A 281,420-nucleotide genomic window follows, 5' to 3' on the forward strand; every position below is an offset into this window, starting at 1 on the left:
CTACCTGACATTCAGAAGACATCTTAAGGCAGCCCTGTTCAGGGAAGCTTTTAATGTGTGATATTTTAGTGTTTTTTGGTTTCTATGGAAGCCGCCCAGAGTGGCTGGGGAAACCCAGCCAGATGGGTGGGGTACAAATAAATTATTATTATTATTATTATTATTATTATTATTATTATTATTATCTTGGTTTTCGAACATTTTGGAAGTTAATGGATTCCAGAATGGATTCCATTCAACTTCCGTGGTACCACTGTACAGACATTATTCTATGACCTCTGTCAAATCTGAAAGTATAATGTACTGCATGATGTACTATTATTATTATTATTATTATTATTATTATTATTATTATTATTAAAAAATGGGTTCCCCCCCTTCGTTGGTTTGTTAAATAAATAGTTCTAAGTTTAACTACCTAACGTTAAATAGCTTTTTAACAGGAAGAGGCACCACAGACACACAAATCTATGGTGCAACCACATTAGGAATACTGTGTACGGTTCTGGTCATCTCACCTCAAATAGGATACCATAGAGTTGGAAAAGGTTCATAAAAGGGCCACCAAAATGATCATGGAGAGAAGAAAGAAGCTTGAGGGACTGTCACCATTGCAGCCTCTCCCTCTCTGCAACTGCCAACACTGGGGGTGTCTGAATAACCGCCTTGTCCTGAGGGGAGAGGAGAATCAGCACTAGTGAATTTTTCTAAACGAACAAGTTGTCTTATCTGCTTTATTGTAACTTTTTGGTTTTTTTTTTAAAGTGGTGCTTACTGTTGCAATAATCTTATGTAAACTGCATTGTGAGGTCTGCCTGAAAAGTAGCACATAAATACTGAAAATAATCAAATAAACAATAAATTTCCGCGTGAAGAAAGGTTGCGGCGTTCGAGGCTTTTTAGTTTAGAGAAAAGGCGACAAAGAGGTGACATGATAGAAGTTTATCAAATGATGCTCAACGTTAGATAAAGTGAATAGAGAAAAGTTTTTCTCCCTTTCTCATAAAACTAGAATTTGTGATCCTCCAACAAAGAAGGTTCTCGCCAGACAGCGCACAGAGAAACAATGGAACAGGAGGCAGGGGTGGCCACCAACCAATTTGGATGGCTTCAAAAGAGCTTTAGACAAATTCATGGAGGGCAAGGCTAACATCTACTAGGTGAGAGAACAAGAGAACAGGATGCTGAAGTAGATGGCCCATTGCTTGGCCTGATCCAGCAGGCTCCTCTTATGTTCCGACATGCAGAGCTGGAACGCACTGGAGCCAAGCAGGCAGCCCAGAGGGTCTGTGGTTGCGCTGACTTGAGAAGCCAGGCCCACCCCCTGGGGCGGGACCTCCCTACCGGTGTGCAGATAGAAGACACCCTCGCAAACTTGGGAGCCGGCTCTCTCCTTAAGCCTCGCCTCTGCCGCCTGCTGCTGAAGCGGCTCCGAGCTGCCAATCACCAGCAACGCTCGACCCGCGCGCTCAGCGCGTCGAGATCTCTCCTGCCTCTCTCGGGCTCTCCAGTTTGCTGCTGCTGCTCCGCTGCTCGCGCACCGAGCACACTCTCTTGCCAGCTTCTGCAAGAGGCAACTGCGCGCGGGGCGCACGCCTGTTTGCAGCCCGTGTTTGCAGGCTTTCCGCGCGCTGCAAGCCTGAGATTCAGCGCGCGCGGCGTGCATGTGCCATTTCAACTTTTTATCTCTTTGCTAAGGGGAGATCGGGCTTCTGGTTTTCCTTGGTGAAGTGAATAAGAGAAGGCAAACTTCCAACCTTCTACTTTTGGAGAGAGCGATATTCTTATCCAGAGTGACCAATGGGCATTTAAAGGGGCCGCTGGATTAGTTGGCGCTGGCGAGGAAAACACCTCTCAAGATTGCCTGGCCGGACTTGGATGGTGGAAGAGCCGGAATCCCTGCAGCAGCTGAATTACTCCAGAGCTACCCGATGGACTTGGATGTTAGGATGGAAAAGAAAAACATGGATCATTACCTACGCCGTCTGAAGCAGGAGTTGGTAAGAAATGCCCGGGAAAAGAAGGGACTGGGGGATTGGGTAGGAGGAAATAGAGTCTGCATTTGGGATCTGTCTCCTGCTCCGTTTGCAACTTCCCTGCTAGGGGGTGTCAGTCAATGAATGTTGCCTCTCTCCCGTTCTCCTTCCTGCACAGCGCTTATTTCCCGGGCTTTGTTTAGAGATCTCGCCGTGTCCTTCCTTTGCAGCTGTGTGGCCTCCAATTTCCCCACGGGGGATTTTTTTGTTTCCTTCCAAGCCCCTGGGATGAGATGGGATAAAGAGGAAGACTCCACAGTCCTCTCCCACCCCCCACGACTCCATCACGGAAAGTGGTTTCCAAATCTGTTTGCACAGTTTAGCTTTTGCCGCTGACACGGTGGCTAAATCCCACTGACAGTAATAGGTGTTTAACCCTTCTCTCAATGTGTGTTGGTGTCTTACGCTCAGCACGAAAGAAGGAACCTCTTCTCTTTTCTGGCTGGGAGCGCTGGCACCGACAGCCACCCCCCTCACCCCGCACTCCTTCGCTCTTCCTGCAAAGGCATCGCCTTCTGTTTGTTTAACTGTGACAGGGAGCGGTGAACTTTGTAATCAGTTCAGACACCGAGCCCTTTATCATGAGCCCTGAAAGGGATTATAAACTGGCATCGCATCACAACCTGTTACTGTCTTCCTTCCCCACGTTCCTGCACTGTTAGTGTGAGCATCTAACTGGATAGAAAGCTGCACACACCCACATCAGAACTGTGTTCTCCCAAGACCTAACTGTGTGCCTCCATGCATTTTCTCCTTCCTAACCTGGACCTGTCAGGCAGGTTTACCCTTGGGCTCCTTCCCAACGTAACTCATCAATTTTTCTCCTCTGGTAGCTCAGCTCTGAAACATTTCTTTTTCCAGAGCACAGATGTGGCCGTATCATCTCTCCAGGCATTCTGGTTGCCTGCCACTTCTTTTAATTATAGGGGTGCCTACTAATCTTCAGAGGCAGACGCATACCACAAGGCAATCATTTCCCATTGGCTTTCTCTCCTAAGCTTCTGTTTTTTGTTTGGTATTGTACAGTTTTGCTAATAGCCCTGCTGGAGCGTTTTAATTTCATGCAAAGTAGCGACATCCAGTTCTGGAGGGTGCCGAACGCCACTTGTTCAGTGTCCTAAAAGGAAATGCTGAGCCTCGCATCAAATTTCCATCTATAGAATGTGAGCCTGGAATTCTGGAAATATCTGAGGTCCATTACCCATTACACCAGCTACACCAGATTGCTGTTGCCATTATTGTTATTCCCATTTTACAGACGGAAAACTGAGGACCCACAGCAAAGTTCATACAATTCAAACCTGAGTCTCCCCAACTGTGCAGCTAGACCATGTTTCCATTTTATAGCCGAATCCCTCCACTACTGACTCTGAAAGATTTGCATTGACCCGTATTGAATGACTCTAGCTGTGCATTCAGATAAAAGAAAACTGGAATCCTAGTAAAATTCAATGTAAAGGTGATGATGCTCAAGTGATGAGATGCAAAGAGCTTTGTCATGTCTCCCTCCTTTCTACCTTGGCAGTGGAGATCCACCACTATACCTTACAGCACATTCTGACTCCCACCCAATCAATTCCAGTTCCTTCCCTGTCTTGTCACTGCCTGTTCCATCCACAGACACTTAATCTAATTTATGGTGCTGGAGGCAGGCCAGTCAGCTAGAATTTTTTTCTACCCAGACTTTTCCCCTTAAGGACATAGCCAAGCTGCTTTGCAAAATCCTGCACATTTTCTTTAGAAATGCAAGAAGAATGTTATTTCTGCAACTCTCCTAATCTGTGCATTGTTTTACAACCCACTTTTCTCAGCTACTTTCGCAGCTACCCTGTAAGGTAGCGTGTGCATCCCCGCCAGCATATTACCATCTACAGACTAAACAAATGTTGTCACCTAGTGATAAAGTGGGGCGGAGTTGTGGCTTAAGTTCCTATCTCCCAGATCCACATATAATACCTTAATTACTAGACTGCACTGCTTCCAAAAAGGAGAAGAGATCAGAGTTGTTACCTCTCTCTTAGATGTAAACGGCCCTTTGGGCAGAGATTGACGAGTCTGATACGGAGCACCTCGCACTGACATTCTGCCCTTCCTCCACCCCACGGCTCAGGCACAAGTGTTTCTTGCCGTGACATGTTTGGGCTTGCCCACCAGCAGATGCATCTATCTGATGCCTTAGTTTTTTGTTCTAATGGATTAGTAATGAAGCATCGGGATGTCTTTAAATAAAGCGCTGGAATTGTTCAGCAGGGCTATGAAAAGAAGAAGAAGAAAGTTCATGTCACATGTGAATAAATAATAGCAACTGCAGTTCTCTGAGAGAGAGAGAGAGAGAGGGAGAGAGCGAAAGGTCATGGAAGAGTCAAAATGGTATGAAGAGCTTTGGGATACAAAAGCTTTTTTTACATCCAAAAGATGACTACCACCAACACTAGTGAATAAAATCCAAGTGGGGCCAGCCTAAATTGGAATTCATAATGCGCTCCAGTGTCTTAAGACCATGATCTGCCAGGGATTTAATTCTAACTGGAACCATAAAAGCAGACCTTTTTAAGTGCCAGAATGTTGCTCAAGTGTCATGCGCATGGGATTGATGCTTTAGTGGAGGTGTGCAAAAGTGCCAGAGTCCCATTTACAGCCCAGTCCTAGGCATATTTACCCAAATGCAAGTCCCAAGTAGGAATATATAGGATTACAATCCTGTACAGTCGTACCTTGGAAGTTGAACGGAATCCGTTCCAGAAGTCTGTTCGACTTCCAAAATGTTCAAAAACCAAAGCGCGGCTTCCGATTGGCTGCAGAAAGCTCCTGCAGCCAATCGGAAGCAGCAGAAGCCCCATCAGTCATTCAGCTTCCAAAAATAGTTCACAAACCGGAACAGTCAACTTCCGGGTTTGCGAGGTTTGGGAGCCAAAATGTTTGGGAACTAAGCTGTTCGACTTCCAAGGTACAACTGCACTCGCACAAGCACTGAAGATGCACTGCCAGCAGAAGGCTGCTGCATCCAGTGTGTGCTCAACTTGCTCAGGGAGGAGAAAACTGCAGGCAGAAAATACAAATATGGTGTAAAATGACAGACATGCCCACAGTGTTCCTGAGAACGCAGCCCACCAATCAGGGAATGTGCCAAGGATGGTGTCTGTGAGGCAGCCAATGAACTTGTGGGCATGCCCCAGAAATCATCACATGCACAACTTGCCCCCCGTTCTATCTACCCCAGTGACACAGCCAGCAATGGTCCTGCTGCCAGTCCCTTGGGCGTCCCTCCATGTGTGGGTTTGAATCACCTTGTGCACAATCCACCTAAAGGGGAGAAGGCCCACAACACAACATTCACATATCTCCTTGGGGCAAGCAGGTTGCCCAGTCCTCTCCTTGGATGGGGTCCAGAGCCACCCATGGGACAAGCAGTCCAGAAGATGGGCAGGAATATGCAACGAAAGTGGCTGCAGGATAGGAGCCTCTGTGGTCTCCCTGCAAAGAGCAAGGGGTTAGGAAGCAGGAGATTGGAGACCCAGCCTCACCAGGGGGAAGGGGAGAAATACAGCCTGACTCTCCTCTCGCATGCCTGGCAAGAAATATGTCAGGGTCAAAAGAGAAAGGGCTCCCAGGACTTGAAGCTCTATAGAGCAGTTTCCTGACCACTTAGTCACAACATTGGACAGGAATCTGCCCCACTGCCTTAAGACCCGTTTATATGGGTTGCAGCAGGAAACTTAGCCAGATAGAACAATCCATTCTATATATGCAGGGGGACTCAGGTTTGAATCCACAGTACAATCCCACATTAGAATAGGTGGCAAATGGCACCCTACATGTAGGCACACCCTAGCCAATCAGAAGGAAGCCAGCATGGACCAATAGTATGGCCCCTGCATGGACCAAACAGCCCTTTAGGTCTGGCTCCTCATCCTGAAAACCCGTTTTTGTGCTATATCTTGCTTTCCATCAGCATACTGGGCTTCTGCTGAATCCTACAGGCCCTCAGGCACCACTGCCCCAGACCTCCTGGGTCTTGAAACTTTTCACTTTAGGATTGTGCCTTTGTAAGCAGACCCTGAAATATAGATTCCCTCCTCCACCACCAGATGTATTAATTCCAAGCAGTTTCAGAACTGCTTATATTTTATTCACTTAGATTTTCAAAGTTCTGTCCGTTATTTGGCACATGGTGCATAACAACCATCCAAAGTATAAATAATGCAAAACAAACACACACAAACAGTCAAAGCACTTTAATCATCTAAATTTAATGCTTGCGGACCATAAAAGATGTGCATCATTATGCCTAATCACTAAGCGCCTGCTTCAGTGAAATGAACTTTACACTTTATTTAAAATAAAGTAAAAAAGATCTTACAACTTGTTGAAGGGGCTTCTGAAATTTGAATTTCAAGGAGGGGTGCTCTTTTTCCCAGATCTGTGCCCTTGGAGCAATCGCATGAGAATCATATAGATACACTTGAACTTGAGTGCTCTTGCAAGTATCTTGCAGGCACAGCTGTAGTTGGAGGGAGTTGTCCCAAACATCAGGATCGGGAAGGATGACATAGATGTTACTATTGTAAAGAACAATTGGCATGGGAATTAATTGGTACATCAATGAGTTTCAGGTTGCTGCTCACTCTAGAGTAGGAATGGGGGAGAAATTTGATTGAGTTTGCATTTAAAGGTGAACCTACCTAGTTTGCACTTTCTGACACATTATGAGAACTGAAGCACAGCCTTCCTTCAGAATTCACATGTCTCTGAATTTTGCAATGCAGTTCTCCAGCCAAGGGATGTGTACAAAAAACACATACACTAGTTTAAAGCATCCATAAGAATACATATATAAGTGAAAATGATATACAAGAACGCATTATTTTATGGAAAATTGCTTTGCAAAAATGTTTATATTAGGCAAAATTGCATACAAATACGTGTCTCGTGGGAGAAATTCACACTAAAGTGCTGGTGGATTTTCATGGGGCTGTTATTTATTAGTCATTGATTTAATTTTATTTTTTGCAAACTGTTGGGGAAATGTGAAGAACTCAATTTGGGAATGGAAAACTGAGGGGATGAGAAAAAACTAAAGTGACACATTCACCCCATCTGTACTCTATCTGTACTCTAAATCAGTTGATTTTAGTAAATCTACCTTGGATAACCTGTGAATAGCTCCTCTGTTGAGTACAGTGTACTCCTTCATATGAGCAAGCCATGCAAGTAGACAACAGGCACTGCTGACTTCAAGGGAGTTGGATGGACAAAGGCTCTGTATTCCACATCATGGGAGAAGAGAAAGGTGGGAGGGGCTCAGCTGTACCCAATGAGGCTCCCAGTTGCTTTGTATTGGCCAGGCTGAGATTACATCTCTAGAAAGAAGATGCATTTCTATATAACGCGTCTTTTGATTTGCTAGACGACATATGCTGTTGTCCCCACTTCCAAAATTTCTCCTGTGGTCATGACGTCAGTTCACCTTTCTAAACAGAAAGCTGATATTCTCAGAGTTTTATTCATGATCTGTTAGTTTATATGATTTGAAGAGAAACCTGAGTGTTTTCCCCAGTATGGCTTCCTAGAAGTACACAGCGCAATACATCTCAGAACAAAGGAAGCTGCCATTTATGGAGTCAGACCATTGGTCCATCTAGTTCTTTGTTGTCAACACTGAGTTTCAGCAGCTCTGCTGGGGTTCAGGCAAGGGGCAGTCCCAGTCCTCCAGGGATTGAACTCCAGAACTTTGGCATGTGAAGCCTGTGCTCTAGCCCACAGCCGCAACACTTCCCTTAAACACATTTATATGGAACATGGGAGGATGCCCAATATCAGGTTGGATCATTGGTCCATCTGGCCTAGTATTGTCAACACTGACTGTCAGCTGCTCTTCATGGTTTCAGGCAGGTCTTGCCCATCTCTACCTGGAATTGCTGGGGATAGTAATATTTATATACAGTTGTACCTTGGTTGTCGAACGCCCTGGAACTTGGACGTATTGGCTCCTGAATGCCGCAAACCCGGAAGTGATTGTTCCAGTTTGCGAAAGTTCTTTTGGAACCTGAATGTCCGACGGGGCTTCTGTGGCTTCTGATTGGCTGCAGTTTCCTGCACGATTTGGTTTCCAAAAGTTTTGGAAGTCAAACAGACTACTGGAATGGATTCCATTCTACTTCCAAGGTACGACTGTACTGCCCTTCGTCCGAAGATCTCAGGGTAGTTCACAAGATAAAAATACAAGATAAAAGCACAAATAAAGAGTTAGAACGAAACAATAACCCCCTGCCGCATGCAGTATATTAATAAACATATAGAGCATGTTTTCAAAGTATAGTTAGATTATTCAACAACTCAAGGAAAGTAAATAGCATCTTTCTTTCTTTTTTTGAAAATGAAACAGACCATGCTCTCCACAATTAATTCTGGCGGTTTCCCATGGATTTTATCAGGATTTAAATAAGATTCTGAAGCGGCTTGTGGATACTTGCTCAGGTTCTGTCTGTGCTTATGTTCAATTTCCCTGTGATTGACGGGAGAAAAATGTTTGCCCGTTTGAAAAGATAAAATCTTCTGCAATATAACTGTCTGGCAGCACCACACCCAACCCTGAGGCCTTGGCCCCAAAGTGCAAGAGCATGAGCCGTGGGAGCCTGGCATGGTTCAGAGGGCGCAGGTTGGAGTCATATCCTCATGCGTCCGTTAAGCACAGGAGCACAGAAGTACTCAAGTGTGGCAGATGTAGCCTGGAGAATGGGATTACCAATATTATAAGGCTAAACAGGTAGGGCTAGACAAGAAGCACGGAGATGCAGTGATAAAAAAGCGTCCCTAACTGACTTTTTACCTGTTACGCAATGCTAAAATTGTACCCAGTACTGCCAGGAAAGAAAAGGAAAAAAATTGGCAGCCTTGCGTAGAGTGCAAGCCAGAATCATTACATTCCGTGAGAGTTTTGCCATAGCTTTAATGGAAACTGAATGACACTCTTACCACAGAATCAAAATCACATTGACTTGGAAGTAATTTTTTCGAGAACTGGATTGATTTTCAAAAGTGCAAGATCAATCCCTGAGCATCAGGGTTAATCAGCATATGATTTTGCAGGCTCCAGCTCCCCTTCTATATAAAGTCATCTCCCCACTTACATGGGGGTTACGTTCCGGGCTACATAAGTGAAATCACGTACAGTGGGGAGCACCCTCCAAAAGCCGCTTAATACCTATTTTTCCAGCTCTCCTGCTTTCTTCCCAATCCAGACCAAAATATCTGCAGTTGAAGCTCTGGGGCCAGATGGAGGATGCATGGGAAAGTGGCAGCAGCTGAACTACCCCACATGTTAGCTGCTAGGCGGGGAGGCTGAGCAGCCTAAACAAAGCCCCGCTGTGCCTCTGGCATCTTCAGGGCTTCCTCTGCCCTTGCTGACGTCTTCTTTGGGCTCTGGGGAGGATCTTCTCATGAGTCACAAGGACTCTTCATCTCCTGCAGAGGTTGGATGGCCATCTGTCATGGATGCTTTTGCTGAGATCCTTAAATTGCAGGGGGTTGGACTAGTTGACACTTGTGATCTCTTCCAACTCTACAATTCAATTATTCTATTTCTTGGTATGAATCTGTTTATTTATTTATTCCCCAGTGCTTCATGAATAGACAGTCACACATAAGGAGAATGCATGTAAGCTGGGAGGGTGCTATTTGAATATACTTACGGCATACACTTGACAAATTCTTGCTCTCCAGTGATGCCAGAGCTCTGGAAGTCTGACCCAGCCATGTGCTATAATTTGAGCATCCTAATGAAGGCTTGCGGGTGTATTCTCCAGCCTTAGCACATATGTAAATGGTTTTAGATTTGATCTTTGATTTAGGTGCTGCATTGATTTGGGCTCACATCTTTATGATCTCATATACCATCTAGCTGAGCAATAAAGTAAATTTGCCGGGACAAGAGAACTACGCTAACAGAAGCCATCCTACATTCTCCTGATGTGAAATATTTCAAATCAATACTCTCTTGAATTAAAATAGATGAAATTTCATTTTTCCAAAAGGCAAGCAATTTAACAGATAGCTAGAACCATCTGGACGCATTGGGGCTGGGAACTGAATCTGTTGACCCTGACTTTTTCCACCACTTAGTTCATTACCAGCCAGGTCATGACTTGAGTTATTAATGCAGCAGAACCAAAAGTAGCCTTTTTTATATCCCCAGAAAGGGACAATAAACATGGTATTCTTCACAGGTTAAGTAGGAGTTCATTTTTACGCTCCCAGTTTGCATTGAATAAAATGCTGATCTGCAGTATGCAGACACAACAAGCACTTGTTTTCTGTGTCAAGAGGAGCAGAATAAATGTCAGATTGCAGCGAGGTCTTGTAAGGCTGGCCCACTTAAGGAAGCAAATCTTGTTAATGGTTGGTAATGTAAGGGAGGGGAAAGATAATGACAGCCAGCAGGATAGGAACTTAGCTTGGCTTTGTTTGATGACTGTTTCAACCTATTGCTTTATAGATGGTGGTAATCATGACAACGTACATTGTTAGGGCTTAATGTGAGAAACTTATTCTGCCAAAAAGCTCACTTTAGTGCCAGCCTCAGCTTAAGGTTTTCTTCCTTCCTTTTTCTTGCCGGGTTCATCATAGTATGGAGAACTGTTTTGGGCTAGGATCTGGGAGATCGGAGTTCAAATCACCACTAAGCGCAGGGATGATTTTGGGACCATCATTGTCTCACAGACTAATGTACCTTGACATGGTTGCTGTGAGGATAAGTTTCAGAGGAGGAGATTCATGAACTTGAGCTCTTTGGAAGAAGGGATATAGATGAAATAATACAGGGTGGATTTGAGTAATCTGTTGTAATCTGGTGGTCTGTGTGAGGCCAAAATTTGCCCCAAAATGGATCTTCTCAGTTCTGGATCTTCTTAATTTTACACCCCCTTGACTCAGTGCCTTTGCAGGGGAACTGCCCACACTGCCCTAAATCTGGTGCTGAATAATATATGAACAAATTTAAACATAAAAAAGAAGAAACAAAAAAAGAAATAGGATTTCTGCATCCGAACTAGAACTGGCACATGGGTCTTTTTTTTTTCAAAGTACGCTTTTTGAGGTGCAAACCAAACCCTGCACATATGTATAAGCAGACACAGAGAGACTCACATATCGTTGCTCTATATCATGCTGGTGATGGTTTAGAACTTCTGATCTCTAAGCAACCTGTAGAACGGACTTCTTATTCCAGGTGCAAACTTTTATATATGCAATTGTTTTACCTGTTTTTATATACTATATGTAACTTTTATATATGTTGTTATATTGTAAATCACTTCAGAGGGTGCCTCACAAGAAGTGATTCATAAACAAAATGAAATAAATATAAACACCATCATAACAACAACATCTCACACCCCTGTGAGGAATTGCTGGTTTAGAGCACAGAGTTATGTACAGGCAACAATTGATTAACACACGTCCGAATGATATGTGATTGTGCTTTGTGCCGAACCCAGAAGTGACCTGAAAACGTCACTAAACACATCAGTAAAAGGATGGGGTGGAACGGGGGGAAGGGTACTTATATGTGCTCCGCTGATGCACACGGAGGGCTAGGAACAGCTGTCCTATTGAGTGAGACATGCTAAGAGGAAAACAGGCCTTCCGTACCTCAAATGCTGGGCTGTGTTCTTACCACCAACTGTATAAACATGATATGAAACTTACATGCATCTTGGTACCTGTTCGCTGCCAATGCAAGAATTCCCATGCATAAGAAAGCATGCAGAAACATAGCTCATGATCTAGCCGTGTGCGGATATGAACCTGTAGGCACTTTCCACAAATGTGGTAACTCCAGAAGTGTTGCCACAACCAGAGGAATTGTTCCTGAGCATCTATGCTACTGGGTCACACATTGTGTTTTGCCCACATGATCTCATACCAGTGGCTTTTGGGGAGCAGTGCTCTGGAGTAGCAAACTGCATGTGTGAGTGTCCCTAAGCTTACTCCACATTTGCTGTTGCTGTTCTCGAGCAACATAATTACCTGAACAAAGCCTGGTACATTTCGGTCTGACGTCCTTGCGTTCAGCATCTTTGAGTGTCCCATGAGCAGTCATCGTCTATGCAGATCAGTGGCTGAGAGGCAGCATCTGTTGATACACAGTTTTGCCAACATGTGCTGAGCTGTGTGAAATATTGCTTGTATAAATACACTCTGAATATAAATATGCTGGAACTGGGCTTCCCATCAACTCACAGTCAAAGCCTGGCCAAACGTCTGCATGATCACAGCTACCCTAAAATAAATGTGAACTGAATGAATGGAATACCTTTTCGTGTCCGGGTAGGGGGTTTTCCCATGGAAGCTGATAACCGCTGGTGCACTCAGATTTCTTTCCAGATGGCTTTCATTCAGATAATTTGAATTGCCCAAATACAAGCGCTTGAAAATTGTGATCCTCTCAGCTGGCACCTTCATTCATTAGAAAGGGCACGGCTAGATCGACAACAGTCCAGTGGATGGACAACCAGTCCATTTTAGCCACTGCACCAGGTTCCCAAAAGTGACTTTCCATTGGCAATCCTGCAGTCTCCCAACTGGATCCTGTATTCTTCCTAGGGCAGGAGGAGGTGCAGACAGAATAACACTGCTGCAGATTAATAGCTGTGCTACTGTTTGCCGCATTCAAAAAAAATCTGGCTCAATGTTTGCTTGGAGATAGACTAATGAGGGAGTGTAGATGACATAAGTTTTTTAAAAAATATAAAAAAATATTTTCACAGGCATATTCGCCAGTAATTCTCCCTGCTGCTATGAGTTCCTTCGGACAGATAGTCTTGCAAAAAATAAAATAAGACCTATCATGTGTGGTTGGATGTGTATTTATTACCAATAGCAGGCAACATGGCGGGGTAGCAACACTCACCTGATCTCCTGACACCTGGGGTGCTGCTGCTTACTGGGAGGGGAGGGGTGATGCAAACACACCGGCAGAGTCAGTCTGGAACTCCTACTGGTGCATTTGCACTGCTCTGACCTCCCAACTATCTTGCCCCCTCCCCCTTGCTAATAAGCAACAGTGACTGTTGTTTGGAGGTCAGGTGAGCTCCGTTGTCCCACCCAGCCATACACTGCTATCTATTAGTGCTGGCTTTACGACTATGAGATTTATGGGAGGTTTTGCCCTTGCCACCCTTTTTATTATTGCTTGGAATCGTCTCTATCTGATCTTCTGTAAGTCACCTCAAGGAAGCATTCATCATAAACACTTCCTATAAGTATTTTAAAATAATAATAACAAATAAAACCAAAATACTGAAAAGCAGAATAAAAGGGGGGGGGGGAATAAAAACAGCTACCCAAGCTACTTTCGTTAAGATAGCTTTAAGCATGTTAAGGTTGCAAGCCTATACAGTCATACCTTGAAAGTCAAACAAAATCTGTTCCGGAAGTCCGTTCGACTTCCAAAATGTTCGAAAACCAAAGCGCAGCTTCTGATTGGCTGCAGGAAGCTCCTGCAGCCAATCGGAAACCACAGAAGCCCCATCAGACGTTCGGCTTCCAAAAGAATGTTCGAAAACCGGAACAGTTACTTCCAGGTTTCGATCATTCGGGAACCAAAACATTTGAGAACTAGGCTGTTCAATTGCCAAGGTAAGACTGTACTGTACTTGCTTACTTGGGAGTCAGTCCCTTTGAACTCTGTGGGGCTTAGTTCTGAGTAGACATGTATAGGATGGCCCAAGGGAAAAATCCAGAATGCTTATAGCCCAAAGGCCTTTGGAAGCAACTAGGAGGTTGTGGGGCAGGAGCATTACCTCTAAAATGTATATCAAAAGCATATAAATAAACCGCAGAATAGATTATCTCCAGGTAAACATGTTGTTTATTAAGGACCTAGATTGGAGAGCTAAAAAAGTAATTTTTTCACGCAGTGATATACTTTATTGATGGGTTCACAAAATGACAGGCAATCTGTTATGGGGAGATAACTGTGCTGTTCTTCAATATGATTCCATTCTGCCTATTTTTTGCAAGAATTGAGCATATAAAGGGGTGGAGGCTAGGGAAAGAGGGCTCTGAAGCAAAGGGCAGGAAGGGGCAACGTGGGACACCTCCCTCCCAAGATGTTTGATCCCACTTCCTGCCATGCCTGATCATTGACCATGCTGGTCATTGGAGTCGGGAGTCCAACAACTTCTACAATCACCTGCTTTCAATTCTGCTGCTTATATTTTTATATTGATTTAGATTGCTTTATGTGCACCACTTAAGGATTCTTTGATTAACTGGAGGATACATTCTTCTAAATAAAAATAATAAAAATGGACATAATAAACATCTGAAGAGCCACAGACCCTCCATCCCTGCCCTAACCCCCATTGCACTAGTACCACAATAACATGCACTCACGTAATATAAGAATCCCATTTGAAACTCACCCGACAGCAGGACCGTGGCAGAGCTGTGTATAGTCAAACATAAAATCCTGCTCATCTAATTTCCGGCTCATAAATTTTGCCATGGATTTAAAATCTCTGAAGGGAATAAATCTCTCTTCAGCCTTACAGATAAAGAAAACAAATGACCAGGAGGGAGCTGGAGACAGTATCTTTCCAATTTCCTGTTCATCAGTTCAACTGAAGTGGCAAAGACCTACATCAGCATAGGCCTGGGGAGACACAGGCACCCATGGATGCATAACCCAGAGCAGCTTTTGCAAATAGTAATCTTTCGTGATTTTGACGCGGCATGAGTGCTGCTAGCCTGCCAGCATCCTCAGACACAGCTGGGCGTTGATATAAATCTATGGGCTCTGAAAAAGATGGTATCACTTATTTGCAAGGAGCCTGCATAAAAAATGATCTTTCAGAGACAAAAGGCTGTTCATGCAAGGGAAGGGTTTGGTATATGCCACACACATAGTGCTATCTCCTGTGTATTCCTTTTACTGAAGGCACATCTCTTCCAGGTGAAGGAAAGGCATGGAAATGCAACAATCATCTTTCTTAACTAGGTCAAGCACTCAGACACAGGTAGCCTCTATCTTGTGCTTATTGCTATTCTTGGTCGCAGGTGTAGGGATAGACAGATTGCTCTGTTTCTAATCCAAGTCAGTTCCACAGGTATTCATTCAAAGTGTTCTGCAGCCATTTCCACATCAATTTGTTTCCACCCCACTTCAAACCACACCGAAATAAGAAGTATTTCCCCTTCACAAATAGGCACTGAAAAACCTAAAGTTTTCATGGTTATACGTTATCCTAAACTATGAATTTCTTGTACATGATTTTTATTTATACTTTTGGTTATGACTTGTAGAAGTCGGTTAGCCTATAACCTGTTGGCCCACCATCTGTTGTTGATACAACACCGCAGAGCAGGAATAAGGTGCAATCTGGACATCAACAGCCTAGGAGTCCCTTCTGAAAATTGTAGCCAAAGACAATGTCATGAATATGCCACGGTCAGCAGGCATTGTCTGTTTAGTACAGAGGCTGAATCAGAGACGGGTATGCCAATGTCTCTAGTTGTGGTGTTAATAAATAGGAAGGAGTGGTCTAATGGAAGATTAGACAGGAGCAAGTGTGAGTGGTGGAAGTGATAGGCAGAATCCCAGGATGGAAGTCAACATCACTCTTCTTCCAAACATTATATCTGTGCATGTATTGCAGCTTCTGAGATGGAACAATACACCCCTGCATTTTGCTCTGGTGATTCTCTACCCCCTCCCCATGCCAAGTGAATTTTGAGGGAGGAGAGGAAACTCCATGGTACAATTGGAAGTCCTTGCACAGCACAGGGCTGGCTAGGGCAATTCAGCCCATAGAATTCAGGGACAAAGTAAGGCAAGGGAAGCGGAAGGGAACTTCAGGCCTAGGGATTCAATGTGACCCACCAAATCATGCTGTCTGGCCCTCAAATCTCTCCCCAGGCCACACACCCTTTACTAACCCTGGTTTGAACCCTCCTTGAAAGTTTTGGCCTGGCTGAAATGTGTCCTTGAACATCAATAATGCATCTTGCTTCCCTAAACAAAGGATAGAAAGGTTTGTGTAGAAGCTAGCCTTAGTATGTAAAAGTGAAATTTACATGCATTGCTTTGTTCACTTTTATGTCTGGCACCACCCACCAATGTCATGTGGCCCCCCAGAATGTTGTTGAGAAGGCAATGCGGCCCTCAAGTCTGAAAACCTTTCCTCATCCTTGTTTTAGGATATCTCAAGACCTAAGCACAGCAAAGTTAGCTGTTGCCTCTGCAATGGGCTGTAGATAGCCCAGAATTAGTCATACCCAGAAGTGACTGTTCACTTGCCTTAGGTAAAGCCATTCAAGGTGCCAGCAGTGCCACATCAGAGCCCTTGTGCCAGATCAAATCTACAATTAAAGCGAGGTAATGACAACATGCAGCTGCAGAAGGCTGTGTGCATGTGTGCGTGTTTAAAATCACCCCCTCTACAAAACATTGGAGAGTGAGGATTTGTCCTTCTCACCCAGAGTTGTATTTAGCTCAAATTTTGCATCAAAATAAACAGTGATGGAAGGTGTGAGACTGAAAATCCAAGAGCTTGGCAGTGTTCTGCCCACCCCTGCCCTGTACATCACAATACAACAGAAGAACATTCCTTGTGATGGAGAAAGCGTAGCTCCTTTATTTGTATGCCAGCTGCCTCCTCCTGGCTTCTGTGACACTCACTGGCTTCCATGTAGCAATTTGTATGTACACTTCACATGCTCGAAAAATACACTTCCTGAGGAGAGGCTGTCTGGGTGGCGTTCCAGTAAGATTTAGATGTTAACTCAATTAGCCACGAAGGCAATAGTGTGTAAATGCAGCTATAGTAATGTACATTATCCTATTGACCTCCCATTACCGTCTCTGCCTCTGCTGGCAGAATTCACAGCTGAAGAGCAATTGGGTTCACAAGTTGACAGCCCAGAATGGGATCAGTGAGAGGCAATGGCTTCTTTCCTTGTGGATGCAGCCTCACATAACACGCACAAAGACCTTTGCTCTTGAAAACACTTGGATTAATGTCTCTCAGCGAAAAATGGTTTGCTACTCTTCATAAATGTGCCATTGCTTATTTTTATGCTTGGGTGGTGTTAGATTATGAAGCGGCACATCGGAAATGTTTGTTGGACCATCTCTAGAGACCCCCTAGGGATGTTTTTGCCATATAAAGATTTGCTCAGATCACGAGGGGGCAGGGCTTATTCAGAGCACCCAAAACCGTGTCTGGTTTAATTTCAGCTTTTTCATTTTTATATGGTTTGCCATTGCTTTATTTCTGTTTTTAGTTGTGTTGTATGAATGTTGTGTATGTTATTGGGATTTGCATGGCCAAGGAAGGTTCAGTCCAAGCTCTGAGGCAGAATTCTCAGCCATTGCCCACAACCTGATTCTATAAACTGTATGATCAGTGTTCTTCTACCTTAGGGAGATGTTGGGGCTCCCAGCACCCCCAGCTCTCTGTTCTAGACCACCAACCATGTAAAGTTACCTCTTTCTCTCTCACAGTTGACTCTCCTTTATTGGCATCCTGTCTACTAGCAGATAATTCATTCGCCAAATGTGGTCAAATATGTAGCCAAAACACCACCATCGGCTCACAAGAGAAACTGATCAGCAGACCCAGGTTTGTAGAAGTAGACCCACCACCCCATACCCAAAATACCTTCAGGAACACCAGCGGGGGGGGGGGCAGTTAGGAGAAGGTGTCAATGCAGCTTACGAACTAAGCATGCTCAGTTGTATGGAATACTGACTGCTTTGGATGGAATGAAAAATTGATGGGGAGAGGAAATGGAAAGAAGGATATTGGAAAGGGCGTGGCTACCTGAAACTCTTAACAGGAATACTCCACACTACTTTTTATTCATAAAATTCAGATAGCCTTGTGCTGATACCCCTCCTCTTCTGAGGCAACCCTGGAAAGAGAGACAGGGAGGGGAATTTAGTATCAGACTGGAAACCATGAACAGGAAACCTAGACAAGTCGATAATTGTTGCTTGTTAGTGTATGCTTAGGGGCAATTGTATCAGACATTGTGAAGGGTTGAGAGGTAGTAGCTTTGCATACTTAGTCAGATAAGGTCTGGATAAGGCCAGGAAGAAAGCTGAGTCAGCTACCCTGCCTTCGCCATTCCTCCTTAGGTCATGGAAATGCAGCTTGTAGCTTATCCATGTGGCGCCAACCTTAAACTACCTTTGACTCATATGACTAAAAGGTAACAGCTCTGGTGGATTACCATGCAGGGAAATGGGATTAGCACCATTTGGCTAAATTCCCTTTGGTCTGTTACAAAGCTACAGAGAATTACCCAAGGCACACTTAGTCCCAAACAGTTTGAAACTAGTTGTTAGCTCTGAGTCACTCGAGAGAGACGCACATTAAAGAAATAGCTTTTCTGTTGACACTCCACAAATCATGCAAGATATAACTTCTCAGTGAATCTACGCCAGGGGAAATGTAAAACTGGGACTGCATAGAGCTGCATCGCAATTTTTTAGCTTAATTGTAGGATTAATTTAGGTGAGAGGGGGGAAAGTTCTGACTTTCTAGCACTAGTGCAACCCAGAAGCAACTCATCAGCTTAATCACACATAATGAAGAGGTACCCTTGCTGCAGGGTGAGAGCATCACTAACTTTAACACCTCCGGATATCTGCAGATCTGCACCCAAGAGTGTAAGTGTGCATGTTTGCCTTTTAAAAGGTTTAGAAATTAACTAAAACATATAGTTGCAGCACTTCATCAGTTAGTTCAATAAATCACTTTCAATTGATAAAAATGTGCATCAGGAATCATACTTTTTTATTTTAAAAATGTGTACAATTTTCAATGCATGTAATTCTAAAACCCTAATAGGGTGGTCAGGGATGTGGGTTAAACCACAGAGCCTAGGACGTGCTGATCAGAAGGTCGGCGGTTCAAATCCCCGCGATGGGGTGAGCTCCCGTTGTTCGTTCCCTGCTCCTGCCAACCTAGCAGTTCGAAAGCACGTCAAAGTGCAAGTAGATAAATAGGTACCGCTCTGCCGGGAAGGTAAACGGTGTTTCCGTGCGCTGCTCTGGTTCGCCAGAAGCGGCTTAGTCATGCTGGCCACATGACCTGGAAGCTGTATGCCAGCTCCCTCGGCCAATAAAGTGAGATGAGCGCCGCAACCCCAGAGTCGGTCACGACTGGACCTAATGGTCAGGGGTCCCTTTACCTTTAGTAGGGTGGTCATTCCTATTGTATAAAGTCAGTCCTCAATTTGTAGGGCTGTCTGGTCCAATTCTGGTCTGGAGCCAAATTAATCCTAGATTAATCAAAGACTGCCTGATTTAAATGCAACTACAAGCTATAGCTATAACAATCCAGGAAGCGAGAGGGAATCCAAACACATGGGGGGAAGGAGGATGTGAGTGGGTCCATAGCATAGTCACGACGGTCAAAGCATAGTTTGTCCATGACATCTAGAATGAACCCGAGTGGTGGACTAAGCTAATAGATGATGAGTGGGTCAGAGTTGAGAACACCCAGCTTCAAGGCTGATGTCCATGTTTTTGCTGATATTGCATTTGCACTTACAACGCACCAAACCAGTGCAGAGAGTGGGTAGGCTCATCATCAAGGTGGTCCTCAGACATGTTTCTCTTCATTTTTTCGTTTCAAAGGGGCTGACGCAGTGGATTGTCCATTTTGTTTTCTTAATTTTTGTCTTCTACTAGCAAATTCCAATATACATACTTCTTCACTGGAAGATTTGCTTGAATGCAGCACCTGCGTCAATTACTTTATCCATGCAGCAGCACCACCCCGCCACTGCCAAGAAACATCGCCCCCATGGAATTGATGTCATTTCTGTAAAATCCTTTTGTGCTGATTATAGCATCCTTTTCGAATAATCCAAATATTGTTTGTTGAGGGTTCTGTTTCCTCCCCCTCTTTATTAAAAGCTGCCATGGCAATCCCCCTTTTCCTGTTCCCAGGGTTTCACTTAACAATAACTTCCTCTCACAACACCTCTTTCATCCAGGGGCTGGACATCTGTCTTCCTTCCAATTATGAGAAGCTTCTTCTGGCTTCTAGTTCAGCTGGGCCGTGTTATCCCTCTTTTCCTCCATCTGTACCAAAATATTACCACGGTCCTGGGCAGCACAGATGTGGTGACAAGCTGGAAACAAAAACAAATTTGTCTCAAGGGGATCGGCTGACACTGAATTCCAGGGAAGCATTGCAAACGCTGGCTCTCTTACAAAAACAAATAGATCGGCAGGGAGATAAGACACCAAGTGTTTCAAATGAGGTTCTCATTTCCAAAGACTTGAATTGTTTGGTTAAGGTGGGAAAAGACAATTGAAATGGACGAAGATGTTAACCTTAGTTGTGTTTATGTCTTCAGAAAGGACATGTTTTGTTTTGTTTAAATAAATATTACATTGAGATTAATATAGGCCCATCTGATTCTGGAGGCATGGGATAGTATCTGCATATTCAAGTGCAGGCTTTGTTGGGGTAACCAACCTGGTGTCCTCCAGATGTTGTTTGACTTCAACACCCATCAGCCCCAGCAAGTATGGCTGATCTTCATGGATGATGGGAGCTGTCCAACAACACCTGAAGGGCACTGTATTGGCTACCTCTGCCATCTAATTCCACTATGACATCCTCTTGAGCTCTTCCCTTTTTATTTCCTTTGCATCTCCTGCCATTCCCATTTCTTCTGAAGTTAGATTGCACAAAGCAGAATTCATTGCTACAGTCGTGCAAAACCACAATTGCTTTGGATACAGCCTATTTGATTTGTAAGTACACATAGCATAAAATTCATGGAATTAATTTGCAAAGCAGTTCTGATAGAGCCATTTATCGTGAGAACCTCAAAACCAGAGCCTGAATTCATCTCAGCCTATAACTTGTTTATACAGTTGTAAGGTGAATCAAAAGTTGAAGAAGTAAACATTTAAAAGACTACTGAGTGCTGCCAAGCAAACAAACAAAAAAAATTTATGGTAAGCTATTTAAAAAAAAACAAAACCTTAGCATATTTGTGTGCCTTTTCTCTGGTTTTTAGCTGAAAGTAAACCAAAATCAATAGAGCTAACAACAGGCAAGAAAAATGTTTTGGGGTTTTTTTGTCAACTGACAAACAACTTTTAAGTAGAAATTACTTTCTTCCTATATACACAAATATCTAAGTCCATTGTCATTCTGCAGTTTGTGTAGCCTCAGGTCTCATCCTCAGAAAATTACACAACTAGGAACAAAATGAGAACAAAATGGGCCAGGACTCGCCTAAAACTAGCATAGACCTTAGGAGTATAGAACTGAATATTCTGCGTCTTTGCTTTCATAACTTTGTTTTGTTCCTGCAAAAGATATTTAGCTAGCATATGGAATATAGGGTTCTTACATTTCCCATGTGTAAGATTTTCAGAGCAAGTAGCACAGGAAAATTCCTTTAGTTAAGTAAATCCGTTAAATTTTTCAGGAGATGCCACTCTATATACCTGTCAGTTGGCTTGATGGGAAGTTTATCTTCAGGGCACTTTATGTAACTATTGTGTCTGATTATATAAAGCTCACCTAAATAAAAAATGCCAGCTCTTCAATTAATTATGACCTTTGCATTCAGGCCTGGGCTGCGGAGGTTGGTGGTGAGAACAACACAAGTATGGATTCTTCTCTTCTCTGCCTTAAGATGACCACTAAGATGTTGTAGAAGAAACGGTCCCAGGGCTTTCAGTTTCTGTCTGCAGCCCAATGTCTTTGGATCTCACTGTCAGGCTGTGCAATAGGGTCAGATCAGGGCGGCAAGGGGCAAAACAAGATAGCAAAAAGGCCATGGACTGTTTCTAGCATCCAAATCCCAACTCTCAAACAATAAACAACACTTGGACTCAATCTTCTCAAGGCTGCATTCACACTGCGCACAGGCTTCCCAAAGGCATTTGGTTGGTCTCTGTGATAACAGGTTGCGTGTCAAGGACCCCCAAGACACCCCTGAATAAAAACACGGTTCACACATCATTTTTGTTTTGGGTTTTGACATAATTTTGGCCACAACTTTATTGAATTACAGTATGTGAGTGGCTGCTTAGGCATTGGTTAGCGACTATCTGTTCCCACTTGGAGGTAGGAACAGAACTGACAACCACACCGGTGCGGAAGTCAGTAAGGGTAAACAATTTTGGGGAGAGAATAAAGCTGGGTGCCAGGCTCACACCTCTCCCCAAATGTTCTCTGGGGCTCTTGCGTGGTCCTAGCCCTTTGTCAGGGATACAGACAAAAGCATGGCAAGCCTCTGGATTCCTTTACCAGAATTCCCTTGCAGCAGCAGCATTGAAGGGGCAGGCACAGCCAACCTCATCCCCTCCACCAACCAAAAAATTAACCAGTGCCTAACTGCAACTTACAAGTTGTGACGATTTGCTACACAGTAGGCAAGAGGGATGTGGGTGGCACTGTGGGTTAAACCACAGAGCTTAGGGCTTGCTGATAAGAAGGTTGGCGGTTCGAATCCCCACAACAGGGTGAGCTCCTGTTGTTTGGTCCCAGCTCCTGCCAACCTAGCAGTACGTCACAGTAGATAAATAGGGAAGGTAAATGGCGTTTCCATGCGCTGCTCTGGTTCGCCAGAAGCAGCTTAGTCATGCTGGCCACATGACCCGGAAGTTGTACGCCGGCTCCCTCAGCCATTAAAGCAAGATGAGCGCTGCAACCCCAGAGTCGGCCACGACTGGACCTAATGGTCAGGGGTCCCTTTACCTTTAGGCAAAACTCAAATGGCACCAGCCAATCAGTCAAATGGTAAAATTTCTACCAGGCCCCTGCTCCAAAGCAAACGACCCCATGACAGGCATAGCAAGGTCTACGCAAACAAACCCTAAATAAAGGGAGGGTGGGCGGGCAATCCAATGTGCACAGCAAAAAGAAGAAGCACAACGCTGCACACAGGGACCTATATAGCACCCCCATCAATCAAATAAAATTGCAACCATCAATTTTCCCCAGCAACATTGGGGGTGCCCAGTCAAATTTGTGGCCATCCAAACTAACCCGCCCAGCAACAGGGGATGTCATGGTTGCTCCCATCACAACACATGCTCTCCATGAAGGAGAACCCGCTTTGTTGGACTAGATGGCCCACTGGCCTGATCCAGCAGGTTCTTCTGAACTTATTAGGGTTTTTGTTTCAAAAAATCCACACACTGATTTTGGAATGTGGGCAACTGAACTTAAGATGGGGGGAAATGAGAAACAGAAAGAAGCTGAAGTGGACAGATTTGCAAATAAGCAGTGAGAAGAGCGAGGAAAAGGAGCAGTAACTTCCGCATTCCTTGGGCTTTATGAGATGGTGAAAAGCAGGGAGGATTGTGGCGAAGAGATGAGCCTCCAAATCCTGGTCCTAAATGTCTCATCTTAACAGCTGGAAGCAATTACTCCTGGAGTCAGCTAGTTAAAAGTGCATAACAATGAATAAGACATGTTTAGGGACCCGTTGTTAATTAGCCATTATTTTGAGTTCCCTTGCAGCTTTAACTGAGATGCTTTAGCTCACTTCACAGCACACCCTGCCTCAAAATGGCACACAGCATCTCTAGTGCTTTAAGACATTTTGCTGCGGGATGCCTTATGTAACAAGCCTTGCATAACTTCTGCTAAAAGCACCTCCAGCAGCATCAGGCTCGATCTCTGAGGATTTATGCCAAAATGCAAGTGAAGTTTGAAGTTTTTTTTTGTGTTTTTTTTAAAAATCATAATATCAGAGTGGAACTATAAAGCTGGCATCCGTCTGTCTCGGGAGACAATAAAGGATTGTGCCTTTGAGGGGGTGAAGTCAAACTGTTGGAAGGTTATAGCACCTGCTGTGGCTGTAGAGACCGATACAGGAGAGGCATGTTTTGTTGCAGCTGGAACAGATGTAGGCATCCAGTTGTCCTGCTGCAGGTGCACCATGTCATGTCTTCTCTCTGAGCATCCTTAGCACAGTTACCCAAAAACTATGCACTTCGTTTGGAAGGGTGTGAAAATATTTGCAAAATTGAGTGCCCCCTTTTGGCACTGCTAGATCCAGTCTAGCGCGCGCGCACACACACACACACACACACACACACACACACTGTGCCCCCCCCTAGAAAAATAAGTGCTGGTACTCACCATGAAGTTGTTATAGTAAGTACCACACTTTTTAACAATGAAAAACAGGTGCCGGTACTGCATACCCTTGAGAACCCCCTGGAAAAAAACACTGTGTGTGTGTATCCATCTCAGTGCCCATAAAAGAAAATCAAATAGTTCTTGGACAAGTTTGGATTTGATATCCCGTTCTTTTTACTGAGCCCAGTCAGTCGTCAGTCATGCTCAGAACCATTTGACGTGATTGACAATGGTTGCCCAAGACCTCCAATGAAAGGCCTTGTTCCCAGCCTGGTTATTTAAGATATTTTAGCTGAATGGGGTAGAAGTAAAATTTGGGTATATATTCTGCCACTGGAATTTGGAAAAAATTGAAAGGAGAGAAATGTTTCCTGGCTAGGAATTAAGCTCAGGCCATAGTAGGGAGAGTGCCAAATCTGGACCATTGGACTCAACCCTTATGCTCCTTTGTTATCATCTCCCTCTCTTGAGACAGACGCTGGGAATGAGCGCGCCTGAAATATTAATAATTCCTAATAGGTCCTTGTCACATGAGGCGTGCTTTGTGACGATACCCCTCCTTCCTCCCCCCTCCAAAAAACGGGGGAGTTAATTGAATCAATGAAGTGAACAGCACAGCCATCCAGCATATGCCGGCTTCCCCTGTCAGCCCCAGTCATTACTGCAGGACCCATTGTCACTCCTCGTTGCTTGATTAGACCACTTGGCCTGCGAGGGGATTTGATGGGAAGTGTCCAATGAGGGGCCAAGCTGTTTCCAAAGTCAGCTTTGCAAAGCCCCAGATAAAAGGGGGCTTCCCTTAATAAGGCAGGAAAAGGTTAGGAGGAGAGGCATTACAGCAAATCTGGAAAGAGGTAAGGTGATAGTTTTCTCTGAGGCTTAGAGAACAGATGGGCTCCCAGGAGGTTCTGCATGTGGGTAACAGAAGAGCTGTTTCTTTTCTAGGAACACACTTATCACTTGTGTAGAAAGTCGGCAGAGCTTTTTGCAGCTTTGGCTACGAGCTAGCCAAGAAGGAGAGGGCTTTTAAAATTTAATCAGAAGTTAGGAGAAGCATCCTCTCAGCCTGGCAGCTCCTTGCTCTGATATGCTGGCAGGCAGCTGGGTTTCTTGCTTCTTCTTCAGCTGCCTCTCTAGGTCCAGTTTTGAGCCTTAGTTATTGGAGAGGCACTTGCATGCTTCTGGGTGCGTTTAGCGGTTTCAGCACGGTACGAGCCTCTCTGATCCTGACGAGATCTTGCATTCTCTGCTCCCAGGGAAACAGCTGAACTGGCAGGCAGCAGAGCTAATGTAGTGAAATGATGGCAGATAATGCCTGGCAATGGAGCTGCCAGCCTTGCACATGGGTGTTAAAGGGGCAGCTGCAGAGCAACAGAGCCCAGCCCCCCCCAAAAAAAACCCACTTAAAGAGAATGCAGTGAGTTTTTGAACAACGCATGGTGATAACAGACATGTAGTTGCAGGCTTAGCCATGAAACGGATTGAAAAGCAAAGCACATCAAAGAGTTCCAGCTTCTCTCCTGCAGCTCTGTGCAAGAGAGAAAAAGAGGGTATAGTGGCAGGCAGCTGTTAGGAAGTATGGCCCGTTTGTTTTATGATGCCGCGTTGGGAATCAGATCTGGTTGCTCTGTAAGGGAAAGCGTGCAGTGAAAGGGCAGAGTGGAGAATTTAGAAGCTGCAGAAAATAGCCGGCATGTCTAGCATGGAAGGAAGGTAGCAAGAAATCCGTGCTAATGATAGGTCTAGTCTGGAAACAACCCAGGAAAGGGCGGGGGGAACCCACCACCACCCTCTTTTTCTTGTTTCAGTTTATAAACTTGTGTGTGTATTCAAAGCAATAATCCCCTTTACTGATGATGATCGTAATAATCATTGTCATTGATAATATATTTTTGTCATTTCTTAGCCAGAAGTATATGAAGCTATGACTTGCGTTTCTGCAAACAGCAGATAAGGTGGTAGGTCTGTATCTGGACTGCACCATTTCACATTTAAGGTACAGGCTAAGATCACTGAATGTTCTTCCATACAAAAACATTCCCTTCAGATGCAGAACTTTGCACATCATGAAATCTTCCTCCTGACATACTAGCCGCCTTTGTGCATGGATTTTTTTGTATGGAGTATATAATCATGTGAGCCCCTGCCCACAGTTTGAAATGGTACTACCCATAGCCAGATTTGCCACTTCATCTGCTGTTTGTAAGAACTAGGCCACTTTCTCAGGGTAATAGGGTTAATTTTTTATAAGGAATCTTGATGCTTGATTGCATGCATGATATGAAAAAAAGTTTTTTAAAAAACAACAACCCTGAATTTATATCCTGCACTTCTTCCAAAAGGAGCCTGGGGCAGCATAGAAAAATAGAAAACGGAAGATCACAGTTCTGCAAAAAAAATTATGGGCATACAGTACCTCTGTAGAAGACTATGTGCTACTTACTCAGTATCTGGGAATTGCCCAGGGAGCTGACTTGTAATACTGAAGTAGTTTGTTGTGCACACTGAAGAAGAATGAAACTGATGAAATTTAATCAAATGCTGGTTGGCTGAAACATAGGAGATTAGATAGATAGATAGATGATAGATAGATAGATAGAATAAAAACTGTACCAACAACCAGATCAGATTATACAGCTTTCAAATTCTTTGCAGTTCTGTATCCTGCTGAAAACATAGAAAGAATCCAGCCTAGTAATGCATGATATTTATAGATCTCTATATAAGGCCAGACGAGTGGAAGAGAACAGAGTTCACTTCTCTTTCTCTGTTATCTCAGTGAGACCTGCTGTTGTCATTTGGCTTCTTCTGCACTAATCTGAAATCCTCTTTTTCTCCCCCCTCTCCTAACAGCTTTCCATGAAGGAGGTTGGAGACGGGCTACATGAACAGATGAACTGCATGATGGGTGCTCTGCAGGAGCTGAAACTCCTCCAGGTCCAGACAGCTTTGGAACAGCTGGAGATCTCAAGCAATCCAAGCCAGGTTCCTGGAATCGGCCAGCACCAATATTGTCAAAACAATAAGGAAGCACCAAGAGGAAGGTGTGAAGCCAGCAGACAGGGCAAGAAGCTGCTGGAAAGAAGCTACTTGCAGGACTGCAGTTCCTCAGCCTTTTCGTGCTCTACTCAGGGGTCACAATCCACCAGCCCGCTTCACCGCATCACTTTGCCAGACAGTAGCCATGGATACATGGCTTCTTCCCTTAACAGCATAAGCAGTGAGGACTTTTATCATGCAAGTGGACATTCATCAACAGTGAGCACGGCAGAGTACCATTCTCCGAGGACGTTTGAGTCGTCCAGTGAGCACATGACGAGAAGCTGGTTTTCCCAAGACACAAACAGCTGGTCCGAGAGCAGATCGGGGTGCAGGGAATGTCAGTTCTCCGATGAGACCAACGACTGGACTTCCTCGCTGATGTCTCAGAGCAGGAATCGACAGCCTCTCATCTTGGGCGACAACATCTTTGCTGATTTGGTTGGAAACTGGTTGGATTTGCCTGAGATAGACAAAAAGGTGGAGAAGAACGAGTCAACCCTGTCAAGCAGCAGGTCCCAGGAGTTTTGCAGGAAGTTCTCCCTCACGGCCAATATCTTTAAGAAGTTCTTAAGGAGCGTCCGGCCAGATCGAGACAGGTTGCTGAAGGAGAAGCCTTGCTGGCTGCCGACAGAAGATAAAGAGGCCGAAATCTTAAAGAGGCCCAAAAAGGCAAGCAAACAGAAGGGGACCTTTTACTTCCCAGTCCATGGGAACCTAGCAAACTCACACGACAAAGCAGAAAGGTGCCAAAAGAAGGAAACAGGCAAGGCCAAGGCCAAACATTGCACCAAGAAGATCCACAACACAATAGAACACACTCAGTCAGGGTTTGATTTTAACACAGCTGTATGGGTCTGAACTCCCAGAACTTGTTATCTCCTTTGCCTCTACTGTTCTGCCCCAATCAGGAGATAAAACAGCGAGAAAGATAGAAGAAAAAGAGATCTGGCATGCATGGACTGGGGTGAGGAAAGGGAGAAGGAGTTGATCTCCATACATTGACACAAATCACTTCCCAACTAACATCTATTGGATAAAGGGAGTCAGTTTGTATTCAGAGACTCCCCACACTAATGCTTAAGAGAATCACAATTTGGGGAAGAAGGGGGGCACAGCAGCGTCTTAATTAGCTGTTCCTCTAGACTCCCACTTTCATAGGCTTCAAGGTTGCCAAACATTTTCAGTTCATCTCTGATTCAGGTAGCAAGAGAATGTTACGTCTCAGTATGTGTGTGTGTGCAAGCTGGTGTGTGTGTGTGTGTGTTTACAATTTAATTCTGCTTTTTTCCTGTGTGCACTAAATCCTGGATCACACTCCAGGCAAATGAATAAGCACTTGATAATTAAATTAAGAGTGAGGGTTGGATTTGTAAGAAGAAGAGAGGCTGTGGGAAATGATTTGAGTGAAGTTTGTACAACCACATTGCGTTTGACTGTTCTTTTTCTAAAGCGTTTTTTCTGGCTCACCCCTCATAATCTGTACTGTACTAGAATGTGTCTAAGGAGTGCTATGTAGTGAGTAGCCAACTCATCGCTGCAACTTTAGGGTTACCAAACACGCTTCACCTCTTCATTTTGCCCTCAAAGCCTTAAACTCTGATGCCACACTGAGGTCCCAAGTTGCAATAGACCTTTCCTTGACTTTATTGTTTCATTTTGCATTTCTTATTCTGTACGAGTTTAGTCTTGTGGGAAATTAGTTCTCCAGCGGTCAGCTTTCCCAAGAGTTTGTTATTAATAAAGCGATGTTCCTCTCTCCACATATGGCTTGGTGGGGCTGTTTGTGCATTGTGAGAAACTTGTGGGAAAATTCTCATTATGCCTCGGTTATGTAGGCGGAGAAGTCGCATGTCACATGTCTCTGATGGCAGGAAGTTGAGGGTTCAGAAAGAAAACTGAAAAAGTGACCATGGGTGGTAAGTCTGTGGTGATGGTTTCACTGGATGTTGGGACTGGCCCTGAATTCCCAAACTCCACTGCTTAACACTTGGCCGATCTTCTTGGGCCCTGCATTCCCCATCTGTGAAATGAAGAGCGGATGACTTAAACAGAACACAGGTTTGTGACACTTGAGGAAAAAAGAACGAAGGCATAACACCCTGGGGACCTGAATGGGTGTACCAAAGTTTCTTTTCTTTCTAAGATTATAATAGGAGTCAGTTTGACTCAGACAACCTGGAAGTTTGTGGCAGAACTTACACCTACATTTTGAGTTGTTCTAATCTTGATTTTATTTTAACCAAACAGTACTATGCAGTTAATGTACTCCTTTCAACTTTGCTAAGCAATGAGAGGGCCAGAAACGTGTTTTGTTTTTTTAAAAATAGTCAGTGCTGTCTAATAAAATTATGTTCCTGTTTCAGTTCCACTAAGACAAACAGTCAAGTTGGCAGAGCCACCCGGATACTATATCTGAGAGCCCCCCCCCCCCCCGCGCTTACAAATGAATTAAACATAGGCACAAGGCAAGCACTATTTTTTGCCCTTACAAGGAATCAAAAGCTGGTGAAGGATCTACTATGGGCACACAGGCATGATACACTTTCCATTTTTCCAGCAACTGCAACCCTTTCTCATTCTTTGCTTTCCCAAATTAATGGACATTATTTCGTTATATATAATGCTATCTATGCCCCAAATAGTTAATAACCATATGCTGATAATAACTGACTACCTACTGTCTTCGTACTACGTACAAGTACTTCATAAGAAAATGTCCAGCTGCATTAAGGTCAATATAAGTGGATGACTGCTAGCTCAGGCACAACATGCATGTCTCGCAGAAGTCCCATGATTCTTTTTTCCACTCTCTGTCCTCAGTCCAAAGGAGGCTGAACTGGCTGCAGGTCTGAATAGGAGAAGGGAAGACAAGAAGTTTGCTGAACTTTGTCTTCTCTGGTCATTTTCCCGTTCAAACTCATCAACCTGTGTTTTCATCCATGGGGAGAAGACACAGGGAGTCCTGTGAGGTGGGGGGAGCAGCCCAGTCTTTTTGTTTTTGTTTTTTGAACCCTAAACTATGGCAGAAAGAATCACAGAAAACTGCATGGTGCCTAATTTGAGTGTTATGGCTTTAAGTAAAGATTATATATGGTCAGGGTGTATATAATTGGGAGTGTATGAGCAGTTAGGGGAGGGGGTAGTACCTCTGGTGGGGGACACATTGTGCTCCTTCTGGGGTAGTTTGTCCACCTTTGGTCCCCACTTTGCCCTCAGCTCTCACCTGTGGCTCCTAGAAATTGTCCATGCGACAGCAGCCACACCCCAGGAGTAGCTAATGGATTTCAAACCCTTGGTGAGTTAGGAAGTTCCCCTGCATACAAAGACAGACTCCGGCGGATTGAGTGGATGAGACCAATAGTGGGTCCAGTGGTCAAGAAGGTGGTTTCTGCATGTGCTGTAGAGGGAAGTGAGGGGCAGATGGGGCTCATCAACCTGAGAAGGTAGCCCATGTAGGGGAAGGAAAACTCTGATCCTAAGCCTCTGCTACCTTGTGGGATATCTTCAGGAGAAGAAAAGGCTCAGGAGTAAACCCTATGGAAATCTGAAGTAGGAGTCCCTAAGACAGCTGGATACCTCCTTGTATGGAACCTTCCAGCAACTTGCAGTCAAGCTGGTGCTAAATGTATTGCTCTGCTTTCCCTTGGACCACATCCGCAAGGCCGGGTGGAGGGGAGGTGGTCCTGTCATCTGGGCAGCCAGGGCCTCCATACGCACTGCCCAGGCTTGCACCCCGGGGAGGCTATTTCTGTGCTTTCACAGCGGTTTGTCTCTTGAGACAGATGGATGCCAGCAACAACAGTATAAATCCATGGAGCATTGGTGAACTCTGTGCCCCATGCCATCTTAAAATCATTTTAAAATCAGAAGAGAAGAGATACACAATGATCCAGATGTATATGGAGTATATAAATGGAGATGTATATGGAGATGTATATGGAGTATATAAATGTCTTCAGCCGCTTTTTAAAGGCTAGGAAGGAAGGACAAAAGTAGACATGTTGAGGGTGCAAATCCTCACTGCAGAGCCTGTCCCAGAAAAGACCAATATGCGGGCATAATGGTGAAATAAATAAAACAATGGCGGCCTTTGTGAAATTCCAGAAGGCTCAAGTAGTCGGATCCTGCAAGCAGTTTAGAGAGCAGAGACAGGGAATCTATGGTTCTGCAGATGTTCCTGGACTCCCAACTCAAAGCAGTCTCAGCCAGCATAACTAAAAGTCAGTGATGGGAGTTGTCATCCAACAACCTCTGGGGGGCTATTGGTTCCCCATCCCTAATATAAAGTGATCAGGAAAGATAAACTTAACAGTTGGAAGCTGTTAAACTTTGAGAGACATACTGAAGCAAGCTTCCCCAGGCTGGTGCCCTTCAGATGATGTTGAAATAGACAGTCGTGGGTGGAAGTGATGGGTGCTGGAGTCCATCAACTGACCAGAGGACACCATGTTAGGGAAGTCTGCTGTAAGCAATGTTTATGGACAAAGGGTCCTTGTATATAAGAGGATGAAACCTCCAGAGCATTACACGGAACATGAAAATGGGGAGCCACTCCCATGGCATGTAAAACAGCTTTCTGTCATTGTCTCTCATGGTTGTAAACTCCACTGCCCTGCCTGCTTGCTCACACACAGCCAACAGAACTCCACACAGGCCCTGCGACTCCAGGTTTTATAAATAAGGTAATGTGAGCTGATTTTGCCATGCCACGTGGTTCCTCGCAAATGGCAAAAGCCCCCATAACAACAGCTGTCAGCAAGCACTGTTTCCCTCCTGTCTGACAAGGAAGCCAACTGGAACTCCTCCTGAGAAAGAGACCTTTGGCCTCTCCTGCCTTTCCCTGACAGCTGCACGAAAAGCATCAGAACACTCTCCCTTTTATGTGATATTAGTGGGGCCACAGGAGGGGGAAAATATAAGAGAGAGAAAAGATTGCCAGTGGAAACTCTACCCTGCGCCAGGTTGCAGTTGAGAGACCCTCAGACAGCCATATTGATTACATTTCCCCTGGTTATGGGAAGATATTAAAAGCTTGTGAGGGAAGAAGTTCACAAGCGTCCCGCAGGTTGGCTCCAATACTGCACAGAACGTCTGTTCCCTTGATACTGTACAGCTCCTGCAGCTGTTGACTGGGTAACTCCTATTAACCAGGACTGTCTGAAGTTTGTTGGTGGTCTGCTTTAATCTGATTGGACTCGAGGCTCACTGTGGTCTAGACTAGAGTCATAATTTTCTGAGGTGTGCACTCGCCTGTGTATTGTGCCCATTCTAGTATTCTACCCAAGACCTTGCGCCATGAACATCATACACAACACAACCCTTGAGTGAGGCATTTCCCACAATCCTTGAGTGAAGCATTCCCCCCTAATAGTTCTCAAGGGACAGCTGGCAACAGCGCCTGCCCTAACATTAGGTAAAATGAGGCAGCTGCCTCAGGCAGCAGGTGTGGGGGAAAATGAGGGCAGTGGCAGCAGCCCTACTGGCCATTCCTCCAGAGTTCCCTGGCTGCTGCTTTCTGTCAGAAGCTAGAATTTAGTACACCATGTGTCCTGCCATGCATGCCCTGTGGCCCTCAGGTACAGTGGAGAATGTTGTCTGTTCACCAGGACTGAGGTAACATTCAGCTGCCAGCCAGGTTGTGTTCTGTACTTGGAATGGGGAGAGGCACGATCTTGTGCTTCTCTTCAGGAAGCAAAGTATCTTGGGCTGGTCTTGGATAGTCACACCATGAAGGGAAGGTGGAAGGGTATTGCACAGAATTTAGGACAGTAGTAAGTAGCCAATTCCAGAAGTCACTTTTACCTGAGCACAGCACTCCTCTTAATTGGCCAACTTACAGCCAATTCTCATGAACCCCAAAGCAAGGTGCGACTTCACAGCACATCATAGATGGTCGTGAACTGAAGCAGCCATCTGTCTGCTTCACTACAGGACCAAGAAAAGTCTGTTATAAGGATTTTAAGAATCTCCCCCTCTGACCTTTTCCCACATAAAAAATTGAACTGGCTGGAATCAGAGATGGGCTGCTGTAACACCCTTTAAATTTGCCACACGCTCAAGTCCAATTCTGGGATCACAAAAATCAAGCCTGAAATTCATGGGAATCGCAATTTGAGATGGAATCTAATAACTCAAGCTAAAAGAAGGGTTAAGCACCGCTGAAATTAATGGAGCTTATACTGGAGGAATTATTTGTGAGTCACAGCTATAGTTTTTGGCAGAGTCTGGGTCAGACAGTTGGCAAAAGCCTTGCAAGAGGGGAGTCAGTACTGACAATGTTGTGCAGACTGAGAGACAAACGAGGAAGGGGGACAATGTGAAAGCACAGGCTTGGCTGCAAATTCCATCTAATCTCAACTCACAGACCGTCTTGATCGATTTCGGCTGGGGGCCCCCTATTTAATATTTTGAAGGCATCATTAATTGCTGTCTCACTGCCTTCGTGACTTTCCCTGAAATGATAATAAAGGGCTTTTCCCTTGCCTCATGCTATTTCCATAAAATGATTTTGCATTGTTGGGGAAGGGACGTGCCTAATTAGCCTGACAGAAGTATTTAATGAGGCACCATCAGATTCCTGCATCTTGGTTAGGATTTGTAAATGCAAAGCACACGACACAATAGCACCATTACCTCTCACCCCACCCCGTTAATTACAGCACATTCCCCCACCCCTGGCTTATTTCACGCAGTTTATGTGAGGAATAATAAATGAACCTCAGGCTTCCGGCTGTATTAGAATCCCCCCCCCCCCATTTTTGCTGCCACAGGAACAAATGATAAAAAGAGCTTGAACATCCCTTTAATATTGATGATGCCCACCCAAATAAAATTCTAGGATCGCAGGATTACAGGGGCCCAGAGAAACATTATGAATCTCTCCCAAAACTGGCACCCCCTGCCACACAATAGCTGCCTTCAAATGAACACATGTAATCCCAAGCACAGTGTGCCACAATCGGACTGCAAGAGTGAACAAGGCATGCTTCACAGAGGTGCCTGCAGACCAAATGATGCTTAAGCAGATAGATCCAGGAATTGCTAAACATTTTCTCCACATGCGATCTGGTTGTGTGAATGGGTTCAGAATACTCTGGTCAGGAAGGAATCATCCAGAGGACTTCTTGTCCCTTTTCTATCACACCAGGGTCATTTCATATTTTATAGTACCATAGTATAAAGACCAGAGTTCAAATCCCCACTCACTTGGTGGCCTTAGGCCAGTTATTGCCTCTCATCCTAGCCCACTTCACAGTGTTATTGTGAACATAAACTGAAAGGAGGGAGAACCATGCATGACATCTTAACCTCCTTGGGTCAAGGTGGGATAGATATTTATAAAAGGTGGGGTATATGTTTATATAAATGCCAGGAGTAATCCGTCCACGTGGCCTGGAATTGTCCTAGCACAGTGACTGTGACATCACCAGCTTTCTTTCCTGTCAACTCTGCAGTTGGAGGAACACAATATTAATAAATCAGCCCATGGCCATCTATTTTATCCTGAGGCAGGCGGCGGAGGGTGGGGGGGAGCATTGGATTTTAATTCAGTCTCTGGGAGCTTCTAATGAAATACAGTACTATCTCTTTTCATCAAAATTCACCCCTTTCCTTCTAGACGGTCATTTCTTGTCATCATATTCCATCCATCAGAAATCCAGAGCCAGCTGTGGTTTTGACTCGTCAATTGACTTTTAGGATGGACCAGTCATTGGTAGGCACATATCTTTCCAGTTCTTATCTTACTTCTCTTCACAACAACTCTGTAAGGTAACTTAGACTTAGAGACAGTGATTTACCCAATCTTGGATGCACCAGTGGAGATTTGTACCTGGTTTTATTTGAACCTAACTCTGTAAGCTGAAGTGCATGGCAGAAGTAAATATTTCTTCTCCTTTCTTCAGCTGTATCAGCCATGGAAAAACATCAGTGCTGGGAGTTGCCTTGTAAGCAGTCCTAATATAGTAACTATATGGACAGCTTCTGTAGGCCTTCCCTATGGATTATACCTTAAGGAACAGCAGCTCTGCTGTGACTCAGTCTCAAGATAGCAAGAAGGAGGCTTTGCAGCTGGCGACTAGAACGTCAATAGTCAGGTTCCCCAGATACATAAAGCCCTAGGAATTTTTTTTTGCAGGGGGCAGAGAGAAGAGCGCTGCCGTTTTACTTCTGCAAAATGGAGACTCTGTGTGACAATGAAAAATATAGTGCTTTGCAGATATTGCTAAATAGAGGCAACGTATGGCCCATGAGCCACCTCTCATTAATTTAATTTATATCTCCTTGTAGGATTGCCAGCTGGCCATAGTTTTACAAGCCCATCATTTTACTCTCATAGCCTCTCGCCAGAATTAGAAGATGCAAATCAGAATAAATGCCATCAAAGCCATTTCTGCTGTTCATGACAAAATGATGCATCTGCTGTCATAGAACACATGTGAGCATTAAGGTGCCAGACAGGAGTGGTGGCTGCATTTGCAGTGAATTTTGCACACACGAGTAATGCAGTGCAACTACAGCTGCAATGCTATTCATTTTGCTTTCAAATGGAAACAAAAGGTCCAGCAAATATATGCTGAACAATGCTCTGCTCCAGGAATAGACAACATGCTGAATTATAGACAAAGTGATGTGAGGGTGATGGAGAAATCAGTCATATAAAACTTTATATCTTTCATTATAGTGAAAACTGTGATGCTCTTGTATACACACTTTAACACGATGCAATAGCTGCTGTTGCATGAGTCTGTTAAGCCCATGTAATCATCATCATCATCATCATCATCATTTATAATAATACTGTTTCCCCAGCCACTCTTCCAACAGAATATTAAAATACAATAGTCTATTAAACATTAAAAGCTTCCCTTAACAGGGCTGCCTACTGGGGGCCAGAGCATAATGTGGGGGATAATGGGGCTGATAATATAGATTGAACTCACAGAAATGCCTCTTCAGTATAGGACTGATTTTAAGGGAAGAAAGAGCAAACAAGAAATATCTACTTCTCTCCATTCAAATACATGATACTAATATGGATTTATAATTTTTCATTTGTCTAATGTATTACCTTAATATGGATTATGAAGGAAAGTGATTCCCATTGCTCCCTCTGCTTACCCCAAAAAGCTTATCAACTTGCAATTTTGAAGGCTTAATCCACTCTGACAGGTCTCCCATGCCTGCAAATTTCAGCTACTTCTAGCGAAAGGGGGAAAGCTATAACTGTTTTTATTCCCCATAAGAGTGAGTGTAGGGTGCGGGGTGGGAACAAGGCTTCATTTTATACAGAGTGGCTAAGAACCCAAATCACAGATCAAAGCAGACAGAGCCCAGAGGGTTTCAGAATCAGATCAGATTCCCCTCTTCCCCCCCAAAAAATACCAGCTACAAGGCAAATCTTGGAACCTGTCCATATCACTAGCTCTTACACAGCTGGAGGTGTTTCAAATTGAGGATTGGGGAAGAAATGAAATATGCTTATTACCACATTGCATTTCTTCCCAGCCTAGCTACTTACCGTAACTGCACAGCTCTGGCCATTGAATTGAACGGCACAATGTGCCTGGGAGACTTGTGAATGCAAATGGCTTCTCTTGGCAATTGCAATGTGGGCATGATAGAGCTAATCAGAAAAAGAGAGGGCAGGTCTGCCTTTCTGCCTCACTCAAGTATAGGGGGAAAGAAGGAGGCAGGTGGGTTCGGCTGGCATATCCCATGTTCCACACACAAGGTCTGAGAGAATGTGTTTCTTACAGGGCATGTTGGATCAATTGGACACATAAAAGGCTCTTTATTTTCCATACCGATCCCAATGAAGCTAGAGACTCCTCCAACATCCTGAATCTGATGTTAAGACAGATGGTATCCTGAAAACTTGGAATTGTAACACTAAAAAAAAGAAAAAAAAGAATAATAATCTGCAAATCAATTTCACACAAAATTCTTTTTCTTGCACTGTAATGGAACTCCTCAAGCAAACTCTGGCTGAAGGAAAGGGAAAGTTGTGCTTTTTCTTGCTTGTTCAATTTTTATGGGTGACATTGTGAGACAACGGAAGCCTCGTTCAATCAGACCTTTTTATCCTTTTCTTCAAGTCAATAAAATGCAGTAATTACCAGCCTGGCATGGCTTCCTGCTTTTCCTTCACAGGTCACACAAGGCCAGCACTTTGCTTTTACGCAGTGCTGCATTGACTTTAATGGTTAGTCGGAGGCACTTAAGCAAACTGGGAGATCTTCTCAGGTGACAGTGCCCTCTTGGGGATTTCCCCTTGAGCCAAAGGCTAGCAAAATGTGAACTTAAAAGGCTCAGCAGTTCTGTCCTGATTTGCCTTTTTGCTTTATTAACTCTGACACCTTCCCATTTACTCTCGGGGCAGATTATCAGCCCCTGGATCAGAAGGAGCTATATTCTGTTACAGAGGCAATAGCAGAACTGGTCATCAGCAACAGTGAACAAAGGAGGACGGAAACTCACCCAATTCAACGGGCACACGTGGGTTTAATGGTAAAATGTCCTTTCTGGCAAAACAAAATGATAGGGTTGCTGAGGGCTGGCTGGATGCAGCTGCCACAGTTCTGTCTAGTACTTCCATAACCCTCAACTGGGACATCCTGTTTCTTCATGCAAGAGCATGGTGGTTATTTTGGGTGCCGCAATCCCACACCGAAAAAGCAATTTGCGGGGGGGGGGCTGCAATCTTGTGCGGTGCTCCAAAGTGCACATTTTTGGGCACCGTGCTCTCACATGACAGCACTGCCCCCCTGCCCCCCAAAAGTGCTTCTTGCTGGCCTCTGGGTGGAAGATAGAGAGGGGTGTGCAACTATGTGTGTACAAACAACAGTGTCTGCATTAGCAGGCAATACTATTTTATTATTTATTTATTTAATTAGCTGATAGATGACTTAAAATTAAAAAATGAAGCTGCTTGTGAAGTAATAATAATACAGTGGTACCTCGGGTTACATACGCTTCAGGTAACATACGCTTCAGGTTACAAACTCCACTAACCCAGAAATAGTGCTTCAGATTAAGAACTTTGCTTCAGGCTGAGAACAGAAATCGTGCTCTGGCGGTGCGGCAGCAGCAGGAGGCCCCATTAGTTAAAGTGGTGCTTCAGGTTAAGAACAGTTTCAGGTTAAGTACAGACCTCCGGAACGAATTAAGTATTTAACCCGAGGTACCACTGTAATAATAATAATAATAATAATAATAATAATAATAATAATAATAATAATTTATTATTTATACCCCGCCCATCTGGCTGGGTTTCCCCAGCCACTCTGGGCGGCTCCCAATCGAGTGTTAAAAACAATACAGCATTAGATATTAAAAACTTCCCTAAACAGGGCTGCCTTCAGATGTCTTTTAAAGATAAGATAGCTGCTTATTTCCTTCACATCTGAAGGGAGGGCGTTCCACAGGGTGGGCACCACTACTGAGAAGGCCCTCTGTCTGGTTCCCTTTAACCTCACTTCTCGCAATGAGGGAACCGCCAGAAGGCCCTCGGTGCTGGATCTCAGTGTCTGGGCTGAACGATGGGGGTGGAGACGCTCCTTCAGGTATACAGCACTACAGGACCAAGGCCGTTTATGGCTTTAAAGGTCAGCACCAACACTTTGAATTGTGCTCGGAAATGTACTGGGAGCCAATGCAGATCTCTCAGGACCAGTGTTATGTGGTCCCGGCGGCCACTCCCAGTCACCAGTCTAGCTGCCGCATTCTGGATTAACTGAAGTTTCTGAGTCACCTTCAAAGGTAGCCACACATAGAGTGCATTGAAGTAGTCCAAGCGGGAGATAACTAGAGCATGCACCACTCTGGTGCGACAGTCCGTGGGCAGGTAGGGTCTCAGCCTGTGTACCAGGTAAAGCTGGTAGACAGCCACCCTGGACACAGAATTAACCTGCATATACCTGCAATTATAAAAAGCATATAAACAAAATACACACTGCCGATATCACAGTAAAAATCCAGAAGCCAAAATTCTGAGTAGTGCAATCGAAACATTAAGATATTTGAATGAAGAAACAAGTTTTTTTTAAAAGCATCTAAAACATGTCACAGTTGATGCCTCTTGGACTGCATAGGAGAGGGTGTTCGAGAGAGCTGGTGCCACTGTGGAAAAGGCCTGTTTCTGAGTTGTTTTTAGATAGTAATCTGCCAGACACTGTACAACCATGTGGGCCTTCTCCAATGGTCATAAAGATCAACTGGTTCTGTACAAAGAAAGCAGCCTAACATCTATCCTGATCATAACTTGTTCTAGGCTATATATTTTGGTAACAGAACCTTGAACACTGTTTGGTAGCTAGTAGGCAGCCAGGTGATTCTGCACATTGACCACACCTGGCACAGGACAGGATGCTTAAGTACCAACCAATACTACTGCCATACTCCTGCTCTTTGGTCAAAATCCAGGATTACCTGCACTACATTAAACTCATTTTTAAGAAGCCAGCAATTTGCAAGATGGTGATTTTTATTGCTTCTGTGGCTTTTTACTTCTTTGGGCTGCGGTTGCTCTATTATCTCCATCAGCATCTGCACAGACACAGGGACACTAAAAGGTTTTGTTTTGTTTCCTTTATTATTTATTTATTTATTTATTTATTTATTTATTCTTTCTTTCTTTCTTCTTTTAGTTCTTGCTCTGGAGCAAGCTCATGCTCATGAGTTCTCAAATGTCTTTTTAAGATCAGTAAAGCACAGCCCATCCCCTCTGGCATGCCATGTACTATGCTCTACTTTTTATTTTTTACTTTATGCATTAGCGGAGAATGGATTCATGCACTACACCAGACTGAGCAATTCCATTAATTTGCTTTGCATGCTCTCTGGCATATAAAGAAGTAGGACTTCATCAGAGTTTAACTCTTGCCATAGCGAGTTCCTTGGTTCTTTTCACTTCTCTCCACCCTGCATTCCAGTTGACTTCTGCTTACATGGTTGGAATGCCAGCAGTCTCATTCATCTTCAATGCTTGTGGCAATACTTTTAAAAAATTCATTCTGGGCCATGCCTTCTTCTTCTTCTTCTTCTTCTTCTTCTTATTATTATTATTATTATTATTAGCATTAGCATTTCAACCCAGAAGGAGACCAGGGCATCAAATAACCAAAAACAATGCAACTAAAAATTATATATTTTAATTATATTTATATTTTACTTAAAAACCTAAAATATTAAACACATCATAAAAAAATAGACACATAACCTCATGGCTAATAATTTCAAGGTTGCCAGGAACATTGTCATTCAGCCACCAAATGCCTAGGTGAACAGGAATGCTTAATTCCCCCCAGAAAGTTTATAATGAAACAGACACATCTCATCAGGGAGCATTCCATAATCAGGGAACCACCACCAAGTAGGCCCTGTTATGGGTCACCGCCAACCAGGCAGCACCCAGTGGTGGTACCACCGATAGAGGGTACCCTGCTGATCGTGGAGCCCAAAATAGTTGATATTGAGGGATTTGCACCTTAAGGTGCTTGGATCGAAAGTCATTTAGGTCTTTATATGCTACTACTAATGTCTTGAACTTAGCCTGATTGAGAGAGGTCCCCATAACCTAGTTGTTATTATGCTGAAGGGGCAAAAAAGAGGTACAGGAGGAAAGAAAGGATTCACACTAAGGAAGAAACTTCTTAGAGCCTTAATGCTTAGGATCTCCAAAGTCTGCACTTTGAGCAAAGCAAAGTGGAAACAGCTGAGGTAAAGGAGATTGTGAAAGTAGAGAAATCCATTGCCACTAGATGCGGCAATGCTAGCTTGCATGACTTTAAAAGAGGAATTAGACAGCTTAATGTTAAAACACAGTTTTGCCTTTGTGGGGAGGGAGGCTGCCTTGATGCTCTGCTTGTATGTTTCCCAAAGCATCTGTCCACTGTTGGAAATATAATGCTGGTCTAAATGTATCCTTGGTGTGGCCCAGCAAAGCTCCTTTTACATTCCTAGAAGTAGTTGTTCCCGAAGGCAGTGTTATGACTTATAAAACCTGAAAGCATTGGGCAGGAGGACAGGCAGCTTGGTAGTCATCATGCGAGGTTTGTGTACGGCTGAGTTTTCCTCTAGTAGCATGTAGGGCAAGGACTGCTTCTCCTTGCTTCCAACCCAATAATTCTTTACGCCGCTTTGAGCTGCAGACGACAGCTTGTTCCAGCTAACATGTTTGCTCCCAAGGAACAAGATTGTAAAGGGCTGTACATTCTGCCAGCGTAACATTTCATGTAAAGCTGCACGTCACTGTGATCACTAAAGCAGAAAAACCACCGAGCCTCGGCCGAAGAGGGAGTTCAAAATAGTACGCAGGTAACGTTGAAATGACCATTTGGCAAAGCTGGGTGCAAAAGAAGGATTTCAAGCAAATGCAGGAGAATTGGAGCTTATCCTCACGTCGCCTTCTGAGGGTCTACACGTGATGCTGAGTGTTTCACTGGCAATCATGTTTTGTCTGTTTAATAATAAGGAGGACACATTTCATTGGGTTTTGTTACTCTGCAGTGGACAGGGAAGGAAAGTTTAACCCAGAGCTGTCCTGACTTGGGCTGATGGAACCTGGAGAGCAACATGTTGGGTACTTCCCTCGTCCCCCCAATACAGTGGTACCTCAGGTTACAGATGCTTCAGGTTACTGATGCTTCAGGTTACAGATTCTGCTAACCTAGAAATAGTACTTCAGGTTAAGAACTTTGCTTCAGGATGAGAACAGAAATCGTGTGGTGGCAGTGCAGCGGCAGCAGCAGGAGGCCCCATTAGCTAAAGTGGTACCTCAGGTTAAGAATGGACCTCCAGAACGAATTAAATTCTTAACCCGAGGTGCCACTGTACTGCAATTGACAACATTGGGAGCTTTCCCAATTGCTCATTGCCATTTTCCATGGCAGTGTGACTGGTGAGGGAAGGGATAAACCTCCCCTATCTGCACATTATGGTCTTGATGAAAATCCATCCTCTCCTCCCTTGCTGCTAAATAAACAATAAACATGGATGTGATCATCAGTGACGCATGTTGCATCACATGTATTTAGGTCCTACAATCACCCCACTGCTGCAGAAATGAAGGTGAGAGTGCTCTATGCAAGTCACATTATCTACATGAGCAAGCAGGTCCTGTTGGACATTCACATAAGGCTTTGATGCACATGTGACATCAGATCAACATCACTAATGCAACATCTGGAACCAAAGGGTAACTAACATGACAATCTGTCTTGCTTAATTAGGCTTTTGTTTTGTTTGCTCCAGAGTATTTCCTAACAGAAACACAGCGTGTTGTATCATTTGTCGGTGATCAATCTAAAATCCTCGCTAGCCCGGCTTAAAAGAAGAGCAGCCTTGTCATTTATTTTTATAAAAGCCAATGGCATAAAATAGGACAAGTGGCCGTGAAATGAATGAATATATGGAATAATTTCCGTTTTCGCCACAAATATGTTCTCCAAATATGTTCTCCAATCTTGTTTCATTCTCAACATTTATTGACTCATAGTGTGCCCTCACACCAACTTTCCCCCAGTATTGACACAATTTGCTCACTATTTTATTCCTGAGGCTCCACACCATATTTCTCTCTCTCTCTCTCTCTCTCTCTCTCTCTCTCTCTCTCTCTCTCTCTCACACACACACACACACACACACACACACACACACACAAGTGCCCCACCACCACACCAAATATTGCATTATTATTTTCCCTCAGGTATTATGCTGTGTTATTATTACTATTTTTTTTTAAAAAAAACTACTTCTTTGTAGTCTTTTTTGCAACTTCAACCTCCCAAAGTCCAAACCTTTAACCTATGAACTGATTTAGCGCTGTATTGTCTTCCCTGCTTTCGAGGTGAGCTTTGTAATGTTGCTGTTCATTTTGTTGTTGTTGTTGTTGTTGTTGTTGTTGTTTTTGTTTCTTTATACAAAGCCCACTTTTTTCTCTGATGGGACTGAGGGCAACTTACAGATAAAAATAAGAACTGAAAAAAACACTGAAAAAAATAAACATTTATAAAAAATAAATTACAGTATACCGATAATTACAATAAAAATAGCCTGACACTAGCCTGTTCATGATATGTATTTCTGCTCTTTCCATTACCATACAATCCCTCCACTAAGAATTAATCACTATTGACTGGATACTTGGTCTTCAGACTTATGAACCATACTGTGGTCTTCCACAGAATAAGCTTTCAGAGAGGAATCTGGAAGTGGTGATTGTGTGCTGATCACCATTTGTTGTCCTAGCCTACCCATTACCTTGGATTTACTATCTTTTGACCATTTTAGCCACAGAAAAACCATCCCCTGAAGCAGAGAGAGCAATGAAGCTGAGCATGCAAATCCTATTATCAGCCTGTCCACTCCATTAGGCAAAGCTACTGTCCACTAGAGATTTATGTAATGCATTTTGCTACTTCCCTTACATCTCCAAGAGTAGCTGTTTTTTTAAAATTGACCCTCTTCAGTTGTGCTACTTTCTCATAGCTTCTCATAGCATGTGCATCACGTATACAGGTATACTGTATGCGAATTCTGAAAGACTGATGTCGTTTTTGCAGTTCTATCTCATTGTTTACACCCTTCTTGAACTACTTTTCCGAGTTCAGTATTGTATATAATCAAGGAGGCTGTCAGATACTTTGCAGACAATAAAGAGTTTCTGTATCATGATTTTCATGAAAAATATTTTTACAGCCACTCATAATAATTTCTTAAGGAACAAAAGCCAAGGTTTGCTTCCATATTACTTGTTTCATTTGCATTGCCATAATTTGTTCACTCGCTTTTTACAGAAGTTGTTGCCAACCTGTTTCATATCAGTATCTTCTCTGTGCCCCCATCTTTTTTCAACAATGGTTTATAATCCAATTTATAATGCCATCTTGTCCATTGTCAGTTTTTGCACTGTTATTGCTTCCTGTTCAACGCAACTGCAGTAATACTGGTGGATAGCCTTCTGTTTGTACATTAATTACTCAGTTTTTGTTCTCTCCTTCTCCAATGGCGAAGGAAGTGTTTTAATTACTGATTTCATCCCGTTCAATTATGAAATAGCATTATCAAGAAAAGAAAAGAAAAGAAAAGAAAAGAAAAGAAAAGAAAAGAAAAGAAAAGAAAAGAAAAGAAAAGAGAATCAGAGCTTCTTCCTTCCACATGTAATGGGCATTAAGACAAAATCCAAGCCTCTCACAGCCGAACATGCATAGTTCTTATTTCAAACTTTCTAATAAATGTGGGGAAGCCAAGAGGACAGAATCAGTGGGGATGCCAGCACTGGGAATGGGGGTTCAGCATGTGTACCCTTCCCCTCACCCCCTGCATACTCCATCTGTCTGGGAACACATGGAGGGAATTTCTGATTGGGTTGTGTGGGTATCCATCAGTGATGCTGTTGTTGCTCTGTATAGGAAGTAATAAACCAACAGAACCTGCAAGATGCAAGAGAAAAACTACTAAATAACACTGCAGGGGACTTTTACTGAGCTAGAATTACTTCTGAGTAAACAGAATAGAAGGATATTAACAACGGGAGTGTTATTTTTGCTGGATAATAAAGCTGCTGTTTAGAACCACCACTCTCAGCCAGTTGTGGAAAACCTGTGTCCGGACAGCAATGCAGGGCCCTAAGTGGAAGCAATCAGAATCTCCATAAGTTATTGCTGTACACCTCAATCAATGCAGGTTTTGGAGCCTTTCTGGAAGAATAATGTCCCATAGTTATGGGGAAGCCACAGGTATTATACCTAGAATCACTTGACACACTAACTTGAGAAACAAATGGCCTGGAAGTTGACCTGAAAGTGTGACATAGGGACGAGGTAGTTTCTTTGAGCAAGAAAGAGGAAACAAGGGAGAACTTGAGATGGTTTAATTTCAACATTTTACCAATGACACCAAAATGCCTAAGGCCAGTAATATGTCATTTACTCCCCACCACACAGACACCAGTTCTTGTACAAACATATCTTATGTCTTCCTTTCTGAGCACTCCAGCAGATATAGGGAAATTCTCTATCACCCTTGGTAGGGGTTATGTTCCCAGCAAGGCTGTTGCTACTACTGATTTATTTTAAACTATGACTTGATGTCACAAGGCTAATTGGATGTGACTCAGCTTAGCAATGAATCAGCATCTTCAAAACAATGACAAGTGAATCAAAATACCCACATTTGATCCTGTTTTGTGGAACTCAGACCAGGAGGGGGGAAATAAAGATAAACACACTGGAGAATGAGATGCTCCCACCGGGAAGAGAGGTGAAATATAAAAAGTGGAAATAAGAAATAATAATATATTTTAATTAAAATATTTTTATTTTTTTAAAAAAAAAAACCCCTAAGGTGGCTGAAAAGTGATATAACAATGCAATATAGCAGCAAAAACAACTGGCTGGGCAATCCTATGGTCCAAGCAAGCCAGCAACCAGCTTTTGTCATTCCAACGTAGCAATGGGATCCTAGGCACTCCTCGCACAAAACTTCCAGAGAAAAGGAAAACTTTGAAAAACAATGGCAAGAAACCACACTCTAGGTAATCATCCCATTGCAACACCACTGTTACCACCTTTTATGGAACTACATCTCAATAACGTTCCCACCTCAGCCAGGTATGGGTGGAGCCAATACATTCATGAAGGCAAGGAAACATGACAAGGCAAGTGTCACTGGGCCCAAGCCTGCCTCACACAGGACAGAGGCAGTCTGCAAGAGGCATTGCAGTGCCCTCTGCTATGTGAGCTCCTGTGGTGCAAGCAGAAAGAATCTAACAACTGTGAGCCTCAAGGCATCCTTGCTCACAGGAGGTTGAGTTCCCTTCTATCACTCACACATGCAGACTGCTAATAATTCCCATTCTGATTGCGCAAGGAAAGGGAAAACAGGTGGTACAGCAGAAGCTCCAGATAATTGCCTCGGGAATAAAGCTATACGGAAAATGTGCAGACTGTCCTGACAAGGCTCATTGCGGGAGCAAAACCCACCCGAGACTTTTGCTGGGTGAGAACAGGGAGGATCCAAGACAAGCAACTATGGAATGCTCAACAACACTCTTGCAAGAGCAACCTACGGTGGTTCGGTGGAGGTGCACTTGTGACAACTTATGATCCAAACCTTTGCTTATATCTTTTACACACACCCTACATTTCCAAAGCAACTACTCTATTCTGAACTTAAAAATGGAAAGCGTAATGCTGGGGGTCAACAAAAGAGGTTTAAAGACTGTCTCAAGGCAAATCTAAAAAAATGTAGTATAAACACAGACAACTGGGAAACACTGGCCTGCAAGCGCTCTAGTTGGAGAACAGCCTTTACCAAAGGTGTCATGGGCTTTAAAGACACTCAAACTCAGGACGCAAGGGAGAAACGTGCTAAGAGGAAGGCACGCTTGGCAAATCCACACCATGATCAATTCCTGCCCAGAAACCAATGTCCCCATTGTGGAAGGACGTGTGGATCCAGAATTGCCCTCCACAGTCACTTACAGACTCACTATTAAAACCAGTGTTTATGGAAGACAATCTTACTTGGCTATGAGTGATTGCCAAAGAAGACGAAGACATTTCCATTAAAATGCCCAGGGTGGTTTCTGGCACAAAATAGGACTCCATGTAAATAATAATAATAATAATAATAATAATAATAATAATAATAATATACCCTACCCATCTGGCTGGGTTTCCCCAGCCACTCTGGGCAGCTCCTAATAATAATAATAATAATATAATAATAATAATAATAATGCGATAAAACATCAAACATTAAAAACTTCCCTAAACAGGGCTGCCATACATTTGAAACACATTTAAAGTGCATGGCTTTCCCCAAAGCATCCAGGAAACTGTAGTTTGTTAAGGTGCCGAGAACTGCAGTTCTGTGAGGTGTAAACGACAGCTCCCAGGATTCATTTTGGGAAGCTATGTGCCTTACATGTATGCTTTGTATTCAGCCCAAGACAACAGTCATAATGGCGACAAGTGGCAGTATATAAAAACTATTTAAAAACCAGGAAAACTTCTACAATTTGGCAGGTCAAATGTCTGCAAAAACAGAAACATCTACATGAGGCAGAAGAGAACTATTAGGGACTGCTGGGAGCTTGAAGCCCAACAATATCTGGAGGGTCACTGATAGTTTAGGGCTTTAAAAGTAGTAACTACCGGAATTTGTAACCAAGACTATTGCAAATTAACTGCAGCATCCGGTAAGTAGAGACTGCTCAGCATTGTAGGTCAGTGTTGCAGGTGGTATGGTGGTAAAAGGTAAAGGACCCCTGACAGTTAAGTCCATTCGCAGATGACTCTGGGGTTTTGGTGCTCATCTCGCTTTACAGGCCGAGGGAGCTGGCGTTTATCCGCAGACAGTTTTTCCGGATCATGTGGCCAGCATGACTAAGCCGCTTCTGACGAAACCAGAGCAGCGCATGGAAACACCATTTACCTTCCTGCTGGAGCGCTATCTATTTATCTACTTGCACTTTTTGGTGTGCTTTCGAACTGCTAGGTTGGCAGGAGCTGGGACCAAGCAACGGGAGCTCACTCCGTCATGGGGATTCGAACTGCCGACCTTCTGACTGGCAAGCCCAAGAGGCTCAGTGGTTTATGCTCTTTGGACTGATGAGAAAGGTTTTATGGGTGACATTTTTGTGTCCCAATTTTCATCTGTAAAATGTTGATGGCATACAGATGCTCCTGAAATACCAGCTTTGGGACTTTCTGCAGGTCAAATGTTTGCTCATAGCTATGGTATTTGTTTATTCTTCCATTTCACAGGAACTTTTCTCCCACTGCCTCATGTGGGACCCTAAAATATTCTCGTGGGTGCTGCTGTGTGGCTGCTCCCGTCGAGACAAAGTATGCTTTCTTGCTTGACTTCACTGCGTGAATAACGTTCAGCTGTGTGTGGGAAAATAAGTGGCAGCGGAGGCGGGAGAGATACATATATTGAGGATGTGGAAGGGGAAGAAGTATCAGTTCTCTAGAGGCTCTTAAGGGAGCAGGTGGGAATGACCTCAGAGAGCCAGGAAGACAGTTGGAAAAAGAAAAAACTCAAAACATAAAACCAAAACAGGTTTTTTCTATGTAAAAATATAACTTGCTACAAATCAGATCGTCCATGAACTGTTTCCAAATAAACCACCCATTCTACTAATGGGTTTTTGGTGTGTGACTGATTCAAGCCCACATCTTGAATTTTCTGTAGCTTTTCATAGAGCTTGGATAAACACAATCTTTGGTATGTTGAAAATTCCCCTCAACACAAACTTGTGCACAAAGAGTTGCAATGACCTTCAGGCAACGGCAACAATAAAAACGCACTGCAATTATTTCTCTCTCCTTGCTCAGTTAACTATATTGTAGAAGCAGGGTGGAGGACACCCTCTCATTGGATTTAAGTACTTTGCATAATTTGAGATGCACTTCTCAGTAGATCCCTGTGATACCCATGATCAAGGAGGCTTGAGAGACATGAGGAGTGTTTTGATTGGCCCTGAGTGACTCAAACTGTCCAATAGACTATTGTGATACTGTTATGTACTGAGTTGAATAGGATCCAAACTGCAGCAGTCTGATTGGTCCTAGAACAATAGGATCCAAATTGCAGCAGTCTGATTGGTCCTAGAACAATAGGATTCAGAATGCAGCAGTCTGATTGGTCCTAGAACAATGCAGCAATATGATTGGTTGGCAGGAACCACCCAATCATGCTCCAGATATAAGTGAATCCACAACCTGATTGGCTTACAGTAGAATTCCAGAATTAGCCAATCATGTGCAGCCCATTGTGTAAATAATGTATATAAAGCAGATACTTTGAGGGGACATCCATTCATTCCTCCTCACCACTATGAGCTGAATAAAGAGCATGAAATCACTTTGCGACTCTGAGTATATTTCACTGGCGACGAAGGTGGGATCCCGCTGAGCTGACTGCCACACACAGCACCGCAGCACCGCCACCTGCCGCACCGCTGCCTCGCACCGTGTATCCAGGCTTCAGCTCCGGGACCCAAGGAACTCAGAATGGCAACCGACAGCAGCTTCTCGCCGTTCAACCCAGCATCTGGAGACTGGGAAGCGTACGCCTCCCGTTTCACCTTCCTCCTAGAAGCCAAAGGGGTCACCGATGAAGAAGACGCCAAGAAGAGGGCGATATTCTTCAGCGTCTGCGGAGAGGAGACATTTGAAATCGCCTGGGCTCTCCTTGCGCCTGAAGACGTCGCTACTGTTCCATACAAAACAATAATGGAACAGCTTAAGGGGCACTTTTCGCCACAGCCCTCAGTGGTGGCTCGTCGAAATGCCTTCTACGCAAAGCGGCAAGCCCCTGGGGAAACCATAACTGGGTTTGTGACCTCTCTCCGCCAAGCCGCCCGGTTCTGCAACTTCTCAGAGCTGGAGAACATGCTTCGGGACCGCCTCGTCGGTGGCCTGAAGGATGAGAAGCTGCAACGACGCCTCTACACTAAGAAGGACCTAACGTTCCAGGTCGCTCTGGAGGAGGCCCTGGCAACGGAAGCTGCCAAGAGGTCGACACAAGAGGCACGGCCGAGCCTGCCATCCCAACCGAGGGTTCACCACGAAGACCTCACCGACGACTCAGGATCTGACAGGGAGGAAGTGCACCGAGTACAGCAGCACACTCAAGCAGCCCACATACCACAGCTGCCTCGACGAGAAGGAGGGAACTGCGCAAGCTGCGGGGAAAGTCACGAGAGGAGGACCTGCCGTTTCCGCAACGTAGAATGCAGGCAGTGCAGAAAATTGGGACACATGGCCCGGGTGTGTCGGGCTCGGCCCACCCGACGCCAGGCATCAGAGGACCAATCCAAGAGCCCCAGGTCCCGGGGCCCAACGCACCAAGGCAACTCGACGGAGCTCACGGACGTCCAGGTATACCAGTTGCCCTACCCCAACATAGAGAAAATTTATGTAGAGGTACGGATAGAGGGGGCCCCATGCCGCATGGAGCTTGACACGGGTTCAAATCTATCCATAATCTCGGCAAGGACCTTAAGGAAACTGTGTCCTACTGGGGGTCCCAAACTCAGGCCGGCCCCATTCACCCTCCGGGACTTCCAGAAACGTAAGGTCCCCACAATGGGGGTGGGGACCTTCAGGGTGCAATACCGAGGGCGGACGCGGCAACTGGACTTGCTTGTGGTCAAGGGCCCCTACATTAGCTTACTGGGATTGGCATGGTTTGGACCACTGGGGCTAGCCATCACCGGGGTGAACCACACTACCTTACAAGTGGACGTGGATGCCATATGCAAGGAATTTCCAGAGGTTTTCGATGGGAAATTGGGACAGTATACGGGCCCCCCCATTGCTCTACAGCTTGACCCCGCAGTACGACCGGTCAGGCTAAAGGCCCGCCGGGTCCCGTTCGCCCTGAAACCCCGTATAGACGAGGAATTGGACCGGCTTGTGGAGCAAGGAGTGCTGGAGCCGGTGCCTAATGCCCCCTGGGAAACCCCAATCGTCACACCCGTCAAGCCTAATGGTTCAGTCCGCATCTGCGCAGACTACAAATGTACCATAAACAAGGCCCTCACGGCCCATGCATACCCAGTGCCAGTGGTCAGCCATGTCCTTGCCACCCTGGCTGGGTCGAAAATTTTCGGCAAGCTGGACTTGGCCCAAGCATATCAACAGCTTCCAGTAGATGAGGCCACAGCAGAGGCACAGACAATTGTGACGCACAGAGGAGCATTCAGGGTAAAGCGGCTGCAATTCGGTGTCAGTGTGGCACCAGGCATATTCCAGAATCTAATGGACTCGCTCCTTAAAGGGATTCCTGGCGTCACCCCCTTCTTCGATGATGTGTTGATTGCCGGGCCCACACCAGAGGAGTTTGAGGACCGCCTCCGCACCGTTCTGCACCGTTTCCAGATGGCGGGTCTCAAGGTGAAGCGGGAAAAATGTCTACTAGGAGTGCCTCAGGTGGACTTTCTGGGATTTATGGTGGACGCAGAAGGGGTCCACCCAACTGGGGACAAGGTACGGGCCATTTGTGATGCCCCAGCGCCCAAGAACAAGACTGAACTTCAGGCCTTCTTGGGACTATTGAACTTTTACCATTCCTTCTTTCCCCACAAGGCGGCGGTAGCGGAGCCCCTACACAGACTCCTGGACAAGCGGGCCCCTTGGGTGTGGGGCCAGCACCAGGAGGCTGCATTCCAGGCAGTCAAGGACCTGCTTGTCTCAAACTCGGTCTTGGCACACTTCGACGAGAGGCTGCCGGTGGTGCTAGCATGCGACGCCTCGCCCTATGGCATTGGCGCTGTCCTGGGACACCAACTCCCGGATGGGAGAGAGGTACCGGTAGCATACTTTTCCCAGACACTCAACGCAACCGAGCGGAACTACTCGCAAATAGACAAGGAGGGGCTCGCAATCGTGAAGGGAGTAAAAAAATTCCATGATTTCTTGTACGGGCGGCCCTTCACCGTGGTGACTGACCACAAGCCGTTGCTTGGCTTGTTTGCTCCCGAAAAGCAGACCCCCCAAGTGCTGTCTCCTCGTGTCCTCAGGTGGTCAATTTTCCTTGCCAGCTACCAGTATGCACTGATTCACCGCCCGGGGAAGGCGATGGGCCATGCGTACGCCCTCAGCAGGCTACCACTACCAGAAACAGGCCCTGACCCAGCACCTGCACAAGAGGTTATGAGCCTGGAGCTGCTTCCTGACCGCCCCATTCAGGCACAAGAAGTTGCACACCATTCCAAGAAAGATAGGGTCATCTCCCGGGTCCTGGACTGGGTGTGGAGGGGATGGCCCAGCAGCAGTCCTGGGCCAGAATTCGCTGGCTACACAACCCGCAAACATGAACTGTCGGCCCACAAGGGGTGCCTGTTATGGGGAAGCAGGGTTGTTGTTCCCCAGCCCCTCCGCAAAAGGGTCCTCACAGCCCTACATGAGACACACCCAGGGGTAGTAAGAATGAAGGCCCTGGCCAGGAGTTATGTGTGGTGGCCAGGGATCGACGGAGAGATAGAGGCCTGGGTCAAACACTGCCAGGCCTGCCAAGAATCCCACCCAGATCCCCCAAGGGCCCCAGTCCAGTCCTGGGAGTCCGCCCGAGCACCATGGTCACGCCTGCATGTGGACTTCGCTGGCCCCTTTCAGGGGAAAACATTCTTCATAGTGGTGGACTCCTACACCAAATGGCTGGAAGTTGCACTGGTACCGTCCACTTCTACATCCGCAGCCATCCAGGTACTACGCAGGCTCTTTGCAACCCACGGGCTCCCTGACACTCTCGTCTCAGACAATGGGACTGCATTTACGTCAGGAGAATTCCAAACCTTCACAGCGCAGAACGCCATCCGCCACATCCGTTCGGCGCCATTCCACCCTGCCACCAATGGCCAAGCAGAACGCATGGTGCGGACCACCAAGGACACCCTTCGCCGCATGACGCAAGGGGATTGGGAGTACCGCCTTGCCACATTCCTCCTAGCACAGCACAGCACCCCCAGCTCAACAACTGGCCGGAGCCCCGCTGAACTACTAATGGGTCGGCGCCTTGCAATCAGATTGGACCGCCTTCACCCCGATAGAGCTCAGGATGAGGTAGTGGTGGGGGAAGGCAGGAACCCCCGGACCTTCAAGGCCCAGGACCCAGTGTACGCAAAGAATTTTGGGGCAGGCCCAGCATGGGTACCTGCCACAGTCACCAGGGTCACTGGCCCCGTGTCGTACGAGGTGCTAACGGATGGGGGGCAATGCTGGCGCCGCCACTGCGACCAGATACGGCGACGATTCCCGGGAGAAAACCAGGAGGAGGAAAGGTCAGAGGAGTCCCAAGGGAACAGCGGGGCAGTGAGGCCCATAGAGCAGGAGGGGGCAGCAGGAGAGGCAGAATCAGTAAATACAGAGAGGACCCGTGAGGCCGAAAGGACACCGGAGCCAGAACCACGACTGAGCGAGCCGGTTGCGCCAGACCAAACAGGCCCATCACAGCCAGCATCCTTGGAACACGAGCCAGAACCTGAACCCCGGACCAGGGAACACCCCAGGCCACAACGCACACATAGGACGCCGGCGTACCTCGAGGACTATGAATGCGACCTCCCGGGCAGGACTGGAACTTAGAGGGGAGGGGTGTTATGTACTGAGTTGAATAGGATCCAAACTGCAGCAGTCTGATTGGTCCTAGAACAATAGGATCCAAATTGCAGCAGTCTGATTGGTCCTAGAACAATAGGATTCAGAATGCAGCAGTCTGATTGGTCCTAGAACAATGCAGCAATATGATTGGTTGGCAGGAACCACCCAATCATGCTCCAGATATAAGTGAATCCACAACCTGATTGGCTTACAGTAGAATTCCAGAATTAGCCAATCATGTGCAGCCCATTGTGTAAATAATGTATATAAAGCAGATACTTTGAGGGGACATCCATTCATTCCTCCTCACCACTATGAGCTGAATAAAGAGCATGAAATCACTTTGCGACTCTGAGTATATTTCAGATACTTTCCATTTCCTGCTTTGGGGAGAATTTCCTTCTGTTCATCAAGGTTCAAAACTAAGGATGGCTTTTCACTTTATTCACCAAACAGGAAATGATTTGCTTGTATTTTAAGCATATCATTAGTGCACTGAACATGTCCTTTGTTCTTTCCTTTGTTGTTTACAGGGTTGTTGTTTTTTACAATCATTATCTTAAATTTGATGAATGTTGAGCATCGTGGATAAATTGCATAAACGTGAGGAAATTGAGAAATGCAGGGATGACTATCACACTGAGATTATTGACATTCACTTGCATATGTCTGAAAAGGAGGCAAATGTATATCTCATTGCAGGAATTCACAAAGGTTTTCCGAAATGCACAGCATTCTCATATATCAGCATTAACCAGATCACTCTAATATAACATGGTGGAGAACACCATCCTTCAACCTCATGGACTTCTGGGGCAGAAACTATGCAAGGAAAGCTACCAGGGCATAACTCTTCTTTCATGGGAAGAATCTCTGTAGGAGATAGTTCAGCCCATAGGTGAAGAACCAATGGAGACAATGGTTTATTTATTTATTTGTTAGTTTTCCTATCAACAATGTTTCTAGGGCAGTTTACAAAGAGTACAAATAAATAAATGAAAACATGAAATCTGATCTTCAAACAGCATTGCAACACCAACTGAAAACAACATTAAATTAGTTAAAATGGTTTTAACTAATAGAAAGGTTCCAAGTGTCTGTTGCAAATAATCATATATTTTTTAATGTTATTGGTGCCAGGCATGCCTCTTTTAGGAGATATCTCCACAGATGGATTCTGACTCCCCAGTTGCCCCCCCCCACCTCACCTAAGGTGGCAAGAGGCACCCAGATTTCACCCAGTCTGCCTGAAAACTGCAACCCTCTATATAGGAAACTCTCCCCTCAATTCTCTGCAGCTCTGTTGATGCCAAGTCCTGCACATGAATAGAATCAGATGGGACCATCATGCCTGAGGATCACTTGTTTGCACAGCTGAATCTAAGAGAGAAAATGCACTTGGCATATGCTCAGAGGCACTAGAGTCTCCTAGCAGCTTAGACCTTGTGGTATGGAGCCCTGCAGATTCTTTGTTCAAATTAAGCCTTGGAGGCAAGTTAAGTTACACTGTGGGATTTAAATCCAGTGGGGAACTGGAAGCTATTTCCCACAATGAAATTTAACATAATATTCCTTTGGACTGCACACACACTAAGGTTAGGCAGCCACATTGTAGGAACTGGAGACGATGTTTATAGCGCCTGCCTAACCTCCTGACACAGGGAGGCATGAATATCTCATCCCTAATGTAGCACCATAAGGCGAGACGAGACTTCCTCACTAACCTACTATTACGGGATGGGCTCACCTCCCAGCTGCTATCGTTCTGATTGTCATTCCTAGTATGAATATATATATTCATCTGTCTCTTTTCACATCCCTTTGTCTTCTCCTCCTCCCTCCCTCCTTCCACAGCAGCTGCCAGCTAATTGGCCCTTTGATACCATCCGTGGGTTTTTGCCAAAGATATCAAACTGAAAGGTGGGGGGAGAGAAGCAGGCAACCATTTGGACCCTCAAATTAAGACTCCCTGTTTCTCTCTCTTGTTCCCCCTCCTTCACCCAAAACCACATTCCTCAAAGCCCAGGCAGTATCTCCAGTGGATGAAGGTTGAAGTGTGTGCGCGTGTGTGCAAACACTCAAACAACTTTGATTTCTTTTCTCAAGCTATCACAAGCTAACTTTGCAAATGTGGAATTCTCCTTCTCCCTCCCCCCCCCCAATACTCACTTTGTTTCTTTCTGAAGCTTTCGTGAGCTCCCGATTTAATTAGGATGCAAACAATACCCCAGGGAATGTTTAATTAATATTAAAAGGGAAAATGGGATGATTAAGCTGCAAAAGCAGGGCGTACGGGGGATGGATGCTATTATTTATACAATGGAGCTGGCAGCCATTTGTTGAGAGCAAGAAAAGTTACACCAGGGCAAAATCCTTCTTGGTGGGAAGTTATCCCCCCCCCCCCCCAATTTTCTGCTTGGGCCTTCTCTTAAATTTCTTTGGGGTTTTTTGCATCCGTTCAAGCAAAGGGTTTAAGTTCACTGTCACTTGTGTCCTCCTCATTATAAGCATTTGAGGCCACAAGGCCCAAAAATAACCAAGAAGATGTCAATTGAGAAGTTGGCTGTGTAGGAAACAACCTTCAAGAGAACACCACCACCAACAAGAGAATCCAAAGGAACATTTGCTGTACTAAAGGGCATAATAGGGCTGACCTAAGAAATTTTGCTGCCTGAAGTAAAGTACAAGATGGCATTCCTTGCACTCCCCATTCCATATACAGAAGTTGACTAGATTGGCAACTGTTTCTTACGAACCAGCAACATACAACACAACCAAGAACAGTAGCTCTTAGGTAGTACAGGGTAGACCACATGCTGCATACCAACACATCGCCACCATTTCTGCCTCCTATGGCCCAGCATTGGCTGCCTGAGGCAGTTGTCTTGCTCTGCCTAATAGTAGGACCGGTCCTGAAATTACTTTTTTGAATGATGCCCTTCAGTCCCAGCTGGGTTGGGGGTGGGGTTGAAGGTTTGAATGTGCCCCCACATAATAATTACACAGATAACTAGTGTGTCAAGTATGGAGGAATAATGTTCTTTTCTCTAACAAACGATTTCTGTGTATTATGTTGCTTTATTTTCCCCCTCCCCAAAAATGGATAACACATTTAAAATGTTCCTTCACATCTCCAGCCTGAAATTATGTCATCCAACACAAGCTTTATCATTTAATTCTGCTGGATGTAAAGCGGAAACTGACCCTAGCATATGACACCCCCCCCCCAAGACACATACAGCCAGAAGCAATATTGCTTGATCTGACATGTGGCACTGCTGTCTAACACTTCCTTATTAACTCCTCTGTCTTACTTCTGTGTCCCAAATGGTCCCTTGTGTAATCTCATTCACCGGCACACCAGGAAAAGTCTTCCCTGCCCCCCTTCTTCTCTTTCTCTTTTTCTTTAAGCAAGAAGCGGTGAAAAATGGAAGCTCTTTGAAGGCTGCTTTGATGCATAGATCACAGAATTGTATCAGCAAAAGCGAGCAAAACCTCATTTACTCCAATACCGAGCTGTAGGAAGAGCAGAGACAACATTTCAGAGCGTTCCGCAAAATGTTGGGATTTGAATGCCGGACTCTGAAGTACAAGCATGTCAGATTCCCCTTTTGAAGAAATCCAGTTTTTTTGAAATACATTTTTTTGTAAGAATAAAGACATCCTGTTGATGAAGCATCAATAAGGTAATAAAGACAAATACAGCACTATCACACTTTGTTTGCAGAATCCCTTAAATTATCAACAGATGTAACGGGAGAAATTGGAGAAGCAATTCATTCTAGAATCAAAGAATAATAGAACTGTAGAGTTGGTCATCTAGTCTAGCCCCCTGCAATGCAGGAACCTTGGGCCCAAAATGGGGCTCAAACCCATTACCTTGAGATTAAGAGTCTTGGACTCTACCAGCTGAGCTATCATATGGAGACTGAATGCATCCTTCTAGACCTATTGCATTTTTCCCCCTCTGAAAAGAGCTTCTTGAGAAGCTGGTTCAATTCCAAAAATAAGAGCTCATGTAGATTGGAGGTTTTTAAGCAGAGATTGGGTGGCCATCTGGCATGGATGCTTTAACTGGGATTTCTGCATAGCAGGGAGTGGGACTAGATGACCCTTGAGGTCCAACTCTACAATTCTCTTCTATTAATTTACTATTGATTCTGCATTACCATGCAATGTGTCCATCTGAAAACAGATGTAGTCGGTCCCAGCAATGGGGGTGTTTCACAGAGGTGTGTGCCAAATGGCATTGTGGTTGGGCATATATGAAGACTGCAATCCCCACTTCCTCCTTCATTCATCTGGAGCAGGAGCAGTGAGGAAAGTGCACAGATAACTGAAGGTTTTCAGTACCCTTGGGGTTGCTGTCATGGTGTCTTTGCCAGGAGCAATTCTTGCCACTCAAGAAATCCCCAGTGTTTCAGAAGTGCTGTACACCTGTGATGCCAACTGACCTTCAGAGGAGCTATAGTTGCTTGCATTGGCCCTGTGGAAAATGCTGCCCAACAAGGATGAAGAAAGAGAGTGTGTAGGAGCCCCCTCACCCTTTTAGTTCTCTAGCAGTAAGAACAACAGCCAGTAAACTGGCAGCTCAGCTCCCAGGGTTGTCAGTGCCTGTTTGGAAAAATCACAGAGATGAGCAGCTTGGAGAGACAACAGCTGTTTAATGCTAGCATGGTTCTGGGCAATGGGCTGCACAGCCATGGCAAGAAGCCTAAACTATAAATTAAGTCTTTGTGCCATCCTCAAGGCCAGCCCTGCAGTTTACTTTTCTTTCTCCAAATGTCCATAATGTCACAATGAAGAATCTTTATGATTTCAGAACCTGATATCTATCTATCTATCTATCTATCTATCTATCTATCTATCTATCATCTATCTATCTATCATCTATCTATCTATCTATCATCTATCTATCTATCTATCATCTATCTATCTATCTATCTATCTATCTATCTATCTATCTATCTATCTATCATCTATCATCTATCTATATCTATCTATCTATATCTATCTATCTATCTATCTATCTATCTATCTATCTATCTATCATCTATCTATCTATCTATCATCTATCTATCATCTATCCATCCATCCATCCATCCAGGCGTAAGCCCTGTGAGTTACTATGGGCTATAGTTGAAATGCCAACTTTGAAATGCTTCAAAAAAACAACAACAAACCTATTACCACTGATGTTATCTTGCTGGTGTGTCAATAAAAAGCAACAAAATATATTCAAAGTCTGCTTCCAGATGTGGATGATTTAGTTGCTTCTGGTCTGCATAAAGCTGGGAGGAGAATGGCAATTCATGACTCAAACCTCTAACACTCCTTAATGTGGTTGGCAGTCCCCCTTTTCCCAAACCCCCAAGTGTTGGGAGATGTGTCCATCGTGTAGCAGAAACAGTTAAATGCACACCTGATTGCAGTCTCCATGTATCAATATGGCAGGGGCAAAAGAAAGATGTTTCATGGAAACACAAGATGAAAGTGACAGAGGTCCCATACACCCCAAACATTTAAAGTGCACTAATACTACTGTAAAGCCCCTGACTTTTTCAAAATAATCCTGGGAACCATACTTTGCTAAAGGTGCTTGGAGTTGTTGGAAGACCCATCCCAGAGCAATAATTACCACATTTAACAAACTAATGTTCCATGGATTCTTTGGGCAGAGGGAGTCATGAGTGTAAAAGTGTAATAAGAGTGCTTTAAATGTATGGTGTGGGTGGGATTCCTAGAGAGGAGAGATTTACTTACACAGAAGAACATGGCTAGAGAAATCTCAGACATGTTCTCTACAGCACATTGGAAAGAGTTTAATCCAGGATGAGCAAACAGGCTCATAGTGCATCTTCTGTGGGCGTGGGAGAAGAGGCCCCTGCTATGATCTGAGGAATTCACATACCTCTCAAAGATTTTTCAAAGACAATGGTAGCTTCATCATGCGGCAGCTATCAAAATTAAGCAGAAATAGGAAGCTTTGAGAATTCCTTGTCATATGTGGCTCAGACTGCCTGGTAAACAAATCCACAGGCTCACTCTAGGAATGTTTCAGAGCCTTCAAGCCAGTGTGTTCTGCTACCAAGTCTATTTGAATCAAACAGTCCTGACGCTGACAGGCACAATTTCTGTAATAAACTGAGAGAATGACTTTTGCAGCATGCAGCTTGTGTGCTTGAGCTCTCTGTGAAGGAAGGGACATTCATAGGCCTGTAATACCCATTACTAGGACCAACTAAAATGTTAGAAATGTATATTCAATGGGATTTATTCCTGAGAAAGGACTACGACCTTCCTTCCACTCATGAGCATAGTGAATAGGTTTATGGTGCGATACGTCGCTATTGAAAGTTACTAAAGTTTTGCGGTTGATTTCAATTATTTCAATCACACTCTTTGTCTTGTTGTTTCTTGCCTTCCCTTGTATACATTTTGCAAGCAATAAAACTGATGAACACTGGAAAAAGAAGAAGGGAGATTTGTCGTAGAATAGTCAAAAAGGACACTTTATTACAGATAACAGCTTTAAAATGAATTTACAAAATAATACATTATGCCCCAAATAAATCACTTGAAATGAAAATTCTCTAAAATGCCGTAGCCTCAAGAGACCCTCTTCAGAGTCGCATCTGCTCCCTTGCAATTTGAAGATAACTATAGTCTAGTCGAAGGGACGCGGGTGGCGCTGTGGTCTAAACCACTGAGCCTCTAGGGCTTGCTGATCAGAAGGTCGGCGGTTCGAACCCCCATGACGGGGGGAGCTCCTGTTGCTCGGTCCCAGCTCCTGCCAACTTAGCAGTTCGAAAGCACGCTGAAAAAAGTGCAAGTAGATAAATAGGTACTGCTCCGGCAGGAAGGTAAACAGCATTTCCGTGCACTGCTCTGGTTTCGTCAGAAGCGGTTTAGTCATGCTGGCCACACGACCCGGGAAAACTGTCTCGGCCTGTAAAGTGAGATGAGCACCGCAACCCCAGAGTCGTCTATGACTGGACTTAACTGTCAAGGGTCCTTTACCTTTTATAGTCCAGTTGGGAAAAGAGTGATGCAAAACAAACTTTAGAAGAATGAAGGGTTGTTGTTGTTGTTGTTGTTGTTGTTGTTGTTTTGAGGTGGCAAATTCTCCTTTGCTTCATCATCAAAAATGGACCTCCAAGTTCCTTCATGCCATTCCTGTGTGAATAATGCCTAATCGTTTAATTCCATTTGTAGGGTTTGCCTAATCTGGACAATTTCCATTGCATCTGAGAATTCTTGCTGTCTGCATTTATTACTAATCCTTTAAGAACAGTTGCAGGTCTTTGTTGATTAAAAGTAACACAGAAGGAGCAGAAAGAATGAATGTGGTTGTTTTGTTTTTGTCTTTTAAAGAAAACTGGTTCCCTGTCCAGCCTATGACAATATTCAATGCATCTATATTCACAATCGCTCAGGAAGCAGGAAGGAGGATTTTATTATGTGCCATTTATGCACACATCCTACAAAAGCACAAGCAGTTGGATCTTCAAGGTGCTCATATTAGCAGGATGAGCCTTGTGGCATAAAATGAAGTGCAGAGGTCCATGGTCTATATTGCATGACCCCAAAAGCCTGTAGCACAGGCCTTATACTGCAAACAGTCAACGTTAAGCTTCCTATGGCAAAGGCCTGAGCTCAGATATGAGCCTTCCATATGGCTAAGTGGGTAATACCGATTGGCCCATTAGTTGTGGATCAATGCTGAAGGTTTTAACTTTAACTGGTGACGCAAACAGATCATTTGGTAGTCAGATTGAACTGTGAAAATGAGCTACATTTGAAATTAAAGCACAGACAGGAACTGGGGAATGAGCAGCCAGAAGCTCATGTCTGAGCAGGCTGGATAGCTGAGAGGTTTTACAGTTACACCTACAAGTGGCAGTCAGGCAGGCAGATGAGGAGGGACCTGTCCTTTCCACACTTTTGTGTGCATATAACACCGGTCCTGAAAGACCTACTGGTACATTGGCTTCCAGTATGTTTCGGAGCACAATTCAAACTGTTGGTGCTGACCTTTAAAGCACAAAACGGCCTCGGCCCAGTATACCTGAAGGAGTGTCTTCACCCCCATCGTTCTGCCCAGACACTGAAGTCCAGCTCTGAGGGCCTACTGGCGGTTCCCTCACTGCGAGAATTGAAGTTACAAGGAATCAGGTAGAGGGCCTTCTTGGTGGTGGTGCCCGCCCTATGGAACACCCTCCCATCTGATGCCAAGGAGATAAACAACTATTGGACTTTTAGAAGACATCTGAAGGCAGCTCTGTTTAGGGAAGTTTTTAATGTTAGATGTTTTATTTTATTTTTAATATTCTTTTTTGGAATATTTATTGAATTTTATAACAATTAATGATACAAATCTGATTCATCATGTTATTTACAATTATTCTCCCTCCCTTTCTCTGGACTTCCCTCTACTTTCCCTCTGCTGAGTTATTTAGTTTTATTTACCGTATCCTGCTTTTCCTACACAAAAATAAAATCACTTATCGTTTCTCTAAAATATCTGTTACTCAAATGAAGTTGTGAACGTTTATTCAAATCCTGCCAGTGAATCCAGTCCATTCTGTCGTTTCTGCAAATCAACTGTAAATGGTTCCCAGAATCTTTTGAAGTCCTTTTTGTCCTCTCGTAGTTTGCCTGTTAGCTTAGCCAATTCTCCATAGTTCATCAGCTTTTCTTGCCATTGTTCCTTTGATGGTATTTCTTCCGTCTTCCAATATTGTGCAATCAAGATTCTTGCCACTGTTGTAGCATACATAAATAATGTCCATTTTTCTTTTGGTAAGGAAGTTTTTAATGTTAGATGTTTTATTTTATTTTTAATATTCTGTTGGGAGCTGTCCAGAGTGGCTGGGGAAACACAACCAGATGGGTGGGGTATAAATAATAAATGATGATGATGATGATGATGATGATGCAGAGTCCATAAACCACAAAATACTGAGTCCACATTATTAGAAACCTTCAGCTTTAACTTTGCTACCGAATAATTGTCCAGAATAATTTTAATACAGCAGAGAATATTGGGTAAGGGAGATAGGAGGAGAGAATGGGAAGGGGCATGTGCTATTGTAATTGTCTTCCAAACAATAGAAGTGCTGCCTCTTTGGAAAAGCAGATTTTCGACTTTCATGGGTTATTTTTGAGCATACTAATGAACAAAGACAGACAAGAAGTGGCAGGTCCTTCTAGGCTAATTCATTGACCTCCTTCACACTGGATACTCTAAGCCAGCCTGCTCTCCATTTCATTTTAAATTATCTTCTTCACCCATTACACTTCTAATTAGAGCAGCAAACATTTTCCAGCTCATCTTTGACCTTGGGGTATCAGGGTTAGGCGGCTAGAAGACCAAACCAGCCTGTGGCTCCACCTCGACTTATTATTCAAGATGCCTTGTGGAAAGCCAATGGACTCCATAAAGCCACATGCCTAGGACTGTCCGTTTGTTGGGTTGTGCCACATATATTCATGGCTCTCCATAAGGTCAAGATCAAGGCAACAGCAGTCAGCATGGGAGGTATCACAGCAAGGGGCTGTAGTTGCTTTCTAGATAAAGATAACTGTTGACATTCCAGGCTCTCTAAAAGGTCAGCAGCATCTCCTTATTGCAAAGGAATCAGCTTTCAAACCAAGACATCAAATGAGCTGGATGACTCCTGTATGCTGGGCTTTTCCAGAGACATAAAACAAACAATAGTTATGGTGGCCTTGCACTAGCAGGATGTTTTGTATGTTGTGGGGGTGGGCAATTATTAACTTAAGACTCCAGCTAGTTTAGCAAAGATGTGACCAGAGCAGAAAGCAAAGCAGGGTCACAGTAGAACAAACAGCAAAATGGAGTGGGATAAGGGTTAAAGAACCTCATTGCAACTAGATCCCTAATCTGTTCCAGACACTAATGCAGGTGTGTGGAACATGAGGTCCTACAGAGGTTGCTGAACTACACCTCCCATAACTCTTTGCTCATGTTTGCTAGAACTGGTGAGAGTTGCAATTTAGCATCATCTGGAGGACCAAAACTTTCCTACTTCTGCTCTAATGTCTTCTTGAGTTACTCCATAGTTTAAGGAATTTAATTCCATAACAACTGGCTCAACTCAAGCAGTTCAGCTTAAATGGTTTGTGGAGTGCAACCTTGCTTTGCCTCTATACTTCCATATCCCAAAGATCATAAAAATGACAGATACATTTTCTATTTACAGAAAAATCTATTAGAACTATTTTTCTGCTTGTAGCAGCTCTGTCTGAATTGGGATAGTGCTCTCTTGTTAGATGATCATGAATACAGGGGTTCTGGGTTATATCTGGTGTTTACTATGTGATTTTTTGCTACTAGAACTCACAGCACTTATCTATATTAATAGCAAATTCATTATTCGAGTGCTTATTTTTATGCATCCAAAAAAGAACTGACAAAGGAGGAGGTGGTTTCAGCATGCTTGGGGTTCAAAAAAGCACAAAAAATGATTTAAGAATCACCCTAAAACAACTCAGTAGGATTGAGCATGCTCAGTGAGCACAGGATGATGCCTCTCAGTTTCTCTTGGGGGGAATAAGATGGAAAAGTAAAAGTGGGTTATGAAATGGAATATCCAGAAAAGGACATGGCTGGTTGGATGGAATTATGAACAGGAAAATTCAACTCTGCAACATTTTGTTACAGCTCCCATTTCTCAGCTATAGCATTTCCAGATTCACCGTGAATGCTTAATAAATAATTTCCCCCACTTACAGTAGTGAAAGTTTGCCCTGGCAGCAGGGGTCCTCTATTAATTGAAGCCTGTCTCTGTTCACTGACTGCTTTCTCGTGCCATTTGCTGTTTGGCAGTTCCTAATGGCTTACAGCCCTGGGCAAAATGTTTACTTGCTTGGATTGCTGTTGTTTTAAAAAAAGGTATTAATAAGGAATTAGTTCTAAAAATAAGCACCACATTTTCCTTTCCACTGAATATTTAAAACAAAAAAATCAAAGGAACTGGAAAATGGGGAAGCAATGAACTGAAGGTATCACCATTGCTTACTGAATCCCATTATAAGTCAGCACAATGCAACTGAACACAAATGAATGATTTCAAGCGAGATAAAACAGTTTATAGAGGTGGGATGTAATCATGTCATGTAGATTTCAGCCTACAAAGTCTTGTATGCATTTGGCCAGCTTCCTCTTGTTAAATGTGGATTTTTGTCTTTACTCTATGACTGCATGCATACTAAGCTGTTTGTAGCACAAAAATGTCATTTTTCTCAATGCAGAATCATTCAGTCTCATCCTCATCATGTTGCTTTCAATTTAGATTAGTTCCAGATCCTACTTTCCAGAAAGATGTGTGTAGTTACTTTAGGTGCATTTGAATCCCTTGATTTCTCCCAACAAGTGAATGATGAAGGAAGTGGTGACTGCAATCTTGCTATACTATACAATTTCATCTTCACTAACTGGCCAATTCTGTCGCAGATAACTCGATTCTGCCCCCCCCCATAAAGCCTGCCCCCCCCTAAAATAAATCCTGGCTATGCCCATGCCCACATTGCCTGGACCACCTAAACCATTTTCAAATGGACATACTGTAAACTATTAATGCAGAATCAATCTGCGATGAGCTTTCATTTTCAAAATGAAACCAGTCTCTCAAGAAGCACTTTTCAGAATCAGAATGAACAGAAAACTCGGCAACTATTTTCTTTAGCAGATCATGCCTACAACTGCTTAAGAGTCTGTATGTTTATGCAGATACAGGTCTCATTCCTGTGTCTTTATACAAAACAGAAGCATTATGCAGTATTCAGAAGCATTACTGCTTCCCACCACAGAGGCAGAGCATAGTCATCATGGCTGGTAAACATTCCCATAAGAATTATATTGGAAAATAATAATATTTTATTTCCTTAGACCCACAAAGACATTGACGTTCTAGAGAAGGAGTCACTGACTGTTAGCAGAACTGGCATTAGGGCATTGAATGTCCAATGTATAGTAAGTTTGAGGAGCACGTCATTACCTTGAATGAATCAGTTTGCAACTGATGCATTTCCTTCCAGTATCATCACACCTGTGTGCTTGAGCTGCAAAGACACAGTAGTCCTTGTTGGTCAATGTAAAAATGCAGGCTCTGTTTTTAGATAACCAGAGATTTATTTATTTTTTTGAAAATGCATTTTTCTCTCTCCATAAGGTCCATAAGATAGATGTCAGCCTCCCCGCTGTTCCTCCTGAGACATGGCGACTCAAGAAGCTTAGCAGGGATTATTCCATAGGAATCTGCAACTACTGAGGAAAGTAACAGCAGAAAGAGTCACTATAAATCAGAGCTGAAGTAGCCACTGTGTATGGCTGCACTCTGACACACTTATTTCTTCTTGCTGTACATCAGGGTCCCTAATGGATTTTGTGTCAGAGCAGAATCAATTGGTGCAGGTTGAGAACTTGTGCTGAGGGTAGCTGGAGTATTCATTATACCATGGTCCATTAAAACCTGTCATGTTCAGGATGGATGTGTGCATAAGTATGTCCCGCTCTTAATCACAGAGGAAGCCAGGGACTTCTTTGTTCTAGCCACACCCTGGAACAATGCTGCTCATATATGGCAGGAGACAAGGAGAGATCTACACTCAGAAACCAGAGCTGGCTTTGCAGTTCAGTAGCACTTACTTGCAATTCTGAGCTCAATGGTGTCAGAGTAGTTAAAAGTGTTGGGCCAGGACCTTGGAGGCACAGGACCCTTTGGATGCTCAACAAATCTTATGCACCCACAGCCATACCTCAACTGTGCTGGAACTCCCACTTACTTGAGGCTCCCATTTTACTTCTCAGATTCCTGCCACTGCTGGAGAAACCACTACAAACAAAAATGGCAGAGTTCTCTTGAGGACCAAAAAGTATTAGAAGACCACATCCAGCCAATAATGTTGAGCAAACAGATATGGTGGGGTTGTGTGGGAGGGATGTGCCATTGTGCTCAGCTTCTGCTCATGGGCTTCCCATAAGCATTTGGTTGGCCACTATAAGAACAGGAAGATGGACTAGATGGGCCATTGATCTGATCCAGCAGGCCCCTACTATGTTCATTCCATGTTTTTATGTGAAGAGGTAGGTAGGGCTGGGAGAAGTCCTAGTCTTGAAAGCCTGGAGAGCCACTACCTGTCAATGTAGGCCACGCTTCCTCAAACTTGGCCCTCCAGATGTTTTGAGACTACGGTTCCCATCATCCCTGACCACTGGTCCTGCTAGCTAGGGATCATGGGAGTTGTAGGCCAAAAACATCTGGAGGGCCGAGTTTGAGGAAGCCAGATGTAGACACTACTGAGCTAGAGGACCAATGGTCTAACTTAGTATACATTCCTAATCTTCGTCATACCTACTTATGGCCTTGCCTGCTATTCATTTTTCCAAACTGAAACATATTTTTAGGGGATCATCTTGTATTAGTTTTCATAGCGTAAGGAAGAAAGCCATTCCAGGCAGCAAGAAATGTTTCTGGTTTCACTAGTCCTTTGATCGGCTTCTCTGCTACTGCTGTCTTCCAACGCTTACTGTACCAAGAATCTATGGGCAACTCTATTGAAACATTCCAATTTTGTGCAATAACAAGCGTAGCCACAACCAACATAAAGCATACAAGCTCTTATGGTGGCCCACAATATCTCCTGCCTATCTCTTTGCTTGTCTGCAAGCACACAGTTTTGCAGTATGCAGAAAACAGCACCCTACCAAGCATTGTTAGGTCACCCAGGCATTAAAAAATCCCATGGCTTGCCATAATGCGAGATGTTCCTGCACCTTGTATGTTTGTAATCTCGTAGTACATCTCACGCTTCAGTTATACTCAGCGATTAGGTGACTCCCTGCTTTGGCACAGCCTGGCCTTCGCCCTCTGCCCTAAATATGCCTGATCTTGTAATTTCTTTTGCAGATTAATAGTTGGTAGTGACACAGACAGTTATAAAGGGATAGCCCTCATATCAAATATTCATTCAGAGGAGAGATTATCCTGCAGGGGATCCCTGTGCTGTCATTTTCAATAGGCCATTCAGGATAAAAAACCCAGCGAGTTTGCCTCAGAGCTTAGTTAGCCACACTGGCATAGCAGCTTGACGTTTCTTGCTTGAAAGGCTAAGCAAATCAAAGCAGAATGTTGTGTTTCTCTTACTCCCAAAGGACCCCCGAGCAATTTCCTCTCTGTTAATCATTATTTGTTGTACAAGAGGGCTTAAGGGTTTCAGCTGAGATCAGGGTCACGCTGCTGATGTGCACTGGGTGAATTTGGTTCCTGCCTCCAAGTAAGCTGCAGCCATCTGAGAGACCTTACAAGGGTTTAAGAGAGAGAGAGAGAAAAGGCTTGCCCAATTTTAGAAAGTATGTTGGTTCATAGGTCTCACCAGATCTCACCAGTCTGTTCACATATGCATATTCAGTTTCATTCTTTTATGGCTGTAAGAGTGAGGGATGATTTGCAATTGAACAGCAGTTCTGACAGTATTTTCATAGTGTCTTATATCACCACAAGCACCATTTGCTTATTCATTTTTCTTACAATTATACCTTACTTTTCTTCCATCACTGAACCCAAGGTGGCCTCTGTTTGGTTCCCATCCAGTCACTGCTTGGATCCAGTCACTGCTTAGTTTCAGCCTGGTGTTCCTTTAGACCATACCTTGAAACAACTGTGTCTGCTTATGATCTTGGGGTGGCCCTCACACTCATGCATGTGGGATGGCTCTCACATAATCATCAGCTGATACCTTGCAGGCCTGGCTCCAGATTTGAGGGGACTCTTGGCAAAATGACTTCTGGTGGACTTCTCCACCCCCATGCCAAGGGATGAGGGACAGTCTGCCATCTCAATTTCCCACAGAGCTGCTATTTTATTTACCCACAATGCCCAGGAGTGTCACTACACTGGGGGCACTGGGAAATTAAAATGACAGCTCCCCAAACCCAACCATCTATCAGTGATCAGAAAGCCTAGGCCAGTTGTCAGTGTGTGAGAGAGAACAAACCAAGTTATACAGTTTTCTCAGGGATGTGATCTTTGGTACCTTTTTTTAAAGGATGCAATAGCCTTAATTTTTTTCCAGTAAAAAATAAACCTTGCCTCCTCCTTCAAAAATCAATTCCCCTTAATGCATTTTTTAAAAGAAATAAAAGCTTAAATTGTGCCCCCTCTTTTCCATCTCTGAGCTTGTTCATTTTACAGCAGGATGTACAAAAGGAAAGGAGAAGGGGCACATTCAGGGCAGCAAGGAAGCAGTACCTCTGACAATGCAATTCTGTTGAGTTCATGAGCAATGCTCCTAGTCCCAGAGCAACAGAAGTGCTCTCACACACAACAGAAAATGCTGCAGGCCATTTAGAATGTCTGTCCTTAGACTATTCAAAGTGCAGTGAGTAATGTTGTTCTGATCTGCTCTTCTACTAAGGGCCAAGCTAGATCAGATGCTAGGTGTGTGTGGTTGGATTTCCCAGGCTTGGTTGATTTCTAGGTCAAAGCAGATATGGCAACCCATAGTAGCAGTGGGAGAAAGGAGGTTTAACCCTTTTCTCCTATGCCATCTTCCCAATCTAAATTTTCCCCAAGTTTCTATTTGCCAAGGAACGGTTTTCACCTGCAAGTCAAATAACAACTGGGGGGCGAGGGCATTATTTTGATTGGGAAACCAGTTCAGGAGTTGTTGGACTCCATCAGGCATAGGCAAATTTGGCCCTCCAGATGTTTTGGGAGTACAAATCCCATGATCCCTAGCTAACAGGACGAGTGGTCAGGGATGATAGGAAGTCCCAAAACATCTGGAGGGCCGAGTTTGCCTGTACCTGGACTCCATCATCCCTGATTATAAGCCATGCTTGCTGAAGCCCAATCACATCTGGAGGGCTCTACCTTAGGGCTTCACACCTTTCTTCACCTCCATCATGCAGCCTGTGTAAACACCTAGGAGCAAATAGAATTGTTGGGGAAACACATCTCAGGTTCCGGAGGATACTCTTCCTACATATGTGAGCAAACGGGACACACATATTTGCTTGCATAGACACACCAACTTTATATTTCTAACACCAACTTTGTCCTTTGGCAGAGTAGGCAAAGGTTTATGGACTCCTGTGAGTTTGCTTCAAGGAGAAGTCAGTGGCGCAGAACAGTTGCACAAAAGGAGATTGTGCCTTGAGCTTTAGCGCATTTTCCACTACCTGAAATGCAATCCTTCGCTTTTAATGAAAAAGGCAAAGCATCTTGCAAAGAACTGCTACCATTTAAACAGTTTGCATGAAGTAGGAACCTATCAAAGAAAAGGAAAGATATATCTAGTACTTATTGGATTATTTTCCTCATTCTTTGCCTTCCGCTGTGCTAATCCATCCAAACAAACTCAAAAGCCTCATTAACACCTCACTCACTTGCAGAAGCAAGGAAGACCCATCAATTAACTCATCCAGTAGATGACAGCACTGGTCCTGCTCTGAAAAATGGTCTCAGTGTTGCTCTCCAAGGCATTCCTGCTCTATTCTCCCACTGCTGGATGAAAGGCTTGAGAATGAATGTGGGCATATGGAAGTGAATAACTACCAACACTTGCCCACATGTAGCTATAAGCCCACCCTTTTAGCCATGCACATTTTCCAGCATGACATTCCACTGGCTTGAAGTACTTTGAATCTACAGTACATTTTACTTGCATTGCAAGCTCTTTAAGAGGTACACATTTGAATTAGAATGAAGTAGCTATTCTGGTGGCTTGGTCCTGTCATATCAAAATGCAAACCAGTCCAAAGACTGATTTCATAAATATTGAATACTGTGCTTAAGTTCAGTCCAAAGCTTTCTGGAAGTTGCAGAAGCCCTGCCTCTCAACTTGGTTGTGTGGGAGCTTCTTGTCATTCCCCAGTGGTGAGTTACATGCTCAGAGATACTATTTTATATAACAGTCATTCACATGTCTCAAGCCTGAGAGAGCTTGAGCAACAAATATAGATTCTTGGGTTGAGCTCTGACTCACGCTGAACCAGGATGCCACAGTTATCCTAAATCAGGGGTCAGCAACCCGTGGCTCCGGAGCCGCATGTGGCTCTTTTACACCTTTGCCGTGGCTCCGGGGCGGATACTAGCGAGGGGAGGAGGCGCATTGTGCGCCCCGACCCTCCCCACTGTGGCGGGTGCTGTACTGGCTGTGACGTCACATGGGGGCGGGGCGTGCGTTAGTCACGCACCGTCCCAACGTCACCTTCCCGCCCGCCCGCTACATTGTAAGGGGCATGTACGCTGGTCACTGCATTGAAAGGGGGCATGTACACTGGTCACTGTTTTGAAGGGGAGTGAAGAACACACAAACAAAAAAAAAGGTAACTTGTTAATTTAACGTTTATTTCTATGAGGAGGAGTAATTCTGAGGGGTCAGACAAAGAAATAATAAAAAGTGACAAAAAAGTTATTTTTATAATGACGAGTTTTGCAGCTCCCAGTTTTTTCCCCTTTGGAAACCGGGTCCAAGTGGCTCTTTTTGTCTTAAAGGTTGCAGACCCCCTGTCCTAAATATTTAATATGTTTTTACTATCCAACATATTATCTAGAGTAGCCCGAGGATCATTGTTAGCAAGGCTGCATGACATAGTCCACACAAATGAATTCTCAAATTGGATTTACTAACTTGACAGCTTCTCATAATTTCTGCCTTAATTCCTTTCTCTTGTTCTGTGCTTCTTTCCAATGGGCTAAGATTAGTTTTGACATCTTGTCAGTTTGGAGCAGCTAATTACCAAACTCTAGTTGATTTCGTTCCCATCATGCCAAAAAGTACACATGGCAAAGTCATTGCCTAGCGAAGGTGATGATTTTTGGCACTGAAACAATGCAACAGAATTTACAGCCAGATGTTTTGAGCTCCCCTTCCCTTGATAGATGGATTTCTACGTCAGTAGACTGCAAAGAAATTTCCCTGATTTTCCTATCAATCATACACTAAAGGTTTCTTTCCAGTCAGCCTTGAATGCCAGGCTGAATATTTTATGGTGTAAAAGACTGACTTTCTATTCATCTGTTATCATGCATTGAACAAGTAGATGTCATTTGCAGATTTAAAGCATTAACCACTATTACTGGAGTTCACAGTGCTTCTGCATTTTGACAGTAAAGGACTGAATATTTTAAACCATTAAAAATGGTTTAATGGCAAAATGAATGAATTGTTTTAGAATTATAAAATATTTTCCAAATGGAAAAAAGATGGTTTGCAAGATTTTTCTTGCTGCTGCCCATGTCTTTAATTTTCAAACCAAGTGAACATTAAAAGACTGGGGTTTTTAAAGGTCTTTAAAAACTTTTAACCCAGTCTTGCTGGGTTAAAAAACCCCACATAGGGATAAGAAATGCAATTCACCTAGGCCTATTGTCTTGATACACACCAGTGCTTGATTCTTCTACAAATAACAGAACTCTTATTTGGCATACCTTGCCAATTGGCACGCATTTTCACAGCGCCCATAGGTACCTTGCTTTCCTCCCTCAACAGACTAAAACTAGACCTTATGACTCCAGACCCCTCTTTTAAATGTTGGTGAGCCCCTATCGCACAGAAAGCACTGAAATAAGGCCTGCTTGTAAGAGCAAAAAGCTTCACACAGGTGAGAAGCACTGAACCCTCTTCTCCTGCATCAGCTTATCTGCCTGCATTCCTCACCCATTTTCTCCCAGCTGAGCACAACTCCCTCTATCTGAGCCTAAGAGAAAAGTGGTTGGGGAGACCTAGAAACACAGGAATGTGTCTGACCATTAGTCCAACAAGATATGGGTCAATTTGTTTCAGTCCAGTCTTTATCAATTCTTGACAGGTTTGCTTCAGGGTTTTTATAGTCAGTAAGACTCCCAGCTTCAACAGCATTAACTAGTTCAGAATATCATTGTTGGAACTCAGAAGGAAACAGGTGCCATAGTAAAACTAGCTTTGGGACTTTATGAAGACAGTGGGCGGTAATTTGCTGTTGAACTTATCAGTTATGTAACAGAGGAATGGAATAATACTTCACACTACTTTCTAGGGCAGACAAAGTACTGGTAAATCTCTCTGGCCCAGCAGGCCAGATCTTTATCTTCCCCACCCTGGTGCACCAATTTGGCAGGTGATTGACACCTGAGCCTTTAGACAAAACCCTGGGCTAGACAGACCTTGGTACACCTGGGATATTTTATATTGCTAAGGAGGAAAGTAGGTGAAAGGATGGCAGATTGGTGATCATTTCAACATTACGAAACAACAAGTGCAGCTAAAAACAGTCTTCTTTTTTAAAAAAGAAGAATAGCAACTGAGCAGTGTGATAAATATTCCATTTCCTAAAACTCTTAAGACAACAAGAAGACATTTTATTGCTAAGACTTTGAAGTACTGTGGAGGAATTTAAATATAAAATAAAAAGTGGCAACAGAATGCAGGTGACTTTCTATTCATCCAGCCTCCATGATGCTTATGATCAACAAAACTGGCTCCTTTGTAATTTAGGGCTAGTTCACACAACCAAAGAGTAGAAATATGAAACATGTGGTCACCCACCCAACACAGGCCCATCTGCACACCGTTACTGTCAAAATCTCCATTGAAGAGGAGGATCATCCTGCCTCTTCAGATGTCAAGTCCATTTCTGTTTTATGAAATTTTCAAGAAAAGCTTGAAAATGCCCAGCACAATATCCCTCCTTTGGAGAAGAAATGGTTTTTGGTGCAAATGCTAGAGTGTAGGAGGTGCCATCTGGCTCCTGGACCCACAATACAGGCTGTGTGCTCAGGTTACAAGCACCCCACTGTCCGCCCATGAAGTTGTCCTTTGTGGTTGCAGCTTCAGCTGCTGCAGTGGAAAGGACCGGTTTGGTGCTGCATAACTGAGTGCATTGCTTATAGGGCACACAATGGCTGGAGCTCAGCCAAGGCTTGGATGGTTTGAGGGCTGGCTGCCACCCGACTTTGCTTCCTGGTTGCTTTTAAACATAGCAGCGTTGTTAGAAGCGTGGGGTTCAGTGACTGGAGGCTCCACCTTCTGATCAAGATTCCACACGTGGAACTGTTCTGCAAAGAGTTGCTATTAGAACACCGGCCTTCTGTTGAGAATTTAAGCTCTAAAGACAAGCACCAAAGAGAAGCAGTGACTCACATTTCATGGAAGGATGGAGGGCGATTTTGTGCTAGCAAATTAGCTGCCAACAGCAGAACCTATTCAAGTCCATTCAGATGTAATATCCACTGAGTTTAGTGAAGCTTATTCCTTATTATTATTATTATTATTATTCCTCAAGGTGGCTTAAACTTTTTTTTTTAAGTTTTTTTCAGTTGTACAAAATAAAGTGAAAAAAGAAGACAAAAAGTGCAATATATGCTATATATATGATTGTTAAATATGCCAATACACCTGTGCCAGCCAGAAAATGGGTGTATTCCCTTCCTGAGCTCTGAGATAGTTGGTAGAGCCAAAAGCAAAGTGGAAAGTTTAGGATTGCAGTTGGGGATGATGTAGGCTTCGGGTGGTGGATGGGAATAGTTGCAGCAATCTGGAGAGAGGCTGAGCCATGGCTGGAGTCTTTTTGAATCCAAGGCTGCTGTGACTATAGGAGAAGCAAGACCCTTTGTGGGGTGTCAGTGCTATGAGCCCCTCCACTGTAGGTTTAGATTGTATATATGTGTAAATAAACCATATTTCATAAAGGCACCAGAGTCTCTGCTGGGCCTCATTTCCAAAGGAAACACAAACTCTGAGTAAGCAGCTGGACCTGTGAAATCTTGCACCGCTTAGAGACTGGAGTGGTGTGAAATAGTGTACTCTACCATGGAGCTATGGCCTATGGTTTGCCAAGCAAGACCCTCTTCTATAGGAACTGCCTGATGGTGAAAATGCTGGGATATGAGGAGACTTCTCCGTTTCGTAAAGCCCATCTGCCATTTCCGAGTTTTGTTTTTTGTTTTGTTTTGTTTTGTTTTGTTTGGGTGAGGATAATGAGTGTGCTCTTCCCCTCAGCAAGGACAGATGGAGGAATCCTTGGAGCTTTGTGCCCTCAATCAGAAATGTTCCCCATTGCATCCTTGCCTCAGCGCAGCTCATAATAAAGAGCTGGGCAAAAAAACAATCACTATTTTAAGCATTCCCTAAGGGAGAGAAATGTATATACATGGGGCCTAATGGGGGGGGGGGCGGGAGCCATTCCACAGAATGTCCACTGTGGGTTTTATTATGTTGAAAGTCATGAAAAAGCATATGGGAACTGATATTAAGAAAGATTTCATGTAAAAAGGATCCAGCACTCAGTATGAAAAATTGCATCTTCATTGTCATACACTAGTGGGACGTTTAAGCCAGGTACCCCGAAATTCGGCCCTCCAGAAGTTTTGGAACTACAATTCCCATCATCTCTGACCACTGGTCCTGTTAGCTAGGGATGATGGGAGTTGTAGTCCCAAAACATCTGGAAGGCTGAGTTTGGGTGGTGCCTGAGCCTTGTACCCAAACATCTTAGGCCTAGGAATGCATCTGCTCTTTCAACTGAATCACCCTGACCCCACCTCCATCTGCTACTGTATGCAAAAGCAGGTAGCAGCAGAGCCAACACAGGGCCTGCATTTTGTTTGGCTGCTATGCAGTGCTGAGCTCAGCACATATGAATCCTCTCAGGCAACTTCTCCTAATCTACTAGCGTAAATAAAGCACTAAAGCAGGAGCAAGATAGCTTCTGGTTCAGATGCACACAGAGTATTTCCTCCCTTAGGGCGCAGTATTATAACTCCCAGGAGCGCCTTTTCTCTACATCAAAGAAGGACAGCCAATATTCCAGCTTCCAACACTGCCAGTATCTCCATAGCCCTGACTTGGCTTGATGCTGCGGTTCCAAAACGAAGAAGGCTTAATTTAATTAGTTGTTTTCAGGCAACCAGGAAACTGCCCTTTCCAGGGAAGGAGGGACAGCTGGGAAATCTGGAAAGCATGCAATCTGGTAGAGAAATGAGACAAAGACACGACGACAACAAGAGGTTTAAAAAAGAGTGGGAATTGTTTATTTTTTATGTGCAAAAATACTGTCAACAAGTTGATTATGTTGGCAGGATTTTAAATAAATGCTTGCAACTAGCAGAAAACGAGATAAAATTAAGGGAAATAATAATTGGAAAAGTATAAGTATGGAAATGCAGAAGAACCTGGTTAATATAAGGAATCAGGAGAGGGAATGGAGGGAAGTCCAGAGATTTAAAGAATCTCAAAGAGAAAGTTTGTGTAAAGGTACTTGTGTAAATTTAGATCTGGTAGAAATGTGAGTTAATTACTGTTTTTGTTTGTGAAAATGTAACTGTGAAAAAATAATATATATATATATATATATTTACAAAAAAAAAGAGAGAAATGCAAGGAGTTGTCTTATGGATGACACAGGTGAATACAGATCATTCACAAACACCAGGATTTCTACAAAGATTCTCTGACATTCAGCATCTGCATGAATATTTCAGAGGCATTCTCCCCAGCAGTGTTTAGCAGCTCCCCTTTCTTAAATGGTCCTCCACGCACAGCAGATGAAATATTGCTACAGCTAAAAATCTCAAAGGCTGCATTGCTTCCACCCAGTGCCTTGCAAACTTAACTGGAGATTAAATGTTGGATTTTGCTGTTATGGGATGAGATGAAGGGAAAGCAAAATGCTTGATTTTTTATTTTTATTTTACCCTCTTACTCCATTTTATTATTGTTTATTATTTATTTCATTGTTGATTTACTTCAAATGAGGCATCCCAAATCAATTTACTATGCAATGAAAACATATATAAGGAACAACTGCATTTATAAAAAAACAGTTAAAAATAAATATGCATATAAAACAAACAATAGCAGACACACACGTATATAAAATAGTTTGAAATCCAGTAAAGATACCAACTGGGGTGTGTCTATTTTCCTGTTTTCATAATCAGATTTCCTGTCCTCTCTCCCTTACTTGTGTCCTCATATAAAAGCAACATTTGGGGTCAAATTTAATAATTTAATAATTTGTTATTACTACTGCTATAATTTATCACCCATGCTTCACCTCAAGGTCACAGTCTGTTTATCTTACAGTGTCTTGATTCTAACTTTCCTTCCATGAATACAACTGACGCTTACATGAATAGAGGAGCAGCAATTTGGGATTCAAGCTAATCCCAAGTGAGTGAACATGGGACATCCTGTCTCAACTCTGATTGTCCTGTGCATTTAAGGATAGAAACTGAGAAGAAGAAGAAGAAGAAGAAGAAGAAGAAGAAGAAGAAGAAGAAGAAGAAGAAGAAGAAGAAGAAGAGACAAAAAAGAAAATTTTAGTGACATCCTTGCGCAGGTACCATAAATTTTCCAGAATACAGTGAGTCACCCTGCATACATCACAATTTGAACAAGATCCAGGGCTGGAGACTGCGACTGTGGTCTCTCTCCCCCCCCCCCCCCATGGCTTATAATCAGATATTCTGCCCTCCCGTGAGATACTTGTGGACCACTCTTCCACATGACAGTTTTAAACCTGGAATATTCTTTAGCTCCCAAACCAAACAAGCCTTCAGTTCTGTCTCTTCTAGCAATCCAGTGGGTGATTCTACCCTACTAGGCTAAACCAAGCCATTAGTCAGGGTTACTATTAGTCTCCATAGATATATGTCATCAATGTGAAAGCTAAAGGTTCCTGTTGTGTCCAGCTATTCTGGCTTTCACCTATGAATAATGAAATCTGAGCATTGCTCCTCGGAAGCACAGCAGGGGCTAAACAGTCAGTAGAAAGGCAGAGTCATTAAAACAGCAGATTCCCATTCCAGCAAGAAAAAAACCCCTGACCCCTCCAGTTCTAGCATAAGAGAAGGCATTCTGGGAGGTAATTTAAAATGATGAATTTTCAGATCTTAATAACCTTTAACACAGACTCCTTAGGGGTTTTCCACTACATAAGCAGAATACTTGGGGACAGTGCTGTGGAGAGTATATTCATTTCTCCCCTTGCTCACACCAGATTCTCCAAACTCTTTCATCTCATTTAACTCTCCAGTCCACACACAACTCAGGAAGCCAGCGGTCTTGAAAATAAAATAAACAGTGGGCAGAGATGCTGTCAATGGGCTTCAGCCAAAGATGTGGGATGGAACACGTCCATCCATCAACTCTTCCCATAGAAGTATGAAGGGCCTAGCTGAAATAGCTCTCAGCCTCAATGTAAAAGCCTCAGAGACCAGACCATACGCTTAGCCAAAGATGCACTGGGTTTAATCCAAAGAATGCATTAGGCTGCCAGCCTGAAAGACAGAGCTGCTGTTTTCCCAAGACTCATGAGCATGCTTACAATAACTAACACATATAAATAAGACCAGTATTCCTTGTTGATGGTACTTTAAAAAGTATAAAGAACAGGCCTGACACCAATGTGTTTTGGAGGTCTAGGACAGGCAAACTCGGCCCTCCAGATGTTTTGGGACTACAACTCCCACCATCCCCTAACCACTGGTCCTGTTAGCTAGGGATGATGGGAGTTGTAGTCCCAAAACATCTGGTGGCCCAAGTTTGCCTATGTCTCATCTAGAACATGAAAATCAGAGGCTTTCTCATTCCAACCTTCCTTTTGGGTAGTAGCTGGTCATCAAAAAAGAGTCACCAAACATACAAGAAGGAACTGTAAGTGAACTTAGAACTGGGGTAGGCAAACTAAGGCCCGGGGGCCAAATCCGGCCCAATCGTCTTCTCAATCTGGCCCATGGACGGTCCGGGAATCAGCTCACTATAATGTTCAGATTAACCTCAGGTCTATCCTCTATTTCCAATGTATTCCACCCTTTCCTGAGCCCCCCATCTTTCCATTGTCTTGGCTTGGATCAAGTCTGTCTCTTATCCATCCCTCCACCAAAGTCTATCCATTCTCGAATGAGGTTTGCTGATGCTGGATGGGAGTCTTTTGGCCTTAATTAAAAATTATCATTATTGTATTTTTGTTCGCCACCATATGCCAAGAAAGGGTCCATGGCTTAGGGGTAAAGCATGCAAAAGGTCCAAGTACCATCTCTGGTATCTACAGGTTGGACTGGGAGAGTTCCCTGACTGAAACCCCTGGAGAGTCACTGCCAATCATTGTAGATAATACTGAGCTAGTTGGTCCAATGGCCTGGCTCCGAATTACTACGTGCCAAAAAAGGCCTCAAGGGGACCTGCAGCAAAAATATAAAGCAAATTGAAGCAGCAATGGCAAAGTCAAATGGCAAAGAACAATGACTACCGTAAAGATGCACTGAATTCAAAAACAATTAAAGCTCCAACAACCTCAGCATGATTGCCTCAAGAACAAATATGTGTGTGTGTGTGTCCTGTTATGTACTGAAGTTCTCACCCTGGGCCAGCAGGGGGATACTGTAGATAGTTTTCACTCAGGTCCACATATGCAAATAAGGGATTGAAAGTGACGTTCAGTGATTGGATAGTTACAGAAAATGGTTACTGTTGCGTTCTAGTGGAGCTCTATATGAGCAGGCTGGCTGAATCCTTCAGTTCAGTTCTGTTCTGGCCTGTGAATAAACAAGAGTTGTTTGAAGAATTGCTGTATCGTCTGATATGTTCACCCACAACTTAACATGTCCCAAAGCTACAAGAATTAAAAATAGCTGTCAAATGCCTGGAGCAGGAAGAAAGGCTTGAGGTGGTGCTGAAAAGATGGCAAGGACGGCACAAGGTAGGCAAGGCAGGTCTTTCTGGGAAGAATATCCCACATCCTGGAGCCAGGGCAAGGCTTTTAAGGTCCCTGGAATCTGGGGACATCTTATCCACGCAGAGAGGGCTTTTCCGCAGCCCTCTGCAGTAAATGTTTCCAGTCTTCCTCACTTCCTGTCTTGTGGAAGTTGCACGACGTGCTTGAGAAGCCAGATGGGATCTCATTTTATCATGTTAAAAATAAAAATAAAATAAGACCAATTCCTTTCAGAGAAAGTGGAAACCATTATGCAAACTCTCTTTATCCAGAAAAATTATTTCATTTGCTAAAAAGCAGTTTTATTGTTTTATTTGTGATTTCTTTTTTTAAAAAATAGCCAGCTTGGTTTTGTCTGGAAGCAAAGGCAGGACACAAATCTCTTCATAATATATGACTGTCCACAGCGAGGGGTTTTTTTTTGGGGGGGGGCAAGGTTTGGAAGTAAGTACAGATGATGTAACCCATAAGTGCTGGAACAAATTGGAGGAAGTCACATCAGACTTGTCTCTTGTAGATCAGCCTCCTCTCTGTCATCAGCTGCTCACTGAGACAGAATACTAACAGCCCGTATAACTTACTTGTCTGAGATAAGTGTGGCTGCACAGTTATCTTATTCAGTACTACCAATTCAGTCTGCTGTGCCAGCTGTAGAAGCCATGAAAAGAGGTGAGGCCAGCCATTATTGCTGCTTCTGTCAGTAAACTGACCCATTTTCAGCCCCCCTTGGGAAGACCAACTCTCAGATCATGTTGGCATAAACCTGAGGCTGGGGCTCTCTAGGGCTTCGTTCTCAAGTTTGCAAAGCGGATGTCTATACTTTTTTTAAAGCTACCACAGCTGCAAGGTCAAACTTCTACAACACACCAAAAACCATTGATGACACAACACACTTTGCAGCCTTTCTTTTTCTCCACGCATGCCTTGCATACAAGCAGAACCTTAAAAAGATAACTTCCTGCAGCTGCTTCAATTTTGCTACCTTCTTTTGGGTGCAATGAATTGTTCTGGCTCAGACACTTTTACCGTTGCCAGGGGCTTATTTCAGACTCCGTCTGAAATCCTGGAGGCCAGAGGGATTGGAGCGAGCGGACGGAAGTTGCTGTGCTGCTGCTCTTTTGAACGGCTTGGAATCCTTCCAAACTGAAGCCCCACATTGCCTTACATGTAGAGACAGAGATCTGGCTTACGATATCAGCTTCATGTCCATGCAAACAGTCCCTGCCTTCCTTGGAAATGCACATGCAGGAACAGGTGCAAGATGTCAGTCAGGTGAGCAGAGTTATGCCCAGTTGCAGTTCCTGAAAAATTAATTTCCTGCTGACACCTACCGCCTGTAGCTTAAGGCACACCCAGACTTCCCTCCACCCCCTCTTCTGGTTCTTTAAATAAACCAAATCATCTTACATTCCAGATCCCTTTACCTAATTTTCCAGCTACTAAACAATTAAACTTGTGGTATACAGCAGATATTTTAAACATTCAGACCACTTTATACATTACACATCTATGCTTTCATACTATTTCCCCTTTTAAAATTATCATTACTGTTGCTTTTTGCAAGCATTTAATCCATGTCTGCTGATGTCCCAATTAATTTACAACCGCTGGCACCTAAATAAAAACCATTTTCCAGACTGTTACCCATTCTTTTTTTCTTACTTTGGCATATTTAAATCTCCTCTGAAAGAGGCTTCGCATTAGGATAATTCCCCATTTCAGCCCCCCTTCCTTCCAAATTTCTCTCTGTCTCCACTGTTGTGTTTCACCCAAATTTCTCTATTTTCTGTCTGTACTCATATCTGAAGCTCCTCAAGAAGCTGCTACCAGTTAAGGCCATTTCCAGTTTCAGCTTCTCTTGTCTTAACATTGGTGATTTTACCAATGCTTCCTCAAATATTTTCTGTGTATGCTGCCCTTCAGATTCCCCTGCTCTTTCCTTTCGGATTTTCTTCATGACAGTTAGCCATTTTCCCCTTACAAACTTTCCCTCCTGTCTTTCCCCGAGAGTCTCCCCTGCATCTATTCTTCTTGTTTCCGGTTCTTCTGCTGTGTTGTTATATTGATCCAATCTATTACTGATGGTCTCTATTATCTTAGCCATATCTTTTCCTGGTCTGTTAGTGGGACTGCATATTTGAATATGCCCTGCTAGTTGTCCCCTGTGTTACAGAGGTCCAACTGCCCTCAGCTTGAAGTCGGGCATTTAGTGTCACCAATCTCGTGCCGTGGAAGACGCTTCCAGCAAAGATTCCTCGCTTTTGATTTCCAGGTGTTTCTTGAAGACCTTTTTATGCTGAGAGTCCTATGCATCTGTTTCAATTGATTTAGCCAGTCACTTTAATGATTATTTGTATTGTTTTAAATGGTCTTTTATATTTTAGTGTTGTACACCACCCTGATATTTTATGATATGGCAGTATAGAAATACTTTTGAAGATTTATTTATAAACAAACAAATATTTCAGCTTAGGCCAGGCTTCCTCAACATCGGCCCTCCAGATGTTTTGAGACTACAATTCCCATCATCCCTGACCACTGGTCCTGCTAGCTAGGGATCATGGGAGTTGTAGGCCAAAAACATCTGGAGGGCCAAGGTTGAGGAAGCCTGGTTTAGGCTTTTCCTACTATTCCATGCGCAAGGATCTTTTCATAATGCAAAATTCCAACTCATCCACCCATACTGAGCATATTCCACAAACAGGTTTACTGCTTGGCTCTGATGAATGCTTAAACCAGCCCTAAACTGGCTCAACAACAACAACAAAAGGCATACTGCCCAGGTTGGAATTTAGTTAACTTTGTCAATGGAGATATTTAATGTGATAAATCCTACCTGTACATGACTGCTTCCTACTAAGTCTTTACAGTAGTACCTCGGGTTACAAACTCCACTAACCCAGAAGTAGTACTTCGGGTTGAGAACTTTGCCCCAGGATGAGAATGGAAATTGTGTGGCGACAGCAGCAGGAGGCCCCATTAGCGAAAGAGTGCCTCAGGTTAAGAACGGTTTCGGGTTAAGAATGGACCTCTGGAATGAATTAGGTTCGTAATGCGAGGTACCACTGTATTTGCCAAATTACTAGCCGACACAGAGACCCATTTGAAAGTCAGACCCACACTACCTAAGAATGATAGGCTTGCTGGATTCCTGCTCCTGTACATAGACTCATCTCCTTATTCAAATTAGCTTTTCAGGATTTCAGCCCCAGAGAATACTCAATCACAGCCCAAGTCCTCACTTAAAACCATTTAGCTGTGACTGGAAATTAGCATAATAATGCTTCAACTTGAGCGAGTGGGCATTGGTGGGGAGCAGTGGAAAATACCCGCCCTTTCCTGTCCCTGTATTAGGGAGCTTAAATTATGGATCTAGCAGACATTAGCAGGGGGTATGCATATGGGGATTCAAGTTCAGCCATGCATCTGACAGAGTGGGCTTCAGTCCACGAATGTTTCCGCCGTAATAAATCCATTAGTCTTTTAAGGTGCCACAGAACTCTCTGCTGCTTTGGCTGCAAGAGACTAACACAGCTCTCCTTCGGGGTGTGGGGGAAAGTTCAGCCATGGTGATTTAAAAACGAAGCCTTTATAAGGTACCTTTCATGAATTAACAATTATGAGCTAAGAGTCACAGATGCTGGAAAGCACAGTGATAAGACCATTTAAGATTTCGTTGCTCACCGGTTATTAGACGTGTCATGCAGATGCCGTTCACAACAGCAATGGGTTGCATTTTGCAGGACTTTGCGGTCCTTGCATTCAGTACCTTAGGTTATTGCAGCCTGCGTGGAAGCTTCAACTAGCACACAGTCCATCTCTAAAAACGAGTTATAAGCTGTAAAAAATGTTGCCCAATTCCCCAATCCAAATACAATTACAGTAACTCAGGTTCAAATCTGAGTTGTGCTTTTTAAAACTGACACTTGTCAGTTGACACCAGCTCTTTGGTATTACCACAATGTTCTCTTCCAGCAATCCTCCCCTGATACAACTCTGTGTATATATGCCTCTCACACGGCATATCCATGATAATGATTCATTTAGCCCATTTAAGGTCATCCATCACACGATAACGGCAGTGGACCTCATTGCTAACTATTTTCCTTGGGGGTGGGGGAGGAGAGAAAAGAAAGGCATATCTGATAGTTCTTCTCCATTGTCAGAAGTATTATCAAAGTGCCATCTACTGGCATATTAGATATTACATTTCAGCTGCTGAGCACTCATTTTATGCATTTTGCATGCAATCCCCAAGTGCAAAATGCATGTAAAATAAAGCGTACACAAAATTTCTGCTGTGAGTAATGGCATGACGTCAAGACTCATCGCTCCCAGAGGACTTGCTACATCAATTTCTATAAGAGCTAGACAACCACCCTTATGCAGCTGAAATTACTTTTCAAAGGTGGCAGGCACCCCTTGGTCCACATTGTATGCAAATCTGTAAGAGTTTGAATCTGGCAATGGCCGGACTCCAGAGCCGGACTCGGCTTCATAATATCAGCTCACCAGATTCCTCCCCCATCCTTAGTGGCAAACAAAAAGCATTATTTCTGTCTCACTTTCAGGTGTCTGTTACCAACCGAGTTAACAGGATTGGTTTTCAAAATGATAAATGATTGCCAATTTGCCTCTGAAACAAATAAACACATTTTTGCAAGAACATGCCTGTCTCCTAAAGTAATCCCCCAAACCTATCTCCCAGGGTGTAAATAGATATTATGAAGCACTGGTTCCCAAATTGAGCAGTGGGGTTATTAGGGGTGGGGTGGGGGTGGGGTTGTGCTAATAGGCAGATGGGCAAGAGGAGGAGCTGGAGGAGGGGTAAATGACGATCACTGGATCAAGTTCATCAGTTTTGTTGAATTAATTAAACTAAATAGTTTTCATTGGATTTTGAATACATGTGCTATTAATTGTTCCCGTTTTGAATTTTATCTTCCTTAGTGAGTCGTGCAAACTGCTATTCTGAATAATGCTTTATATGGGGTAAGTTAGGGGCATGAACTTATTGAACAAGGAGGCAGTGGCCTGAGAAGGTTTGGGAGCCACTGTATTAAAGCATCACATTCTGAAGCATATCAAACAGTTGTCTTTCATTGCGCTTGCAGGTGTATACCAAATAATAGTTCCCTATGAAGCTCCCTACATATCTTGGAATCAGTGTAGAGTATTGCCTCTTCATCTCTTTTCTGGGCCTATTTATGTTCTAATGCTGCCATCACACCCACAGTTTTTCCTTCTGGCAGGAACATGTGTAACATTTAATTTTGTAACTCCTATAGTAGCCCCGCATGCTGATTAGAACTGAAAATATAGAAAAACAAATCTGTTGGCTTGTTCAGAAAAATCTGCAATGCATTCATGTATAGTCAATATTTCTTAAAAAACCACACTGCATTTTAAGAATACTGAACAATATTGTAGTTTGCTCCAGCCAAGCAGTCTTCACATGCCACCTGGTGGACACAAAGAGTTATGCCATAAAGTGCATCACACTTTCTTCCCTGCTGCGAAACACTTTGCAAGGCAAATATTATTAGGAGTTTATGCACACAAAATCAGCCTGTTCTGTCGTTTGCCCAATGCAATGCTATTCCACAGCCCTAACATGTCTAAATTGGGCACGGTATGCAACTAATTTGTCCCACCTGTGCATCCCCTAAATCTGTACTGCAGATTTGTTCAACCCTTGGAGCAGATTTGAGAAGACTCTGGGGTTTGTACAGGGAGAGGAGAAATTCTATTGCACAAGAAGTTGGTTGGCTACCACCCACAGTCCCAAACTTATTTAGTCTGTGATCAACTGTCAAATTTCCAGTTTAAACAGGAGGTGTTCTACACATATCTAATTCTGGGCAACTGCTTCACTGTTTAACTAATAAATTTTCTGCTTTGCAATACACAACTGCATCAAACTAAGGTTGCCAACCAGTGTGGTGTAATGGTTAGAGTGACAGACTTTGGCCCAGGAGATCAGAGTTCAAATCCCCACTCAGCCATGAAGCCCCCTGGGGTGATTCTGAGCCAGCTGGCATATCAGCCTAACCCACCACCCTGAGAATAATGTATGGTATGATGGCACACAAATGTTAAAACAACTTTAACATTGGGAGTAGTGCCTCCCAATTATATGACTGCACCACTTTCTGTCAGCGAAATAATACTAGTTTTTAACAAGCAGGCAACTGTCCAGGTTGCAAGAGCTGCAACTAAAAAATGCCATATTGGAACCAAAGCACATAAAAATAACAACTGCAATCTCTGTTGAGGTCAGGGAAAGTGGCGACCTCACAACACAGGCAATTACAGCAAAATGGTTTTTTTAAAGCCCCAATGTGTTTTTAATGTGTTGACAGAGCACAGAGCATTTCTTACTGAGGAGAAGGCTGTTGTATTTTCCATCCACTAGATGGCATGTGAAAACTGGCTACTGGAAGCATCTTAAGCATGGCTCCAACAACCCTATGATCACACCCAGACCTAAAATGTTCATGAAAATAACTCTCTCCACCACAGCAACCCACTGCATTTATAGCCACCTGCCAAGATTTCATCCTGCCAGAGATTCTTTTTTTAAGGCTCGGTTGGACTAAGCATTCCAAAACAAATTGGGGGGAGGGAATCAGTTTGTAATTACAATCCATTGTTGTGTCGTATATATTAGAGATACATTATTTCTCTTCCTCCAGAAATGCCACCTAATGAGGCAGCGGACACTCTTCAGTTAGCTAAGCCGGCTTGCCCGAGCGTCAACTCAGATCTTGCTTTGTTATTTCTGCTGAATGAGCTCTATGAAGCCTCAAAGTGTACACAGCTCAGCCAATTGAAACCAATGCAATGAAGTTATAACCTGACCACTCTGGCCACAATGCATGCTTTCACCTACTCAAGCATGTCCGCCAGCCAGTATGGTGTAGTGGTTAGTGTGTCGGACTAGGACCTAGTAGACCAGGGTTCAAATCTCCAGTTGACCGTGAAGCTCACTGGGTGACTTTGGGTCAGTCAACTGCCTCTCAGCCTAACCTGCCTCACAGGGTTGTTTGCAAGGATAAAATCACGAGGAGAACCATGTATGCCTCCTTGAAGAAAAGGTGGGAAAGCAATGTAATGATCAACAAGTAAGTGGGAGTTGTGAAAAGCATTTCAACAGCATTTACTGCTACAGGTTTCATCACCCTTTCAGCGAAAACCTCAGACCTGAAATCCAGAACAGAAACACTCAAACAAAATGAAAATGTACTAAAATTTAATCATTCATAAAAGCTGTAATTTAATCTGTGACAGTAAAACACAAGAAGCAATATTAGAGTTGGTTTAGTATATTATATATTTTAGCTTTCAAAGCCATAGAAATCAGTTATCCCAGTTTTTTTCCTATAAAAGACCCATTTTTTTCCAAAGCATTATGCACAATTTTAATTAGAATATAATGGCAGAATGAAAATAATGATATTCCGTAACTTTTTAAATATAAAATGAAGTCAATGACTTGGAAAGTTATTTGCTGCCATGAGTTCAAAGGGTAAAATTTGTATAATCGTATCTATCATGATAGATATAAAGTATTACTGGCTGACCATTTTTAGTGCTGGATGGGAGAAGAATTATGGTAAGAGGTCAATATGAAATTATAGTAGCAATATCTAACATCTGAAATGCATCCATGCTCTTTTGTATAATCATACAACTAGAGTCAATTATATTTATTATCACATCTGTTAACTGCTATTGCAAAGGAGAAGTACTATTGTCTTTAATTCCCAAGAGATATACACAAAGCAATTTTATTTTATTTCCTCCCCCCCAAGGGACCTTTGTGCAAACCATTATAAGATCTAAATTCTTCACATAATATATAAAAACAGAAGCCTCTTCGGATATGTTGTTAATTTGTGGTGTAGTTATTTGAAGTCTGGAATGGTGGCACTTTCCAAATTAGGCAACAGTTCTTCATTCCTGTAATCCTGAGCAGAAGAGACAGACAATGAAGAGTCAGCATCCAACTTAGAAACAGCCTCTGCAAACAAGAGAGTACTTAAAAAAATAAAATACACACAGGATTAAAGGTACCTTCTTTAAAAATTCTTAAAAACAAATACGCAGCACATGTTCAGAAAGGAGGACTTGTTAAAGACCCAAGGAAGCTGCCTTATACAAAGGTCAGAGCACTTGTCTATTTGGCTCTGTATTGTTTACACCAGGGATGGGGAACCTGTGGCCCTCCAGGTGTTGGCAGATTCCCACCAGCCTCATCCCAATGGTCAGGGATGATGGTACCTGTAGCCTGGACACTGAGGTCCAGCTCTGAGGGCTTTCTGGAGGTTCTCTCACTGCATGACATGAAGTTACAGAGAAACAGGCAGAGGTTCTCCTAGGTAGTGGCACCTTCCCTGTGGAATGCCCTCCAGTCAGACGTCAAAGAGATAAACCACCATATGACTTTTAGAAGACATCTGAAGGCTGCCCTGTTTCAGGAAGTTTTTAATGTTTGGTGTTTTGTGATGTTTTTATATTTTGCTGGAAGCCGCCCAGAGTGGCTGGGGCAACACAATCAGATGGGCAGAATGTAAATAATAAAATTGTTGTTGTTGTTGTTGTTGTTGTTGTTGTTAGTCCAGCAATATCTGGAGGCCCACAAGTTCTCCATCCTTGATCTACACCAGGGGTCAGCAAGGTTTAACTTGTCTGGGCCAGATGGGTCCTGCTGATATCCCTCCATGGGCCGGATTTCTCACGTGCATGAGTGCGCATGCGATTTTTGGAGTCTACGTCTGCGCAGATGCGATTTCCGGCACTGGAGAAGCAAGTCCCTGCGCCGGTTTAGCACAGCATGTGAGTGGGCAGCTCAGTTCAGGGGTGGCTTGGGGGCCAGTCAAACAACCTCCGTGGGCCACTTCCAGCCCATGGACCTTAGGTTGCGGACCCCTGGTCTACACTGTTTGGCAGCAGTTCCCCAGGGTCTCAGAGATTTAGAATTTAGTTGACTACAACCCTCTGACTCATTTTTAAATTCCTTTCTCTCTCTCTCTAAGAGATGACTGAAAACTGGATTGCTGGGACAGTATGGGAGTTCGCTATGCTGAGATGTGTATGTATGTGAAAAAGGAAGAGAATGTTGCAGCACCTCTTGCATAGCAAACCAGTGTTTATGGTTGTGCTCTCTCTTTCTCTTTCTCTCACACAGACACATGCAGTAAGGATCGGAAGCAAGAGAGTTAAAACTAGATGTCAAAAGCAAATGAGTCAGCAGGTGGCACTTCAACCCAAAAAGAAATGGCGTGTGCAGGCCCCAGTATGCATACTGATGACATAGCCGCTCCTCTGCTCCAAGTCCACTTCCGTATTATAGGAAGGGGGGGGGGGCATGGCTCTCCAAACCACTCAAATGCTGATCCCCCCCCCCAGGTAAACAATGTGCCTCTTTGCAGGATAAATTTTAAAATGCTATAAAAACTCCAGCATCACGTATAATTGAACCTCCCATTAAAAGCCAAAGAAAACATATATTTTAAAATTTTCCATAAAATCTGAACTGACAGAGCCAGCGGAAACGGAAGCACAGGGTAGTGTATAAAAGGAATGGGGAGCCTGTGACCCTGCAGACTTTGCTGAACTGAACCTCCCATGGTCCCCCAACCACTGGCTGCACTGGCCAGGGTGGATGGGAGCTGGAAAGTAACAACACCTGAAGGGCCACAGGTTCTCTGCCTCTGCTATATAGAACGTACCCAAAATGTTAGTATTTGGCAGCTTATCATTTCTTTGCCAAAGGAGTGCAGGTGGCCTTCAGTCCAGCCTGCAACCATTCCAGCATCATGTAGTAGCTGCTGCAGCAAAGAGAGTCAAATCACAAACATGTCCCAGGAAGGTCATTAAGATTTCACCATTTGCTCACCTGGCTCAGAGCTGCTGCATGCTGTGGGTCTAGAGCAGCAGACATGATTTCTTTTTAGGCTTCTTCTTTTCCACTGGTGTTTTTCTATTTATCTGTCTGACGAGATCATAAAAGATCTGTGTGAGAGAGAGGAAGAGAGCAAAATAAGGTGAGAAATCAAGAGATACAGGTGCCGCAGAATGGCAACCTCATGTTACAATCCTGGCCTTAAAAGCTTTCGGCTAAATCAAGTGAGAAATAAATGGGGTGGGAGGCAGTGCAAAGAGAGCTGAACTTCTTGATTTTAGCATGAGCGAAGCAGGGCAATTTATCTAAGCTCCCGAAGGTTTTTGCTTCCTCGCGGGGCTCCCCTAATTGTGGTCTAGCCGCTTCCACTTTCCTCCAGCCGCATCACAAAGCAAGAAGAGAAGGGGGGGGGGATCTCTACACTGTTCCAATTTAAAATCACATCACAACCAGGACAACCTCACACAGACCAGAAGTACAGGTACAAAGACGACGATAACCCAACAGAAAAAAATCAATCATTTGAAGAAGCAATTCTTCAATATGTTTAGCAATTATTAGCAACTCTCCATATACGAATGTGCATATACTGTAGCAACAAGGTGCCAGCATATTAAATAAAGGAGTTTGCTGTTTGTATTTCTCTATCTTCCCATTTGTCTTGTGGTAGAGTTACCATTTCTGAACTCTTATAATACATATATAGAATACTTGCTAAGAAAAGTTGAAAGAGGCCTGGCTATCAAGCATGCAAGCCATTAAGGTGTAAGAGTTTCTTTTGCAAAATGCAAGCACCTAATCTCCATCTTATTTAAATGTAGGGCTGCCATACAAACAAAGAAGCTGCCTTATAGTCAGTGGTGTAGCTATAGCTTGGTGTGTGTGTAAATGCCATGGACTCATCCACTCTGCCTCTTATGTACTGTAGCATCAAACCTGCAGATGAAAGCTGCATACGTCTTTGTCTTTGGTAAAGTCAACTGCGTAGCAATGCAGCTACAGTATTCAGCCTCCTGGAAAAGCTCACTTAACTCACTTCCTCCCCGCAACCCTGTGTGATTTCTAACAAGCTTAAAGTCTACAGTACTTTGCTTGTGAACTGCAAAACCTAGAAATTGGATACTGCCTTGATATTATCTATTTTTTAAACACACACAAGCACAGCCAAGCACTTTCTGAAAGCATGATAAAGCCAGCATCTCTTTCATTCTGTACAATAACACTCTATAACAGCATTTAGGTTTCTCACACTCCCTCCCCACCGGGTTTACAGTTACATGGTTTGATGCTGTCAGCCTAAGGCAAAACACATCAGTTTGTACTCTAGTAAGGTCAACCTGGCTTCTTCTTCGATGCTCAACAGAGCTTGGAAGTCGAAGATTGCATTGGAAAGAAGTGAGAAAAGGTTTAGGGAGGGTCCCGGAGGAGAAGCGCACAGGAAGGAGGAATCTACCATATCTCCCGATGAAAGATTATTCAAACCCTCACACCTTATTGCCAGTCATTTCTAATCACTTATAGATCTCCAAAGTGCCTTTGTGTCAATCCAGCATAGCAGCATAAAGCAGGAAACTATGAGAGGACTGGTCTACATTGCCCTTACTTAAGGAAAACAGACGAACTGTGTTAGTCTATCAAGTATATTAACAGGGTGATTTGGCTTTCCTCCTCCACCCTCCCTTTCCCAAGGATCCAGAACACTGAAAGGGTATCTGGGGAAGGATTGCAGCATAGTGTTAAGAGTAGCTACTTTGCAGGCAGAGCAAGCCCAATCTCTGGCACAGCCAGGAAGGACTGGGGGAGAGCCCAAAACCTTGCAGAGGCACTACGAATCAGTGTGGACCTGGATTTCCCAAACTTGGGTCTCCAGCTGTTTTTGGACTACAATTCCAATCTTCCCTGACCGCTGGTCCTGCGACTTAGAGATGATGGGAGTTGTAGTCCAAAAACAGCTGGAGACCCAAGTTTGGGGAACCCTGGTGTAGACTGAGTTGCATGGAGCAATGATCTGACTTGGTACCTTCCTAAGTTCCTATGACCAGCATGGGCCCGCATGCATGCTTGTCATGAGAACACATACCTTATACCACCTCTAAAGCAATAACTGTCTCTTTGAAGGACACAATCCATATTTTTGTACACAATGTGATTCTCCCCTTGGTAAGGGAAACAGGGAGGATTACAGTCCACATTGAAAGTGCCTGGGGGGCAGCTGCTGTCATTTAAAATGGAGGTATTTTAAAATGGAGGTATTTTCTCTTGGCAAGTGTTTGGCCAAGGGGATTTGTGGGGAAGAGGCAGCACCATTCCCTCAGAGAACATTTTGGACCCTCCCCCCCCACCAAGTCCTCTTTCACTACAAAAGAAAAAAAAAATACCCCCTCCCCCCAAATATCAATGCCTCCCTATTAAAACCATGCTAAGTAAGAGCAATTGTGGATAACTTTTCTTCTAACCATCTCAAGTCAATAAATAGAGGTGGGCTCAAATCTTCATTTAACTAAATCTCCATATCGAAAGTGTGACAAGGAATGGGTGTATATGTTTCATTCAAATGGAATAGTGCCACGTTAAATGCAACAAGATAGAGAGGGTAAAATGTTAAATCAGTATAGCACAGGCCTGGTTCAATGGAGTTTACTCCCAGTTATAGGACTGCTACCGTCTCAGACAGAATAAGGCATGCTAAGCTTTCAGATTTCTGTCTCATTAAAGGCTACTGTAAGGCACAAAGGCCTGCATAAGTAGAGTATTCCTCCTCTCCTTTGATTCCTCTCAGTTTCCAAAGATTGGCAAACCATTTGCTTTCTGTATTGGCTCTTGTTCAACAAAATCAAAACAAGCGTGACAGCAAATTCTTTTGGATGAGAATGGTTTTTGGATTTTTAAAAATGGAAATTACAAGTGGAAGTCATCTGTTGCTTCCAAAACACAAAGTAACGAGGCAACTCTTCATAACTGAGGAATTACGAACTTGGCAAAGTCACAAGAATATCAGAGAATACGCCAGAAACTCAGTTCCCCAAACCAAAACTAAAATCAAAAGAATAAACTAACAAAACTAACATACAGACCCTCTTCGAAACTTTTGAAATAAAGATGTATCCAGCCCTGAAAACACAAGTCACCAGCTGAACATGATGATGTAATTTGTGGGTGGCTGTACCAGATACAGCTGCCCGTAAACAAATGAAGGTCCCCCATCTTCCTCTCCTGGCAGAGTTTACCAACACAGATCAGATGTTTTGGAAAACCTAACTTTAAATTTCTTGAGTGGTCAGGACTTCCTTCACAAAATCAACACAGCCTAGTTAGCTCAGTTATCTGAAAGAGGTAATGGTGGTTAGAGAAAACCAGGCTCTGTGTGTTTTGGGATAAGCAGGCAGGGAATGATGGGAACTGTAGTTCTGCAACTTCCAGGAATCCAAAGTGGAAGAACATTGGCCTATAGCGGCCTTCCCCAACCTGGGGCTCTGCAGATGTTTTGGACTACAACTCCTATCCTCTCCAACAATAATCCATCAGGGATTACTGCAGTTGTAGGGACCAGGTTAAGGAAGCCTGGCTTATAGTGATGATGTTTTATTATTATTTCACACATTTCTTTAATGGCATTCACCCTAACTGGGGCAGAAGAGGGTCTAGGTCCCGCCCCCCGCCCCACAACTACTATTTCATCAGGTAACAGCTAACTAAGTTGTGTTTCCTTCCTAAAGGGTCTTCGTGAAGCAGCTCTGCTGCCCAGGGCAGTTCTCAGTCATTTGGAAGCAGATGCTACGTACTGTCAAATGAAGCACCCAGTCAGCCATCAACTTCAGTGCTGTTGACTTCTCATATAAACTATATAAAACAAAGTGTCTCTTGTGGCACCTTGAAGACTTGTTCAACAGTTCCTCTGGAAATTGTTTTATGTATGATAGGTACTTGAATGTATCACAAGAGCTCATGTGATTCGCAGCTTCATCACTGGGGAGGGGGAGAATCACTCTAGTGGATGCTTCTAGGGCTGCATTAAATGATCTCCCACTTGTACTTTGGGGCTAAAAATATCAAGACCAGGAAAGCAGGGCAAAGAAAATATCCCCACTCCACACCAAACACACAATGGCCAGCTTTTTATACCTGTTCACTGCTGTTTCCTCACTGTCACCCTGTTTGGGCAACATGGAGGGGGGAGGCAGGAGGAGAAGAGTGTCTCTCGACCCAACATGAGCCCATACAATCAGAGACCATGTAGTGAATGCGATGGGGACATGCCATGACTCAGCTAATCGAGACATGACTGTGGGGTAATGATAATGTGGGCAAACAGTACCAAACCAGAACATGATGCTTTCTTCATTGGTCATGGGCGCAATCCCTGCCAATCGATTCACTAATTGCCCTTGTTCCAAAGAGACAAGACTTTCAGATCACCTGCTCTAAAAGAGACTTGAAATGGGGAACACTTTTCACTGCTACCAAACATATTAGCACTAAGTCCCCATTTTTAGCCCTACAAATGTTCCTCATTCCAATCAGTGCCACTCTGGCTTTTTTGCTCTATTACTTGAGTTTCTCGTCTTTTATGCCTTGCTCTTTGCAGAGATTCATCTGCCCTACAGTGCTTACCTAACAGAAACCCCACGGTCTGCCTTTCGTTTAAGCGCATTGAGCTTGCATAAAGCACTTTTCTAAGTGACACGGCTCTAGTTTGAACTCTGGGTCTTGCAAGATTAAAATGCAGTGTGTGGCACACCTATTTGCACAGGTGCTCAGCATGCAAACATGACCACTCACACACCACATTTAGTTCCACAGTAAAGCAGCGTTCGGAATGATTGAGGAAGAGCTCTCGGCTAAGGGATTAGTTTTCTCTAAGGTAACACAATAGCAGAGTGAATTGACATATTGACAGATCAGAAAAGCGAACACCGACACCCTGCAGGTTTTGGCTCAGGTTTTGCACTGGGCATCTCGCTCTGCACAAATGCACTTCAGTCACCAAAACAGCACAACGGCAGGGATGCAAAAACAGCATCTTTTATGCGAGCCTTCAGAAAGGATCCACCGAAACGTAGGCTTTCAATTTGCGCAAATGTTCAGTCCAAGAGGGCTATAGGAATATTTACACAAGGGGATGGTGTACATACATATATACACAAACCCAAGCCTATAAAAAGGTGTTGTGTGCTGCCTTGTGAAAGATTAATCAATAGTTACCTCGTTAACATTGATTTTCGACTTTGCAGATGACTCTAGAAAGGCACAGTTACACCACTGTCTTGCTAAGTTCTGTCCCTGTTCTTTGCCAACTACACGTTCATCTTCCAGGTCACATTTATTGCCAACCAGAATCATGGGAACCTGCGCAGAAAGAATAAGAGAGTTATTAATAGATGGCATTCAAAGCTGTGTGCTTAGTCTGAGCAGACCTGCAAAAATACTCGCTGAGCAACATTAGCAGTCTCTAAAACGAAGGAGGAGTCCCTCCCCCCCCCCCGTTACATCTGGAGCAATTTTCTACTCTTAGTTTTTCATGCTTTTGCTTAACAGATTGATTACACATTATCGCTTGCTACTGATAACATGTTTCAAGAAACAAAAATGTGAGAAATTTATGAATACATTAAAAAAGGAGTTTCATCATATTGAAAAGTGAGGCAGAAATTGACCTTTTCAAAAACTGTCTAACACCAGCAATAGGGAACCTTCCATGGTTGTTCTCCAAAAGCCATGTCCATCTGCCTCACACCTGACATCCTATGAGTCATCGGGGTGGGACAGATACTATTGCTGTGACAAAGAAACAATTGGGAACTTAAAGTGAAATCTCAATTGTTCCTTTTGCAAGCTGAGCTCCCTGTCAGCCATGAACAGCTGATCGGCGCCAAGAGGAAGCTCCACTCAAATTGACACACTGAGGTGGGTCATTGTCTCAGTTTGAAGCAGTCTGCTTTCAAACGACTTCCTAAAATGAAGCTTTCTTCCTCTGCAAAGGGTGGAAAAGGTATGATTTGAGGAAGCAGAACTAGCCCTTCTGAAGGCGCATTCCCAGTTGCCACTGTATTCTGCTCTGGTCAGACCTCACCTGGAGTACTGTGTCCAGTTCTGGGCACCACAGTTCAAGAAGGACACTGACAAACTGGAACGTGTCCAGAGGAGGGCAACCAAAATGGTCAAAGGCCTGGAAACGATGCCTTATGAGGAACGGCTAAGGGAGCTGGGCATGTTTAGCCTGGAGAAGAGGAGGTTAAGGGGTGATATGATAGCCATGTTCAAATATATAAAAGGATGTCACATAGAGGAGGGAGAAAGGTTGTTTTCTGCTGCTCCAGAGAAGCGGACACGGAGCAATGGATCCAAACTACAAGAAAGAAGATTCCACCTAAACATTAGGAAGAACTTTCTGACAGTAAGAGCTGTTCGACAGTGGAATTTGCTGCCAAGGAGTGTGGTGGAGTCTCCTTCTTTGGAGGTTTTTAAGCAGAGGCTTGACAACCATATGTCAGGAGTGCTCTGATGGTGTTTCCTGCTTGGCAGGGGGTTGGACTCGATGGCCCTTGTGGTCTCTTCCAACTCTATGATTCTATGATTCTATGAATCAGCATACCTTTAAAGGGGGGTATAGATCAGTGATTACAGTGATCCCCTTTGAACTTCAACAGAAGTCAATCTCCTGACATCATTATGATAATAGGAGATTGACAGGCGGCTGAACCTACCCACTTGTCAAAGTTGGCCTGTGAAGGGTGGGGAAATTGGGGATCAGGCTAGTGCCTGAATAGGAAATATATATATATTAGAACTGTGCCATAAATCTGTATTATCTGGACACAAAACCCCTATATTCCTTGCAAATTAGAACTCCAAAGTACATTTTGAGGATAAATGACTGAATTATGCATTAGGTACCTGCAAGAAAGTAAGCAAACAAACCATTTTGTACCCGTCTTTACCATGGCTACATCACACTGATAATTAAACCGTCTCACGGCAACTATCAAAGAAATGGAGATACCACAGTCTGGAAGGTTCATTGACACACAATCTATTTCCACAAGCACTTACTTTAATGTCAGTTTCTACAACAACACAGAGTTGACATTTCAAACCCTCAGATAGGCAATAGCTACTTTTCAATTCAACATAATTTATACAACAGGAAGTACATCACTTCCCAAGAAATACGTTGTATGTATTGGCCCCAGTGATTTGCCCTGCTTAGGCAATAAATGCCTTCTCAACTCCAGAAATGGGGCTTCAGAGTCATGAAATGCAAAGACAGCTATGCAATCCTTATGTTCTTATTTTGAACTGTTTGGCAGCGTGCTGGACATTAAAACTTTAATTGCAAACACTGAACACACACGCACAGAGACACATCCTGTTTCGCCTGAGCTATCTAAAAGCACTACACACAGAAAACTGCTGATAATGGGTGTGCACACCATTCTGTTTCCTTAAGTATTTAAAACACACACATGCACAGCAAAGTTTGTACTTTCCAGAAGGAAAGTACCTCATATACTTCTCGTTTATAAATAATTAGCAACAGTTCTAATATTTGCTAAATTTCTGAGCACACTCTCTTATTCATGGATGATCCGTTCCAGGTAAAAAGAAACACATTTCTTGTGATTTCCCCCCCAACAGGTGTAGTTAAATATACAAGCTACTATACAAGCTAATATCCTGATAAAAGAAATGAAATCCATACTTCATTTAAAACAAGGAAAGAAAAACATTTAGCATATTAAAATCTGGAAGCTATCACTTAACACAAAAAGTTTTTTTAAAAATAGTAACTACAGTGTAGTTAGAATGAGGGGTATAATTTATTTGACCTCAAACAGGGTACATGTGTAACCTCAAACAGTGTAAGTTGCTGCATACCACAACGTTTTGACTTAAATGCTAAGAAAGGAATCAGTTTCTAAAATGAACATAATCCCTCATCTAAAAGATCGTTCGTTTTACTTTTTTTTAAAAAAAAAAAACGTAACCAAGATTTGTGTATCAAAGAGGGTTTCAAAAACATTATGGGAAAAGAGAAAAATAAAGCCAGAGATAATGATCAGCAAAGATATGAAAACTGAAAAATAAAAATATGTGGCTAAACTACTTTTAAACACAGTTAAGATCTTCCTATCCACATGCATTGGATAGTAGCTCCCTATTCATCTATGGAGAGATCTTTCATGAATAACTATCTGAATACAATGGGTTGGACAGACATACCAGTTCTGTCCACTGGACTAACAAAGAGCCCAAATCAAAAGAGTAAGTTAGAGCTGATGCTAAAGTAACACTTCCTGGTTAGCACAATAAATTGCTAGGTCACAGGTTTTACAGTGCGAATGGATGTTATGAACTTCTGTGACAGCATTTGCTGCTACTCATTCAGACAAATTATTCAAGATTTCTGCTTACCTGATGACACAGTCTCCCCTCTACTTCCCTGATGCGCTGTTCTGGGGGTTCTCCTAACCCTCCAAGAGCCAACTGGGGTGTGTGGGCAAAAGACCCATTGCACTAGTGGGGGCCTTGCGCTGGCTCCTGCTAGCAGAACTACTTAGCTGAATGCAACCCATTGTGCAGTTCCACCCTGCACATTCACTCGTTACACCATATGGGCTGAGACTTACTTCCTAGAAAGTCTATTAGGAATTGCAGCCTTAAGAAACAGAAAGCTGGACTACGTGGACATTTGGTAGGATCCTGGTTAAATAGGGCTGCTCTTAACATATGTGGTGGTGATGGTGGTATCTGTAAACAATGAAAACATCCATGCGCAACATCACAATCTACAGCATGATGCCATGGAAGTGACAGCATAATGCAAAGCCCATCAGCTTGAATTGCATAGCCACTTAACAGCTGTTCAATAGTAATTGACAGCAAAGTCATCCAGGTATAGATCTTCTGCATGATTACTGGTGGAATCCCTGCTTAAAAGGTGATAAACCATATAGGAAATCAGCTGCCTGAGTTGGCACTCAGTCCAACCAACTGAAAGTCTTTCACATATTACAGTAAAAGATGAACCTAGGCCAAGGGGGCTAACCTGTGCCCCGTTCCCTTGTGTTCCCAAACAAACTTGCATCACCCCTGACTATTGACCATCCTGGCTGGTGCTGATAAGAGATGCAGACCAACAACAGCAGGAGGGTCACAGGTTAGTCACTTTAAAATATGCACAAGTTAAAATACTAAAACATTTACATTACCTCCACTTTCTAGGCATCTAAGCATATTTAAACTATCGTACGGCAAAGGAAGTTTTATAGTACTAAGATTTTTAGTCTCCTAATTAAGTTTGTAATATTTTCTTTAGGAAAAAAACAGTATGGACTTTTGAGCACAGTTATTTTGATTAGCCAGATTATCACACAACTAGAAAACTGTGTTTTTCCACCTGATGGCAGCCAGAAACAAAATCTCTACCAAAGAGCCACAAAACCCATTTTAAACAGCAAGTCATAATGGGAGTTACTGAGCCTTCTAAAAACCTGGCACCATATGTAGCCATTTCAGTGACAAAAGGTTGAGCGGGAGGAATTGGGCTTGTACACTGGCGTATTCTACTAAAAAGCCGCTTCTTATGGGACTTGAACTTTTCCAGAGTTCAGTCCCAGTTTGGGATAGAGAGCATTTCTGACTAACTGTCCAGTAATGTCCATATGAATAGTCTCCAAAATATCTAAATAGAGAAATTTATGATATCATACAAAACATTCTAGAACAGTGTTCTTCAGTCATCTTATTAACTGAGCAAAAAACAGATGCTGGCTTGTTTAGTTTGGGGGGGCGGGGGAGAGATTCCAATGGTTCAAAAAGCAATAACCCATTTACTTACGTCTTCCGTGTCCTTGACCCGTAAGATCTGCTCCCTCAGGTCCTGCAAGTCATTGAACGTGGACTGTGCTGTAATAGAATATACTAGTGCAAACCCCTGACCGTTCTTCATATAGAGATCCCTCATTGCTGTAAATTGCTCCTGTAATCAAATAAAAAAAAAAATGAATTAGCTGTTTAGTTTAATTAGCTGTTTAACATACACACATTAAGAAGTTCAGGTTTAAACAGGGATAAAAAGGTCATAGGCAACTGGAAGTTTCCAGTCTTTGCTCTTGCAGAAATCCAGTGAAAAAAATAAATTTAATTTTAAAAGGAGCCGGCTTTCTCAAATATCCTTCTTTCAATGTTAGAAATTTAAAACAAGGCTTTGAAGTGTTTAGGGCGGCTTCACACCTTACAACCAAATATCTGCTTCTATTGTGAAAGGCAGCTATGTATTTTAACACATACCCCTCCCCTCTCACCTTCCCCGCCATCTCTCTCTCTCATACACCCAGAGCTCACTTGAAACATGCATCAGCAGCCTGGGCCAACACAGTGTACTCAGGATGAAAAAACTATATGGCCAGCCCAGATCGCATATTGTAGGCTGCAGAGGATAATACTAAATGCACAGTGATAAATAAAACACACTTCTATCGTAAGATGTGAAGCAGTCTTTAGATTCAGAAGGATTTCGGGAAATCTTTTCAGAACATCAAGAACCACTATAAGCTTTAAAGGACGGACGCCCAAGAAAGCCAGGCAGATAGGCAGTCTCTCTTAAAGGCAGCAGTTGTATCGGTACATGTGTGTTACTAGTTGTTTAGCAGCGTGCACACTTTATCTGTCAGCTTTAACTGCCATAAAGTTTTAATTTGTTGTTTTCAACAATAGAGACGTTCAACAAGAGGATTTTTCGTTAGAACTTCAAAGTGCCGGAAATCTGAAAATGTTTTTAAATTTTATGAAGTTCTAATGAAAAACTTTCAAGACAATGTTTCAGTTTGTTCCCAATAAACCGTGCAAGGAGCTACTTGAAATAATAGAAAAGGCAAGAAATGCTGGTTTATTTATAGCCACATAATATAAGCAAGCACACCCCCCTCTTAAAAGCCATGTCTTGCGTCACTCTTAGTGTTCCCTTCAAATATTAAGCATTTCAGATTTCAGGATAGATCTCACTTACTGTCCCTGCTGTATCGAGGATTTCAAGCATACATTGTTGACAGTCTACTTCCACTTGCTGAAAGACAAATAAAGGACAGATACCATTATAGCCTTAAGAGACAGGAGGAAGAGACTCAATTAATGCTTGCTCATAACCTCCTAGCAATAGGGGCATTTAAGCATTACAAACAACTAATGCACCACCTGTGTACACAAACAGTTAAGCTGCAGAGTTATGCACAAGTTACAGTCCATGAATTTATGCAAGTGTTGTGTACACAACTGTTGAGCTGTACAAATCAGCAGGATTTAGAAAAACAAACAAGAGTGTACACACAAACATTTGTACATATGTGCAGACAGCTTGTACTTGTGTACAGTGTACATGTGAACAAGCCTTACTGTGAGCTTTTCCACTGTACACATGGGGTTGCATTCAAAAGGATGGAACGTGGCAGGCAGGAGATAAAATACCTAAAGAGCAAGCAGTCCTTTCACTAGCCAGTATCTATTGTCTGCCATTAGGAATGCAGGAAGCTACTGACTTAGAGCACTGGTCCACTGAACTCGGTATTGCATATGAGTGTCAGAGGCTCTTCAAGATTTCAGGCAGAAATATTTCCTAACCCTATCTATCTGGAGATGCCCGAGAGTGAAACTGTGACCTTCTATATGTGCTCTGCCGCTGAACTATAATACCTAAATGGATGTCAAGCAAGTATTTAATTTTTAATAGAACAACACTGACATGTAATATGATCAAGAAAATATTTGTGTAGGTGTGCTTGTAATCTAGGAACACAGGAAGCTGCCTTATACTGAACCAGATCTTTGCTTCACCTAGCTCACTTTATCTATTGTGACTGGCAGGGCCTTCCAAAAAAGCTTTAGACAAGAGTCTTTTCCATCTGTAAAAGAGGTGATTGAAACTGGAATTTTTTGCATGCAATTATTATGGTTAAGTTAAAAGTATCCACAATGAAACTGCAGGGCAACAACAAAAATGTTATAATAAAAACACTACTTCATAGGGTTATTCAAAATGTTTGGCTTGTGATATATATCCTGCTATGAAATCGGAGTGAAGAGTTGAGTTGAACACTGTTGTTCTTGTTTTTTTAATGGAATTAAGCAAAAACCTTGGGGCTTTTCTCCAAAACTTATAAAATCCACAAATGCCAAGGAACTGCAAACACTGATTTAAAATACTTAGTTATAATTTATTAAATTTATTATGTTGCTTTTTTTAACAGGAAGTAGCTTAAAATTGACTCACACTTAGTTTGGCATTGTGAAATAAGGCTGCATGGCATTAGACCCGATTACCTAGAATGCTTTGGATGGTGTATCAGGCCCAGACTCAACTGGTGCTGACCACGTTTCTCTGACCTGGACTTAGTGATTGTGCTTTTTTAAAAATAAATAAATAAAAAGGAAATGCAACCACAGGGAGGCCCTCTCTGAATTGGGAATGTAGCATTCAGGGAGCAGGGGAAGATTCATCTTTCCCATGCTGCTTTCCCAACCCACGACCACCATAGAAACCATTTGACCCTGAAGGTACCAATTTTGGGGGAAACCAGCAATTTCTGGAGTAATTCTTGGTAGGAAAAAGACATAGGGAAAGGGCTGTCCCCAATTTACCATGCCACAGTCCACATCCAGATTTGGCCCTCTCTATATCAAAGACAAAACAAGCCCAAGACAAACCAGGGGTAGAGAGTCTGTGGTTCTCCATATGCTGTTGGACTACAACTGTTGTTGGCCATGCTGGCGTGGGCTGATGTAAACTGGAGTCCAACAACATCTGGAGGGCCCTAGGATAGACAATCATGTAATTATTCTCTTGGGAAGAATTAGCAACACACTATTAGGAATATGATCCTAATAATAGACTGATCGTGTTGTGGGAGGCCATGAATTCTACACCCAGAGGAAAAAAAACTGGGCGAGGGGAGTCTTAAAGTTACTGATCTGAGAGTGGGTGGAGAAAATCACAGCTTCATACTTTACCTTTCTGTAGGAGTCTTCTATTGTGGGGTCATATTTTTCAACAAAAATTCCCTGAACAAACTGTACAGTCTGGAAAGAAAAACAAGAAAGGGAAAAGAACACACAGAGAGGGTCAGACAGCTGCCTCCAACTGAAGTTATTCAACGGGCTAATCGCGTAAAGCATTTGCAAAGAACAGACATTTCGCTTGGTTCTCCCAATCTTATTCTCAAGCTGATGCCTAGTTATTGAAACAGGAAAATCAATGCAGGTAAAAGTACAGGTTTAAAAGGTAGTGCTTAACCCATAACTGATACTCAAACCTCATTTCAACAAATTTATGCAGATTTCAGGGTGAAAATGTCTCTTCTCCAGCTACTTATGAGACTGGTTTAAAGAAAAAGCTTCATGAAGCTAACTTTCTATAGGTTGGAGCAATCTGCATCATTTACCACAGTTTACATGGTAGTGCTAAACTGTGAAGTACCACACAACCCTGACCTGCTGCCTGGGGGTTGTCATTTGTCTCACTCATGGATAACTGCTACAGTCCACCTCTATTCCTCTCGCACTGAGCATATGCAGTAATATAAAACACCACAGAAACTCACATGGGATGCTATTTTTTAAAAGCTTTGCATTAAAGTGATTATGTGCACATATTTAAATGAAACAGGGCTGTTGCAGAAAAAGGGAGCAGAAAGTGTAGATTTTGCTCCCCAAACCTACTGGAAGAGCAATGAAAGAGGCAAGTACATGTAACAGGTCAATTTCACCAGGAAGCCACCAACTGAAGAAAAAGGCTCCCCTTGGCTGGCCTTGGTAGGTAGCATAACTTAATTGCTTACAACTGTCCCTAACCTAGGTAAGGATCCCCAATGTTATGCAGACGCTCCAGTGACACTAGGAAAGTCTTGGGAAGTCTCCAAAGGGCAGTAACATCCGGACGGACAAACCAGAAGACAGGATTGAAAAGCAAACGAGAAGTTAAGGCCGAAGGGCAATGAAATACTGCAGGGGCATGACAGAATTTAGGAAGACCTTGTTGCTCAACTGGAATAGCTAGTTCTCTTATATCCCTGCCTGTCCTGGCCAGAAGGTTCTTCACTGAGAAGTTGCTGCCTGCAGTTCAGTGGCCCACCAGCAGCTCATCCCAAAAGGCTTACAAACCAGGACCTGATTGTTACATGTGAACCAGGCTATACAATGTTGGTTCTAAACTAAAACCCAGTTACATGACTGAGCATGGGTAACAATTTCTGTGCTTCATATTCACAACCTGTTTAATTATATTTAAACATTTGTAGCACCATTGGGGGCGGGGGGAGGATGAGGTTCTAAACCAACTAATACCTGCGAGGCATTTAGCAAGACCAATGATGTAAATTGCATCAGCCTTTTGCAAATAAAGTGTTTTATTGTAACAATCCCTATTCCCCGCCCCCCGTAAGTTCACTAGGAGGTGAGCATCTGCTTTGCAGATTTGCCCAAGACCAGCATGCACACACAGGGTCTCAACCATTTTTGACTACTGAATGGGCTTTATTAGCTCTCAAGAATATTCTGCCCTTCTGTGGAATGTGATCAATTTTTGCAGTGTGTACACGTGCACTTGCAGGTATCAAATAGTTCCCTTTAAAAAAACATAACAGCCACCTTTTCTGCAGTGACTCGTGCAAATGTCTTTTCCAGCTACTGGCTCTAAGAAATCGCAAACAGCCTTTAAACAACAGCCTGTTTTGTTCAGGGTCAAAGCTGGGATTTTTCTCATGATGACAAGAAACACAAGCACTATAGCTCCTAATAAGTGGTTTCAGATTTTGAAAGGCCAGTTATCTGCAAAAGGCATCATTGTATTTGTGGGGTGGGGGAGTGCTGAATGCTCCAATGATTTCTTAACAAGGGAGAAAACAATTTTCTAGCTTTCATGTTCAACGGAGGAAGGGAGGCACCATTCAAAAGTCATTCTTTCAGCCTAGCACAACCTACACACAGCCTCCTAGAAAAAAGATCAAGGCATCTACGAATGCACAAAGCAATGTAAAGTCCATATATAAAGGTACCCCAGGATGATATTATTGATCCCAAACCTTTCAAACTGCAAAGGAGGTTAGGAGGGTGATGATTAGACCAAAATATGGTATGGAGACCTGATAGCTTTGCCTAAAGCCTATAATCTAAGGGCTTATCCAAATTTACCTTTATTCCGCTCTTTCTAGACAAAGTTTACTAGTTAAAGCTCCTTGTATGAGTGGCCTTTTTTTTTGCTCTGCAGCTTTCTCTGTGAAAACCTGCTCTTTAAAGCTCAATCAGAGCAAAAGTCAATCCGCAGAAAACCCAAAAGTCATTTATTGACAACGCAACACAGATTTCATTATTCTTGTTTCTTATATTCATTTCTCATTTTTTAACAAAATGTTTCAAAAGAGACCTACAGATTTGAATCTCATTTGCAAATCGTTAAAAAGCCACAGAGATCTCACTTACATTTTAAACACAGGAAGCTGCTAGGCTATATGTACAAAGACAGCCCTCCCTCAGTCTGCTAAATAAGAGTACATTATTTAACTACTCAGAACATTCTGTATTTCACATGCCCTTTAGGAGCAAACAAGTAATTTATCAATCACATCAGGTCTTTCAGATACTAAGGCAAAATAAAAATGCATATGAGAAAATAAAAGAGCCCCAAAGTACTTCAAACATTCGCTTATTGTAGCATAAGCATCTGGAAGCAGGAATTTGTTATTTGTACAGCACCATCGGCACAAATGGTGATTTACAGAGTGGAAGTAACACTGGTCTCCCACCTCAAGGAGCTTGCAATTTTTAAAAATTGGCAGAGGGAAACAAAAAAGGGAAAGGAAGGTGTGAACAAGGGCATAATATATGATTACTTCAGTTTTGTTTTTTGTTTTTTTTAATAGATATTTATTAAAGTTTCAAATTGTTTTATAAAAACAATACAAAACAACGATACAAACAAACACAAACAAAAAACAAATATAATTTCATTCTCTTATTTTCTTATACCTTACTTCCCCGACTTCCTCATACCTCCCCTTTCTGTATTCCAATTTCTAATTATTAATTCAGCAAATCCTCTCCCTTATTTTCCATTTAGTTTTTAACCTTTCTTTTCTATTTACTTAAACCATTACCGCTGGAAACCACATAATTTCTAAACCAACGTCATTCTAGCATTCATTAATTTTGCAATGTTTCCTAAGATAGTCCTTAAATTTCTTCCAATCTTCTTCCGCTGTCTCTCTTCCCTGGTCTCGGATTCTGTCAGTCATTTCTGCCAGTCCCATATAGTCTATCACCTTCATCTGCCATTCTTCCAAGGTGGGTAGATCTTGTGTCTTTCAATACTTTGCGATGAGTATTCTTGCAGCTGTTGTAGCATACATTAAGAATGTTCTATCCTTCTTTGACACCAATTGGCCGACCATACCCAGGAGAAAGGCCTCTGGTTTCTTCAGGAAGGTATATTTAAATACCTTTTTCATTTCATTATATATCATTTCCCAGAAAGCCTTAATCTTTGGGCATGTCCACCAAAGGTGAAAGAATGTACCTTCAGTCTCTTTACATTTCCAACATTTATTATCAGATAAGTGGTAATTTTTTGCAAGTTTGACTGGGGTCATGTACCACCTATAAATCATTTTCATAAAATTCTCTCTTAGGGCATTACATGCCGTAAATTTCATACCAGTGGTCCACAACTTTTCCCAGTCAGCAAACATAATGTTATGACCAATATCTTGTGCCCACTTAATCATGGCGGATTTCACCATTTCATCCTGCGTATTCCATTTCAACAGCAAGTTATACATTTTTGACAAATTCTTAGTATTGGGTTCTAATAATTCTGTTTCCAATTTTGATTTTTCCACCTGGAAGCCAATTTTCCTGTCCAACTTGTAAACCTCCATTATTTGATAATAATGAAGCCAGTCTCGCACTTTATCTTTTAATTTCTCAAAACTCTGCAATTTCAATTTGTCCCCTTCTTGTTCCAAAATTTCCCAATATTTCGGCCATTTGGACTCCATATTGAGCCTTTTCACAGCCTTTGCCTCCATTGCCTCCTTGGGGTTTTGTTTTCCAGCAAGTCTTTATATTTAATCCAGACATTATATAATGCTTTCCTGACAATATGATTTTTAAAAGCTTTATGAGCTTTAACCTTGTCATACCATAAATATGCATGCCACCCAAAAATATTGTTAAAACCTTCTAAGTCCAAAATGTCTGTGTTCTCAAGAAGCAGCCAGTCCTTCAAACAGCAGAAAGCTGCTGATTCATAGTAAAGTTTAAAGTCTGGCAGGGCAAATCCCCCCCTTTCCTTTGCATCAGTTAAAATCTTAAATTTTATTCTGGGTTTCTTGCCCTGCCAGACAAATTTAGAAATATCTTTCTGCCACTTCTTGAAACAGTCCATCTTGTCCACAATTTGCAATGTTTGGAACAAAAACAACATTCTAGGCAATACATTCATCTTTGATTACTTCAGTTTTACATACATAGGGTTGTAGTCAACTAATTTGTGGCAATAAAAACCAGCGCAAGGAATCCTGTTAATGCAATGGGACTTAAACCTGTTTCCTCCCACCACACCCTCCCCAAATCTGCTCCAGAGGTTCAGAAGAACCCCCAGAACTGTGTGCAGGGGGAGGAGAGGAAATATTGCTCTTCCAGGCATGCAGAAAACCTTGCCCGGAGAGAACAATCTCATTAGCGCTAGAATGAATGCAACCCATAGTTCAGTTGCATGCAGCTACTTCAAATGCATGTATAGGAACCAGGGATAACAGGAAGCTAATTGTCAGTCAAGATCTTCTCCAAGCACTCCTGGCCCTCAGAGGTTATATAGGGGCAGACTGAAGACAGGGTCCTCAAGGTGGCAGCGCCCAAATTATGGGACTGCTTGCTCTTAAATTTTCAACCAGTGCCTTCTTTGTTATAAGTTTATTCTTTTATATCAAGACTTACTTGTTTGTCCTAATGTAGAAAAACAGGAAGGCATTGCTGGCCTATTATCATCAAGAATATATAGGCATAAACACGACCTCAGAAATGCCAATACTCAGGAAATGGGCAGAGAATATTTTAATCTCTCAGGTCACACTATTGTTTACCTGAGCATAAGAGACATTATTGAACGAGGGTATACCTGCCTACTTCAGAATGAAAATGCTGAATTGCAAAATGTCGAGAAGTTCATTTTTGTCATCTCTGGCATGGACAGGTGTTAATAAAACAAGCATACTGACATTGGTGATGTCATTATCAGCTACTGGTGTTGTTAATGGCTAGACTATTTAATGGCACTGTGTTTTGCATTGCTCTGCATTTCCCGCTCACCTGACCATTTACATTTTCTCTCTACGTCTATGTGCATATGTACATGCCAGCTGAGAATAACACTTTAAGCATCTGATCAAGTGGTCCTTGATCCATGGAAGCTTATGTTATAATAAACATTAGGATTCTAAAGGATTCTTTGTGGGTTGGCGGCAACAGACCAACATGGCTACTGGAATTGCACAGAATGTCTTCCTGAATTAAAATAAATGACAAGATATGTAAAGCTTTGCCCAGCAAAACATTCTATTTCCCCTGAAGATTAAGCAAAACCTACCACTAATAAAGGATGTCCTTATTCAGCATACTAATCAAAGCAACTATCAAGTCAGCTTCTCATTAAGAAGCTTGATATCACAGTGCAGGATTCCAACCTTGGCTGCAGAAAAACCAAGGACACTTCACCAGCCATGGTGAATGACACAACCAGAAGCAACAAAAACTTGCAGGTAAATAATCAAGCGTAGCTTTAAGGCAGAGCATCTGTGATTAAGTAAGTTCTTATGCAAAATACTCAACTTGAGTACATAGTGCTTTGCCACACCAGTGGAAACAGTGAACACTGAACACCATAAGCATCTGCCTTGTCCTGCCCAACACATCTGCATTGTACAGATATGTACAGATAGGGAAGAAATTCAGTTCGGTCTGCGCAGACCAAAACACAGCCTTAAAAAAAAAATGCACTTTTCCAAATTTTGCAGTGTAATTGTTCAGCAAAGTAATGTGTACAAAAATGCATGCAATGGGGGCAAAGTGTGCTTTAAAATGCATATATTAGTGAAAATTTACAAAAATGCATTATATAGGGGAAATTGCTTTGCAAAAATGTATATATTAGGCAAAATTGCACCGAAAATGGGCATATTCATGAAGACTTTCATTTTAATTGCAAATTGATGTGGAAATGTGAACATTTGGAGATATGACAGACTGAGAGAAACCAAAATCTTCTACGAATTGACAGCTACACAAACATAAGCTGTTGTCAATTATTGGTTTCCCAATACCTTCCTACCAGGTAAGCTGTTGTCATAGCAACCTTCACCTCATTTAACTGGTTCTTAGTCCTGACTGCCTTAACCTCCACTGCCCTCAGTTCAGTTGGAGACAGTAATAATGATTTCTTATTTCTATATCCAATAATTACTCATCCCAACAGGAAGAAGATATTGTTGGCAGGCGAAGGCTTATATCATATTGGAATATGCAATTGTGAATGAGCCCCTGGTGTTATGGCTAGCATTATTAGGTCTTATTCCAACATTGCCAAAACAGATTTCAGCAAAATCCAAGTATTGCAGGACAAGCACAGCAAAGAAAGAGACAGAACATCACTTGTCATCTAGAGTTGGAAGGGACCAGGAGGATCATCTAGTCCAACCCCCTGCAGTGCAAGGATATTTCACCCAACATAAGGCTTGAACCCATAACCCTGAGATTAAGAGTCTCACCAACTGAGCTATCCAGTTGCCAGATAAAGGCATTCCAACCTATCAATGGATGGCAGCCCATTTGGGCAAATCAAATCATATTATAGGACTTAGACGGTACATCTGTATTTCCTTACCAACAACCCCTACTCAATCTAAACTAGCCACTCACCACCATCAACTGACCACCCAGGGGCAAACCCTGGGTTTCAGCTCTGTCCTCACAAAGAACTCCATTACCCATCATTCTCATGTATCCACTTTATAGCATCAACTACCAACTACAGTGGTACCTCGGGTTACATACGCTTCAGGTTACATACTCTTCTGGTTACAGACTCCGCTAACCCAGAAATAGTGCTTCAGGTTAAGAACTTTGCTTCAGGATAAGAACAGAAATCGGGCTCTGGCGGCGCGGCAGCAGCAGGAGGCCCCATTAGCTAAAGTGGTGCTTCAGGTTACGAACAGTTTCAGGTTAAGAACGCACCTACGGAACGAATTAAGTACTTAACCCGAGGTACCACTGTATACTCTTCTTCTGTTTAGAACAACCTCCTATCTCTCTAAATTAGTAAATAATTTTTTACAATCAGGCATTGCCGTTTTTAATGCTCATAAACCAGTTAGTGAAAGTCAGGATATACGGAAGCTGACCACAAAGAGAACATCTTTCAGAAAATATCTTAGAGGCAGGCTGGTGCACAGAAATCTGATAGACTTAATGCTACTCTTCGCACTGTTTTGTTTAGACTCCCCCTATACGTTTAGTGTGTATGCCTATATAGACACACACAAGTTCTGTAACTTGATGCTTCTATTATGATGACCTTTTCATAGTAGGTGTTATGTGTAAGATTATATTTGACAGGCACACATGTGACAACTGAGGAGAAGCACTTCAGACATCAGATGAAGAGGGTTTTTAATTCAGAGGAGCTTATTATTTATTCAAAAGACACTTTCAAATTGAATCGTACTCATTTTATGTTTGGGAAAGTGCATAGACGGGAATGTGGGTTTCAAACTGTGGTTGCCAACTCGGGAATGGACTTTTGGTTCACTACATTTGCTATCCCATATAGGAAGTGCAATAAATCAAACTCCTTTTCTAAGTCAGCAACCACAGTTCCACATTCCTGTCAGAACTTTCCAGGAGCACCTTGAATTTCTATGGATTCTGCATGAAATGCTTGACCAAGAGTAATGTGAAGACACAAACGAGATCATCCTCCCACCAACTCAGTTAGCCAGGAGTGCTGCAACATTCCGAAGATTATCAAAGACCTTTATTCGTATTGCTTTACAGTTTGAATTTTGCTGTTAAGAGTACAGAGGAAAGTGTTGTACAATTTTATATATTTCTGTCCATCATCTCACTATTACCCGCCCTGCAAAAATAGCAAAGGAGAACATCTTGCTCCAGAACCACCCAGCAAGACCACAGCTATTAAGTGGCCAAATTGGCTTTGCTCACTTGCTTTGTCACCATAGCATAAGTCATTTTGGGGAAAGACGTACGTGCTCATTAGGTGTAAGTTGTTCTTTCATTCTGGTTTTATTATTTTAAAGCATATTGTGGGCATCCACTAAAAATGGCATCCCCGTCCTGGCATGGCAGTTTTTAGTCTGCATGTCTATTTCAATGTCACAGAGAATGGCAAACCATCAGCCACAGAATGCTACAAGAACCTACACCACATGGAATTCATTGCGTCTCTGAAGCCCAGCTCCCCACACGTCTCACTTTATTTAAGGCTGCTTAAAAACAGGAGAAGAGCAAACACGGAGGAACAGTAATTTGAAGGCGTCTAATTTAAAATAGCCAGCAATGTTTACCAGCATCTAAAAATGTGGTATTTTTAAACTTTCTACAATAGTTCAGCTCCAGCAATTCAGACACAGTTAGCCAGAGCACAAGTTGCAAAGTCTAGAAAGCTACAGTGCTGTGACTACACTACAAAGCTAAATAAAAGTGTATTCCAAGCGAAACTCATAACCTCTCCAGAATCCTAGAGATCAGCACTTAATCAGAATCTGTTTTTCCACTATGTTGTGTAATAAAAAGGAGCCTGAACACCATGGCCAGTTGTTGAACAAGCTCTCAGCAGAAGTCCTAATCCTTTCTTGTGCCACATAATCAAGGCCCATCCCTATTCCCAAGGTGACTGTTTTACAAAGCCCAACACTGTACGTTATGTGGAGTAACGTATAGCAAAATGTACACATTTTATAAAAAAATGCAGACATAGACAAACTGACCTAAACTAGGGATAGCCAACTGGTTTCTTCTGGGCCAGTTGCAAGCCACAGCCCAATTTTATTTGGTCCTGATGCCCCTCCCTGATTTTAATCAAGGCCTGCTGAGAGGTTTGTATAAAATTTCACTTGCGAGGAAAAGTAGTAAAATCTCAACTTTCAAGGCACTGTAGATATCCCTTGGATGCTATATGCGTTATCTACATCTATATGCGTTTGTAATGCTATATCTGAACATATGTACATCGTAATTTAGATGTCATTGCTGCTAGACAACACAAAATATTTACGGAGACAATCTCATGAGGGTATCAGCTTGTACAGAACAACACACGTTTTAGTTCCCCAGAGCACTTTAGAGAATAAAGTAACCCCCTAGTAAATGGAAGTTGGAAATCCCTCACCTAAATAGTCTAATCACAGATTGCAGGGTTTACTGGCTGCAGAATTCAAAGAAACCCTCCCAGTCACTGCCGCCCTTAACTCTAGAATTCCCCAACATCAAGCTCAGGCCAGCTTTTTCCTCCTATACTTACACCTAGTAAAAGTCATTGATTTCTTTGCTTTGTATGTTGAATGCAAATTATTAATTATGGCATTAACAACCAGGGTCAAGCATTTCAAGACTGCTTTTTTGATAATATTATTTGTATGATTATGGTCATGACGATTAAAAAAAATCAAGACTCAACTCACCAAAGCAGACTTCCCAACGCCACCTGAGCCAAGGACCACTAGCTTGTATTCACGCATGATGTGGTCTATTCAAATACTGACAGTCTGGAAAGGAAAGAAAAGGAGTAATGGAGTTATGGTCATCAAGTGAAATAATGCACAAGGGATAGTAATGAAACAAACCGCTTCTGAATCTTCACATTCAGGCCTATTAACAGAGGTATATAGTGGCCAATGACAGACAAGTGTGATGTGGCTATTCCTTCTGCTAAACTTGATAACTCCTAAGAGACTCAATGAGGTCCACAAGTCTAGACTGGACCTGGTAGCCAGCCTTTATTATTTATAGTTGCCCCACTGCTATCTCTCACCTGTTTGCTAACTGACATAGAAGATTCAATATGTGTGGAGGGCTACCTGTGTCTGAATTGCTGGGGTTGGCAAGGACAGCTTTTTACCTTCTGCAAGGCTCTGTAGATGTGAGAGGCCTAAAGAAAGGCTCTCCACCCAGGTACAAAGAGTGAGGTAGCCTTCTCTCCTCTGAGCTTTCTTGATTCAATGAGAACTAATAGGAGGAGTGGCTTCTATCTCATAAACATTCACCAGAAGCAACTTATGACTACAACTGTGAATCTGTAGATGTGTAGAGAGCAAGCAGTATGAGCACTCACAGGTTTTAAACTCCAAGCTGCTGGTGTTGGGAGCCAAATGGGTCAAACCCTGGCTTCTCTAAGAACATCATAGATCTTTATCTTGCCCCTCAAGAACAGATGGAGGCATTAACAAAACAAAACTCATTTTAAAAGCAAACAAATCATCAAACCACAGCAGGATGATTGAAAAATGTGTTGCAGTTTCCAGGCACAGTAAACATTGCATGGCAATACAAAACAAAAAACCACCACCACCATTCTCATGTCATACTGTTGTTTTAGTCGATATGTTCTCTTTGAAAGATGTTATTTTATGAGCAAATATTACGATAGTAAATATTAAATAAACATAGTAAAAAGTGACTTCAGAAGCAGAGAATCTGATAAAGGATCGCCTGTATATTCTACAATTCAACTTGCATCAACTTGCTTAGCAGAATACTTAATTCCTTGTTCCAAGTATTTTATTACTTTTTGTGTAAGTAAAAACATGTAACAGGCTTATACAACACACATAAAATAACCCAGGTTTCCGCCCGTACAGCTGGTTTATGAACATACAGCTGGTTTATAACAATCAAACAAGACAAAGTCAAAGAAACGAAGGAGGAAAAAAATGGAGTAAAAATCTAAGAAAAATATAATGCCTCCCACTTGTGGTCCACTGTGCCACATTTAATGAAAGGGTGGGGAAGGAGAGGGAGAGGGAGAGGGAGGGGGGGTGTGTGTGTGTGTGAGAGAGAGAGAGAGAGAGAGAGAGAGAGAGGAAGAGTGTATGTATGTATGTATTTACAGTGGACGCTCAGGTTGCGAACATGATCCGTGCGGAAGGCACGTTCGCAACCCGTCTGCGCACGTGCGGGTTGCAATTTGGCGCTTCTGTGCATGTGCCGAAACTCGGAAGTAACCTGTTCCGGTACTGCTGGGTTCAGCGCGGTGCGCAACCCGAAAACACACATACTGAAGCATCTGTAACCCGAGGTAGGACTGTAATCTGGGGCACCCAGAAAGAAGCAGTTTGATATATATAGTAGAAAGTAAGTTTTCCAGTTTTTAAATATTATTATTACTATTTTATAAACTATGCCTTAGTGGCAAAATTGTTTCAAAACTTCATTGAATAAAGGAAAACAGACTGAACTAGTGATAGGTGAAGCACACATTCTCCAGCTCAATTTAGAACTGGACAAAATTAAACAATTTTCATATTTCATTCATATGAAAAATCTCATCTATTTCTGAGATCAATTATGCATTCATTTGTGGTCCTACCAAGTGCGCAATGCCACAGTGAGTGTGATGGAACAATTCCCTCCAGGTCCAGCATCCTCATTTTATCTAGCTGCTGTGGCAAAGTTTTCTGCCAAGCAACACAATGTGTAAGGGGGTCCCCACCCCGGTTCCTGGTTTGTGGGGGGGGGGGGTCAGTGCTGGAGGTAGACCTGCCTGCTGTCTCTGTCAGGGAAGGGAAGGGAAGGGAAAAGGAAAGGAAAGGCCAGGCAAGTAGAGGTGGATGAACAAGTTGCAAACTGCTGAGATTTATATCAAGATTTGGCCAAAACCAATTTAATGAGACCGAATTTAAAGATTTTTTCTATTGATTAGAAGCTTTTAACTGTTCCCCTCCCCCAGAAGTTTTAATTGTATTGTTTTAGTGTTCATATGTTTTCCCTGGTTCCTTTGGAAGAAGATTGTTATCATTTATTTATTTAGATTTATATACCACACTTCATCACAAGATCTCAGTGTGGTTCACAGAAGATGTGCGATATAAATATAATGAGACTGAAAGGAGATATGATAGCCATCTTCAAATATCTAAAGGGCTGTCACATGGAAGACGGAGCAAGCTTGTTTTCTCCTGCTCTGGAGGATAGGACTTGAACCAATGGATTCAAGTTCAAGAAAGGAGATTCCAACACAAAACTGGAAATAACTTTCTGTCGGTAAGAACTGTTCGACAGTGGAACAGACTCCCATGAGAGGTGGTGGGCATCTGTTGAGATGCTTTCGTTGAGATTCCTGCATTGCAGGGGGTTCGACTAGATAACCCTTGGTGTCCCTTCCAACTCTACAATTCTATGATTCTATAAGTAAATAAATAAATCTGAGCTTGGGAGAGAAATGGGCAGTACAAAGCACAGAGGCTGTGAAAGGAACTAAACTAAGAAACCTGCTCTGTCCTCTGATACTCCTGAGCTTCATTAAGCCACACAGAGAACTAATACAAAAATATCTTTTCCCTCTTAGATGATGTCAAATATTATCAAACTCAATTCTGGTGGGTGGATTAAACTTTGTAACAGTGACAAATAAATGCAGCTAGATGCATTTATGAACTCTGGCAAACAAGACCCTCCTTAAAATTCCACTAAACGCATTAATACCTGCTTATGCAATTTATCTTTTCACACTCAGCTGCACAGAAGTATGTACAATTAAGCAAGAAAATTATAGTGGCAAGTTGCAGGAGACTGAGATTGCTTTCCCATCCCCGATAGGGAATGATTTAGGTCAATATTTTCTCCCTGTAAAAGGTCAGGCCTCACTTGCCATTGCCAACTGAGAAACCTTTCTGCTCCTCAACGCAATGTCTGTGCCTTTTTATGGAAATCTCTCCAGTCACTAAGCTGCACCAGAAAACCTTTCATTCTCTTCAAGATTACTCGACAAATAAGGAAAATGACAAAACCAACGATAAACATTTTAACAGTGTTTACATTATAAACCAGCCTTCGCTGCCCCAACAACTGAGCCCAGCCAAGCCATGACATCACTTTCTCATTCTTTTTTTTTTTCAGTCCTCCCCAAGATAGCCCTGCTCCCAAGTAAGGATTCAGAAAAGCAAAAGCTATGGGATCAGAGCAGCCTAATTCTTTTGGAGAAATCACAATCCAACTTTGCCATTAGATTTATGAGTTTCCCCAACCATAACTCTTACTCTTGCTGTTATCCTCAGAAGTACAACACGAGAGGAAAATGATCTAGTTAACTATATAAGTAAGAAAAGTGTATAGTTATGTGCACAAGACCATTTTTGACTGTTGTGATGCTAATCTGCTCTGATTAAGTTCCATCAGAGGTAGTTGTGTGCTCATGTGAAACACTAAAGGTAAAGGGACCCCTGACCGTTAGGTCCAGTCGCAGACGACTCTGGGGTTGCGGCGCTCATCTTGCTTTATTAGCCGAGGGAGCCGGCATACAGCTTCCGGGTCATGTGGCCAGCATGACTAAGCTGCTTCTGGCTGCACACGGAAACACCGTTTACCTTCCCACCAGAGCAGTTCCTATTTATCTACTTGCACTTTGATGTGCTTTCGAACTGCTAGGTTGGCAGGAATGTGAAACAGTAGCCAATAGCAATGGTAGAAGACAAAGCAGTTATTACCACAGGCAGCAGAAAAGCCAAGGTGTTTAGGCTTTTAGCAGGAGTAACAGGACATCCATCCTTCCAGCACTGGTACCTAAGCATGGATATTTCTGTTTGGGGAGGGGACAAATACGACGCTGTGTGTTTCTATAGCCAACAAGAAAATAATCACTACTACAGCTTCCCTATATAAGGCTGCACATCTGAACCAGCTGTTATCGCAAGATGCCTTTGGTTGAAATTGAATGAAGGGAAGAGCTGGAATGTACTCAGTGCCCCTCAGTCACATGCCTATGTTCAATGAGGAAGGTCTTAAGTGGGGAGACTGTTCTACATATGTAGGCTCCCTGACTATGCAGGGTTCTAAATCCTCACACCTCGAAGATGCTACCTGCTTCAGGGCTCCCAACACCACCACCACCATTAGTAGAGGGTACTAGGGCTGGACACCATTTTGTGCAACACCATTTTTCCTTCTCATATGAGTGAATGCCTAAATACCACTAGCGTATTTGCTCCAGTAGTGGAAAGGAGTATCTCTTCATTAATCCTTAGTGATTTCCACCATTAAGCTAAGTGTCGAATACTCGATACAACAGGTACACTTTCTGGATATGTTGGTACAATGGTGTGAGGGATGCTTCACTGGGCATTGCACAGCATACTTTTATGTTTCCAGCTTACCTCCCGGAGCCTGCCACTGTCTGCAGCGAAGCCCTGCAATGCATTTGCCCAGTTTTGGACAGTGATCCTACTCTCAGCACAAGCCTGGGGTAGCAGGCTTAACTTTGCTTACTGCCTCCCAATGTGAAGCAGAGACTCACCAGCAACACCTAATGGGAAACGCAAAGCGCTCGGCTGGTAAGAATTTCAGAACGGGAGGGTTCAGAATCCATTTATGCTAAGTAAATCTGGCAAGTCCTCCTCTAATCCAGGTGTCATATAGACAAACCAGCAATTCCTTAATTACGGCTCCACATCCACTCTACCCATTTACCTGCCATCTTACCCTACATTTTCTCCCAAGGTATCTTGTCGGACCATAATCTCCATAGACAAGGAAATAGGATGAAGAGCAGAGGACACCAACTTCACCAGAGGAACAAAGTCACATCCCCTTTGCAAAGGGAATATGCTCCTCACATGCCCAGAGGCACTCAGCTCTAGCTATCAAATGTGCAAATTCGCCCTCTATGACTGCACCATTAATTGTGGTAGAACAGACAGGTATTCTTTTGTCAAAAACACACAACCTTTCAAAACAACATTCGCTATTATGTTAGATATATGTTTCACTCCACTATAATTAGTGCCTTTCTTGGGTGCAGGAAAATGAGTCTTGCAGAGAAAGTTAAGACAAATCTTTAGGTTTTTTAATGCTGCTTTTCCATGGAAAATCATGCCCAAAGCGGCTCACAAAATTGGGAAAGTTCACATGAGAAAAACAGCAATGTTTTAAGGTACGGTAATTCACTAATCAAAAGGGTACATCTTCAAATTTTGAGCAAAATAGTTATACAAATATGAGGCCAATCAAAACATCTTGTATTAATAAATATACATTGCAATTAAGCAACAAATCAAACCATTTTTACTAAGATCTAAGAGGAATGTAAAACCAAAATCCAGCTAGCAGCAAAGGTATAGGTAGGACCAAGTACTATGGAGGCATAGTATCTAGCATGCACCAGGTGGTGTTCAAAGCAGCCCATAATAAGCAAGCATGATGAAGGTGAATCTGGCTTCAAGTGAGAGCAGCTGCTCTAAGGTCTCTAGAAACATTTGTGACAACGGGTGGCTTTCTCCTCCTGGTTTTCTTAATCTACACCCATGTGCTGCTGTTGCAAGAGTGGGGTTTCTTCAAAAAAAAAGCTTGATGCCTGGGCTAGGCAACCCAGCTACCAAATTCTAGGAGGTCAAATCCAATCTATTCCTGGTAACAGTTCGCTGTGGTTGTTCCTATAGATGTGTGCAGACTAATAATGGCCACAAATGAAATCACTCAAGTGTTTCACTGGTGTTCTAGTATGTGTGTCATTTAGTTAGTAGGTCAGGAGGAGGATAACAATTCTCTTCTTGTGCAGGCATTTGAGTCAACTGTTCTGCCAATTACTCTGCTGGCTGGCAGCTATGGAAAGAGTGCTGAAGTTCTGAACAATGACCACATTGGTTTTTCTTGAAAGAATGGGTTGCAAAAGAATCTTCTGAATAGCTGTCTGTCTAGTTTGACACTCTGGTATACAAGATATAGTATTGGGGGACGGGAAATTGGGGAGGGCCCTCTCCAGACCAGCAATATACTAAGGTGAAATTGTGTCACACATCTATTAATTCAGTCTGGTCCTTGGTTTTTTGTTTTTTAAATGAGACAAATACCCAAGCAGATATTTATTGAAAAGAATTATGCTACTATTTATATGAGTGACTTTTACTGCTATACTAACCTAGCCATTTTTCTTTTCTTTTCAAGGAACTGCCACATTTGCTCACTAATAGAGGGTTTTGATGCAAGCTTTGCTGTAAAAAATCTATGTGACAAAACACATCTGCAGAAATCAGAGGAGCCAACAGCAATTTACTAAATAGGAATGAGAAGAGCTCCCAAACATTAGATTGCCAAAGGCTAACTAGAGGGCAAGGCGGAGGACAGGGCCCAAACAAGTCTGAAACTAGTTCTGTGTACCCAGAGGTTTTTGCCTTGAGTGTTTCTCAGTTAGAAGTCCCCCGCCTCCAGCACTCTAATATGTTGCACCACCTCAAAAAAACTGATCTTGAAAGCAGGGAGCATTTCAAAAGCCAATTATGATGCAGCTTAGGAGCTCAAGGAAAGTTTTTTGAAAAAAAATTGAACAGGCACTATTGGTTGTACAAGCTTTTCATTTCAGGAGGAATAGGAAAGAAACATGCTATGAAGATATGACCTTCACACAGTATTACGTAAGCAGCTTCCAGCAGACGACACAAACACCATACTAAACCAACCAGCAACTTGGGAGTTGAGCACTTCTTACGCACTCACAGCTCTCAGCTTCATTCTCCCCATGTGTAAAATGCCAGCACCTGGCCTCATTTCCTCATAGGGATGTTGGGAGGTTTAATTAGGTAATTGCCATAAAGCTTTTGGCAGGAATGACAAACATCATTACAAGAGCAGGTGCAGAATGCTCAAGCATATCCATAGTATTCAGGCAGAACTGCCAGAGGCCAAGCCAAGGCACTCCACAGCATCATCTCACTGGTTTTAGAAGGCTTCTCTGAGTCCCACAAGGCTGGCTGCCCCTTCTCTTGTTTACTCTCAGGAGAGCCTCCAGCACCCAAATGCAAATGCTTCCCAGGTCTAGCTGGACCACATTACCATAGGGCTTATATATGGGACAAAGCTCAATATTTAAGGCCTCATCATCCAACAATTTCTATCATGTATGTCAGAGAAAACTTTCGGGCCCTTGCCTGTGGGACTTTTCAGGGAGGGTAGCAAAACATAGCTTTCTCTTTATCCAATGTCCCTCCTTTCCCAATAGCAGCAGAATACTTGAATGTACACTTTTGGGAAAAGCTGTAATACAGGATCTGCACCTCATTATATCTCAGAGGGCTCAGAGTAGTTCCCATAAATCTGTATAACTACATAACACTATCTAAACAGGAAATATTAGAGTTATGTGGACAAAGGGTCAAAGGGCTTGGCAATTCGGAGGGAGGGAAAAAATTGCTAAGGAAGGACACCAAAACAGCAAAGTGCTTTTTCAGTTGCAAAGCCCTAAAGAACTCGAAAGTTACAAGTGTTTTCAGAGTAGAAAACTATGGCAAACCATGACACGAAAAAGTCCTGAGGGGTAGTCAAGGTAGTTTGTAGGAGAAGTCTTGTGGTATCTTAAAGGCTAAAAAAAATACTGATCAATTTGTTTGCAACATGTTAAGAGATTCCTCTTCCGTTGTAAATAAACCAAGACTCTACAGCAAGGGTGGGAAACCTGTAACCCTACATTTGTTGTTGGACTCCAGCCGCCATCATCACTGATCATTGTCCATGCTGGCAAGAGTAGGAGTCCAACAATATCAAGAGGGTCACAAGTTCCTCGTTTGTACTTTAGGGTGACAATGCATTCAATACCCTGGCCATGTTTGCACAGTCAGATCCTGACTTAATAAACCTGGATATGCATGGACTACATGCACCTGTATACAGCCCCATTGCTGCTGCTTGCATTCTTCCGCATGCACAAGCAGTGAAACAAACCAGAAAGCCAGAGTTAGCCATAGCTTCCTGTCATGTGCAAACTGGAAACTATTTTTAATGCCTTCCAAGCATTAACATGGAACATTTGGCAAGCCAACTTTAACCCAGGATTGAAGCTGTCTTTCAAACCCTGGCCAGTTTGGAAGCTGCTAACCGAAGTTTCCAGGAAGCTATGGTTGACTGCAACTTTCTGGTTTGCTTGACCCACTTCCACAGAGGGAGGTGTGATGCGGTACCACAGGAGTTGTGTGCAGCTGCACAGTTTGTGCATATCTAGTTTTTCAAGCCAGGATTTGATTGGGTAGCTGTGGGAAGTGTGTTACAATTCGCTCCACACACCAGAGTCCAGTATAAACACGTTAAGTGCAGAAAATAAAAGTTATGAGAAATGATAGACCAATCTGCAATGATCAATAAAAGCTTAAGGCAGAACAACTAGGCTCTCTCACTTATGGGGCAGAATACAATTCTAGACAACATGCTGAGCATCTCAAAAATGCCTCCCACTTTATATAGTAAAAATTTCTAGATTTCATGCTGGTATCACATGATAGGCAGTAAAACTGAGGCTGCAATCCTATTGTCATAGACTGGTTGGATGCAGAGGAATGGTGGCTGGAATCCACTGGGGAACCACCAACGGAAGAAGGTTCAGAGGTCAGGGTGTGGTGGTGGGACAACAATCAGTCGTCACAGGGAAAAAGAGGGAAAAGACTGAGAAGGAGAAGCTGAAGGGGTAACAAGGTTTAGTAAGCTGGGAGAGTCTGTGGCAGAATCAGAGGCAAAAGCTGAAGTGTGGAAGGAGGGAGTCAAGAGGCAGAGATGAGTCAGACTGGTGAAGAATGAAGAATCATTGGTGTCTCTTGCTGTGACATCCCTGGTGACCATTAGTTTAGAAGCAAGGGATGCCTATAACTTTACAACAATGAAAACTCTCACTGTTAGTATTCAGTGTCTTTTCCTGTACAGCTGCCCTGGATGTACACAAATAAGCAACCGTATTTGCACACTAAAGGTGGCAAAGCACTTCAGTCATCATTATTTGCATCTTGTCTTCTACTTGAAAATTTCCCTAAGCAGCAAAATTCACTTTCTTCATTTTATAAGACTGCTGTTTTGTACTGAGAAGAGGGGAAGTTGTAATTTTGGAAAGTACCGAAATTGTTAACACCAGAAAGGAAGCTTTATGTTCAAACTTTAAGAGAAGCTAAAAATTTAAAGAAAAATAGAAAATAAGGTTCAATTTATTCACACACTTTTCTACAGGCAACTTTTTTTAAAAAAACAATGCAATCAAATAATGAAATCTATATTAAGCTGTGACCCTATCCCTTTCAGCTTATCTTAGAGACATAGATATATGCACATGGCTGCCATAATTTTTGCACGTCTGTCTCAGCCCTTCTTTCACCCAGAACAGTATATTACTCTGATTTAGGATTAACTGTATATGAGATACATAAAGCAGTACCCATTTATTCAGAATATGGACTTTGAAATATAGGATGTGGACAGACACACCCACCCATACCCACACCCTAAAGCAGGGGTCAGCAAACATTTTTGGGAGGGGGCCAGTTCACTGTCCCCCAGACCTTGTGGCGGGCCGGACTGCATGCACACACACGGCGGAGGGGACTTCTCTCTCTCTCCCTGTCTCCCCTCCCCCTGCCTACCTATGGTGCTGCCCGCGCAAGTGCGGGCTGGCTCCAGAGAGGCGCTGCGCTCTGCCAGCCACGGCTCCTGTGCCTGCCCTTCCTTTCAGGCCGCTCATCCCTCTGCCGCCAACAGCCTCTGCCACTTGCAAGGGCAGGCACAGGAGCCGTGGTTGGCAGAGCACAGTGCAGAGTCTCTCCGGACCCAACCAGCCCTTTTGGCGAGGCGTTGCACTGCACTCTGCCAACTGTGGCTCCTGTGCCTGCTCTTGCGAGTGGCAGAGGCTGGCGGCGGCGGCAGCAATGGCGAGACGAGCTGCCCCAAAGGGCTGGCTGGCTCTGGAGAGGTGCTGCCCAAAGTGGTACTCAGCCAGCTCAGCCCAGCCCTCTTCCTCCTCTACAAAGGGTGGGGAGAAGCCAGGAGGAGGGAGGGAGGAGGCACTGCAGTGTGTGAGAGGGAGGTGGGGAATGGCGTCCCCAAAAAATGGCGCAGAAAAAAATTAACGAACAGAATCCACACAATCCATGGACCATTCACGGACCAGATCCTGAGGTCAGATCTGGGCCGGATCCGGCCCGCGGACCATAGCTTGCCGCCCCCTGCGCTAAAGACTACTGCCATAGGCTCAAGACTACTGCCATAGGCTTCATGGTTAAGAATACTTAGTCATAGTTTGATGGTGTGATGCTTAAAACTGACAAACTATAGTATAAAATGAACCAGCGAGCTAGAATTAGGAACAATTATTTTGTGCTAACCATGGTATAACATGATATCTAAATTGACAAACTATGATTGTTCCTCCTCCTTAATGAATTACTGCACCTAGAGACTGAAGTGCTGAAGTGATGGAAAAAGAAAGCAGAGAAGCACTGTTTGCACTTGCATATTTTAGAAGCTCAAGCCATGCCTGGCACAAACCATGGCTTGGCATGTTATCTAAATGGAACCTTGCAGACTGTATCCAGATTCTCATGTCTCAGCTTAATAAGATAAGATGTGTGTAAGCCTCTCACCCTATGCCACCCCTTCCCTTATTTGTGTGCTGCAATAAGTTGGGAAATCTTCAGTTAAGCATAGCAATCAATTAACCACAGCTTCCCATTATGTCTGCCCCAGGGAACTATGGTTAACAGGTTCAGAAACAGATAGGACATTAAACAGTTTGAAGCTGATTAAGATCCTAGCTTGTTCCGAACCTTGTAACCATAGTTTTGTGACTGTGGTGGGAAACTATGGTTAACTGAAAATGTCTGGAATTAACTGCAGCACAATGAGAAGGGAAGGGTGTATGCACACAGACACAAGGTTAAGAAGCCAATATATGTTCATCCAAACCTAGCCATGGTGTTCTTGCCAGACAATCATTTGAAATGTTATATCATTTTTGTAACAAACCAGGAGCCAGGGATAACCATATCAACACAGGAGAAGTCACAAGTCAGGCAGTAAAATTTGCTCATTCATATTGTAGAAAATACAGGAGCCAGGTCTCTCATTTAATATAAGACTTTTATCTCTTGCTGCTTACATCATGCTTCTTATTGGTTAGTCAGCAGATACCTGGGCCAGACTCTATGCCAGTTTTAAACAACCTCATTTTAGATGGATTGCATAGCTCATAAAACTATCATGAGCTGGAGGTGAGGATGCAAGTTTATTTATCGCTTAGATTAAATGTGACACACTCTATTGAGGAACTACATGTTGCTTACTGACAGATGAACAGATGAATTTAATCCTGATAGGTGAATTCAGAAGACCTTCTGTAAATGCAAAGACACGCCACGAATATTTAAGCTGGAAAAACCTGGCCAAACTGAAATGCATTGTATTATGGACCCTGTACATCATAATTATGTAGTAGCTGAATAACTCCAAACATCCTCAGAGCACTCAGTCAATTGCCAGCCTTGGGATATAGGTCAGTGATACTTGCTTTATATTAAATAAATATATGAAGAAAAAGATGGGTGGATATGCTGAAACATCTAGCACTCAAACTTCAGTAATGGACTAGCTAGCAAGAGCCACGATGGTCCAGAAAAAATATTGTTTAACTGATCAGGGAGACCTGGGTTCAAATTCTGCCTGACCCATGGATGGCCTTCTACAATCCACTTTCAACTCTCAGTTCAACGGGCACAAAATGGGGCAGTGGTTTTCTGCAGAGTGTTTGCAGAGAAGTCTTTAAAGTGATATAATAAATGGTGCATCCAAGAAAGGCTAAATGAGTATGACAGGGATGTATTGTTAGAGCTCTAGGTGGTCCGCAGTAGATCCTGCCAGGGTTTTGAACTTCCAGCTGCTTAACGATAACTATCACAAAGTAAATTTTTTCCACTTAAATTAGGAGGTTGAAATTTAATTTTATATTTAGAAGCATATCAGAAGTGGGCTATTTTTTTGAAAGGATAGTGAACTCAGTTCAGTTCTGGTACAAAAAATGAAATTCCTAGGCTCAGAAAGCACTCAGAATTTCCCTGATCATTATTTTTTTTAACGTGTGTCTTTTGTACCTGGATGGTAAATCTTGGGGTTCTAATAAAACACACACACACGATTCAACAACATCTTGGTGGGACTGGTCAGAAGGGTAGGAGGAATGGGACAAGGGCAGCGAACTGGAGGAATCCGTGGGATTGGCCCAGAGGGTTGGGCAATGCCAGTCTGGATCCAGTGGAGTGGCCTGGCAGACTGTCAAAAGAAAATCCCACCTCGGCACCACTGGACACCCCAAGGGACACCCTGAAATTCTTTCCCCTGCCATCCTCATACATGGGTACATGCATAATGTAGTATGAACTGCGTAAAGACAATTTGATTTGCCTGTGCCCATATTAACTTAGGAATAAGCTGTGTTAGATGCAAAAGTGCATCCAAATATGCAGAGGATGCAAGCTGATGTGTTCGAACATCAGGAAATATCCATTCCACCCACCCACATTTAAACAGGAGGATGTCAAAATATTGAAAACCTTGAGGCATAGCAACAACCTAGGCAAAGAACGGGATGTTGTAGTAATGCTTTTGTGGAAGGATAGTTTGTGTTAACTTTTGATAATGGCAGAAAGCACATTGTTTAATAACATACTGCAGGGGGTGGAGAGAATAGAAATTTTGAAACGGATAAGGCATTATCTTGCTTCCTCAGTGCATGCAATGTCATAATTTGAGAGGTTTCATAGTTCAAAGACAAAGACCATGCCGTGCATGCAGAAGTCACAGGTTCAATTCAAGACACCTCCAGTCAGAGCAGATGTACTAATGTAGATATTATTATTATTATTATTAAAAAACAAAACACTCCATACCTTGGCATATAAGATCTCTCATCAGTATTGACAGCACCAGCTAGAGGTCTTCCCAATCTCCCTCCAAGGGACTAAAAAAGAAAAGAAAACTGCAATTAATTACTTTTAACCAATTTAAAAACAGAATAAGCAAGATCAAATTCTTATTTTACAGGGTTTGCCTGCCAAGCCTTACTCAACAGACTTTAAAAACACTTCTCTCTTCTCCCCATTCAATGAAGTAATGCTTCCCAGTGCACATGATTGCAGAGAGATGAATTCATCTATTAACAAGTCAGGCTATCTGGAACATTTCAAGTGAATGTAAATTTTGGAATCTCACATTTTTGTGACCTTATAAAACCCAGCAAACAAAAGTTTACAAAAGTCTGAAGTAATACAAACTGAATCAACAAGATTCAAAACGGCAATACCACTATATAATTTCATGACAAAATGCCTGAACATGAACTACGATCATCAGAATATTTGCAGGCTCAACATTCTCCAGCCTATAAAATTGTGGTACCCAATGCCCAAGTCTAGTTTTCTCCTCACAAACACACCACACTTCCTAAGTTCATGAAGCAAAATAATGGCATAGTTAGCTTAAACAATTTAATGGCTAACCATAGGAGCCTCCCACTGTACATTCTTACATTATATTATGCTAACTGCTGAACAACCCAGCATTGTCTAAAAACTGCCGTGCTAAACTGAATGGCTAGTACTAGAAGAGAGAACTTTTGCATGAGCAGTTTGATGAATTTTCTATGAATTCCCTAAGCATTTTTGAAGCATTTGTACTTTTACGTTATCTACTGTTGCTTTGTGGGGACCCAGAAGGCCTATAGAAAATATTATGACACTCAATCACTAGTTTGCTCCCCCCTCCCCTAGAAAAACTAGCTATTAACACACACAACCTAAAGAAAAAGCCAATAGAGGACTCATAAAAAAGCAAAACTTCCTGAGGCTCTACAACAGCTCAATGCAACTTCTCATTAAAGCAAAGCTACAGTACAACCTTGCAGTCACATGCCTTTACATGGAATACCCTGCTTACACAAAGGATATACTACGTAGTTATTTCTGTTGAGGGGACATAAGGTACCAAGCAGTACCTTTTATACAAATTCCCTTGTGATGCTTGGAATTACAGCAGTGTGGTTCATGCAGTACTGTCCCACAGTTTCACTAATACTTAAATAGCTTCACTAATGTTTAAAAGTCTTTTTGGAGTAAAAGGGGACACAGCTGTGTCATTTATTGCCATGTTCTTTTTTCTTGGTCTAGCCTTTGCTTCCAGCTTTCTTCAACAGTTATCTCAGTTGCAAAATATATCTTTATTGTAGTCTGTGCATTATAAGTGAAGTCTTGCGAGAAAGATTTCTCTCCAGACAATTGACTAATTATTTGCTTGCTTCTAAAACCATCTCCGTTTTAAAAGCAACGGATCGTATTCTCCTGCGCAGAGACAAAGAGGTAACTAGTGTTTTAGCATTCTTTCTTAGTCCACGAGATCACTGAAGCGCTTATGAGCTAAAATTAGTAGGTTTTACACACAGCCTGAAAGCCAGCACAGAATGTCTCCATTGAGAGATGACAGCCCATTAGAGGAACTGTGAAGGGCCTGGCTTCAGGCCCAAGGGAGTCTTTCAGGGACAAGGTTGGGGAAGAGAGAGATCATCCCAAGTGGGCTTTTGTCTCATGCAGCCACAAGCCAGCTGGCTTTGTCTTGGGCAAAACAGGAAGGACTACAGACCACTCACCAGAACGTGTTCTATTGAAAATACAACAATTCCTTCTCTGGGCAATTTCTGGGGTTGAACGTGGCACTTCCAAAAGCAGGCCAGGCCCTAAAGGTTACCTGAATATATAGACACAAAGACCATGTCCCTGCTCTATAGGAATCTGCTCAGTGTTAGCTGTGAAACACTTAACAGTGTGTGGGGTGCCATGCAAATATGGCATGGCCACAGAACAAGAGAAGGTGACAAGAGATGAAACAGACGGTGTTTGGATAATCAGTCATATGGAGTATTACAGTAAGCACGAGGGCAGGTTTGATTATCACTCCCTGTCCTGTTTTCCATGTCTCCCTCTCTGCTATTACTTGTGAGAAGAAGGAAGGGCTTTGTCACCTTTGGTAAAGCATAACAGCCTTGCCTCAAAATTTGCTGACTTCACCTTGCTAGCAATTCCAGTGTGAAGGCAACCATTCATTCTGCTCAGATAAGCAGCAAATGTTTGTCACTAGCAAAAATGTAAGGCACAGAATAATTGCATTTCACAGTGCCAATGGGCTCCTCGGTTACCTAAGGATACAGTCTAGAAGAGCTCCTTTGGGGAAGGGGGAAGGAGAAGCAGCAGCTATGCTTTGTATTGCATTTTGCAACAAATTCCATCAAGCTTGTTTGACTCTAAGGGAGTCCATCCTTCACACACACACACACACACACACACTCACACACACACACACACCACCACCACCACCACCACCAGAAATCAAGTTACTCTTGTGCAGAGACTACTATGTACGTAGAAGAAAGGGGAATCGGTACTTAGCAATAAGACACACTATCTCACCACATCCAACAAATCAGTGTACTTAAAAAGGATCCTTCTTTGGTATGTTTTCTATTTTTGAAATAGAATTAAATTCCAAGTATACAAGACATGGCCAAGAGCTACACATAAGCATCATTCCATGTACAGTACTCAGGCTGAAAGCCAGTGGCCTAAAATATGCACGTCCCACTGAAAGAAACAGCTTGGGAACAGCGGTGCCTTGACTGTATAAATCCTGGGTAGACTAAGGTTTGCCACTACATTAAACCTAAGCTAAAACTATTATGTATTATTACAACTTATAATGCACACCAAGGTCATTAGTAGAGAAACACCCATTTGAAGGTCTAATAACGTCAACTAGACAGCCAGTGTGGTTCAAGTGTCAGACTAAGACCTGGAAGACCAAGATTCAAATCCTCATTCATCCACAAAGCTCAATGGGTGACTTTGGGCCATGCTCCATCTCTCAGCCCAACCTATTTCAGAGGGCTGTTGTTAGGAGAAAATACTGGGGAAAGTGGGGGAATTTGTATGCCATGAATTCTTTGGAGGACAGGTGATATACAAAATGTAGTAGAAAAACAGACTACAGTGGTATCTTGGTTTACGAACTTAATCCGTTCCAAAAGTCCGTTCTTAAACCAAAGTGTTCTTAAACCAAGGTGTGCTTTCACATAGCAGTAGGGGACTCAATTTACAAATGGAACACACTCAACAGGAAGCAGAACATGTTCTTATTCCAAGGCAAAGTTCACAAACCAAAACACCTACTTCCCGGTTTGCAGCGTTCTTAATCCAAGTTGTTCATAAACTAAGCTGTTCTTAAACCAAGGTTCCACTGTAATGGTATTGAAAAGTCTCCTTTTCTTTCAGGAATCTTGACATATTTATTTCAAGGCTTTCCTTGGGTTTGCTATTTTTGTTTCAATGGGATTGTGTTGTTGTACATTGTAATAATTGATTTTTATGTTTTATTCACCACTCAGATGCCATCTTGGCATTAAGCAGTATTCTTCATTTAATTAATTAATTAATTAATTAATTGATATTTTCACACCAACGCTAATTTGGTAAAATATTTCAGGCATTCCTATCAAGGTAGAAATGTCCGGATTTCACTCTACCACCACATGTAATGAAGACTTCCAAGGCACCAATTCACAGATAATCCTTCAAACTGGATTCGAAACGTTTCACTGCCAGTGTGAAGTTATTCAATCCATTTGCTTAAAAGATCTGCAGGTGTTATTTTCCTTTCACTATCATTTTCTGGCCATTTTACCAAGTTCAGAATAACAGAAATAAATTTAGATTATGGGGTAAGTGTTAGCACTGTCTTACAGGGCAACATCTCCCCGTGAATTCTATTCCAAAATAAAAGTATAGTGCATCAGCTTTCTCCTTTAAGACACATGCGAGTGACAAAGGGAAGAAGAATCAGGCCCCCACATGTATTTTAAAGAAGGAAACGGCAACTATTCTCTCTTCCCACGCATCATTGCAAGATTAAAGCCTAAATGGATTGTCGGCTCCTCCTCTGCTATTCAGTTATTCTGGGCCCAAAGAGGAGGATGCATCCGTTCTCTGCCTCTTTTAATATGTACGTTCACCCCTGCAGTCAGACAGCTCTCTTTCTTTACAATCATCTGCCCTTCTAGAGTAGAATCATCATGTTTTCCCTTCTATCAGATGTTGCACTTCTTTAAGCCTCCCCTAGTTGTGCTTGCTCCTTTAATATGCTGAGGTTCTGCTTTAGCACGATTCAAAGACGAAGTTCACAGTGATGGAGATAGAGAGATATCACAAGGTTAGTTTGCAAACTGTTTACATAAAGGACTATACATATACACTTTACTAGGCAAGTGTAGCTATGCTTTACATTTACATTTTAGCTCCATTTGCTTCTTTTCCTGGTGAAGGTAGAAAATCCCAAGCAGCAGAGGAAAAAACACATTTAAAGCCCACCATAGCGGAGAGCAAAGTGCTGAAGTCCACCCTACTACACCACTACAGGAATATCCATCATGAACCACACGTGTCATGCAACAATGGGAAAAAATAAGAATGAACAGAGACAGGTTGCTGCCCATTCCGGCAGAAAGTTGCTCCCACCTTAGGGAGAGGAGAGAGGGCAGACATAGACATGAAAGCCCAATTAACACTGCCTGCAATGTATGCAATGGTGCACAGATCAGGATAAAAGGTAATTCTCACCTTATTACTTCTGAGGAGCAAAGTGCTTCTTTAAGAAGATAGAATACAATAGAATTTTTTTGTATTTTATCTCTTGACAAGGGGTGGGATTAGACATTACAAAAGACACGTGACTGTTATGAAACAGAGCAAAATCATCTAGCCCCAGCCTCTATTGACGTTGCAAATTGATAAGATACAGTTTTATGTTGTGTGCTTTGGAGTTGCTCTGAAGTTCAAACTTGCTGGGCTCACATTTCACAAACAGCAATTGATTTGAGATCTGGTGTCCTAATGTTGCTAAGTATGTATATGCCTAAGAAAGAATGCAAAAGCAGTCATGATAGTACTTTATTTATATTTTGGGGTGGGGAGGGGTGTAGATCTACGATTCCTACCATTGAAAAAGGTTATTTAGGGCGTTGGAAATAGCCCAAATAGACAAACAGATGAAATGGTCCAATTACACGAACAATTTCTACTCTTCCCCCAAAAAAGCAACTTTTGGTTAGGTATTTTAATTATTATTTTGATTTGGAATACTTAGACATTTATGCATTTGAACATTTGTGGATGAGAGGGGTTCAAAGCAATTTGTTTAGCACTCTGTCCACAAATTCCCATAGCCTCTCTCTCTCTCTCCATATATGACTGCACTCTGAATGTCCCTTTCCTTGGTCCATTTCAAGGGGTGCCATTTATACAGGCAGGGGGGAAAGTGCAGAGGTGTCACTTCATCATTTTGCTTAAAAGACATTGCAGGGGCCACATATGGAGGGCAAGTGTATTTTGTGTATCTCTAATTTCACCCTAGATGTGCATGCTGAGTAAATGCATTTGCTGTGCAAGATACTGTCAGTTCATAAAATTAACACTTAACAGAGGGATTAGCAATATGCCACAATAATATAGCTATACAAGTAGAGGCTAAAAGCCACTTCTTGGTAAAGTTTACTGTTATTACTATTATTATTATTTCACTCAGAATTTGCCAGGAACAGGACCTAGCTAAAAGGCTATTCTGGCTTCACCCAGTGATAGCTGCTAGAGAAAGGTACGGTATTTACCAATGACAGATTTCTTACCTGCAACTAGTGATCTTCAAGTAGTCACCAGCACACAGTTCTGAGTGTGCAAAAGCCCAGATCCCATTGGCGTCACTGTACAGAGACTATGGAGGAGGACTTTCCAATTCTCCAACTCTGTTTAAAACCTGTACGCATTTGGCTGCATAAAAGTTCCATCTTTCTAATTTGTCTTGCAGATGTACAACCAGTATCTTACTCAGATGAGAAACAATGCAGTTCTCATTAATTCTACTCAAAGCTAGTCCTATTGAATTCAATGCAAGTGATTCCCAGACAAAAATGAATTAAGTGTATTTTTAAAAAAACAAATAAATAGATAAATAAGGCAGCTAGAACCTGTACAGAAAGGCTGTTCCTGATCAGATGGGTCTGCAAGGAATGCAACGTCTGACAAACAGCTCTGCCTGTGATAATGGTAAATGCCAGGATTTTCATTTGTTAATTAATTCTTGCAGCTCATGCTGAGCTGTGGCTGGCAGAGTTACTGTTTGGGGAAACATGCACAATTAAAAAGAACAGGTTGGTAGATTTTCATAAACTCTTTGTTGGCAATGAAATCAATTTTGCACCATTTATTTCATTTTGTGTTTCAAGTGTTTAGATCAAGTAGGTTCAGAGATCAAAAAGCCATGCATGGCAGATTCGAGTGCTTTATTGTGTAGCTGCTGTTTCCAGCTTCCTGGGGGAAAGTATGAAGCATAATGAATCTGCTTCTTTCTACTCAAATAGCAAAAAAAGTGTGGGGGGGGGTTAGTGACAGAATAGCTGCATTCACACTTTATGGTAAGCCACAGTTAATGGTTTACTATAAATGTGCAGCTGGCTCCCAATGCACTCCTCCCCAGCTTGAACATGAGCAACAAACCATGATCCCTGGGCTTAGCATCATGTTTGAACTGAATATTGTTGTTTGTAGTGAAGTGATCTTTTTCTTAACTATTAACTATGCCAAAAATGAAGTAATTTATTAAAGAAAAACTTATGGAAAAAGCTAATTTTTGTCTTTTGATCCTGCAGTAGTAGCTCCACTCTCTTCTGTTGTAGGCCTCATCCTTTCCCTAAAAATGTGCTTTAGTGTTTTAGAACCAAAGGAAACTATATGCTAAAAGTTAAGTAAAAAAACCATCTATATGAAAATCACACACAAACACACACACACACACACACACACACATCACATGGGACCTCAGTAGCAACTATCCCTAGAGTGAAACTTGTCCAGTGTCAGCAAGAATATAACTCAGGACTTGCTATTTAATAAACATACACACACATACGGCAGAAAATGTGAGGAATCAACACTCTTAATGGCCATGAGACTACACCATGTTCCATTCATAGGGAAAGCTAACAGAAGAGAAAAGGCAACTACTGAAACTCTTCGTTCCAAAGGCATCTGCTACTCATTCCCCAACAAACAGCAAATTGCAGGCTGTTGAAACTATAATGAAATTATCAATGAATCACCCCCATTTCAAAGCGACTTGTGATTTTTAGCAAAAACAATGCAAACGTGGCAAAAGGCTAAGAGACCACAGCATTATCTGGCCTTCCAACATTCCAGGTGGCCTTGGTGGTTACCAACTATGACTGTTTGCCAGCTACAGCCTCTTTTGGAAAGAGATGACTTAGCCATGGTACTTCCAGATTACATTATTGCAATGTGCTCTATGTGGGGCTGCCCTTGAAGACAACTCAGAAACTTCAACTGGTACAAAATGCAGCAGCCACATTACTGGCTGAAGTTTCCTGTGGAACTCATATACACCATATACAAAACAGCTGCATTGGCTGCTAGCTCGCTTCCAAGCAAGTGTGTGAAGCCCTAAATGGCTTCGCCCCAAATATCTGAAAGGCTGCCCTAGACCCTCTCAGAAGTTAAGATGAGTAGACGGCTTTCTTGGTAGTTCCACCTTCCTCAGAGGTTTGGGTGGTGGTGGTGGTGTGGGACAAGGCATTCTTATTTTTATTTTTAAATTTTATTTATAAGATTTTACAATATATAAAATAAAAATAAATTTAAATCACAAACAATCATTCTCTTATTTTGACTTCCCTCACCCTCTTTCTGCGGCTCCTTGTTTATATTTTAATTTACTGCATATCCAAACTATACCAATTTGTTATTTACCCTCTATGTTACTTATATGTTGTTGTTGTTTTTGTTACTGCACATTGTTTGCTTTAACCCTGCTAATGCCTTAATTTGTTTACAATAACTTTGTAAATATACTATAAATGAGTTCCATTCGTTTTTAAAAACCTGATCATCTTGATTTCTTATTCTTCCAGTGAGTTTTGTCCTTTTCTGTATAGTCCATTAATTTCTTGAACCATTCTTCTTTTGTTGGGACATTTTCTTCTTTCGATCTTTGGGCATATAATATTCTAGCAGCAGTGGTCACAATATACAAATACATACTCTTAGGGGCATTCTCTGTGGCAGCCCCTAAGCTGTGGAATTCCCTCCCCACAGAGGTGTTTCCAGCTTCTTTACTACACAATTTTTTGAGAATGCTGGCCTTTGACAGGGTCTACCCTATTCCTGAGACTGTAATCTGTTTCATCTGTTTTTATTTCTGAATTTTAGACTGTTTTAACTCACCTTGGGATCTGCTGCTGAAGGGTGGTAATAAATTTAATTATCATGATGATTCATTGAGCGGCCCTTCTGAGCCAAGGAAGAACAAAGTTTACCCTGTCCAAGTGTAACTATTGGTTTGCCTGCATTGTGTATCAATATTAGCTACAAAGTAGCAGATTTCACCAACAGGTGAGCTGCTGCCATGCTCATTTTATCCTGTTACTTTGCTTCATGTAATTCTGGATGTTACTACACAGTTTCTCTATGAAGTTCTCTGCAAGATAACCGAGCAAGGACAACTAATGAAGGTTGCTGACTTGCAAGGTGATGAACAACAGAAATAAATGCAACCCAGGAAAAACCTTTTGTGATATCTAGGGCATAGATCAGGGGTCAGCAACCTTTTTCAGCCATGGGCTGGTCCATCATCCCTCAGACCATGTAGTGGGCCGGACTATATTTTTTTTTGGGGGGGGGGTGAATGAATTCCTATGCCCCACAAATAACCCAGAAATAAATTTTTACTAAAAGGGCACATTCTACTCATGTAAAAACACACTGATTCCTGGACTGTCCATGGGCCGGATTTAAAAGGCGACTGGGCCCCACAAGGCGGCACAAACCCCACAGATCTGTTCCACAGAAGTGTGGAAAGTTCACAAACATATTGGTCACTTGGTGGTGACCAAGGAAAGTGAAGAGATTAATTGCCTGGAGGGTCCTCAGAAAACTTTTTATTTCAGAGATACAGATTAACTGCACAAGATCAAGAAAGTAGTGGCAGCAGAGTCAGTTAACTTGTGTGTGCATGAGGTCATGCTGAACTCACTTCAAGGCAAAGAATGAGAACACCCCTTCCTAACTCAATCAAGAAAAAACAAAGCTGAGCTGAGATCAGTCTATTTTATCAAGCTATTCCGATCTTTTGACTGGAAAGCCAAATACCATTCAAAAATGTCATCAGGTTTTCCAAGCTAACACCCTTGCTTCCCCAATTCTCCTATTACTCCATTTATTGATCCCTCCCACCCCCCGCTATTTCAGGCAAGGCAACTTAAGTGGTCAACAAAATAATTCAACAAAACTCATATCACATCATAAAACAATCCATCAAACACAACACAGAGCAAGAGCACTTACTTGCCTCATCCTTGAGGTTCTCTGGAGCCTTTTTCAGCCCTGTATAGAGATATCAAGGATGTAACCTGGGACTTTTAGCCTGAAAAGTATATGCTCTGCTTCTGAGATTCAAAGGGAAAACCATAGGACATTTTGCAAGCTAAAGAACCTCGCTTTCCTATGCAAAAATCACATTGCGGGGGAAATCGTGAAGCCAGCCAATGCCTCTACATAGCTCCACTCTTATTTCAGACATGATATTTTAGCTGATGATATATCAGAATGTTAAAAACTAGATATCGCCCAGCCCTAACACAGAGACTTCAGCATGGATTAATTTCTCATAGACTGTTTACACTGAAAGCTTGACATGCAGCAAGAGTTGGGGAGGGGGCACCCACTACACATAGGGCTGGAGTGCCAACCTGACCTCTGAACGATGAAGATTAGTAATAAATGGATACTGTATTGCCAAGTTAAGTGTGTAGCTTAAGCTGTTATGGACTGATCAGTCTACAGACATTGTTTGATTCTCCCTTCAAGGTTATGCATAATAGGTTAACAAATTAACCGGAATAGCTCAAGGTTGAATGGAAAGTCACTTCCACATTTAGCTTTAAAATGTACCTATGATAAGGCAAAACAAGTACTATCACAAAAGTCAACACCCAGTACACAGTAATTATTAGGATGAGTCACCAAAGAGAACCATGGTAATATTTTATCACCCCACTGCAAACGAGTCAAATGCATTTAAAGACTCCCTATATAAAACATCTGCCTTCAGTAAAAACAGCTATTTACTTTGAAATTGTATGCTTCCCCATACAAAAAGCTAGAAAAGGAACAGTTTTAAAGCTAGAAATGATACAAAATAGCCAGTAAACAAGTAAATTAAAATCATTTATGGCTTAAACCCTGGCTATTAAATGTAAACCTAAAGAGAGTTTTGATGAACTGCCAAAAAAAAATTCAGGGCCAAAGAACAGGTAGAGAGCTGCCCTGGCATCTTTCTTGAAAGACTTTACAGGTTACCCACTGTGATAATAGAAAATGAGCCATTATCTAAGCTTGTAGGTGCTAGTGATGCAATATGTCAAGGTACACAAGGACTCTCCAACATAGTTAAACTTCTGAAGTAGCTAGCACAATTATACAGAATCTGCAAAGGGAGCTCTAAACCTCTGGTATCAGCAACAAGCCTTCTAGTTCAGAATATAATTAGGTACTGGACACCTTCTATGTTAAGATGGTAACTCATCCTGATCTTGGCAACGAGATCAGCCACATCATCTATATAAATCTCATCTAACAATATTATAGATAATGAATGGCAGTCCTATGGGCTCAATCAAGACAGCCTTTTTGTGCCACATTTCAAGGCACAGGCCTAGGCTTTAAACTTCTGTGTTTGAGCATTTTTGTGTGTTTTTTTGTCCCGGTGGGAAAATCCACGTTTACTACTGAATTGGCATAAGCGGCAACTGAGTTTTTGGCAAATTACTGTTTGCTCCAGTTCAGTGGATCTGGATCTGTAATATGTGGTGCAAAAGGAAGCCTGGATGTGCCCCTACAGTAAACAGCAACACTGAATATATCAGGAGCACTGTTTGCCTCAGTCTTCAGAAATAAATCTCTCTCTGTGTGTGCTCGCATACTGCCTTGCTCGAAGCAAGCTTCTGATCACATAGCTATAAAAACCGAGGGCTAAAAGGTGTTTGAAGGTCACCAAGCTTGGTTTCAACAATTCAGCACTCTCCATTCTCAGACACCCTTATCAGATTATCCCATATCAATTAAGCCATTGTGCTATATGCAGAGAGCAACGTGAGCCAGGTACATTATGTCGGAGTTGCCCATAGTTGCACACCATAAGTGCATAGCACGCCTATGTGGCTTAAATAAGCTATTCTACACATTACCTAAACAAAAATATTTTTTTTCTTCCAGTAGCACCTTAAAGACCAACTAAGTTAGTTCTTGGTATGAGCTTTCGTGTGCATGCACACTTCTTCAGATACACATTATGAAAATCAAGGTTCCCTTGATCCTAAAATATTAATACCAGGTTATGTGAAACTGCTAGCTTTAGGCATGGATTCGGAAACGGTCAACTTCTTGACAGCTGGCAAGGACCTACAAAACAGGACTCTAACCATAGCTGATTAGTTTGATAAGATATGGACCATCATAACAATGATTAAACTGACATACTACAGAAGACAATGGGCAGTCAAGTACGTTTATGGAAAGATGGTCCCTTTTGTGATGTATTGGAACATACTGACAATAAAATGCCCAAGTCATAGAAGACCTTCACTTTATTGCAAAGATATAGATAATGACTCATGCTTGTACAAAGTCCATGTGAATACTGAACTCGGTATCTTAATTTAAAAAACAAGGTTACCTGTCAATCTAACTAGAAAGGTGATGTCATCTCTAAATGGTTAATGTCTTACTTGTTGTTTTTTAAAAGCAGTTTTGTCAAGTCAATCCCAAAGCAAAAGAAAAGAAAAAGAAAAAGCCTTATCTGTTTGACTCTTGAACTTCCTTTCTCATACAACAAACAGCAGCAGCTGGGCAACCCACTCAAAATCCTTTGATTAATGTGGTCAAGAATAATATCTCAAGGGATGATGGCCCAGAATTCTTTCAACTGATACGTGTATATGCATTTGGGGGCGAAAAGGCAGAGAGAAGATGTCACTGACCACAAAAACAAACAATCTCTTATTTCTCTCATGTGAGAACTCCTCGTATTTGCACAGTCTCTATCTCATCTCAGACCAACACCTTCTCTAGACTTGCCATGGGAGGTGTTGTAAGCTCAGCCAAAAGTAAACAGGGAGCTGGAAGATATTAAGCTGAAGATAAGTAGCTACTGTATATAATTGTGAAGAGCTGTTGTCATCCAGGAACTCAAAATAGCTTCCCTCTTATGAAACATTTGGGGACAATGCTTGAGAAGCCCAGTGATATAAAACTACCTGAGATATAGCACAGCGATGGAAGCTGTGATTGAAAAAATGTATCTAATTCAAATATTTAGCAGGATAAGTGGTTGCACCACCTGAGATATGCATGTGGGTAGGATTGCATGTCTGAATGTTCTCCCCCTGCCTCACATCTCTCTGCCTATGCACACTAGCACATGAGAGATGAGGCTTCTTTCTGAAGTTACATGCACACCATACATTTAAATCATCTGGCTTCCCCCAAAGTATCCTGGGAACTGTAGTCTATTAAGGGTGCTGGGAAATATAGCTCTGTTGGGGCGAAACTACAGTTCCCATGATTCTTTGGGGAAAGCCATGTGCTTTAAGAGTATGGTGTGGATGGAACCAGAGTCTTTGCTCTGATGTGCTAACTTTGCATAATTAGAGAATTATCGGGGGATTGGAGATTCAGAAGAGTTATTGTATGAGAGATTTCAGCAGCCCAGTAATGTGCAAGCCACCAACAGAAGCAAGTTGTTCCTATATTGCACAACCTGGCAATGTCCTACAAAGGATTTTCCAGGCAATTATTTTGAGAATAAAATAAAAAAGAGGGAGGGAGGAACTGTTTAAAGCACTCTTATACCACTTTAGCAAACACGCCCCCGCCCCCACAGTCCTGGGAACTGTGGCTTGTTAAGTGTGCTGGGAATTGTAGCACTATGAGGGCTTGCACCCTTAAACTAGCGTTTCCCAAGATTCTTTGGGGAAAGCAATAACTGCTAAAGTGGTATAAGGCGGCTTTAAATTTATGGGGTGGAAGTGACCAGAGTTTTCAAATGCAGAGGATGAGTGTCTATTCCAGCTGAAAGTGTGGAACAGGAGAGAGGAAATATCCATAATAGACACTCAATAATACTTTCCATGAGCTACTAATATTTCCCCTCCCCTTCGTCTTATTTGTAAGCCTGTTTGAAACCCACACTGGTCTAGAGATAAGTTAAAAGTAACCTCGGAGAGAACGTTTTGAAAAAGTCCACTAGTGGGAAGCTCTGCAGCTTTTCACTTAGCTAATGCATTTTTCGGCAAGTTTTTAGTCAGCGATACTGAGTCATATGCAAAGAGTTCAAAAGTGGGGGGGGGGTGGAGTGGAGGTGGAATAAACTCCTCATACCAAAACTCCTACTTACTGAATGAATCTTTTCATTTTGCTTTAGTATTAACTTGATAAGATAGCCCAAGCAGAAATGCTGGCCAGGGCACTGAATAATGCTTCCTCGAACAGACAGCAATCTCATATAAGTTAGAAAACTGAGCTGCTTCTGTCGATAAGAATTTTTCTAGCAAATATGCAGGCTCCCAGAAAATATTTGTTACAAATTGGTCCTTGTGCAAACAGAACCAGACATACATATAATTTTCGCTCCCCTTTTCCAAGGCTTAAATGAGAAACACCACAAAGCTCTTGATCCTCCCTTAAGGTTCAGGCTTTGGATTTTTTAAATGTATTGTGAATTAAGCTTCAAGTGTTATCTAAAGAAACCATAAATATGAGTTTGGGGTTACTCAAAAATTGAAGGGAAAGCAATTTACTTTTTTTTAGACTCTTTTTAAACAGGAGTATAATCAAGTATTACTCTCAAAAACATTTGAAAATGTGTTGTATTTAGAAACCATGTTGAAGTAATCATGACATCCATGAAATGAAATATACAGTATAGTTCAACCTGTTAACATTTTTAAAACTAATAACCCAGCCAAAGCAGAGTTAAGAGACTGAAGTCAGGAGCTAGTCAGGAAATGTCAAGAATTCAAAGTGTGCATAATGCTGGCTCGTGCACAAAGAGATCAAGACAGTAGGCAGGAAGGGAAGTGGAGCTTGTGATGGCCCAGACAGGAAAATGAAGCAGAATATTAGTATTGAGAGAAGCATACCCACCAAGGAAGAACTGACTGGATAGCTTCCTGTAGATACCCTGGCAAAAATGAGGAAACCATATGCACCTCAATACACAACAAATGTTTGCCGAGAAATCAACAGTGGCATGATACAGAAGTCACTGGTAAAACAGATCGGGACTCCACAATGCTGGCGGCTTTTAGTTCATATAAAGACTCTTGAAGACAGCAAAAAGTCTTCAGGCTCATCCTCAAGATACTCCTAGAGATGGGATGGTGTTGCAACATGACAGACTTCGTTTTTGTTAAATTGCTAACAAACTGCAACTAACTACTGCAGAAGATTCTCCAGCTTGGGAATGCCCTCCCTAGTGAGATGCGCCCGCCTCCATCATTATTAACTTTCAGGAGGATTATGAGAACATTCCTGTTTATCCAGGCATTCAGTGACTGAAGAATACTGTTCCTGGCAACCCTGGGATCACTGGATGGAAGAGTGGTTTTAACCTCAACTGCTTTTAGAATGTTCTTAACTGTAATAGTCTTTCAACTCTTTTAAATGGATTTGCTATGTTTATGCTTTGTGTTTGTTTCTAAATTGTGGATTTGTTTGCCACCCTGGGCTCCTTTGGAAGGGTGGGATATAAATTCAATCAACAATAATAATTTGACAGTAACTGCAGAGGCCATTTTCACAGCTCATGTTGCTGTGCAAAGAGGTCAAATAAGGCCACAGTCACCATCCCTGCTGGCCTCAAAATCTATGATCACAAGGGACGTCAGACACTGGCCTCGAGATATCATTAACTTTTGTTTTCAGTTGCTGCAGCTTGTAGGTTTCTAAGAAAAGCTATAATTAGGTGGCTTATTAATGAAACAGCTTTAATATTGGCAACTCGGGGACAATTATTTTAGAGTGGACAATGCAGAACATGCTGTGCATTACTTTCAACTATTTAATTGCATGCAGAAAAATAGTGCTGAGCAATTCCACGGTTCACAAAAATGCAACAGTGAAGAATGGTGAAGCTTTGTCCATTGTTTTCTTGTTTTTTTTTAAGGATAATAGTCAACACACTTGAAAATTGTTGTACCTTTACGTGTTAACCACCAAAACATGCTGTAGCAACAACATGCTGATACATATGTATCGTAAGACAGAAACCAGTATAAGCACAGATGGTCTGGGCTCTTGCAAATAATCCAATGGAAACAGAACACTGCTGTTACTGTTCTTGGAGTGTCCTATGGTGGGGGGTTTTATTGTTAATGTTCTGTTGGAACTCCTGGCAAAATGAAACTTCATGAAATGCAAAAGCTCGCTCTGTTTTTCCCCTACTGCAGCAGTGGTGAATCTCTTGCCCACTGGCCAAATAAAGCCTGGCACAAATCCCAGTCCTGCCTGTTCCACACCCACCTGAATGACCTCACGTCTCACAGAGAATTGTGAAAGTCATTATCTTCTTGTTCATGTAACCTCCAGAAGTTAAATTATCCTCTATGTCAAAGAAACTAAGCAAATGAATTGCCCTTCCTCAGGTTTAAAACATGTGAACAGGCATCAGTTTGAGGAACCTCACTAAAATTCAAAATACACATATATTCCGCAGGTCATCATTTTTACCTCAATTCCCTACTTTGTGGTTTATCTTTCCTGAAAACGGGAGTTGAATATAACAACAACAACAAAAAAAAATCCATCAGAGATTCTGAAAATGTGCCGTTTAAATCTTTACAGGAGATAAGAATTTGCCAGCACATGCTGGCTCCTTGCTGCCAATTGTACTGTCAAGAATTCCTAGACAGAAACTCAGATGCGTGATTAATACTTGGCATACTGTGGTTCCGTTTCTGCAACAGATTTTATCCACACTGCTATTTCCAATACGACAAAACAATAATCTGCCTAGGCTAGGATATTATCTTGTTCATGTGTATCAGCATGCAAAATTATTAACATTAGTCAGCTGCCAAGGTGCTGTCAATAGATTTCAAACAAAACCTCAGTTACTGATAACTGAAAAGTTCCTGATCTAACTTTACTGAACAGGGCACCAACAAACACCAGATTCTGAATTTAAAGACTGCTTTGTACACGTCTCCATGCTCTCACAGGACAGCAGCTTAAGAAGATCAGAAGTAGCATAAAAGCTTCCCTGCATCACAGCTCATCCTCCAAGACTTCTCTTCCCTTGCAAACAGGAGGGCACTGTTACAGGTTGAACTCTCAGTTCATTGGGGGGGGGGGGGTTAGGGATGAGGCAAGTGTCCTACGTGAACTTAGCCCCTGTCTCAGAACCTTCTGCAACCTGCTGATCTTCAGCAAGGGGCTCAATGGGGTCCCTGAATGCAGAACATTTGGAACACCACCATGATAAAATGTATACAAGGTGATAGTCTCATATATACTGGACTCAATCCACTGAGCTTCTAATAAGGTGAGTTTCCTGCTATGAATAGAAAATAGAATAGAAAAACTATTCCAAAATGATGAGGGTAACATGCAGGGATTGAGCAGAATTTCTTTTTAAGCAAACTGATGTAATTCCACACCTCTTAAACCAATATATGGCTCAGAACACTTCTGACTTTTGAAATGAATTTCAAGCTAAAAGAGTACCAGAACGCATACATTATTTGGGACTTCAGATTGGGCTTCTGTAATACTTGTGTTTGGAATTTCTGGTTTTACTGGACTGAGTGCTGCTTTAGAGCTCGATCTGGCTACACTACAGCTATTTATGACTTTGATTGTTATCACCTGGGTTTTTTGGTTTTCTTTTAAATTAAGATTTTTTAAAAATATACAGTATTGTTTAGGGAAGCTTTTAATGTTTAATAGACTATTGTATTTTAATATTCTGTTGGAAGCCACCCAGAGTGGTTGGGGAAACCCAGCCAGATGGGTGGGGTATAAATAATAAATTATTATTATTATTAAATTTGCTTGTAATAAATATATCATTCAATACTATTAAATAAAGTAGTTAATTTTAACCAGTTACATTATTTCAGGGGAAGAGCTTGAGCTCTGACCTAGCTCCTGCCCGCCCTGTTCTTTTAACTTCCCTTCCTTCTGTCAGAGGGGGTGGAGATATCCCACACGACTTCAAAATGCATTTACGCTCAAAACTCCTTCCTGTTATCTACTTCCTGTGCCTCAGTTCCAAAGCCAGCCTTCTCTTCCTCTAAATGTTCCTTAATAGCCTGCTGTCATGGCTCATCTTATGCTGGTTCTTAAGGGCTGTGTAATCCACATCTATTTACTGTATCTTTATTTATCAGAGAGACAAGTACCCTGCCCTAAGGAAACTGCAATCTGCTTTTGTGAAGCTCTCTGTACATTCTGGGTTAAAATATACAAAGCCTTTGGAAGCGTACCAAATATCCAAACCCTCACTTGAAGTCAAGTGTGTGGCAGCATGAGCTATTTCTAATTCTTGATTCTATTTGCACAGTCAGCCTTTTCCCTCTTCATGATACACTACTGCTTTTCTCTTCGATATTTACAGAAACAAGTGCCTTAGAAATTCTCTTTATGGCTGTAAAGGCCTTTGAGCTGAAATTATGCCACTATCTAGAGTGCAGTTATAGTTTAGTAAAAGATTCCTTTGCAAACCAGACTCTCCATCTATGCATTTATAATTGAAGAACTGAAACCCCTTGGCTGATTGCTGCATAGTGTATGTTTGTTGCTCTTAATTGCACACGAATAGGTGATAGAAACTGCAAAGGAAAGAAGAATCCAGTCACCTTGGCTGTTAAGTCCCGGAAGACCTGCTCCCTGCCTTGCAGGCCTATTTGTGCCAGGCCTAGGAGGGGCCCTGACTGACTGCAATGGCTGAGGCTGGTGAACAGTCTTGTGCTGGGTGTGTGTGATTTGGGGGGAAGGGGCTGTTGCTGTATTTTTGTTTTTTACCATCTTTATTTTAGATCTTGTGATAAATGTGGAAATTTTCAATTTGGTTGTGTGTTTTTAAATGTTTTATTTATTGTTTATGGCTACTTTTGTTATTATGTAGTTATGCATTTGTTCCATGTTGTAAGCCACCTTGAGCATGGTTTGAACTGTAGAAAGGTGGCATAAAAATAGAATTATGTATACATAATAGCAGGAATGGGTGGGTGGATAAAATATACTACTACTTAAAAAAGACAAGCAACCCCTCTTTTTGCACCTTCTTAGGCCTACATGTTTTCATAACAAGTTTCCCAGAAATCCAGGTAACTATTGTGGAAACTTCAAACCACTTGCTGCTGTTCTTGTATCAAAGAAGTGAATTCCTGCATTGTTCAGAGCACCAGATTTGCTTCTGACATTACTTTCAAAGACATGCTCTTGCATAAATGTAACATTAATGTGTATTACACTTGAATGATCATCGTAGTACCTAGGAAAAGTTTCTGATGATTTACCTAACTTCCATACTGCCTAGGGAAGGGAAGAATCTGCATGCAGTATTCCACCCATCTCTAAGAATTATACTGAATGCATCTCCCAGCATTCTGAATTTCAAAGCTCTTAATTTCAGTACTTGGTTTCAAAGAATGTATGTGACAGACGACACTACGGAGTTGTCCCATGAAATCCAAACCAGAAATACATCGTTCAAGAGCTACCTGCAAACTAGGATTTCTGCAATGCAGATCAAACTGTGGCTTATGGGGCATGCTTGAACCACAGTTATCCAGTTTGGACATTATAGGAAACAAATTTAACAAACCAGGAAGTCTCTTCTCTAGTCAGCCTTGTTTTAAGGAGGAAGGGGAAGGCAAGAGGACTACTGATACCCTGTGCACAACAGCCCCCAGAAATTTGAAACTAGCCCTGGGCATATGCTTACCAGATCTAACATCAAAAATGGATAATATATACCCCCCCACACACACACATGCTGTTTGCAATACAAACACATTACATTACGTCAAAGTATTAAGGAATTACATTGCTAGGCTTTTAGGACTTGACAAGAGATGTACATTTTAAAGTGATTGTTTGCACATTAAGTAACACTTCCATTAAATTGCCAGGGCTACGAAAAACACCCCACAACAAATAGACATTTTCTCACTTTCCCTCAGAGACAAAGGCAGATTCTTGAAGCATTACAACACACCTCATTCTGTATATTTTTAACTTTGGAGTTCATCACAAGAATAACCAAACTAAGTTAAACAAATCTTTAATCCTCAGCAAGTAAATGCCCTGCATTCCAGATCCAGAAGTTACCATGACCCATTTCCTGAAATACTAATTCTCCTATTACACACCAATACTAATCCACTTACTACGAACAGACTGTCATTTTCAAGGCAAACATTCACTTTGAGCCATTGTTACAAAAAGCTTCTCCCACAACTCCATAGTATTTACTTACTGATAAATCAGGGTCTTGTGGAAGAACTCCTTGACACAATAAAATGGCAGGCAGCAAATCAGTCTAATGATATCCCATCACCACCCTTTTGAACTGCAAGTGTTCATTTAATCACTGATAAGGAGAATGCAACAGCACTGATTGGGATCAAAGTGCTCATGTGTCTTTGAAAGTTGCATGGCAGGGATAGATTCTAAGCCCAGAATACTGGGGAAATGAGCAGCTGCATCTGTCAAAGCAGCTGCTAAAAGTCTAGAAGCTCCCTCCGCACCACAAACTGGCAATCCTATTAAGGGCCACGCTTTAAATACAGGTAGTTATAAACAACTTCATCCTATGCAGCCAAGCTGGTGCTGAATGTATTGCTCTGCTTTATTTGGACCACATCAGCAAGGCCAAGAGGGGGGTCTTGTTGTCTAGGAAGCCCAGGACCTCCATACACACTGCCCAGGCTTGCACCCCAAAGGGGTCACTTCAGTGGTGTTAATGCAGCAAAAGCAACACAGGAGGCAGCAGGTACGAGTTACCAGTGTCTGCAGCCACAGCAGGTGCTGTGATTCTCCAGTGCTTTGACCTCACCCCCAAAGGCACACTCTATTATCTCTGAAGACAGACGGATGCCTACCTCATCCTATGCCTCATGTTAGCTGCTGCAGCACAAGCTGTAGAGGTGAGTGAGGCAGAAGTAAGCATGCTGAACCCCTCTGAAATATATATATATTGCCAGCAGCAATATTTGCTTTTGCTGGTGTGCTTCTGCAACGATCCTGTTGAGTTTGGCCTGCTCCAACTGCTTTATGATGTTGCAAACAGAGCTGCTGAGTGGCTCCTAGATGTTACTCTTTCCCTAACAGTAGCCGCAGTGTAAGAGGAAGAACTTTTTTGTGGGTACAGCAACACATTGAGACACGATCAAACAGGCATAGGGAAATCGGGGAGTTGATTTGTACACCGTCACAGTAAGCATCAAGACTAATTATAAAACTGCTATGAGTTAACAGCTCTTTTCATAACAGCCTCGTAAAGTCACCTGCTATTCATATAGCGACATTACAACCACATAACATTTTACTTTCAGGGTTGACTTTCTTCTATAAACCTGCTAGCGGGAAGTGTCCAGCACTGTCCGGAAATTCGAAGGACAAGAAAATAGAGTTTTTTTAATCTGTTGAGTTGTAGGACACACACAACAACCCAAGGCTCCACCTAGGGAACCTTGCGCCAAGTTTGTTATAGTACATCAAGAGACATCCAAATTGGTGCAGGTTGGAACTGTCACACCAAATTTGGCAAAGAGTCACCAAAAGCGGTGGTATCTTCAGAAATGTTCAAATTGACATAGCTTGGACCTGTTACATCAAAAAATAGGCAAAGTCACATCAAAGTGACATTTCTGTATTCACAAAGACTACCACCTCTGCACCGAGAACCCTCATGCAAAGTTTGGCAACAGTATCTTGAGAGGTGACCAAACCCATAGAGAACAGGCAGATAGACAAACTACTTTCCAAAATACATAGTAGATACACTGTGCCTATATATTACAACCACTAAACCATTTAGTTCCAGAGAGACTTTAAAGTGCTATACTTCAAATTCTTCAGGTCAGAGTTAACAAATGCTTTCAAAACCACGAATTCAAAACAGCTCCTTGACATTCCTAAGTTTTTATTGTGAAAGATCACTGCAAGGGAGCAATATATCCTTGAAAACAGAAGGGCACACCTTTATGGGAACTGCTCCCAGTTGGGCATTTAAACACCAAACCAGGAATTTGTGAATTGAGTACCATTTGATTGTTATACAAAGTCACATAGAAATGTTCTAATCAATGGTAATGGAATAAAACCTGATATTGCTGCAGTGCTTAAAATAATTCAATAATGAAGCTATAAAGCAAGACAGCCCATTCATTTACTCTGAAGAGAGTGTTTCCTTCTTTCTAAGAAACCTTTCATTGCAAATTTATTACATACATGTATAAATAAATGTATGAGTGTATTATGAACATTCTAGGCTACTGAATCAGTACATGTTCCATTTATTACCCAATTCATACAACCAACATAACAGCCGAACAGTCAAAATGATTTTCATATAAATTACCACAGTGGGTGAATATAAATTACCATTCCACCTGCCAGACATCTACACCCAAATCTCTGAAGAAATCCTTATCATCACCTGGCAGAAGGATACAGAACATCAACCCTAGGATGAGTGATAAAATTCAACTACTAAATTATAACTACTACTAATATCTAAGGACCAATTTGAAGGCTTAAGGCTTGTGATTATGCCCTGCCACATGCTAAGCTGCAGGTCAAATTCCAAGGACCTGGAAGCATCAAGCAACTCATGCACAACATGCTAGCCAGCCAGTTTCTATGCTCCTTCCATCTGCCAATAGGCGGGGATGGGGGAAGAAACTCACACACATCTCATGCTTCCTATGTTCAGTGGCACACAGGAATGTTCCAAGTATGAGCCTTGCCGCATACAAGATACATGACCTCTGAACATTTAATTCATCCCTGAAGTTATCCCACATTGAAATATAACCAAATTGTTTCCTCAACATGGGATTATTTCATCCTCAACCATAACCCTTCTGTGATAACAAACAAATCCTAAAATAGGCATAACACCAGACAGCAAGTTTCCAGAATACTCAGTTGTGGCTAGGGCCCAAATTCTGACTTTAGGCACTCCCAACATAAAATGTTTGCCTTTTCTTTTAAGCAGCAGACTCTGCGTGTCATATTACCTTTTGAAATTGTGCTCATTCCCAAAATTTCCTTTCAAATAAGGTTTGCCCTTCGAAAGCACTTCTTTGGGCAGGAACAGACAGAAACACTGGAAACTGACTTATAGAGTGTCATATTGTTGGTCTATCTAGCTCAGTACTGCTTCTCTATGCTGACTGGCAAGAGCTCTCTAGGGATTCAGACATGCCAATTCCCAGCATTCTTGGAGGTGCCAGGGACTGAGCCTGGCACATTCTGCATGCAAAACAGGTGCCCTGCCAGAGTTATGGCTCCTCTTTGGATCCAGCCCAGTGCCTCCTTAATACTACAGTAATCAACCACCAGCTCTCAGAAGCAGCAATGCTGTTTCAAGCCTGGTGACAAAACGTCATAGAGCTTCTATGCCAACACAAATATTCCCACAAAACAATCACTTCAACAGGAGAATCCTACTCTCTGAACCATTGCCAACGGAGTTGTTTTTGCCAACATGCTTTTGATGAACCAAGCAGCACTCTGCCACAGGATGATGCTACATATAGTTGGAAGATTCACAAACAAGACTCTTGTGCCACATCCTATGCTAGAATCAAGAATTTGTGCATACCCTGCCTCCTATACACACACACACCCTGCGTAAGGGGGCACCACCTTTTTTCCTCCAACTATTCATCTGTGGGGGAAAGAAAGAGAAAGAGTGAGGTAGCCAACGTGATGCTCTCCAACAAGATCTGGAGGATGCTGCATTGGAGAAAGGGATGGGGTGCCAAAGAAGCCTACATCACATTACTAGCGCCAACCCCATTCAGAATAATATCCTCTCCCCTCTCTCACCTTGCAAAAGGACGAAAATAAGGTAGCTCCTGCTGCATGACAGCCACTTTAAAAAAGCTATTTCCTTACATTGAAAAACGTAAATTACAATAACAGACAGCTTTGTTTTATTTTCAATGACACATCTTAATTAAATTATTATACATCTTAAAAATAGTATTTGTGCACATCCAGGAAAGACTCCTAGATTGAAAGAAAGGCCGAAGCAAGAAAAAAGAAAACCAGATGAATTTTCAGGGCACTCATAACCTTCCCCATGTTGTTGGCTGAGGGGTGGGGGCACACAGGTGTCTCACCAAGCAGTAAGGAGCAGCAGTGCTGTGGCAAGTCTGTGTCTTCCACCACTGTGGAGGTTCAAGCTTCACCCTGGTGGGTAGGAAACTGTTTCTGACCATAGACTGGGGAGAGCCCCCAAATGGAACATTTCAGGGCATGGCACTAGAGGATTTGAATCCAGTGGAGCTGGTGGAGGAAAAAGGCACAGGGGAGCTTCCTCACCTTCTGTCTTGCCTGGCACCAGTGGCAAAGCTTTGGATGTTGCTGTCGATTGTGCCCCCCCCCCCCCGCCCATTGCTCTTGGTCAGGAGCTTGCATCTTTTAAACACACACACATTAAGGCAATGGGCTGAAAATGCCAATGCCATCCATTTTAGGGCACTGGCATGCAAATGGCTCCACACTCCTTCCCAGATTTCAACTGCCATCGTTTTGTGATTTTCATCAAGCAACACTTTTTCCAGGGTCTCATGAGCACAGACATAGGGATGGGGACACTTAACCCAACTTTCAGCTCATCCTGCAGTGCCAATTCAGCTTAGCAGAAGGGCGAGTTTGTCTTCCATGTGATTACGGTAAGCCTGCCCTCTTACATATGAGAACAGGCCAAGATTGTTTTGGCACCCAAACCTCCAAGTTGTTGGGCTTTACATGACCATCCCTCCCACTGCAGGCATTCAATGGGAGAGAAGGAATGGCTTGCATTCACTATAAGAACACCTCAGTGGGCATGCATGATCCTCACATTATTATAGCCCATCTAACGCTCTAAATTGCAAGAAACACACAATGTGGTCAGTGACAAAACACTGCTGTTGGAAGGCTGGCAACTACATACTGTAGTTAGTACCTGAGCATTTACTCCCCACCCCCACTGTTGCTGCTGCCACCACTACAAAGTCACTTGCCTGGGAAGGCCCTTATTTTGAATCCTATTTATTACTTCAAGGACTACATAGCATTGGGCTCCTCTTGCAAAACATTTTAAGAACTAGCCCCAGCTCTTTTGTCTGCCTGCAGTTACCAGGCAGAGGACTTCTAGCGTTCGGCCACATAGGATTTCATTTTTATCCTGCTAGTCTACATTTACAGGAAATTTAAGGCACATGTGCCAAAACAGACAGAAGAGAAGCCAGAGGCAGGGCTAGGAAACAGCACGTTATACCCGTTGCTCAGTAGAACAAAGCACAAGTTCATTGGTGGCAGTGTCTCCTCTAAATGGACAGAAGTTACTGGCGCTGACTTCAACATGGCTGTGGGACAGGAAGGATAGCTGCCTACCTAAGTCAAGCTTCCTTTCTTTTTCTTGGAAAGGAAACTGGTGGTAGAGAGGGGTAGTGGTGGAGGAGAGACAACATTCTTTTGCTGTGCTGATTAAGGGGAAAAAACACACAATAGAGCTACCTTGACATAAAGGAAGGACTGCTTACGAATACTGTGGAAACAGGAGGTCACAAGAAATCACACCGTTCAGAGAGAACAGCCGCACATGACTAAATGTCACCCTCAGCTGCCAAAATATATAGTTTAACACACAGCTTCTCATAGTACAGACCTGCAAAGTTTTCAACACAGGATGCATTACAAGGTGGAAAAATTCCCAGTAGCCTTTTCCTCTTCCATTCCTTTGGGGCGAAGAAGGGCCAGACCTTCCATTTTTCCTTCCTACAGTGCAAACACAAGCTGCAAGAGCATAAACACTAGATCCTATATGAAGTCCATAGTCCTAATTACAGAGTGGCAGGCAGCAGGCATGGAGCCTTCTGGTAAAATATCATGCTACCATGCTTCATGGATGCTACAATGGAGGGAATAAGGACGACAACAACAAAATCTGTTTGTTTTATTATAGTATCAATCTGTCTCCAATGTAGCACTGACTCCCTCTCCAAATCTGTTCTGGAGGATTTGGGGGGCGGGGCAAAACAGATTTAGGGAGCACATAGAGGGAAGAGGGTGGAGAGTCCCATACACAAGCAGAAATCCTTGTTCTGACAGCAAGACAGATAGTTAGTGCTACACTAAATGCAAGCCTTTGTTTGCAGTAATGAATTTTAATTGTTTTTAAACTGTGTTGATGGCTAGTTTAGTATTGCAAGCTGCTTTGTGGAGGATTTTTGCTGCTTTGAAAAGCAAAGTACACATTCCTCAATAAATATATTAAATATATTTGACTATGAATCTCCTTTTCCATCCATTGTAATGCCAGGTCTGCATATATCCTGCCACAGACCATATGGAGAAGTACTAAATTTGTCACCTTTCAAAAATGATTATCTTTAGTCAAGAAGGGAACAAACAAAAATTAATGCATTTTTATCTCTAAACTGTGTTGGCAGAGGATGAAGAGAGTTATAGTCCAAAACATCTGGAGCACAAACATCAGGTTGACACAGGCTGACTTAAGATTTTCCACTACTTAGTTACTGCTCACAGGCTGTTTGTCATTTTGCTGATTACAATTTGTGATTTATGTTATTGGAATCGTTTTTATTTATTATGGCTTGAATCTTAACTAGGCTTCTGCAAACATAAGGGCTCCTTCCTCCCATTCATGGATGGAGCTGAGGTCACATCTACACCTCACATTTAAAGCATTCTTATACCAAGAGTTGTTATGAGACCCCCTCACATTAATTCCCAGTAGCCTTAATGCAGTGGAGTCAACTGCTGTAGAGATATGATGCTAACACACTGTAAACACATAAGATGTGAACCACATGTTCTGGTATTTAAAAACTCACATTCCAGCAACTGGGAACTCTGATTGGAACAGTATAATGCTAGACATTAGTGAAGCATCATTATGCTGGTGCATTCAGTATCCAATACATTTTGAAAGGTGAGCAGGCACCAAATTTCAAGGTGGCTTTCTCCTTCTTCAGCTTGCGTGTAAGATCAAGACAGCAAAGAAAGACCATGCTACAGCCCCATCCGTCTTCAGTTCAAATTTTCGGCACCACTCACCCACACCCGCCACAGTCACTTACAACGGGAGATATTACCTAGCAGCCTCCACTTACAGATATGAACACGTATCAACTGCCTAGATAGGGATGTTTCTGATCTTGGTGGCCCAATTGATGGAGTTGTCACTAAAATTCTTAGTCCACCACAGTTGACAGAAAGCTACTTTAAAATCAAGTGGAAATGCTATTCAGAGGATGACAAGGGTGCATTTGACAATGGGGAGGGCTGGAGAGATCTGAAGAGTCCTTGACAGGCTGCTGTCTCTAACTGAAGAGAGTGGGTTGGGAAAGAGAGAGTGAGAGCCTAATATTAGGTATATAGATTTGTTAAGCTGAGCATCAGACAGCTGCAAAAAGCGATTCCGTTGAGTGTGTGCAATACTCCACTCCTAAGAAACAATTGTCAAGAGCTGATGAGTCAAGTTTGCTTGCTTTGAGCCTCACATGAACCCAATGAGCTTACAGCAGCCTTCCTCAACCTGGTGCCCTCCAGATGTTTTGGCTACAACTCCCATTATCCCCAATTATTGGCTGTGCTGGCTCTAGCTGATAGCAGTTGTAATCCAAACCATCTTGAAGGCTGGTTCACAGTTTAGCTTTCATGTGATCTGCTTTTGTCTGACCTATTACTTTCAACAAACTACATTGCAAGCATTGCATGTTTAAAACTAATACAGATCTGTCTTGATCAAGTAAGAGTTATCCAAATACAGAAAACAGGCTACTCAAGTAGCTCAAAATCCCCAAGCACTGAAGCCAAGCCTATGCCCATATAGAGGCAAAAGCAAGGCTCTTAACTACTGTATATCATTAACTCTCTGCCTACAGCATTTGCCTGTGTTTTTTTTATATCTTTCTACTTCACATCAGCAGGTAACTTTTGTCCTCATCTCCAATTAAGAGTTCTCCAGAACTCGAAAGCTTGCACACAATTTTGTGCCATTTTGGGTGGCATAGGAAAGGTATTGTCCTATATACAGATCTGGATTTTTCTTCTTATGGGCCAACACAGCTTTCTTTGCCTTTTGTAATCTTTGCTTTGGAAAACTTTGGGGCTGAGATGTCCTGAATGCGGCCCAGCTGTCTAGAGCAGACCTTAAGTACCTACGTAACTATACTTAATGACACACAGTGCTTGGCATGGGAGGGGGAGAGCATTGCTGGATGACTAAGAGGAAATGGAGAGCTCCTTCCTGGTTGCTGATTTAAACTCCCGGAGCTACTGATAGAAGAATCACTATGCTAAAAGGTGAATCTTGTCAGGGGAAACTGAGGCTAATTTCAGAGCAGCAAACAGGACAAGAGGAAAGGTCTGCCATGCACTTGACAATCATGGAGTCTTCAGCAAGACATGTCTAACATGCAACTATAATATTTATTTATTTATTTATTTATACATACATACATACATATCCTGCCCATCTGGCTGGGTTTCCCCAGCCACTCTGGGTGGCTTCCAACAAAATATTAAAATACAATAGTCTGTTAAACACTAAAAGCTTCCCTAAACAGGGAAAGCATGGGGTCCCATTTTCCTCGCCCCAATCAATATATATTGATGCGTAGGGACTCTGTTAAACCCTTAAGAAAGTGAGGACAACTTATTGCCTTCTGTGTTCTTATCTGTGTTCTTATTGTTAAACCACAAAATGAAGCACTGGTTTCAATTTAAGGAGCATGCTGTTGCTCTGGTCATCCCACAGTGCTTGCCTCCAGCCTTTCATTTTGGGCTTAAAGAAAGGGACAAAATCAATTGACAGAACTTTTGCATGTTTAAAAGGGCAATGTGGGTCTTCAGGGAAGACATAGCAAGTTGGCAATCAGATTGTCAGAAGAAGCTGAGCAAACAGCCTGAGGAGATGGCAGGCAACTGAAGTGGAGCTGTGTCTTTGCTACAAGAAGAAATCCTGAAATCATGAGCCCACAGCAGTTTCAAAAGCTCCAGATTATAATCCTGGAGTGTGCTCTCAAGCATGTTCCAGATGGCTGACCCCACTACTTGGAGGGTAAGAACACCCAGGCTGATGAATTACCACCTGAATTGCTGCAGCTACTCAGTTGCAAGGCATATAGCAGACTCTGGGACACAACAAGGGTGGGGCAGAATGGTTTTGCACTATTCCAGTGTGGTTTCAAACAATTTTACTTACTGTGCTGAAGTAAATATATTATTCAGGCTCATTCCAGCTCTTGCATATAGCACTAAGCCTGGAAGCTATGGCCCCCCAGAGGCTACTGGACTCTAAATTCCATCATTCCTGATCATTGGCTATGCAGGCTGGGGCTGACCGGAGTTTGAATCCAGCAATATCTAGAGCACCACACCCCATCCCTGAGCTATATCATTTTGTTAAGGCAAATCTGGTTCTCGGTTCTCCCCACAAAAAAAGCTGCCCACTACTCACAGCAAAAGAAGGTCTGTTTCCCCAGAGGGGAAAGTCCTATAATCATATCCTGCTCCACAGATCCCAATATTCATAATACATAACAAAGCAGAGCAACCTCTTGAATAAAGAACCTCTTTCACAACCTTATTCTATACATCCTTGACATTGGGGAAGGGCTGTAGCTCAGTGCTAGAGCATCTGCTCTGCATGCAGAAGATCCCAGGTTCAATTCTTGACATCTCCAGGTAGGGCTGGGAGAAAACCCAGCCTGGTCCAGCATCCTCTGTTCCTGTTTCATGAAAACACAAGTCATGGAAAAGCAACTGAATGCCCAAGACCATGGGGTCCAAAAATTCCTCCACATTCCAGAGTCAATTTTATACTTGGATTAAGAGAGGACCCCAACAAAGCTTTGAAAAAGGCAGCTATCCTTACCCTGTCCTAAGTACACATTAAGAGCCCTATTGAATCAAACCAGAAGTGTACCTAGTCAGGTATTGTGTTCTCACTGTAGCTAACCAGCCAAGACTGGCTCAAGACATTGGGCTGCCTGAGTCCAAGAACAATATGCCCTTCCCCATTCCACATACAGAAGGTGGCCTGACTAGTAGTTGAATCATATTTCAACACTGGCGATGGGAGAGTGTTCTCCACAACAGCTTGGGGCAGCAAGCATGCTTAAGGGAGTGCTGAGCAGGCCACATGGAATATACAGCTCTGTCCTCCAGAATATTGCTCCCACTTCCTGCTCCCCAACATCTGCTGTCTAAGGCAGCTGCCTCAAAATAGTAGGGGTAGTCCTGCAACCGGATGCTTAGGGGGAAACCGTGAGGACATGAGCACACTTCTGCTTTTGATGCCTATACAGTGGTACCTCAGGTTAAGTACTTTATTCGATCCGGAGGTCCATTCTTAACCTGAAACTGTTAACCTGAAGCACCACTTTAGCTAAAGGGGCCTCCTGCTGCTGCCGCGCCGCCAAAGCACGATTTCTGTTCTCATCCTGAAGCAAAGTTCTTAACCTGAAGCACTATTTCTGGGTTAGCAGAGTCTGTAACCTGAAGCGTATGTAACCTGAAGTGTATGTAACTTGAGGTACCACTGTAACTGGCATTCAGAGCCATACTGCCTCTGACACTCGAGGTAAGATAGCCATCATGATTATTAGCCACCGACAGACGTACTCATGTAGGATGAGGATATTTCCCCTTTTAAATCTGTTAAGTCGGCAGCCAACATGGTGCCATTTGCGCTGCTACCCTAGAAATGCCACAGGAAAAGTTGTAAGTGATGCTAGATTCTGGGACCACCATTTTGACTCGGTTTTGTCTAACAGCACTCTTAGGCACACCCAACTGGGTTGTAGATTCACCTACTCATACAGAAACCTGGCAAACACCTGGGGTTCACCACCACCCCTTCTAATATATATGTACCTCACATATAACCTTGGATTCCTGTGCTTTTTACAGCACTGACATTCAGAGCTGCACTGCCTGATGATTTCCAAGGAACTTTCTTCAAAAGGAGGAACATGACTAAACTCCCAGCTATCTGAAGTAAAAAAAGAACCTACAAAAACACACACAAAAAGAACTATTTGCTGGCACAGTCTGTAAAGCATTTCTATTTTGAACATCCTTTAAACAAAGGAAATAAATGCTAAGAAACAAGGGACTGAACTCCTGGCTTTCATTTCACCTTTCTTGGCAGCTTTAGCCAGTCATCAACTTACACATATCACATTTACTTACTTTTTGTTTTGCATTATTTTTAATAAGTCATACTTTGTCTAGGTAGCCACCAAGGTGGTGTTGACACCTGCTTTCAAAACCTCCCACCCATCTGTAGAGGCTGAGCAATTTGCTATGGCTAGTGGCTGACGCAAATAAAGATTCTTCTGATCTGCTGAACCATTCCTCCTTGCTCCATGCTCTTTCATTTAAGTATCTCTCTAAAGTTCAACACTATCCAATAAAAGAAAGATGAAACAGTCTAGGGAGAGATAAACAGAAAGCAGAAGGTACGAAATTTCAGTAACTGGCCTTTGCATTCAGAAAGGTCATTATACATGCTTCCAGAGAGATTTTATTCAGTAATCCTAAAATGTACCATCAAAAAGGCTTCAACCAAATCTCTCTTAAATATCAATATTTAAAGTTTTAAGAATGGCAGAGACAAGAGAGAAGGAAAGCTCAGTTTTATCATCTTCAAGTAGATGGCTTTGAACCACAATAGTAGACAGACACCCCAGAATTTTGTAAGAAAAACTAAGAATGTCAGGTTATCATGCAACACTAGAAGCTTATAAGTAAGATAGTATGATATGATAAATTCATAAACCTGGTGATATTGCAACTTACACAGTTCAGTGAAACACCTGCCACAGCAATGACAGAGATGTGAAAATGTGACAGAGGGCTGTTCAATGATTTATGGTCCAGCCTAGGAGCAGAAATTTTCCTATGCATTTGGGGCTCAGATACTACAAATCAAGTGTCATTACAGCTCACCCTTGTACTCTGTCTCAACTGAGTTCCTTACCAATTTAGTAGCTTCTTGGCTGAACATCAACTCCCAAAGTCACTCACAGTGACCACATGTCAGTGGTGGGTGAAGCCAGAGGCAAACAAGGATCGATCAAGTTTACATCCATACCTCTATCCTCCATCCCAACAAACCTGAGTTCAAAGATACATTCAAGTGAAGCAAAACATTCAAGGAGGGTGTGTAACAAGGCTGGAGAGCACCCAAAGGGCCAGAGAAAGCTGGGTCTGAGACTGGCCACCAGGTCTGAGGTTCCCCCCCATGACTTAAGACTGCCTGCATTAGGAATGGGGAACCTACGGCCCTCCAGGTATCATAGGACTACAACTCCCATCATTCCTGGCCATGAACCATGCTGGCTGGAGCTGATGGTACTTGGATTCCACCATCATCTGGAGAGCCACAAGTTCCCCATCCCTGATCTACACACACTGAAGAAGCTAAAGTCATATTCATGCAGTACTGTGCCTAAGTGCTCATGCTGCTCCAGTAATATTCTGATCACATGGGGCTGCCAAGATTGCATAGGCTACTGCCCTTTCCCTTCTGAGCTGCTGACGCTGCTAGTACCTCTGTAATCCTGGCAACACCGTGCACTTCTGCCATCCAAACACTACAGTAGCAGGATGGTAGCTAGTCACAGCAAGCAGCAACTACACCTCTTTGGTAATACAGGAATCCAACCTAAATAGATCTGTCAGGGGAATTATCAAGCCAGTGCTAATAGACTGGCGTTGGGTGAGGAATAACTTCAATTGAAAATAAGGACTGAAAATAAGCAGCTTTCATTTTCCCATTAGAAAACCTTGAGAAAAAGTCCCATTTCTATTTTTATTGGTTGGGTCATTTGTGCCAAGCTCTTTAAGTCTATATTTAAAGAAAATATTTCTGAGTGAGTAATAAAGTAAAGGACTAAAATATGGCCAAGACTTTTTTCCTATTTGAAGTTTTTGTCTTTTATCAGCTTAGACACTATACCAACAAGAACCCTATCTGAAGAAGACAGAATTGCTCAAGTTACTGTATCTGTGCTTTGCTAGCCTGCTGTTTGGATTACTGCAATGTATTATATGTGTGGCTGCCTTTGAAAGTGGTCAATGTCCATATTATGCCAGTGAATGTCATCTGCAATGGCTTCCAGTTCCTTTCTAGGCCTGATTCAAAATGTTGGTGTTAAGCTTTGAAGTCCTAAATGACTTGGCACTATCTTACCTGAAGGCTAGCCTCCTCGCATATACAGTGGTACCTCGGGTTACATATGCTTCAGGTTACAAACTCCGCTAATACAGAAATAGTGCTTCAGGTTAAGAACTTTGCTTCAGGATGAGAGCAGAAATCGTGCTCCGGCCGCATGGCAGCAGCAGGAGGCCCCATTAGCTAAAGTGGTGCTTCAGGTTAAGTACAGTTTCAGGTTAAGTACGGACCTCCGGAATGAATTAAGTACTTAACCCGAGGTACCACTGTATACCTTCCAAGACCTTAACATCCTCTTCAGAGGCCCCTGTCATGCGGCCTCATCAAGTTAGGTGAGGCAGTTGGCTACAAAAGAGGACCTTTTCAGTAGTGGCACCCTAGTTCATGAATTCCCTCCCCAGAGAATACCTTTCCCACCATTTTTAATCTTAACATCTTCTTGTGCTTTTTGAATACCCAACTGTAATCTTTTAGTTATTATTTTGGTTCTAAACTGCTGGGGGTTTTTTAGATGGTTACTGTAAATCATCTGAAAAACCTTGGTTATTGGGTGGTATGATACTGTATAAACACACACCTAAATAAAAATACTCATTGTATATGTTCAAACTTTTTACTGGCCTAGTCTGCGAACAAAAAAGATATATTGTGATATTCTAATTTAGTCTCTCATGGACAAACTCTAGTAATGATTCTGTCTTAGAACAGGCTGTCAAAGGTCTGGCAATAATTGCGCAAGTACACTTGAAACTAAAAGGCTCAAATTCATTTTTGCTTGCAATCTAAACTTTGCATCCATCTTCAAACAGCAACAATAACTTGGGAAGTTCCAATCAGAGTCTTGCTCTTTACACAACACAGTACAAGCCAACAACCTTCCAGATAGGCAATTTTTACTTTACACTCCTCAGCTAGACTGGAATTGGAGACACATGAAATGTAATGGGAATAGATGTACTAAATTGTTTATACCAACGAACCCTCTTCCCCTGTCCCCCCACCACATAGACATACACACACCCCAACATGCCCGAGAGTTACAGGCAACACCCTTCAGCAAAGTAGTTGCTGCTTCAAAGCAAAAGGCATACTTTAGTCTTTAAGTTAAAATACAGTGTTCTGCATAAACAGACCAGATGGGCTGCATGCTTAATGATGGTGGAAAGGCAGATAGTTTACTGCAGCTTTCATATATGTGCTACAAAAAATGTATGAACAAATGGCATGCTGTGACAAGTCTACCAGGCACTTTGAGAGGGGAAAATCCCTCGCCTTCATGCGGATCTTGATGCCACGGTTAATACAGTCTCTGGGGAGGAGTCCAGAGTCCACAGTGATTCAGGTGCTGGTAACTTCACGTTTAGACAACTATAATATGCTCTGTGTGGAGCTTTCCTTAAGGCTGGCTCAGAGGCTGCAGCTGTTGCAGAATGATACAGTTCAGGTACCCAAGTGGTGCTCCTTACCAGTCAAATATCACGGCAGTGCTGCAAGATCTGAACTGGCTGCCTATTAGTGACTGAGCCAGTTTTGAAGCTTTGTTACCTGAATATAAAGCCCTAATCAACTTGGGCAAGGTTACCTGAAATACCAACTTCATCTCTGCAGCCTTGTAATGGCATTAAGAAGGCTGGCAATTAGCCTTGCCATGGTCTGATGATTATCAGCTCATAGTAACTCAGAGGTGAGCTTTTTCAGTCGTTGCACCAATGTTATGGAATGCCCTTCCAGTTGAAATGCAATCTGTACTGGCATTCCAATGACTTTTGAAGATGCACCTATTTACACAGGAATAAGGGACGCAGGTGGCGCTGTGGGTTAAACCACAGAGCCTAGGACTTGCTGATCCTAGGTTGGTGGTTGAAATTCCCGTGACGGGTGAGCTTCCATTGCTCAGTCCCTGCTCCTGCCAACCTAGCAGTTCGAAAGCACGTCAAAGTGCAAGTAGATAAATAGGTACCGCTCCGGCGGGAAGGTAAACGGCATTTCCGTGCACTGCTCTGGTTTGCCAGAAGCGGCTTAGTCATGCTGACCGCATGACCCGGAAGCTGTACGCCGGCTCCCTTGGTCAATAAAACGAGATGAGCGCCGCAACCCCAGAGTCGGCCACTACTGGACCTAATTGTCAGGGGTCCCTTTACCTTTACCTTACCCATGAATTCTTGCTCTGGATCTGCCTCTTGAAATCGCTGGATTGTTTTAATGGGTGGGTTTTATTGTGCATTGTAACTATGGATATTTGTATCTTAATTGTTCTGCTCAGTCTGTTTTTTATATTCTTTAAACTGTTTAGATATTTACTCTAATGAAGCTTTGCATTGGTAGATGACACTATAAGCCATGCAAGAAGGAGCTCCTTTCCTCCTTCATTCCCTAGCACACACTCCCTGGGAGACAGAAGCAAAGGTACTCAGAATTCTTTTTTGCATCAGTCCGTAGCTCTTTATTATCAGCAAGACCTTCACAGTAGCAAACTAGGAACCAGGAGGCAGGAGTTCATGTCTTGTACCAAACAAAGAAAGGTTTACATGCTACCCAAGGAGTATTTGAAAACAAAAGTCTGCAATGTTTTCTGAACATTGCAACATGGCACTTTCCCACACTCTCTTAAAATTGAAAATCTTAAATTGCTTGCTTAAATTACAAGTGGCTCTCTTTGCAGCTTGACAGGTTGGTCCCCTGTCTTTGCTCAGCAAGCTCCTGCAATCCTCACCCACACATGGCTTTTGGAGGATTGAAAGGAGGAATCAGATGTCATTTAAAGATTGCACAGACCGAGGCTGGGCCTACACCTCCAGCACAATTAGGTGATAAAATGGCATGGACTGTATGTACTTCAGATGAAAGATACCAGTTTTGAATGTTCCCTGCTCTTCCAAACACCCCCTCCCAGCTAGATACAGTGGTACCTCAGGTTACAGACGCTTCAGGTTATAGACATTTCAGGTTACAGACTCTGCTAACCCAGAAATAGTACCTCGGGTTAAGAACTTTGCTTCAGGATGAGAACAGAAATCACGTGGCGGCGGCATGGCGGCAGCGGGAGGCCCCATTAGCTAAAGTGGTACCTCAGGTTACGAACAGTTTCAGATTAAGAACGGACCTCCAGAATGAATTACCGGTAAGTTCTTAACCTGAGGTACCACTGTATTGGGGAGGGGGGTTAAAGGGCAAACGAAACTCAAACAAGCACAAGTCTGTGAAACTAGCACATGCAGCGAAAAGGTTCTCTCCCAGCCCTCTGTCTGCAGTGCTGATGTTTTATTTGCAGCCAGTTTCCCCACATCTGTGGTCTGAAGTGGTGAAGCTTATCTGCATCTGCAGTATCTGTAACTGGGGGTTGGAAGTACAGCAAGGTAAGAACAGGCTCTTTGCTCCTATGTCCCACTAACCTAGTAGCTGAAATATTTTCTTTGACTTCTGAGAATGGTGGTCCACTGCACAGAAGCTTCCAAAACATACCTCGGGGGCCCATCACCATGAGTTTATGTAACTTTTGCCAAACTTGCTGAAAGAGCTGGGTCGAAGCTGCCTGGGATAAATGGACAGAGTGACTTTGGCAGCCCACCCTTAAACCTGTTAGGGAAATTAATCTGGCACCTCATCTTCAAACGAAAAAGAGAAGAGTGTGCATTATAATAAGGCCTCTTACACCACAGAATAGTAAAACACAAAGAGTTCTTCTAAAGGATGCAGACACAGGAATGCTTTACTCAGCTCCATGGCAATCCAAAATATGAGCCTTAAAGATTGCTTGCTGAATGGGAAGTTTTGCAATTCAACACTACATTCGCCACTTGATGGTGGCAGCATCCATTTATGACTTTCATTATCTGAAACAGTTTAAACATAATAAAAAGTATTTCTATTATTATTATCCCCCACCACCTGGTAACTGCAATACAATACTGCCCAATAAAGGTGCTTCACACATTCTCTTGAGAGTCAGAGCAACAAGACTTAAGTGTATTGCCTTGTAGTGAAGTATATGCATGTGTGAATCAGATATTAGATACACTGGAATACAGTGATACCTCGGGTTAAGTACTTAATTCATTCCGGAGGTCCGTACTTAACCTGAAACTGTTCTTAACCTGAAGCACCACTTTAGCTAATGGGGCCTCCTGCTGCCGCCACGCCACCGGAGCACGATTTCTGTTCTCATCCTGAAGCAAAGTTATTAACCTGAAGCACTATTTCTGGCTTAGTGGAGTGTGTAACCTGAAGCGTATGTAACCTGAAGCGTATGTAACCCGAGGTACCACTGTAGAGGTGAACAGAATATTTCAGCTCCCACTGGAACATGCATCATGCTAAAATTACTGTATAAACTTGAAAAGGAAATAGGAAAAATTATTACTATCTATCACAACACAAGGCCTCCTGTTACTGAGTGGAAACAGATAACTATTCATGCCGTGGTGACTGCTATAAAGCATACCGTGGCAACAGAAAGCCAATTTCCCCCTCTTACAAGTTAACAGCCCATCATTTGGGAATCCCCATTTTTCAAACCTGACAATTTATGAAATTTCTTATTTGTACATCCAAGAGATCAAAATGTTGGAGGAAGGAAAATGAAGAGCCACCCAGCTCCACTCTTCTGCAAGCCGGTTTAATAATTATAGGCTAGCTACCTCTTCATCATCACATTCCAATTTTGTTCCATATTACGTTTTACATAAATTATAAGTGGTGACACTACCCAAGCCAGATAATTCTGTCCATCTGAGAAAGATCAGAACAACAGTGGCTTATGACGGATGCTATGGTAGCGATCTCTAATGACTCAATATCACACATTCCAGTCTCTTGTGCATTTTAAAACTGCTGATGTCTTAAGAACCAGAGTTTAAAAAAAACTCTTCATCATATACTTCTGTTAATTCTTCTCCTGAAATTCTGTCATGTGTCAAGTCAGCTGTCTTCCTCTTTTGAGCTATATTTCTCCCTTCAATTTCTTTTTTTTAAAAGTACATTTTTCTGAGCTAAAGGGTTAGCAAAAACAATGCAAAACAAGGAAGTACCACCAAACAGCTGCTATTATGAGCCGTGGAAAAGATGGTAGAAAATCCTTCCACTTTGCCAGAGTTGCATGGGAAGAAAGACGTGCTTTTTCCAAAGACCTGTCTGACAGAAAGTTAACAAAACATTTAGAAAGTATCATATCAAAGTCTAAACGATTCTTGCCCTAATCGTACCATTTTATATATTACTGTCTTTGTAGTTGACTATCTATGCAAATGAAAGAAGTGTGCATGCACACGAAAGCTTATACCCAGAACAAACTTAGTTGGTCTCTAAGGTGCTACTGGACAATTATTTTTTCCTCGACTGTGTCAGACCAACAGAGCTACCTACCTGAATCTAATATCTACACAAATATCATACTAATGAATTAGTACAGATTAGTTGAATTTGTTTCAAAGTCTGAGTAGATATAACAGCATAATCCACTGAAAAAACACAAAAGGCTTGAACAATAAATTAGTAAATTACCATATATATTATTCAAGGGGCTATGGGTACCACCCTCTCTTCCTACCCCCCTAGAGCACTGCCCTCATATGCAAGAAATAGAGGAGGTACATGCATATTTCACTTTTCCAAGAGTTCCAAGTAAAAGTCAGGCACGGTAGAATTAATCTGAGTTTTGGAAAGCACAGAAAGCTGACAAAGGAAGTGGGAAAGAGTGTGCCTTTCTTAACTTTATCTTTCTGTACTATGTACTTTCCAAAGGAGAAAGGGGTTACCAGTCCTCAAGACCATGGTGGGAGAAAGGGGAAATCTCAGAGGCTTCATTAGTGCCAGAGGAAGACCTCATAATATAACACGTGAACGCTTCAGAGAACCCATTTTCTGGCGATGGTTAAAATGTACCATGAGAAGGGGCAGACCTTCAAGACAGATCTATTAGTTATATTCCCCTGTAATGTTTGCATTAAGGAATCCGTCCTCCGATTCCCACATAGAAAAATAAGCTAAACATACCTGCTTCAGTCATTCTACATAAAATTCTACCCTTCCCCCACAAAAAAACCCAACATGACATTTTGTTAGTATGGCACTCTGGTAACAAGACCACTTTAGTTAAATGTGAAGATGCCTGCAATATTGACAGAGTGAGATCATAATTCTCATAGCCTGAACAAGACACTTAGGTAAATATTTCACCCTGTCACGTGTCTCAAGAAAGGTACCTGAAAACCAACAAATTACCGGTATCCAACATAACTAGATTACGATAACATAAAATGCTTGGAACAGAGCAAATACGTCTGAAGAAGGTGAATTTAAATCCTGCTTGTTAGCAAAGACCAATGCCAAAGGAACGGTGCACCTTCAGGAACCATATCTATGAACACAGTTTAAGTATCTTCACAAAACCATCAGGGTAATTGAATTTAGACCTCAACTTATCTCAAGTCTTCAAGTCAATCGAGAATTGATCGAGGCAAAAGCCAGTCTCCAACACCTCTGTTCTTTAACGGTGACACATTATCAAAGCCGCACCAACAAAATAAATTATTATTGCTTCAAGCAGCAGCAAGCAGCGTTAAGCGCAGAGAAGAAATAAGCTAGCGTCAAGGCATTGTAGTGGTACACCTGTGCTCCTGGGTGCCACTTTAAAACGAAGATCCTCAAAGCAATTTACAAAACGCTGCTTTGAACTGCACTTGTGAGAAAAGTGCATTAAAATTACATGGCAGTTAATAAGGTGCCACTGAAGGGCTGCTTTATTATGCTGAATAGTTTCCACATTTAGCTAACTAAAATAATTTTAGTGAAGGTTTAATTTAACACATAGGAGGTGACAAACTAAATGTACCTAGCTAATAAAGCAACAAACAAAACAAATGCTGCTAAAGCACCCTGAACTGCACTGTACCCAACGTAAGGCCACTTCTTTAGTTATCAGGTTAACACATAATGCAAATTTTCACACCAAGAAATTGCACACAAGAAACGGGAGCCAAATCACCAGATTTCAGATTAGAATTGAAACTAACATGTAAGTGGGAGTAACTTCACTGAAGCCACAAGACTTGAAAGCAGAATTACTACTAAAGAACCACTTGTTGAAAGGCAATGGTGGAGGGGCAGAAAGAATAATGATTATTATTAAATATGAAAGGGTTGCATTCACCAACATTTTATTCAGAGCAGCCCCAGTGAAATTATTCAGTAGGTCTACTAGGAGTCTCACGCACACTGGATACAGCCCATAGTATTCTGACTTCTCACCTGCAAAAATCTCAAACCACTGGTATCTTTTTTAATGGGCATTCTTATAACCAAACCAAAATTTTCTATAAACAGAGTGCAATTTTGCCAGTTATGAGTATACAGCTGAAGTGATCTGCTAACTCATAACTCATGCACAATTCACAATCTGCTAGGACAACAAGCTCGTATTGCACACAGATTATGGATTCTGAAACCATCAACCAACGGAGGTGCACCTATCAGGAGCCAAGTGAAGCTGCAAGAAAACCAGGCCCAATCCATTTCAAATTGTTAAGACTGAAAAGTCTTGCAATTATATGCTTACAAAAGTTACTGGCTCACAAAACATTTTACGAGTTGGCTTGTTAGTCATTTGTGGTAGCACATCAGTGGCCTAAGGAGCCAACTTTCTTGTCATTTACAGGGAAATAAGTCCTACCAGTTATTCTTACCAGCTGCAGATATCTTGGGGAGTGGATGCTTAAAGCCTGACTTAGAAAAAAAACAAACACCACATACACTGAATGAGGTGAAAGCAGCATAGAATACATACATGATTGTCAGCTTTATTTTAACTGCTTAGCATTTATTGATTAATTTATATCCTGCTCTGCCACTGCAAGTAGTCACAGAAGCATACAACCCAGGCAGAAAAGGGAAGCATAAGATTCCTGTTGTATATAACTAACAACACAAGCTCCACCTAATAAGGTTCCTACTGATAACTGAGCATTCAACAGACACTGCTTGTTCCCTTATTACATTTCTCTCTGTCATCAAAAGGCTAGAAAGTTACTTTATTTTCTTAAAAAAAGTTCTCGAGAAGCAAAAGTACAATGGGTACAATTCTACATGATATGCAAACATTTCATTTAGCCAGGGAAGGTTCACAATGCTCTGTGGCATCACAAAGTACTCCTGTTCAGTGTACCATCCCATTCCTGCACCGGCATGGTTTTTCATCCCCTATCAAACACAGTCAAGTCAGAGTTATGTGGCCACCCAATCTGCCAACCCAATGCCAGTGGGGGGCGTGTTCCACTCTCATCTCTGAACTTCGAAATAGAGGCAATTATTTGGGGGAGATATTTCACATACCTAGAAATTCCAAACATTTGCAATGCCCCCTATTGCTTTCTATCCAAGAAGAATTGTTTGGTCACATATGCAAGTTCTTGAACCATTCAGATGGTATTTTTAATCAGTATTCCTGCAGCCCAGGGGGCTGGACTAGATCAGGGGTCGGCAACCTAAGGCCCATGGGCCACAAGCGGCCCACAGGGGTCATTTAATCGGTCCACGAGCCGCCCCCGAACCGAGCTGCCTGCTCAGTGAGTCCCCACGCGCTGCGCTAAACCAGTGCAGCACGATGACTCGTTTCTGTGGCACTGGAAATCGCGTGTACGCAAACACCGGAAATCGCAGGCACGCGCACAATCCAGCCCACGGAGGGATCTCCACTGGAGTGAACCGGCCCAAGCAAGGTAAACCTTGCCGACCCATGGACTAGATAGTCTATGGGTCGCTACCAATTCTGTGATTCTATGGTTTTCCCCTCCTTTAAAACTTTTAACTGTATTATTATTATTGCATCTGTATCCTGCCCCTGCACAGTGGATCACACAAATGAAAAGAGAAATGTTCAAAATGAAGCTTCACAGGCAGAAGAGATTATAACAAGCCATGCTTAGATTTAAAATGTTGTTTCCCATCTATGCTCAAGTCAGTGCTTGGAGAAAATAAGTTACTAGCTATGCTCCTTGAAAACAACACATTTCATTTGACCTTTGAGGATTCTCTGTTGTGGGCTGCTTAGACATTTATTAGGAAAAGCAAGATCAAATCAATTCAGAACATATTCAACTGGGGTCTGAGAGCTTAGATTAAAACCCTTTAATCTCATAGCAGAGAATTCTCTATGAAGTGGAATCGAGACAACATGATTTATACCATAACCAGGTTTTATCCTTGGAGCCTTATATTGTAAGAACAAATAATACTTTCTGAACTAGTAAAAATGACAGATTCAACATGGTAGTCATAGAACAGCACATTTTGCAGCTGGCTGCAATGTTCACAAGAGTGCACAATGTTTCACAGAATGCATAAGCATCCAGAACCAAGACCAGAAATAAAAAAAATTAAAGGACATCCGGGCGGGGGGGGGGGGAGGCGGAGGGAGAGAGGACAGAATAGTGTTTTCCTATATAATACTTTATTTTTAAAACATTAATCATGCTGCAATTTGCAAGGTCACTTATACAGAGAGAAGTACATTGGGGGCAAAAACAGAACAGGGGGGATAGGACTACAAAAGATTGAAAGGATCAGTGCAGGGCATGCTTTGCTCATGGCCACAAAGGTCCCCCACCCCTGGTCTGAGTTGGGGTGTGTGTGAAGTGTTTGGCAATGTCTGGGGGTTTGGGGGAGTCTGGTGAGTTATGGGTGACAGATGTGGCTGGTAAGCAGGGGAATAGCTCCCAGTAACTATTTAAAAATATTTGTATTCATAGGGTTCCAATATGTAATACGAGTTTCCAGATGAGCGCCAGCATTAATGATGTGAAGACTGTCCACGGAGGTCTTCCCTACCTTGGTGCCCTCCAGATGATGATGGGGCTCCCATATGCCCCAGCCAGCCTGATCAACAAGCAAGGATGGTGGGAGCTGTAATTTGACAACATCTTGAGGTCACCAAGTTGGGGAAAACTGCTCCAAGGATCCAACTGACAAAGGAGGCTATTATAGGGAATGATAACTGGTCCTGGTGTAATGCAAAGGTGGTCACCTATAGCAATGTACATGCATACAGAGCATTTCATGGGTCCCCCGCCCCCTCTTTAAATTTCCAAAATATGTAACATTAAAGTTGAAGCCAAACAACAAGCCATTTTTAGAGCAACTTGCATATGTGCTAAATGTTTTGGGATGGAAAGTGAACACAGCACGAATGCGCAAATTTGACAGTCTTCAACTCAAATGCATATACTATGCCAGCAGATCTAACAGCTGAATAATAAGATTTCCTTCAGCCCTAAATAAAGATACTTGGTAGTTTTTCTGTGTCTGATGAACACAATAATCTTTCCCTCTCAGCTGGATTTCAGAGTTTATTTAACGTGTTGCCACTGTGCGAGGCACATGAAGAAAATAGAGACACAGGCCAGCAGAGGCACAACGTCCTTTGATGACATCCTGACTAGGCCACAAAACGGATCGCAGCCTCGCCCACACTTTAGGTTCTACCTAAAACAAAAAACAAAACATCAGGCAGGTTTTAAGTTAAGGGTTTGAGAAAGAGATCAAAGTTGTGTCAAACATGGAAGGATGTATTGACTGAAATGGAGAGAGTCACATACATTTGTTTCTCTGGTGCAATCACTGAACGTGCTATCTTGCTTCTTCCTCTTTGCCTAAAGCCCTTTATTTCCCTTAATCTTTGCCTATTCTTCATTTGGCTTCTTGGCTATGTCTTGATCCTGATTGATTTCGATCTCCTCATCCTACCCCATGGTTGGCCTCCAAAGCTATGCTAAGCCAGGGCTTACGAGGAGGCATGTGATGCAGGCCGTAGTAGTTCCATTCTCAAAATCCAGAGTGCAAACACTCCCACTTCCTGCACGCGCACTGTGATTCCAGTGCTGGATTTTTAATCTGTGTCCACACCAAGTGATCTCTACTGCATATGTATCCTGCACTTTGTTCGGTGTGCTGTTTCTCAAACCAGCTTCACACAAACTGGCATCCTTAAGTTGCTCCTAACTAGTTTCTACTCAAGGTGTGTGTGAACACCTCTGCATGGTGGTAAAGGAATCGCAGAAACAAACTGAAGTCATGCAAATGTGAACAGTGTGTGACGGGGGAAGAGACCTGTAAACACACACACACAACCCCACTTCACTGAACAATAAGACAGTAAAGGGAACACACCCTAAGACGGAACCAAGAATAATCACTTGCTGCTAAGTTTTCTGTCCTTACAGAGGGAGAGGGGAGAAAGAAGGGCTACTTTGCGGAAGTCAAGCATTCTTAAAATGATATATATCATGTTTGTCTATCAGCCATTCTAGTCAGAAGTCATGGATATTTTGGCCCTAATTTATTCATAACTGATTGTGTAACCAATGTGCACTTTAGAACTTTATGCTCCATTGCACACTTTTTCACTAAATGGAACATAAGATATATTGTATTTGCAATCCTACCCAATTACTGTAAAAAGCTGATTAAACTGTGTTTTTCTCATGAGAATGTTATGCAAGACGACTTTTTTTTCCCCCTGCTGAAAGCAGGAAAGGAACATACAGGAAAGGAACTCACCTCAGTTATTAATGCTAGGATTAAGACTGCATTGCCACAGTTTTGATACTTGAGCAGTAAACACAAATAGTGCTCAGTTGCTAAGGTATAGCCAGAAAAAAGGAGTATTCCTGTATGCAATTTCGTATTATGTTCCATTTCCAAACAAGGAAGCTGGGCAGATTCAGTCCTGGTTTATTTTGCAATCCATGGGGATTTCTAAAATCCAGGAGCTTTGGCTGCATATGTACATCTGGTAATTTTAGAAGTAGTCAACTACTGGAAACTACAAGGCTCACCAGAACTGTGCTTTATTTCTTTCCTATCACTTATTTAATGGAAAGGAAACATTTTACTTAATTCACTCCCAACAAATGCTGGGCATCAAAACCCTCACCGGTACCCTACGAACCCTCAAGAGCCTGCAATTCAACTGTTACATGGGTATGTGAATGAACAGATTGAAAACCATTACACTATTCCCCAAATTCCTAATGGTTACTTATTCTATGAGGATTTAGGTATTTGGCCTTTCAGAGGAATCTTAGGACCTCTGAATTAAGAGCAAAGTCAATAGTCACAAGAGATAACCCGGTATTGAAAGAAGATTAAAGAGCAACTTCTCTCTCTTCTTCTGTGACTGAATCAAGTTGGCTATCACAATCACACTCTAAAAAGATAACCAATTCTAATCCTTAGGAAGGGCAGATATGATTGCTGCAGATTCACTGGTGTTAGGCTACACTGCTGTTTCCTGAAGTAGTGTACAAACTGTGGGTGGCAAACCCTGTATATGTAAATGGTAGCAGACACATGTTGGGGAGCCCTAGGGCCAATCAGATATCAGCTTCCCCAGGAACACGTGCATACATATATAAAGACACAGATAGATGATAGATAGATAGATGATAGATAGATAGAGAGAGAGAGAGAGAGAGAGATGATAGATATTCACTTTTAAATAACTGTATCAAACACCAGGGTACACACAGCAATCACATGGAGCCACCCAGAGTACTGCTGAGTAACAAATTCACAAAAGCAAAAAATCAAAGAATACCGTGATATTATATATCCATGGTCTTCTGAGAAGGGTTGCTAATGGTTCTTTACTTTAAGATAGTGTATGCCATGACAAAACACTGCAGTTTCATAAGCAAGCCCCCTATTTCAGAGCATCACAGCTCTACGACATTCTAAAGAACTTACACCAGAATTCTAAAATATTCCTCAGTTTTTACATTCTAATCTGGAAATCTGCTACATCTCTCCCGCTGAAATGAAAGGGACTAGTGTACCATGATATTTTTAAGTTTTACATGCAATGAAATGTTATGTTATACAAGGTAGGTGCTCCACCATTTTGCTGCAAGTCTTCACTGTGTTTCCTTACATCATCACTCTCACACACACATGAAGCTCACACTTCGCTGTGGGTATTCTGCTGCAGGTAAACATTTATAAGGCTGGTAAAGAAAGCCACAAGTTGAGGCCCAATTGCAACTCAACCAAGGCTTCTACAGTGCAAAACCAATCAAGTCGTTTAGAAATAAGCAATTCTGTACCAGCACACATTTATAAAGGCTCAGTTAAACAAAGATTTGGTTGTTGTTGTTGTTCGTACACTATAACTGCCAAGCTCAATTCTACTTTATGCCAACAATGCCCTCCTGAGTGTGGGAGGGGGCATGAAATCTATAGCATTTGGCACGTCAGAGCACACACTCGCTCTGTGTGTGGCTTCAACTGTGAACAGTTCTGATAGTCTTTATGCAACTGCTTCAAAGAAAAGTATTAGCACACAAAACTGTAAATGCTCTGCACTAAAACTCAGCTCCAACAGTTACTGCTGAAACTGAGGTTGTAAAGGACGGCTACAATGGAATAAATTCAACTGAACCATATGGAACTTACTTCTGAGTCAGTATGCATAGGAGAATGATGTTACTGTAATCTTGTGCATATTTACTTGGGAATAAGGGGGGAGTTCCAAGAATCACTAGCACTGCATGGTGTTTCCAGCAGCAGACCCAGGAAGTTGTATTAACATGGATACACACATAATGCGCAGAGCTGCCCTTAGTCCTAATGTCAACAGCGCTTAGTTCATTGTTAGGCATGCATAGATTTGACAAGTTAAAGCTCCAATCAAACCCGCTGAAACTCTAGCCAAAACGTACAATTATTTTGCCCCTAATTTGAGCCCTGCATTTAATTGCCCTTCAAGGACCTAATATTGTTTCCTTGATGGTATCGATCCAGGTTAAAGAGACCGAGGGAGAGGTGAGGAGAGCCAAACATTCATAAAATAAAATATAGATATTAAAAGCGAAGAACTCATAATCTGTCCTGAATATTTAAGTCTTGTGGCCTTTTGAAACAATAGCAGTTTCTCTGAAGTGTTGTTTTGATGAAAATACTGTGCATGAAAATATATTTATAGAAACAGAAGAACACAGGACTTCCTGTTTTTAGCTCAGCTCCACCTTAAAAGCTATACTTTTTTCTCCTGCCAATTTATACTGCAATTAAATGCACTTCTTTGCAAATGCCAAATGAAAACACTTGCATTTTATTCATTTGCTCTTGTGAATATATAGAGAGGGGGAACACTCAACTTTTCCATTGTAATAGGATGCAAAGAATGGCCTTGTCGAAATAACTAAAACAGGATCATAACAATGTCAGAAAAATCATAATAGGATAGTCTCCAAAATCCACTCCTGCAAAGATTAAAAACTTATTTAACAAAGATTAAAAACAATCCACTCAGCACCTTTCTTGCACAAATCCCATTAAAATAAGTATAACTACACAAGAAATCTGTGTTTTCATACTACCATCATTCATTTCAATGGCATCTGCACTGGAGAGGCTCCCAGAGGAATATAACTTAGATGTTTCATGTCCTTAAAAAATAGGTTGTAACAGCTGAGATCAAACACATTTCTGAGAATTATATTTAAAATGCTTCTATGCTTGCATAGAGGAGTTACAATCTATATGATAATCTATAAGAAGTATTAGTCAGGCCACTCCCCCCCCCCCCCCCATTCTGAGAAGTGTCCTTCTGAGGGGGGGCCACAGGAGGAATGATGGGGCCAAAATCAATGTTATATCAGTTGTATTAAACCCTTTTAAAAATAATTAAATCAGAGACACTGTGTATTCAGTTACAAACCCCGACATACAGATATAGCTAATTGCTGCTATAGTTATACCAAATGGCAAGTGGAATATGATAGTAAATTTCATGTCAGCTTCAATTTCCCCACCAAGATGGCAACATCAGTGTTAAAAATATCTCAGATTTGAGGTACAGGAGTATTTTCATTTCAGTTTGAAACAATGCCACAGTAATTCTATCAAGATGAGCTACTGCTTATAGAGGTTTTTTGAAAACACATACAGAAGACTCCACTTATTTCATACCAGTTTCTCATTGATACCACAGCTCTGATTATAGACATATCAACTGCATCTGGAAATTTTCCACACTCTTTCTAGCAAGCAAGCTAACATCTAATGGTACATGAATAATACCTCAGGGATTACTAATGTAGTAAGTCAACTGTTTTGTAAGTTTTGCAGTCACACATAATATAACACAGACATTGCACAATGTATGTAGGATGGTTAGATATTCAGAAATTGAAACACAATATGCCAAGTAATCTACATGCCAAAGTTATCTATAATAACTTAAAGTCCTTTTAAAATTCACACAAGTCAGATATCAACCACCACCAAGGACTCTTAAATGCACGCAGACTTGGATTGCATGAGCCTACCATTCAGGAAGGAAGTGATGTATATAGAACAAAATTGCTCACTCCACACTACATTGAAATAGAAGACTGGCACCAAAAGGAGACAACATGACCACTCTCACTTCCTCACACCCCACCCGTGACATTTTGCAAATAGTAACAATATATCCCAAAAGGAAACACAATATACTCTTTCAAAATAGGAAGTACTACAGACAGGCAACTGCATTAATGACAGGAGAGGCTCATCCGCCCCGCAAAAGAAACCTTGCTCACTGATGTCAGCCTAGGTGGGGGAAACAGCATAAGGCCAGTCTGTTGCAACACTGCCAAGTTTGATAATTCAGTAGTACTGCCAACTACAGAAGCCACTGGCAACTCAAAACTTTAATACGCAGGTCAGAGCAGCCTGCAAAGTTGCCTCAAGTTCCCCACTAATCTTTATGTCAGTGCTATGAAGGGATAAAAAGAGAGAAAACACACACTTAATTTAGTCAGCTTTCAAAAACAACAAAATACACTCTGTCCTCACAATGGTTCTACTCCACACCAGGATGCTAAGGTGAGATGGCGTTCCAGGCACTGCATCTACAATACTAAGACTGTGGTGCCATGACTAAACTGGGCAGACAAAGTCACCTTAGGATGCATTGTGGAAAGAAATACTATTAACCAGCAGCCCAAGTTCCTGGAAAACAGAAATTTCTATTCCAAATGATTTCTAATGACCCCACTTACTACTCTCACTATGCGGAAAGAGGCCAGGCATGCTCTGATGATACCTTTTGGATGGTGCCAGTGGCAACAACACGAGGCATCACAAGTCCCTCCCTGCGCCATTTTGAATTACCCGTCCATCAAAAAGACTTTCCTGCCAGTGCTTGGCCACTTTTTAATTTCCGAAGCTATGCTTTGCAACTTGTTGTGTTCCCAGCACAAACTTGAAACCAAGTTTCATTTTAAAAATCAAAAATCGCTGGGACAGAGGGGAGGTGTGTGTGTGTGTGTGTGAGAGAGAGAGAGAGAAGCAGAGAGAGAACAGCTACTGCTAGCGAAAAAGAGGGGTGACACTTTTTTTATAAAAGAACATTCATCTGGAAGCAGCCAAAAGCATTGTCATAAAGTCAAGGGATGTATTTTGACCCAAACTGGGACCCTCAGCAAAAACACAATTACACAGCAGAAGACAAGACCTACCTCCTCAGGAACTCAGCAGCAGAATGGCAGCAACAGGATGAACCCTGCAAGCAGTACAGAGAAGACAAGCTGCCAGGGATCTTCCCACCAACCACAACAACCCAAAACAGAGAAGTACAGTGTCTCTGGCACCGTTTCTTTTCCTGATATCCTGTTGCATGGGAAACTGTGGGGAAATCCTGCATTTTACTTCCCTATTACTGGCACAAGCAAGAAACTTAAGTCCAAGTGGAGTGCGGTGGGGAGGGGGAGCAACACTGGCCACAAGTTAACAATGTGCCATTCAAGGCGTTGCCTGCCAATGATTTGCCTTTCCCCAATGCAGAGTGCACCAAAGCAACCTTGTGGGAGGGTCAACAAGATGTTAGTTTTGGAGACACAGGTTAATAAGCATGTTCCGCTTATTATACTGGGGGTGGAAGTGAAGAGCAGGTCCCAGAGTTCAGATCCTATTGGTTAAACTCCCTTATATCGCCTCTCCCCTCCCCCAGAAAATGTTGTTATACACCACAAGAGGTTCTGTGAACAGAAGGAGTGACCACCATGTCCAGCCAAAGACATCAAAATAGTAACCAGAAGGCTTAAGGAACATTTGCCTGCCTGGCAGCCACTCCCAACAGAGATGCCTTAGAAGGAAGGAAGGATTCCAGTTTATGTACGCCCTACAAAGAAAAACCCCACCATTCAACTAGCCCTGGTAGAGGAAGCAAGCCCCCCCTCCCATCACATATTTGTATCCACATCAACCATAATAGGAGCTCCTAGCACAACACACCCCTTTCTCGATGGAGCAGCCTGGGTTCTCCTGCTTCCAGGATGCAGTTGGGACATTATCCCCGCCTAAATAGCACCTATCCTTCATTAACCGACGGGCAGAGCAACCCAATCATACAAAGGGGGGGGGGGATTCCTCCAGAGGCAAGTCTTAAAAAACTGCGCAGGGGAGGGGGTGTCAAAGAAGAAACGTGTCTCTGTACTGTCAAAATCGCACAAAACCACCCCCTCCCACCCTCAACATACAATCTGGAGTCCTGACTCCTGTCACCCTTTGGTACCCTGGGTGGGTCAGGACCCCCCCCCCTGCAATCTCCTCGCCTAGCCCCGCCAAGCACACACACGTCCCCTGCCTGCACTCCGGCCAGGCACTTCTCTGGCCGGGCTCCAGCCTGGCTGTCAAGGCTCCTCTCCTTTTCCTGGCCGGGTGCAAGACCTCCCCACCCGCTTCCCCGTCCCCTCCAACCTTCCTGGGGGGGGGGGTGAAGCGGGGAGACGCTTCGGCTGCTTTCCTTACCCCGGAGGGAGCACACCCTGACCCCTCCCTGCCGGGCCCTGAGCCAAGGGGAAGCAGCAGGGCCCCTCGGCCTGGCGGCGGGAGGGAGGGAGGCGAGCCGGCCCCGCACTGGGCCGGGAGGGAGGGAGGGACCGGGAGACCGAGCCAGCCGCCGCCTCTGCGGCCGCAGCAGCGGCGCCCCGGCTACCCCTTCCTGCGCACCTTACTCACCCCGTCGCCGCTGCCTGCCGGGGCGAGCCAAGCCGGCCGCCCGCTCGCTCGCTTCCGTCCTTCTTTCCTTCCTTCCTCCGGCTCTGCGCTCGCTGCCTGCCTGCCTGCCTTGCTGGGCTTGAGGCGCGGCAGCTCCAGTGCGCGGCGGCGGCGGCGGCGGCGGCAGCTCATCCGCTCCGCCCCCCTTCCCTCCCTTCGCTTCCCTCCTCGGGCTCGGGGAGGAGCCGCCGCGCCGGCGGAGGAGGAGCGAAAGCGGCGGAGAGGCGGAGCAGCGAGCTCGGCCGGACAGGAGGGGTCGAAGCGCCCGCGCGAACGTCGCGCCACTTTCGTTTTGGAGGGGCGCGAGTGATGAAGTCTCCAAGACTTCAGTGCCGGATTTACGTATAAGCTAAACAAGCTATGGCTTAGGGTGGGCCCCCAACAAATTTAAAGGGGGGATAAACCTGGATGTACCTTTCCAAAATATAATATAAAAAACAAATAAAACCTACATACAGCAACAGTGTTTTGTGTTGTGTAGGCTCCTATGATGTAAGTAATGGGCCCCAAATCATTTTAAGCTGGAGCTTGATAATTATTTCACTATTAATATACTTCTTCTTAATTGTATTTCACTATCAATATACTTATTTTTAATTGTATTTCAGTTCCACAATTACTTTGCTAAAATACATATTTTGTTCCGTGCAAATGGCTCTAGATACCTATTAGGTCCATAAATTACCATATAGCATATGTTCAACATAAAAAACAGCAACAATTTGTTGTTGACAAAGGACAGCTGGACATATAAAGAGCCCCATTACCTTAAGTAGCTTAGGGTCTCATCAAACCTAAATCCGGCCCTGATAGAGATATAGATATTTATATAGATATAATACACGCACATGCCCTTAGGAAAGAGGGGAGGGGGCTGTTAGTTTTAAATGCTTCATACCAGCAAGTAATAAATAGTTGAAGATAAGAAGGCTAGGTTAGGGGGGTGGATAGCATTCAAGAAAGGGGTGATGTGGTCACCATGTAGATGTTGCTTCTGTACTATTTATTTATTTCTGACTACATTTTACTAGGATTTATAAAGAGATAAAGCTTATCTATCATACGTCTTTTTTGTCCAAAACTATTTAAAAAAGATCAAAATACAATAAATACATAGGGGGAAAGAGAGAAAAAGAAAAGCAGGAAAAATTGAGAGAGGAAAAAGATTAAGAAGAAATAATTGGCAAGAGATTTTAAGAGAGTGAGAGAAAGTATTCTGTACTATTTACACAATCATTTAGGGTTTGCCCAACCTGTAACAAGCCAAACATTCGCTGTCTATGTTACAGGGGAGTATAAGTCACAATGCACAATACCAAGACTTGGGTTCACCCCGATGCAAAGCCGAAATAGGCCTCTCTCACATCATGTGCAGGACTGAGCATAGATCAACTGCTTGTGAGCATCACAGCTGACGGAACCAGAGCTGAAACTCTTGTGTGAAACTCAATGAGCCTACCTTTCCCCAAGCCGGAGTGAGCGATTCCTGGCCTCTTCTCCACTGTAAATTTGTGCGTCATCCTAAGACTGTACATGCTATACCTTTTAAAGCACATCTGAAGCACATTCTTTCCCTCAAAGAATTCTGGGCACTATAGTTTACCCCTTGCAGAGTTACATTTTCCAGCACCCCTTAGCAAACTACAATGCCCAGAATTCTTTGAAGGAAAGAATGTGCTTTAAAGGTACAGTGTGTCCGCAAGCCTTGGTGTGATGTTTGTCACATGGTTTGTCCTTGCAGGATTTGTTTTTCTTTAACAAATAGCCTGCAGGGGGGAGGAGAGCCAGATTGGGGCTGGCAGAGTAGGGTGGGAACATTAACCCTTTCCCCAGTCTTAGAAGAAAGTATCCTATTGATGCCAATGGGATCTCTTCTCTAATTGCAAATAGACTCTATGCTGGGAGGTGTGAGGTTATTATGATTGTGACCATTGACCCCCCTTCCCCCCCCCACGGTCTGGCTCACCCAGTGGTGTAGCTTGGGGGGTGCAGGGGGGCCGGCTGCACCGGGCGCAACATCTGGGGGTTAGGGTTAGGGGGCGCAAATCCACGGGTTAGGGGGTGCAAATTACTTGCCTTGCCCCGGGTGCTGACAACCCACGCTACGCCACTGGGCTCACCCCACCCATGTGTGCCAGCAATTTGTTTAAAAAAGATTTATGTCTACTTTGGTCCTCTAGAACAGGCAAGCTTCAGTGAAATGTTGAGCTTTGTTTTAAACTGAGGGCTGTTTGATTATTATTTTTTGTCAGTTAAACATCATTTCTTCCACGACTTGCAATATTATTAAGTGTGTTCCTATTGCTAAGGGTTCCAGCTACCAAAACTGTCAAAGTCAGTTCCACAATACATAACAGGCAGCCTTCCAAACTGCATCCTGAATTTGAACTGCAGGCTTACATAATAATTGCAACGGACAGATAAATGTGATCAGGCCAGTGTGCATGGAGAAATATAACCTGTGATTATTAGCCAGGGAGACTTGTGTTTCTCATTGGAAATGTCTGACACATGCATTATACAGACAACTTTTTTGATGCAGACAGTATTTGTCAATGTACACTTATTTATTTTTTAATAAATAAATAATTTTAATTGACACAAGAAGTACTTTTAGTATGCACACATTAAAAAGTCCTGTGAAGTATACGTTTAGTATAAAGTTTCACATAAAATAATCTAATCATTACACAGCCAGTGTCCATCTTGGCTGAGAGCCCTGGAAGACCTGCTCCCTGCTTTGCAGACCTTTTTCTACCTGGCTTGGGAGGGTGGGGCCCTGACTGACTCCAGCTACAAAATCTGAGGTTGCTGAACAGAATCTTGGGCTGGGATCCTTGTTTAGGGGGTTTTGCTGGGGGGGGGGGCTGTTGTTGATGTAATTTTTTGTATATTTTGTATCTTATGATTTATGTGGGAAACGTTCAGTTTGGATGTGCACATTTTTATGTTTTGTTTATTTTTTATAACTACATTCTTTATGTTCGTGGTTATGCAATTTTTTATGTTGTATGCTGATAGCATGGATTTAACTTTGGAAAGGCCGCGTACAAATAAAACAACTGATTAATCGTCATCAAATTAGATGTTTAAAAAGAAAACTCTGCTACTTATGCAGAGCAGTTTTCATACATGTGTAATTGCAGCCAGATAGGGGTGAATTTCAACAGAAAACTGGTTCTATAGAGTGCTGAACAAGAAGAGAAGCATGTTCTAGACTGGGGGCCCATAGCCACTTCCTCTCCAAAACAAAAGCCAGGTTAAGCATACTCATTTAAGCATGTGACACAGGTCACTTATTGTTCAGTTCTTTATGACATTCAATGAAAGTTACTCCATGTGTGCTTAGAATGGTAGCCTTAGTGCTAACAATGTTTTAGCCTTCAATAAACAAAAGGAAGGCTGTTGTATTTGTTTTTCACACATTTGCACACAACTTCCAAAACTCTTCTGGCTAAAAATCACTCTAAAATAAAATTAAAAAGTGAGTCCTGTGTCTTTGAGGGGAAATCAGGGTTGACGTTTTGCTGGCTGTGGTTTGCATACTTCTCATCCCACTGCATTCCACATATAGAAGCTGACTGGGCTGGCAAATGAATTTTGCTTCAGTGATGACACCAATATTGTGTCCATCTATACATTGAAACAAAGAGAAGGACATGAAAGGTATTAGGATGATGCATAGTAGATGTACATCTTCTCTAAAGAATTCACATCAGGCATAGCAAAATGTAGTGCTTTACATGAAATCAGCAATAAGACATGGGTCACCTAGATGCCAGCAACCTATAATACCTTTGTAAGTCCCTTGGTGGAATTTATGCCGGCAGTAGGTAGGATTCCAAAGAGGATATTCATCCTAACCATGTATTAAAACACTTCCTTAGAATTCCTCCAACTGTCTTTGTGAATATGGATCTTTAGAAAGAGCAACATATGCTTCTCTTAGCCCTTGCCACTTCCAGACCTCACACCAAGAATTTTGTTTGGGACCACATTATACAAATGTAAACAGCACTGTGGATTAAAGTTTTTTTGGAGTAAGGATCATTTGCGATGGCTTGGATAACAGAGGAACAAACCATGCCAAAGCAGAGAGCAAGCAATTAAGTAGATAACTTTTTTCTCCTTATCAGAATAGAAAAATGTGTGGTTAACTGTTAACAGCACAATGAAGAGTGCAATGTACAAGGAAACCAAATTATATGGATGCTGCTTGCTTTGTTTCTAGTTCAAGGCTGGCTTATTTTGAATTATTTCCGGATTAAACAGTCTTCTACCATATAAAATGCAGCTTTAGTTTCTTCACAGTCTTTTTGGCCCTTGAACATCTACACTTGGCCATGAAATCCCTTTTGGTGGACTGTGTCTTCACTTTAGAACATGCTCTTTAACGTCTCTCGTTGCCGTAAGTATTCATTGTGTTGTCATGAAAAGCTTTTATTGCAAAACTCATAAAACATAAAGACATGTCCTGTGGTAGATGACAAATGGCCATAAAGTTATTCAAATGCTGCTGCAGGACTGTAAAACTTCCTTGATCATGGAAAAAGACGCTGCAGTTGTTGGAAACCCTTGAATTAAAAGAAAATAGCTGAGGAAACAGATGAGAAACTATGCATCTTGCTCAATGTTTCACAGAATATAAGAGTAATCTGCATGAATATCAAGAGAATTAAATATGTTCTGACCCTTGATGGTTTTCCCCTCCGTTTTCCCTCTTTCAGAGTTGGCTTTGGATTTGAAGGTCTATCATGCAAAGTTCCTCCTGGTAGGCTCTCTCCAACATTAGTGCCCCCTCAGGCAGTTTATCAGCTGGTGATGGCAGCAAGCAACAAGTAGCCCTGTGATCAGTGCAAGGCTGTGAGCAAGCCACCATTTTAATTACTATTGCTCTTGTTATTTATTCAGTATTTTACCCGCCCTTCACCTTCAGCTCCCAGGACAGGTTACAACAATTGAAAGCTCAATTTTTTAAAAAATCAAATTACCCACAATGCTTCTCACATAGCTCCAGTGGGGCTACCATTTTAATATTCAACATTGGCCTGGAATGGCATTATATCAGGAGCATTATGGCTAATTTAAATGGCAGATGTCCCAGGGGCACATATCCCAGCAACTGCTCAAGCGTACTGGCACCCACCCCTCCCCTTCTTTCACATGCCACATTTTCCTTCCTGGAAAGAGTAATAAATAATATAAGTAGAAACATAGTTGAAGTACCGGTAGTTCAGCAAAATGACTCTTCACTTCATTGTGTGTCTCCAGGAGATATAGATTTTCCCATTTTCAATGGTGATGAAAGAGGAATCCATTTAAAACTAATTTATACATGGAATCTGCCAGTTCTGACCCAATCAAGCTTTACCTGCGTTATTCCAGCAAGTTGCTCATACATTATTGGTTGTTTTGTTTTTAAGTCCAACTATATATACATCTCCCCCATCAAAAGAAACAAGCCCCATGTGGTACTATGTTTCTACAACTTTTTTTATAAGTATTTTACACAGTTATATGCACTTTTGTTTATCTGTTTTTGTGCTGGGGTGTATATGCATATAATACTATATGTGTAATAGTGCATATAATATGCTAGAACAAAAAAAATTCCTTCCAGTAGCACCTTAAAGACCAACTAAGTTAGTTCTTGGTATGAGCTTTCGTGTGCATGCACACTTCTTCAGATATGCTAGAATTTGTAATATATTTTAAATGGAGACCTTAAAAAAAACCCACTTCTCATTGAGATCAAGAATAAGGAAAAACAAACATGCAAATGAGTTCAATGTCAAAATTATCAGAAAATTTCATCCCTAATTGTAGATTTTATGGAGCAATGCAGTAGATAGCTTGTTGCATACTTAAGAAGATCACTGAATGTCACCTAATGGAATGTCCCTTCTAGTCAAATCAGCAGCACCAGTTGAGGCATGAATACTTTCCAGCTATGGTCTGCAGCAGGAATTTTAGTAATCATACTGATCACCCATCGCTCATCATGCGTTGACAAGGGTGCAGAGCAAGTTCAAAGAGCAAGGATGGAAGGATGGAAGACTGAAGAAACCCCAACTAAAGAATCATGGCAAGAAAAATTGATGGACTATGCAGAACTGGCAAAATTGACATATAAGCTACAGGACAAGGATAACTGGCTTTGTAAAAGGTTCCCATTCATCCTTAAAGTATCTGAAGATGCAACAAAGCAAACTGGACTCCCTGGCAGGTTTTGAATAAACATTCACAATTTTTTTACTGATAATAATCAGCTAAACAGTTTGAGGATCTATACAACTTTGTAACATGCAGAAAACAGCATTATTAGAGAAACCAAAGACTGGAACTGAGGGAAGTCCGGGGGGGGGGGTGGATTCTGTGTGGGAGGGGGGAGGGAGGAAAAATGGGGGGGGGAATAAGGATGATATGTTTTTGGATAATATGTCTTGTTATAATTTTGAACAAACAAAAAACAAAGAGCAAGTTGTATTCATATAAGCAGGCCACTCTGTTTCACCAATTTTTGAGTTGTTGACATATGACATTGCGAGGAAGACCACCTGAAGGCCTGGCACCAAATCTGCTTATATGTGATGGTTTGTGCAGTGCTTGGTTTTCCTCAAACACCATAGAAGATATTGCTGCTGGAAATCAGTACAAATTTACTAAGAAGCCCATAAAATTTTTTTATTGCCAGATAAAACCATTTCTGTGTGCATAGTGAATAAATGCTTTTAATTCTCAAATGGCACAGTGAGAGACTCCAAAGATTATGCCCTTACTTAGGTCCTGCGACGAATCTGCATTTTCCAAGAATCCATTAAGAACGATGGGATTACTAGAACTGTAACACAGACCCAAGTCTGTCCATAGTTTATGACTTATTTATTCCATTACCATTTTCCCAAGTAGTCCAGGTTAGCATATATGTGTTCACAAACACTCACACACCAGCTTTATTACCACAACAACCCCATGGTTGTTGCATATCAGTCGTTGGGAGCTATTAACCAAATAATTTCTCTTCTGCCTTTTTACATCTGAAAGCTTCATATGGCAATCAGAAAGAATCTTTCTCTGAGAACAAGATTTACGCACACACAAACGTGTTTACGGGGCTGAAACATCAAATGCATTTAAATGTCTATGGAATGATGACCACTTTGATGCATTAAGCTATCCTTTTTATTTATTTAGATTACTTACCCACACTTTAACATAAGATCCTAGTGCTGATTACCAAAATTAAAAATATAAAAAATCCAGTTATAAAATAAAGAAAACCGTTACAGCCATAAAAAAGGAAAATGTAAAAGCACTTAAAAACAGTTTCATCTGTAAAACAACTCCACATATGAAAACAATACGAACACTTTAAAACAATTCTGCATATAAAAACAGTTAAGTTTTTAAAAAATCCAAAACAGATGCAGACTGGGACCTTACAACTTTGTCTTCCTCACCTACATTTCCCATGATTCCTCAGAACATTTCCGTGTCTACTCTTCTTCGCCAAGAACAACACATGCCTATGTGGAAGGTGTGTGGGTTTCCCTTGGTTCTCTTGTTTCCTTTCCTCAACTTCTTGTCTGTTTCCATTCAGGTCCTTGCCTCTCACCCTTGTGCATTCCTAATTCTCTTCAGCTCATCCCGCTTCATTCAGTCACCCTGCCTGCTAGTCCTGCCATCACTGGTCTCCCAATTCCTGGTTTCTCTTCTTACCCAGCTTCCAAAACTTCATGAAACTCTTTTCTGCCTCTGGGGTCAAAGAATATGCACTATTTACACTGCTTACTGGGCCTTTGGCTGCGCTAGAGATGTCTATGGACATTCTGTGACATCACAGCAGCTCAGTCTATGGTAAGGAGGGATTGCACACAAGTATTTGGTGGGTTTTCACCTTATTAAAATATGTTGCATGATAACCGCCCATTGTTCCTTACAACTTTAAAAAAAATAAAAATACCTTTCAGCCAAAGTCCTTTAATTTCCCTCTAGGGGAAAAAAGGGGGAGGGGAGACATTAAAAATGCCTCAAACTAGTGTAAATAGCTGAAATGTTTTATGTCTCACATGAGTTTTACTTTAAAGCCAAAAGAGAGAGAGGACATTTATCTGCAGGCACAGCTACATAATCAGTTACCAAGGGGACATAACAAGGACTATTCAGCTGCCTCCATTTCTAGAGATAGTCAAGGTTAGACTAGACTAGACAAAGGACTCTTGGGATACTCCAAGAGGTGAATTTATGCTTCCCTGCAGCAGACCTTGCAAGAGGACAAAGCTGAATCACACATGGCTTGTGCCTTGCACATCCTAAATGCTGATAAATTGAAATCAATGAGAAGTTTGCCAGAACATAGAAAAAGAGCAATACTTTGCCAGTCACTGTCCTTCATGACACTGTAGTATATTAGTGAACATAACTGATTTCAATGGGGAAATTAGGATACAGTGACATTCCAACTGTCTTTACTATAATTAACTGCCATTCATTTAAATAGGACTTGTTTTGCATGCTTAGGACTGTGGCCTGAAGCAGACACTGGTTACCTTTCATTGGAAGTGGGAAACCTTTAGCTCTCCAGATGTAGCTAGCTGGGTTACCATTTTCATCATCCCTGATCATTGGCCGTGCTAGCTCGGGGCTTATGGGAATTGAGAATTCAACATCTGTAGAAGCTATGAATTCCCCACCTTGCCTTACATGCAACTGAGATGCAGGAGAACACAGTTCAGGCTGCTAGAGTCAAGGTGTATCTCTCTCTCTCTCTCTGAGCTCTTAACCAAAGTATCAGGAACCTCATGCAGAGGATTGTCTTGCTTTGGGAAGGATAGGAATAAATGGACACAGAATGAAGGTAGACTCCGTCGTAAGGGAGCTCCTTGGGACTTTTTACAGCAGCTCTTTGGTCCAGTACTGTAATGTGTGTAGCTATTTCTTGACTAATTTCCTCTCTAGAAGATCATATTGGTTTGTGTAGCATTAATGACTAGGTCACATATCATCACTGTCTGCCTGTCAGAGATATGGACCAGATCCTAGGCTGGTGTAGATTAAAATAGCTACTTTGATTTCAGAGCTCAGCAAAAACTAGCTCAGCACATCACTTGCAAAGGGTGCTCAATTAAGTAATTGTAATTACAATAACAACAAAAATGGTGCTCTCCCTGGCACAGTGCAATTGAAATAGAAGCTACAACTCATTGCCTTTCAACTCCCTGTTTTATGGATTGTATATTAGCTCATTTTGAGATATTCCCTTTTGTTTCTGAGATAGTCCAAGGGTCTATGATTGGCTGGGCAGATTAAAATTTAAAAGACACTTTGAATCTCCTATTCCATGCAAAGGAGCCCCAAAGACTTTCTTGTTTTGTACAAGGCTAAGGTCATTTATTAATTCTTATTGCTTATTATATAAATGTATGCCCTGACTTTCCACACTAGGCTCTCAAAGCTGCTTTCCCAATGGTTTTTTGCATAGATCTGCTGATCATCCTGGATCTCTGACGCTTCAATATGTGGGATGGGGAACAGACCTGTAGCCTTCCGGAAGCTGTTAGACTCCCAACTCCTGTCAGTCCCAGCCAGCATAGCTAGTGCCACATCTTAGAAGCCCACATTGTGCTAGGGGCCAGCGGGGCTGCAATGTTTAGCCACCTAACTGGTTGGATTTATCAGTTGAAAACCCTACTGGATTATTAAAAAGGAGCACCTGATTAATTAGACAGCAGCACTTTTCAAAAAAAAGATAAATGGTTTTTATAAAGAAGTACGGTACTTGGAAAAAGTGAATGTGGCAGGTGCTATTTCAGAAGAAGCCTCTTTCCTTCTCTTCCAACATGGGACAATCCCTCTAAGATAGTGGCAGGTGTAGCAAAAATTGTGCATCATCTAAAAACCAAGAAAACACTACTTTTTGTCAAGACTCTGTTTTTCATTCATATGCAAATATATGCAGATGATGTATTAAATGGTTAGAAGCTATACAATGAATTGACTGAAGATTATCTTCTGTTGGAAGACAGCACTAATTCCAAGTAATGCCTTTCAGCAACACCATCTGTTGAGACACTTGTAGGCCTTTCTTCTTCTGCCAGCTCAAGTTCTTAGAAGAGTCACCCCGCTCTCTGAAACATTGAGGATAGGACACTTTCAAGATGGCCACCATTCAGCAGCGCAGGCTAAGAGTAGCAGAGTGCACCACTATATTTGTTTATGCTCACTGCCACCAGAGAGCCACTGGTGTAAATAGCAGGGCGGTTTATAGATCTAGTAGCACACACTCCTCTTCCTCTATTGTCATCAAATATGTTTAGGCTGGATCAGTCTTGCAGGTAAATGAACAAGATATATCCAACCACCTCCATAGACCTGTGAGTCTGCAAGCCACTTACACAAGAGGAGTCTAAGACTCTAAGCTGCTCACTCAGATGTTTGAACTACTCACTCAGAAGTCTGAGCTAGACAGACATGTAGTTGATCCTGATCAACCCCACCCAGAGTTCTGTAAGTCTCATGGGCTTCTGCTTTGTTTACTGTATTTATACTCCACATGTCTGTAGATAACAACCAAAGCAACTTACCAAACAATGAAAAAACAACTTGCAGCTGACGTCAGATGCCCACATTTTCTCAGCAACGTTCTGGAACAACTGGATGAGTTTTATAAGAGGATTGGGTAGTCATTGGCCTACCCCCATCCTCTGAGTGTTGCTACCTAGCCAGTTGAAGGGTCAGGGCCTTCTGCAGCCACTGGCTCCTTCTGGGCAATATTTCCACTTCTGAAGATCTCTCTTGATACCCCAAGGTGTCTGTGGACTGGCCATTAGAGCCAGGTAGCAAAGGTGTCTCCTCAAGGCTCAGGAAAAGTGGGCTATGGTGCCCATGGATATCTGAAAGACAGCTTTTCTCCCCTTAGCAATCTTACTTGGCAAAGTACAGTGGCAGGAGATTGCTGGCCATGTTCCAGACACAATGTCAGTCTGTTTGGGGTAGGTGGGCATGATAAAGAAGTTCAACAGGACCTTCTGGTGCCCAATGCAGGCAGAGAGGGCATCCCAGATTGGGCCCCACCAGAGACTAAGGCACACAGGAGTTTCCTGGCAGACAAATTAATGGGTAAAGTATTCCCTTGAGGGAGAAGGTCTGAAAAAATATCCAAGAGACAAGAACAGCTATCTACAGTAATATCTATCTATCTATATCTATATCTATATCTATATCTATATATATATATATATATATATATATATATTCTAACATTGTTCCTCAGCTTTGTGAATTACAGTGCAATCCCCCCCCACACACACATACTCTTGATGACAAAGGGGATGGGGAGGATTCAGCCTAAGCTCCGCTTTGCCATGGGACTCCACCATTGAGGCTCCATTTTCACCTAAGTGGGCAATAAGCTACCACCAATGGTAGTCCCACCAACAGCTGCAGACAGTAGTCACCAAAAAAAGAGAATGGTGGGTGGCAGCAAAATGGCTGACAGTTTTGGATCTGCTGAATGCAAAGCCCCATGGGATCCCCTTCAGAACAGGGATGGGGGCATCTTAGGCCTGAGGGCTAGATGCAGCTATCCAGGACTCTGCATTGCCCTTGGGACTCCTCCCATGCCATACAACCTCCCATGCCACACCTCTCACCAGCCCTGCTCTGCTTTCCCCCCAAGAGCTTTTGCTAGGCCTGAATGCATCTGATAATGCCTTTTGCTTGCATGGATGGAGGTGAGGAGTACTGTATGTGAAGAGGCTAGCCTACTACTGCACAAACATAAAATTCACATTTATCACTCTCCGCTCACTTTTGCTTCTGGCCTTGCCTGTGGCTGACATTTGACCCCTGAAAGGTTTTCTGGAGCAGAATGTGGCCCTCAGGCTGAAAAATGTTTCTCATCCCAGCTTTAGGGGTCCCAATCTTCAGGCCTGTCAACTTCAGTGGCCTGGAACAGTTGTAGCAAAAACCACCATGGCATGGGCAAGCCAGCAGCAGGGGATCCACCACCACTGTCCTTCTGGGCCGCTTGTTAGGCATGTTCTTCCAGTTCAATTTTTATTCTGGGTTTTATTGTTGGTCATCGTTTATAGAAAGGCAGAGTGTAAATGCAATAAAATACTGTAAATATAAATAAACCCTACTGGTGGTGTGTGTCGAATAAGCAGCCTCACTTCTGCATAAATATAGCAGTGGTGCTTAAGCTTCAGTTTCTAAAAAGTATACTTGATACTCTACCACTGAAGCATCACAGATAATTTCTCCCACTTTAGAAAGGGTCATCTGCAAGGCCAGTGTGCCTTCCAAATCCCTCTAAAGGGCTTAATACTGGTGTAGCACAGAGTTTATGCTCCCTCCCAGGGCAGACATGAGTGCGAGCCTGCATTTAAAACTAAAATAAAGCTTTTCCCTACTATCTGTTCATCTGTATCTTTCCCCACTCAGCACTCTGCTTTTTTATTGTGACCAATGAATCATGGCACTCTTATCTCTTTGATACCTAACAGTCGTGGAGATCACATTGTCCATTTCTAAATAGGGGCCCAGCACAGTGACCCCCATTCTCTTCCGTTCTGCTTGAGCGACAGGTTTTTGCAGCAAGATTTATTGCTGAATCAAAGTATGTGACTACCCGTAACCAGATCAAATGTAAGATAAACTTTTGCTGTTAGGGAGAAGATTCCCTTTAATTTGCATGTTAGTGATATGAAATTGCAAATTGTGAAATGAGTTTGCTCGTTTTTATAAAAACAAGAACAACAGATAAACAATAAAGGCAAGGGAATGTTTAAAAGTGGGGTAGGAGAGAAGAAAGTTTTACCAGTGAAATGGAACATCGCAGGTGCAGTATTCAATTACTCGTCTAGCATAATCCTTGAGCAGGCAAGTAGTGAATGTGTGTCAGATAGTCAGTTGTCCGCAGCTGTAGTCCAGGGCATTGAATGCTCCCTCCCTTAGGAATGCGTGTATTTATATTAATCAAAGATGAAGTGCCAGAAAAAAACACAGGTAAAGGACCCCTGGACAGTTAAGTCCAGTCAAAGGTGACTATGGGGTGTGGCACTCATCTCACTACAGGCCAAGGGAGCTGCCATTTGTCCACAGACAGCTTTCCGGCTCATGTGGCCAGCATGACTAACTGCTTCTGGCACAACAGGACACCGTGACGAGTGCCAGGGCGCACAGAAATGCTATTTATCTTCCTGCCACAGTGGTACCTATTTATCTGCTTGCACTGGTGTGTTTTCAAACTGCTAGGTTGACAGAAGCTGGGACAGAGCAATGGGAACTCACCACCGTCGAGTGGATTTGTACCGCTGACCTTCTGATCGGCAAATATACTTAGGCTTCTGCATAAAGGCTGACAAGGTGGGCCAACAGACCTGGCAGTCTTAGTTAGGTCCACACTCCAGAGTCCCAGTTTTAAAAAACTCTCAGCTTGTCTAAAATGAGGCCAATCCCTCCCCCCTCTTCAGTGTTAAGAGGATGAATGCATTCAGAATCATGAAGTGTACTATCCCTATGTTCCATTTAAAAGAACAACAAAATTCAACACACTCTAGATTTCCTAAACTAACAGAGCTGCTGTACATCGTCTGTGGTTCCCTACTATAGGGAGATGAAAATGACTCATAATCCTCATGAGATCGTTTTCAGATTCAAAACTGCAACTGCCCAATTGGATAAATTATCACAGCTCAAGCTGACGCAAATGCCTTGCTAATACCCATTTGTCAACTTAATGAAATTCAGAAACAAGTTGCATGCTCATAATGAGCACAGATGCCTTCATGATGGGATCACAACCTTGAACAAGAGGAAAGCCAAGCTCGGAACAACAGATCAGTGCTCATTTAAATAAAAATGCATTCATGACTCTTACATATAGGCCATGGGTATCATGACGCACAGAAGGCACTGATATTATCCAATTTCGTTGCACTTGTGCAATGTTGCACTTGTGTAATGACAATAAAGAATCTATCTATCTATCTATCTATCTATTTGGATCATGTTCAAAAGGTGGCCTACTTTTTAAATTGCAGGTGAGCAAGATTTCTTCCTTTCTCCTGCCTGAAAAATCTCATAGTTTTCAAAAATAAAGCCAGGGAACAAACACTGGTAAAAGGCTTGCTGTAATAAAGTAGCCACAAGAACCTCTGAAATATAAACATAAAGATCATTCTGCCAAATACTTACTCTATTCTTTCACTAGACTCAATTAGCATTAGTAAGGCATAACAATAGCTGTAACACTTTGATTGCATTAGAGGAGGTTGTTGTGCAAGGTATGTGAGTGCAAGAATCACTCATTTCTTGAAGACTCGTCACAGAGCTATGCAGCAATTTGATGCAATGCACCAAATAATAAAAACAGGAAAAAACCCTCATCTCACTCTACATCCAGAGTTAAGACTGTATACTTTTTTTCCCTACATGCACAGGTATTTCTTCACGAAACTTGTAGACAGCTGAAATGCACCATGGCAGTGACAGTGATGGGGTCAGATGGGCTCCTTCACTCCGAACATCTTTATGTCCCTCAAGCTGTGGAGTCTGCCTGGTGTTCTCTACTGTGCTGTCAGTCTAAGCAACTCAAAGAAGCAAATTGTTATTCCCCACACTTGGAAAGGCAGAAGGTCTTGAGTGTCTGGATCTAGGATGATTTCCTGGCCAAAGGTTTGTGAATAACGTAACCCATAAGAATCATATTTATTCAGTGAACTCATATATAACCAAAACAGCACCATTCCTGCACAAGAAGGAGCTATCATCAGGATTTGGGGGGACTCCAACATTGTAGGAGTACAAAAACTTTGGGCAGAATTAGGAGAGAACCCCTCCCCCAAAAAAGAAAAAAACTCGAAGAGGCCTGAACATGAACATAGTGACTGTGGAATGCTGGTTTATGATTGGATAGAGAAGGGGATGGTAAATTGAGGTGTGTAGAAGGGAATGGAATATCCTGGCTGGAATCAGCTTGTAAATCTTCTCATTGGTTGAGTGGTGTTTTCAGGTATCAGTATGGTTCACGTATATTATCTAGCTGTAAGCCTTTCAACGGGACGCAGGTGGCGCTGTGGGTTAAAGCCTCAGCGCCTAGGACTTGCCGATCGAAAGGTCGGCGGTTCGAATCCCTGCGGCGGGGTGCGCTCCCGCTGCTCGGTCCCAGCGCCTGCCAACCTAGCAGTTCGAAAGCACCTCCGGGTGCAAGTAGATAAATAGGGACCGCTTACCAGCGGGAAGGTAAACGGCGTTTCCGTGTGCGGCTCTGGCTCGCCAGAGCAGCGATGTCACACTGGCCACGTGACCCGGAAGTGTCTCCAGACAGTGCTGGCCCCTGGCCTCTTGAGTGAGATGGGCGCACAACCCCAGAGTCTGTCAAGACTGGCCCGTACGGGCAGGGGTACCTTTACCTTTACCTTTAAGCCTTTCAACACTGCTGTAAAGCAGGGCCGGGGCATGTTTTCAGCTGCACTGACTTATGGTCAATTCTAGGGGCCACATGCAAGTGCTGGATGAGGCCAGAGGCAAAAGTAGGTGGAGCAACAGGTGTGAGTTTTCCCTTTGCAGAAGAGGCTACATTCCAGCTGTGCAAAAATATCTCTCTATCCCAGCAAACAAAAGGCATTTTCTCAGTTTAAGGACACTTCCCACTAGGCAAAAGCACTCAAGGAGGGCATGGAGCGGGAACACTGAGAGGTGTGGCCTGGGAAGAGACCTGAGGGCTAGACAGAGAATCCCAGATGGCCACATTTGGTCCCTGGGCCTAAGGTTTCCGACCCCTGCTATAAAAGTTTAATCAGTAGTATTATTCCCCGCACTGCAAATGACACGACTGTGTCAGAGAATGTGTAGCTTGCTTACAGTCAGCTTGTGAATCAAGGTAGAAGCAAGATTCAGACCAGAGACTTTCCGACTTAAAGTTCAGATCCCATAGCCATTCTACTCAACCAAATCTAGCAACTATGTTTTTTTGCAAAACTCTTAGCAAAGTAAAACTGCATTTTGCTTCATGTCGTATCTATCCTATGAGGTAGATCATGTCCGCGTGAAAGCTGAGAGAAAGCACACATGGACTGCACATCAAGATGAGAGAATTATGCTCATTCTTAGACATTAGAACAAAAAGTAAGTTCTATATCATGGGGAGATATATATACAACTTTAGGGAAGAGTATTACTTTCTATACCCAGCTCCCAACTGAATTGAGGGTTTTTTTGCATCAAGAGACCCATTCTGTGCTCAGAATGCACTGCTTGCATATGATTTCCGTCTTGTATTGTAGTAGCAGAATCTGGAATATTATCGAATACCAAGTGACCACGTTGTAACTTACCACAGCTTGAATATAACCGCAGTGAATGTGGTGAGCCAGTTGCTTTTATCATCCTGCGAAGTGGTGAGGAGAATTTTATTGCGTATTGTGTGTGGAATGTATGTTGAAAAGTAATCTCTATATATTCTTTCCAACAGTGGGCAGCTAAAGTTACAGTAAAAGCAGGGAAACAATAGATGGATTCAGAGTAGGCATTTCCACTGCTTCATGAGGCTCAAAACGCTTAATTGCTTGAAAACATGATGGTCACAAAACCATCAGAACCCTTGAAATTACCCTGTAGGATGATCTCACAAGTATGTAAATTGCTGCAGGAATATGCAGTGTACACTTGCTTGAAATAATAATACAGTGGTACCTCGGGTTACAGACGCTTCAAGTTACGGACTCCGCTAACCCAGAAATAGTACCTTGGGTTAAGAACTTTGCTTCAGGATGAGAACAGAAATCATGTGGCAGCAGCGTGGTAGCAGCGGGAGGCTCCATTAGCTAAAGTGGTACTTCAGGTTAAGAACAGTTTCAGGTTAAGAACAGACTTCCAGAATAAATTAAGTTCTTAACCCAAGGTACCACTGTAAGCATGACTTGGGAGAGTACAGCAATTTACACATGTTCACAACTGTGTGATTATACATGTATATAGCATTTGCAGAAGTAGTTTCACTGAAAAGGTAAACTGAAGCAGCCATCCAATCATAGAATTGTAGCGTCAGAAGATACCACAAGAGTTATCTAGTCCAGCCCCCTGCAATTACTAAAGTATAGCTGACAGAGGGCTATCCATCAATCCAACAGTCCTTTCTTACAAATCTTGGAGTGGAGACATGCAAGATTTGTTGCAAAATGGGTGGAGACATGATGTGAATGGATGCTCACCAAAGGAAGGAATGACTCAAGTATCCAATAGGTTCAGTTAATATATCCATTGCTGTCTCTGTCCAATGGCTCTGTCTCCCTAGAGCAGGAAACAAAAACAAAAAAACAATGCAGTGCTTCAAGAGAATCATATTGTGATCACAACTCTTTGTTTATTAATATTTTACCCTTCCATTCCTCCCAAAGGAAGTATGAACACAGTGGTATTCATGGGGTTTACACCTTGACAAACTGCAGCCCAAGTTTCCTGTTCCATTTCTTCCCCACTTCTTGCTTGGCAAGTGCAATTTAGCTTCTTGACGAATGTGAAAAGTTGGTCCTCAGGTCTCTGCTTGGCATCCTTTCTGGGAGTCTTTGTATGGGCAGCTGATGCATTGCAAACCCCCCCCCCCCCATTTTTAAGTCCGTGACTGCATCCTCTAAACTAATTTCCCACCAGCCAGCAAAGCTGGTTGGCAAGAGCTGCCTAGAGGAGGCCTCCTGCTGTTTGGGCCTGGCAAGAGCCTGCTCATTAGCACAGATGGGGGTTCTCATCTTTTAGGCTAATAGGAGCTTAATGGACTGGTTTTATTATCTGCCTGCTCCGGGCAAAAGCTTCACTGCCCACAGTGCTCTGAAGTTGTTGGGGATTTATTTTATTTTAATTTTGGACTGCCAGGATGTGTTACTGGCTGAAGGGTGACCCCGGACCAGCACCGAGATAAACAAAGGAGGACTCTTAACTCTTGTGTCACTTCTCTGCTGTTTAATCATGACCCTGGTTCTTATTTCATTTCTATATTTGCAGTCATTTTTCCTGGCAGCCTTAACTGGTCACCCCTCCTGCACTCATTTATTCAGAGAGAGAATTCCTTCCAGAGTGTTTATTTATGGACAGTGCAAGGAGTTTTGCACTTTGCAGGGGAGCTACCCTAGAGGGAGCGAAACATCACTGGCTGGCATATTATGCATTCATAGTTACCTGAGCAATATAAATGCAGGGTGAATGAGAAGCCATAATTGGGTGGCATTGTGCTCCTGGCCCTTTGGTGACATCATGCTGAGCAAAAACAAACAAACCTCTAGCAAGTGGAAGAGGTCACATCGTATGCATCACCATCACCTGCATTTTTGGCAGTAAAAGGCACAGTTGCATTATTGGGGTGCTTTCACCCCATGGTGTCACCATTCCTAAATAGAAATGCTGAATATGAACTGAAGCAGAAGACAAAATTACAATCAACCCAAGGTTAGAATGACACTGGGGCTCCAGGAGCCCTAAAATCTATTTCATTCTGAATATTTAAAAATAAGAGGGAGGATTCACTTAAGGGATGGAGCTTCCTCGCTTTCCTTCTCTACCATGCCCTCTGAAATTGGCTTGGGGAGGAGTCAGGAGATCCCTCCAGCACATGGGGAAGAGAGGGGAGGTTGTTCCTTCTGGCAAGCTGGAATGCTTGTGCAGATGGAGAAGTTGGAAGAGCACAATTGTTCCCTGCTGGCCTCTGTTTGGCCACTGTGTGAACAGAATCCTGAACTAGATGGGCCATTGGCCTGATACAGAAGGCTGTTCTTATGTTCCTATGTCCTTATCATGTTGAATTTAATCAAAGATCTTTTGCTGCACTCTTTAGCCCATGGGTAGGTAAACTAAGGCCCGGGAGCTGAATCCGGCCCAATCGCCTTCTCAATCCGGCCCGCGGACGGTCTTGGAATCAGCATGTTTTTACATGAGTAGAATCTGTGCTTTTATTTAAAATGCATCTCTGGGTTATTTGTGGGGCACAGGAATTCATTCATCCCCCCCAAAAAAAATAGTCCGGCCCCCCACAAGGTCTGAGGGACAGTAGACCGGCCCCCTGCTGAAAAAGTTTTGTGACCCCTGCCCTTCCTTTAATTTCCTTTAATTGATTGCAACTTTCTTCCTGGTGCCCTCTCTTACGTATAACAAACTCGGACATTATCACAAGATGCAGCAAATGATGCTTACACTGACTCCCCATCACATTATAAGGACCCTTTGGAGTTTCTTCCTATTAACAGCAGCTTTGCAATCAGCTAAAAGCAGGTCTATCACTGTGGGTCCACACAGCACTTAATGTGGTGTTAAATTCTGCATAACACTCCTGCAATGTCCATCCTCATATCAAGGCCAAAAAATCGGCAGCATGTTAGAGTGCCAGCCACAGCAATAACAAACCCCCGAAACTGTCAACATTATTTTTAAACGTTTTGTTCATTAATATACTATTGGGTCAATACTCCAAAAACATACCGAAAATTTAAAAAGGCAAATGCATTCTCCTGCTATGTAATGACAGTGGTGTGAACAGCTCATACACCTTATAGGTACACTTGCAAAAATGTAGTGCAGATTCCCTTTAAAAACACACACAAACACTGACTTATTTAGCACTAAACATTTCCTACAGATTCCTTCCTATTTAATCCCACAAATCCACATTTCTTGTTCCGCCATTGAGGATGGAGAAGAATCAGTGGACAGAAGATGAGATTTCTCCTCCTCAAGCTCAGAAATATTGCCTGCAAAATACCCAAGGAATTTACATGAGTAGATAATGACCAAAATCCAGCCCACAGCTAAGCAGGCTTAAGCATATTAACTCCTTTTTTGGTTAGAGGCCAATGTCTTTCACGTGTGCTCCTCCAGACATATTTTTCCATTGGGGGGTGGGGGTGGAGGAATGCCAATGTGGAATGGACATTTTCCATCCTCTCTCGGCCCCGAAGCAAGAAACCAAGTATTTCTGATGGTGGGAGTTTGAGTCCCATCAAAATATCCTAGGATAAATTATTTTACATGTGCAAAACTTAACACAGGATCTCTTCAGAACTGAGTCTAACCAAGCAAATGTTGTTTCCTTTTGGTTGCATGAGCAAACTGTGCTTGCTGATTCAGTGATTAGAAGCCACCTGCAGCCTCACACATAAGTTTCTTCCCTTAACCCACTTCCTGTTACATGTTACCCCAGCTCCTAACTTTCATTAGATCAGCACTAATTTGAGATCTCTGGCCCAGCAGTTGTTTTCTTTTTTCTTCCCTTGAAATAGAAACTAGTGGTGAGCCAATTCCTCAATGTGAATTGATGAATTCTTTCTCCCTGTCTAAACAGCACAGATATTTCCTTTTTATATATAACTGCTAGGGGCTGCTAAAACCAGGGTGTAAGAGGAATATGGCTGTAAGAAGAAGGAAACAGCGTGCTAACAGATCCTTTTATTTGAAGTACTACCACAACTTAAGGCATGAACTTAAGTTTCATGCTTCGCAGCAGTAGAAATAACAGCACCAATTTGTCTTGCCCACGCTTCTTACAGGATTGTTTTGGCAAACACAAGTTTCACTGCCCCTCCACCAAGGCAACCTCTCTTTTAGGTAGCATGTGTTGATCACAAGTCTGCAATGGTCCCTGTTCTGACTAATTACCCTACTTTTCACAAATGCTTTTCAATGAAGCTGCAACAGTAAAAAGCAACATGAGTATGTTGTCTCCTTGAAATTACGGCCAAGGTCTGCTTCTCCCAAGAGTCTTTTTCTGGTTGTTTACACAGCAAATTAAAATGACAATAATTACGTAGACATATTGGGTAAGTATGTCTCATCATGAGTGATGGACACTTGATTGGACAATGCCAGTGACATGACAATCCCTCAGTCACGTTCTGAAAGCAGCCTCAATACCAACAGGAGTGAGGTCCAGACCATTTACTTCCTGTGAATTTGGGTTTCTAAGCAATGGTGGCACGCTTTGGAGAAGTGTGACTAAATAGATATGGGGATCCGTTGATTTCTCAGAATAATCTTCTTCAGCGATCACTTGTAGCTAAGTAAGATTGTCTTCCATGAACACTTCCTTAACATAGGTGACTGTGGAGGCCAATTCTGGATCCACACGCCCTTTCACAGTGGGGACATAGGTTTCCAGGCGGGAGTTGATCATGGTGAGGGTTTGCCAACCGTGCCTTCCTCTTAGCAAGTTTATCCCTTTTGTCCTATGTTTGAGCGTCTTCAAAGTCCATGACACCTTTGGTAAAGGCTGTTCTCCAATTGGAGCGCTCACAATTGTCGGTATTTACATTGTATTTACAATTGTCGGTGTTTCCCAATTGTCGGTATTTACATTTTTTAAGATTTGCCTTGAGAGAGTCTTTAAACTTTTTGTTGACCACCAGCTTTATGCTTTCCATTTTTAAATTTAGAATAGAGTACTTGTTTTGGAAGTACTTGGATAATCAGGCATCCAAACAACATGAACAGTCCAACAAAGCTGATGTTGACAAATCATTGCTTTGATTCTGGTGATCTTTGCTTCTTCCAGTACATTGGCATTAGTTCGCCTGTATTTCCAAGTGATATGTACAATTTTTCAGAGACACCAAGGTGTTGTATATGGCATTTATAAGTGTTCCATGTTTCACAAGCATACAATAGCTTTGTAAACAAGCATTTTGGTTTCCCTGTGAGTGTTCCTCAAACATTCTATGCTTCAATCGAGATAAAGCTGCACTCGCAGAGCTCAGGCAATGCTGGATTTCAGTATCAGTGTCGGCCCTTGTGGAAAGAGAACTGCCCAGGTAGGAGAAGTGATCAACATTTTCCAATGTTACACCACTGAGTTGGATTTGTTGTGCTGCAGAGGGGTTGTTTTGTGCATGTTGGTGTAGCACTTTTGGTTTTTGTGATGTTGAGCAATAGGCCAAGCTTTTTGTAAGCTTCTGCAAATATATTTAGGATAGTTTAGAGGTAATCCTCTGAGTGCGCGTACACTATGTTGTCCTCAGCATACTGAAGCTCTGTGACGGAAGTTATGGTAACCTTACTCTTGGCTTTCAGCCTACTCAAATTAAAGAGCTTTCCATCTGTTCGATATATGATTTCTACTTCAGTGGGGAGTTTCCCTTTGACAATGTGTAGGATCATGGAAATGAACATAATAAATAGAGTTGGGGTGATAACATAACCCTGTTTAACACCTGATCCCACTGTGAATGGTTCACTTTGAGAGCCATTGTTATCTGCGATTGTTGCTGTCATATCACGGAGGAGCCAAAGGATGCTCACAAATTTATCTGGGCAGCCAATTTTCAGAAGGACAGTCCACAGGGCATTGCAATTTACAGTGTTGAAGGCCTTAGTCAGGTCAATAAACGCCATATGCAGGGGTTGGTTTTGCGCTCTGCATTTTTCTTGAAGCTGTTGAGCAGTGAAAATCATGTCCACTGTTCCCCTAGAAGGTCAAAAACCATTTTGGGATTCAGGAAGGGTAGCCTCGGATATAGTTAGGAGACAGTTTGCTAAGATCCTTGCAAGGATTTTGCTAGCTGCAGCTAATAAAGAGATGCCTTGATAGTTTCCGTAATCCGTTCCATCTCCTTCTTTAAAAAAGGTTGATAATTTTGCCATTCCTATAGTCAGCAGGGATCTTTTTTTCTCTCCCAAAATGTTTTAATGAGCTTCTGAAGTTATTGTGTAAGTTCAGTTCTGCCCCCTTTGAAGACTTCGGCAGTTATCCCATCAGGTCTGCTGACTTTGTTGTTTTTCATTTGGTTAATAGTTGTACACAACTCTCCCAGATTTGGAGATACTACAAGCTCGTCTCTAATTTGTTTTTGCGGTATTTATGAGAGGACCTCAGCAGCTATGGGGGGGGGGGTTGCAGTTAAGGAAATGCTGGTAATGTTATTTCCAGTGCAATAGCTTCTTTATCTTTTAGAAGTGTGGTACCATCTGTTGAGCATAGGGATCATATGCCATTATTTATTGGCCCATAGATGGTCTTTGTGGCTTTAAAGAAACTCTGTGCATCATAAGTGCTGGCTAAGTGCTGGATCTCTTGAGCTTTTTTTATCCACCAGGTGTTCTTTACTTCTCTGGTTCTTCTTTAAACCTCAGCCTTAGTGTTGGCATAGGTTTTTTCCCCTAGTGGCGCAGTTTCTATCTCTTTGCCAGGTCTGAAAGGCCTTCCTTTTCTTGTCAATAATGCGTTCAATCTCACTATCATTCTCATCAAACCAGTCCTGGTGATTCTTGGTCTGGTATCCAATAGTTCACAGGTTACAATAATGGATGTTTTTAGCTTGGTCTAGTGTTCCTCAATGTTATCAGGGAACTCCAAAAGCAGATGGTCCTTAAGAGTCGTTTGGAAGCAATCCCACTTAATAGGATCTTGAAGGGCTTGATTGTTCATTTTGCACCTTGGTTTTCTTGCTTGAAGCCTGTGTTGAGTTATAATCTTGATAGCCATCATGGAATGTATTAATCAGTGATCTGTCCAGCATTGGCACTTGTCATAATTCTGGTAAGGAGCACTTTGCAGCGATATTCAGCTCGCAAAATTACATAGTCTAAGAGGTGCCAGTGGTTCGACCAAGAGTGCCTCCATGATGTTTTAAATTTATTTATTTTGTTGAAAGAGTGTGTTGGTAATATCAAGGTTGTGCACTGCACATATAGTCAAAAGTAATATTCCGTTCTGGTTGCCAATTCCTTCTTTCCCAATAGTCCCAGGCCACAGGTTGAAATCTTGCTCAGCTCTTGCATTAAAATTACCCACTCATCATGACAAGATGATATTCCAGCGAGTGAAGGAAAACAATAGCTGTACACTGACAAGATGGTATAAGCAGTGGGGTGGATGTATAGTTGTGTCACTGATCACTAGTGACATCACAGGTACTGTCCAGTAAGTACTGTTGATGATGCACTGCAATGTTCTACATGCATCTCAATGGCAACAATTACACATTTGCCCAGGGCAAAGTATTCTCTTTTGAGGGCAGAAACATAGGATGCTATTCAACCAAGCTTTACCCAGAGTAGCCTCATTTAAATTAAAAGACCTAACTTAGTCATGTTCATTCATTCATTTCTATGGATCTACCATCACTCCATGCATCAGCACTGGTGATCACATGCTTGAGGTGGTAGACAATTTTGTCTACCTGTGTTCCACCATATCCAGTGACCTCTCCACTGATGCTGAATATAATTTAGTAATTATGACTAAATTTGCATCTATGCATATAATTCCTATATACATATTCTATGTAAATCTGCCCCCACTTTGTTTTGCAATGTGTACATTGTCATCCATCTAGCCCAGTGCTATTTTACTAGAAAAAGACATTCCAGAACTCACCATGAACACCTCCCTTGTTCTCTTAGAATGGCAATGAAGAGGTGCCAGAACCCACCTGAGGTTCCAGAACTTAGTTCTGGAGAGTTCCAGCTGGAAAAAAGCCCTGATCTAGCCCAATATTGTGTTATTCTGACAGGCAACAGATCTAATGGATCTCAGGCAGTGGGCTTTCCCATCATCTGCCACCACCTTTAAAAACACACACGACCTGGAGATAACAGGAATTGAACCTGGGCTATTTTCACCATGCAAATCATGTGCTTTACCACTAAGATATGGTCCCTTCCATATACACAGAAGCACCAGCCTGATGGAAGACATTTGAACCCCAGACAGCAAAATCCCAGGCACACCTGTATGGGGGGGGGGGGAAGTGTGGAAGGGTACACAATGCCCAAGCAAAGTGAAAATAGAGCATGCAGCTTTGACTGAGGAAGCACATACAGTACCTGGCTAAATGGGCTTTTCAGAAAGGATGGTGAAGTGACTATGCACGAGGAGAGAACTCTCTCACTCAATTGATGTGGTGCTTTCCAACCAAATTATTCAGCCCATGACCTTGATAGCCACTCGGCTAGCAGCTGCGGTGTCTACTCTCTTTCACTATTGCAGGTGCAGTTAGCAACAGTTGGATCTCCTGCTTGGTTGAGTTTACTTCTCAGCTTTATAACAAAATTAAATCACACAAGGAACATTTATAACACTATGTACTCTCCAAGTGGCTTGCAGACAGCAAGCACATAGTAAGGGCTCGTCCACTTCCTTCTGCTCAGCCACTAGGTTTGCATAGTATTTTTTTCCCCCTGGAACAAAAATTCTTGCAAATTGTGAAGTCAGCTGTGTGGACTGCCCAGGGCACGCACTTGAACTCAGAGGACCAGTGGGAGTCGGTATAAGTTAGAACACCCACAAGACTAAGTGGAAATCCTTGCACTGATGGGATACATTACTCAACGCTCCTTTGGATGCAATCCAAGGAAACCAACAATTAAAGCTTCCTTCTCTCCACCCCTTGTGAGAAAGGAATCTATCTGACACTGGGGCAATAAACAGAAGCTGTTCCCTTTGAATTATCATGGCTTTTGGCCAACACAATTCATTACAGCTCCAGCTCCACCCTCCTCTACCTTTCAGACCAACCACCACGTAACTAATTGGTGCCATTCTGCTGCTATTTGCTAGAGTGCAGAAAGGGGAAATATCACAAACAAAAAAGCATGCCAAATCTCACAGCTTGCGTTGTCTTTGTTACATTACCTTACATTCAGAGCTTATGCTGATTAGAATAAAGCAAGCCACTGATGATGACCCATGATCATTCAAGACCCGCACCCCACTGACCTGGCTGCTTCCCTGGCTTCATCTGTTTAAAGCCACGTAAGCTGTTCTTCTATCTTCTTGTTGCTAAGGCTTATCCCAGTGGGATCCTGCTCCTCGTAAATCTTTCTCTGTAAAGTCACTTGAACTCTGGCATTCCAAGGGACCAAGAAACAGAATTGCAAGGAAAAACCTAACTGTATTCACAGGAGGACACAAAGTGCTAGAAGTAAAACCTAAACAGAAGCCAAGCCGAACCCTTATTTCTCCTGGTCTACAAAAGGCAAAAAATAAATAAATGGGGGGTATTGTCTGTCAAACCCAAATCAGATCACAACAAAAAATATTTTTCTCATATCAGTTCATGGTGAGGGTGTGAACAACAACAACAACAACAAAATGATACAGTAGTACCATCTGTCACCATCCCCGACAGAGTGAATCACAAGTGCATAACACAAGAGCTTCAGTGCTTAGCTGTTTAACTGATGTCTTGTTTGGTCCAACAGAATGACAAATTGGGAGATAATCATTTTTCTCCATAAGGCTCAGGGGTCTAATTAAGGCTAAAGACCCAATAAACAAAATATCCCAACAATGAAGGACAGAGGCAGGTGATGCAATGATTTTAATGATTTCAACTGATGCATTTTAGCTTCTGGATGATTTAATACTTTTAAGCCCTTACCACGCGGAGGAATATTCATGTTCAGCAGCCAGTGGACCTATTACTTCTTGCCCTTTCTCATGTCCCCTTCCCCCAAGTATTTCTTGGGAAATGGGATGAGGACAAATGGACAGCCACAGCAGGTCACAGCACAGTTGTATAGAAGGGAGACTCCAGGAGATCAGACTTAGGAGGGCTATATGATCAGGGTGTCTATGAGACATTCTCTCCTTCTCTGCTGAGTGCATGCACACCCTTCCCCACATACACAGCATGCCCCAGGGACACAATTACCTCTCCAAAAGGCTGCCCTTCATTTCCATGCTTCATATGTGAATACCTTGCCTATGCAAAAACAACAAGTGCACATTTTAAAAGGGAAAACAATCTACTTGGCATATTGGCTGCTTAAGGCTGCAGGAAGCAGCAGTTGCAGCCTGCCGCAGACCACAGCTGCAGGCGCCCGTCTGGTATCTGGGCAGCCAAAGGATGGCATCATTTCCTCTTCCACCAGCCGCTCAGGATTCTAGGGGGTGCCTGTGATTTTGACTAATCATGGTCAAGCCTGGAGGTGTGACCTGGGGACGCAGAGAAGATTGATGACTTCTGTCTAGTCTGCTCCTTGGACATAAAAAAAGCCATGCTGGGGTTCCTCTCGCAGTTGGAGCTCAGGCTCCCCACTCGCCACCTGTAGCTCTATGTGTGGCTCTGCCTGTCTTAGACCTTGCTATGAAAGTATTCAGTCACTGTATTGGGGGCCAGGGAAGAATTTGCCTTCAGAGAAACTGGGCCTGTCTGGGAGTTTTGCCTTCCTCACAGCAATCATTACAACTTGAGGGTGGATAAGGCACTGGGGTTTATCCTTAGTCGGTTGGACAGCGGGTCGGGACCTCCACCACCAACAGCTGGTCCAGTGAAACAGGGTATCCCCTTAAAGGATTGTGGAGATGCTTCTGTCCAAATGCCCAGATGGAGGTAAGCAAGCCATAGATCCACCCAGGTGATCTCGGGCAGGATCACCCTGATTTGGTCAAACCTGCCAATATAATCGATACACTCCCAATGCCTGCACTAAAACCTGTTGACACAGCTTCAACTTTCTTGAAGTTGTAGCCTATTTAAATCCCAAATGGTAGCCCTGGGTTTACTGCAATTCTGCCAGCTGTAGAGCCCACAGCTTCTGGCTTCACTGTGGCTGAGGCCCATCATAGCTTTTACCACATTGCTCAGGCTTTGCGTGGAGGTATCTGTTTGTTTAAATGAGACTGGGTGGGTTTTAAAATAGCCTGGTGTTTAGCAATAGAAGGAAGTTATGATAAAAACAGCAGAGTATGATATGAGAAGTGTAACAGATGGCCTTCCTCTATGTAGCTAGCTTCCCCCAGTTTTCTGTTTCAGGGCATTGAAATTGCAGACTTGCAAACAGCCACAGATCAGGAGAGATCAAGCCAAACACAGGCCTCACAGGGTCACTGTTGAGAACCGGATGCTGCCCTAGATGGACTCTAATAGACTGCAATCCTTTGCACACTTTTCTGGGAAGAAGGCCTACTGAACAGCATGGAACTTATTTTGAAGTAAACATGCATAGGATTGTGGTGCTAGTCTATTTTGGCAGGCTGTGCTAGATGATAGACTAGCAGACCAACCCAAGGAAATTAAAACTGCAAGGTTGAAAACCAAAAACAATGAATACTTCAGAATTGTGATGTCTCAAAAAATAGAAAGAGCAATATTTTTCAAACCTAGATAAAACTGACATACAAATCCCTTCTAAACTTGAGCCTCAATAGCATAGCCACACAGAGCCTATGGCTCCTGCTTGACTTTTTCTGCCTATGACCAAACCCCACACACAAACATCATGGCCAGTTTGCCTTCCTGACTTTTGCACATGCCCAATATCATGCCTGTTATACATATTTATAGTGACTTCAATAAAGTCATGATCTTTGCTTTGTAACTGAACCTGCATTGGCTGTATATAGACCTAAAAAAGGTAAAGGTAAAGGACACCTGACAGTTAAGTCCAGTCGCAGATGACTCGCTTTGCATGCCGAGGGAGCCAGCGTTTATCCGCAGACAGTTTTTCTGGGTCATGTGGCCAGCATGACTAAGCCACTTCTGGTGAAACCAGAGCAGCGCGCAGAACACCATTTACCTTCCCGCTGGAGCGGTACCTATTTATCTACTTGCACTTTTGGGCGTGCTTTCGAACTGCTAGGTTTGCAGGAACAGGGACCAAGCAATGGGAGCTCATCCTATCGCGGGGATTCGAACCACCGACCTTCTGATCGGCAAGCCCAAGAGGCTCAGTGGTTTAGACCACAGCACCAACAAATGCAAAAAATGATTCCCCCCTTCCACTTCAAGACTTGGAGAAATACTAAATGAGGGGCAACGAACCGTAAACAAGGGGTCTCACTGTTCCAGGATGAGCTTCCAGTACAGAAGAAAAAGTGTGTCAAAAAGCATGCTCACAAGGAGAGGTGGGGGGGGGGTGAGACAGGGTCCTTTGGGCTTCCAAGATTCTAAATTAATCAGCTTTAGCTGCGGCTTGGAAAGAAAAATGCTGCAGAAATCAACAGTTTTAGCATTAAGGAGAGGGGAGCAGGAACCAGAATTCTGGTAGTGAAGGGTAAGGAATGAAGCACCAACTATGTGGGACTGCCATTCATCGGAAAGCTTGTCTGTCTTAAAAGGAGGTTATCCAGAACACAAGTGGAGCACAAAAGAGGAGCAAGAAGTCAGCAGGCTGCTCTTCTTGCCTCTCGTGGGTTTTAAGTAGCAAAATTCATGGGGAAAAATAGCCAGTCTGGTCGTGTTCTAAGAGGGCCGTGTTCCACACTTCTTGGTGATACAGCACATGCCTTGCCTGCAGAGGTTTCCAGGTTCAGACTCTGGCACCTCCAAGTAAAAGGACCTCAGGTAGTAAGTGATGGGGAAGGCTTTCATCAGAGACCCTGGAGAGCTACTGCCAGCCAGCAGAGACCGTGAGGAGCTAGATGGACCAAAACGTTGGTTCAGAGAACGTTGGTTCAGTTCACATTTTAATGCGAACCTGCCTAAATGGCCACTGTCTGAACCAACACACAAACCAAAACACAGCTATCCTTCAAAATGCACACTCCTCTGAATTGTGTGACACAGTCCTTCAAACAAAAAACTTGTATTATGAGCCATTGGGAGAAATGGGCACTCAGACGCTTGTGAATTTTCATGAGGAGCATTTTTAAAAAATCACAAACTGGGAATGTGGTAAACTCAATTTAAGACTGAGAAATGAGAGAACAGATTTGTCTATCCCTAATCTGGCCTGATATAAGACAATAAGAAAATAAGAGTTTAATGACTTTCCTAGGAAAGTGAAGATATCAGGGATATCATGCTACCTAAGACCAACTAGCCCTCCCATCCAAGATGGAATGGCAACTTCTCTCAATTCTCTAGAAAACAACTAATGCAGGCTTACCTGTTTCTCCTGTGTGCTAGTGGCCCCTTCATAATTCAATTACCAGTGATTTATCCTGTCTCTACAACTGTGAACGCATACTTTATTTCCCCTCTGGCTTTGCAGGAGAAGAGGACAGCATGCCAAAACCTCGTACAGCAGATATACTCAATTCCTGCTTTGGGAAATGCTCGGGTTTTCATCCACCAGAGTTGCAGTTGTTGAAAAAAGAAAGCATAATGCATTTTTTTCCATTTCACAGGAGTAACAAAGTATTCATCATAAACATTGGTCTAGGTTGCAGGCTATAAAACATGGAGTTCAGCTGACAGAATGCCTCATAAACTTCCCAGTGCTGAGATCTAGAAGACTTTTGATTTACTCCGTGTATCTGAACTGAGACAAACTGCAGCACACGACACATTTCGCCCTCTCTGCCTCTGGATTCTTTCAATGACACCGAGACAACCCTCTTCCCCACCCCCTTGGCAGAGCAATTTTTAATTATTAATTCGTACGGTGGTGCTGAGCCGTTTCCTTTGTCCAGCAATAACCGTGCCCTAGTCTCAGAGTCTCTCTGTGGTGAATGAGTTTTGATGTGGAATGTGGTTTGCAGAGAAAGGTGAGTTTCCTACCGTGTGACTCTCCATGTGGAAACTGACATGGAACAACTGGGAAGGCTACATCAATGCAGTGGTTGAGTATTTGAATAATTCCTCCTCCTGCCTACCTGACATTTGAGGCTGGGAAATGTGACCTGCCTTCCTCTTTTCTGCCAGGTATACCTCTCAGTTATGGAAGACTCAATCCCACATCACTGTATTTCTAATGCATTACATTGTTATCTCATCCTCCTTCCATGGAGTCCTAATTTTGTACCCAGTGATCACAAATTTCAAAAATGTTTGGCCTGCTCTCTATTGCAGCAGCATAAGTTCCATCCCTGCCTGACATCTTCAACTGAAAAAGACATGGTGGCATATGATAGGAAAACTCTCTTCCTGGGACACTGGAGAACTGTTGCCAGTCAGAGTAGAAAACGCCTGGTATAAGGCTGCCTCCTGTGTTACTATGAGAGAGCTGTTCTGTCTTCCATGATCTGCATTTATGCAATTGATACCAGGTTGCTGCAGACTTGCAATTGAAGGGAGCAACACTCTAGGGAGGAAATGAGAAAAAAACACTAGGAAGAACATTTTTTATAAAATCGGAGCATTTCCATAAAACATTCAGGCTTGTGAAAATGTTCTCTTTTGATTTAAATAATAACATCAGTCCTCCCTTGCCACATGAACAAGCGCTCTCAGTGCACGAGTAGCACAGCTAAATTCTGAGTTATACCTGCTGCTGTTCACCCAAATTGCCAGTCACGTACAATTTAAGGCTGTACCAGCAACGGATAGTTTGAGATGAAGGGTTGGAGTAAGATAGCTCCATCCAAACCACCAACATGTTCAAGCGCAACTTGTAATCTGTTGCAGCTTGATGTGCTGTCATATTTCATCACCGGAACAACATTTCTAAAACTTTGTAATCTTGTTAGTGAGATGTTCAGTTTGTATGTGATCTGTGCTGATTCATCTCCTGACCAGGCAGTCCTTCCTGCTATCTGGCACGCATCGTTCTCGGCCTGAGGAACCCATCTGCATGGCTCCTGAGAACCACTGGCAGGTCCCCTCTCACCACTAAGAAATGTGCCTCAATCCCCTTGCACTGAGCTATTATGGTATGTATTGTTGTACTAATCCTCTCATTCTGGTTTCTCAGCACATTAATCCACTGTGGCATGTGTCCACAGACACCTTATGTAATGAGCCAAAAATAACTATCTTCTGTCAAGCCAAATTTCCCAGGCCTGGCGCATCCCACAAGCTAGGATCCTCATTCTAGGCTCTCCTCCTCCTAACCACTAGACCTCCAAACCACATACAGTGTCATGTGCCGTATAAGGCTGCCTGTAGGCTTTTCTGTCTTGAGAGCCTTTGCAGAACTTTTAAAAATGAAATCTCTCATGATGGTGAAGATGCATTAGAAAAAGAGAATGTGGAACCGGGATGCAAATAAAAAGAAGGCAAATGTGGTTTTTCAAATTTCATTGTTTTTATGCCCATTACATTGTTTTGCATGAAGGCTAATTCCAGCATTGGAATGTGAACCTGTGCTCAGACCTAAAATAGGTGATGTAATGACAAAAATAAAAAGGCTATCTGAAATTGCAAATTGCCCAGCTCTGTGGGGTTTCAAGATCTTCATGAAATTTGTTAGCAGTTTTTGCATATAACATGACTGTTCAAACCAGCAATAATCCACCTGGGAGGCAGGGGCAGCTTGCAAACCCTTGGGCTTATCTGAGTTTCAAAGGTGATTTCCAGACATGCTTGAATCCAGCCCGCTCCTTTTTTGGAACCTAAGAGCACAAGTGTGAGTAATAATTCCCAAATTCTTTCTATTTCACGCACGCCTCCATTCATCAGATTAGCACCAGACCCCAACCAGTCACCATCCTCATGTAAATTCTGTGGACTGCCTGCTTATAAACCATGTAAAGCCACGATTGCTCTTGACTCATGGAGCATTTCCAGTGTGTGAGGTCTGACTTCAAATTGCTTTCTCAACCCGACAGTCAATCCCCGTTTCCTCCCTGAGTCAGAAGCTGAAGAAACACTGTCTGGAGGTTCCTCGTTAGCCCATCTCTACTCACTCCGGTCTTGTTAGGCATGGTTTCAGTCTGCTCCTCGAGCCTTACTCATGAACCGAGTTCCTGGCTTGTGCGTTCAGGAAATGTACTAGGCAGGAAATAGACTGGGAGCCATTTCCTTTCCTGTGGGGGAGGGAGGTGATGATGAGCCTACAGAGAAGGTGGAGCCGCACATTAACACAGCTGGAATATAGAGAGCTGCATGGTGCAAGGATGTTATTCTTGGGTCGTGGGAGGAGAACGACTGCCAGCAAGGAGGCTCCAGTGCCTTGGGCAACAGCACAGCCAGCCACTCCCTTGGAAGAGAGTCATTGTTTCCTATTTCTGCATAGCAATGAAGCAGCCACTTTCAAAGATCAGCCCAACAAGAAAACGGGATTTGATCTGAGAGTTCTCCAATCCAGAGACCTCAGTTTCTGAATAGCGATGAACATGAGTGGGTGGGAATGTAGCGGTGACCTTTCCAGGCAACTTGGAAGAGACACAGTGGGGAAAAGGATGGAGGTGATTTGTGTGTGCGCCTGTTCCCTGGGCTCTCCTGGCTCTCCTTTGGCTGGCAATGACACGGGGCTCAAGCTTCTGGAATTTTATTGCTGATCTTATCAGTCTAACAACTCACTGATTTCAGTGAGCTGAAGGACAACAAGAGCATGCGGTCCTTTCTTTTTTAAAAAAGACAACAACATAACTCCGATTAAATTGTAAACATGTGATGGTTATTAACATCAAACCAGTTTAATTCCACTCACCAAATGACAGCCAAATCAAGAATGCAGAGATGGCCGATGTTTTATGTGTCTTTTTTAAAAGAGCATTTTATTGATCTTTTAGTGAAATAGCATTGATCAAGTCCAACAAAACCTCTAGAGTGTTACATGCTTATATCAGTCCAATATAAGAAGGAGAAAAATGAGCGAGGGCACTGTCAAATTACTGGCTCATTGAATATATTGTCAAGGCTTTAACTGTCTGTGACACAGCCTCTCCATAAGTAAGCAAGAGTGGCTGGAGGTCTTACATCAACGTCACTTCTGCTGACATAATTGATACATGGGGGATCAGGCCAATGGCCCATCTATTCCACAGTGGACAACTGGGTGCCTGTGGGAAACCCCCAAGCAGGATTTGAGCAGAAGAGCACACACACACACCCCTTTCCCCTGGTTGCCTGCCACGTCTATTCAAAAGCACTGCTGCCTCCAAACATAGCCATCATGGCTACTCGCCATTGATAGCCCTCCTGTCTAAGCCCATTTAAAAGTATTTTTGCATTCCTGCACTGCCCCATTGTGGACTTATAACATTAAAAAAATTAAAATTTTAATTGCCTCAGTTGATCTGCAAGGGTTTTTGCATTAAAAAAGAAAGTTCACTATACACACTAAACAACAACCTGTCATTGCAATAATGGTTGCAATCCCAAGCACATTTACCCCAAAGCATACTGAATTCAATGTGGCTTTCTTTAGAGCATATATGTTCTGTATTCTTCACTGTTGGATAGAAGAAGGTGCTCCTTGCCAAGCAGGGGTAAGAATCTTCTGAAATTTCCCCTGCTAACCTGCCCTTCCCCTTTCTTTTTGGCCTCTGGCTTCCCTAGAGGGCAAAGGTGGGAAACCTGTGGTCCTCTGGGAGTTTCATGACCTCCCATGAGGCAGCCCCAACAAAGTCAGTGGTCAGAAATCATGGGTGTTGCAGTCACAAGTTCCTTTCCCTGCCTTAGTGATAGTGAGTTGCCCAAGGGTAGATTTCTGAATGCTCATTCATTACCCTATGACTACAGTACGCAAGTGAGGACTTGCATGCATAGAAGAGACATCACAGGTTTGACAGAGCCAGCATACCCTTAAATATAGGACTTCATTTATTCTAATCATTTGCATGCTCACCTGGCAGTCCTCAAGTGATAACAAGAGGTATGCCATCATGTATGGATCAGCCATAAGACCATGTAAAAAATATACATAGCTGAGATGAGCGTGCAAAACCCAGTTCTAACAACAACAAGGCGCATTTTGTTTCAGGACCTACTAGCATCAATGGCTGGGGCAGCCCATTCAGATGGGCAAGGTACAAATAAAATTAACAACAATTAGACATGACATCACAGATCAGATCTCTCAGTGTCTTTTTCTTTAATTAAATTATTATTTTTCACCGCCCTTCATCTTAAGATCTCAGGATGGTTAACAGAATAAAATACAGGATAAACAAGTATATAATTTATTATTAAAAGCAAGTGGGGAAAATCTGATTTTGAACATGGCTTTTGCCCCTGTGCTAGGCACAGCAGAGGAGGGGGAGGAGGAAACTTGCACATGCTGGTGTATTTGTATAGATACAAATAATTACTATAATATAAATAGGAATACAGTACATCTAACCACTGCAGGAAAGGCAGTGACCCAGGTGCATGCTTAGCCTGCTATTCAGGCGGCAAGTGTTGATGGGCACCTTCAGGGCCCCTCCTCTCCCCTCATATGATTATTTGCCTTTAAGTTAGACTTGGATCAGATGGGCCTTCCAGTAGAAGACCCCTTCTAACAGAACTTTTCCTCCAACATCCCTTCAAATATAAGACTAGCCTCTATAAAGTCAGACATATGGCCTCCCTACCCTGTACCTGTTTTCCAGCCCCAACCAATGGCAGGGCAATGATATTAGCCACCAAGGGGACAAAGGCAAGTACCCATATTTCAGCTGGGGATGGGAAAATCTGTCGATCTCAGTTTTTCTCGGTTTCTCATTGTTCCAATCTTAGTTCAGTTATTCATATTTATCCATCAGTTTGTGAATTTTTTACAGAAAGTCCAAATGCAAATCTATCAGCAAATTTCTCTCCATGTGGATATTTATACAAATACACATTGCCTACATATTACACATTTTTGCAAATCCATTTGCCCTAATATAAAGCACCCTTGCATGTTATTTTCACTAAGATATATACTTCTATATTATCCCAGTGTATATGTGTATTCTTTTACACATTATCTAGCTGGAGAACTGCATTGCAAAATTCAGAGAAGTGTGAATTTTGAAGGATTGCTGTGTTTCAGTGTACAGTGGTACCTCGGGTTAAGTACTTAATTCGTTCCGGAGGTCCGTACTTAACCTGAAACTGTTCTTAACCTGAAGCACCACTTTAGCTAATGGGTCCTCCTGCTGCTGCCGTGCTGCCGGAGCACGATTTCTGTTCTCATCCTGAAGCAATAGTTCTGGGTTAGCGGAGTCTGTAACCTGAAGCGTATGTAACCCGAGGTACCACTGTATTGTTTCAAAAAGTACAAATTAGGTAGGTTTGTCATTCAATTAGAACTGAATTGAATTGCCCCCTCCCTAACTGCAGCTTATTTTTGCCCCTTTGTAGCCAATACAGCATTGGGGGGGGGCAATTTTCCAAGGAAAAATGGGATAAGAAGAAAGAGTTAAACCTCCCTACCACCACCAGTGCTGTAGCCCCAATCCAAACTGCCTTATCAGCAAAACAAAGGACATTGGACCTCCCACATCACATTAACGTCAGCCCTGAATATGTGTGGAACTTGTGAATTGCATGACCTGATTCATACAATCCCCCCCCCCCCCGAACATGTTCAACACACCTTCAGGAGGATGATTGGCAAATGAGAGTCTGTGGAGTTCAAAAGACACAGATCAAGTTTCTGTCAACTACCTTTTCTTTTCACCAACACTTTCCACCCACTTTATGATGTTCAGCTTAAGGTACAGAAAGAAATACTGAAGTACAAGGTGCCCCCATCCAGTGTTTTAAGCAAATGCTCTTGGGAATTGTAGTTTTGCAAGATACTGCGGAAAAAAAGTTGTATAAAAAGGTTGTATAAGAACCACATTAGGAAACCACATTAGGAAACCATTCATCTTTTAATTTTGAAACTGGCACAACTTGTGATAAAATCCTGACTGTTTCTTGCTAAATAATAGCGGCTGTCACCATTTTTTTAAGAAATGCATTTTTCAAATCACATTATCCCAAAAGCAGATATTACATGATTCACCACAACATATTTATTAGTGTTGGAAGGCAACTTTGCCTTCCGATAATTGATAAATTTCACAGGAATCTGCAATAACAATGAAAAAACGTTACGGCTTTGTTCAAGAAAACCACATCATTTATTTAAATCAGAGTACCACAGAAGTCTCTTTGGTACAGTGATTTAATAGACATTGTGCACATGAACAGCAAGTCCTGTTCATATGTCAACCTATCATTTCCCTACAGTTACTAATGTATTCTAAACAGAGGTGGCTCCATGTCTTGGGGGCGCACTTGGAAAAGATTCCTGCAGGGAGCCACCCTCCTTGAATAGCCTAAACTTCTACTCCCCCTGTGGCTGCTGCCCATTTGCTTAATTTGTCCTTCTGAACCCAATCTGTTATGCTGACCAGAGGGAGAGGCCAAGGCACGTAGAGGGAGCCAAGGCAGCTTCTCCTGTTGCTGCTCTGAAGTACCACTAGCAAGCAGGGTCACAGGACTCGGGGGGGGGGGGGAGGGTGTGGCAGGAGGGATGTCAGAGAATTCCAACGAAAACAGAAATCACTGATGTTTGCTTATTTGTTCCATGTTCAGAATGGAAGTCAATCCAGTGAATATGATCTGTGTTCACTATTGTTGCTTTCAGTCTACAAAAATACATAATTGATTATAATCAAAATCTTTCTTGGTCTTCTCTCTGCATTGTGTTCTCTCTGCATTAAAATGAATGGGTTGGAATACTTAACACACAATTTACATATTTATGTACTTCACACCTCAAAGTAAATTGTATAAATTTCGTAATTTGTTCATCCTGCTGCCCACAGGGGCTAATGTATTATTTTTTGCAGAAGACAAACTGCAGCAGAAAAGAAGCAGGGCTGCATGTAATAAATATAGGGTGAAACAACAGCAACAACAAAAAGCCTTATTACAATCCCAGTGGGCAGTTGTTCTCTGTTGGTGCCCTGATTATATGCCCTACCTATACAAGGGCAGATAACTGATCAGTAGCGGCTAGGGTTTTCAAACTGGTTTTCACACAGTGAAAATCCAGACAGAAAAGTTTTTGAGCCTTTTTAAAAGGAAAAACACCCAAAATGACACTGCCAGCATGGGTTGCTATACAGCTGGATTTTCCCAGATATTTTAGTGATTCCTGCCTCTGACTACAATATTCCAGATATGTCTGGGATATATATATATATACACACACACACAAACACACACACATTTTACTACTGAAGGAGAGTAAGCTACTTTGGTTCAAAAAGGGAATATCCAATCCTATGCATGCTTGCTTAGGAGTACGTCATACCAAATTCAGTGTGACTTGCTCTCGCGTGTGTGAATAATATTGAAGCCTTTGTTGTTTTAAAATTATAGATAATTTACACTTTGCTCAACTATTAGGGCTTATCCACACTTACCTTTCCTCCATGCTTTCCAGGCACAGTCTGCACTTTAAAGCTCTTTGTCCAAGTGCTCTTTTCCCCCTCTAGACCTTTCCCTGCACAACCCCACTTTTTAAATCCGTGAATAATCTGAATTGTCATTTGTTCATCTTTAAAGAGTGAGATTTCACAGGGAAAGCTTGAGGACAAAAAAAGGGGGGGGAGTGCTTGGACATAGAGCTTTAAAGCATGGACCTGGGCCTGGAAAGAGAGGGGTGAAAAGGAGGTGTGGATAAGCCCTTAGATGTTGTCTTGGGGGATTGGTTCACTTTAAGAATTTATATTTATTCCACTTGACAAATGTCTAACAGGAGACATTTTGCATTCAAGGCATGCTCATGGCCAGCTCTGCAAAACAAAGGGCTTAAGCGGTCCCTCTTGTGGTAATCTGTGGTTCATTTTCTCTTTGTAAAGCGTGTGAGCAGTAAATTAAACAGGGAATATCTGCCATCACAACAAAGAAAATAATTTACTATGGCTAAACCAATATTTGAAGAAAGGCAATGGAAAATTAAGCATAAGGACAAGATGGTGGAGGACAATTCTGAAAGGTGAAAAGGGAGCCAAAAAGCCCACAGTCAGATTATAGGAGCAGAACATTTCCTCTAGGAATGGGATATGGTCCTCAACATTAAATTTCTTGTTTGCATTTCTTTCTGTTCTTAACAAGCCAACATAAGCACACAATTCCAGGAAAGAATGAAAAAACGCCACTTTTCTGCTGCTATATTAGACCCCTCTCCTTGGTTCCAAATGCTTATCACATCTTTTACATAAGAACATAGGAGTCTGGATCAGGCCAATGACCCATCTAGTCCAGTATCCTGTTCTCACAAAGGCCAGCCATATGCCTGTGGGAAACTCCCAAGAAGGACCCAAGCACAAGAGCATTCTCCCCTCCTGTGGTTTTCAGAACTGGTATTCAGCATCATTATTGCTTCCAGCTATGGAGGGGGGCAGCGCCTTCATGGGTAGTAGCCATTGATAGCCTTCATGAATTTGTCCAGCCCTCTTTTAAAGCCATCACTGCCTCCTGTGGGAACAAGTGTTGACATTATAGGGCTGGGCTTACCCTGGAGAAGGGAAAGCTTGGTTTCCTTTCTCCACTCGAGGGTAATTAAAAAATGCAAATATTAAAAGTGTACAGAAAAAAAGCAAACAAATTCATCTAACAGGTGATTTTGCTTATCCAGCTCCCCCCCCCAAAAAAAAAATTCTCTGGGGATTCCTATTTTATAGTGAGAAATAGCAATGTATCGTGTTGCTTTAGGCTCCATTGAAATGAACAGGAGCTGTGCAAGAGCTTTGATGTGAGCTTAAGAGAGAGAATATCCTGGAGGGCTGTGCCTAAAATGGCTGCTTACAATTACCAGATGGTACTGTTGAAGACCAGTTTCCACTGCCTACAAATTACCCATTTGATATAGTGATGCTGCTATTCTCGGAGCCATTTAAAACAAAGTTTGCTTTAGGTCACCTAGAAACCTGAAGTGCTGGGAATTATTCCCTTACGGTGCTGCCTCTCATATCTAACTTGTTTCCGTAATGATTGCCATATATCGTATGTGGTCATCCTGATGCCAGTCTGGCAGAGGAACTGGATTTCCTCCATGAATTGGACTTCCATGAGATAAGAAAGCCAAATATTTGCCAGCGTTTAGCAAACAGCCACAGAGAGAAAGGCACAGAGATGCATTGCAGCAAATGACATTTAAGACATTTTCTTCCACATAGGTTGCATTTTAAGCAGAGTACAAAACACAAAAATTACCAGGCCGGTAAGCTGCTACTCTGGAGTGAATGTGGCAATGTAACACAGAAAAGAACCATGTTCACACAATCAGGCTGCATCAAAGATCTTTCTGATGTAAGAGATGGCCTACATTCAGTCTGTTTATCCTGCTTTCCCACTTTTCATTCATTCTGTTCTTTCTTTGCCCGAGTGGGCTGCAATGTTTTTGCATGAAACTTCTTGCTATGTTTGCTATTTTTTCTGAAGATCTCTCCCTGGGGGGCCCTCCAGATGTCCTTTTTATTGTGCTTTAATGATGATTTGTGCTCACGATGCCATTGCGGCAGTCACATGCAATTCTGCTTTCAATACTGTTTATACCTCCAAAAACTCCGGCAGTCACACTGCTTCCTTTCCAACCAGTTCATATCCTACAACTTCCTGCTGTAATCCCATAGGGTTTTCTGGATCACAAATGGTCTAGTTTATTTATCTTCCACTTTCAATGCACAATAGCCTCTCCAGGCAGCAGAAATGTGGTAGCACTGGTGAAGCATCACAAAACAAAGTGAAGCAAAATAACTCCACCAATAATACACCACTACAGTGTCCATAACATGTTTCAGAATGCATATGCAGTAAAACACCAGCTGGGAGATGGCCAACACCTTACAATCCAGCACTAAAATAATCTGAACTACAGCTGCACTTAAGTGACAGTTGAACTCTCTCTCTCTCTCTCTCTCTCTCTCTCTCTCTCTCTCTCACACACACACACACACACACACACTTATTTATAAGACTCAGATAAGTTAAGGGACCACCCAAACAAGGTTCTGCTTTAATTGATACCTTTGAACGAACCATAGAATCATAATTGGAAGCATAGCTGTCAACCTTTTCCTTTTCTTGTGAGGAATCCTATTCGGAATAAGGGAAATTCCCTTTAAAAAGGGGAAACATCGACAGCTATGGTTGGAAGAGATCCCAAGGGTCATCTAGGCTAACCCCCTAAAATGCAGGTATTCTGCCCACAGCCATCCCTGGGTGGGCTCAACCCACCAATCCCCTGGTTAACAGCCAGATGTATTAACCTATTGCATCTTCAGTTCCTCTGGTAAACACTCAAAGTTGTATTCCTACCCCCCCTCCATTTTTTCCTACCTAGGGTCTTTAAGCACCATCCTACAGACAAAAGTAAAGGAGTGGGTGCCTTATCTTACTGTGCTCTGATCCCCATTCTCAATATTTCATCTTGAGCAAAATCTTTCCAGCCGTTCCATCATCATCTCATGCAAGATCTTCCATCATGCTGCATTCTTTTCTTTTTTTAACTAGCCTCCAAAGAGCCATCAGGCTGCATGAAATAGCCACTCAATGGTTTGCCTGCATTACTCAAAATCATGACATTATAACTTGGCAAACAATAAACTCTATTAATTTCTCCCCTGCTTTAGAATGAATGTTCTGTCCGGAGCCAGCCTCTCACTGAGCAAAGCAGATTGCAACGAAGCTCAGAGCACTCACTCAGCTGGGGCTCAAAGAAACTCCTGTTGCAGACTCCCCTGATGTTTCTGAGATCACAGCAGCAACACAAAGATTGACAGCACATTCGTCTTGGAAACAGTGATGCTATAAATCTAGCTGTAAGCCAAATCACCAGGAAATGTTGGCAATCCCAGTGGGGGCAGCCAGGGCAAATTGGGCAGGCTTGGGGACTGGATAACTTTTTAAGGCCAGGACTTACAAGAGATGGGAAAACTGAGATGAGGAAGGTGAAACAGCTTGATCTCGCTGGGATTACAGATCACACCCACACTCAGGCTTTCTGAGAAGCTATAAAACCGTATGCAATCACACTAAACACTTTGAGTAGGATGAGGCAGGTTTACTGTCCTCCACATGACTGTTCTATAGGATCTGCATAAGCACAGAACTAGAGCACACCATTCATCATCTTCAAGGTGTCCCTGTTCTTTTTTCCTTTTTATTAAAAAAAAATGCTAGTCCTCAGGTCTGTGCAGATAGACTAGAAAGGGCATGGTCAATCCCTAGTGAATCCTTAGAACCTGGGATGGAAGAAGAGAAGCTGAGCATGATCCCAGTGGGCAATGGTAGAATTACATTGTCCTAGCTCTTTTGTTCCTTGCCACGACTACCAAAAGAGGAATGAATTGTACACGTATTGTCCTGATGTGCCGTAATTATTGCAGGTTGCACAGTTTTGGTCATCTTGGTCCATTAGCTGAACTACCTAGGGGCACAATCTTTGTTTCCCTGGGTGCTAATGGAGAAGTGTGGAAAACAAATCAGTATCATGTTTTTGCAGGCCCACAACAGAACTCCTCTTGTGTGGATCAAGCAGTCCATGTCAGTCCCATTATAATTTGCACTTGCCTGTGAAATGGCTTAAAAGAGACTGATGGAGGAACCATCACTGGAACTGATCAAGTATAGTGTAGTGCCAAGAATATGCGCTGGAAAATCCTTCGTTCAAACCTCACAGCAGCCAATTCCATACTTTGTTAACAACTGTGTTCAGAAGAATTTTATTCCCAAGTAGGAATGGAAGTGAAATTTGCTTCACAATTTCATTTGATTCAGAATATCACCTTCCCACTTTCCTACACAATATGCAGTCTGAAACACAGCTATCCTTCAAAATTTGCCTGAACCTTGTGACACAGTTCTCGAACTGTTTACAAAAATGGACGTGTGTGCATAAAAATGAAGATTTTTATGAAAATTGCATACAAAATGCATTGTATTAGGAAAAATGAATACATTAATCAAAGCTGCATATAAAAATGTGTTTATTAGGAGAAATTTGTCCTAATGTGCAAATTTCAGGAAGATTAAAAAAATCACAAATTGCTGCAAAATGTGGAAAGCTGAATTCAAAACTGGAAAAAGGAGAACTTGAGAGAACAGAAAATGACTGATCCTTCCATCTGTACTCTCAAGTAAGTGTGCATTGGATTAAGCCTACGTGGCCAAAAGCAAGCCGTTGTTCTTTCAGTCCCAGCCCCATATCTGCAAAATGGGGTTGATGATGACAATGCCAGGGCTATTTTAAGCATCAAAAAGTTAATGTATGTGATGCCTATGAAACATCTAGGCCATTGGGGCCACTAGAAGGAAGAATTAGGTTCCAAAAAGAAGGAGGAAGCAAGCACCGCTGAACATGGTGGGACTTACTTTCAAGTAAACATGCATCGAATGTGCTTAGCTTTCATGTATTAAACAAGGTCAAATCAGTAACATTCTCCCATGGGTGTATGCTGTTGTTACACTTTTTTAAAAACAAGAAGGGGGTGGCTATTTTGTATTTCTGATTATTCAGAAGAAAAACAGTTGCCACTGAACCATTTACAGATCAAAGGCACTCTCAAAACCTTCAACTTCTGTTGTGGAAAAAGACAGACTCCAAAACACACAAGTTGCATCTAAAATAGGATATGCTTCCTTTCCAAAGCTCTCTTCAAACTTATTATGCTGAAATATTCTAGTGAGACAGGAACCATCATCCTGAAAACTTTCCTGAAAGGAAATGGACAGCTTGTCTCTGGGGATTCCTAAGGGCTGACCCCCACAATATTTTTCTCTTTTGTTGGGGAGTGAAGTCTCATCTAGAGACCTTGCAGTTGCCTATACTACAAATGTAAGAGATGGATCGTGTAAAGAAGGGCTGGTTAATCTTATTTTTGGCCCAAAGGCTCCATTAACCCTTGGCCAGCTCTCTGAGAGACTGCATTCCAGTGGTGGGTGGCTGCACTCTGCACACACACCGCCCCCCACATATCCACACAGATCCACTGAGGAGATCATTGTCCTCTCTTGGCTCATCAAATGATGGATCTCATGTCAGTGGTGGGGCCAACTACAACCCCTGCTGGGCACTGGACTCACCTGCCAAAGTGTATTGTTGACTTAATTTCCCCTCCCTTTCACTGCCAAATAGATGAGGTCTTGGGGGGCCAGAAAAAATGGCTGGGACAGACCAGGTCGGGCCCTGGAACTGGAGATTGCTCCACAGGCAACTTTTATAGGTGTAGCTAGACTACAACTGGAATGGAGCTCTAGGTTGGTTCTGGACATGGAGCTTCACCAGGAAAACCCAGTCCTATGAGGAAAAGTAGAAAGAGCTGGAAGTGGCTAGCTTGGAGGAAGGAAGACTGAGACGACATGATAAGCTTCTTCAAATAACTAAAGGGCTGTCACCTAGAAGAGGGCAAAATATTGTTCTCTGCTGCTGTACAGGACTTAATGGGCTTAAGTTTCGATTGAACATTAGGAAAAACATCTTAATGGTTGGCAATGGAAGTAGCTACCAGGTGGGAGGTGTCTCTTCCTCCCTGGAAGTTGTCAGGTAGGAGCTGAACAAATCCAGAGCATGTTGGAGATGCTCTAGCTCTGGATTGCCTGCATTAGGCCAGTTGGCCTGCAAGGGCCTCACCACTCTATGCTTCTCCAACTCTATGATTCTAGTGCCTGCCTGTGCTGGTGGCAGCGGATCGATTCCCCATTACTGGTTAAACCACAGATTTTTGCACTGTTACACTCATTTAAAGCACATAGCTTCCTCCCGAAGAATCATGGGAACTATAGTTTACTCACCACAGAGCTAGAATTCCCAGCTCCCTTAAACAATTCCCAGCACCCTTTTCAAACCATATTTATCATTAAAAGGCCCCTGAGTGATAATGTCTTGTTTTGCTCTACCATGTGTGGAGCAAACTGGCAGAATGTTGCAGGAAGGAGGCTATTTTCAAATCTTTCACCCTTGTCTGAACTTCCTATGCAGGAAAAGAACATGGGGTGAGGGATTACTTTGGCTCCTATAGTACAGGAAGCGCATGATCACTTCATGAACATGGTGACTGGTTGTTTCCGCTGCTTCTTCCCACAGCATCCCGATTTGAATCAGCTACAATGCTGCAATTCACTACCCACAATCCTTCACTGCTACAGCTTTGACTCATGCTAAGAAAATCTTGGAAGCCCCACTATTGTCTCAGCACAGCAGAAGATGGTGTAACTCGGTATCTAATCATAGCACACTCCGGCCAGGACATAAAGCCTACACAGAGAGCTTATCTCAGATGACAAGGGTAGTGTAGCATAGGGTTTTATCTTTCTGGTCACATGATGTATGGGCTTAGAGCTCACAAGGAGGGGCTGTGCCAAGGGAAGCAGTAGAGAAAGGAAGTTTAGGGAAGTTTTTAATGTTTAATGTTTTATCGTGTTGTTAATATTCTGTTGGGAGATGCCCAGATTGGCTGAGGCAACCCAATCAAATGGGTGGCATACAATTTATTTATTTATTAATTTATTATTATTATTATTATTACACTTAGTTTGCCTGACTTCATGACACTCTTCGAAACTTGAGCACATTTCTAGGTTGAAAACATCCCTTATAGTTGCATTCACTATTATTAGTGCTAATTACGGTATTCAGGTGGGGGTCAATATATGCTATTCTACTTTCAGTACTGCTTGTGCCTGCAAATATTTTGTTGCTGTCATACTTCTTCATTACCAAGCTGTGTGTCCTGCAGCTTCCCTGTAAGTCCTGGACCTTTCCATACCACAAACGTCCCAGGCGTTTTGTCAGTTTTTGTCCTGCTTTTGTTGCATTCCAGTGCAAGAGTGCACCTCCAGGCAGCAATAAAGCAGGGAGGGAAAAACATTGCAGAACAGGTAATAAAGCAGAATGGTGTGTGGATGGTGCAGTATGAATCAACCACCACAGTACTGTTATTGTATCAGTACCATGTTGCAGAATACACTCACAAAAGACACCAGCCCGGAAGGGGCCCTTAACGCACCCCTCAGGATTCAAACACCAAACTCTACTCTGAGAAACAGTGGTGCCAGAGCACCCCACAGAAGTAAAGAAGGGAAGTGGGCAAGCATGCTACAAAATGCAACCTCTGAAAATAAATCTTCCCCCGCAAATGCTGTGTTTTGTCTGAACTGTATTGCTCCAATACTCTTCCCAACTTCAGCAGTGGTGCTCCAAGAGCCCACTGATTTTTTTAACTTCCACCAGCAGTGAAGCTGAATCATGGAGCACCTATGGCACTCCTGGTCATCTTGCCCTGGAACCCTTTCCTCTCTCTGGAATTACCCATCGTAGCCGATAGCTATGAACTGGGCCCCATAGCAGGTTATGGCTTCCTGCTCCTGTCACTTCCAGGCACATTCTGGGCTGCTTGGGACACTCACGTTATCAGGAAGCAGTCGCGATGGAATGCTTGATCACATCTGTTCAGGCTGCCCTGGAAGGAGGGCATGGTTGTTCCCCAGGGGCCACTGGACCTTTGTCACTCTGGCACAACATCTGACTGCCGGGAGCCTCCTCCACCCCCTCAACATTGAGGGAGCCTAGCCCTTTGGCCAGGGATTTTGAGGGGGGCTCTTAAATGAGCTAATTCAAAACAGCAACACATCTTCAGCTTCCTAGACATTTTTCTTCTGCTCCTTCTTCATCTCTGGAGCAGTGAGCTTAATGAGTCTTCCCTTCTCATTGACACCTGTCAGGGCCCCCAAGGAGCATTTGTTTGCCGCCACCTGTCAGGTGCATAATAGCAGGTAAATGGAAAGAAATTGAGAAGTAATTTCCTGTAACATTATGTAGGAGACAAGCTCGCAGAGCGATTATCACTCCGATGTGTTTCGTGGCTCTGTCTAAGGAGGAAGCAGGAGAATCAGCCCCCTGGAACAAAGCGCTTTCTTAAAGGAGCTTGGGGAGAAAGTAAAACTATTTCTTAACTTCTGTTTGCTTCTTCAAAACAATGTTTATTTTATCATCAGGCCAGATGGATTTGGGTGGATATGCAATTCAGAGGGGGGAGCAAAGCTCATTGGATTTTATATACCAAAGTGAAAGCACTAGGCAAAAGGCAAAAATAGAACTGGAATCCCCTTCTGGGTCTCTTGATTGCTCTTGGAGAAGGAAACCTGTAGCTTCCACAGACATTGCTGGATTCCAACTCCCATCAGCCCCAGCCAACACTGTCTGTCATCCCTGCAGCATAGCAGAATTTAGCTTTGAGACTTCAGAGTCCAAAAAGGAGGCTGAATGCAAGAAGAGCCCTACTGGATCAGACCCAAGGCCCATCTAGGTCAGCTCAATGTCATGCTTCAGGGGCTAAGGTCCATGTCACAGGAGATATAAGCCATCACCAAAGTACTCACCAGTGAAGACAAGGTTGCAGATACAGTACAAACAAACCAAAGTCAAGCATGGATAATCAGTCTAGGCCCAAACATGACCCAGGGACAAAGCCAGGCAACAGTCCATGGTCAACATCGCAAGAGGCACCATATGGAAACCTGGAGCCAGATAACCTACACTGGAAGGGATAAATAAGGAGGGCTTATATACTCTGGCCTCCTCACTTTCTTCCTAACCATAGCTGCTGGTGGTGAATGGGTATCAAGGATTGCTTACTCACAAGTATACCCCTCTACTCATGAGTAGATGCATGCTTTGCCATAAGTCTTCAGCGTGGACCTGAGGCTTTTGCCTTCAGGGTGCTCAAGGATATGGGGGGGGCAGCTCCTCCTCCTCCTCTGACAGTTCTAGGGGTATCAACCCGGAGGGCCCCTAAAAGGGATTATCAGTATTGTGTTCAGGAGGCCTTGCTTGTTCCTCTTCAACCTGTGGGATGTCGGGTTTGTACTTTGAGGACTTCTTGCCTGGTACCAGGTCAAGACTAGAGGGTGACACTCACAGTGGCCAGTCAGATGGGAAGTTCACAAGCAGGACATGAGGACAATGTATCTCTCCCTCAGGTATTCCTTATCAGTTGGTATTCAGATGAAGGCAGCCTCTAATCCTGGAAGTAGCATGCAGGTGTCATGGCTACTCGGCTACTCGACATTGATAGCCTTCTCCTCCTTGAATTTGTCTAATCCCCTTTGAAAGCTGTTCAAGTTGGTGCCTATCACCGCATGCTGAGGTAGCAAATTCCATAGTTTAACTTAGGGGGACTTAGGGATCCAAAGCTCCAAGTCACTTGTGCTGCTCCCCACATCTCCTGCCTCTTCCTGCTCCTTGTCAAAAACATAAGGTGGTATCTAACAAATTCTTTACAGAGTAGACCTATTGAAATCAATGGACCTCAGTCATGCCTATTGAATTCAACAAGTCTACTCTCAATATGATGGACACTGAATACATCCCTGAATACATCCCAATATCTCGGAGAGAGATTGTTTTTACTTCTCTGTGGTAAAACAGCCATTACAAAACATTCTCTTCCTCGTTGTGTGATTTCAAGGTGGGGAAAGTACTGGAAAATCTGGATAAAACAATGGCATCCATGTTATTGGATAATGGAGCTGCATGTTAATATTGTGTCAGCTAAGTTTTGGCGGTTCCCTCATTGCGAGAAGCAAAGCTACAGGGAACCAGGCAGAGGGCCTTCTTGGCGCCCGCCCTGTGGAACGCCCTCCCATCAGATGTCAAAGCGATAAACTACCTGACATTCAGAAGACATCTTAAGGCAGTCCTGTTCAGGGAAGTTTTTAATGTGTGATTTTACTGTATTTTTGGTTTCTGTGGAAGCCGCCCAGAGTGGCTGGGGAAACCCAGCCAGATGGGCGGGGTACAAATAATAAATTATTATTATTATTATTATTATTATTATTAGTTGGCTTTTGGCAGCAAAAAGGGCCTCTGGGTCATATTTTTCAACAAATGACACAGCTAAAACACAGCTAAAATTCTGCGTTACTAAAACCCCAAGATTTTCATTTAAACAGCAAAATCAAATATTATCTGTTATGAGGAAAGATCATATTTAATATTTCCTTTAGTTCCCTATTGTAGCACACAAGATAGCTTCGGAGGTGCAAAACAAGTGTGTCCTTAACTCCCAGCTCCGCTAACAAAAGCTTCAAATAATTAATCTATTGATTAAAGCTTGCAACCCTAGTTAAAACAGAATCACAGCTGATTAAAGATGACAGTCAAATGACAACATTCTCACTGTCTAGGTATCACATCCTCCAGAAAACAGAATATAGCTCATTAGCGGCAGATAGTTCAGTTCACATATCTTCAAGAGAGAGAGAGAAATCTCTGGCAAATGGAAGTGTGCTTTTCCTTTAGACAGGATGTCCCCAGCTTTCAAGCAGATTTGGCTTTTTGAACATCAGGTGTGTAGGACCCACATTGACAAGCAAATTGCTCACATTAAAGGATATATTCTGAAGGCTGAAAATACCACGAGCATCCAAAGAAACAACAAATTAGAAGGATGGTTTTAGAAAGGCTGAAGCCATGGAAGGGTTGGAAATGGTCAGGGTTCCTACTCTGCAGACAACAGCTCACTCCACCGGTGGTCAGGAGGAGAACACTGAATGGATAATCCTGAGGAGTTGAGCCAGAATCAGCCGCATCACAGGGCTGCATTGGGAGCCTGCTGGCTTCTTGCGACATTCAGCCTCAGTTGACCTGGAAGCTGTAGGCTTTTTAATGGGTTTTTGTAGATTCAATTCCTAGTATCTCCAGGGATGGCTGGAGGAGAAGTGCATCTGAAATCCTGGAGAGCTACAGGCATTACTGAGCTCAAGGAACTCATATGTTTCTAAACTGTTTGTAGCACATCTTAGCTTTTCACATTTTACCGTATTTTTCACCCTATAGGACGCACTTTTCCCCCTCAAAAATGAAGGGGAAATCTGTGTGCGACCTATGGGGCGAATACAGGCTTTCGCTGAAGCTTGGAGAGTGAGAGGGGTCGGTGCGCACCGACCCGTCTCGCTCTCCAGGCTTCAGGAAGCTATCAGCAAGCCTGGGGAGCCCGCGGGATAGCAGCCTCCCGCCCGGCGCGCGGGGCGCCCTGAAGCAGAGCGCCCCTCGCGCCGGGCAGACATCTGCAGCGTAGGGAGCTCTGCAGGAACTCCCGCGGGGCTCCCCACGCTGCGGATAGCAGCCTCCCTCCCAGAGCGCGGGGCACCCTGAAGCAGAGCGCACAGCGCGCCGGGCAGACATCCGCAGCGTGGGGAGCCCTGCGGGAGTTCCTGCGGGGCTCCCCAGGCTGCGGATAGCAGCCTACTGCACAGAGTGCGGGGTGCCCTGAAGCAGAGTGCCCCACATTTCGGGCAGACATCAGTCAGCCCCACAAGCTCGGAGGACAGCGGGGAGCCGCAGCGCCATCATCCCGCTGTTCCCCGACCTGGTTTTGGGGGGGAAATAAAGGGGAAAATTTCCTTTATTTCCCCCCAAAAAAACTAGGTACATCCTATGGGACGGAGCGTCCTATGGGACGAAAAATACGGTATTTTAAATTGGGTCATGCTACAAAACATGATGGAAAGAAGCAGAAGTTCCAGCAAAGGAAAAATGGGTACAAAAACTTATGGAATACTGTATGCAGAAATGGCGAAACTTAGTGGAATAATAAGAAATCAAGATAACAAACTTTTTATAAAAGAATGGAAATGGTTTATTGAATATTTTCAGATAAATTGCAAACAGATAAAAACATGAGCAGGATTATTGTAATAACCTGCAGTTTCATTAGAGTATATATTTAAAGTAGATAATTAAATGAATGTGGATATGCAGAAGATATTAAAAAATAAATTTAAGGAACTGCAGAAAGAGCGGGAAGGAAGTCAAACTTTGAAATCTTAAACTGATTGTAAAACTAATGAAATGTATAAACTTGAAAAGTATAAATAAAAACTTTTTAAAATGCTACAAAACATGAAAAGGTGTCTTGTCATAAGAAATAGTGAGATTAATGCAACAGAGGAAAGACCCCTTGGGGCGGGGGGTGTAAGCATAAAACAACAGTACATTCTTCTAATAAGGATAGAAAGGTTATGTGTTTGTGTTTGCCTATATCTGTGTTTTTGCAATGGAATTTCAGTCATTCCAGGCGCCAGCGACACCTGCTCTCCATCTGGTACGGAGCAAAGGCATTCAAGAGAAACTTAAGGAAGCATTGTGCTTTCCACTTGATTTCGTTGGTGTGACCTAATGCAATGAGACAAGGGCCAATTCATCTTTGTGCAATGTGTCGCAATGCGAAACATCAGCCTGCACTAATGGAAAAGGAAAAAATGTAGCCTGAGGAGTCAGAAAGGGTGTTAGCTACCTGCAGAGATGTAGGTCAATGGCATACAAAGCCATTTGGAAGTTCTTGGAAACAAGTACAAGTGGCTGGGTGAGAAAACACGGCTTGGCATCACCTTTCCTTGTCTGGATGAGAGCCTTCCTAGGGCAGATGAAAGTGGGTAACTCAAGGAGTCGTAATGATTTCCAGGAGTAGATAGGCTTTTCTCTGCCCTTGTCTCAGATTGGCTCAAAAATAAACCGAGGAATTCCCCTCCCCCCAATTATGGAAATAGCTTGTCATATTTCCAAGTAACTGTAAAGTGGATTCAGATTGAGTGTGAATACACACCGTACTTTTGAAGCTCATTTAAAGCACCTTCCGCAAATAATCTTGAGAACTGTAGTTTACCACCCAAGAGCTTAAACTGGAAAGAAGTCAAGTTATTTTGCAATGGGACAGAGGGAATAACCTGGCTTGCTTCCGAGTCAATCTGAGACCAGGGCAGAGTGCAAGGGAGAGATCACCCATCCCTAGAAATAATATTAATGATATAATAGAAGACTGTGGAATGTATATATGTCTTGCATGGAATGGAAGTTAAGACAAACACTTATAACCTGTGATTTCTATGTTGTTGTTTGCATACAAGTGACTTTGCAATCACCTTAACTCTTCCCGTAAAATGAAGGCTTTCTGACCCTAGAATGGTGTTTCGAATCCCTTCCTTCTTTTGCATCACTTTAGTTTATAGCACAACTAAATAGTACTGACTCCCAGCTGCCACTGACAGCGCACAAGGACTGAGTTTTTCATCTGTCTAAGAGAGAAGGAGGCTATCTGCACATAGCCTCTTTGAAAGAATTCTAACAGCCAGCCATTAGGAGTGTGATTGCTCTTCTCCGCTCGAAAGAATACCATCACCCTACATGGAAGCAAGAAATATCATGCAAGTCCTCTGTACTTACAAGGAGCTTAGCAAACTTTGCAGTGGAGACCTGGCAGCCCATCTCCCGGAGGCTCTCTGCCCAAAAGCACTTGTAAAACTTCTGCTCACCCCCATTCCCTTTCTGCCCACCCCGCAGGCCTGCTGTACATCCACACGCAAGAGGTTGGATCTGTGTTTTTGAAACCTGTCAACTTGCCGTGCTATTAATCTCTCTCCCAAGCCAGGCCGCCGGCAAAATCCCCCGAGAGAGAGCGATGCAGGAGGCTCTGCCATTGTTTACAATGTCAAATCTTTCCGGGGAGGGACAATATTTGCCAAGTCTGCAAACTCTTGTATTTGCTAAAAGGGGAAGGGTATGCTCTAAAGTTTCACAGTGTCAAAGAACCTTATCTTGACATGTGGCTCCAACTGGAGGCTTGCCAGGAAGAATCCTTTATTATACACACATACACACAGAGCCCACACCAAAAGGTTTCTTACAACTCTTTAACCGAGGAACTGGTTTTAACTCGGAGACTTTGGGGCCAGTTTATTGTCCAGTTTTTCAGGTATCATTCAGAATCAGATGAAGAACGATGCCAACATCTTGTATCATGATCAAACCAACTTTCATCATTGCTCACTAGAATTCTGCCTGGGGTTGTGGGATGGATGGCTCAGGCCATTTCTGGCCCACATCGGTTTTGCATGTGTTCATTCATATGTCAGTTCTGTGCCATTTCCACATTAATCTGGGGTTTGGTTTTTAAATATATATATATATACAAAAAATGATATTTATTATACACAGGGTGGGATTTACCTAACAAATCCCATCAGAGGAAGCCCACCCAGGAATTTCCACTTGCACATTTGGGCTTTCACCACTCTCATCCCTCTGTGTGCCCTTGCACTCCCTGAGAACCCCCAGAGCAGCGTGTGGGGTGAGGAAAGAAGGGATCGTTCCACCTGACAAGCCAAAATGCTTGCGATGATGGAGCACAATGTTGAATTCCTCCCACAGTGTTGCATCCAACTTAAGCCCCATTGAAATTAACAACACTGAGGAGGTCATATGTATTACTTTCAATGGGCCTCCTCTGAATAGGACTAGCATTGGATATAACCCATACCTTAACACAAATTATGGTATTTAAATCTATTTTCCCCCTTAATTTACACATTTCTAAGCATATTTTAACCTAAAATATTCCATTTTAAAATACATTATGGTACCTTTTCTCAGCCAGGAACTACACTGTAAGATCTGAAGAAATGTGAAATCAAAGAGATAATCACATCTATTAGATCAGGAGGTGAGAATAAGGTCTGTTTACTCAAAAATGTGAGCTGAACGAAGGTCTCCTCCATCCCTACCATGTCAGCTGCATTGAGCCAATTTCACCATTCGACCAGTAACTGAATGAAAACTCTCCTGTATCGTCAAAGGCACAGTGGGATATATTTTAAAAAGAAATACTGCAAGTGGTAACATAATAAGCATCCTTTGCAGAGACTGTAGCTAGCCTAACAGATCCAATGCACCCTCATATCATAAGGACAGCTTGAATTTTGAAAAATGGGTTTGTCTTTCATGCACAATATTAGCACAGAACATGTCAAATGGCTCATGAATATAAATGTTGGGTTGCAGGAATCCAGTCATAGACCTGCTGAAAACAGGCTCATTGAGATAAATGAGACAACTGAAGTCCTATTGATTTCACAGGGTGGGGGTCAACTCTAAGCAGGACTATATCTGGATGCAACCCACTGCTAGGCATATATGAAGATGCCTCAAACTGAATCAGACCCCCTGGTCCATCAAGCTCACTCTTGTCTACATTGATGGACTGTGGCTTTCCAGGATTTCAGAGACAGTTTTGCCCCAGCCCTGCCTAGAGATGAATCAAAGCTGGGATATGCAGAACAGGTGGTCTGAGGCTCTAAGCCAAGGGTAGGCAACCTAAGGCCCGTGGGCTGGATGCGGCCCAATCGCCTTCTCAATCTGGCCTGTGGACAGTCCGGGAATCAGTGTGTTTTTCCATGAGTAGAATGTGTCCTTTTATTTAAAACGCATCTCTGGATTATTTATGGGGCCTGCCTGGTGTTTTTACATGAGAAGAATGTGTGCTTTTATTTAAAATGCATCTCTGGGTTATTTGTGGGGTATAGGAATTTGTTCATTTCCCCCCCCCCAAAATACCGTATTTTTCGCTCTATAAGACGCACCAGACCACAAGACGCACCTAGTTTTTGGAGGAAGAAAACAAGAAAAAAAATATCCTGAATCTCAGAAGCCAGAACAGCAAGAGGGATCGCTGCGCAGTGAAAGCAGCAATCCCTCTTGCTGTTCTGGCTTCTGGGATAGCTGTGCAGCCTGCATTCGCTCCATAAGACGCACACACATTTCCCCTTACTTTTTAGGAGGGAAAAAGTGAGTATTATAGAGCAAAAAATAGTCTGAGGGTCTGTGGACCAGCCCACGGCTGGAAAAGGTTGCTGACACCTGGTCTATGCTATGACCCTTTCATTCTTTCCAGTATTCCATATTCTTAGATCTGCCTTCATGTCACCTCATGCTCCATTCATATGCATTGTGTGCCTCTTTAAGACACCGTCACATGCCAAGCATTTTAGAGAAAAAGGGGGCAGATGCTTGGCTGGTGTAAATCTGCTGCCAGCCAGTGGAAGTCAAAAGAGAGCAGCTCAGTAATTGAAATCAATGAGGCTATGATCGCTCTGACACCAGCTGCAGCACTGGATCTCTGCTAAAAACAAAGCTGTGTGTCGCTGAGCAGAGCTTTGGGTACAAATTGCATTCTCTCAGCCAGCACATCTTATCTCCTTTCCTGTAGGTGCCGACTGACACAGTAGTGGGAAAAGCAAAGAGTCTATCAAGTTTTCCTCTCTTATCCAGAGGCATCAGCAAAAATTTCCCAGCTTCTCTCATTACTGTGCTCTACAGAGATTACTGTTGGCTTAATTAATTTGCTGCTGTTACTGTTTCATTTATAGAAGGCAGAGCTAAATTACAAAGAATTACACATCAGTTTAGCTGCAGACCTCCAGCCGCACATGCCAACATTAAAGCCACTAATTTAATTCGGATGAATAAATGGCTGGCGGGTGACTTACGGTCTCTGTCTGATTCAGCTTTTCTTTTTTCTTTTTTTCATTTATCCGTTTATTAAAATATTTCTACCTTGCCCCATATTGGTTAATCTCAACAGTAAAACAGTTAAGTGCCACCTGAAACCTTAAAACAGGTTAAGTGTTCACTCATTACATTCAGTGAGTGTGCAATCTGTCTGTACACAAATAACTGATCTGCACACTCATTCAGCTATTCCTATGGAACGTTCAATGAGTGTACAGTCTGTGTACCTGTACATTCAATTGTTCAGCTGCACCAGTCAAGAAGTGTAAATTCTTTCACACAAACACTTCCCCATGTATACAGATAACTTGTACCTGTGTTCAGTGTATTGTGTGAACAAGCCTATAATAATCCATAATAAAGTTGAACCTCGGCTGTCGCACGCTTCGGAAGTTGAATGTTTCAGCTTTCGAACGCCGACAACCCAGAAATGAATGCTTCTGTTTCTGAACGTGCCTCAGAGATCGAACAGCTTCCAAGAAACGTTTCTCCATTGCCGACCAACAATTGTGCCTTGGTTGTCGAACGTAATTACAGATTACCATATTTTCCTGTGTATAACACCCCCCCCCCGGTGTATAACCTGACCCCTATTTTTGGAACTCCAAATTTAGGAAATGGGGGGAAATTGCCCAGAGTTGTTGAGCTTTTGGGGGGGGGGGTTGCCGACAGTTGCTCACCCGCCAGACCGCTGCTGCCAATCACATACCTCAACGAAGCCACCAATCATCTGCCCATTCACCGCCAGCAGCCGCCAATCGCCCACCCACTTGCTGCAGCAGCAGCCAATCACCAGCAGACCTTGCCACAGCCACCGATCACCCACCCAATCGCCAATTACAATCTCCTGCTCACGGCTGCCACCAATCACACAACCATCCTCTGCGCTATCCGTGTATAAGATGACCCCCAATTTTTAACAATGATATATAATTTAAAAACCTTGTCTTAGACATGAAAAAATGCAGTACGTTTGACAACTGAGGTTCCACTGTAGTAATATTCAGCATAAGCAGTCAAATACTGAGTGTATACCCTCCACATGGCCCAAACGTCTGAGTAAAAAGCAAGGTTTTATCTAGGCTGAAGCATAACTGGAGCACCGTGGAGGAAAAGGCACTCTGCTGTGCTTCCACATAACGTAGAGCTCTCAGAGGTGGAGCACAATCGACAGCGCCCCAGAAGATCTTAATTCTCAGGAATATATTTTAACTGTCTTAAAATGCCTGCTTAAACAGGAAAGCACTTGAAATTCATCAGGGAGGAGGCTTGTTTATTCTCGGTCAGGAGGGAGTTCCACAGGATTTGGCCCACAATACTGACTGTACAACTCCTGATAGGTATAAACTGTTTGTTTCTGCAATAATTTAGGAATAGATGAACCTGGTCCATGTCACTTTTGCATGTTTCGCCAGTATTAATTAAGGATTTCAAAGGAAACAATCTCTAAGTATTATTTAAGTGGGTGCTTCCTTTCAAAATACTGTAGAAATGTATTATTTTTAAAAATTTTAAAGTGAAGCACATCATAAATGGAGAAGAGTAAATCCACCAGGTAACTAAGTGTCTATCTACATATTAGTCTGAGAAGTGTAGATCAGGCCATTTTGTAGATCAAAGACGGAATTCCTGAACCATCCCGGAAGTTATAGCTACAGAATTCCAGGGCTCCCCTGTACAGAGACCATGAAATTACTGCACATGTGTCCAACCAACTTTTGAAGCTTATAAATGCTTACAGTTTTCTCCTCCTAATTCTGAATGTGATGAGGAGACTCAACTTCTATAAGGATATTCCACTGAGAAGTAAACTAAGGCTTAGAAATCCCAGATTAGAGAGTAGGAAGAACTGGAAGATGGAGGCGTATACTAGGCATCCCCAGATGTCCAGGAGATAGATGGCTCCCTTCATCTTATCTTCTGGTACTTTGCATGATGTAGTTATGTAAAATGCTTCAGATCCTGCGCTGGAGTTTGTATCACATTGATAAGCAAGAAGTAAGTTGCATTCTATCAAAACAAGCCTACAGTGTACTTTGCATAAATCCAGCAGGAACATGCATGATGTTGAGCAAGAGTGGAGAGGCAAAGGCCCGAGGGCCTAATTCAGCCCTCCAAGCCTCTCTGTCCGCCACCCCCCGGAACTCTTCTCAGGTGACACAACCTTTTCAGCCACACCTTTTCTCTGCAGACCGCATCCTGCACAGGCCCAGCTCTTGCAACCTTCATTTGGTCCTTGAACGGTCATAAAGACTCTTGCTTGCCTAGATGGGCAACAGAGAGGTGTGTGTGAAGAAACAAGCCCAAATTTTACATTCACTGTTGTACCCATTTTTGCTCCTGGCCTCACAAGGCAATCTCAGAAACAAGCTTTAGTTCTATATTCAGAGCAAGAAACCCCGTGCTGACATAGTTTACAATGTTCTGGGTCCGTCATCTTGCAGAGAAATACCCAAATCAACACAGGGACCTCTGGATTGTTAGAAACGTACGGTAATCTGCAACATTTGCAAAATTGTAAAGTGACAGTTGTTTTGATTTTGTCTTAAAATTTCTTTAAATTATTTAAGAACAAAGAACACATTGCTGGTGACCTTTTTTGTATTTTTGAAGTCACACACACACCCTTCATTGTATGGGCTGTAATCTTTGTATCTGGAATTAGAGAGCCTTAGGGAGTTGATAAACATTAGCTGAACTAAGTAATCAGCCCAGAACTGATGGTGAGTTAAAGCCATTGGCTAGTTATCTCCCTGTGATGATGTAAGCTCATCTAAGCTAAAAAAAAAAGTCTCTGTTTTTTTTCCCATCCAGAGATGGAAAGAAGATAAAGTCCCTACCAGAGAAGAATGGCAGATCAAGTTGATGGACTATGCCAAAATGGCTAAAATGACCGGAAGAATCAGAAATCAGGAAGACAAAAATTTTAATAAGGAATTTGGAAAATTTATAATTTATCTTAAAAACCATTGTAAACAGTTAAAATCCTTAGTAGGATTGGAATAACACTTGTAGTTTAATGGTGAATTTTGGATACAATGGAGAGGTAAAAGACTGGATCATCATAAAAGATGCAGGAGGAAATGATTAACAATAGGACCCACAAAGGGGAGGAGGGAAGTCCAGGAGATTCTCTGGAATCTTATTTTTATGTTGTATGTTGGATATGTGACTGTAAAAAGTCTCTATTTATTTCTCCACTCCCATAGTCATGCATTGTGCCGCTTTGCACCAAACAATTTGAACAGCCTCTCCTTCTACATCCAATTAGCTACCTCCCTATCTTGCCTTAAGTTCTTCCTTGAAACCTATTTCTTTGGCAAAGCCGTTCCTGGACAACTGTTACTTCAGCTCTCACAAAGTTTGCTGTTACATATCAAACACATGAAGCTCCCTTCTACTCACTCAGACCTTTGTCCCATGTCGCTCAGTACTGTCTATGCTGAGTGGGCACAGCTCAGTATGATTTCAGAAAGGGAACCTCTCCTAGCCATACCTAGACATACATCAGTCCTTAAAGGGTTGTTAACTGAAACCTAGTAATGGAGACAGAGTCTGTTCCTAGCTGTCTGGCTGATTTTTAAGGACTCAATTGATTAAATTAACAAGGAGAGCACATGTTGCGGTTGGGGCCAACAGAACACTCCAAAGTTGTGGGGTGGGCTAATAGATCATTGGCCACCGTTGTGATTGGGCTTCCCTTGTTGTTGGGAAGAAGTTAATGTTGCCATTTGTTGATTGACAGCCAGAAATGCTAAAACTCCCTGCACGAAGCATAGAGCTTCCTCTTTTCGCCCCGTGCATCAGATTGCCCATCCCCCCCTCCCTAAAATTAGTGTTGTTCGCTTTGACCTTGCTATGCCTGTCATGGGGTCTTCTGCTCTTGGGACAGGGGCCTGGTACGAATTTTGTCCATCTGGCAGATTGGCTGGGCCAGTTGGGTTTTTTGCCTACTGCGTAGCAAATCGTTCCAACTTGTAAGGTTGCGGTTAGGCATTGGTTTATGGTTTGGTTGGTTGAGGGTAATGGATTGGCTGTGCCTGCCCCTCTAATGCTGCTGCTGCAAGGGATTCCATTAAAGGAATACAGGGGCTCACTATTGCTTTTGTCTGAACCCTGTCAAGGGGCTAGGGCCACACAAGAGCCCCTGATTGCATTTGGGGAGGGCTGAGGGCAGGTTCCCTGCTCCGTCGCTACCCCCAAGTGTATACCCCTTTTCTGACTTTCGCAGGCGTGTGGAATGCCAGTCTGTCCCCCACTGGGGGGGCAGATAGTCGCAACCAATGCCTAAGCAACCACTCACATTTTTGTATTTAATAAAGTTGTGGCCAAAATTATGCCAAAAGCCCTAAACAAAATTTCTATGTGATGTGTGAGTTATTTGGGGTGGCCCTGGGGACCTCGACATGCAACGCTTATGTTGCAGAAGGGAAACTGCAAAAGCAGTTAAATCTGTGTTCGCTTCACCTCAAGAAGGGCTTTTAAAAATAAAAAAATAAAAAAATAAAAATCCCTTTTTGTGAGCACACCATTTTTCTAAAAGCGGTTTAGAAATGGAAGGGATGGGTGCCAATTGAAATGGGAAGTGTGCAGCTTGCAGAACGGGAAGGTCTGCCTCAGCAGCCTTGGGTAGCGGGTTTGCTGTCAGTCTTGGGGAGTTCCCAGAAGCCAAAAAACAAAACAAAAACAGAACAAAAAAACCCCAAACCAGATGAAGAGTATGTCTGCAGGGGGTTTGGGGAAAAGATCATCTTTGCTGCACCATTTTAGAATAACCCAAACCTAATGTCTGGGTTGTCTGACTTCAGGCAGGAAACTTATGCTGGGAGACATATGGACAAAAGACAGGCAGTTTGTGATGTGCTTGCGGGTCAGTGGGCTTTTTTCACTTGGACTGAGATGCCTAACATGGCCATGTCCTGCTCAGATGCTTTTGATACTAGCCGGAGGGTGTTGGACTTGTGAGCTCACTATCTAAATATACATTCCAAAATGAAGAACTGGGCCCCCAAACTGATGTTTGGGTCTAAATAGGTTAACGACCTTTGGACTGGAGCACAGAAATGGGTCCTCTAAGCTTTGCTGTTGCACATGTATGCTTTGCAGAGTAGTGAAATCAGCTGTTGAGGCCACAAAATAGGTCTAGGTCTGTTGAATTTATGTCTTGCTTCCCACAACCATAACCAGAATTCCCTTCAAAATCTAGGGCCATTAATTCAATGGAACGGATGAGAAACTGCTATTGGTTGAGCTCTGGTGTGGATTTGAAAACAACTCACTCATGGATGGTACGCTGGCTTGCAGTGGAACCTGACTAACCAGAACTTTGAATCCACTCCAAAGGACTTGCCAGGTTAATTTGATGGTGTCAAAGCAACACAAGAGATTTGTGGTACCTTCAATGTGAACATGTTTATTGTGGCATAAGCTTTTTGAGGACTAGAGCTGACTTCAGCAGGTGCTTGAAATGCTATTATTGAGCAGTATGGCAAAGAAAGATGCTAGATTGGTGTGGGGTGTGTGTGTGTTCGTGTGTACAAAGATTGGGGCCAAAACTCCATGAAATCCAAGGGGTAGCAGGGGTCTGAAAGACTTGTACAGAGAGGTCAAATTGACATAGAGGTAAGAACATCTTGCATCCACTATGGTACTTTTCTTGGATCCATATATTGTGGGATGATGACCTATGGACTAATGACACGCAAGAAAGGAAGCAAACCATTGTGTGCATTCCAGAATACAGTGGTACCTCGGGTTACAGATGCTTCAGGTTACAGACTCCACTCACCCAGAAATAGTACCTCGGGTTAAGAACTTTGCTTCAGGGTGAGAACAGAAATCGTGCTCTAGCGGCACAGCAGCAGTGGGAGGCCCCATTAGCTAAAGTAGTACCTCAGGTTAAGAACAGTTTCAGGTTAAGAACAGACCTCCAGAACGAATTAAGTTCTTAACCCGAGGTACCACTGTATGCACAAACAGCAGATTAAATGGGGATGTGGGTTTTCTTTCCAACAGGAAGTGAGTGTGGGAAGATGTTAGTCTGACAGCACACTCACCACTTCTCATGGAAGCTGACCATCCAACAACCACCACTGGTGGAGTTCAGCACAGACACTTTTAACAGAGGAGTCATGTAGGATAAGAGCTTCTCACAGGAAACTGCTGCCATCCTGTGGTCATTTATTTCCAAGCACCTTTTGGCTGTTGTTGGTATCCGTTTGTCTCTGGAGTTTGCCATCGGGGGTGAAGGCAAACTGTTGGAGAGTTACAACACCAGCTGTGGCTGTACAGACCAATTTAGGGGAGACGTGTTTGTTGCAGCCGCGGCAGATGAAGGAAGGCGTCTGGTTTCGCCAGTGCAGATGCACCAGGGAGGTTCTTCTGTGACCGTAACATGCTGACATTTTCAGAAGGATAACCATCATGGAACACTGTATACACACCATACCTTTGTAAAGCAAATTGCTTCCGCCAGAGAATCCTAGGAACTGTCATTTGTTAAGGGTGTTGGGGATCGTAGCTCTGTGAGAGGAATTTTATTCCATTGTTATTTTAAATGCCCCACGTGGTTTACAAAGAAGAAACAAAAGTGCAGCAAAGCACTTGGAAACATAACAAAAAGAAGTGAAAAAACGAACCACGCTAGGTCCCATACAAGGAGCCGTGGAGAAAACACGTGCATTTGGAGACCCTTATGCTCCCCACCAAAAACATGCTCCCCCAAAGAGGATTCTTAGTTTGGGTCAAACTGAACACTGTGTGCGCATACATGTGCATCTGCACCCTCCCAGTCTAGAAATGTCCAACCTCACAAAGAGTAGAGGAAATGAGGATATGTATTATGAAGCTAGTTTTAACAATAGAATGCTATCTATCAGTCTGTCTATCTATCTATATCTATCTATCTATCTATCTATCTATCTATCTATCTATCTAATCTATCTATCTATCATCTATCTATCTATCTATCAATCATCTATCTATCTATCTATCTATCTATCTATCATCTATCTATCTATCTATCTATCTATCTATCTATCTATCTATCTATCATCTATCTATCTATCATCTATCTATATCTATCTATCTATCTATCATCTATCTATCTATCTATCTATCTATCTATCTATCTATCTATCTATCATCTATCTATCTAATCTATCAATCGAGAGCTGGGGGGAGAGGGAGGGGGGAGAGAGAGAGCGCTGGGCAAACATAAAGCAATATTCTAACACAATCACATTTCTAACTTAAAGAAAGTTAGAGTGCTAAACTCTAAAGGGAAAATAACATTGAATGTAGAGATAGTGACAAAGTTTAGCTCTCTTAGGTAAAGGGTAAAGGGACCCCTGACCATTAGGTACAGTCGTGGCCGACTCTGGGGTTGCGGCGCTCATCTCACTTTATTGGCCGAGGGAGCCGGCGTACAGCTTCCAGTTCATGTGGCCAGCATGACTAAGCCGCTTCTGGCGAACCAGAGCAGCGCACAGAAACGCCATTTACCTTCCCGCCAGAGCGGCACCTATTTATTTACTTGCACTTTGACATGCTTTCAAACTGCTAGGTTGGCAGGAGCTGGGACCGAGCAACGGGAGCTCACCCCGTCACGGGGATTCGAACCGCCGACCTTCTGATCGGCAAGTCCTAGGCTCTGTGGTTTAACCCACAGCACCACTCGCATCCCTCTTAGCTCTCTTGGCTGTGGTTAAAAGCCTAATGTTGATAGATATGCTCACTGAACTTCTTTGTACTTGACACCACCATCTTCAAGATCCCTGATGCAGATCTTAACATGTCAGCAGATTCATGTGCAAAGGGGCAATCACCTTTAGTTAAAACGTTGCAAGTAGTCAATTCTGTTTTCCTTAGGAAAAGAATATAGACTAGCCATGAACTCATGCAACCTCTGAGTATCTGCGGACTTCACGTTTCCTTCCACTTCAGTCTGACCCTATGTAAATGTCTTTGGTGTTCATCAGTCGATTTTCAGAGGGTTGCAAAGTGACACTCTCGCTTTCTGTTATTCCTCCCATCTAATGTCCTTTTATATATATAAAAAAGCCACCTTTCTTGCAAGATTCAACATTTTCATAATATTGTTGTTGCACCCCATGAATACTCCTTACAAAGTATATTCTTGTGGTTTGTGTCACTTAAGGCATCAAGCCTGATTTGGATCCAATGGCTATACCATCCTGATCAAGTCTGATCAGGCCTGACTGTCCGCCTCTCACCCCATCAACTGCTTTGATCACTGTGAGCAGCCAGGATGCAGATACATTGGTGGCTCTGAGACTCTGCAAAGCTCCAGATTAGTACTGCAGCCTTAGTGAGTTAATTACGCTGTCATCCTGTCTATGCCTGGCAGCTCAGAAATAAGTCCCACTGAGGCCAGTGAGGATTTCTCCAAGGTATTGTAGCCTTACAGGTGAATCTTGTAGAGTCATCATTCTTCACCTCATAAAACTGTACAATTGGCTTGGAGGAAGGTTTGCTGTAAATGCTTCTTTCTTTCTGAAATTAACAGACCTTTGCTTTCAAATGAATTTGTAATGCCTGTTATTAGCACTACTTTGCTATGGTCGGGAATCAGGAATCTCAGGTCTGTCCATCTGGTCTTCAGTACTCACCCAAGGCTGTCTCTCTGTCTCTGGGCCACACAATCCTTCTCCACAGGCCACCCCCCTCACTGACTGTGCTCCATAAACTCCTAGACTGCTTTTGCCTGGCTGGAATGAGTCCTTGAACTGTCATAAAGCAGGTGGATGTGGGTGTGTAAAAACCCTCTAGGGTTTTGCATGACTGAAATGTAACCTACTGTACATAGGGAAGAGTTATATCCATTGCTCCGCCCACTTTTCCCTCTGGCCCCACCCACCGCTGGAATGTGGACCCTGGAAACTTGTTCACAAGGGAATGAGACCCCTGTCGTAAGTGAAGCTTTAGGGTTGTGGCGATCACACAGGGTCCCTGGACGTTTGACGGTCTATTGATCCCTGTGCCACCACTGTGATTGCTTCCCCGCTGCCACCAACGCGTTTCACTCGGCTACACACGGAGTCCAGACAGTTGTTAACATTAAATCAAGTAAGCAAGTTTATTTTATAAGCATTAACAAGGTTATGGTTTATGGTTTCAGATCATTTTTCTTGTCAGTTTCTTAATCTTAGTTTCTTTACTGACCTATACCTTCCTAATAACTTCTAACTGATTATCCCAACTGTCTATCTGACTCCTCCTAAGAGTTTCTCTCACTCTCACACATCAAAACTAGACCAACCCACAGACTTATCCTCCCTCTTCCTTCTCCAACTCCCAACTGACTTCCCGACAACTCCAACTCTAACTCTAACTCCTCCCCTTGGGTTCCCACTGGCCAATCACTTCACCCTTTCCTTATGACCCACCTAGGAGGGCAAACGCCACAAGGGTTATTAGGGTTATTAGAGATGCCTATTCTGGTGAAGCAAATGAGTCACCACAGGGCAATGTGCACATCAGGAAGTGACATGCATTTGAAACTATGTCCCCAAAGAGACTAAACATCATCAGTACAAGCAAAATTCAACCAGTAATGAAAAGGATGGTGAATTAAGCCAGGGTTTGTTCTGGGAAACTGGTTAGTTCATGATAAGCTTTGTTACATGCCAATGGAACTGAAGGAGAACGGCAGAGCATGAGAGAAACTGAGAGGTCAGGTTCCTAAAATTGCTAACAAAGAACATGAAAGCCCATTTGGATAGACCAGAAGATGTGGCTTCTCCTTGCCAATCTTTCTTTGCATTTCTAAACCACTTAATATTTTAAAGTATCTAAGCGGGATACAAAAATCCATTTTAAAAAAGGCATTGCTCCATCACAGTGGCATGAAGAACAGGGAAAAGCCAGCAGTCAGCTTCCCAAAGCAGTCTGCTGGACCAGCAAATTAAGCAAAACAAAAACAAAAAAGCTTAATGATGAGAGCCATGTGGGCTGCCCTGAGAAGGACATTCCATAAGGTTGGTGCCACATCTGGAAAGGCTCTGCTGCTTCTGGTCACCTGTCATGCTTCAGTTGGAGAATGAGATGGAAAAGGATCTCAGATGTTGAATGGAGAACACAGGAAAGAGAATGCAGTCCCTATGACAACCAGGCCCTAACCTGTGCTGGTAATTTTCAATACCAACTTTAAAGTTAACGTTTCAAAAATTAATTAATAGACCACACTAGCCACCAGACCTATGACTGTGCCCTGTTTTCATTGATTTCCTTATTCTGCAACAAACAGACCTGCATTTTTATAGTATTAAAGTAATGAAATCAAATGTTATCTAACAAATGTGGGAGGGCATGGAATTTACAGTGTTCCAACTATCTTGGAGTCTCTCATTCAGTCATATTAAATACTCACACTGTGGAAGGAAGGAAACAAGGAATTTTGGTGAGGAAATACTCTTCCAGTGTTTTTCAGATACTTTCTTCTATCACCTGATCCGAGGACGTGTTCTCCATTTTAGATGTGTCTGGTTCTTGTTTCAGGCAGAAGACATGGGTTTTCAAAATCAAGATATACATTTTTCGGAACCTTTTGATTCTCAAGGCATACACAATGGGATTTAAGGAAGAATTGGCATGGGAGAGTAGAATGGCCACATCTAACACCGGCAGGGGGACACGACATGTTTGGCAGAAATGTGAGACGGAGTTGATAATGAGCAGAGGCAGCCAGCACACAATGAACAAGAAGAGAACCAGAGCCAAAGATTTGATCATTTTGAACTCCCTCCCATAAAGGATCCGTGTTCCTTTCATGCATGTTGCATTTTGTTTCAGCTTTGTTTGGAGGATGTTGAAGATCTCTGAGTAGAGAGCACACATGATCAGCAGTGGGACAAGGATCCAGGAGAAGAAGCTGAAGTACACCACGTAATCCATGCTCATCACCGTTGGGTAAGAACACTTCAAGTAGATGGGGTTTTCAGGCTTCCTTAGGTTCCATCCAAACATGGGCACGAGCCCCACCAACAGAGACGTGATCCAGCAGAAACTCAGAGCCGCCCAGATTCTTCTCCGTGTGACCATTGCTTTGTATCTATTTGAAAAAGCAGGTTAGTTTAAAATATTTTACAGATGGGATTCTGCTTGCAGCACCATCCTTATACTATGATTTGTCACAGACTTTTTCATTTTCGGCAGGCTGGGAGAAAGCACAAGGAGCATTACTTTGGTGCATGGGATATATTGTAACTTTTCCAGTGAAAATCCACAGCCATGACTTCATGGTACTCACCGTATGGCCAGTTTCACTCTCAGATATCGGTCTGTTGCAATGGCCAGCAGGGACATGATGGAAGCGTGACAAAAGATCATCAAGATGCAGCAGATGAAAAGGCAAGCGTAGAAGTGGAGAACAACCTCCAGCCTCAGCACAACGGCCAGAGGGGCAACAAGGACCCCAACGGCAATATCAGCCAGTGCCAAGGACACGATGAAGTAAAAAGTGGTGTTCTGGTAGGCCGGGATCCGTCTCACCACGCAGATCACTAGAGCATTTCCTAAAGTGGCAGTCACTGCTATCAGCACCTCAACGATGATGTAGACAATGTGCAAAGTATTCATGGACAAACTTCTCTCGGTCCTCTTCAACTTATGGAGTTATGGTGCCCTCACAGAGCAAGAGCCCAATGTAGAAGAGTTGGAATCTAAGGCTTCCTCTCATGCGCTAACTGGTCTTTTTTTTAAAAAAAAAAAACTCTTCCCGATACCTTGTAGAATTGCAGAAGTTAAGTAAGCTGTTCTCTTGTACTCTGCCTCTCAAAGAGTAGCTTTCATGCGGGAACCCACAAAGTAAAATAGTTCCTGTTAATGCTTCACACATTCCAACCTGCTTTGGCAAGTTGCTATGAAACAAAACAAAAAAAACCATATAAAAAAAACAAAACCATATGAAAAAAAACGAGGGGAAAAAACACTGGCACAAGCCGTGTGTGTGTGTGTGTGTGTGTGTGTGTGTGTGAAGGTCTGTACTTTAAATAAAGATAATACAGGAAATGAAAATCTGTAAGATAAAGAAATCATTTAACTTTATCAATAGGTTTCCTGAAGCTTCTGATAGCATCTCATGCTTGATAAGGATGGCATTTTGATCGCTGTTCATGACAGGTTCCTAGGCACCCTCTGTTACGTTGGTTACTAAGAAGTTTTCAAAAAAATCTTATTTTAACAACTTCCATGAAATGTAGCAATAAAGGGGTGAGGTAACTTTAGGAAACAATGTAGTAACATCCAACCTGACAGGAAGTTACAAACTTGGTTTTTATGTGAAAGAAATATTTAAGAGGAAGTTAAAACATTTAAGTGCCAGGACATAAATGTGCCCTTTACAGTGAGGCACCTGGTGAAAAAAATCCTCTTCACCTGCAAATCAATAGCCTTTTAAAGTGAGGAGGGGTGGGTTATTGCCTTTTTATTATGTGTTCTATGTTATAAACTTTCTTGTGGTCTCTTGATGAAGGGTGGTATATAAATTTAACAAATGAAAATAAATAAAAGCGGCAACAACGGGCAGTAGATTCCAAAGAAGGCCCCATACTTCTGTCTCCAACTCGACATTCCTGCCACCCAGTTACAGTGGCACCTCTAATTACAAACTTAATTCATTCTGGTGGTCCGTTCTTAACCTGAAACTGTTCTTAACTAGAGGCGTGCTTTCACTAATGGGGCTTCTTGCTGCCGCTGCGCTACTGGCGCACGATTTCTATTCTCATCCTGGGGCATGGTACTCAACTCGAGGTAACTCTTCCAGGCTAGCGGAGTTTGTAACCTGAAGCGTTTGTAACCTGAGGCAGTTGTAAGTAGAGGTTCTACTAGTGGTACCTTGTTTTACAAACTTAATTCATTTCGGAAGTCCGTTCTTAAACCAAAGCATTCTTAAACCAAGGCGTGCTTTCCCATAGCAGTGGGGGACTCAATTTACAAATGGAACACACTCAACAGGAAGAGGAACACGTTCTGCTTCCAAGGCAAAGTTCACAAACCAAATCACCTACAGTGGTACCTCGGGTTAAGTACTTAATTCATTCTGGAGGTCCGTTCTTAACCTGAAACTGTTCTTAACCTGAAGCACCACTTTAGCTAATGGGGCCTCCTGCTGCTGCCGCACCGTCGAACACCGATTTCTGTTCTTATCCTGAAGCAAAGTTCTTAACCTGAAGCACTATTTCTGGGTTAGCGGAGTGTGTAACCTGAAGCGTATGTAACCTGAAGCGTATGTAACCCGAGGTATCACAGTACTTCGGGTTTGCAGCGTTCTTAATCCAGTTGTCCATAAACTAAGCTGTTCTTAAACCAAGGTACCAATGCACAAAGGCTGATACTGCTAGTCCCAATGCAACATCAGTATAGCAACAGGAAATCCTAAACCATATCTCTGCCAGCAAGCACTAAACTTCTGCTATTCTGTTCTCCATTTCCACATGTGGAATCTAGGTCATATATGTACAGAGAGCTGGCTAGCAAGTAAGATCCATATCTCCACTCAACCACATAGGCCAAGTTTGACCCACCTGTCAACCACCTGACATCATGATGGCACCACTGACCATTTTTGCAGCACTTTGCTAGTGTTGACTATCAGCTGATTGCTGGCATTAGGGAAATCCTGTGTACATGCTTCTCAAACACCGGCTCTAAGCCAATAGGCAGCACTTGGGAAGTACTGGGCAAGGGGCTTTGCAGGCAGCGTCAATCAGCTGCTTGGTGGTGTTTGCACACCCCCTTTCATCCAAACCATGTCTTTACCTGCCCAACACCTGCTGGCATATATGAAGTAAAGTATAGGGCAGGTGCTTGTGACTTGGCCAAAACAGCCTTGTGAGGCAAATAGGGAGCCCTAATGGCTGTAATTAGACTCACAAGCCAGAGATTCCCCTCACCTACATTCAAGATCAATAATAAAAACAGGTTTCAGCCTCCATCCTAGCAAATGGGGGTGGCTCACATCTCAGCTTGTCTAGTATTTCCATTTAAAGAGGTCTGAAGCACTAACATATTCTCCTTTCTGAGAGAAAGGAGGACCTAACATATCAGGTGAGGGTCAACTAAGTTTTACTCAGATTCTGAAATTAATCAACATGACTTAAGTTAGGTCCATTGATTTCAACTAGTCTTCCCTGAGTAAAATTTAGTTGAATTTTACCCATTGCTTTCAGACATACCCCACAAGCCTCTAGTCACTCCAAATACTTTTAGATACAAATCTGATGAATTTTTAATGTGATTAAAATGCTTCCCTAAAATGCATGTTGATTGCAATAAGAATCCAAAGGAACTCATGACAAGTACAATTTTGATCAATGTACAGTGGTACCTCAAGCGTCTCGGAAGCTGAACAATTTGGAACCTGAACGCCGAAGACCTAGAAGTAATTGCTTCCATTTTCAAACGCACCTCAGAAGTCGAATGGCTTCTGCTGCGTATTGTTGTATTTTTTCCATTTACTTTGCTGACTGCCCTTAGTGCCTCGGTTGTCGAACGTTTCAGAAGTTGAACTGTCTTCCGGAATGGATTGCATTCGACAACAGAGGTACCACTGTACATGAATCCAGAGAAAATGAATGAATGCTTAGAAATGACCACTGTGATTATCTTCAGAGGCCCTCCCAGTTTGTTGCAACTTGCAGGTGTGCAACTGTCAACATCCAGGAAAAGAGCCTTCTCTGTGGTGGCTCCCATACTCTGGAATATCCCCCACCCAGAAAAAAGGCATGTATCAACTACATTGTTTTAGTTTAATGCATGCTAAAAACTTTTTTGCTTAACTTGGCTTTTGCTGGTTCATGATGCCTGCTATGGTTTTAAGTCTGACTACTGGTAATTTTTTGGTTTCAATAATATTGGGCGGTATCCAACTAACTTGTTTCATCAGTGCAAGGATTTCTGCTTGCACGCTTGAACTTCCTGACATTCTTTCCCCCTGTGAGCCCCCAAAATCTATTCTGGGTATTTCTCCAACTCTCTGGAGTGGATTTGGGGAGGGTACAAGGTGCATGCTGGGATAGGAAGTGGGGAAGTTCTGTTGCGCAAGCAGAAATCCTTGTGCTGATGAAATGAGTTGCATACAATCCCTTGTATTTTGTTTTATTATTAATATGCAGTGTCTGAAGATGATATATTAAAATTTTAAACAATCACCTGCAATGCAAACAGCTAATTTGAACAAATAATATAGTCTGTCTCCCTCTCTTAGCATGGTAGCTATCAGCAAGGAATGCAATGGTTACAAATATTAGCGAACTAAATAAAAATTTAAGGAAAAGAAAATAATACTATTAAAATTCAGGTTTTGCCAAGTTAACTGAATTTATTAATTTTAAGTTTTCCGAAGCACACATAATCCTGATTTTGTGCACAGCTATCATCTGCAAAGACCATTAGGTACTGGTTTCCCTATTCTCATTGATGAGGGTTGCTAGTATTTATATTGTGTTTTCTAATCTTAAAATCATGGTTCCTTAGATAGTGGTTAAAATACTTCTAGTAAATGGGTGTATTTATAGAGGTTGAGGTTAGATGTTCTTTCTGTGTCCACAGTTGCTTGATTATCTGCTTGCACTCTCTTGCAAGATCACAAAACGAATACTAGACAACTCTGAAAAAAAAACCTCCTCAAAGCTACCATGTCAAGGTTATAGGGCTTCAGTTTTCAATCAATACCCTGCCCTGCCCCAAGGTAATGCTAAATGTCACTACTGTTAACAGCCAAGGTGTTATGTACTGAACAATAGGATCCAAAAGGCAGCAGTCTGATTGGTACTAGAACAATAGGATTCAGAATGCAGCAGTCTGATTGGTCCTAGAACAATGCAGCAATATGATTGGTTGGCAGGAACCACCCAATCATGCTCCAGATAGAAGTGAATCCACAACCTGATTGGCTTACAGTAGAATTCCAGAATTAGCCAATCATGTGGAGCCCATTGTGTAAATAATGTATATAAAGCAGATAATTTGAGGGGACTTTCATTCATTCCTCCTCACCACTATGAGCTGAATAAAGAGCATGAAATCACTTTGCGACTCTGAGTATATTTCACTGGCGACGAAGGTGGGATCCCGCTGAGCTGACTGCCACACACAGCACCGCAGCACCGCCACCTGCCGCACCGCTGCCTCGCACCGTGTATCCAGGCTTCAGCTCCGGGACCCAAGGAACTCAGAATGGCAACCGACAGCAGCTTCTCGCCGTTCAACCCAGCATCTGGAGACTGGGAAGCGTATGCCTCCCGTTTCACCTTCCTCCTAGAAGCCAAAGGGATCACCGATGAAGAAGACGCCAAGAAGAGGGCAATATTCTTCAGCGTCTGCGGAGAGGAGACGTTTGAAATCGCCCGGGCTCTCCTTGCACCTGAAGACGTCGCTACTGTTCCATACAAAACAATAATGGAACAGCTGAAGGGGCACTTTTCGCCACAGCCCTCAGTGGTGGCTCCTCGAAATGCCTTCTACGCAAAGCGGCAAGCCCCTGGGGAAACCATAACTGGGTTTGTGACCTCTCTCCGCCAAGCTGCCCGGTTCTGCAACTTCTCAGAGCTGGAGAGCATGCTTCGTGACCGCCTCGTCGGTGGCCTGAAGGATGAGAAGCTGCAACGACGCCTCTACGCTAAGAAGAACCTAACGTTCCAGGTCGCTCTGGAGGAGGCCCTGGCAACAGAAGCTGCCGAGAGGTCGACGCAAGAGGCACGGCCGAGCCAGCCGTCCCAACCGAGGATCCACCACGAAGACCTCACCAACGACTCAGGATCCGACAGGGAGGAGGTGCACCGAGTACAGCAGCGCACTCAAGCAGCCCACATACCACAGCTGCCTCGACGAGAAGGAGGGAACTGCGCAAGCTGTGGAGAAAGTCACGAGAGGAGGACCTGCCGTTTCCGCAACGCAGAGTGCAGGCAGTGCAGAAAATTGGGACACATCGCCTGGGTGTGTCGGGCTCAGCCCACCCGACACCAGGCATCAGATGACCCATCCAAGAGCCCCAGGTCCCGGAGCCCAACGCACCAAGGCAACTCAACGGAGCTCACGGACTTCCAGGTATACCAGTTGCCCCACCCCAACGTAGAGAAAATTTATGTAGAGGTACGGATAGAGGGGGCCCCATGCCGCATGGAGCTTGACACGGGTTCAACTCTATCCATAATCTTGGCAAGGACCTTAAGGAAACTGTGCCCTACTGGGGGTCCCAAACTCAGGCCGGCCCCATTCACTCTACGAGACTTCCAGAAACGTAAGGTCCCCACAATGGCAGTGGGGACCTTCAGGGTGTAATACAGAGGGTGGACGCGGCAACTGGACTTGCTTGTGGTCAAGGGCCCCTACATTAGCTTACTGGGATTGGCATGGTTTGGACCACTGGGGCTAGCCATCACCGGGGTGAACCACATGAGCTTACAAGTGGACGTGGACGCCATATGCAAGGAATTTCCGGGGGTTTTCGATGGGAAATTGGGACAGTATACGGCCCCCCCCCCATTGCTCTACAGCTTGACCCTGCAGTACGACCGGTCAGGCTCAAGGCCCGCCGGGTCCCGTTCACCCTGAAACCCCGTATAGATGAGGAATTGGACCGACTCGTGGAGCAAGGAGTGCTGGAGCCGGTGCCTAATGCCCCCTGGGAAACCCCAATCGTCACACCCGTCAAGCCTAATGGTTTGGTCCGCATCTGCGCAGACTACAAATGTACCATAAACAAGGCCCTCACGGCCCATGCATACCCAGTGCCAGTGGTCAGCCATGTCCTTGCCACCCTGGCTGGGTCGAAAATTTTTGGCAAGCTGGACTTGGCCCAAGCATATCAACAGCTGCCAGTAGATGAGGCTACAGCAGAGGCACAGACGATTGTGACGCACAGAGGAGCGTTCAGGGTAAAGCGGCTGCAATTTGGGGTCAGGTCAGCGTGGCACCAGGCATATTCCAGAATCTAATGGACTCTCTCCTTAAAGGGATTCCTGGTGTCACCCCCTTCTTCGATGATGTGTTGATTGCCGGGCCCACACCCGAGGAGTTTGAGGACCGCCTCCACACCGTTCTGCACCGTTTCCAGACGGCGGGTCTCAAGGTGAAGCGGGAAAAATGTCTACTAGGAGTGCCTCAGGTGGACTTTCTGGGATTTATGGTGGATGCAGAAGGGGTCCACCCAACTGGGGACAAGGTACGGGCCATTTGTGATGCCCCAGCGCCCAAGAACAAGACTGAACTTCAGGCCTTCTTGGGACTATTGAACTTTTACCATTCCTTCCTTCCCCACAAGGCGGCGGTAGCGGAGCCCCTACACAGACTCCTGGACAAGCGGGCTTCTTGGGTGTGGGGCCAGCGCCAGGAGGCCGCATTCCAGGCAGTCAAGGACTTGCTTGTCTCAAACTCGGTCTTGGCACACTTCGACGAGAGGGTGCCAGTTGTGCTAGCATGCGACGCCTCACCCTATGGCATTGGCGCTGTCCTGGGACACCAACTCCCGGATGGAAGAGAGGTACCGGTGGCATACTTTTCCCAGACACTCAACGAAACCGAGCGGAACTACTCGCAAATCGACAAGGAGGGTCTGGCAATCGTGAAGGGAGTAAAAAAATTCCATGATTTCTTGTACGGGCGGCCCTTCACTGTGGTGACTGACCACAAGCCGTTGCTGGGCTTGTTTGCCCCCGAAAAGCAGACCCCTCAAGTGCTGTCTCCTCGCGTCCTCAGGTGGTCAATTTTCCTTGCCAGCTACCAGTATGCACTGATTCACCGCCCTGGGAAGGCGATGGGCCATGCGGACGCCCTCAGCAGGCTACCACTACCGGAAACAGGCCCCGACCCAGCACCTGCACAAGAGGTTATGAGCCTGGAGCTGCTTCCCGACCGCCCCATTCAGGCACAAGAAGTTGCACACCATTCCAAGAAAGATAGGGTCATCTCCCGGGTCCTGGACTGGGTGTGGAGGGGATGGCCCAGCAGCAGCCCTGGGCCAGAATTCGCCGGCTACACAACCCGCAAACATGAACTGTCAGCCCACAAGGGGTGCCTGTTATGGGGAAGCAGGGTCGTTGTTCCCCAGCCCCTCCGCAAAAGGGTCCTCACAGCCCTACACGAGACACACCCAGGGGTAGTAAGAATGAAAGCCCTTGCCAGGAGTTATGTGTGGTGGCCGGGGATCGACGGAGAGATAGAGGCCTGGGTCAAACACTGCCAGGCCTGCCAAGAATCCCGCCCAGATCCCCCAAGGGCCCCAGTCCAGTCCTGGGAGTCCGCCCGAGCACCATGGTCACGGCTGCATGTGAACTTCGCTGGCCCCTTTCAGGGGAAAAATTTTTTCATAGTGGTGGACTCCTACACCAAATGGCTGGAAGTCGCACTGGTACCGTCCACTTCTACGTCCGCAGCCATCCGGGTACTACGCAGGCTGTTTGCAACCCACGGGCTCCCTGACACTCTCGTCTCAGACAACGGGACTGCATTTACGTCAGGAGAATTCCAAACCTTCACAGCGCAGAACGCCATCCGCCACATCCGTTCGGCGCCATTCCACCCAGCCACCAATGGCCAAGCAGAACGCATGGTGCGGACCACCAAGGACACCCTTCGCCGCATGACGCAAGGGGATTGGGAGTACCGCCTTGCCACATTCCTTCTAGCGCAGCACAGCACCCCCAGCTCAACGACTGGCCGGAGCCCCGCTGAACTACTAATGGGTCGGCGCCTTGCAATCAGATTGGACCGCCTTCACCTCGATAGAGCTCAGGATGAGGTAGGGGTGGGGGAAGGCAGGAACCCCCGGACCTTCGAGGCCCAGGACCCAGTGTACGCAAAGAATTTTGGGGCAGGCCCTGCATGGGTACCCGCCACAGTCACCAGGGTCACTGCCCCCGTGTCGTACGAGGTGCTAACAGATGGGGGGCAATGCTGGCGCCGCCACTGCGACCAGATACGGCGACGATTCCCGGGAGAAAACCAGGAGGAGGAGGACAGGTCAAGGGAGTCCCAAGGGAACAGTGGGGCAGTGAGGCCCATAGAGCAGCAGGGGCAAGCAGGAGAGGCAGAATCAGTAAATACAGAGAGGACCCGTGAGGCCGAAAGGACACCAGAACCAGAACTACGACTGAGCGAGCAGGTTGCACCAGACCAAACAGCCCCATCACAGCCAGCATCCTTGGAACACGAGCCAGAACCTGAACCCCGGACCAGGGAACACCCCAGGCCGCAACGCACACGTAGGCTGCCGGCGTACCTTAAGGACTATGAATGCGACCTCCCGGGCAGGACTGGAACTTAGAGGGGAGGGGTGTTATGTACTGAACAATAGGATCCAAAAGGCAGCAGTCTGATTGGTACTAGAACAATAGGATTCAGAATGCAGCAGTCTGATTGGTCCTAGAACAATGCAGCAATATGATTGGTTGGCAGGAACCACCCAATCATGCTCCAGATAGAAGTGAATCCACAACCTGATTGGCTTACAGTAGAATTCCAGAATTAGCCAATCATGTGCAGCCCATTGTGTAAATAATGTATATAAAGCAGATACTTTGAGGGGACTTTCATTCATTCCTTCTCACCACTATGAGCTGAATAAAGAGCATGAAATCACTTTGCGACTCTGAGTATATTTCACAAGGAGAAACCTGAGTGTATACAGGACGCCATGATTCCAGGGAACAAGAACCAAAGTTCCCACTCTCTTCTTCCTGAAGCCTCAAGCAAGATAAACAACTATGACCAAAGAGAACTGAGGTGTTCTTTAGACCAAGGCTTTGACCAAATAGCCACACAGGAGTAACAAATATATGTTTTATTAAGAATACTAAAAGAGCAGCATAGAAAGAACCCTGTTATCAAATAAAACAAAAAGGTCTAAGAAGACCAATTCAAAATTGATGAAGATTTAGGAAACTACATACACACAAAAATAACAAAGTCTAACTTAGCCTAAACTAGAATATATTATCAACACTGTTTGACACCCTGAAGCAGAGGTTCCCAAACTTATTTTGCCTACTACCCCCTTTTCAGAAAATAATAATCTGGAAAATAATCCTGGAAATCCACCTTCTTTAAGCAAACAGAAAGATGCAGTGACAAATTTGTGTTATTTAATGTATCTATATTTCCAACTACATTCCACAACATAGTAAAGAAATATGTTGTTGTAAATAAGACTATTTATTAAACTCAACCATAGTAACATTCACATTACACACAGAAATTTGCAGAGAACTGATTGATCAAAAAGCAGAATATTGACCAAAATGGCTCCACAAGCCTCTGTAATTTATAGGAACAGGAAATGCAAGTGGAAAAAGAAAGAGTGTGTGGTTAGGACAGCTAGAAAATTGGGAAGAGGGGTGTGGGTGTTTGTGGGGGGGGGGGTGAGAGAAGGAGAGAGAGAGCGAGAGAGAGAGAGAGAGAGCGCGAGCGCACAGTGGTTCGCAGTTTGGAAGATGCTGAGGCAGAGAGGGAGCTGACTGAAGGCACCTTGAGGGTGCAGGGTTTCTCTTTAAGGACCTGGTAGGGTAGCAAATTTGTGGCCTTGTAGGAATGCCTCTTTCCTGCAATTTATGCTCCACTTCAGGGATAGGGAACCTTTTTTCAGTCCAAAAGCCATTCTTTTGGGCAACCTTCTGAGGTCAAAACCAGATGCAAATGTAGCCAGAGCCATGAATGGAATTTTATCTTTATAAGAGTAGGCTAATTTCTGCACACACTGAAGCATCCCTCTCAGTCTCCCATCCAGACAAAGGCCTCATCCACACTTACTTTTGCTCCACACTTTTTAGGCACCGGTCTTGGCTTTCCAGGCCTGTGTCCGTGCAGGGGTTTTTTTGTTTTTGTCCTAGTACTTTCCCCAATAAAACCTGTATTTTACCACTGAATTGGAGAAAAAGCAATCCTTGGAAAACCTCTATCGGATCGCAGGAAGAGAAGCCTACAGGGCTGGATTTGGCCTCAAGACCTGAGGTTGCCCACCACTGTCCACACTCTCCTCCTATACAGTCGTACCTCGGAAGTCCAATGCCTTGCGACTCGAATGTTTTGGCTCCCAAACACCGCAAACCCGAAAGTGATTGTTCTGGTTTGTGAACATGCTTTGAAACCTGAACATCCGATGCAGCTCCCACAGCTTCCGATTGACTGCAGGACCAAAGCCTTGGTTTCCGAAAATTTTGAAGTCAAACAAACCTGAACGAATTCCATTTGACCTCCAAGATATGACTGCATTACAAAGTCACCACCCATCTCCAGTGCTCCCTCTCGTTCAGAAGTGACTAGAAGAGCTACCTTTGGAATGTCTCGCCACTCGAGGAAATTGTGAGTGTCCAATATTATTTTTATCTAAAGAAGAAGAAGAAGAAGAGAAACAATATGTGAAGCCACAAAACACAAGAGGTACAGTCTGCAATATTTCTATGCAAAGCTCAAATGCATATAAATTTAACATCTCTGGTACCACCTAACTCTCACCAGATGTCATGGGGTGGAAGCTAACACCACATCCAGGTGCGCCAATTTAGAGTTTAAGAGCAGGTTTTTCCCTGGGAAAGGAGTGGAGGAAGGGAAACCTGCCTGGGGTGTGCTTTCTAGGCATGATACTTAAGGGTGGACAGGCCCTTACTGACAACACAGTCTCAGGGAACAAGTAACTGCCATTGATTTCACAGGGATGTGGGTAAATGATTGCAGCGAAATTCATTAATCTAAACCAGTCGTGAGGAACCTCTGGCCCTCCAGGTGTTGCTGAATTTCAAATCCCCTCAGCCTCAGCAAGCATAACCAGTGGCCAGGAATAATAGGCGTTGTAGTTCAGCAACTTCTGGTAGACCAAAGTTTTCCCACACCTGCACTACATTAAGCTTTCTAGTTGGTGTCAGGTGTATCTGCCCCAACAGGTAATGGAGGAAGCGCAGTAGGAAACAGACATTGCATCTTCCATAGCTAACATAGGTAAGCCAGGGCGGAAATGAGATTGGCGAGTTTGACTAGAGCTTCAGCGGAGTCCTTTGCTATGCAGTGTGCTTGAAAGTTTCTATATGTTGATATTTACATTTGTATCTATATGTTATTTAAAAAAAATATGACAACAGAATAAAATAAGGCCATCCCTGCCATCCTTTAGCCATGCCAAGCCTTCAAGACCACAGAGGAGATAGGAGTCCGAAAGCAAAGTGTAACTTCCTTTTCAAAGATTCAGTTCCTAAGAATTAGAAAGTGCTTATCTGCGGACAAATGTGGCAAGTGGTTCTGAGTCATTTCTGACAGTAAACAATGCTATGGGGTGCTCTGCTGCTGCTCCCTCATGAAACTGCAACTGCAGCCAGCTGTCAGAATTATTTTGGCTGTGCTTCAGAAGAAGACTCCCACCTATTCATCCTGGACTCTGGAGGGGAAAACATCTTGGTTCCTGAGATGCCTGAGGCTGTGAAAGGAGTTTACATTGCCTTTGAGGCTGTGATTGCAGTGCTGGCTATCCTGGGCAATGTTCTGGTCATTTGGGTCGTGAAGCTAAACCCAGCCTTTCAGAAGACCACCTTCTACTTTGTTATCTCGCTGGCCCTGGCCGATATTGGTGTTGGGCTCGTCATGCCACTGGCTATCGTAGTCAGTTTAAAAATCGAGATGCACTATTATGCCTGTCTTTTCATGTGTTGTCAACTCATGATTTTTACTCAGGCCTCCATCCTGTCCTTGCTCGCCATAGCGATCGACAGATATCTGAGATTACGGCTGCTTACTCGGTGAGTTCTACTTCGTCAGCGACTTCTTTCTTGGGAGTGGTTTGCACATTACTGTTTAAATGCTTGGGTGATATAGAAGCAAGAGATTTTAAGGACTAATGGAAGTTGCCTTACACTGAATCAGATTGTTGGTCTCAGTATTGCTTGCACTGACTGGCCGTGGCTCACCAGAGTTTCAGACTTGGGTTCTCTGCCAGCCCAACTTGAAGATGCTGCGTATCGAATCTGGCACCTGGTGTGTGGAAAGCAGAAGCTCTTCCACTGAGCTGCTGGCCTTCCCCCTGGTTTGCCTTTTGTGTTCCACCTGCTTTTTGCGGATGACTGCTGATTTTCCAGCTGGGTTAAATATATATACAGGGTACCTCGGGTTACAGACGCTTCAGGTTACAGACGGTTCAGGTTACAGACTCTGCTAACCCAGAAATAGTACCTCAGGATTAAGAACTTTACTTCAGGATGAGAACAGAAATCGCATGACAGCGGCACGGCGGCAGCAGGAGGCCCCATTAGCTAAAGTGGTGCTTCAGGTTAAGAACAGCTTCAGGTTAAGAACGGACCTCCAGAACGAATTAAGTTCTTAACCCTATGCTCCTTCAAAACAGTTCTAAAATCAACATACAGAGGTGATTTTAGAACTCTTTTGAAGGAGCATAGTTTTAACTCTTCAGCTTGGCTTTAAATTAAATATGAATACTGTTGCCGATATAAGAATCTTGTTCAAAAGGGTGCCATAACTTTCATTTCTGTTTTGCTGTTCCCCATATGATAGAAAGCTTATGCATTTTGTTTAATATACCATGCAAAGCATAGTGTAGCCTGAGGTTTTAAGCAAACAGTGATGCAAACATTTGCAATTGTACCATTCAGAAAATTTCTAAAAATAAAAAAGGCATGAGAAATATGATGCATAGCATGCATGGCTGCATTGGAATAACCCAGTCATGCTCAGACAGAATATGCAATTCCTTTGGGTTGTTTAAAAATATATATAAAAAATCCATCACTTCCAATAGAGATTAATGGTTACATTCAGATGTACAGCCCTCCACAATTATTTATATGAAGACAAATATATTCAGCATTCCAATACTTCTATAAAGGATAGGATTCTGGTTAGTTTCCAGTTTAAGTAATAATTCCAAAGAATCTTTATCCAATTTCCTGGTAAAGCATTTGAAACAGAGGAAGTTGCTTTATACTGAATCAGACCATTGGTTATCTAGTTCAGCACTGTCTTCACTGACCGGCAGCCGCTGTCCAGGTTTTCAGGTGGGCCTCTTTCTCTCTGGAGATGCCAGATTGAACCTGAGACCCCTGCATGTAGATTTCCTGCCACTGAGCTACAACCCTTTTGTCCAGAACTTCTCAGTCAGCTTTTCCATTAATGCCAATATTTTTCAGTCCTCTTCAAGCCAGTCAGTTGTTTTAAGCTGTCTATTCGCTCTTAGTTCCTTTCAATAATTTCTGCAACCAACAGTAAGATTCTCTGATCAGCTCCCCCTGGCTCTTTAATAATAATAATAATAATAATAATAATAATAATAATAATAATAATAATAATAATAATTTATGTATACCCCACCCATCTGGCCAGAAAAATATTAAAATATAATAATTCACCAAATATTAAAAGCTTCCCTAAACCGGGCTGCCTTCAGATGTCTTCTAAAAGTCAGAGAGTTGTTTCTTTCTTTGACATCTGATGGGAGGGCATTCCACAGGGCGGGTGCCACTACTGAGAAGGCCCTCTCTTGCAGTTCTCAAAAATATTCAGAAAAACATGTTTAGAAAAAAATAAATCAGCAGTTGACTTGACTATTGACATGTTACCACTATGGTTTTGATGCCCTACGCCTAGAAATGTATTCAATGTTTAGTCTGCTTCGACCCCTAAGATATCCAGGAGCAGGAAGGAAGCAAGCTGCTTTCTTTAGTAGAAGGCTGGAAGGAATCCTGGTAGATTCCTATACAGTGGTACCTCTGGTTGCGAACACCTCTGGTTGAGCTTTCATTTTATTGCTTTCATTTTATGGATCAATGGTCTTGTTAGACAGTAAAATTCATGTTAAATTTCTGTTTTAGGGGTTGTTTTTAAAAGTCTGAAATGGATTAATCCATTTTGCATTACTTTCTATGGGAAAGCCCGCCTTGGTTTTGGAACGGACTTCCAGAACCGATTAATTTTGAGAACCAAGGTACCACTGTAGTCCTGCTTTGGGAGGACACAATGCAAGATCATTATCCTCCTCTTCACTAAAACGGCTTTCTGTTGGTCTCTCTGAGAAAGCCACAGTCCGTATCACAGTTTAAACATAGCCACTTTAAAGTATCTGTTGCATTTTTGTTGTTGTTGTTAAGTACAGTGGAACCTGGTGTTATGTACCGTCCTCCTTACGAATGCTTTGGGTAATGAGCTCCTCTAACTTGGAAGTAGATGCCCCTTGTTGCGAACTTTGCCCTGGGATGCGAGTGAAAGTCACGTGCTGGTGGCATGGCAGCAGCGGGAGGCCCCATTAGCGAAAGCGCGCCTCATGTTAAGAAGCATTTCAGCTTAAGGACGGACCTCTGGAAAGAATTAAGTTCATAACCGGAGGTACCACTGTATTGGTATTTATTGAAAACCAAGTTAGTATATGCAAAATGCTCCAGATCAGCTGTCTATAAATTCAGCCAGATAGTCTCACATTTTATATAGCTTGCCCTTAAAAAACCCCAGTACCAATAAAAAGGAAACAAAAGAAAAACGGCACAATTAAGCAAGAAAGGGGGGCGCTATCAGGAAATAAGACTACCAACATTAGAATCTCTTGCACATTTGATGCGAGTTTGTTTTTCTCTCCTCAAAACAGGTATAGGATGCAAAGCAGTCGGAAAAAAATCCGTGGGGCTCTGGCAGTAATCTGGCTCTTGTCGCTGCTGGTGGGATTTGTTCCGTTTGGATGGGCAGAACCAAAACCAGAAAACTCGGATTTCATTAACTGTACCTTCACAAATGTGATAAAAATGGAATACATGGTATACTTGAGCTTCTCTGCCGGAACCCTCATCCCACTGATTGTCATGTGCATCCTTTATGCAAAGATCTTCTGCCTCATCCGCACAAAGCTGCAGCCCTGTTCAATGAATGTCAACGGGCAAAGGTCATTTTATAGGCAGGAGTTCAGAACAGCCAAGTCATTGGCCCTGGTCCTCTTCTTATTTGCTGTTTGTTGGCTGCCACTGTGCATTCTGAACTGCATCGAGCATTTGGGCCAAAGATCGATCCCACAGCATGTCACATACATGGGCATCCTTCTCACGCATTCCAACTCGGTCATGAATCCCATCGTCTACACGTTCAGAATAAAGAAGTTCCGGGAAACTTGCATCCAGATTTTAAGAACCTATATCGTGCACAAGGATCCAGAAGATGCTACATCGCCCAGTGCAACTACATCTGAACACTCATAGCTGCCTCATGCAGATGAAGACCATTGGCCTTGTCTAGCTTTATGTCTTCTGCCCTAAGACATAAAGTTACTGACAGTGGATCTATTGCTTCCCGAGACTTTATGTAACAGTTGTTTTGGTCTGCAGCAGTCAAGAGAAGTTTTCAGAAACAAACTCTACCCCTTGTTAATGCCTGCTGTTCAATGCTGTAGCATCCAGTAAAACAGCTGGCAGTCTGAGGTTCTGTCAACCCACATCTGCTGTGTTCTGGTTCTACATATACATTTTGGCCGAACAAGAAGCCATCAAAGATGTGCCAGTATTGGCACAGTGTGTCAAATGTACATATTCAATAAACCATTTCCAATCTTTTATAACATTTGTCTTGATTTCTTATTTTTCCAGTAGGTTTCACCATTTCTGCATAGTCCATGAGTTTTTGTATCCAATCTTCTTTCGTCGGGACTTCTTATTTTGGGCAAATAACATTCTTGCCACTGTAGTCATATACCTGTACATGAATAAATTCTTATACTCTTTAGGTTGTTCTACCCCTAGAATTCCCAGGAGGAAAGCTTCTGGGTTGTTTTTTTACAAATGTTATTTTAAACGTATTTTTCAATTCATTACATATCATTTCCCAGTAAACTTTAACCTTACTGCAAAGACCACATATGCTAGAAAGTACCTTCTTTCTCTTTATATTTCCAACACTTACTTGATTTTGATTTATACATTTTTGCCAGTTTACTCGGTATTGAGCGCTGCAACCCCAGAGTCGGCCACGACTGGACCTAATGGTTAGGGGTCCCTTTACCTTTTTTATATAAAATTTTCATAGTTTTCTCTTAAACCATAGCATGCTGTAAATTTTATATCTGTATTCCACAATCATTCCCATGCTTCCATATCTATATTGTATCCAATATCTATTGCCCAATGTATCATTGAAGATTTTACTTGCTCATCCTGTTGTCCAATCCAATAGTATCTTATTTGGACAGCACTTTAATATTACATTCCAACAGATCTGTTTGTGTTATTTGTTCCCCAAACCCTCATTTCTTATGTCTTAAATACTTTATTCAAATAATATTGTATCCATGTGAACTTTCCTGATTAAATCCTTAAATTATTTTATTTTATTAAAATGATACCATCACTGCTAAAACTCTTCTGTTTTGAAAGATGTACTCTGCTGCTTTGGTCTCTATTGACAATGCTATGATGAAGCATCAAATGTTGCTGAATGTCTCAGTGGAAAGCAGGCTCTTGTAAAGGTAGGCACAGCCATGAGTACTGTATGTTGGCTGTCTAAAACGTGCTGTGAACTTAGTGGTACATGATGTGTCAGAAGATATTGCTATGTGCAGAAATTTTCTGAGTGAAATACCTGACACGATCACTTTTCTGAGGGAAAAACCTGACACGATCACTACGAGGACAGACTTTGCCCGTGTGCTCAAGACATTGATTCCATAAAACATATTTTGTTGCATTGTGCAAAATATGAGCAAGCTGAACTAATACTACACTTGCTGGTACCTTTCCCGGGAAAATCAGAGGCTCACTATGTCAGGTTCCTATTGGAAGGCTGGAAAAATGCTAGAACATTAGCAGTGGCAAAGTTTTTATCGGTGGTTGCAAGAACCAATGATCCCTATATTCTGAACAAAATGCTTGTTTAACCTGGAGGTAGGCTGTATGAATTGTATATTGCTTTGTAACAATTTGTTGGGTCTCTGGACCCTAATAAAGATTGATGATTTGTATAAACTTCACCCAAATGCGTATTAAACTTCACCCAAACCCTTTCAACAGGGAGAGAACATAAATCTGAGACAATTCCGCCCCACAAAGAAGACCGTCCAAGCAGATTTCTCATAGCCAGTGGCTTTAATTATAGGTAACTGAGTTGATTGAGAATGTACTGAGACCCTGGGGCAAAAGTAGTTCTGATCACAGACCACCAAGATAGATCTGAGAGGGGCCTACTCTTCCTAGATGCAGAATGTGTGCACATGTTGATGTTGGGTGTGATCCTCACCAATCTGAACCTTCTAAGGATTTCTACAGGAAAATATTTTATGCAATCATGAAGAATACAAACAGTGGTTTACATAATCACTTTCCTTCATATGTGTACTAACATACGAGCAAAATTGAGAAGTTTATCATAGGGGATGATAGCATACATGTTCTAAGCTTATAGAAAACTGATTGGGATGCTATCAGATTACAGCTTCATGATAATATGCTGATGCTCACAAGGGAGCAGATCAGAATGTGGTTAATCTTCAGAATGTGGTTGATCTTCTCAGTGGGGTAACAAGGAAACATCTGCATGAGCTACTATAAGCTACAGAAGATTATCGGAGTAAGCCTTACCCACAGGTGTCCTCCTGTACGTAAGAAAGGCCATTGTTGTGCCTTCATAGAATAAAGACCTCTTTACCAATAATCACATGGCACTTATTCGTGGACATAAAGAGATCTTTAGGAAATTAATGTTAAAACTAGCAAGTTCATTCGAAGAGCACAAATCAGAAGAACTACATTCAGCGTGGAATAAGTCTACAACAATGTTTAAGTGCAAGATTGTCATTGCTCCATCATAACCAGAGGGTTGTGCATAGATGAGATGCGTTTAAGGCAATAGGTAGTGAAAATACAGGTTTTTCACTAATCATAGAAATGAATGCTGCACTAAGGAAAATTGGCTATAGGTTAGGGTTGCCATATGTCCAGGAAATCCCAGACATGTCCTCTTTTGGGGGGCCAACATACCCATCTGGGTGGATTTTTACATTTTAAAGATGTCTGGGTATGGAGTTTTTTTCGGGGGGGGGGGGGGGAGCTTGGGCAGCTCTGCATGCCACAGCTGCTGCCAGCCCAAGCTGCAGAAAGAGGCATGTGCGAGTGGGGGCAGCCCCACATGCCTGTTTCCCTGGCTCAGGCTGGCAGCAGCTCAGGCTGTCCTCTTTTTTTGCTCTTCAAGATATGAAACCCTAGTATAGGTGGAATATAGGGAGGGATTCAGAAGTTGGGAAGATATGAGGGATGGGGAAGATGCTTGTAAGAGCAAGGGAGGAGGAAATAGAGGATTGTTTTTTTAAAAAATCAAAAAGTGTTTGCATTGTTAATTCAAAATGAAAAGTTCAGCTTGTCTTTTTCTACCTGCTACTTAAAACAAGTAAGGGTTGCAGAGTGACACAAGGCAAAACATAGTTTCATTCACTCTACCTCTTCCCATTAGTTGCTAAATTATATACACTTTCCTGATTATTTCTATGTGAGAGTAAACTGGAGTTAATGGAATACCCTAAATAAATTTAACTCCGAAGCTATCAGAGAGAAAGCCCAACAAAAAGGTATATATGCTTTAATTAAGATTTGCCATCATATGGTTTAAGAGGTCATAATTGTGTTTAAACAGTTGCCTGTGCAGACTTTGACAATGCCTTCAGGTCCAAGATGCACTTGGCAATGCTCTCCTTCTCCTGCAATACAGAAACAAATGAATGCTTTAAGAAACTTGGAAGGGAAAAAGCCTTCATGGAGAATGACATGAGCAATTTTATTTGAAATCATACCACACTGAAACGATATGCTATACCTAACTGATTATTTCATAACTCAGTATTTAGTCCATCCTTAGAATCAAGATTAAAATTGTGCAGGAATAAAAAGCTTGAGACCCGGGCACCTACTTAGGCTAGAAATAATATCACACAAAAAAGGGTGAGAGCACAGCCACATGTTTTTAAAATAATGCTTTAGGGCCCATAAAGGCAAAAAATAAATTAAGGACCAACCCCGATGTTTGACAAGATCTGAATGCACACCCAATCCTCCCTAGTCCAAAAAAGCTACCAATCCTATGATTGGTACACGTCTCACATAGACTGTTATCGAGGAACAAGATTCGCCTCTGTCCCTTTCCTTTAGGGAACAGGCAGACACTGAGATTAGTCTTTACATCTCCCATTCAAGTGCTTGGCTATTATTTGGCTAAGTTCCAACAAATTCCCGGCTCCTCCACACCTGTGCCCCAAGACACTGCTCTTGCAATCTCTTCCAATGCAAACTTTGAAAAAACAGATGTGCAGCATCTTAAACATTAATCATATCATAGGGACACACAAACCCTCCAGTAGGTTAGGCACAAACTTATTTTGTACTGTGGAGGTAACTGCAAGGGGAAACCTATAGAGAAGCCTGCTACAAGTACCTGTTGGGCTGTAATACTCTGCCTAACGTTTTGCTCAACCCAGTTGATCATGTGATTTTGTTCCATATTCCGCTTGAGATGCTGTATTGCCACATGATAATCCAGCCGCTTCTTCACTTCTGTGTATACAGTAAACAGCCTCTCTCTGTAGTTTGTCTCAAGCATTATAGCAACATTGTTCTAGAAAAGGAAGAAATGAAATCACTTTTCCATTGTGGGCACACTACAGTATTTCTGCAAAATGAACATGCGGTATGTGCACAAAATCTTGTATTTCTTCTGTTTAAATAATTTAGAGATATATATCAACAAAAAACATACGTGAAGAACGGTTTAGAAAATACCTCTTATCTGCATCCTACAAATACACATATAGTTAGTAAATTTAGACCTTAACCACTAGCTTTTTCCATCTTGTTTATAACATGCAATACTTATTTTTTTAACTTAAACTTAAACTTTTTAACTTAAAACAAGGAAAGTTCCACAGAAAGTTTTTCCCACAAGACCATATAGCCAGCCTGTTACTATAATAGGACCAAGTGGAATATACTATACCAGCATGCCTTTAACTATATGTGATATATTTTCCCCAATAGCCTCTAGTTATATACAGAGTCTGGTATCACTTATATTTGAATTTTTGTATGATTCTTCAGTTTAGAGCACAACTGTCTGACATTATTTAAGATTCAGTTCCACAAACGGCAAGGAAATACATGTCTTAAATGTTTTCCAGCTTTTTTGTACTAATAATGTTTCTTATCAATGAATCCCCAAATAGATATTTTTGAATTATTCCTTAACCACAGTACATGGACAGTACTTCATCTTCGAAACCCTAAGCTACCTAAAATTGCAAAATAAAAAGCATGTTGTATCTGGAAATACTGATTTAGGGTAGGGGATTAAAAGGTGCATCACCATCAATTTTCTCTAATACATTTTCAAACAATAATTTAATTCTGACTGGAGTGTTATCCATAAACATGAATGTGTAATTTATATTTGATTTCATACATTCCTTTTTGTTTGAAGATTTAAGTCACTTAGTTTTCTACTGAAATATGTAGTTTTTAACTAACTAAATGAGACAGGTTTCTCTACACAGAAGTAAGTCCCATTATATTCAATGGAACTTGCTCCCTTATGATTGTGCATATGATTGCCAGCACAAGTCACTGATCCTGATTCACAAAGGTTGAAATTCCATTTTTTTGTTGACAGCACTAAATGTTTTAATCATAAATCTCATCATCATGATATCCTGATGTTAATAGCATATGTTATAGCTAATTTAGTTGAACAAATTATTACAAATTTCTAGTGATACCGCAATTGCCATCTCTTTTTCATATTAGGCAGAGATATATTTTAAAGGCACTTAGAATATTTCTGTTCAAAACTCCAGAACTGCTATCATAGGATGGAGCAAGCTAGTTTTCTCCTGCTGCAGAGGGTAGGACCCAAACCAATGGCTTCAAGAAAGGAGATTCCAACTAAACATCAGGAAGAACTTGATGACAGCAACAGCTGTTTGACAGTGGAACAGACTCCCACAAAATGTGTGGACTCCCCTTCCTTGGGGGCTTTTAAGCAGAGGTTGGGTGGCGACCTGTCATGGATGCTTTAGCTGAGATTCCTGCATTGCAGGGGGTTGGACTTGATGACCCTTGGGTCCCCCTGCAACTCTACAATTCTATGACTGACAGTAGTGAAGCAAAGCATCAGAGGCATGTTAAAGCTGCTATTACATTTTTAAAAGTTTGCCATTTAAACATTGTACAGGAACTACTTCTTCAATAACAATGGGTGACAACCAACACACAACACCCATGCCACTAGTAGGAGCCTAATTATTGCTATACTGCAGCAGCCATATTCAAAGAATGGCTTGCATTAGTGACTGATGTAATCCATGGCACATTTTCTATTATTATTATTATTATTATTATTATCCTCCTCACGGACAACTAAACTTGTGCAACAATGTCAACTCTCAGACTTGTGCCAATGGTGCCCTGGATCTCACACACTGTGTATGTATTTTAATACTGTACCCGCTTGGTATCAAAGAGATAGTGACGACCCTCCACCCTCCACTGCTCTTTCTTCTCCTCTTCAATAGCCGTAGTGTGTTCAGCTATCATGTCATTTTTCACGGCTGTTGCTTGTGCTATAGCATCCTGAAATAAAAAACAAGCTAGTTTGACCTTCAGAGAAATCCAGTTTTGCACTCACATCATGCACTTTTCCCTTGATGCGATGTTGAAAAAAAGCCATTGGGTAATTGTTATGACGGTAACAATTATACTGAATATTAGCAGGATACAAGACGGGGTGTAGTGGTTAGTGTGCTGGACTATGACCTGTGAGACCAGGGTTCAAATCCCCACTTGGCCTTGAAGCTCACTTTGGGCCGATCATTCACTGCCTCTCAGCCTAACATGCCTTACAGGATTGTTGTGGGCATGAAATGAGGATGAAATGTATCCCACCTTGAGCTCTTTGGAGAAAAAGGTGTGGCATAAATGAAATAAATAAATAAATAAGCAAGCACATGCAATTCTACTCCAGAGAGGTATTTTTAAGTGTAGTATACCCTCTTCTCCATTTGCATAGAAAAAAATAATAATACATTGAGACCTGCCCAATCTCTTCTAAAATGACCTCATTCTAATTCAGTTAATTTGTAATCACTGAATGCTAAGTTTGGACAGTATGCCTAGTAACAGCATGAAAACCGACTATCTAACTCATTTGGGAGGTACTTATACAGTGGTACCTTGGTTCTTAAACAGCTTAGTTGTTGAACAAATCAGCTCCCGTATGCCGCAAACCCAGAAGTGTTCCAGTTTGCAAACGTTTTTTGGAAGCTGAACGTCCGATGTGGCTTCCGCTTAAATGCAGGAAGCTTGGTTTTCAAATAGTTTCGGGAGTTGAACGGACTCCCAGAACGGATTAATTTCAAGAACCAAGTTATCATTGTACTGAACATTAGAAAACTCAATCTCTCTGGATGTCTTGAGACTGCATATGATTATTATTGTGGTTATTACCATAGCACATCAGGGGTGAGGCTACAAAATAATGAAGGAGTGTTGAACTGCACTAAAAACTGCAATTATATTACAATAAAACTGAACTCCTATGCATAGTGAGAGCAAGCCACATGGAAATCAGTAGGGCTTAGCTTACCTTTCAGTAAAGAGGCATAGGACTGCATGGTGGAGGGATGGTATGGTGCTGAACTGGAAGCTACTCCTTAGTTGATCACATTATTTACAAGGAAAAGACATGACTCACATTTTGACTGACAGCATCCTATATATAGAATGCTGAGCTGTATCCTTTTTTAAAAATTAATTTTAACATGTGAATTCTTTTACTGAGTAGCAATAAATGTGCTGTCTTACCTCATTGAGTTTGTCAGCAATAGCTGCTACATCTGGACCGTACTTCTTAATTATGTAGATGAGAATTCCCACCATAACACCTCCAGCTATTGTTTCATGGTTAACTACGTAAAGTTCCTTAGAGAGCATATAGAGCAGAAGCCCAGTCCCAAGCATATAGGGGCCTAAAAGCAAGCAAATCAATACCATTACACAAGACGATAGAGACATTCAGTATAAAGGAAATTTGCCTTAATATTGAATATGCTACCCTCCCTGAACATGAGATCTGTCAGGGGAAAGAACTCAGTTGCCCTTAAACTGTGACACACAAACAAGAAAACAAAAGCCCTAACTAAGTTATCAGAGGTGCTACTTCTTTCAAAACCACATTACAATGTAACAACTAATTTAAATTTATGATACTTGCATTATCACCTTTTAACACACTCTCTCCTTTTTTAGAGAAAGATAAGGGAAGGAAGGAGAGATAAACTTGTACATATGTACTACAGCTCCCTTTTGGAATGTCAGCCATATCTGTGACAACCACTGTTCAACACAGAGATTACATTTATTGCTCAAAATAAAGACAAAATGAGTGATAAACACAGACAATTTTAGTTGAAATAGAAAATGCAACGCAAATTTCTAAAGGCACACATCTATTCTGAGGTACTTTTCCTTATGCTGGCTGGAAGTTGTTATCAACACAACATACTTCAGAAGATAATGTGTAACCTCATCATTAGCAGAGGCACCTTCTCTGTTAAGTGCTTTGTGGACTTCAGTTCAAAAATTGGATATAAATATATTAAATAATACTTTTTAAATATAAGTTTATTACTAAGAGCTGGCTTTCACAAAGCGTTTACTCATGCAGGCATGCTAACCTGTGACTCCTGTTTTAGGGTATAAGAATTGGAAAATTTCTTCAGGGAATATTCCATGGCGGACTTTTCCTCCTGTCTCTGGAAGAGGTGGCACAGGAGCCAAGTGTTGTTGACTTGTGTGAAGTGGTCTGAATATCTGCACTGCCCTGCAATGAAGAAAATGATTCCATATTTCCAAATCCTTCCCCAAAAAAGGTTATACTTGTGGCTAAATAGAAATCAATAGCTTCGGGATATTCAGTAATCATCTGTTTTATTTTATTTTTTTAAATCTATCCTATCTTACCTTCATTAAGGAGCTCTAAGCTGTTAGCAGCTTTAAGTTACAAATCAATCCAATGTGAAAGAACATTATCAAATATTATTAATAATAGAATCAGTAAACAAAACAGATTTCTCAACTGAGCTTTCTCCAAAGGCATATTTAAGGATTCAGGTCTTCACCGGGCATTATAAGGTATATACAGTAGTGACAATGTATGTCTCCCTAGGAATTCCAAAGCATCACTGTCACATCCATAAACCGTGCAAGCTGTAGCACTTGGAAAATGCTCCAAATTCTCCAAAATCATGCATAAAATTAATCTCCCTATTATAGTTATGCTTTCATCTTATGCAAGCATAACTTAATAGCAGACTAAAAATTGTGGGGGAGAAAAAGCAATCAGAGAGACGGGAAGGGCTAAACTTCAAGAACAAAGATAGCAACACCAAAACAAACCACTTTTAACACAGAAAAGCATGTTTCCAATGTGCCTAAACAAGACAGTCCCTTGAATTTTGGTATCCCAGTGAAGGGAGAGCACTATGTGTGCCTCACACTGAATCATAACATGTTGTAAAAATTCTCCTCATTTTAGAAGTTGCTTGCTACACAGTAGAAGCAAGCTGCAACTTGGTGATAAAAAAATTAAAGGGCCCTTTATCACCTTAAAGCACAGATTACAGTCCATTTTAACTGTATTCTCAGTTGCACGCGCGCACACACACACACAAATTTATTTGGGGGTGGGGGGAATGTAAAAAGTGAGATCAGAGGGAAATGAAATGCAGAAAAATACAGTCAATGAGAATTGCATGTATAAATTCATAGTAGTGTTGTAACTGAAATTATAGAAATAAAATTAAAAGTTGAAATGTGTGTGAGCAAGTGAAGGCTGGGATGTGAAGGCTTATTTGCAAAAGAACCATGAGAACACAACAGAATGATATATACATATAAACTATTGCTATAATCATTAAGGACAATGAAAGGATGTACAGAGCTTCTTTTAGATGTCTTCAGATAGATGTCAGAAAGTCAGATAGATGTTTATTCCTTGACATCTGATGGGAGGGCACTCCACAGGGCGGGCGCCACTACCAAGGAGACCCACTGCTTGGTTCCCTGTAGCTTCACTTCTCAAAATGAGGGAACCGCCATAAGCCCCTCAGAGCTGGATCTCAAGACTCTGGCCTGAACGCTGAGGGTGGGGACGCTCCTTCAGCTATAGAGGCAACGTAACCCAATTACTTTCCATTTTAATTAGTCAAGGTTTTTAGAAGAACTCAACAAACTTCAGGATGATCTACCAGTTCAGGAGATGGAGGCTTCCCCTAAACTGACCAAAAGAAATCAGATCTTACTTCTATCTTGGCACTGGAGAACCGACAATTCCCCTCTACAGAAGGTTATCCGTTTTGTCAGATGGCAACCCGGTTGTGCTCAGGGCCTTGCAGACCTTGAAGGTACTGTGCTGTATGATAGCCTTCTGAGTCAATACAGTCATACCTTGGGTTACAGACGCTTCAGGTTGTGCATTTTCGGGTTGTGCACCGCGCCGAACCCAGAAGTACTGGAACGGATTACTTCCAGGTTTCAGCGCTAGTGCAAAAGTGCTAAATTGCGCTTTGTGCATGTGCAGAAGCACCAAATCACGACCTGTGAGTTCGCAGACGTGGCGCTGCAGGTTGCGAACACGCCTCCCGCAGGGATCACATTCGCAACCCGAGCATCCATTGTACATTATACCAGTGCTAGCAAACCTTTGGCACACGTGCAAAAGGCGGCACTCAGCACCAAAGTAGGGCCGTTGGTGGGGGTTGACGAAGTGGGCAGCCATTCCCCCCTCACATGCCACTGCGGACGCCAATCAGGTGGCACGGAAGGTGTGGAGGGGAGCAGGGAAGCGAGAGGTGTCTGGGCAAGAGCGCGCACACACTAAGGGACATGCCCACGACTTGCCTGCCACACCTCCTGCTCCAGGCTGGGAGGGAGAAGCACCACTCTTTGGGGCTCCTGAAAGACTCGAACAGGAGATTCTCTGCAGCGATGGGGCAGATGATTGGCTGCTGTGTCAAGGGCTGTTTTCTATTGGCTGCCGTTGTGGCAATTTGGCGGTCGATTTGTGGCTGCCAGCAGTGAGCGTGGAAACGATGTGTGTGTTTGGTGACTTGTGCGATTGTAAGCAATCCCCCCCCCCAAAGCTCAAAAACTCTTGGCAATCTCCCCCCATTTTCTTAATATGGAATCCCCCAATATGGTAATATATTATTTATACCCCACCCATCTGGCTGGGTTTATTTATCTGTTTATATTTATTTATTTGTATGTGTGCACACAAACAATCAATATTATCCCATATTAAAAATTGGGAGAGGGAGGGTGGCTCTTAGTACAGCCTTCCAGTGTATGCCAATGGCTGGATGGCTCATAACACTACTTTTTTTTTGGAGTAATACAAGTGCTTTTTTCTGTGGGGACACATACCCCTAAACATTTTGTAAATTTAACAGAAGAAGAAATTCACTGTATTTATTTTCCCCAATTAGAACTGTATTTATTTTTCCTGATGGTGATTTTCTTGAGTCAAAATGAGAGTATTCCTAATCATTTTTTTTTTGGGGGGGGGGGGGAATAGCACTGAGTTATACCATAAAATTATATATCAGTGGAAAGGGTTACATTAACCCTAATGTATGAGTTGTGTTTTTTTTCTAAACTAAAATCTCAGTATCCAGGTCAAATTGCCGAGTTGGCATTTTGCGATAAATAAGTAGGTTTTGGGTTGCAGTATGGGCACTCGGTCTCTAAAAGGTTCGCCCCCACTGCGTTATACCAGTATCATTGAATTGCACCTTTCCGCTTCTTGTGGCCTGGATTCCCGTTCCCACCCTGCATAATCCCTGCGAGTTTTTACGACGACCTGCGTCGCTGCGGCCTCCTGTAGAAGCCTAACCTCCTCTTTATTCCCTGTGCTTTTCCCGGAGAAAAGCAGCGGCTTCCTCCCCCTCTTCTTCCTATTCCAAGGCCACCCTCCTCACCACCTGCATGAACTCACCCCACGGGCAGAGCGGGCGCCAAGCTCTTCAGGCCACCAGCCGGGGCTGCGGGAGGCAAGAACAAGAGAGTCAAAGCACAGCCCCCCGAAACCCGGCCGCCCGCCCGCCCTGCAGCCCCCGCTTTACCCAGGGCGCGCACGGCCAAACGAGACAACATCGCGGCTGCTGCTGCCGCCGCCCTCTCCGTCCCTGTGACCCTCCCGGCGAAGAGAACTCAAGATGGCAGCCTCCGTGGAAGAGGTCTCGCGAGAGGTGTCGCCTTCTTCGCCGTGGTTTTCTGGACCTATCGGAACAGCTGGACCGAGAGGACCAATGCGGCGAGCGTCATCGCGGAGACGGGGCAGAGAGTCGCGCGAGAACAAAAGGGGGGCGGGAGAGGGAGGGGGAGAGAGAGAGCTAGAGATAAGAGTGTAGAGTTGCCGCAGGGGCTGAACTTCCGGGTATTGCCTCCCACGGGCAACGATAGGAAGCGGTGGACAATCCGCATTTGCAGCATTGCCTGTGCCGGGGCTAATGCAGCAGCTCATCTTGCGAATGCAAAGCTTGGGTTTTTTGGGGAAATATATATATTTTAAATATTTTAATATAAATATTACACACACACACAAACTTCTGCTCCGTTGTGGCGTGTGGTCAGTGTCGGATTCGAAACCCAGCTCAGCCAGGAAGCTCACTGGGTTGACCTTGAGGCAGCCTCGCAGGATCGCTGTGAGGATAACCAGGGAAAAAAGGGGACAGCCATGTGCGCCACCGTTATCTCCTCACAAAAAAAGTGGAGTAGCCATGCAATAAATGAATAAATGCCACCCAAGCTGGCGCTGTGTACCAGATGAAGGTGGGAAGGCGCTGGCTGAGCGTCGGCTATTACCACCCCCACCCCGACACACACCGCCTACATTTCAGGATTGCAGTTGAGAGCGTGGCCGAAGACGGCTCTTCGCTGTTTATATCCCGACATTACAGAAAGCGAGAAGGGTTTAAAAGCAAGCGGATTGGTGCGGGACCGTGCTAGTGCAGCTACCGTTAACAGCGCAAAATGGAAGGCGGCCAGGTGTTGAAACAGAGTAGCTTATGGCAACTCTGCGGTGTGGCCCCCTTTAAATGTAGAGATTCAGCGTTCTTAGGAACGTGTGGCGCGCCGTGCTCTCCCTTTGGTACCGCGGAGTTGCTGAAGGTGAATTAAAGGTCAATTCTGGGGTGTTAACTCTTCGCTTTCTAACTCTGTGGGTTTCCCTGGGCGAACCGTTTAGAAAATATCGCGAGAGAAGCAGAGGTGTCCGAGACCCATTCATAACCCGGAAATTGGGGAGGAGGAGAAGAAACAGAAAGAGAGGAGAAACGAAGCTTCGGGCGTTCTCGCGAGACCAGCGGCGCCGAGAGCTGTCGGGGCGGGGGGCGGAACGGGGTGTCCTGGGAGCACGTGGGTTGCGCTCCAAGTTTGTCCGCGCGTGTCTCTGCGGCCATGGAGGGAGCGAAGGCGGCTCCGGCTAAGGCGGCTCCGCCTCAGCCGGCCGACGGAGAAGCCGGGTCCGAGTGGAGCATCCCGGCCAACGCGCCCGCCTGCATGGAGCGGCACCTGGACGGGGCCCAGTACCGGGCAGGTAGGCGCCAGTCGCGAGCTGCCCCCGCCGCGCCGGGGACCCGCGCCCTCCAGGCACCCTGAGCTCGGCGCCCGCCCCGTTGCTGCCGCGTCAGCCGGGGCCCCCACTGGGCGGGAGCCGGGCATCCCTTGTGGGCTCCTTTCCCCGCTCATGGCCCCGCGTGGAGTTCGGGACGCCTCCCCGGTTAAAACCCTTTTGTGCCTAGTCTGCAGTGGACCCAGGGTGGAAAGTGATGCGACTTTGCAAGGCTGCAACATCAAATTTATTTGATTGCAAAGTCTTTCTACAACTGTGTCCCAAAACGCTCACCTACAGTGGGTCACTTCGAAAGTGGAACATTGCTTATGCTCGAGCTGTGAAGCATGGCTCTTTCCTTTATACGTCGATGCGATGTCAGTGTTAGCAGAAGCTACACTTTCTAGGTTGAGAGGAGCATTTCTTTAAGGGGATTGAGCTCTGTTATTGAAAAATCAAGTTCAGGAGCTTAGTACAATGAGCTTTATCTGGATTTCTATCTGTTGCTTTCCCTGTTCACTGATGTTCAGTGACTATTCAGTGCACTCTAGAAGAAACATCACACTACTCCACCATGCCAGATTTGTTCCAGCTGCTGTCCTCAAAAACCCTAGTAGATTCAGTTAGTTTTTTTAAAAAAAGAAATAGGTAAGGCTTTGTTTCAGCTGTTTATTAAGTGACATTTTTGGATGTTGTCAATAGGATTTTTTTCCCTCAAGATGTTTTTCCATAACAGTCTAGATTCTAGGATGGGCTCTGAGCAGAGCTTGATCTTCGGTTGTGTTAGGCCTTGCCTGTTTTTTCTGGTGAATTGTGATTCCTTTGCAAAGGGATTGTGTTATGTAGGAGTTTTGAATAGCAACGAGATCAACTTTGGCATTTAATAATTAATCAGTGGTAGCATTTCTCTTTATGCTAAATTTAGGTGATCCACATACTGCAAATATATCATTGTAGCTTAACTCTGTTTATTTTCCAGATGGTTCTTTGCTCCTGGGAGCTTCCAGTTTGAGTGGACGTTGCTGGGTGGGTTCTATTTGGGTGTTCAAGGACCCATCTAAAGCTCCTAATGAAGGCTTTTGCTCTGCGGGAGTTCAGACTGAAGCAGGAATAGCAGATCTGAAATGGGTTGCTGATAAAGGCATCTTGGTAGCTTCGGATTCAGGTGAGCATCAGGGAAGTGTGTCTCCTGGAACCTCTTAGTGGCTTATAAATTCGCATAAGGATGAAGCTATGCTTCCTTTCTGAAGTGGTTCTCAATGCTAAAGAGAATTTTTAAACCAAAAAGTGACATGTCTCTTTATGACTGCCTTCCAGTTCTTTTGGACTGTAATTCTTATCATGGTAACTTGGTTAGCTGCTTCCAAGAACATTAAAGAACATTCATCTGGAAATCCTGGATTTTCTACAACCACTCTTTTGCAGCAATCAAATAATTTGACATGAGATCTTTGAAGAGACTGAAGCCTGGAACAAGCACTGTCATTGCAGGATAAAAAGTGCATTGCAAATTGCTATAAAATATGTGGGTTGGATCCTAAGGTCTTGTGAGCAGCATTAACTCATGGAACAGCCATTCCTGATGCCTGGTAGTGGAAGAAGAAGAGTCTCTTTTGCTGATTCCCCCCCCCCCCTGCAAATCATCTACTAATGGAATAACATAGGAGGAGCTGGTGGGGGGAAATGGAAAGCAGTCAATATTGCTTCTCTTCTTTTTCCATGAATGGAAGTTTCTGCTTCTTGTGCCTGAAAGGACACTCCTGGATCCAACCCTGTCATTTTAAAGCAGAGTTCCCAGCGTTGGGGCTACTAAAGTAGTTTGGTGGTGGGTGTGATTTTGTTTCTGGTGTAGAAAAAGTCGTCTTTGGTTTACCAATAACGTTAAGTAATGGAGCTCACCACTTATCTACTAAGTATGTAGGGCTTTCATTAGGTATTCTGCTACTGACTTTGATTCCCATTTTGTTTAGGTGCTGTGGAACTTTGGGAACTAGATGAGAATGAAACTCTGATCGTGAACAAATTCTGTAAGTACGAGCACGACGACATTGTGACAACAGTGAGTGTCCTTGCCAACAACACACAGGCCGTCAGCGGCAGCAAAGACTTCAGGTGATCCCTTTATGGTGCTGCTTTTCTGCTTTACTGTAAAAGTATCCATTCTAGTTTTTAACCTGCTCTGGATTTTATGTCTAGTGTGAAAATCTGGGACATCCCTCAACAAACAGTACTCAACACCTATAGAGGTGAGTGCTAAGCTTGATTTATTTCTTTACTTTTATTACTTTATCCTGCCCTTCCTCCCGAGCAGATCTTGTATGTGATCCAACCATTCCCCCAGTTTTATAGCCACGAGGTGTCAGGCTGTATGAGAATGTGGGTAGCCCTGTGGCTGACATAATGAGCTTTATGACTGAGCAGCAGAGAACAATCTGAATCTCTTCAACACCCCCACAACCGCCTTCCACAGTGTTGAAGGAAACACTTTGGCTTGTGTGTGTCTTATCCATGTTGCGTGTTCTCTCCAACATGCTTCAAGAGACCAAATGCAGTGTAGAGCTTCCATGGGTATGTTTTCAAGCTGTTAGTGTCCCAAATTATCACAATACTGCTGAATGCTAGATGAGAGCAAAACAGCAGGAGGGGGGAGGATGTAAGAGACAGGCTTATAATCTTATCTGATTAACAACATAGTCATTGCAAACAATTTCTCAGCAGGTAGTATTTGATTAAAAAAATGGCACGACTTTGCTCCCTCTTGTGTGGGATGATTTGATGCTGTTTAGTCATTGATCTTTGCGGGACCACTTTCCATTCTACAGATAACCGAAGGAGAGTCATTGAATACTACTTAGTTCCTTTGGGTTTTTTAGGGTAAATCAAATTGGCTAAAGAAGTTCATATTCCCAGAGCTTAAATCTTGGGCAGTGTAATTTGGGGAGAAGCAGCAAGGTGATCTCTCTAGAGATTTGTATAATATAGTTATTGCTCTTGCAGGAACACAAACCCACACCTAAATTAACCCAGTGATTCCAGCAGAATATATCTAAGAGTTTCACAGTAAAATTTGCAACAGCAACTAAGCAGCCAGAACCCCATTTTTTGGAACTGGCTTTGCACTTGAGTGCTACACACTAGCACTTTTCATGCAGTCTATTATTCCAAGTTAGCCTTCTAACCTCCTGAAGGCCTCTTGAGATGTTACTTTGGGAGCCACGTAATGCTAATTGTGACTCTTTGGTTCACACACTAGCCATTAGTTCTGTCTTATTTCCGCCCCCCTTCAAGCAAAGTTGTCAATTTTAACATGCTGCCTGTGGGCGAATGGCTCCTTCTGTTCTATTCATGTGCAGTAATGCCTTCTTCTCACAATGCATCCAGCCTTGAATCACCACCTAGACAATCCCATATTAATGTAGTATATCGTGTGCTTTTTGTTTAATTTTGGCCAGCTCATTCCAGTCCAGTGACATGTGTGGCCTCCTGCCCTGGAAAAGACACCGTCTTCCTGTCCTGTGCAGAGGTAAAACCAACTTTTGTTCTAGAACTTTGTAGATTCAAATTTAGCCTACAGGTGAAATGATTTGGATATCTTTGATATTGTCAATATGAGCACAAAGCTAATGGAATTACACAGTATTGAGAGAGAGAGATGCCTGACAAAACTGAAAAAGTTCCTTTTTAGGGTGGGAACGGTGGTCCATACTTGCCCGCTATAATGATAATTCTGCTTTTAAGGCTTATTTTATCTCATTCTTTTTTAGGATGGCAGGATTTTACTCTGGGATACCAGATCACCAAAACCAGCAACTCGGATTGGTATGTTTTGGGGCGTTAGATTATGTCTGCATTTCCTGTGGTTTAAGAATAATACTTTATTCAGAGTTCTTATTGCCCAGAAGAAAGTTAAGTGTGAATTAAGGAATATTCTAATAATAATAATTTTATTGAGTGGCATTCAACTAAGCTTTCCTCAGAATAGACCTACTTAAATTTTTTAAAAACTTGATTTGGTGAGATCCATTAATTTCTGAGGAATGTTCTGAGAGTTTGCACACTCCTTTCACAGTTCCCTATATCCCCAGTTTACACTAACTATAGTTAGGACTAAGTTGTATTCAGTGTAGCACTAAGCAAATGGTTTAATCACTGCAAAGATTTCTTCTAGTTCTTTGGAATGGTTCCCCTCTCCCTCTGCATGCCCCCTAAGTCTGTTCTGGGATCCCCCCCCCCAACTCTGAGCAGATTTGGGGATGATGCAGTTGTGGAAGTCTCATTGTGCTTGTGGTACTTTTTATGCAAGCAGAATTATATGGTTGAATACTGCCAGAGCTCAATATCGAATGGTTTGCAGACATGCTTCTATTACAGAATTCCATAAATATTGAGCTGTCTGAAATTGGTGGGAATAGCAGTTTCTGTTTTTCCTTTCTATCCCCATCCTTTTAAGTCCAACCCTACAGTCTGTCAGCTATTTTAGAGAACTTTGAGACTGACCAGAATTTCCCTTTTTTTTACTTCCCCATGTAGCCTGCAGTGCCTTTAGTAACCTCCCTACCTCCCTGGTGTGGCATCCACATCGAACGGACACTTTTGTATTGGGTAAGGAGTATTTATCAATGCTGGTTTTTCAGACAGGGCAAGAAAATGTTTGTGTCTCTCAAATAATGCTGCTCTCCGTTACTGTTTTGAAGGTGATGACAGTGGGACTGTTGTCCTTGTGGACACAAAGAACACAGACTCTGCCCTAAGCTCACCTGTGCACTCCCGAAGCGTCACCGGATTTGCTTTTTCTGCACATAGGTATGATCTGCAATATCAGTTTCTAAATACATGCATTGGTTTCCTGGCCAGAGGCAGGGAACTGAATAGACATTATTGTTTCTTGATTGGCAGCTCTGTAAATTCCTGAAATGCTTGTTCACATCTGCAGGACTTAGGGAAAGGTCAAATTTTCCTAGTGAATGCATTTTTATTCTGCTTGGCATATTGGAGCTAAAAAAAATAAATGTGTAAACATAAACTTTTCATTTCTCCTCTAGCTCACCCCTGTTGGCTTCCATCAGTGAAGACTGCTCAGTAGTTGTTCTTGACTCGAGCTTCTCAGAAGTGTGAGTACAAGACCGTCCCATCGACCCCTGCCCTGCTCTCCTCTCAGTATCCTCCTCCTGGGCTCAGTTACATTTTCAATAAACTGGCCACAATCCTGCGAAATACCTGGTGTGGCAGCTGCATGCACTTGGACAAATCCAAAACGGCAGCATAAATGAATTCCTGCATCCGTTTGGTCCATTACAAATGTACAACTAGCAATATGTCTGAAGTCATTGGTCAGTGCCAAAGGCCACCAAAGCTGTCATCGCTGGCTAAGGAGAAGGGATGGTATGGGCATGTAAACCAGGCCCAACCCCCATCCCTACTTACCCTGTGGAGGTAGTTGCTTGGAAGGTGGCTGAGGAGTTGAAGTGAAATGAGGGCTTCCTCATCCTTTTGGTCTTGTCCCCCAGGTCAGCAGTGTCAGACAAAGAAGGGGAGTAGGGATTGGGTTTACTGAGCTTGGTACATCTTTGCTTAGCAGAGACAGACTAAATTGAGGCAAAAGGGTGAGGCAGTAACACTACCCATCTTGCTACCTTGCAAATTGTCTTCCACCATGGGTGTTGGGGACTATGTTCAGTACCTACTCTGCTGTCCGTGTACATTGGCTTTCCTCTCTTATCAGCCACACTGTAGCCAGGAAGAGATGGAAACCAGGAATTGGCGCTTACAGAGCATTGTTTCTTGCACCTACAGCCTGGAGATAATGATGTTCCAGCTTGACTAGGGAACTAAAGATGATGCTGGACTCCCAACTCCCATCATTCCTGATTGTGGGCTGTGCTAGCTTGGGACTGATGGAAGGTGAAGTCCAACAACATCTGGAGGGTCACAGATTCCTCATCCCAATCCTGCTGTTAGAGAAGTTTTTGTGTTTATTTTTATTTTTTGTAAGCCATTAGAATCTGCAATCTCATTTTGCATTAGCATTTGAGTCCAATTATTTTCTATTTCTACTAAATTGCAAGAAACAATGCCAGCTCGGGGAGGTTTGTTCATTATTTGGAGCTGTAGTGATATGTGTCTGGGGTAGCAGCACTAATGTTTTATATCTTTTCCAGTTTTAGAAACCGGTCCCATCGAGACTTTGTGAAAGGCTTATCGTGGTCACCATTAAACAAAGTCTCACTGACGACGGTTGGATGGGACCATCAGGTTCTACATCATACAGTCCCGACGCAGAATAACCATCCTCCTGGAAAAAACAACATAACTTCATAGATCTGTGTGTTCCATTTGGGGTCATTCTCCCTGGAATAGCATCTTTTTTGCTTTCGGTTTTTTGTTTTTGTTTTGGTCGCGTCCTGGGGATGAATATGGCCTTTGCAGCGATGAAGAAAAGTCCTGTAGCAATTTCATGTTAGGTGAGCACTAGCTCATTTCAACCACTGTTGCAGCCAATGAGATTCTTTGAGCATCAGAAGTCTGATTGATGGTGACAGCGCAGTACAAAATCATAGAGAATTGGGTTCATTTTGTTTTAGTTCTATTTTTTTAGAACCTCCAAAGTTGTAGAGAAGTGTGTGTGTGTAGCCCTTTTTTGAATGGGGAATTAATACAATCTTGCAGGAATTTCTAGGCTTTTTGGGGGGCAGCCTTGCATTACGGTTTTAATTATGACTTTGAGAGACTGTGAGGTAATCCTGCCAAAAGTGGTCTAAATTGTCCCATCTTGAGGATGCAGTGTATTGTGATATGGAATCTCATCTGGGATAAAGTTATGTAGATATAGACATGAAAGCATGCCATACGTGTAGCCAGGCAGTGTGTGAGATTGAACTCATGAGCCCCATCAGTGGAGAGTTTGAACTAAGGCTTAGTTTTTAGGTTGTGTCCTTGGAAGCGGGGACAACAAAGCATTCTTGTAGAACATTGGTTTTGAACTGAGCTTTGAACTGAGAATTGTGTGCAAGATTGGGATGGGGTGGATATCACACCGCTCTGCAGCTCTTGAAGCCTGCAGAACTACTTAATCCCAGCTCTCAGGTTACATTATGTAGAGCAAAGCAGATAAGCTGATAGGAAGCCATTTTCCCCCCTCAGAATTAGAAACTGACAACGTTGGTGTTTGCAAATCTATGTAGTTGTTATGTGAAATCCCAACTGTTGTTGTGCGTCTACAGCCAGTGTCCAAGCAGGAAGGCTTATCTGTTGTACATTTTGTTTTGTTTAATGTATTCACACCCATGTCCCATGGTGGAGTAGAAGATGTAAGGTGTGCATGCTGATGTGACACATCATGGTTTTGTAATGGGAGAACTGCTGGAGGGCATCCCCTTGTCTTCCGTGATTTTCTGGAGCAAAGGAAGACAAACTGCTTATTTGATGTCGGCAGCAAGCACTACTCCAGGACTATTGTGACAGGAAATGGATAGAGATGATCGCACGCAAAAGGGAAGGCAGTTTTTGAAATAAATCCCTTTTCATTTTTAAATGAGCCGATTTTCTGTTTTATTTGACAGTGTCCTCATTATGCCTCTTATTTCAAATCCTCTTCTAAATGGAACTTTGCACTCTTTGCAGTGATATTTCAAGATCTCAAGTGCTCACTTTAAGGTTAAGGGTCCAGTCATGACCAACTCTGGGGTTGCGGCGCTCATCTCGCTTTATTGGCCGAGGGAGCCGGCGTACAGCTTCCGGGTCATGTGGCCAGCATGACTAAGCCGCTTCTGGCGAACCAGAGCGGCGCATGGAAATGCCGTTTACCTTCCCGCCAGAGCGGTACCTATTTATCTACTTGCATTTTGATGTGCTTTTGAACTGCTAGGTTGGCAGGAGCAGGGACCAAGCAATGGGAGCTCACCCCGTCACGGGGATTCGAACTGCCGACCTTCTGATCAGCAAACCCTAGGCTCTGTGGTTTAACCCACAGCGCCACCCGCACCCCTCAAGTGTTCACTTATGTGGCCATAAAACTTCAGATCCTGTTTTTGCGCAATTGTAAAGCTTTCCTCCCTAAAAACATCACTGAACTCAAATGATTAAATATTAAGTGGCTTCAGATGCACACTTAGTTGCAATTCATCCAGAGTGACTTGGAGGGGAAATGATTCCTTTTCATTTCAGTGGCCTCTTGACCTGGACCATTGCTCAGCCATTGCTTTCTTAGGTAACCCTGAAGTTGCCTGTTGGCTAGAAGGCATGCATAGTAATCTTGTGTCCTGTTCCTCAGCTCCCCATAACCCTACAGTAGCACCTTGTCACGCAGGATGACTGGACTTGAGTCTCAAAGCACAGCTTTAAAAACCCCACCCACAAGGTCAAGCAAGTATATGCTTAAGCTGTTGTATGCATTCACAAGATGTACTATTTCCTGTGAATTATGGTCAACATAAAGGCCACATGTCAACATAAAGACCATGAATTGCCCCACAGTGTCTTCTGAATGTGCCTGGGCTCTTCTGGCCTCCCTCATGTTCTAAACGGAAGCTTATATGGTATTTTCTTGCAAAAGAAAAATACATTTTCCAGATATTCTGGAGGAAAAACCTGTGAGAAAACAATTTTACCTTTTTTTAAAAAAAATTACAAACCTTATTAAGTCTGAGAGGAGCACTAAACCAAACATTTTGTAATTTCAGGTTAACACTTGTCCTAAATTTCTCTCACCACGCTCTTTCCATTTTAATTCTGGGGCAGTTTCAGACATTGACTGGCCATGACTGCAGTCTGTTGAGCTGTGTTTCTCCTCTAAGCCACTTTTTAAGGAAATAAACAGCAGGTCCTCAATCCATATTGTCCTCTCACCAGGGCCAATTCAGGGGGTGGGGCAGGATACCCACTTGGTCCAGGCGCTGAATCTCAAAGTGGGTCTCAAATTTAGACATTTGTTAATTTGGGAGACACGATTCACAAGCTTTTTTTATGCCTATCAGGCCAAAATGTGACGCACCTTCTCGGCTAGAAAAGCATTAGCTGAATGTGCCCTGCTCTGCTTTTGGTGCCTTATGTTGTGTTCAGGTGTTGTAATGTTTTATTCTTATTATGGTTAGAGGCTTCAAAAGCTGGAAATGACCTGGGCTTCTATCAACCTCAGGGCCTATGTCCATGTGGAGTGGGTAGTTTTCAGCAAGAAATTAGGGCAGGCCTGCGACCTACACAAACTGCAGTGTGAGTAATGAGTCACTGGTAGGTGGTGCACATGTTCCACTTGTGTTTCATCACAATTTTCCCTTTAAAAAATGGGGAGGAATAAAGGTATTGCAAATGTGAGCCTCCACATATATTACCGATGTCACTTCAGTGTGGCGGAGGGGTTGTATCGAATCCTGCACCTCAAAACAGCACTGCCACACCCTGCTGTTCCTGCCTAGTATCTGAACTCTGCCTTAATAGCTTTGTACATTTTTCTATACTGGGTTTTTCTCTGTACCACAAGGTGGCAGCTGTTGCTTATTTCTTAGTCTAAAATGGTCAAAGGTTTCCCTTGCTGAATGTGAGATTCCCATGTAAGTATAACCTGAAAAGTTTGGTGAGGAAAATTATATTGATGTGTGACTTTATCTCACATTGTCTCTTCCATTCTGATGAATCCTGCTAAAGAAACTGCAACTGGTGCCTGAAAGACTGCTAGATCTGAGGAAGCCGACTCATCTACAAACACTTAGACCACAATAAACCTGTTAGTCTTTAGGGCAGGGGAAGCCAACCTAATGCCTTCCAGAAATTGTTGGACTACAACTCCCATTAGTCTCAGCCAGCTTGACCTCTGGTCAGGGATGGTGAGAGCTGTAGCCCAAAATACCTGGAGGGTACCAGGTGGGCTGCCCATCCTTTATAGTGTCACCAGATTCTTTGTTGGGTTTGCTGTATGAGCTAGTTGATAGAATTAGCTTGAACGGTAACGTTGCCGCTTTCTGAAAGTGTGGAAAATTACACAGCAAAGATCAGTCCTTTGTAGAAAAGGTTTAACCTTTCAGCTGCATCCTTATCTTTTGAACTGCAGGTTAGTAGTCTAATTGGGTAGTTTATGACCTGCCCAGCTGCTCACTTGCCTTTTGGCAAGATTGTCAGATGGACCTACAATGTGTGGGGCTTCCCTTAAGTTTGATCTGGAAGCTGCACTTAGTGCAGAATGGACCAAGACCTTGTCACCATATAACATCTGTGAGCAGAAAACTGCTCTGATTTGCTACCAGGCCAAGCTCAAAAAGTGTTACTGTTGCTATATATAGCCCTTAACAGCTTGGGACCAGTCTGCTTGCAATA

At 42.9% G+C, this 281,420-nt stretch overlaps 6 protein-coding genes and 2 long non-coding RNA genes across 12 annotated transcripts; 3 read left to right on the forward strand and 5 right to left on the reverse strand.

Moving 5' to 3' along the window:
• Window positions 1-1,088: 1,088 nt before the first annotated feature.
• On the forward strand, window positions 1,089-28,971 carry INKA2 (inka box actin regulator 2). The gene is made up of 2 exons (XM_083745899.1): window positions 1,089-2,000; window positions 27,023-28,971. Exons 1-2 carry the CDS (start codon window positions 1,932-1,934, stop codon window positions 28,067-28,069), a joined length of 1,116 nt encoding a protein of 371 aa, XP_083602025.1. The 5' UTR covers window positions 1,089-1,931; the 3' UTR covers window positions 28,070-28,971.
• A 57,315-nt stretch (window positions 28,972-86,286) lies between these two features.
• RAP1A (RAP1A, member of RAS oncogene family) lies at window positions 86,287-175,853 on the reverse strand. 5 transcript variants are annotated; one of them, XM_083745452.1, is made up of 9 exons: window positions 175,611-175,853; window positions 124,910-124,980; window positions 111,698-111,781; window positions 101,961-102,029; window positions 99,967-100,023; window positions 98,797-98,937; window positions 94,161-94,304; window positions 88,953-89,068; window positions 86,287-87,021 (listed from the first exon to the last, which is right to left on the reverse strand). In XM_083745452.1, the coding sequence occupies exons 3-8, from the start codon at window positions 111,752-111,754 to the stop codon at window positions 88,982-88,984; spliced, it is 555 nt and encodes a 184-aa protein (XP_083601578.1). In that variant the 5' UTR covers window positions 111,755-111,781; window positions 124,910-124,980; window positions 175,611-175,853; the 3' UTR covers window positions 86,287-87,021; window positions 88,953-88,981. The 5 variants fall into 5 exon arrangements, with proteins under 5 accessions (XP_083601578.1, XP_083601579.1, XP_083601582.1 ...); XM_083745453.1 differs by having other exon boundaries at window positions 175,602-175,790; XM_083745456.1 differs by having other exon boundaries at window positions 124,910-124,970; window positions 175,602-175,786.
• On the reverse strand, window positions 132,903-140,069 carry LOC310847751. Its single transcript, XR_014565992.1, has 3 exons — window positions 137,792-140,069; window positions 136,470-137,746; window positions 132,903-136,368 (listed from the first exon to the last, which is right to left on the reverse strand). It is a non-coding gene; the product is annotated as an uncharacterized lncRNA (long non-coding RNA).
• Window positions 175,854-178,197: 2,344 nt separating the features above from the next.
• LOC310847580 lies at window positions 178,198-208,266 on the reverse strand. Its single transcript, XR_014565903.1, has 4 exons — window positions 208,141-208,266; window positions 192,866-192,944; window positions 180,341-180,493; window positions 178,198-179,282 (listed from the first exon to the last, which is right to left on the reverse strand). It is a non-coding gene; the product is annotated as an uncharacterized lncRNA (long non-coding RNA).
• Window positions 208,267-240,181: 31,915 nt separating this feature from the next.
• Window positions 240,182-242,390, reverse strand: LOC310847469 (adenosine receptor A3-like). Its single transcript, XM_083745279.1, has 2 exons — window positions 241,759-242,390; window positions 240,182-241,560 (listed from the first exon to the last, which is right to left on the reverse strand). The coding sequence occupies exons 1-2, from the start codon at window positions 242,085-242,087 to the stop codon at window positions 240,936-240,938; spliced, it is 954 nt and encodes a 317-aa protein (XP_083601405.1). The 5' UTR covers window positions 242,088-242,390; the 3' UTR covers window positions 240,182-240,935.
• Window positions 242,391-253,738: 11,348 nt separating this feature from the next.
• Window positions 253,739-258,036, forward strand: LOC310847569 (adenosine receptor A3-like). The gene is made up of 2 exons (XM_083745444.1): window positions 253,739-254,230; window positions 257,080-258,036. The coding sequence occupies exons 1-2, from the start codon at window positions 253,761-253,763 to the stop codon at window positions 257,678-257,680; spliced, it is 1,071 nt and encodes a 356-aa protein (XP_083601570.1). The 5' UTR covers window positions 253,739-253,760; the 3' UTR covers window positions 257,681-258,036.
• A 2,989-nt stretch (window positions 258,037-261,025) lies between these two features.
• ATP5PB (ATP synthase peripheral stalk-membrane subunit b) lies at window positions 261,026-269,776 on the reverse strand. Its single transcript, XM_083745445.1, has 7 exons — window positions 269,626-269,776; window positions 269,499-269,544; window positions 266,179-266,324; window positions 265,307-265,470; window positions 263,951-264,076; window positions 261,891-262,070; window positions 261,026-261,159 (listed from the first exon to the last, which is right to left on the reverse strand). The coding sequence occupies exons 1-7, from the start codon at window positions 269,654-269,656 to the stop codon at window positions 261,088-261,090; spliced, it is 765 nt and encodes a 254-aa protein (XP_083601571.1). The 5' UTR covers window positions 269,657-269,776; the 3' UTR covers window positions 261,026-261,087.
• A 1,055-nt stretch (window positions 269,777-270,831) lies between these two features.
• Window positions 270,832-278,646, forward strand: WDR77 (WD repeat domain 77). The gene is made up of 10 exons (XM_083745442.1): window positions 270,832-271,100; window positions 272,095-272,280; window positions 273,086-273,227; window positions 273,312-273,361; window positions 274,568-274,638; window positions 274,880-274,934; window positions 275,646-275,717; window positions 275,810-275,918; window positions 276,158-276,226; window positions 277,274-278,646. Exons 1-10 carry the CDS (start codon window positions 270,962-270,964, stop codon window positions 277,431-277,433), a joined length of 1,053 nt encoding a protein of 350 aa, XP_083601568.1. The 5' UTR covers window positions 270,832-270,961; the 3' UTR covers window positions 277,434-278,646.
• Window positions 278,647-281,420: the final 2,774 nt, after the last annotated feature.

This window comes from Podarcis gaigeae (assembly GCF_964106915.1).
Source record: "Podarcis gaigeae genome assembly, chromosome: 6".
In the NCBI taxonomy this organism is placed as follows: Eukaryota; Metazoa; Chordata; class Lepidosauria; order Squamata; family Lacertidae; genus Podarcis; species Podarcis gaigeae.

Coding starts and splice junctions, on each gene's coding strand:
- INKA2 (XM_083745899.1), top strand. CDS start 1,932: ATGGACTTGGATGTTAGGATGGAAAAGAAAAACATGGATCATTACCTA. Junction 2,001..27,022: donor GCCGTCTGAAGCAGGAGTTG/GTAAGAAATGCC, acceptor CTCTCCTAACAG/CTTTCCATGAAGGAGGTTGG.
- RAP1A (XM_083745452.1), bottom strand. CDS start 111,754: ATGCGTGAATACAAGCTAGTGGTCCTTGGCTCAGGTGGCGTTGGGAAG. Junction 98,938..99,966: donor TCCTCGATACAGCAGGGACA/GTAAGTGAGATC, acceptor ATTTGATTACAG/GAGCAATTTACAGCAATGAG. Junction 94,305..98,796: donor GGGTCAAGGACACGGAAGAC/GTAAGTAAATGG, acceptor CTTTCTGCGCAG/GTTCCCATGATTCTGGTTGG.
- LOC310847469 (XM_083745279.1), bottom strand. CDS start 242,087: ATGAATACTTTGCACATTGTCTACATCATCGTTGAGGTGCTGATAGCA. Junction 241,561..241,758: donor AGAGTGAAACTGGCCATACG/GTGAGTACCATG, acceptor TTTTTCAAATAG/ATACAAAGCAATGGTCACAC.
- LOC310847569 (XM_083745444.1), top strand. CDS start 253,761: ATGCTATGGGGTGCTCTGCTGCTGCTCCCTCATGAAACTGCAACTGCA. Junction 254,231..257,079: donor AGATTACGGCTGCTTACTCG/GTGAGTTCTACT, acceptor TCCTCAAAACAG/GTATAGGATGCAAAGCAGTC.
- ATP5PB (XM_083745445.1), bottom strand. CDS start 269,656: ATGTTGTCTCGTTTGGCCGTGCGCGCCCTGG. Junction 269,545..269,625: donor TTTGGCCGTGCGCGCCCTGG/GTAAAGCGGGGG, acceptor TGCCTCCCGCAG/CCCCGGCTGGTGGCCTGAAG. Junction 261,160..261,890: donor AGAGTATTACAGCCCAACAG/GTACTTGTAGCA, acceptor TCTGTATTGCAG/GAGAAGGAGAGCATTGCCAA.
- WDR77 (XM_083745442.1), top strand. CDS start 270,962: ATGGAGGGAGCGAAGGCGGCTCCGGCTAAGGCGGCTCCGCCTCAGCCG. Junction 273,228..273,311: donor AGCGGCAGCAAAGACTTCAG/GTGATCCCTTTA, acceptor TTTTATGTCTAG/TGTGAAAATCTGGGACATCC. Junction 275,718..275,809: donor AACGGACACTTTTGTATTGG/GTAAGGAGTATT, acceptor ACTGTTTTGAAG/GTGATGACAGTGGGACTGTT.